Below are 223874 nucleotides of genomic sequence, written 5' to 3' on the forward strand. Positions count from 1 at the left end.
AAACAATGTTAGATGGTCATTGAGTGAATGGGAACAGTTAGAAAGCATTAACATAAACAAGCAAATATAGACAAAAGCATTTAGAAGTTGCAAAAAGCAAAGACGGAAGGTCAAGCCGGGCATGCGGTCCACTCCCCGAGGAGATAAAAAACAAGCTAAGCCAATCTCACATATGGAAAACTGATATATGCAAAAATTCAGTTACAAGGTGTATGGTATTAAAGGCTGCAATGTGCCAGGTAGATGAGGTGTACTTCATCAAGCTTACATTGTGTCTCCCAGAGTACAATAAATCCTTGAAATTCTTTACCAATGAAGGCTGTGGCGCATATTTGCTATTTATAGAATTTTAGATTTTAAGGGAGCAAGAAATTATGTAGTTGGTGTAGTAAGGTGGTGCTGAGGTGAAAGATCAGCCATAATCTTATTGAATGATGGCACAAGCAGAAAATCTGTTTGGGTAATTCCAATTTCAATTTCTTACACTTATATTCTAAGAGGTCATTGAGTGTCGGAAACCCTGTTGTGGTATATCAACTCACAAATACAAGGAAGACAATCCAACTTTTTCCATTCCATTGCACACTACCCATTATAATTCATAGCCAATATTCTGCACAAATACGTATTTACAGCCACTGTACTTCATCCATACTCATATCATTAAGAACTTCAGAATATCTTTAGCATCAAGGCTCCAGTCTTTTTTCTTTATATCTTGGGCACTATTACAGAGTATTCCCTATTTGATATTCAATCTTATTTCCAATCAAATCTAACCATATGTTTAGAGGAACAAGGCACCAGTGGTTTTATTAAATAAGATTGACATTTTTAAAAATAATAAAAGGGAATTCCTTGGATATCTAAGTTACTTAAAATCAAGTTCATTTAATAGCATAGCCTTAGGTTCTGCATGGTCAAACATCAGTAATATACATTAAATGTATACTTTGGTCTGCCCAGGTAACTTAAGGCTCTCTGGTATGCTTATAGCCTTTCCTAAACAATAGTGTCCTGAAATTATATATTTATCCCTCTGAGGTTTAACTAACAATTTATAAAATTTGGCATTGCTTCCCTGTACTTGTATTCTACGCCAATTTTTAAATCCAGGGATCCTGTATGATGACTAAATGTAACAGAATTTAAAAAAACTCCTTGAAGAAACATGCTTTGAATCAGAAAGTAAAATCTGAATTTAAAGTACAGAAAAATAATAATGCAATAGATTATTCACCATACTGCAGTATGTGAAGTTTGAGTTAAGAGGAACCAAACCCTGCCCTCCAGCAATGCATTTCTTGGATTTCTGTCACTTTAAAATGTTGCAAAACATACCAAATAAGCTTATCAAAACTGCATACAGGATCCCTGGATTTAAAAATTGGCGTAGAATACAAGTACAGGGAAGCAATGCCAAATTTTATAAATTGTTAGCTAAACCTCAGAGATAAATATATAATTTTAGGACACTATTGTTTAGGAAAGGCTATAAGTATACCAGAGAGCCTTAAGTTACCTGGGCAGACCAAAGTAGCTGTGATTGTTATACTTAAAACAAAAGTGCTAAAAATTGAAGGGCTTTTTGCAAATAAAGATAAACAGTTGCTTGTGGTGAGATTTCAAGTAATTAACAAGAACCAATATGAAAATTAAAGCAAAAATTATGACAATTGACATGGAATAACATTGGAGGTTGATTCAATAATTGCATTCAAAGTGTAAAGGAAAATAAAAGCATGACTAAAGAAAACTGGAATGGGTTTAAAAGATCAGATGAGGTCAATATTTGTATTCTGCAATTTTGAAGAACAATCAACATTTGTTATATGCTGAAGACGTTGACAAATTTGTTAACTGCTATTGTTAATTTGCAAGAGTCCACTGCATTTTGACAATTATTTGCCTGATAATCCCTACCTATGCTTTTGTGCAGATACAGTGGTATGCAAAAGTTTGGGCATCCCGGTCAAAATTTGTTACTGTGAATAGCTAAGCGAGTAAAAGGTGACATGATTTCCAAAAGGCATAAAGTTAAAGATGACATATTTTTTTAATATTTTAAGCAAGATTATTTTTTTCCCCCCATTTTTTAGTTTCAAAGTATCAAAAAAAAAGGGCTGAAGCAAAAGTTTGGGCACCCTGCACGGTCAGTACTTAGTAACACCACCTTTGGCAAGTATCATAGCTTGTAAATGCTTTCTGTAGCCAGCTAAGAGTCTTTAAGTTCTTGTTTGGGGGATTTTTGCCCATTCTTCCTTGCAAAAGGCTTCTGGTTCTGTGAGATTCTTGTGCCATCTTGCATGCACTGCTCTTTTGAGGTCTATCCACAGATTTTTGATGATGTTTAGGTCAGGGGAGGGCCATGGCAAAACCTTCAGCTTGCACCTCTTGAGGTAGTCATTGTGGATTTTGAGGTGTGTTTAGGAACATTATCCTGTTGTAGAAGCCATCCTCTTTTCACCTTCAGCTTTTTTACAGTGTGATGTTTGCTTCCAGAATTTGCTGGTATTTAATTTAATTCATTCTTCCATTCCCCGTGCCACTGGCCTCAACACAAGTCCAAAGTATGATCAATCCACCCCGATGCTTAACAGTTGGAGAGGTGTTCTTTTCATGAAATTCTGCACCTTTTTTCCTCCAAACATAACCTTTGCTCATTGCAGCCAAAATGTTCCATTTTAACTTCATCAGTCCACAGGACTTGTTTCCAAAATACATCAGACTTGTTTAGATGTTCCTTTGCAAACTTCTGAACTTTGTGGTGAGGACGTAAGGAAGGTTTTCTTCTGATGACTCTTCCATGAAAGTCATATTTGTGCAGGTGTCGCTGCACAGTAGAACAGCGCACCACCACTCCAGAATCTGCTAAATCTTCCTGAAGGTCTTTTGCAGTCAAACGGGGGTTTTGATTTGCCTTTCTAGCAATCCTACAAGCATTTCTTGGTCTTCCAGACCTCAACTTGACCTCCACCATTCCTGTTAACTGCCATTTCATAACTACATTACAAACTGAGGAAATGGCTACTTAAAAACGCTTTGCTATCTTCTTATAGCCTTCTCCTGCTTTGTGGATATCATTTATTTTAATTTTCAGAGTGCTAGGCAGCCGCTTAGAGGAACCCATGGCTGCTGATTGTTGGGACAAGGTTTGAAGAGTCAGGGTATTTATAAAGTTTTGAAATTTGCATCACCTGGCCTTTCCTAATGATGATTGTGAACAAGCCATAGCCCTAACAAGCTAATTATGGTCTGAGACCCTGGTAAAAGTTATCTGAGAGCTCAAATCTCTTGGGGTGCCCAAACTTTTGCATGGTGCTCCTTTCCTTTTTTCACTCTGAAATTGTACAAAACAAAAATAATACACTAATCTTGTTTAAAATGTAGTAAAGAATGTTTCATCTTTTAACTTAATGACTTTTGGAGATCAATTCATCTTCTACTCACTTAACTATTCACAGGAACAGAAATTTTGACCAGGGGTGCCCAAACTTTTGCATACCACTGTATCTACACTCCTCAGTTATAATATTCAGCCCATTTTGGAGTCCATGACAAAAATGAATTATGCCAGTTGTTCACTGCATTGCCCTTGGTACTCACCTTTAGTGGGCTTTAGCACAGGAAACTAAGTTAAGTTACACTGGAGACTTGAGTTACCAAGACAATAAAAAAATGGCATGATGCCTTAACCAATCAGAAATCTTACAGTGTGAGTTTGACTTCATTAGATAGTAGATGTGGAGAGGATGTTTCCTGTAGTAAATGAGTCCAGGACCAGTGGACACAGACTCAGAATAGAAGAATGTCCCCTTTAGAACCGAGACGACAAGTTATTTCTTTAGCCGGAGGGTGGTGAATCTGTCAAGTTCACTGCCACAGACAGTTGTGGAGGACAAGTTATTGGGTATATTTATATGGAGGTTAAGGTTCTTGATTAATCAGGGTGTCAAAGGTTATGGGGAGAAAGCAGAATTGGTTTGAGAGGGGTGATAAATCAGCCATGATGGAATGGCAGAGCAGACTTGATGGGCCAAATGGCCCAATTCTGCTCCTATGTTTTATGGTCGTTTTATTCTCCCCTTGTTTCCATCAACATCACCACCCCCCCCCCCCCGAGATTTTACACACCTACATATAAGGGACATTTTATGGTGACTAATAAATTTACAACCAACCTGCATGGATTTGGGTTATAGGGGGAAACCAGAGCATGTAGAGGATATCTATACCATTACGAGGGAAGGTGTGACAGTGCAGGAGTTCCAAACTCTACATAGGTTTTTGAGTCTGTATGACAGCAATTCTATTTGATGCAACACTGACCTGCTCTATAATGTACTTCACAAAACTTTCAAATTCTAGAGATGCAGATAAATTAGAGGAATCTTTCAGATTCCGTCATTAACCACCCGAGTAAATGTAGTTAATGAAAATTCCACCTACAATTCTAAATATTGCATCTTTATTAGCTACCCCAAATTTTGAAATTTTAAGTGGCTCATTAGTGTGTGTCAATAATCACAAACTATAATTTCATTGCAATACCATCACACCTCTAACTGGGTTATTTGCTTTAGTTTTGCTTTCACTGAATTCAGACAAGAATGAATTACTTCCTTATAAGATAGATATTTAAATCATAATGTATTTAAAAAATTCTACAAAATCAATGACTTAAATTATAAAATACAAAATACCTTTTTTCCATCAACCTGAAATGAAATTATTAAACTGTACAAATTGTGATATTATGAAGCTGAAGCACAATGGATTGGTTTACTGTGCTACTTTACAAAGAGATGATTTTAAACATGCCCCCTTTTCCTTTCCAACCCAGCAATTTGAACTTCCAGACAATCTCTTTTTTCTACATACATATCCACAAGCTATGAAAACATTTCAAATCCATTTTTAATTCTACTCTCCTTAAGACATCAATTTAGCTTTCATGCTCTTAAGGGAAATTAAAAAAAAGAGGTTAACATAGATTGCAATTCACAAGGTTAAGCAAATCTCCAGAATAAAAATTTCTCAAATAAATCAAAATAGATTACTTTGTTATTTACAGTGGAAGAACAAAATCATATTGCACAATGCTTTCACACTGTGAAATATTTTCAGTTTTTATTTCAGATCTTCTAAAATTTATCTAGTGAAAATGTTTTATCTAATAAAACAATAGTGTTTTACCTCAGGTTAACAGTATAAAATATTTGACTTTACTTGATTCTTAAAAGTCACAAAGATGCAGATTTGACAAAAGGATAATTTTATAATAAAACATTTAAACCGGGTAATTGATTAAATTTACAGTAAAGCTAGGCAGTGATGCTTGATTATTAATGTGAGCATTCCCAATATAAAATCTGCAGATTTGAAAAAGTTTAAAGTACAAAAATTGAATTCTAAATACATCAAAATGTATTCCAGACTTACACTTAATATTCAAAAAATTTTTTGCATTGGAGAAGTTGGAAGCAAATCCCATTTTATATGCTTTCAAAGAGTCTTAGATTGTTTTATTAAATGTAACAAAAAGTAAACTTTTCGTAAAGAGATAGCGCCATGAAATATTTTGCAGTTGTCATACCACATCTAAATAAGATATTCAACATTTTGGTGGGCAGTCTCAAAATATCTGGTATGCTAAAATTTATTTAACAGGGACATCTGCTGAGTAAAGGCTCCAAGTATAACAAGACATATCACCAGTATTTTGAGGAGATAATAAAACTGTCAAATGATATATAATTTCCCTCTTCATTCACAAAGTGCATTGCTTGTACAGCTGCAGTCAGCTATTTGTGTGTCAGAAGCAGATACTTTGAACTCAGCAAGTTGCAACATGACTGGCAAGGTAATTAACAAAACCCACATTGTCTAGGGTACATTCAGAAGCACGCAGTGGTTTGTTTTTTTAAGTCTTTTGTACCAACATGCAACATCTGAATTGATTTGGGTTTCCATTTGGAATATTTTGCACTTCCATATACTGATTAACAGCAGAAAGAACAACTTCTCCCTGATTTAAGATTGGTTCACTGAAGCCATCATAAATTGCTTAACAGCTGCCATTCCAGAGACTATGTTAGAAAGAATATTACCAGGTTCCTCAAATTCTCTCTGATCACTAGTCAATAGACTGCTTCCTCTAGGGATGTTACTGGGTACATACTCATAAGACTCTGCAGGAGCAATCCAGCATTTAGCTTTTGCATTCAGCTTTTCTTCCTTTATAGAGAGCTTGTTTCTTGCACTCATCAAACCTTTCTTCACAAGCTTTGTACACATTTCTAAATCTTTATTAGTAAACCCTTTTGTCGGTTTACATGCCCTTTTAGGCTGCTTTTTTTGATTTGCATATAATGTATCTGAAAAATATTCTAAACCTTTATAGCTTTCTGGTAAGATACTATCTTTCTCAATATTCTCTATTTTACTGGGTTTGATCTCATTGTTGTGATATTTGTACTTTTGAATAGTTCTTCTGTCCCATTGCCTTGCATTTGATTTTCCATGTCTTTTTTTAAAGCTATTTATTGCCTTACTAACTTTGGAAGTTTTATTAACTTTGGGATATTTATATTTAATTGAACTCACATGATCAAAAGTTTGTAACTGATTAGAAGATTGTGCACGTGACAAGAATGAAACAGATGTGGGCTCACTTTGACTCTTGACAGTCGTAGAAAATACTTCACTGTGGATCTGAAATTGTTCTGAACATTCATTTAGAAATGTAGCCTTCTTGGCAAATTGATTTTGGCTGCACTGTTGCAAAGAATTTGCATTAGATTTTATCACCTTAGAGGGAATTTCTGCTGTACATCCTTTTGAAAATTCAGAGCTACATGTTGGTTTTGCTTTTCCAGGGGTAAAATTTGAAATATCTAAAATACAGAGGGTGTCTTTTGAAGTAAAGAGTTGTTTTGTTTCTTCACTTACTTTCTGAGTGAAGTTAGCATTTATTTCATTTTGACAACTGTACATCTTCAAGCCACATTGATTTGTACTTTTGTTCATATTTAATTGATTCTTAGTTTTGTCATTTTCAGAGCTAACTTCACCTGCAGAATATAACTCTTCGTCCATTACTCTGTGATGATGTACACTTTGAATAGTCTCTAAATTGCAAGCTTCATGGATGTTTGGTTCAACTTCCAACTTAAGGCTATTTGATTCATCACTACTGCATCTTGTGGATATGTTAATTTGTCTTTGCCGTGAAGAAAATGGGCTCTCTGTTACATCTTCATTGAACTGCTGACCAGTACTGGAATCCTGTGGGGAAATTTGGAAATTTTCATTAACAGCAAAATCATCGCCATCCAGCAGAGATCGGAAATATCCTCCAAGGATTTCTGGAGCAGAATGTATACTGTAAACAGACAGTACAGGGCAGCCTGGACTGCTGGCTGGATCTAGAGAAAGTAACTCCCTAGAAGTTTCTATTTTATTACGAACTATTGAAGAATGCATATTGGTGGTATTGAAGTTACCGAAAGAATCAGAAGCAGAATTCCACTCACCTTGAACTTTGTGCACATCTGCATTTAGGACTTGAGAGTTTTCGTCAGGTTTCTTTAAGTAATTTCTATCACTACTTTCCTTACCATCCTGAGCAGTTGTTCTCCTTTTCCTTGAAAGTATGTTTTGTTTCTTTAACTTTTGTAGTGAATCTTCCTGCTGCATGTCTCTTAACCAACCAGGCTTATGCACGGTCCGAATAGTGATACGCTTTAATTCTATTTCATCTGTAAATTCATAAACAGACTTATCATACTTTTGTACATTCTTGGGTACTTCTGTGTTTGAGTCAACTGTTTCAATTACACTATTTTTTCGATGATTCAAAGAGTGCCCTATTTTAACTGATGACGTGCCATTTGCAAGTGTTCGTTGTTTTTTATTTTTAGAAGCAAAAAACATATAAGATGTACCAGCATCTGAGCAGATTTTTAATTTCCCATCACTTCTTTCTTGGTTATGATATTTATTACATTTAGGAACTGGAGACCAAAATTCCTTAAGTGGTGAAAGTTTTTTATATTTTTTTACTACTTCATCAGTCAATAATACCTGTTGCTCAGTACAATCTAATCGACTTATTTTTACGTGCATGTTTTTGTGTCCTTTGAACCGATTGACAATAATGTATTTTATAATTACAGGCGGCTCTTTTTTGCCAGTTTTCTTCCTTTTTCTCGGACACCAGTCATCATCATCCTCCTTTGCAGTATCTGTAGTTTGATCTATTTTCCCTAGTGTTTTTATGGTGTCTAGGGAATCAATGTCATATAAATAATCATCATTGTACCGTATCTGGCGTTTAGCCCTCAAAGTGTAATTGGTTTGATTTGAATACCTATCTGCACTTTTCTTCAAAAGCTTCCATTTTCCTTGATCTTCACTGAGAACTGAGGATGAACAGACTGAATCCAGTGAACTCTCAGCATCTTTCCAGTCATCCATAAAAGCACCAGACAGAAGGCAGCTTTTACTCTCTAACTGACACAAAGTGTGATGTTCTGGATTGTCATGTTCCCTTTTCTCTTCTTGAGCAGAAGCAATTTTTTTTAGGATAGTTTCCTCCCCATTTTTCATTCCATTACAACAGTTGCTGGGAAAAAATTGGAGCTGTGCATCATCTTGATGAGCATGAACATTAGTTTTATCTTTTATATTGTCCTGAAAAGATTCATATCGTATTTTCAGTGAGCAGACATCACTATTTAATGCTGATTCATCAAACAAAAAACTGTCACTGCCTTCCTCACTTAGTAAGTTAGTTGAAAAATCATTTATTGTGCAAAGATCTAAAAATTCTTCTTTATTTTCATTTATGAAGGACTCAAAGTAACTCCAGTTCTGGCTTGGAAAAGGCAGCAATGTATCATCTCCATTAGATTTTTCTGTGAAGAAACACTGAGTATTGGCAGTGGTATCCAATTCATCAACTTTTACACCGTTAAATTTGTCTTCACATGTTATTCCATTTAAAGAAAAGTTTAACATTTGGTCAGAAATAGTGTCTTCAGTCTGAAAAACTGAAATGTGCGTTTCAGGAATCATCGTGGTTTCCTTATTCAGCTTATTATTGCAGATTCGCCACCGGGCTTCAAATTCACAACATTCTATTTTATTTGCTTCAGAAATATCCTCAGCCACCCGTTGAACTTCACAGGTCTTTCTACTGAAGCATGAAAAGTCCTTAGATTCCATAGTAAATTCAGCAAAATCCTGCTACATGTAAAGGCACGTGTAGAGAAACATTACACTAACTGGAGGAAGGATGTTTTTGCGATAGTGTAGCATCAGTCTGGAAATAATCCATTTTCTTTAGTTGTCATCATATCAAGTTGCACACAATGTATAGTAAATATCCATCCCTTAAGGAGTAAAGTTTCTAAAAAAAAACATATCAAGATGTAACATGCACTTAAGAATTCAAACATTCGTAAAACTTGAATATGCAATTATTTTTCATTTTTCTAAAGTATGTTTAAATCAACACACAAATTATGAGGTGAATCTTTTAAATAGAAATCACAAATTTTTTTAAAAAAAATATTTCAATTTTAAAGTATCTTAAAATTTGCTTTCTTGCATTTAATTACATGTAGATGAAAATACACATTTTAAACTCTTGTTTTTTTTAGTAGAGGTCATCATGCTAAGTATATTTGGCCATTTAAAAAATTAAATATAAATAGCTACTCCGGAAGTGACATTAGCAAACTCTTTCTGGTAATTTTCCCAAGCCCTATGTCAGATTCTTCCACATCCACTTCAATGTGAATAGTTTTTGAAAAATGCCCATTTTGACATTTTTCTTGTTTGAGTGTTGACTTCACAAAAGTATTAAGAAACCGTTCAATTAAGGGTAAAAGGCTTACATGCTAGCGTCACAGCTGTATAGATGATGTAAAACACAGATATGAAACCCACATAATGGATACAAGCAATCTTCATAAAAACTTAAAGTTTGCATTCTCCATCATGTGGCTTTCCTTGGTTGAGCAGTTGTCATACACCTTCCCTCAACTCCACCAACCTCAGAAAAAATGAGTATTGACAGGAACCATAAAAACATTTGTTAGTAGAATATGATACCCTGTTAAGTTTAAACTGCTACATGCAATTGTTTATTTTATTACTCAGATGATGAAAATATTAAACTTGAGTTCTCAACACCAGCTAGGTATTAAAAATTTCCCAGACAAATCAAGTTTCTTTCTCACATGACCACAGAAGTTGTTTAGGAATACGAAAGCAAATTAAGCATTTTACGAGAGTTTAAATAAAGGGGACAGGGAATACTTGATGTTCCCTTTTGACACTGCACTGAAAGAAAGCTGTGGCAATACAGAAAGAAGCAAAAACATTTCCCTTTTATCCAGTGGCTTGATTACCCAGCTTGAAGCTCGAGTTGCTCTTCAAAGTAGGGAAACATAGCTCAACCAGAAATGCAGTACAATGATTTTCTGTAAACAATCTAGGGATCTTCACAGGGTAAATCCTGGAAGAATGTTTCTTCTGATGGAAGACTCTCGGATGACAGAGCATAATCACAGAATTTAGGAGTGTTGTTCAAGCCTTTGGAATTCTTTAGCCCAAAAAGCACTGGTGATTGAATCCATGAATATATAAAAAGCTCATATAAATATTTAAATCATTAAGGGAATTAAAGGTTAAAAGGATGAGGACATTCAAGTTGAATTGAGGAATATATTCTCAACTATGAACTTATTGAATAATGAAGCAGGCTTTAGTAGCCCATTCAGTTGGTTTTGTGGAATAACTATTAAAAGTATTTTATTTGCACAAATATAGTGAAAAATTTGACAAAATAATGAGATCATTGTAAATCTATATGCTGATCCCTCACCTGGCACACCACAGAATGCAGTATTAGTCTCTTAGTCCTAAGAGTAGTAATCTTCACAGCTCATACTGCTTGTACAAAACAAGGTATCTGCTCAGGCTCTGCTGTAGCAGGAACTTGGCACAAGCCCCTGGGCTCCAGCAGCAATGTGGAACTGTTGAATGGCTGCGAGGCAGGCTGCTGTTGGAAAGCTGGGGAAGTGGAGCAGCACTGACGTGGAATTCAGGGCTTCGTGCTGCCAAGAGTGTTGAGTTCAGGTCATTGTTGGATATTGCAGTTACCGTAGATTCCGGACTACAGAGCGCACCTGATTAAAAGCCGCTGGCTCTAATTTTAGAAATAAAATCAATTTTTTACTTGTACAGGCCGCACCGGATTTTAGGCCGCACCGGATTTTCGGCCGCAGGTGTCCCACGTTGTAATATGAGATATTTACACAGAAAGATATTACACGTGAGGATTTTTTAACTTTTAATTAAATCCATATGGTAACAAACAAATATATATTGCAAATGCTTTTTTTCGAACCGTGCCTGTAATACGGCTACTTTTAAATATACATACGTATCGGTAACACAAATTACGTTGCATATACTTTTTTACTGAACAGCACGAACAACATTCCAATATCTCCTAGCGACTGGTAAAAATATATATACTGCAGCCTACCAGGAAAAGTTATTGATCGCCTTTAACTTAAAAGCAGCGTTTTCGCTCGGGTCTAATGAGCTCGGCTAATGTGCTCGGGTCTGATGAGCTCGCGTAACGCGATCGGGTCTAATCGGGTCTAATGAGCTCGGCTAATGTGCTCGGGTCTGATGTGCTCGCGTAATGCCTTCCCGTTTATTGCAAACCGGTATTTTTCCCACAAGACGCGGCGAAACCGGGTGTGACATCATAGCATCCCGGGATGTAGTACAGAAAACAAATATAGTTAAAACACTTCTAACTTTAACTAACAAATGAATTACTAAGCGAAAATATTATAAACTAAGTAACTGCCATAAAGGCAGCACAATGCTTTTCTTCGAGTGTTTTCCATGTTGATGAGGGTGAGTACAAATGACTGATTTACAATAATTTAATTGTGAAAGTGCGCTTGATTTATCGTACAATTTCATTGGACCTCTGTGAACTACTCATCAATTTTATTGGTCTACTGTTACGAGGCAAAATGTTTACGAGGCGGCATGAAAAAAAACCATGTATTAGCCGCTCTGGATTAAAGGCCGCAGAGTTCAAAGCTGTTCAAAATGTGGGAAAAAAGTAGCGGCTTATAATCCGGAATCTACGGTAATTCCTATTTTCTCTCACCATCTCCAGTTGAATGTAATATAATTGGTTGTCTCTCATTTGTGTGGCCATGCAGCTTACCACAGCCTACGGTTTTCTCCATATTACCAAACCCAACTGTGGTCACTCCAACAATGTTGCCAATGCCTGTAGTCACCATAGCAGTCAAGGTGCATTCCTGAGGCCCACACTACATTGTTGTGAGACCACACTGCTCATCAGCCTTCAGAGGCAAGCACTGCATATTGCCTCAGCAGCACACACCAAGCCATACAACAATACAATCACTTTAACGGTTTCATAAGTTCACAGCACGACAGTAGATAGGGCAGGGCTTTGTGCCAGTACTTGATGCAGCAGAGCTGCCAGTAATGCCTCTCTATATTTAACATTATGACTGAGTCCACTCATGTTTAACAAAGTTCTAGTACACAAAATAGATTTGAACACAGAAACATTCTCAGAAGCAACTTGTTTTCTTTGGGAATGCTATGGAGGAGTCAAAAATCCATAAATTAAATTGGTGACTAAGTAATCAGATAATTAACAATACTTTCAGGATTATACATTACCCACAAACACAATTTACCCAGCTCTATCAACACACAAAATGCTGGAGGAACTCAGCAGGCCAGGCAGCATTTATGGAAAAGAGAAGTCAACGTTTCAGACTGAGACCCTTTATCAGGACTCAATGCTGCCAAATCTAAATAGAGTTGGAGTTGTATAGCATAGAAATAAAGCCTTTCGGCTTAACATGTTCATACTTACCAATACCGCAATTCCACACCTGGATTAATTTCCTATTTCTTTATGCCTCATTCATTCAAGTATCCATCCAGATGCCTCTTAAATACTGTTACTTTTTTCTTCTAGCAGCTCATTTTCACTTACAAACTGCTCTGAAAAATTTAACCCTCAGATTCCCTCTAAAATTCCTTCCTTTCACCTTAAACCAATGCCCTCTAGTTTTAGAGACCATCAACCATGGGAAAGAGACATTGGTTATCCACACTATATACACCTCATAATTTTATATACCTCTGTCATATCACCCTTCAGCCTCATTTGCTCCAAGGAAAACAGCCCCAAAACTATCCAATTTTTCCTGATAACTCAAGCACTCTAATCCAGACAAAATCCTTGCAATTTTTTTCTGCACCCTCTCTAACCTAATCACAGCCTTCTGTGTATTTCAAGTGTGGCTTGACCAACATTCCTAAGTATCCTCAGCCACATGAAGTTAAATATGGGGCCCAAATTTACAACTATAACAATGGCAAAGCCATACAAGTCAGGTACAGTAACAGAAACTTCAGATGAGTCAAGTGGACAATTAAAATTTCCCACAGCTACACTAAACTTATGTGCACACACAGGATGAATGGTATTGAATAAAAGGATGCATAATAAAGCCTTCTATTTCAAAAGATTTGCCACTGCATGGGAGCTCACGGGTGGGGCTGTTGCAGGAAGACCAGCAAATGAAGACAAGAAATGCCCCAGAGGCAGATGCAGTTCATAGAAACCAGAACAGTTGAAATATTGGTTAGTGGATGGACACAAGTGACATTTGTACAAGAAGCTGAGGTGACCTTTATCAGGACTCGGAGGGGGACTATGTAACTTTGTTTGTTTTGGCTCGATGCAATTGTGCTACATGCTACAAGCCAAGAAGTATTTAGACCACATTACCCAGACTTGGACCTTGAACTTCAGGTGCTAGTTTTTAATTTTGCTTGTATCAATGATGGCATTTGACTAATAAAACAGGCAAGGTACTTGCCCTTAGAATGATGTGAAGTTAGCAATGATATAAATACTTGCAATCCTTTGGACTAAGCAGCTTGGGGAGTAGATGTGCCTTTTCTTCCTGGCATATTTCTGGATCCAGGGAGTATATTTGTTTGACCTTCCCTCTGAGCACATTTGCTCCTGGACAGAATGGACAGACAAGTGACAGAGCAAATTGATATACATGGTACCATCAGACAGCTCACTTATGATGTCCACTTTGCAATGTGCAGACATGAATGTAAGAGATATGTTAATGTATGAAGATAATGTAACCAGTGGTTCTCTAACTAACGTTAACTTCACAATCTCCTAATGACTGGTTTAGTGGTACAATTGTATGCTTTAGTCACAGTTCCACTTCCCTTGGTATTACCAGATCAATTCTTATTTATTAACATGTTCAAAACATTTAATCCCCTACACACAACACAATGGGTTGTGTTATATCTGTAGAGCATTAATTACAGTACAGCTGGGAAATTTTAGGCTAGTCACCTCAAAGAATATTCTGGTCTTGGAATCTGAAGCATGCTTGTATTTATGGTCTGATGAAATGGTTTGCTAACACAAAAACTGATGGAGTTATGAAAAGTGAACAAGATTGTGAAAGGATATGGAAGGACAAAGGTTAGTTCAAAGGTTGATTTGAACAGTAGCATATGGAATTTAATCCAGAGAAGCGCAAGTTAGTGCATTTGGGACATTAAAATCTGACAGGATATATACAGCAAATGGCATGAACCTCAGGAATGTTGGGATGCAAGGGATAAAGGGACCTTGGGTGCAAGTTTGTAGTTCCAAAAACTGGTAACACAAAGTACAGTAAGTCCTTATCTTCATAATCAGGGCCTTGAGTGCAAGAGTTGGGATATCATACTGCAGCGGTACAAAACATTGGTCAGACTGAAGTTGTACTAGTGTATACAGTTCTGGTCAGAACTCTTATAGTAAGGATGTGGTCAGTTTGGAAACAATGCATTAGTGATTTACCAGGTAGCTTCCCAAAACAGATAGCTTTACTAATGAGAGATGGATAAACTGAGGTTATTCTTACCAGAGGTTGAGGGGTGATCTTATACAGGTATTTTTTTTTAAATGATAGCAGGCATAGTCAGTCAGTGTTTTGCCTAGGATAGAAGAAACTAAAACTAGAGTCATGGGTTTAAAGTGAGAGGGGAGAAATTTAAAGATAGAGTCAAGATTTTCTCCATACAGAGAATGGTGCTTATATGCAATGTGTTGCCAGTGGAAGAAGCAGAGACAGAAAAAGGCTTTTGGGCAGGAACTTGGATAGGAAAGTAGAGGAACAAAGGCTGATGTGGATAGTGTAGGTAGGCATCACAGTCAGCATGAATGAATCTTAGCTGAAGGGAACTGTTGTTATACCATACAATTCCATCACACTCTATGACCTGACTAATGGGATGGTGCTGTCCATTTTATCCATCAGTGTACACCACAAGTTATTTTTGTTTTGTATAATTTACCCCATTCCAATCTCTGCATTGATTCTTTTCATGTTTCAACTAAATTTTTGCAGCAAATTACTACAGAGCTCATGACCAAACTTGATCAAATTCAGCATAAAGACTTCTTTACAATGTTATAATTCAGCTTTTCATTTTTATTCCAACTTTTCACTTCTTAGTACATTGACCATACATTTCAGAAAATAATCAGTTTAAATGGTTACAATATGGCTATCAGGTGAATTGAACTGAGTTTTGAACAGGATCATGATTAAGAATACAAATATCCCCGGTGAGTTGGGAGGCAGGGAAAGAGAGGCAGAGCAGTAGCAGGGTAAGACAGAAACTGTCCATAGCAGTATTTTCCATAACACAAAGCCAGTTCATCAGTGGCTGTATCATGACATGCAAATTAATTGAATAAAAATTGTATTTATTTACTCTCCCCTCACAAATTTTGTAAAAGAAAATTTCTATTGGCCAAAGTTACAAGGATATGGAAAAGTGGAGTGCAGATGTATCCAAATTAATGGACCTTAACAGCCAATGCATATGAAAATTTAATCTAGAAGTGTCAGAGAACTGGAGACAATCTAGAACAAGTAATGAGCAATTACTAATTGATGGAGAACTATGTGCAGTACAATTTGGGATCAGCTGAAACTTAAGATATTGCAGAATAAGCTGCCTTGAAAGCAACAAAACATTCAAGTCCAGAAACAACTGAAGCATGGATTAGGCTGTAGAGAAAGGTCAGCTTAGGTAAAAGTGCTATTATAAATTATGGGTGCAAATATTCTTGAGGGTTTATTGGGCCAAATAGAATGCCAAGAATGTAAATAGCATTTAATTCTGAAAGTGTGGTTAGAAACCAGAATCTAAAGGATTGATAATGAGTTTGAGATTCATCTAAAGTTAAGTCTTCCTAACCCAAGAAAAATCCACTCTTCCAAGACTGGGTAATGGTAGTACAAAAATTTTTTAAGAGTTAAAGGAAAACAAAAAAATAGAGCTGGTGTTTTGGTAGAATTTTATTCATTTTAGTGGGGTGTACCAACAAGACCAACATTTATTCAACTATCCTAAACTGGCCTTGAGAAGCTAGTGGCATACCACACATTTTTCATTACTTTATCTACATAAGGCATACCCAATAAAGTTGAATTAGGAACACCAAGGTTTAGAGCCAAAACAATGAATAAGAGTAGCATTTCCAATTCAGGATAGGTGCGATTTGAAGGGAACCGGCAAATGGCCCCAAGCACCTGTTGTCACTGTCCTTCTTGGTAGCAGAGGTCACAGGTTTATGAGATATTCACTTGGGCTACTCCAATTGCAACTGCTGTGCATTTTTGTAGATACTACATATAGTATTATGTTTTCCCTTTGCAATTACTCTTCAGCTATAGACTTTCTACAACATACCAAAATAAAATTATATCAACTCAGCGAATTAAACAATGCCATACCCCACCTGCAAGTTTAATATACCTAATGCAGATGCGGAAAATATAAACACTGCCAAATAGTTTTTTTTCTCAGTATAATAGTTTATTCCACAAGCAAATAAACTGAGTAAAAATGCTATTGCCACACTTCTATAAGCTGTACCAAAACATTCAGTTTATTTCTGTAGAATAGGTATTGTAGTCAATGGTACAACTAACTATTTTGTGATACAGGATTGACTGAATACTTCTCTTAATAAGCTTTTGTTGAAATCTATGCAGGACTGCATCAATAATAATGCAAAACAGAAATCACAACCAATAAATAGCACCAAGTGCTACAGAAAATGAAGTAGCAATATTCTTATCAATTTATACACACCCTATTAGATAATGCACTAACAAACTTTGTGCTACTATTAAGTTTCATTTTTATAGATCAATCTTTTCTTTTAATAAGTGATCAACCTGTTAAAATAGTTCAAGTTTCATATAATACTAATTTTTTTGTCAAAGTATAGGAATTAAGTTTTCCATGACCAGATTTAATCTGTACGTTTTTTTTTGCAAGAATGTAAGCTGCACCATGTGAATCTCCAGAGATCCAGCTGTCCATTTTCCCCTTTCTGTATCAAACAGTGCAAGGATTATTTATTTCAATTAGTGGCTCATGAGGAAAAGCACGATCTTTAAATTCACAATCTTAAAAGGATACATCCTAGGGGAAATATCCTAGAAAAAAAAACAATCTTTCTCAAAATATAACAGAGATATGCTTATGTGAAGTGACTATGAAGTTCAATGCAACTGAAGTTTAATTGTTGTCAAAATGTGAACATGATTGCACTAATCAGAAAACCACTGTAATGATGGGCAAAACAAGTCAACAAAACAAAACCAATTCGCTTGGTAAAACTTTCACAAAACAAGAACTTATTCTGGCTTTATGAATTCTGTACTGGAATTAGGTTTCAAAAAAGCTTTACAAACTTCCCACACAAAATGCCGAGGAACTCAGCAGGTCAGGCAGCATCTATGGAAATGAATGAACAAGATGACGTTTTGGGCTAAGACCCCTCTTCAGAACTGAAAAGGAAGGGGGAAAACATGAAGAAAAAAAGTGGGGGGAGGTTAAGGGTGATAGCTGAAGCCTGGTGGATAGGAAAGGTTAAGGTCTGCAGAGGAAGTAATCTGAGAGGAGAGTGAGCCATTGGAGAACAGGAAGGAGGAGAGGCACCGGAGGAGGTAAGTGATAGGCTGGTGAGAAGAGCTAAGAGATCAGACTGGGGAATAGAAGGGGGAGGGATTTTTTTTAAAACCAGAAGGAGAAGTTGATGTTCATGCTGTCAGGTTGGAAGCTAACAAGTGAAATTCCACTTTTGGTGATGGAGCAGAGGTGCTCAACAAGCAGTCCCCAATTTACGCAGGCAGGTCTCACCAATCAGGAGTACTGGACACAATAGAATACCCTAACAGATTTGCAGGTGAAGTGTTCCCTCACCTGGAAGGACTGCTTGGTGCCCTGAGGGAGGAGACGAATGGGCAGGTGTACCCCTTTGGCCACTTGCAGGGATAACTGCCAGGACTGAGATTAGTGGGGAGATGCAACTGGGGAAGGAAATCACGGAGGGAACAATCCCTGCGGAAAGCGAAGAGTGGTAAAGTTGCTGGGATCCTATTGGAGATGACGGAAGTTGGCCAAAAGCAGAATTTCTAGGTGGCCAAACCATTTTAGTTCCAATTCCCATTCAGACACATCAGTCCATGGCCTTTTCTTGTGCCACGATGAGGCCACTCTCAGGGTGGAAGTGCAACACCTCATGTCTGGGTAGCCTCCAATGTGATGGCATGAACATTGATTTCTCCTTCCAGTAAAAGAATGTTCCCCCTCTGCCTCTATTCCCCACTCTGGCCTCCAACCTCCTCACCTGCCTATCACCTCCCCCTGGGACCCCTCCTCCTTCCCTTTCTCCTATGGTCCATTCTCCTCTCTTATCAGATTCCTTCTTCTCCAGTCCTTTTCTACCCACTTGGCTTCACCCAGTCACCTTCTAGATTATCCTCATTCCCCTCCCCTCACCTTTTATTCTGGCGTTTTTCCTTCTTCCTTCGCAGTTCTGAAGAAGAGATTCGACCAGAAACGTCCACTGTATTCATTTCCATAGATTATGCCCGAGCTGCGGAATTCCTCCAGCATTTAGCGTGCGTTTCTTTGGATTTCCAGCATCTGCAGATTTTTGAGTATGTGTGTGTTTACAAAGACTTTCCCTGTTGCACCCTACCTCCGCAGAACATTTGCCCCTCAATCGGGTGAGAATGCACGTCACGGGCTTTTTAAAAGTTGTCCATGGTTTGCTGCTGCGGCACGAAGTGCGGCTCTCGAGTGTCCGCCTGGTCGGGCACTTCACAAAAGCGGCGTTACATTGTTCTGCTGCAGGCACCCTGTACCGAGCCCCACTGCGGGCGGAGGCGGCAGCGAGGCCAGGGCGCGTTCCTCGAAGACACCGTCGAAGCGCGGCACACAAAGAGGCCGAGAAGAAACGTCCTGCCCCCCGCCCTCGCCTCCCAGCCCCCGACTCGCTGGCTGCCGCTCGATCCTCACCTCAGCTTCACTCGCGCTCGCAACCGCCTCCCCCTCCCGCTCACTCCGCCGGACCGAACGCAGCCTGGGCTGGGAATGGCCAGACGCAGCCACCCAGCCAGCCAGACAAGCGCGGACGATGGGGGTCGCGCTGCATTCCGGGAGCTGGAGTTCCCAGCGGTGCCTTTGTTGTCCGCTATTCCCAGAGTGCGCGGCGAAGGGGCGAGCCGGAGTGGGTCGGTCAGGCAGGCAGGCAGGGCGACATCCCTCAGTCGCTCTTGTCATCCCGCCGTTGTGTGCTTCTCACCAAGACCCGGCCGAATTTGGCAACGTTACTGCAGCTGCTGGAAATCTGAAGTAATTACGGGACTTTTGGAAATACTCAAAACGAGTTTCCATCGAACAAGACAAATTCGAATGCAAGTTCAGAAGGTGCAGCGCTTGTCCTTGTTTTCAGCTTGCAGGCACTTTTCCGTTAAATTGCGAGTGCCCATGATGCGTATTCAACGCTGTGGAAGAGGCAGAATCGGGTTTATTATCACAGACATATGTCGTGAAATTTCTTGTTTGGTGGCAGCAGTATAGTGCAAAACATAAAAAACTGTAAGTTACAATTAAAATATAAAATAAATAAATAGTGCAAAAATAAGTGCAAAATCCATCGATGCTGTCCGGCCTGCTGACTTCCTCCTGCATTTTGTGCGTTTTGCAGAATAGTGAGGTAGTGTGTTCATGGACAGTTCAGAAATCTGATGGCAGAGGGGAAGGGACTGTTTCTAAAACATTGAGTACGCGTCTTCAGGCTCTTGTACCTTCTCCCTGATGGTAGTAATACGAAGAGAGCATGTTCTGGATGATCAGCCCTTAATGATGGATGCTGCCTTCTTGAGGCTCCACATTATAAAGATGGGGAGACTAGTGCTCATGATGGAGCTGGCTGAGTTTGCAAACCTTTACAGCTTTTTTCGATCCCATAAAGTTGCCCCTCCATACCAAACAAAATACTCACCATAATACATCTGAGTAAATTTGCTAGAGTCTTCAGTGACATACCAAATCTCCTCAAGCTTCAAATAAAATATAGCCCTGATGTCCCTTCTTTGCAATTGCATCAATATATTAGGCCCAGAATAGACCTTCAGAGAAGATGACACCCAGGAACTTAAAACTGCTCACCCTTTCCACTGCTGATTCCTCAATGAGGACTGGTGTGTGCTTCCTCAACTTCCTCTTCCTAAAGTTCACAGTCAATTCCCTGATGTTGCTGACACTGCAAGCAAAGTTGTCGTCGTGACTCTGCTCCATCAGCTGGTCTAACTTACATTTGAGATGTAGACTGAGCTGTGCCTATTCATGCAGTCGTGACTAGAAAGGGTACGGTGGCAGCTAAGCCCATTTCCTTGAGGTATGCCTGTGTTGATTGTCACATGTTATTTCCAGTTTGCACTGTTTGGTCTCTCAATGAGGAAGTCAAGGATCCAGTTGAAGGGAGAGGTACAGCAGCTCGAGCAAGGTTTTGAAGCTTGTTGATTAGTATTGAATGGATGATAGTATTAAACACTGAGCTGTGATCGATAAACAACAGCCTGACATGGGAGTTGCTGCTTTCCAGGTGGTACAAGGCTGTGGAGAGTTAGTGAGATTCAGCAGAAGAAATTAAGGATAAGATTGTAAGCTGTTACATCCATCGCAGATTAGTTCAGAGACTCAAGAAACTACAGAGACTATAAATCCTAATCAATACTGGCAAAATGCTGGAGAAACTCAGCAGATCAGACAGCATTTATGGAGAGCAAATCAACAGTCAACCTTTTGGGCAGAGACCCTTCATCAGGCCTAACTGAAGCATTTTCTGTATGTTAATTATTCATTTCATTTTGTTATATTTATGATCATTATGACCTCAGCAATGGGGACCCCAAAAAAGAAGGGAACATAATTGATGAAACATGCAGGTTTTGGGTTTATTATATTTCTTTGGGAGACTGTTGCAGTAATATTCTGGATGTGAGATGATTGACATGTAGGATTGTAGCTGTTTTCCTTTGCATAAGATTTGCATCTAGCCAGTCAATGCTAAAACCAATTGTTAATGACATCTTCCACCTTTTTAATTGTTAACAGTAAACGATAGGGATGGTAATCTGTTAGTGTGAATTTGTGCTGCATGTTGGGCAGACACCTGTTTTATTGATGCATAGTTCTTTGTTATGTACAATACAGTTGGCTGATTTTTGATATTATGGATTGAGTTGAAATGACAGGAGACTGGCTTCTCTGGTGTTCAATATGTTGCGGAGGCCAAAGTGTATTATCAAGATGGTACTTCTGTTCTGACATCTACATCCTTGCTTGTGCAAGGATATATGTACTGCTATCGAGGACAAGGATCTTCATAGAGCTCGTCGTCTTGATAGTTATTTAAATGAACTAGTATTAATTGTATTAGTACAAAGATGAGAAAACCTGCAGATGCTGGAAATCCAAGCAACAGGTGCAAAATGCTGGAGAAAATCAGCAGGCCAGGCAGCATCTATGGAAATGAATAACAGGATTAGCAGGACTGTTGAAGGGTCTTTACCCAAAACGTCAACAGTTTACTCTTTTCCAAAGATGCTGCCTGGCTTGCTGAGTTTCTCCAGCTTTTTGTGTGTGTTAATGTATGTGTGTTCCACAACCGCAGAGAAATATGCCATTGCTTGTTTCTGTTTACGGTAAGCTACCTTTGCAGTTTAGTAAGATTTTGGTCCTGTGTCGTAGCATCATAAAATTGGCAAACATTTTTCAGTATACTTGGTGATGCTACGGACTTGCTCTTTTGCACTCCAATTTGAAGCAGGTTCATTTCTTAATTTGTAGCAATGTGGAATGGAGATATGCAAGCCAATGAAGTTACAGACCATGATAGACTACAGATTTTCTGTTACCAGTGACCTATAATGTGTTATGGGTGTTGCATTTTGAGAAGAAAATTCATTTAAATGCATACTTGGATTAGCTAAGTTTATTCCTGATTTATGTTTTATATAGATTCATGACATTCTAACACTTTTTCCTCAAATAAATTTGTTATAAAATGCAATCACAGTATTTACAGAAATAAAAGTACAGAAACTCCTAATAAACAAAGAATCCAGTTATTTGTATTACTGAGTAGTTAATGAGAAAGGATCTTGATTTTTGCTTCTTACTGAAAATTAAATTGTTCTTTGGAGACAATATTGGTTTAGTAGTAAGTGCGTTTCATCAGGAATATTATCTCTGTAATACATGATGAATGCTTTTTATGATGGGAAAATTGGTGATCTTAAAAAGCTTTCTTTATGGTTTCTTTTAAGTATAAAATGTAACTATTTTAGTAAAGTTTTACTGAACAAAGATGAATTACATGATTATTTTGTAATTAGTGGAAGGTATGTAGTGTATATTTAGGATTGAATCACAAATAATTATAGACATTATTCAAATTTGAAAAAGAATCACATGGTTACATCTGTAAATATCTTTTCTTTCAATAACTGTAATATAGTTAATTTACTTAATAGACTGAAGTATATAGTTGTAAATGGTGATTTCAATACACCAACACATTACAAAATGGTACTTTGCAATAATTATACAAGACAGGATCGTAAATCAAAATCTGAAAATGATACAAAACCAGATTAACTACCCTGAGCTCTCTGTCTGGGTTGAATCTTAATTCCCAAAAACGGATAGATTGATTCAAAAAAAAATCACAGATTTGGATTGCATCAGATCATGTAGCAAAAAATCTGTTGCAGGAATTGAACTGACGGATCCACCTCATTCTAGTTTTAATGAAGGGACAAAGGAAAGGTGAAGAATCCACTACTAGAAAGTGATATGTCTTTAAGTATTATAGCACACGCTCCTGCCTATACTTATATTCAGTAGCTGAAAGATGGGGAGGAGAGCTGTATCCAAGAAATGAGCGTCTTTATGGCATTATTGCTGACCCAGGAAGAATGCAGTTTTAATTCCAGGCTCAACAATGTCCTCTGTAAATTCCCACCATCTTTTTAAAGATCTGCCTACTTCGCATCTCATGAGGCCAAACTATCATTGGACCTCCTGATTTCCAATATCACGTCAAGTCACTTTTATTGTCATTTCGACCATGACTGCTGGTACAGTACATAGTAAAAATAAGACAATTTTTTTAGGACCATGGTGTTACATGACACAGTACAAAAACTAGACTGAACTACACAAAAAAAACAACACAGAGAAAGCTACACTAGACTACAGAGCTACACAGGACTGTGTAAAGTGCACAAAAACAGTGCAGGCATTACAATAAATAATAAACAGGACAGTAGGGCAAGGTTTCAGTCCAGGCTCTGGGTATTGAGGAGTCTGATAGTTTGGGGGAAGTAACTGTTACATAGTCTGGTCATGAGAGCCCAGCTGCTTCGGAGCCTTTTCCCAGACAGCAGGAGGGAAAAGAGATTGTATGAAGGGTGCATGGGGTCCTTCATAATGCTGTTTCCTTTGCGGATGCAGCGTGTAGTGTAAATGTCCGTGATGGCGGGAAGAGAGACCCCGATGATCTTCTCAGCTAACCTCACTATCTGCTGCAGGGTGTTGTGATCCGAGATGGTGCAATTTCTGAACTAGGCAGTGATGCAGCTGCTCAGGATGCTCTCAATACAACCCCTGTAGAATGTGATGAGGATGGGGGGGGTGGGTGATGGACTTTCCTCAGCCTTCGCAGAAAGTAGAGACGCTGCTGGGCTTTCTTTGCTATGGAGCTAGAGTTGAGGGACTAGGTGAGATTCTCCACCAGGTGAACACCAAGAAATTTGGTGCTCTTAACAATCTCTACCAAGGAGCCGTCGATATTCAGCAGGGAGTGGTTGCTCCGTGCCCTCCTGAAGTCAACAACCATCTCTTTCGTTTTGTTCACATTAAGAGACAGGTTGTTGGCTCTGCATCGGTCCATTAGCTGCTGCACCTCCGTTCTGTAAGCTGACTCGTTGTTCTTGCTAATGAGACCCACTATGGTTGTGTCATCAGCGAACTTGATGATGTGGTTCGAGCTGTGTGTTGCAGCAATATAACCTCCAACCACCGATCAGCTGCTACCAACTGCAATTGGGGAAGTCTCAAATGGGCACTCCCTTACAATGAGGTCAAAGCCTCAGCAATTGCACACCATCCCCATGATGAGAATTCACATGTTCCCATAATTTGGATTTCTCTCACCTACCATCTAGACAACATCTGGGATTACCTCCCTCCTGCCCCTCCTCAATCCCCATGGTGATATTCCCAAAATCTATCTTATTCCTATTTGGTTATTAGATGTAACAAAATAGCAACATCCTAGGCATAATTTACTTCAGTTTTTGATGTAACTTCGATGGACAGAGAATTCAATAGATGTTATTTTTTGTACAAATTTGGCATTACAAACAATGTTGGCAATCAAAACTTTTTCAATCAAGAATTTTTTGTTTTTCTTTTTTAATACCAATGCTAATTTTACACTTGCAATGTGGCAAGACACTTATAAAGATTGTCCTTTGCCAACGTATTATTAACAGAATCCTTCAGGACAATGCAATTATAAATGAAAACCAAAAGATCTTAGAGAGTTTTATTTAAAGTGATGGCTGATAGAGTTTTCAAGATTATTTATAACATACAAAATTTAGGGAAATAGCAATCAAAAATCAGCATTATTAGATGATTAGACTCAAACTCAAGTAAAAAATTCAGGTAACAAAAAATCTTGATTAACGTAGAGAACTGTTAAAATTACAACCACAATAAATAGTTGAAGTAAAAATCACAGACACTTTAGGGGAAATTTGAAAAACATATAAGAGAAAGGAATAGATAGTTTTGTTGGTAAGGTTAGATAAGGAAAGGGAGGGATATGGAACATAAACACCAGTAATGACCCTTTAGGTCAAATGCTGTATAAACAATGTGATTACAATTAGTTCATCCGGAGTTGTGCACCCATATTCTTCTTAGTATTTAAATAGTCCTGTACATTTTGAGATAACAATGCCACCACAAGTGTTTGCTCTATGAGCAATTCCAATATTATTCTGACTGGTTTCCCAACTTTTTATCTTTCTCTTCTTTTAACTTGAATTTGTCTTTGCTTTGCTGCCTTGATCTTAATTCACATCAAGACACATTACATTAAGGTGCTTTGGTTTCTGTTTTGTCAAAATGTAGGTTTAATAATTCACTGTAGATCAATCCTGCACCATCATGTCAATGTAATCTAAAATTATGCTCCAAACCCTTCATTTTTAAATGCCAGCACTGGTGCTTACAATCCTTTTTTCAGAGATCAAACTCCCACTGAGGGCAGGAATTGTACTGTGTTCATAATAAAGTCAGATTCACAAAAACTTGGATGTGTCTAACTATATTTGCAGATAACTTGCTTTAAATCATTACTTTTAAAAACAGGAACTACAGAGATAGCATCAAAGAAAAGATATTTTCAATGGGCAATTAAAATATACTAAAAATGAAAGTGTTTATTCTGCTTTTGATAAAATACAAATACTGACACATGGAAGGATGTGTGAACTTTAGGTCCCCATTACAATCTAGAAGAAATGGCAACCACAATAAAACTTTGGCATCAGTTTTAAAAAGTAGCTCCACGTTACAGGGAAAAAATGGGAAATGGTGTTGCCGTTAGCAGTAATGATTTCATGCCCCTTTATGTACTTGAGACTTCTGCACAGCTAGATTACTAAGTTAAATACTAGGACTCCAGCCAACTGGTGTTGCCAAAACCTCATTCAAGTAATACAGATTTCCTGTGTGGCAGTTTGAGCTAAGTATGTTAGCCATCTGTCAACACCAAAGGAATGAGTCTCAAAATAGATTATCTTCCCAATTTAAAATGGGAAAAACATTCAGGTCATTTAAAAATAGAACGAAAGGTTAATCGTTATTTTAGCTGTTTTATTGGTCAACTGCTCAGACTTACAAAGTTTTCAAAGCCATCTGTAAAGCCAAGTGAAAAGAGTACTATCACTCCCAATACAGAAAGGCTATTTGTTAAAATTGAACATATGTACTGATTTTATTCCAATATAACTTACAGTAATTTACAATTTTCACTGTTGTGTTGGTTACAGGATCAGCAAAACTTGGTGTGCCAATTTTACATGTTATTGATGTCAGTGGTAGCTCCAGAAATAAACAAAATGGCCTAGCTTAAACTATGTCCAATAGAGTCTGGCTGAAGATGAGTGGGAAATAAAATTGAAACTAGTAGGGGGAAGCCATTCTAGAGATCTTTAGTGTTGTTCAAAAGAGATAACAAAATATGTGAAAGTGAACACTGGTACAGCAGTGGAGGCCTTGATTTTAAAAAAATGCTGGAGTGAGGGAGAATAGATCTGTTCCTGCTGGGTTAAGATCCAATTCAGGTATATGTGAAAACAACAGTAGGAAGAGGCAGACCATAGTGGTGTGAGATAACCTTGCTTATTGTCAAGACCAGAGAATGCATCTTAAAATATCACATTCCTCTATCTACACATGCTGGTTATTATGTCAAAGGTACCATCACTAGCACATCAATACCTCCTGCCAGTCAAGATTCAGGCCTAACTTTCATATGGTCTATTTTACTATCATACTTGCACTCCATGTCTCGCACTCAGATCTGACTGTTTACACACATGGCCTGTTATTACCTCCCCCACCTACCCTCTCAGTGCCCCACTAAAGGAAGTGTTGACCCTTACTGAGTGGCTATTACAGAGTCTATAGCAGGGCTGAGGCCATAGAAGAAAATGGATTGTTTGTTACTAAAGCATTCAGCCACAGAAAGAATAAGTCAGCAAATACTACCGTGGCCCTGATGAAAGTTCAAGACAAGCTGAAGAACAGATGCCAGGCCCTTTCATGAAGTCCATTGGTAGAATTTGAATGTACTTTTATCTGTCATCCTACACCAGTCAGAACTTCCTTAATGTCAGAATCCCAGTTGATTTATATGTGAATTCCCACTTTGTGTATTAGTAGTAGAAAGAATAAGTACACTGTCCTCAACAAGGGCCTCACCTTTGTACCCCTTCGCCCTCAGCTCAGTGAATTCCACACCTGCCATGACATCAAGCTCTTCTTCTGTTGCCTCATCTCGAGCCCACTTCTTTGGCAGTGATGACCCCCTCTTGTGTCTCTAAACCTCCTTGTTTTGGACATACTGCTTTGGATCCTTTCGAATACATTATATTTAAATCACACTTGCAATCACAGTACCCTATATTCATAATCAAACATGTACATTAATTAAATTGTAATATGAATTGTAATAATTTTATTATAAATAAAGAATCTAAACCTAATACCAAGATCGAAGCTGTTTGGTTAAGAAAGAAAGATGGAAAAAATTCCTTGTCACATAGTGATTATGTTATTAGCCAACATCTGTACTTTAACACCAAATCAAAGGTTATGAAAGTAGTTCAGGAATGGTCCCCACAATGTTTGAAAGTGTTGGTTAGAATCAGAAATTGAACAACGGATCTTCTCAAAATTTAAGCATGACATAACATTACGTAACCATTGAGTGTGAGTAGGCGGAGCAACATCCTTCCATTTAAGCAACACTGCCCTCCTAGCTATAAGAGAAATGAAAGCCAATATATGCAAATCAGATGTCTCCAAAGTTATACCTTTTTCTCCAACAATACCAACCAAGGCAGTCAAAGGGTTCAGCTTAAAATTTACTTTAAAAAGTACAGAAAAAGTTTGGAATACTTCCTTCCAGTATGTTTCAAGACTCGGACATGTCCAAAACATATGGTTTAATGAAGCCTCTCCATTGTTACATCTATCACAATAGGGAGATATATCCGGATAAAAACGAGATAGCTTGTCTTTGGACAGATAGGCCCTGTGGACCACTTTAAATTGTAGGAGGGAGTGAGCACATAGTGATGAAGTGTTAACCAATTAAAAAATTTCATTCCAAGTCTCCTCAGAAATTGAAATCTGTAAATCTTGTTCCCAAGCATTTTAAATTTTGTCTAAAGGAGCCTCTCTTATTCCCAACAACATACCATAAATATTGGATATTGAGCCATCTTGAAAAGGTTTCAAATTAGAAATTACATCTAATAAGTTCTTATCAGGACTCATTGGAAATGTATGTAATTGAGATTACAGAAAGTCTCTAATTTGTAGATATCGAAAAAGGTGAGTTTTTGGTAAGCTATATTTAGCTGGCAGTTGCTCAAGCAAAAAGAGACTTCCTCCAACAAACAGATCCTGGAAGCATTTAATACCCAATCTATCCCATTCTTTGAAAACTACATTGGTCATCAAAAAACAATTAGAAAAAATGGGACTAGAAAGAGAAAATCTCAATATACCAAAGAATTTTCCAAATTGTTATTCATCTGAAATTGCCAATGAGACATCAACCAGCTCAACTTCAGCACTCCTCTCTCCTCACACCTTACCCCCTCTGAATACATTGCCTTCCATTCTCTCCACACCAATCCAAATTTTATCATCAAACCTGCAGACGAAGGGGTTGCTGTTCTAGTATGGCGGACTGACATCTACTTTACTGAGGCTAAGTGGCAACTCTCAGACACCTCCTGTTAATTGCGTCTAGAAAAGAACCCCACTCTGGACCATCAGGCTGCTATCTCCTGCACCATCACTAACATCATCAACTCTGGAGATCTCCCATCCATTGCCACCAAGCTCATAGTTCCTTTACCCTGCACTGCTCATTATTATCTCCTACCCAAGATCCACAAACCTGCCTGCTCCTGCGCCACTGAACTCATGTTCATATGCTTTGTCTCCATTCTATTCCCCTTCCCATGTACATCCGCAACACTTCACATTTACTCGATCTCCTCAACAACTTTCAATTCCCTGGCCCTGACCACCTCGTTTTCACCGTGGATATCCAATCCCCATACACTTCTACTCCCCACCAAGAAGACCGTAACACTCTCTGTTTCTTTCTTGACAAAAGACTCAATTAGTTCCCCTCCATCACCACCCTCCTCCGTTTTGGCAGAACTGGTAATCTCCCTCAACAATTTCTCCTTCGGCTCCTCCCACTGTCTCCCTACTCAAGGGATTGTCATGGGCATCTGCATGGATCCCAGCTCTGCCTGCTTTTTAGTTGACTACCTAGAAGTCCATGATACAAGCTTTCCCTGATAATGCTCCCCAACTCTTCCTGCACTATATTGATGAATTTTGGTGCTGCTTCATGCATCCATACTGAGATTGTCAATTTCATCAACTTTGTCTCCAATATCCACCCTGCCTTTAAATTCACTTGGTCCATTTCTGACACCTCTCTCCCCTTTCTCGATTTCTCTGCCTCCATCTCTGGAGACAAACTGTCTACCAACATCTTTCATAAACCTACTGATTTCCACTGCCATCTTGACTATACCTCTTCATACCCTGTCTCCTGTAAAAATGCTATTCCTTTGCTCAGTTCCTTCATCTCCACCACATCTGTTTCCAGGATGAGGCTTTACTTTCCAGGACATCCTTCAAAGAATGGAGTTTTCCTTCCTTCATTGCTGCTGCTCTTACCCACACTTCTCCATTTCCTGGACATCTCTCCATACCACATCTCTCTACTTGTTTAACAGGGTAGACTTCCTCGTCCTTACCTAGCATCCCATGAGCCTGTGCATTCAACACGTCATTCTCTGCAACCTCTGCCATCTTCAATGGGATCCTACACCAGACACATCTTTACTCTCTGTTTTCTGCAGGGGTTGCTCCCTCCATGATTTTCTTGTCCATTCATCATTTTTCACTAATCTCCCTCTTGGAATATATCCCTTCAAGTAAAATAAATGCTACATCTGCCCATGTACCTTTTCCCTCACCTCTATTCAGGGCCTCAAACAGTCCTTTCAGGTGAGGCAACACTTCATTTGTTTAATACAGAATGTTGGGGTTGTCTACTGTATTTCTGTGCTCCCAATGCTGTAAACCAATGTAGAATAGGGCCTGGTTTGTCAAGGACCTTCTGCCAAAACTGGGATTTTCTGGTGGCCAACCATTTTAATTTCTATCCCCATTCCCATTGCAACATGCCCTCCATGACCTTCCTTCTCACACAATGAGGTCACCCTCAGGGTGGAGGAGCAACACCTCATATTCCATCAAGTAACCTCCAACCTGATAGCATGTACATCGATTCCTCCTCCTACATTTTTTTCCTTCACTTTATCTTTTCCCCTTCCCTCTTCTATTCACCACTCTGACCTATTACTGCTTCTCCTCAGACCTATCATTTCCCCTTGAAGCCTGTCCTTCATCCCTTTCTCCCATGGTCCACTCCTCTCTTATCAGATTCCTTGTTCTCTAGCCCTTTTCCAATCCACTTGGCTTCATCTATCATCTTCCAGCTTGTCCTCCTTCCCTTCCCCTCCACCTTTTTATTCTTCCTTTCCAGTCCTGATGAAGGGTCTCACCACAGAACGTTGACTGTTTATTCATTTTCATAGATGCTGCCTGACCTGCTGAGTTTCTGTAGCACTTGATGTGTGTTGCTTTTGATTTCCAGCATCTGCCGAATCTCTTGTATTTATTTGTTTAATTAATCTTTTATTACTTATTAATGTGTTATTTTAATACATTTCATTTTAAAATTAAAATTTCATTTAAGATATTTGAATAACTTTGAAATGCCTCTGCATATCAAAACATTTGAAAACCTTTACAAAGTTTATAACCTGTTCCCCATCAAAAGCTGCCATTGGGTTCTGGGAGCTGCGTCTTAGTGAAATGCCATTATGTCTCACCATTCACTTGCAGGATATCCAGAAGGTCTGGACCTCTGCATTCATAGCTAGTTAGTACAGGTACAGTGAGAGTAGGCTTTTTTTTGGGGGGGGGAAGGGTGACCCCAGGCAGCAGAGCCAGTTGAGTACAATTTAGCCTAATATCATATTCATACCAAATATTTTTTCTCAAATCTTACACACCCATTCCACTTTTTTTTTCTTACTTACAAGCTAAGCTGATAAACCTCATACAACTGGAGATAGGAAAAACATGTAAAAAGGGAAATTTGCGATATCATGGGAGATTTCAATATGCAGATAGAATGGGAAAATCCAGATGGCATTGGATCCCAAGAGAGAGAATTTGTAGAATGCCTACAAGATGGCTTTTTAGAGCAGCTTGTGATTGAGCCCACTAAGTCATTAGCAATTCTGGATTGGGTGTTATGCAATGACCAAATTTGATTAAGAAGCTTAAGGTAAAGGAGCCCTTAGGAGACAGTGATTATGAGGTGATAGAATTTACCCTGTAGTTTGAGAAGGAGAAGATAAAATAGAATGTATCAGTATTACAGTGGAGTAAAGGGAGCTACAGAGGCATGAGAGAACAACTAGCCAAAGCTAATTGGAAGGGAACACTATTAGGGATGATGGCAGAACAGTATTAGCTGGTGTTTATGGGAGAAATTTGGAAGACACAGAAAAGATACATCCCAAAGATAAAGAAGTATTCTAAAGGGAGGATGAGGCAACTGTGGCTGACAGGGGAAGTCAAAGACAGCATAAAAGGGAAAGAGAGGGCATATAATAAAAATTAGTGGGAAGTTAGAGGATTGGGAAGCTTTTAAAAACCTATGTAAGGCGAGTAAAAAGACCATAAGGAGAGAAAAGATGAAATATAAAGGTAAGCTAATCAATAATATAAAAGAGGATACAATAAGGTTTTTCAAATATATGAAGTGTAAAAGAGAGATGTGAGTAGATATTGGACTGTTGGAAAATGACGCTGGAGAAGTAGTAATGGGGACAAAGAAATGGTGGAGGAACGTAATAAGTATTTTACATTAGCCTTCACTGTGGAAGACACTAGCAGAATGCAAGAGTGTCGAGGGGCAAAAGTGGGTGTCATTGCTATTACTAAGGAGAAGGTGCTTGGGAAGCTGAAAAGCCTGAATGTAGATAAGTCATCTGTGCCAGATGGACTATATCCCAAGGTTCTGAAAGAGATAGCTGAAGAGATTGCGGAGGCATTAGGAATGATCTTTCAGGGCTTCTGAGGACTGGAAAATTGAAACTGTCACTCCACTCTTTAAGGGAGGCAGAAGAAAATAATTTGTAGGCCAGTTAGTCTAACTTCAGTGGTTGGACAGATGTTGGAGTCTATTATTAAGGATGAAGTTTTCAGATACTTAGAAGCACATGATAAAATAACCCTCAGTCAGCATGGTTTTCTAAAGGCAACATCTTGCCAGACAAATCCATCCACCATTTGCATGTCACGTTCAATGCAATAGAGCCAACGGAAACCAAATTAAGAAACGTATTGGATGATGACAAAGGAGAGTTCAGGGATAGCATCGGAAAACTCAAACATATCAATGGTAATATAGTGTTGTGAAAATCCCACTTCCAAGATTTTCTAAGCCCATCTGGTTCCTTTACCATCTGTGACAAAGTAGCCAATCAGCTAGACCATATGGAATTCTTTTAAAAGTTGAGTGGAGTCCATGTGTAACATCTGTGGTCCCAGTAGCTAAGGAGGATGGGTCTGTCAGGATCTTTTGTGATTTTAAAGTTTCCATCAACCTTGTACTGAAAGAAGATCAATACCTTCTGCCTGGGATAGAGGATATCCTTTCCACCCTTTCTGGAGGAAAGTACTTCAACAAAGTGGACTTAACTGAGGGCTACTTACAGATAGAGATGGAAAAAGAGTCCAAAGTGTTTCTCACCATAAACAATCACAAAGGGCTTTATCACTACAATGGGCTTAGTGTTGAAATAACATCTGCACCTGTACTCTGGCAGAAAGCTACGGGTTGGGTGCTGCAAAACTGCCCAGGCACTCAGTGTCACCTGGATGACATTGCTACCAGAGAGGATGGCAGAGAACATCTCCAAAATTTCAAGAGCGCGTTAAAAAGATTGGAAGACGATGGGCTCAGAGCATGACGCAACAAGTGTGAATTCTTTATACCAGGCATCACTTACTATGCTCACACCATTGATGCAAAAGATTTACACAAGTGCGCAGAGAAAATTCACGCAGTGGTGGATACCCCAAGGCCAAAGGACATATCATAATTGAGGTTCTTTTTAGGATATGTCAACTACTGCCTGGCTTTGGTGCTCCAACCCTTGAACTCATTACTACAGATTGGGATCTTCTCTTTGGATTGTCACCTTGTCGTGGTGGAGAAGCTTGTGTGGTCCTGAGATCTCGAGAGCGATGCCATCTGGAGCTATGCTCCTGGTAGGGTCACCCATGGCAGTAAGGTCGAGGGTGAGGTCCCTGACAAAGAACAATCCAACCAAGACCTCAAGGGTGGAACAGGCAGACGAAGTTACTTCGAACTCAATGGCTGTAAAGGTGGATGAAGGCTGCAACAAATACATCAGCTGCAGTTGTCGTGGTTTCCATGCCACTGGAATCAGTTGGTTGATTTGTGAAGTTTCGTGTGCTTCTTGGAGTGCAACATCAAGTACATGTTAAACACATACACGCACAGGCGTCTTCGCTCCGTGGAAGCGGAACAAAGACCATCATCCTTGATCTCTAGGGATAGCCACGACGCAGATTAGGATAAAATAGCAATGGACAAAGCAGTATGAGACTATAAGACCATAAGATATGGGAGATTAAGTCATTTGGCCAATTGAGTCTGCTCTGCCATTTCATCACGACTGATTTATTTCCCTCTCAACCCCAATCTCCCCATATGCCTTCATGCCCTGACTAATCAAAAATCTATCAACTTCTGCCTTAAATATATCCAATGACTTGACCTCCTCAGCTGCCAGTGGCAATGCGTTCCAGAGATTCATTGCTCTCTGCTGAAAGAAATTCATCCTCATCTCCATTCAAAATGGACGTCCCTGGGGGGTGTCACGTGATGACGTAGGATTGAGACGTGGAAATCCAGCTCTCCCATAAAAAAACTAATAAATTAATGTTTAAGTGAAGAAAAGTTAGTAAATATTTTCTAAAAACTACGTCTAAACTACTCAGGATTTTCCTTAGATATGCCTCCTAAACAGACAAAGAAGAAAACTTCTACTTTGAAGATAGTACAAGCTGGGCCAGCCACCATGAAGAAGCCTCGGACTCAAGTGCATCTTACTTCCAGCGATATAGAACAGGAATCGGCCGCAACATCAACAGTTTCCAAGAAGGAACAACAGGAACTGCGCGGGCACACAGGAAAGGGCATGCGCAAGCATGAGCAATTTGAGCTACAAATCCCAGCTACGATTGGAAGCGGAAGTGAAAATGAACCCGAAGAAGATTCGGATTCGCTGGAACATACAGATGAAGATGAGGAGGTAAAAGAAGAACAACAGGAAAAGGTTGGAGGTGGAAGATATTCTGGAGACATAAGAGAAGCTTTGGTGCAAATAATGCATCAATTAAAAGAATTAAAAACATTAAAAATATGAAGACTATGATAAAATGGTGAAAAAACAGGAGAAAATGGACAAGAAAGTTAAAAAGCTGGAAGAAATAATGGGAGACACTATTGATAGAGTGAATAAAATGGAAGATAATATTCTTGCCTGGACATCAGAAAGAAAACGACTGTTGGAAAAAATAGACGTGCTTGAAAATTTTAGTAGACGAAATAATATTAAAATTGTTGGTCTTAAAGAAGGGAAAGAGTGAGAGGATCCAATAAAAAATTTTCAAAAATGGATCCCGGAAAATTTGGAAATGGAAGAGGGAACCCAGTTGATTGAAATTGAAAGGGTCCACAGAGCCTTAAGACCAAAACCTCAACCTGATAAAAACGCACGACCAATCTTGATAAAATGCTTAAGATATCAAGATAAAGAAAAGATCCTGAAGGTGGCTGCCCAATGTGCCAGAAAGAGAAATGAGCCATTGATGATAGAAGGAAAAGCAGTTCTTTTCTATCCTGATATAAGTTATGACCTTTTGAAGAGAAAGAAGGAATTTAACCCAGCGAAAAATTTTTTATGGGAAAAGGGTATTAAATTTATACTGCGCCACCCGGCAACACTGATAATTTTTTTGGATGACGGAAAAAGAAGACTTTTTACTGATCATCGGGATGCAGAGGAGTTTGTACAAGAACTCCCAAATATTCACTAGACACAATAAAGATTTAAAAGTGAAACAGATTAAAGATGAAGATGGGGACACTGAAGTGAGTTGATGGACATTAAGGACAGAAGAATATTTAAATATACTTTTAATTATATGATACAGGGGGAGAAAGATAAAAATTTGAGAAATATTAATCGAGAGTAGTGATATTATTTTTTCTTCTCTTATATATACTTTTTTCATGTTATGGGGGAGCTGGGGGAACTTTGGATCGATCGCTACGGGATTCACATATGTAATCATAGCGTTTGCCATGACCCGCACAATGGAGGGGGGTAATGTGTTTTTTTTCATTCACAACATTAGCAGGAGTTTTTTTGTTTTTTTAAAAATTTATTATCTATTTTCCTTTTATTTTTCTTTCGGATGATCGGAGGGGAGACACATAGCAACATGGAGAATTTTAAAATAATTCCCCAAGATACTATGAGAGTTGAAATATTATATATTATTATAGACTGGAGTAACCCCATTAAAAATAATGACTAATTTACTGAATTTTTAAAGTTTTAATGTTAATGGGCTTAATGGACCGGTGAAAAGAAAAAGAATTTTAACATACATTATGAAAATGAAAATAGATATAGCTTTTATACAAGAAACACATTTAACAGAGATAGAACATCAGGAATTAAAGAGAGATTGGGTCGGATATGTTATAGCAGGTTCATTTAATTCAAAAACGAGGGGAGTTGCAATTTTGATCAACAAAACTTTACCAATTAAATACAAAATGTATTAATTGATTCTGCTGGAAGATATGTAATTATACATTGTCAAATTTTTTCAGAAACTATGGACTCATGAATATTTATGCACCAAATGAAAATGATGTAAAATTTATACAAGAGGCTTTTTTGAATTTGGCTGACGCCCACGATAAAATATTAATAGGTGGAGACTTTAACTTTTGTCTAGACCCAGTTTTAGATAGGTCAACAAAGGTTGTTACAAAACCAAAAGTAGCAAAATTAACTTTATCATTGATGAAAGATTTAAATTTGATTGATATATGGAGAAGAATTAACCCAAGAGAAAGAGATTATTCATTTTATTCAAATAGACATAAAACTTATTCAAGGATAGATTTTTTTCTACTATCAGCGAATATTCAAGACAGAGTGAAAAATATGGAATATAAAGCAAGAATATTGTCAGATCATTCCCCTTTGATAATGACAATGATAATGATGGATAAGGAGGAATCGATTTACAGATGGAGATTTAATTCAATATTATTAAAACGTCAAGATTTTTGTGATTTTATGAAAAAACAGATTCAGTTTTTTTTAGGTACAAACTCACATTCAGTTGATGATAAATTTATATTATGGGAAGCGATGAAGGCATATTTGAGAGGCCAGATAATAAATTATACTTCTAAAATTAAGAAGGAATATATGGTAGAAATAGATCAATTGGAAAAAGAGATTACAAAATTAGAAAAAGAATCTCAAAGATATATGACAGAAGAAAAACAAAGACAACTTGTTAATAGGAAGCTACAATATAATACACTTCAGACATACCGAACAGAAAAAGCAATTATGAGAACTAAACAGAGATATTATGAACTAGGTGAAAGATCACACAAGATTCTTGCTTGGCAGTTAAAAACAGACCAGGCCTCCAAAACGATAAATGCAATTAGAACAAGTGTAAATAAAATTACTTATAAACCTTTAGAAATCAATGAAACTTAAAATTTTTTTTATTCTGAACTGTATCAATCAGAATCACAAAATGATATTGTTGAGATTGAAAGGTTTTTATCACAAATAACTCTCCCAAAATTGAATTTGGAAGAACAGAAGGGATTAGATGTGCCTTTTACATTAAAAGAGGTTGAAGAAGCTCTAGGATCACTTCAGAGTAATAAATCTCCAGAAGAAGATGGTTTTCTGCCTGAATTTTACAAAAAGTTTAAAGATTTATTAATTCCTCCATTTATGGAGCTAATACACCAAGCGGAAAGAACGCATAAACTTCCAGAATCTTTTTTGACAGCTATTTTAATAGTATTGCCAAAAAAAGACAGAGATCTTTTAAAGCCAACATCATATAGACCTATTTCTTTGTTGAACACGGACTATAAAATCATAGCAAAGATTTTATCTAATAGATTATCTAAATAATTACCAAAATTAATACACATGGACCAAACAGGATTTATTAAAAATAGACAATCGGCAGATAATGTAACTCGGTTACTTAGCGTAATTCATTTGGCACAAAAGAGGGAAGAAATGAGTGTGGCAGTTGCTTTGGATGCAGAAAAAGCATTTGATAGACTGGAATGGGATTTTTTATTTAAGGTATTGGAAAATATGGATTAGGAGTAAAAATTGCTTTGGCAGTAGCCAAAAAGGCTATTGCAGTTACTTGGAAATCGGATTCATACTTAAGTATAGATCGTTGGAAGAATGAAATTTTTAGCTGCATTCCACTTGAAAAAATTACTTATAATTTAAGAGATAAATATGAAATATTTCTGAAAATTTGGCCCCCTTATTTACAAAAAATAGGATTAAATATATAGGTGCTCCAAAGATAAAATTATTGGTTATCTGGCAAAAGAAATAAATATACATACCGGTATTAAAGCTATTACGAACTCCGTGGAGCATGTAGGGATCTTCGGATATCCAGGCATTCTTTCTTTCTTTCTTTTTTCTTTTCTTTTTTTTCTATAGGGATATGTTAGGGGGAGGGGTTAAGGGGAGGGGGGGAAGGGTTGATAATTTTTTTTCTCTTTCTGTAACCTATTTGAAAATTCAATAAATTAAAAAAAAATGGACGTCCCTCTATTCTGAGGCTGCGTCCTCTGATCCTAGACTCCTCCACCATTGCAAACTTCCTCTCTGCATCCACTCTATTGAGGCTTTTCAACATTTGAAATGTTTCAGTGAGCTCCCCTCTCGTTCTTTTGAATTCCAGTACAGGCCATCAAATGCTCCTTATATGATAAGCCGTTCAATTTGCAGAATCAATTCTGTAAACCTCCATTAAGCCCTCTCCAATGTCAGCACATCCTTTGTCAGACAAAGGGCCCAAAACTGCTCACAATACTCCAAGTGAGGCCTTACAAGTGCCGTACAAAGCCTCAACATTTTATATTCTAATTGTCTTGAAATAAATGCTAACATTGCATTTTCCTTCCTCGCCACTGACTCAACCTGCAAATTACCTTTTAGAGAATCCTGCATGAGAACTCCCAAGTTCCTTTGCACCTCAGATTTTTGAATTTTCTCTCCATTTAATATAGTAACACCTTTATTTCTTCTACCTAAATGAATGACTGTATACTTCCCGACACTGTATTCTGTTTGTCACTACTTTCCCCATTCTCCTAATCGGCTGCAGAGTTGGCCACAACACTCTCAATACTGTCATCCAAATCATTGAAGTATAATGTAAAAAAAAAAGCTGTCCCAATACAGACCCCTGTGAAACAGTACTAGTCACCGGCAGCCAACTAGAGAAAGCTCCCCTTATTCCCACTCTTTGACTCCTGCTAATCAACCAATGCTCTATCCGTGCGAGTATCTTTCCTGTAATACTATGGGTTCTGAAGACGTTAAGCAGTCTCATGTGGTACTTTATTAAAGGCCTTCTGAAAATCCAAGTACACAACATCCACCAATTCTCCTTTGTCTAATCTGCTTGTTATTTCTTAAAAGAATTTCAACAACATTGTCAGACAAGATTTTCCCTTAAGGAAATCATGCTGCTTTGGTCTATTTTATCATGTGCCTCCAAGTACCCGGAAATCATAGAAACATAGAAAACCTACAGCACAATCCAGAGTCCCAGTCAGCAAGGCTCCCCCATTTACCCTTGGAAAAGGAAATACTGATACATTTACAAAGGAGGACACTCCTCTTGTCATGCTCTCCCTAATGCAAATTGAGAGTGTCCCTATTATGCAGAGATGATCAACAGGGAAACCAGAAAAAAAAGCCACACTGTCTCAGATCTACATAGCAATCAAAATGCTGGAAGATGCAGCAGAAATCTTAGTTCCCCCATTTTTACCAGCACCAGGATAAGTTTGCCCTTGATGGGGGTTGCCTTATGTGGGGATTGGGAATTGTTGTACCATCCAAGCTGACAGGGAGATATAGTGTTGAAGGAGCTACATGCTGGTCAACTAGACATGTCAAAAGGAAAGCATTGGCTTGAAGCATTCTCTGGTGGCCTGGGATAGATCAGCAGATCGAACAGCATCCCATGCACTGTTCGGGATTCCAACATGTCCAAAAGATGGCCGGAGCAGCAACTCTCCATCCCTGGGAATGGTCTGCATTGCCCTGGCAGAGGATTCATGTGGATTTTGCTGAACCATTCATGGGCACAAATTTCTTGGTAGTGGTGGGTGCAGCTACAAAGTGGTTTGAAGTGTTCCCAATAGCCTCCTCCTCAGCCTTGCACACTGTTCATGTGTTGAGAAGCCTCTCCTCAGGATGTACAGAACACTCAAGTCAGTGAAAGTGGAGCACGGTTTGTTGCAGAACAGTTTCAGTCATTCCTGAATATTTATAGAATAAGTCATATTACATCTGCACTGTACCACCCCAACTACAAATGGCTTGGCAGAAATGTTTGTCTAGAGTCTAAAGAAGACACTGCAAGCAATGTCTGCAGAATGTACTACAATGACACTGAATCAGAAGTTCACCAATTTCCTCCTTACATATCGCAATGTAGCACACTCCACAACCAACAACTCACCAGCGATACGATTCATGTATTGTCCCTTTCCCTCATGCTTGGATCTTCTCAAACCCAAGCTAAGAAGGAGTGTGCAAAACAAACAGCCGAGACAAATTGAAGGCTCCTCAAACAAGGTGGTTTGATGTTTCACTCCTGGACAAGTTGGCCTGGTGAGGTATTACAGAAGTGATCAAAAGTGGGTTCTTGGAAAGATTAAGGACAGAACTGGACCACTCTCCTACATAGAGGAGATTGCATCTGGAGACAACACATTGATCAGTTGAGGAGAGCAGAGTCAACTGTTAGAGAAGAAAGGTTTCCAGAACTGTCAGAACCACTTCCTGCAGTGCTAGAGACAACACCTACAGCTACTGCTGAGGACACCCAGAACCTGAGATTCTTTTACAGCCACAAGTCTCACCTGCCAAGCAGAGAGACACTCCATTGTCAGGAAAGACATTGTCCCACAAGAGTAAGAAATCCTTCATAATATTTAAAGCTTTAGGCCTGAATGGGACAATTTAAAATATGCTATGTTGAGGATATCTTTATAGTAGTTGTATTATATCACATACTGTAAAAGTTGAGATGCATTCTATCATGATTGGAGTTTATAACTAAGCAGGGAGGAGTGTTTTGTATTTAGTATTTCAGTAATATTTGAGTAATATTGTAAACATGTTGTTTGATTAAGCTTTCTTAGTTTTTTTATATTAATTCATTGTGGGTTATATGTAAAAGTATGTGAATGGCATATGTCATTGGCATATGAAAAGGTCCTGAAAACAGACTACAGGGAGTTATGAAGGAAGTTGAGAAGCAGGATTGCAAAGGTAGTAATCTTGCGATTACTGCCTGTGCCATGTGACAATGAGTATAGGAATAGAATGAGGTGCAGGATAAATGCAAGGCTGAGGGATTGGAGCAGGGGGCAGGGATTCATATTTCTGGATCATTGGGACCTCTTTTGGGGCAGCTATGACTTGTACAAAAAGGACGGGTTGCACTTGAATCCCAGGAGGGCCAATATCCTGGCGGGGAGGTTTGCTAAGGTTATTGGGGAGAGTTTAAACTAGAATTGTTGGGGGGGGGGGTGGGAACTGAACTGAAGAGACTGGGGAAGAGGTGGTTGGCTCACAAATAGAGAAAGCTTGGAGAGAGTGTGAAAAGGAGAATAGGCAGGTGATAGAGAAGGGATGCACTCAGACCGACAGTTTGAGATGTGTCTATTTTAACGCAAGAGTACAGTATTGTGAATAAAGCGGATGAGCTTAGAGCGTGGATCAGTACCTGGAGCTATGATGTGGTGGCCATTACAGAGACTTGGATGGCTCAGGGCCAGGAATGGTTACTTCAAGTGCCAGGTTTTAGATGTTTCAGAAAGGACAGGGAAGGAAGCAAAAGAGGTGGGGGCGTGGCACTGTTGATCAGAGATTGTGTCATGGCTGCAGAAAAGGTGGACGCCATGGAGGGATTGTGTACGGAGTCTCTGCAGGTGGAGGTTAGGAACAGGAAAGGGTCAATAACTCTACTGGGTGTTTTTTATAGACAACCCAATAGTAACAGGGACATTGAGGAGCAGATAGGGAAGCAGATCCTGGAAAGGTCTAATAATAAGAGTTGTCATGGTGGGAGATTTTAATTTCCCAAATATTGATTGGCATGTCCCTAGAGCAAGGTGTTTAGTTGGGGTGGAATTTGTTAGGTATGTCCAGGAAGGTTTATTGACACAATATGTAGATAAGCCTACAAGAGGAGAGACTGTACTTGATTTTGTATTGGGAGATGAACATGGTCAGGTGTCGGATCTCTCAGTGGGAGAGCATTTTGGAGATAGAGATCATAATTCTATCTCCTTTACAATAGCATTGGAGAGAGATAGGAGCAGACAAGTTAGAAAAGCGTTTAATTGGAGCAAGGGGAATTATGAGGCTATCAGGCAGGAACTTGGAAGCTTAAATTGGGAACAGATGTTCTCGGAAAGGTACGGAAGAAATGTGGCAAATGTTCAGGGGATATTTGTATGGAGTTCTGCATAGGTACAAAAGGGAAGTTGTGGTAGGGTACAGGAACCATGGTTTGCAAAGGCGGTAGTAAATCTAGTCAAGAAGCAAAGAAAAGCTTATGAAAGGTTCAGAGAGCTAGGTAATGTTAGAGATCTAGAAGATTATAAGTCTAACAGGAAGGAGCTTAAGAAAGAAATTAGGAGAACCAGAACAGACCATGAGAAGGCATTGGCAGGCAGGATTAAGGAAAACCACAAGGCATTCTACAAGTATGTGAAGAGCAAGAGGATACGACGTGAAAGAATAGGACCTATCAAGTGTGACAGTGGGAAAGTGTGTATGGAACCAGAGGAAATAGCAGAAGTACTTAATGAATACTTTACTTTAGTATTCACTATGGAAAGGGATCTTGATGTTTGTAGTAATGACTTGCAGCAGACTGAAAAGCTTGAGCATATAGATATTAAGAAAGAGGATGTGCTGGAGCTTTTGGAAAGTATCAAGTTGGATAAGTTGCCGGGACCAGATAAGATGTACCCCAGGCTACTGTGGGAGGCAAGGAGGAGATTGCTGAGCCTCTGGCGATGATCTTTGTATCATCAATGGGGTCGTGAGAGGTTCCGGAGCATTGGAGGGTTGCGGATGTTGTTCCTTTATTCAAGAAAGGGAGTAGAGATAGCCCAGGAAATTATAAACCAGTGAGTCATACTTCAGTGGTTGGCAAGTTGATGGAGAAGATCCTGAGAGGCAGGATTTATGTAAATTTGGAGAGGTATAATATGATTAGGAATAGTCAGCATGGCTTTGTCAAGGGCAGGTTGTGCTTTATGAGCCTGATAGAATTTTTTGAGGATGTGACTAAACACATTGATGAAGGAAGAGCAGTAGATGTAGTGTATATGGATTTCAGCAAGGCATTTGATAAGGTACTTCATGCAAGGCTTATTGAGAAAGTAAGGAGGCATGGGATCCATGGGGACATTGCTTTGTGGATCCAGAACTGGCTTGCCCACAGAAGGCAAAGAGTTATTGTAGATGGGTCATATTCTGCATGGAGGTCGGTGAGCAGTGGTATGCCTCAGGGATCTGTTCTGGGACCCTTACTCTTCGTTACAATTATGTGACCTGGATGAGGAAGTGGAGGAATGGATTAGTAATTTTGCTGATGACACAAAGGTTGGGGGTGTTGTGCATAGTGTGGAGGGCTGTCAGAGGTTATAGCGGGACATTGATAGGATGCAAAACTGGACTGAGAGCAGCAGATGGAGTTCAACCCAGATAAGTGTGAAGTGGTTCATTTTTGTAGGTCAAATACGATGGCAGAATATAGGTAATATGGTAAGACTCTTGGCAGTGTGGAGGATCAGAGGGATTTAGGGTCCGAGTCCATAGGACGCTCAATGCAGCTGCGCAGGTTGACTCTGTGGTTAAGAAGGCATATGGTGTATCGGTCTTCAGCAATCGTGGAATTGAATTTAGGACCCAAGAGTTAATGTTGCAGCTATATAGGACCCTGGTCAGACCCCACTTGGAGTACTGTTCTCAGTTCTGGTCACCTCACTACAGGAAGGGTGTGGAAACCATAGTAAGGGCACAAAGGAGATTTATAAGGATGTTGCCTGGATTGGGGAGCATGCCTTATGAGAATAGGTTGAGTGCACTCAGCCTTTTCTCATTAGAGCAATGGAGGATGAGAGGTGGCCTGATAGAGGTGTATAAGATGATGAGAAGCATTGATCACGTGGATACTCAGAGACTTTTCCCCAGGGCTGAAATGGCTGCCACAAGAGGGCACAGGTTTAAGGTGCTTGGAAGCAGGTACAGAGGAGATGTCAGGGGTAAGTTTTTTACGCAGAGAGTGGTGAGTGCATGGAATAGGCTGCCGTCAACGGTGGTGGAGGCGGACACGATAGGGTCTTTTAAGAGACTTTTAGATAGGTGCATGGAGCTTAGAAAAATAGAGGCCTATGGGTAATCCTAGTAATTTCTAAGGTAGGGACATGTTCGGCACAATTTTGTGGGCCAAAGGGCCTGTATTGTGTGTAGGTTTTCTATGTTTCTATGTTTTCTGTGTCATTCTGACAACACATCATATGTGTGCACCTCACTAAAGTAAAACAAGTTAAACATGCACGAGTTATCCTGGGCCTCATGTTTGTCTTTCTGTTTTTGTGTTTTGGAGTTACTTAACAACCTCCTCCACAATCTCCATCAGCACAGGTGCACCTCAAGGTGCTTACCACCCTGCTCTCCTCCCTTTGTACTTATAACTGTGAGGCTAAGTACAGCTCCAATGTCATGTGTAAGTTTTTCACTGATTTTATTCTGTTTCTTGCTTTTACTGAGTATGCCCACAAGAAAACAAATTTTGATTTTATATGGTGACATATGTACTTTGATAATAAATTTACTTTGAGCAAACTATTGAAAGAGCAATGCATTCATTAGTTCTGTTATTGAGGACTCTGTTGAGGACTGTGATCAAGTTGCCTACAGAGGAAGACTGATACTATGCACAGGATAGAAACTGTTTGCTTGAGAGACAAATCATTGTAGATGAGAAACATCTGTATTTGATACAACCTCATTATTCCCTGCAGGTTGATTTACAGACAACTCAGTGAAGGGACATTGTGCTTGTTGCTGTATCATTTTGCAATTAATCTTCTTTTCAACAGAATCCTTCCATGTCACTCCTAGGATTTGATTCTATACTTTATCGTGTATAGTGATTGAAAATAAACTGTTGAATTGCTGTCAGGAAATCATTTAATTTTTCTGTGGAAAGGAGACATCTAGTGGAAAAGTAATCCGGTGATAAAATACTGTCCGAATTAATTTATTTATTGAGATACTGCACAGATTGGGCTCTTCTGGCCCTTTGAGCCACGCCACCCGGCAATCTCCCAATTTAATCTGAGCCTAATCACAGGACAATTTACAATGTCCAATTAACCCACTAACCAGTACACCTTTGGACTGTGGGATGAAACCGAAGCTCCCCAGGGAGAACGGACAGGCAGTGGCAGGAATTGAACCTGGGTTTCTGGTACTGTAAAGCGTCATGCTAACCACTACGCTACCAGTTTACTGGGCATTTTCTGGACTGCCCACATGATGCTTTTATTCTGATAATTCACATTATCCGAATTATTTAAAAATCCTGAGAAAATAAATTGATTGCTCGTGGCAGATTGGAACTATTGTTTTATCGCTGGGGCTTGAACCCAAATGACATCCTAAAGATGGTAAACTCATTGAAAATAACTGTGACAGTTGTGTTTTCACAGTGCAGCCAGATTGGGACATCAGTAAAGTGTGGTCTAAGCTTACCCTTTATGCCCTAGTCGCTCATTTTAACCTCCTCACACAGCAATAACATCACATTGCCCCCTTTATCCAAACGGGCCCAAATCAAACCTCCTTTCAAACCACCTCCCTACCCCCACCCACCATTATAGGTCCCTGAGCCTTCTCCCATTCCCATGGACCCAACTAAGCAATTTTTCCTAACCCTTTAGACTTTCCTGGTTCCCCAGAGTACCCAGGAGATATTCTGATCTTGATAGTATTTGGTGGCTTATTAAGCATACAATAATCTCAAGGGGAAACAGAAAGCTTGGTGGTGCATTGTGCAAATTAGACTTACATACAGTAAGTTAATAGATAAAACCTTGAAGACAATTAACTTTAAGGAATTTAAAATCAAACTCTGTTATAATTATAAAAGTTAAGGCAGTCTCTCAACCTTGAGTTGATACTGGAGGGGAACCATTGATAATGGAATCCTCCCGCCACTCAGTGTTTAAAGGTTTAGAAATTAATGGACTGCATAGCAAAGACTGGATATTATATAATAACCTTAACCTTGTATTTCATCTCCAAAGATCACAGAGGTTTCCATCAGAAATGAACTCTCATGATACAACAGTGATAACTTAACATATGAGTGTAGGCACTGATTTGTGCCTCAGTTCTGAAAGAAGAAAGACAGGGGTTCCCAAACTTTTTAATGCTGTGGACCAATACCATTAAGCAAGGGATCCATGCATCTCAGGTTTGGAACCCTGATGTAAGAGGTGCTTGAAGTTAACCACTTGCTATTTGAGAGAGAATTTCAAATTTTATGGCTCACTTCCCATTTGCAAAGTTCATCTTCATTTGTACAAAGTGGTTTCAGAGATCAATGTTATGGAGGTTACTATAGTGACTCCTCTCCAAATATATTCCATTACTGTGGCCTTTTCCTCAGAGAATGGGCAAGTACCAAGGTACTAGCATTAAGATAGAATAAAATGTGGTGAACCATCGTAAGATCAGCTTTAAGCACACTTTTACTGAATTATAAAGGAAATCGATCTTTAATTTTGATTCTGTGGGACCACAAACACCTCTGTGGTTGGCTGTCTTGTGCAAGTCCTCTAAATTTTAAAAAGGATCTCCAGTTTTAATTTAAAGGACTGGTTTATTATTGACATTGATCAATGAAACTGAGCTTTATAAATTCCTTATGCATTAACCATTGAGCTATTAGGTTTCAACGTGACATTTAATCTGGGAGGGAGGTGAAAGGGACAACATGTCAGATTTCGTTGGCTGCTACTTGTCATTTGAAATTGCTCCTGTCATTAGATTTATGAATCCAATTGCTTTCAGCATCTTTAAGAATCACATTTGGAAGACCGGCTGATGGAAAGTCCAGCTGGATTCTAAAGATTTTATAGAGAAGCTTAGACCATGTGGACTCAAGCACAGAGAAGACCAGAGATGAGAATGGAATTGAACAAAGAAATTTGTGGGTTGGTTAGTAGAGAACACAGGCTAGACTTCAGAAATCACTACACACAGGATAGGTAAACTCAAGACTGAGCAAAGACAAAGCAGAGAGACCTTAAGTAGAAAAACAAGGCACAGATACACTGGTAACTAAAACAAGACACAGGTGAAAATATTCAATAATGGGGATAGGAGGAGTAGGAGTGTCAGAGGCTGGAGGACTCACATGCCTCCTGCTGATCAGATCGAAGCACGACAGGACTCCACCACCCCACCAACACCACCTCCCCCACCCCGACCACCTTATGCTGGCACCTGACAATCCAGGGAGATCTGGGTGGCAACCGTAGAAGTTTATGATCAGGTCCAGGTCCAAGATCTCACAGGAGGTAACCCACGGCCTTTCCTCTGGGCCTTAACCTTTCCAATCCACCAAGTACTGGAGTCATCCAGAAACTAGATAGGAGTCCAGAAACCAATAGATGTGTAGACTGGCTGTCTGCCGTTGTTGCGAGGAGCTCAGGACTGGAACAAGTGGACTGCACAGAAGGGGCTTTAGACGGGAAACATGGAAGGTAGGGCTGATACGCATGGTGTGTGGCAACTGGAGACAGGGCAAGTGACTGGGTAGATCCAACAGAGACCTTGAGTGGTCTGCTGTAATATGGTGCCAGTTTTTGATACTCAACCCACAGAAGAAGGACTTCGGTGGGGAGCCAGCCTCTTTTGACCAGGATGTAATGAGGGCCCCAGCCACCTTCGACGGTTGGCGTGCTGCTGTAGTTGCAGAGTGGCCTTCAGCAGGGCTGCCTTAGCTTTCTTCCATTTCTGACAGCAACAATGGACAGCTATTCAGCAGATGGGACTCACAGTAAGGGTTAACATATAAGCAGCATTTGGTAGCTCTGGACCTATACTCACTGGAGTTTAGAAGAATGAGGAGGGAGAACCTCATTGAAACCGATCAATTATTGAAAGGCCTAAATAGAATGGATGTGGAGAGGATGTTCCCTGTGGTGGGGGAGTCTAGGACCAGAGGGAACAGCCTCAGAATAGAGGAGTGTTCATTTAGAACAGAGATGAGGAATTTTGTTAGCCACAGGGTGGTGAATCTTAAATGCATTGCCATGCCACAAATGGCTGTGGAGGCCAAGTCGTTGAGTATATTTAAAGTGAAGGTTGACAGGTTCTTGATTGGTCAGGGTGTCAAAGGTTATGGGGAGAAGGCAGGAGAATGGGATTGAGAGGGATAATAAATTAGCCATGATGGAATGGCAGAGCAGCCTCAATGGGTTGAATGTCTTAATTTTGCTTCTGTATTCTGTGGTCTTATTTTCTCTCCCAGTTCAGTTCAGACTCCTGCTTGGGAAACAGAAGGGTGGATAACCAAATTGACATGCAAAGGGAGACATACCTGAAAAAGTGGTGTGTTGTTATGAAGTAACTCTGCCTGGAGCAGATGATCACTCCAAGCAGTTGGATCGCCCACCACAAGGCACCTCAGGGACTTCTTCAGATCCTTCTCAACCTGTCCATTGGACCGGGGAGTGGGAGGTGAAATTCTGATGGAAGGCCAACTGTAGCTTCAATGAGCCAAAAGGAGGCCTTCCAGAAATGGGTGGTAACTGAGGGCTTTGATCAAAAACAATATCCCGGGGAAAGCCTGAAAGTCTAAACATATGTTGCAGTACAAGGTTGGTCATCTCCCAAGCTGAGGTAAACTTTGGTAGAGGCACAAAATCACAAGCTTTGGAGAACCGGTCTACCACCATCATAATCAAAGGTTCAAAGGATCAATTTAATGTCAGAGAAATGTATACTATATATATCCTGAAATTCTTTTTCTTCACAAACATCCATGAAAACAGAGGAGTGCCCCAAAGAATGAATGGCAGTTAAATGTAAGAACCCCCCCCAGCTCCCCTTCTTCCCATGAGTAATCGGCAGAGAGCAACAATCCCCCCCTCCCCACTGGCAAAAAAAAGCAAGCACTGGCATCGCCATGGAGTACTCAAGTGTGAGCAAAGCAATAGTAAAGACACAGAATTGCAGTTACCCCAAAGCATTCGACATACCATAGGTTCTCTCTCTCCTTAATAAGGGAGAAAGAGATGTCTCCATTTTCCCAGCGAGCGGGGAGACGTAACAAACAACTCACTGGTTTACGATGTTAAAAGTCCATTATGTCACTTTTTTCAAGCTCTGTGCGTGAAGATCTCAAAGATCTCGGGTCTTCGAGCACACAGCAGAAAATTTTCTGACTCTCCCGATGACACACGGGTCTCCTGCCATGATACCAAACCTTAAACCGCCCATCTCCAGAGCCCTGAGATATTAGGCTTCTGAATTCGAGTCGGTCTCTGAGGCCAAATCTTTGGTGTGCTGAACAATGGCCAGTTATGGAACCCCGAGAGAGGGTCCCATTCCCGCAAAGAACCGAAGTCAGTGTGTACCTCCAGGTCAAGGTCTGCAAAAGAACCCTGAAAGGGAAAAATAAAGATATTAAAGATGGAAATAGAACTGTTTCCAAAGATGCGAACAAAGGAGTTGCCGTTTAGCGCCATCTTTGCTCCGCATCCTCTGTCATGGTGTTACCTCAAAATGCTGGCAGCAGTAATGGAGATATGGGACTAGCGACTAGGGACGGGAAGGAATGGGAAGTGGGTGTAGCAGCCCCTGTGGACATGATCTGGTTTCCTTGTTCTGGATGCAGATGTGACAGGCTGCCACATATGATTTAACCTCCCTATCTTTGCCCGGCCACCAGAACTGCCTCTTGATGAACTCCACCATTCAAGTAATCCCCAGATGTCCTGCAATATGTGAATTGAATTCCTCCCCCATTGTAACATATCTGAATGGATAGAGTTAGGGGTGAATAGGTGATCCGGTGAGTTGTTCCCTGGGTCTGCCTGCTGCTGTTGTACTCTGACAATGGTCTCAATTTACCATCAGACCTCTGCCACGAGCTTAGACTTCGGGAGGATGGTTTCTTGGACAGTAATCAGATCTGATTGTTCAAGCTGCCTGGAGAGGCATCCGGCTTCTGACTAGAAACATAGAAAACCTACAGGCCCTTCGGCCCACAAAGTTGTGCCAAACATGTCCTTACCTTAGAACTACCTAGGCTTACCCATTGCCCTCTATTTCTCCAAGCTCCATGTATCAATTTAGGAATCTCTTAAAAGGTCCTATTGTTTCCGCCTCCACCACCGCCGCCGGCAGCCCATTCCACTCACTCATCACTCTCTGCGTAAAAAACTTACCCTTGACTTCTCCTCTGTACTTACTCGTTAAAACTGTGACCTCTCATGCTAGCCATTCCAGCCCTGGGAAAAAGCCTCTGACTATCCACACAATAGATGCCTCTCATTATCTTGTACACCTCTATCAGGTCACCTCTCATCCTCTATTGCTCCAAGGAGAAAAGGCCGAGTTCACTCAACATATTCTCATAAGACATGCTCCCGAATCCAGGCAACATCCTCGTAGATCTCCTCTGCACCTTTTCTATGGTTTCCATGTCCTTCCTGTATTGAGGCAATGAGAATTGAGCACAGTACTCCAAGTGGGGTCTGACCAGGGTCCTATATAGCTGCAACATTTCCTGATTCTTTGAACCTGGATGGTAGATATAACAAAAAGTGACCAGCAAACCTGGTGCCAGATTCTTGTGGTCAGTCTAAACCACAGATTGTTGTTTTGCCCCCTTCAGCCAATGTCTGCATTCCTCCAGGGCTAATTTGACTGTCAACAGCTCTCTATTCCCTTCTGGGCTCCAGCGAAATGGGCTACAGGTTCCCTTAGTCAGAGCAGTAAGAAGTGCTGCAATGGAACTGAAATTGTGGATGAACCTCTGGTAAAAATGAACAGACATGAAAAACCACTGGAGCTGCTTGACCATGGAGGGTTGTGGCCAAACCCTGATGGACTGGGTCTTGCTAAGGTCCATCTGCAGATTCCTCTTAGAGACAGAAAACCCGAGGAAGGAGACTCTGGAGATGTGGAATTCACTCTTCTCCAGTTTGACAGATAGTTGGTCTAGAGTAAACATTGAAGGACACATCGAACATATTCGATATGTTGGTGGTACAGTAGGACTTGGAAAAGATGAGAATATCATCCAGCTCCATTCCAAGAATGAGCGGTGACCTCATTGAAACCTATCAAATGTTGAAAGGCCCGAACAGAGTGGATGTGGAGAGGAAGTTTCCTATGGTGAGGAGTCTATGGCCAGAGGACAAGGCATTAAAATAGAAGGGTGTCCTTTTAGAATGGAGATGAGGAAGAATTTCTTTAGCTAGAGAGTGATGAATCTGTGGAATTCATTGCCACGGGCCTTACTAGGTATATTTAAGGCAGAAGTTGATAGATTCTTGATTAGTCACGGCATGAAAGGATATGGAGAGAAGGCAGTAGATTGGGGCTGAGAGGAAAAATGAATCAGCCATGATGAAATGGCAGAGCAGACTTGATAGGCCAAATGACCTAAACCTAGTACTTTATTTTTTGGCGTACTGAGCTGGAGAAGGTTGAGTTCCGTCCAGCTGCATTGGCTCCTCTGGAGAAAGTCGAGGGGAGCTGGGGAGGGGTATGCATGACTGTACCAAGGTCGATATGACTGGAGGTTTTTGGTGACTGGCAGCCCTAGAGGACTCACTACAGTACTCTTCTCCTTTCCTGGAGATGATTGTCAACCCAGATGGAGATATCGAGGAGAGTCTTGAGATCCTCAACTGGGTCTCTAGCAGCCAATTCATCTTTAATTTCACATAATTACCTACAGTGTAACATGGTAATAAGGGCATCAGCATTTTAACCTCTCTCTACCACTGGAGTGTGGAACTGGATTGCATGGTCAGTCACGCTATGGGTACCTTGATAAAGTAGGAGTCAGTTGTCCACCTCTCGTCCACTGACTGGATGGTCAAACACCTTCTTCCTCTCCCTAGTGAAGGAGGATACGTCAGCACAACTTTTCCCAGAACACCATAGCCCAGCCGAGAGCATTGCCAGAGAGGAGTGAGATAATATAGGCCACTTTGCAGCAGTCAGAGGGGAACTTAGTGAGATGCAATCAAAAATCCAGGGAACACTGAGTAAAAAAAAACCCTCTATAGGTCCCTTGGTTGCCATCAAATCACTTGGGTTTGAGAGCTGGGGAAGCAGCAGGCATTTACTGGCACAACCGGATGATCTCAGAGAGAGTCTACAGGGAGGTCACGATCTGCTGGAGCACACGCTCATGTCCACTTGCTGTGACTTCCTGGCTGGCTGGCACTGATCAGAGATTCTCATACTCTGTTGGGCCCATGTTGTGGCTTAGTCTTGCTGTCATAAGGGGAAATTGTCAGGCTGGGTTTGATCCAGGGTTGTTTAGGGGAAATTCCATATCTACAACCAGTGCACTACCAGGAGGTTTAGATCAGCTGGACTCCAGCACGGAGGAGACCAGAGATAAGAATGGAGTTGAACAAAGAATCTTTAGTTATTGATTGGTTTATAGAGGACACAGGCTAGAACTCACAAATCACTACACATGGGGTAGATAAACTCAAAATTAAGCAATGACAATAAAACGGGGAACTTAAATAGAAAACCAAGGCATAGGTGCACTGATAACTAAAACAAGACACAGGTGAAAATAATCAACTAATAATCGGGGAGGAGAAGCATTGGTGCCTGGAGGACTCTGGTGACCAGACAAAAGCATGATGGACGCCTCTGAAATACTGTTACTGTTCCTGCCTCCAGCAGCTCCTCTGGTAACTCATTCTAGGCACCAACTATTCTTTCTGCTGAACACTTACCCCTTGGATCCCCTTTAAATCTAATCCATCTCACCTTAAACCAACTCCCTCTAGTTTTAGACTCTTTGATGTCACCTGTCAGCCCCCTTTGCTCCAGGGAAAACAGATGTACCATTTCCAATCTCTCCTTATAACTCAAGCTTACCAATTCAGGTAACATCTGTGAGTTTCTATCTGCACTCTCTCTGCTTAATCTATATTGTGGTAATTAGAACCAAAGACAATACTGCAAGTGTGGCGTAACCAGCGTTTTGTACAACTCTAGCATGATGTTTGGAACGCTGGCCTTTATAAATCAGAGCATTGAGTACAGAAGTTGGGATGTAATGTTAAAATTGTACAAGGCATTGGTAAGGCCAAATTTGGAATATTGTGTACAGTTCTGGTCACCGAATTGTAGGAAAGATATCAATAAATTGGAGAGAGTGCAGAGACAATTTACTAGGATGTTACCAGGGTTTCAGCACTTAAGTTACAGAGAAAGGTTGAACAAGTTAGGTCTCTATTCATTGGAGCGTAGAAGGTTGAGGGGGGATTTGATCGAGGTATTTAAAATTTTGAGAGGGATAGATAGAGTTGACGTGAATAGGCTGTTTCCATTGAGAGTAGGGGAGATTCAAACGAGAGGACATGATTTGAGAGTTAGGGGGCAAAAGTTTAAGGGAAACACGAGGGGGTATTTCTTTACTCAGAGAGTGATAGCTGTGTGGAATGAGCTTCCTGTAGAAGTAGTAGAGGCCAGTTCAGTTGTGTCATTTAAGGTAAAATTGGATAGGTATATGGACAGGAAAGGAGTGGAGGGTTATGGGCTGAGTGCGGGTAGGTGGGACTAGGTGAGATTATGAGTTCGGCACGGACTAGGAGGGCCGGAATGGCCTGTTTCCGTGCTGTGATTGTTATATGGTTATATGTTGTATGTCCCAATTCTTGTGAATAATGCCTCAAACAATAAGGCCAAGTTTGCCATATGCCTTCTTTACTATGCCATCTAAATGTATTGTCATTTTCAAGAAACTATGTACTTGTACTCCTAGATTTCCCAGTTTAACAACTCCCAGGGCCTGTCATTTTACTATGTATTGTCCTACCTTGGTTTAATTTACCAAAATACACCTTTCTGAGTTAAAGTCCATCTGTAATTTCTTTGCCCACTCTTCCAGTTGATCAATGCTTGTAAGCTTCACCAATATTCTTCATTATTGACTTGAAAACTTACTAAAGACTCCACCTGCATTATCTAAATCATTAACATACATTATAATCACTTCCAGTAAGATGGTAGTGCACTTGGTCTCAGCACCCTCAAACAAATGGTGCAAATGTTTGTCTTAGATATTTTCCTTGTGATTGCAAGACCCCGTTGGACATCAGTAATACAAAATACTGGAAGTCCAGCTCATTGGCGAGACTGGTGGTGAGGGAGCTGTATGTACTCAGTTGTTGTTCAGACCAGGACCTCACGCCATGGTGTCACCTGTTACAGCCACCCAGCAGAGGAGGAGCAGTGAGAGAAAACAGAGGCACATTGGGCACTTTGGAATCCATGCAGGGTTGGAGGCTAGACTCTGCATGCCAGATCTCCTACTGGGGCTGCTCTCCAGTGTTCACTCTCTGGAAGACAAGCTTGTCTTTGGCCTATGGCTAACCCAGCCCGAGATGACGAACTGCTGCATGCTTGTTCTTGTAGAAACACGGCTCCAGGACAATATCCCATGCACCATCAATCTTCATGGTGTGCTACTCAGGGACTTGTGCGAATATTAGTTTGTGACTGTATGTGCTGTTGCAACTATATATGCTGTGTGTGACGCTATGTACTGTGTTTTGCTCATTGGCCCAGCTTCGTTTAGCTGTATACAAATGTATGGTTGAATGACAATTAAACTTGAATTTGAACTTGAGCCAAAAATGGACCCAGCACTGATCCCTGCAGCAAACTATTAATCCCAGGCCTCCAATCCAGAAAGCAACCTTCCACTGCTATCCTTCACTTCTTGCCACCAAGTCAGCTTTGTATCCAATGAGCTAATTCACTCTGGATTCCATGTGTTCTAACCTTTCAGACTAGCATACCATGTAGAACCTCGCCAAAGGCTTTGCTAACGTCCATGAAATAACGTCTATCTCCCTACCCTCATTAACCCTCTTGGGCACCTTTTGAAAACACTCAATCAAGTTTGCAAAAAGCCATGTTGACGATCCCTAATTGGTTCCTGATTTTTCAATTCCAAATACATCTTGTCCTTCAGAATCCCTTCCAAAAATTTTCCCACAACTAATGTTAGGCTCATTGACCTGGATTTCAATTTCAAGCTGAAGTTTAATTGCCATTGAACCATACGTGATTATCTCTGAATACAGGAAAACGAAACAGTGTTCCTCCGGGGCCAAAGGGCAAGACTCAGTGCCAACAGTCATACACAGCACAAGGCATCTCAGACAGTAATAAACATACAAAATATATATAGCCCAAATCCCTGAGTGACATGTCCTGTAGATTGATGGTGCATGGGTGTTATCAGCAAGATCAGCAGTTCTCAGCAGTCCGCAGATGAACATAAGCATGCAATCCAGCTTGTTTTCCACCAAGTGAGTATTGGAGGTCAGCACTGATGGGAGGGCTAGCCCCCAACTCAGCGTGGGTGTTTGCTCCACCACCTCTGGTGTCTGCTATCCTGGACAGGCAAACACACGGCTTGAGGCCCAGTGCTCACTACAACCAAGGCCTCACAGCTCTCCTGCCATCTGTCTCACCAATAAACAAGGGAAATGGTCTTGCAGTATTTTACATTACCAATGTCCAACAGGATCGTGCAAGACAATCGCTCACTGTCAGACTGCACGCTGCCTTTGCGCACCAACTCGGATACCTTTCTCTAGCGGACAGTATCACAATCCACACCAAGCCTGCCTCCTCCACCAATGAACAGCTGTCCGATGGGGTAGACTTGCAGTACTTGAAGTTCAGCATTAATGTCCAGCAATATCTTGCAATTGTAAAACAGATGTTCAAAAAAGATAAAAACGCCTTTGGTTGACCCTGGAGAAGCTGCTATGTCTGAACGTACCGCTGCCTCACTGAAAACTGGGCCATGGCTCATCCTCACTGTCCTTCTTAAATAAATATACAATGCCAGTTATCCTCCAGTTTTATGATACCTTACCTACAGCTGATGATACTATAAAAATTTCTGCCAGGACTCCAGCAATCCCCTCCCTTGTTTCCCAGGAAATTTAGGATACATCTAGTTAGGCCCTGAGATTTTATCTATCTTTAGGTATTCAAGTGCCTCTAGCACATCTTCCTCCATAATGTTGATGTGCACTGGGATATCACCATTCCCTCCCCTGACTTCATGATCAGTCCTTCTCCATGGCAAATACAGATAAAAAGCATTCATTTAAAACCACACCCATATGCCATCACTCCACAGATACTGTAAATACCATTTTGAGCCTTAATGGGTCCTATTTTCTCCCAAGCTACTCATTTACTTTGAATATACTTACAGAATCTTTAGTCAAGTCAAATCAAGTCGCTTTTATTGTCATTTCAACCATAACTGCTGGTACATTACACAGTAAAAACGAAACACTGTTCCTCCAGGACCATGGTGCTACATGAAACAACACGAAACTACACTAGACTACGTGAAACAACACAAAACTACACTAGACTTCAGACCTACATGGGACTACATAAAGCAAACAAAACACTGCAAGACAACACAATAATTAATAAACAAGACAATAGGCACAGTAAAGGGCAAATTACAGTACAATAATAAATTATGTATATGTAAACAGTGTAAACAATGTTTTAGCAGGAATTGAGAAAGAAATGAGCAAAAATTGCAAAGGGAGTTTGTGTGTGTGTGTGTGTGTGTGTGTGGTGTTTGTGTGTGTGTGTTGGTGTCAGACTAGACTCTGGGAATTGAGCAGTCTACTGGCTTGGGGGGAAGAAACTTTAAGGATTCTCCTTAATCTTCTCTGCCCAGGATATCTCATGGTTCCTATTGATCTCAGGATTTCCTTCTTAAATGTATTACTACATCCCTCATAGGCTTTGAGGTACATGGCTAATCCCAGCTGTTCCTTCTTATATGCCTCCTTCATTTTGCTGACCAGACCCTCAGTACCTCTCTGTCAAATAAAGTTCTCTTACCTTGCCAGTTTTCCCCTTTACTACAATAGGAACATGATCATCCTGAACATCCCTTATCTCACTTTTAAAACATTTCCATTTGCCAGATGTCCCTTTACCTGCAAACAACTACTCTCAATCAACTTTTGATAGTTCCTATCCGATGCCTTCGAAATTATTGTCCCCCACGTTAGGGTTTTAACATGAACCAGTCCTATCTTTTTTTATTCCCTTGACTATCATGGAGCTAACAGAATTAAGTTCCTTGGTCCCAAAGTACTCACCCACTAACACATCACTCACATTCCCAGCCTCATTTCTTCAGAGTCGGTTGAGTGTTGCCTCTTCTCAAGTCAGGTCCTCTACCTACCACTTCAGAAAACTTTCCTGTACCCACTTAACAAGTTATGCCCTGTCTAATCCATTAGTAGTAAAGCAGTTCTGGTCAATGTTAGGGAATTTACCATCAATCCTATTAAAACCCTGCCATTCCTACACCTATCTGACTTTTCATGCAAAAGTTTGGGCACTCCTGGTCAAAATTTCTGTTACTATGAATATTTAAGTGAGTAGAAGATGAACTGATCTCCAAAAGTCATAAAGTTAAAGATGAAACATCCTTTTCTACATTTTAAACAAGATTAGTATTTTTGTTTTGTACAATTTCAGAGTGAAAAAAAGGAAAGGAGCACCATGCAAAAGTTTGGCATCCCAAGAGATTTGAGCTGTCAGATAACTTTTACCAAGGTCTCAGATCTTAATTAGCTTGTTAGGGCTATGGCTTGTTCACAATCATTGTTAGGAAAGGCCAGGTTATGCAAATTTCAAAGCTTTATAAATACCCTGACTCCTCAAACCTTGTCCCAATGATCAGCGGCCATGGGCTCCTCTAAGCAGCTGCCTAGCACTCTGAAAATTAAAATAATTGATGTCCACAAAGCAGGAGAAGGATATAAGAAGATAGCAAAGCGTTTTCAGGTAGCCGTTTCCTCAGTTTGTAATGTAATTAAGAAATGGCAGTTAACAGGAACGGTGGAGGTCAAGTTGAGGTCTGGAAGACCAAGAAAACTTTCCGAGAGAACTGCTTGTAGGATTGCTAGAAAGGCAAATCATTTGACCCCGTTTGACTGCAAAAGACCTTCAGGAAGATTTAGCAGGCTCTGGAGTGGTGATGCACTGTTCTACTGTGCAGCAACACCTGCACAAATATGACCTTCATGGAAGAGTCATCAGAAGAAAACCTTTCCTCTATCCTCACCACAAAATTCAGCATCAGAGGTTTGCAAAGGAACATCTAAACAAGGCTGATGCACTTTGGAAACAAGTCCTGTGGACTGATGAAGTTAAAATAGAACTTTTTGGCCGCAATGATCAAAGGTATGTTTGGAGAAAAATAGTTGAAGAATTTCATGAAAAGAACACCTCTCCAACTGTTAAGCACGGGGTGGATTGATCATGCTTTGGGTTTGTGTTGCAGCCAGTGGCATGGGGACCATTTCACTGGTAGAGGGAAGAATGAATTCAATTAAATACCTGCAAATTCTGGAAGCAAACATCACACTGTCTGTAAAAAAGCTAAAGATGAAAAGAGGATGGCTTCTACAACGGGATAATGATCCTAAACACACCTCAAAATCCACAATGGACTACCTCAAGAGGTGCAAGCTGAAGGTTTTGCCATGGCCCTCCCCTGACCTAAACATCATCAAAAATCTGTGGATAGACCTCAAAAGAGCAGTGCATGCAAGATGGCCCAAGAATCTCACAGAAGTAGAAGCCTTTTGCAATGAAGAATGGGCAAAAATCCCCCAAACAGGAATTGAAATACTCTTAACTGGCTACAGAAAGCCAGAAACCTTTGCTTCGGGCCCTTTTGCTTTTTTGTTATTTTGAAACTGTAAATGATGGAAATAAAAAAGTAATCTTGCTTAAAATGTTAAAGAAATGTGTCATATTTAACTTTATGCCTTTTTGGAAATCAGGTAATATTTTACTTGCTTAGCTATTCACAGTAAGAGAAATTTTGACCAGGGGTGCCCAAGCTTCTGCCTGCCACTGTATATGCTCCTCTAATTCCCACTGCAAGTTGAGGAGGCCTACAGTATAACCTCACCAGTGATTTCCTGCCCCTGTTTTTATTTCTAAGTTCTATCTATGGCCTTGTTGGATGTTCACCTCCGGAGATCCTGACTAAGTACTGCCATGATGTTCTCCCTATACAAAAATACAAGTCCCCTCCTTTCTTACCTCCACCTGCGTCTCTCTGGAAGAATTGGAACCCTGGAGCATTGAGCTGTCAGTCCTTCTCAGCCCTCAATCTTGTTTCACTAACAGCAGGTAATGTCATAATCCCATGTGCTGATCCATGTTCTAAGTTTATTTGCCTTGACTGTGAGGTTTCTTGTATAAAAGCAATTGCAGTTTAGCCGATTGGGCCTTTCACACTCCATCCTCCCCCAGCCAAGTGTACTTGCTTGCTTTGTATTTATTTCATCCGATACACTACTACATTGAGTCCCATCTCCCTGCCAGACTCATACCTTACTGAGTAGCATGAGCAAACCTCCCCGTAAGAATATTGTTTTCCTCCACCTCTCTCCAGTTCAGACACAATCTGTTTGTACAGATCACCTCAGTGCCAGAAGAGATCTGGAGAGTCTAAGCAGAACATGGAACATAGCGGTTCAGCAAAGCACAAGCCTTTCAGTCCACCAAGTAGTGCTGACCTACATAAACCTACTTCATGATCAATCTAACCCCTCACTCCTACATAACCTATAGCCTCTATTTTTCTTTCATCCACATGCCTATCTAAGAGTCTCTTAAATGTCCTTAATGTATCTGCCTCTGTCACCACACCTGGCAATGCATTCCAAGCATTTGCCGCTCTGAGTAAGAAAATAAATCTATCTCTGACATCCCCTTTTAACTTTCCTGTACTCACTTGAGTATGTTCTCTGGTATTAGCCATTTCTGCACTGGGAAGACACTGGCTGTCCACTCGATCTATGCCTCCTATAATCTTATACACCTCTATCAAGTCATCTCTCAGACTCCTTCACTCCAAAGATAAAAACCCTAGCTCAGTCACCCTTTGCACAGAAGACATGTTCTCTCTCCAGTCAGGTTATTATTAGACAAAATGGTGTCAACCTGCAATATGGGAATACTTTGAGAAGATAGTAGAGTACTGATACATAGACTTAAGAGTAGATAACTGTGAAAAATATGCTTATTTTTGCAAAACCTGCTGTCTCAGTCCTTATGTGCTTAGGATGAAGGCAATGAGAGGTAAGAAGGTACATCACCTAGTACCATGGAAAAGTAGTACGGTAGGGGTTTTAAAGTTTGTTAAAAGAGAATATTTCTTTGTGCAAATTGGAATCTTGCTCTAGGCTGAAGTTGTGGCCAATGCTAAGAGAGACTAACACAAGGCAGAGGGAGAGTAAACTGTTGGATACCTGGACTTCCTCTGGCATTGAATGAAATCAATTGATTGATTGATAGATAAGTATTCTTTCCTTTGTATTTTGGTGAGGTGGTTTATGAATAGCCTTTATATAATACCAATCTTTTTTTTATAAGCTCTAACACCTGTATAGTTCCTTCTTTGTTTGAAAATACCTCTTGCTCCTGAATCAGGAAAGAAAAAGGAATGAATTTTAAAATATTTTCGATATATATAATCGGCATATTCAGTAGAATTCTGCACAATGTTTCACAAACAACAGGACATATCCATAGAGAGAACTGAGTTTAGTGTACCAGGAGAGATGGACATAGTTTTGGAGTGATGGTTAACACATTGTGTGTTGTCCTCCCATGTGTTGGAGAGCTGATATGCATCCTAGTTATGGTCATTACTTTGCAAATAGGTGAATAAGGATATGGCCTTATTGATCTTGCTGGGCTCTGTACAAAGCAGTATTAATTACCAGGGGCAATGTGATGATGGTGTCCCCATGGATATTCTTGCACAAATCCCATGCACAGTACTGAGGCTTTATCCCTCTTCAATAGATTGGGAGGCACATACTGTAGATGAGGGAATCATGGCACTCCAATCTGAGGCTCTCATATTGAGATTTACCAGGGAATAAGGTGAGATGATCTCGATGAGGAGATACTCACCCAGGGGCCACTGATAGTTTAATTCACCATGTGGCAGTCAGCCTGAATAGAGTCCTGTTGGCTGTGTTAGCACCACCAATGGGGTATTCTTGAGGGAGGTATGGAACATACTGGAGGGTCTATGGTATATTGATTTTGGAAAAGTGGAAGTCAGAACTCTGCAATCGAAAGGAAGTTTGGCAGACAATAAGGATAATGTAGTCAATAACCCCTGATTAACTCCTGAAGAAATATTTCTGGCCCTTTTCAACGCAGGAGTGGCAAAGGCAGAGATTGATGGGTTTCCCATGGGAACACCATCATGCAAACACCACTGCACAGGTGAGAAAGTTGAACCTAGTGTCCCTCCCATGGGGTGAAATGGAGTGCATGGTAGAGAGAATGATTGATAACAGGGTAACGGGACTGATTTACTGTGGCCTAGTGCTCCTCAACTCTCACATTCGGATCTGGTAAGGGTCCCCAGGCAGTTAGAACAATAAAGTCTCTCAGCCTGGGGGGACTTGAGACCTTACATAGCCATCACTTTACAGTGGAATGAAGGGAATAAAGGGTTAATGCTCTGTAGACACAGCTCTGAATACTCAGTTATAAGTGGAAACCCTGACCAGCAAAAGGGTCTCTGATGTGGGTAGGGGAGTTGACAATAAAGGCATGAGAAACAATGGTTTGATTGGTTATTGGGGCAGGACCACAGATGGAAGCCCAAAAACTGATAGCTGTGTTACTTGAAAACATTATTGGGATGAATGTGTTACAGTGAAAACAGTGCAGACTAAATAGGAAAAATTTGCATTTGAAATTCTAAAGCCGATCATTTTGTAGGGTTGAACAGAGTGAAAAGGTAGGGATAGATGATATAATGTTTGATTGGATTCAAGATTTTTTATGTGAAAGGAAAATAAAAGTTAAGGCAGGAATAACATTCTCTATGGAGTATGATATAGAGAATGGGGCTCTACAGGGGAGTGTGTGTAGCCCACTCCTTTTTAATATTATGATTGATAATTTCTTAAATATTGGCTCAGACATTTCCAAATTGTTACATGCTGATAATAGCATAGCGTGGAAGAGAGGCAGGAATATAAATTATATAGTTAGAAAAATGTAGGCATCTGTTTATGAAGTAGGGGAATGGGGACGCTGGTGGGGTTTTAAATTTTCTGTTGCAAAGGCTCAAGTTATTTGTTTTTCTAAAAAAGCTTTACACCGAAAATTGATCTCAAGTTATGTGGTAAACCTCTTAAACAAGAGACACTATTAAGGTTTCTAGTTATGTGGATGGACACAAGGGAGGTGCATGTCAATAAAATTCTAGATAAGTGTAAAAATGGTACTTAATGTGGTCAAGTGTTTAGTTGGATGTAATTGGGGTATGAGTAGGAGGTCATTTAAGCAAATGTATATGCCTTAATCATATCTGCCTTTGATTACGGGTCGGCCTTACCAGATAAAGTTCAAGCTTAAGCGTTGAGATTATGCTGTGGTATTAATAAATCATCCCCAATTTTGGCATTACTGGTAGAAATGGTTGAAGTACCTTTAGATCTATGCAGGTTACAGTTAGCAATGGTTTATTGGGTTAATGGAAAAGGACATGAAGTTGGCCATCCAATATTGGCAACAATAGTGCTGTGCTGGGAGCACTGTATTCATAAGGTCTTCAGTTTTGGATGGATGGGAAATGAACGGCACAGAATCTTGGGTTGTTTAATATGGAATACAGTCCCTTTTCTGTCACTCCTTCATGATTTTTCCCTTTTCCTATGGCTGATTTAAGCCTTCAAAAAAAAGATGAGGATGAAGTTTGACTGTATATCAGTGGCACAGGTAATTGAGCAATATATGCAAGGCGGATGTTACACTCTCTTATATATCCATACAGATGGTTGAAAACATCCAGTGACAGGTTGCTCAGGTGTTTCTATTTATATTCCAAAGCTTCAGTGACAATTCAGAAAAGATGATTAAAGTATCAGTATTCACATCTGAGATGGTTGCTATCATTTTAGCCATGGAATGGGTTGGAGATTATGTATTTCTGTGTTCTCATTCATCTATTAAAACATATATTTCAAATTGTAGGCCAGACATTCTTCATGAGATTGGACAATGCTTGTTGAGGCTGCAGGATCTAGGCCTGTGTAAACATTTCTTATGGGTTCCTGCCCACGTAGGGGTTGAAGGAAATGAGGTGGCAGACATTCTAGCCAAACAATCACTTAAAATCGAGGATGTAAATGTAGTGGTTCCTTTGCAATAAGGGGCGGTGAAAGCTATAATTAAGCCATACTTAGAAAGTCTATTCAATCACTGCAGCAACAAAATTGGGATGAAGAAAAGAAAACAAGTATTTCCCACCATGTAACTCAGGTAAATGCATTTCAATTAAATGGCTATATTGAACCATCACAGTTAAAAATTTGATCAGACTTCAGCACTAAAAGGCAAGAATTTGTAGCCTTTCTCCAAAATGAAATGTTATGGTGTATTAAGGAATAAGGACTGTTATGGTGAGGTTGTATAAGGCACTGGTGAGGCCGAACTTGGAGTATTGTGTAGTTTTGGTCACCAAGTTACAGGAAGGATATTAATAAGGTTGAAAGAGTGCAGAGAAGGTTTACAAGGATGTTGCCAGGACTTGAGAAACTGAGTTACAGAGAAAGGTTGAATAGGTTAGGACTTTATTCCCTGGAGCGTAGAAGAATGAGGAGAGACTTGATAGAGGTATATAAAATTATGATGGGTATAGATAGAGTGAACGCAAGCAGGCTTTTTCCACTGAGGCTAGGGGAGAAAAAAACCAGAGGACATGGGTTAAGGGTGAAGGGGGGAAAGTTTAAAGGAACATTAAGGGGGGGCTCCTTCACACAGAGAGTGGTGGGAGTGTGGAATAAGCTACCAGATGAAGTGGTAAATGCGGGCTTACTTTTAACATTTAAGAAAAACTTGGACAGGTACATGGATGAGAGGTGTACGGAGGGATATGGGCCTGGCGCAGGTCAGTGGGACTAGGCAGAAAAATGGTTCGGCACAGCCAAGAAGGGTCAAAAGGCCTGTTTCTGTGCTGTAATGTTCTATGTTCTAGAGAACGGCATTTATATAAAGTTCAGAGGATGGTGGGAACTTAGCTGGGAGATATGTATAAAAAGAGGGAAGAAGTAATACTTACACATTTGTGTATTGGACATCCTACGTTGAATGATTCCTTGTTCAGAATTAATATGCATGATATGGGCACTTGTAGGGAGTGCACTTCTCAAGAAATGGTACAGCTTGTATTGTTTGATTGCAGTTCCTTTGAGGTGAAAAGGAAACTTCTAATTATTAAATTGAGAACTTCAGTTTAGCATGGAAAGTGTGTCATCATAATGTATATTTATGTGTGTATAAGTGTGTATACACATAAGTGTGTATTTGGCTTTCGGAAAAGTATTAGACTTCTTGACGTTATTTAAATGTTTTGGCAGGTGTGAAATTTGTACATATACTTCCTGCCTATCTATTCCATGTTGCACTTCAGTCAGAGGTGGTAATGCACCTTATGCTGGTCTGCCAACCAGCCATTAAACTTTACAAGAAGAAGGACTGCAAAGTGGGAACCTCTCACAGTACCTCCACCTAGCACTGTTGTCTGTGTGAAGCAGGGCTGGATAGCGGGATAGCTGGATAGCATAGGTCTCTGACATTATGCAGAGCTATTAAAACAAGGTGTGATCAGGCACGCACCATAATGTATAACAGTTCTATTTGGCCACTGAAGAAATCACCTGGCAGCTGGAGAATGAGGGGTGATTTTTGTCGGCTAAATAAGCACGCCACTCTGTTAACTGCTGCCGACCTAGACTTTAGTGGAAAGAATGCTACAAGGGAACAAGTGGTGGTACACAGTAATAGATGTGGCCAATGCATTCGTTTCCATTTCTTCATCATCCAGGTCACAGGATCAATTTGCCCTTACAGGGAAGGCAGGCAGCACACCCTCACCGGATTGCATCAGGGGTATGTTCTGATAGCACGGGACCTCGATGCACGTATGCTTTTGCCTGATGTGCTGGCAGCCTGCTATATCAATGGCTTCTTGTTTAGAAGACTCACCAAAGAGGGGGTAGCCAAATCCCTGGACGTGCTGGTAAGCCACATGAAGGACTGAGGATGAGTGGATAATGGAAGGTACAAGGATTGAATCAGACAATCCAACTTTTAGGAATCCGGTGAGTGCATTTCAGGGTATCAAGGGATCCCAGCTGAAGCATGAAACAAGATAGCTGAAATGGCTACCCCTACCCCCCAATAAACAAGAAACACAAAGGTTTGTGGGCCTACTAGACATGGAACATACCACACCTAACTGTTCTGTTCTGACTCTCACGAAGTAACCAGATAAAAAGAATCAGAATCAGGTTCATCAACATTGTCTTAAAATATATGAAATTTGTTTTGTGGCAGCAGTATGGTGCAAAGGCATAAAATTACTATAAATTATAAAATAAATAAATAGTACAAAAAAGGAATAATGAAGTGTTCAAGGTTCAAAAACTAATTGAAAAAATATCCAGGGTTCCCTTTGCTTATTTGGGATTCTATGCTGCTTCATTGAGGCAGGAGACTGTTGCTGAACAGTTTCTAAACTAGCGTCAGTCATGTGCACTTGCATGGCCATTAGATACTATGCCATGCTTAGAGTGAAGTTTTTAAATAGTGTCAGTTGCCTGCACTTGAGTTCAAAAAACAATAATTTCTGTCACTGATAGCTTTTGACAAGTAAGCAGTAAGACAGTTCAGAACTGTTTTTCTCACTGCGTTTTCAAGCATTCCAGCTTGGAGATGCCAGAAATGGCTGGGAGTGAAAATGAAACAACTTCACCACTTCAACAAGTTAGGAACTACAAAGAATTTAAAGGTATCAACAATTTACCTCGTATGTTACAATGAGGATGAAGATTTGGAGGATGCAATAGTTGAAAGGAGTGTATGAGGCAGTCCATTATCTACACTAAGTGTCTGTGCTGGTTTTGTTCATTTGCAGTCTATCAAAAGAAAATGGCAACATACTTTGGATCAATTCCTCCATTGATAAATATTAGAACCTAATACGCAGTTTTATGATACTGTAGTAGTATTGATACTAAGTTGTTCTGTTCTTCATTTAAATACACAGTTAAATGGTATTTTGCTTTTTATACCTTTTAAACTCTTTCCATGAAACTTCAGCTAATTGAGTCAGCTGCTTAATTGGCCCAAAATGTACTGGACCTGATGTGTCCCAATTAACCAGAATCCACTGCATTAGGAATTTGCTGTGGATTGTTGGTGTGACATGCAACAAAATTCAGCATTCAACAATTATAAGAATAAAGAATTATATAGAAATAAATTTCAATAGGATTCAATAGAGAAATGTATACAATGTACATCCTGAATTTCTTTTTCTTCTCAAACATCCACAAAATCAGAGGAGCTGCCCAAGGAATAAATGACAGTTAAACATTAGAACCCCAAAGCCCCCCCCCCAGTCTCCCTCCCACGCACAAACAGCAGCAAGGGAATGATGCCCCCATCCCACAGGCTTTTTCTCTCTCCCAAATAAGGGAAAAGAGATGTCCCCATTTCACAGCGAGAGGGGAGACATAACAAACAACTTGCTGAGTTTCGATGTTAAAAGACTATTGCGTCACTTTTTCTGAGCTCTGCACCCAGAGAGTTGGCCTCAGGAAGGTGCAGCTCTGCGAACATACAACCGTCAGTAGCTAACCCACTGCTCCCAGTATTCCGTATTCTCCCGTGACGTTTCACAGAATCAGCCTGTCTCTAGAGCCATGAAAATCTGGCACTCCAAAGGAACACTAGTCTTCCAGGCTGCGTCCTTGATATATCAAAAAGCAGCCGGTCGTCAGGCCCTGAGAGCGGGTCCCTTTCCCACAGAGAACCAAAGTCAGAGTGTAACTCCTGGTCAGGGTCTTCAAAAGAACCTTGAAAAGGGAAAAAAGAGACATCAAAGATTGAAATAGAGCTGTAACTTTAGAGGTTATAGTATGGATAAGGAAAAATATGCATAAAGCATGTATTTACAATGTAAATGGCATTATAAAAAGTGGTTTAAAGTGGTACAGTGCAGTGACTGAGGTGATAGGTAAGAAGGTGTGGGAAAGTTAATTAGAATGTTTGATGCGATTAATTCCCTGGGGTAAGAAACTTTTAAGATGGCATGAAGTTTTTGTTTTAAAAGCCCTTTAGCTCTTTCCAGGTTAATTTTTAGAAAAGCAGTTTGCTGGGTAGGTAGTGTTTGCAATGATTTTTTCTGCCTGTCTCTTTGTCCTGGACATATGCAAGTTTTGCCATGATGTTGTCATCACCAATAATAAAAGAGGATAACTGGGGCCAGGACACACGCACACTTATGACTCAAACTTATTTTTATTTTGCTTGTGTGCAAGGAGAACAGCATGGCCCCTGTAACCCACACTGTTCTGAAGTCTGAACATAAAACTGCTATTTTTGTACAGAATTGCCTATCAATCACAGATATAGACCATGTGGTAAATTGTACGTTTGAATGTGCTATTTGCAAGATCAATCGCCATTCACAATAGAGGAGGAAAACTCAATTGAAACTTCAAGCTGACAACTGATAAATATCTTGAAGTTAGTAAGGCAGGGTTGTGTGATCCTGTGCATTGTTAGTTTAAAGTCCTTCAATACGTATATCACCAAGTGAAACAATATTCCTCTGGACTAAGGTACACAGCACAGTACATATAACTCACACACAACACAAAAAGTAATAAATAAGATACACTTACGACACAAGTTAAAAAGTAAACAGTATAACACTATTGGTGCTTCCTACGGGATGAGACCTGGGTGCTGGCAGGGAGTTCAGTAGTCTTATGGGCCGGGGGAAGAAGCTCTGTCCCATCCTAACAGATCTTGTCTTAATGCTAAGGTTCTTCTTGCCTGATGGTATGGGGTCAAATGGATTGTAGGATGCGTGCTAAGGGACCCTGTGTATGCAGCACTCCTAATAAATATCCCTGCTGGGTGGAAGAGAGAACCCAATTATCCTCTCAGTAGCCCTTGCAATCCTTCGTCGGGCCTTGTGGTCAGATGCTTTGAAATTGCTCTACCAGATGGTGATGCCGCTGGTCAAGACATCCTCGATGGCTGCCAAAGAAGCAGTGACTCTGGCCCTGAATTTTGCCCCTCGGTGACCGGAGTTGCCATTCCAGTTACAGGTATCCGTGCACTGCCGTGTGGAGTTCATGGCTGAACAAAATGGAGTGAACGCTCTCCTAGTCTTCTGGTCCTGATAGAGCTGAATATTTCACAGCTTTTGAAAGACAATCGCAAGCCTGCTACTGGGCATTAGTGGAGACAGAAACCTCCACAGAGGGTAGTGAGGTCACTTTGAGACCCGATCTTCCAATCATGACTGGGGTATTCTCATAGGACTCCACTACAAGTTGCGAGTACCATTTGATGCTGAGCTGTGACCTCCATTGAGGTTAACTCCGTTTTCGTTGCTGTTAGTGTTGTTTTTGGGTTCATGGGGATCATTCTGGGGATAGAGGGGAAAGTTAGGGGTCAGATTAGGATTTATAGACAGGGATGTGGAGGAATTAGAGGATAGGATCCACATTTGAAAGCCAGCAATACAGATGTGGGATGTCTGGCTGGAAACTGGACCAGCAGACCAGCATGGATGAAAGCTGTTGTCAGCTGGTCCAGAGTAAGAGTTCCATGTGGACAGGAGGAACAAGGTTCGATGACCACCTGGGTTGAAGTAAATTGGAGAGGCTAGAGTTTGAGGCCTGTTCAGGGTCTCGTCATTGGTGAGACTGGAATTTGAGGCCTGGCGTTCAGTGATCAGCAGGTCCTGGGGTCAATGTGAAGGATCGAGGCCCGGGCTTGAATTGGAAGTCCAGAAGTCGAGCCCTGTTGGCCAGAGCCACAGATCTGTGAGTCCACTGGAGTAGTCAAAGGCACAATGTTCGAGTCTGAATCCAAATCTGAATAATGCAGCATAACCTAGCACCTGAGGAGGAAGCAGACCTGTAGAAATAGTTCCTATAGTGTGTGGGAAGGTATGAATGTGCTTACTAAGTTTTCCGGTTTGCAAGGGGGAGATTCTGACAAGCGGAGATAGTAACACTTCTTGGGTATCAGTCCAAGTGAAAAATAATTTAGTGTGTTTAAACAGGAAGAAACTGATGAAATTAGAGTAATCATGAAAGTTCTGAAAGACTGACAACATATGTTTGTTTTCGTTTTGGCAGAATGTGAGCGTTGGACTAATCCTGTCTATGATATGGACCCTCCTTTGGGTAGAGAGTACTGCCTGGCTGTGCATGAGGACGGCACTCTGACGTGAAAAGAGGAGACACCTTCCAATGCAACAACCCCTGCATTGGGATCCTTTTGCATCTTGCTATAATCCCAATATTGGTTAGGTTTGTAGTGTGCTTTACTCTAACTTACTGCTTTAAGCAAGAGTTTAGGTGGTTACACTGTCATGCTTCTCCTGTGCTGTATTATTTATTACTCATATGGAACCTTCACTGTGATAATCCTGCTGTTTAATGTAGTGTTTTATTCTTTTCCTTTTATTATAATGTACTAATGAAGATTCAAGGAGTGGAGTGTCAGGAGAGAATTGAATTTTCCGGAAGCTATATTTCATTTATGCTTCGAATGTGCAGAAGTGTATAACACAAAATGGTGGTTATAAAACAAAATGTTGTCAATGTGGAATGTAGGAATGTTTTGAGTACGTAATGGAGCACTGATACACATGGTGAAAAGCATGCCTTTCTACAAAACCTCCTGTTTCTGTCTTTAAATTATGTACCGAGGCCGAAGGTCCCGAGAGCTAAGAAGGTATAGCACTTTGCTCCATGTAAAATCATTAGGGTAGGAGTTTGGAAGGGCATAAGAAGGGGCTATTTTGTGCAAATTGGAATTTTGCTTTGGGATGGAGTCACAATAAAAGCTAACATAAAACTGACATAAGACAGAGAAGGAGTGAAAAAAGAAACTAAAAGAGACTGTTGGGCACCTGGGGTTCCCTCTGGCATTTTATTGGATCAATTCACTGATTGATTGATTGATTGATTGATTGATAAGTATTCTTTCCTTCTGTATTTTAGTGAAGTTGTTAAAGAGTAGTCTTTACATAATCCAGATAAAATAGTTCTGATGGTGTTTAACATATGTAATCGTGCCTTCTTTGCCTTGCCGTGGAATGAGGAAAGAAAAAGAAGAAATTAATTTTGAAATATTTTCATTACAGAAACATGCAGTTATGCTTAATTCATCTCACAGGAGAGACATCATGTCCAGATACCACAGAAACAGAAACATTTCCAAGGGAGCTGCAGCAACTCATTAGAAAAAGTAGCTTCTCATCAAAGGAATCAGTAATGGAGGTGAGGTGAAACACTTGTCGAGAAGTGGATATGATGAATCAATGTCAGGGGAAGCAGACAAACCAATTGTCTTTGTTCCCCCTCTGCTAACCCTGAGACTATTCTCAGGTGAGTAGCTGCTTTTTATGTAAGATGCCAGACCCACCAAAGAAGCAACCTGTAATCTTGTTAGACTCTTTTCTGGGTCGCCTCTTTTAACTGGTTTGGACCAGTAAGAGTTGGAAGACACAAACATGTATGGCTGGGCAGAACCATGAATGTAGCCCTGGAATAGAACTAGTAAGAAGGGGACCTTGAGCCAATGGGATGGCAATCCAACAATTCAACCGATAAGGAACACTGTAAGAGTCAGGAGCTCCAAATACATAGGGGTGATAATTCTCCAGCAATCAGAGACCAACCATTGTGGATAAGGAGGAGCCCACAGACAGGTGAAGGTCAGAACCATGAAGAACGCCTGGCCAGTGTAGACGCCTTTCCTGGTAATATCTTTTCTCTTCATTGTTCATGGAGGGTCAGGGATTCTAGTGGTGTGCACACAGGTTGTTTGTGAACCCACATGCTTTTTAGTTGAGACTATAAAAGTTACTGTTGGTAAATACAGATTTTCTGTGCCTTGCTGATCGTTATTACAAGGGGTGGTTCTTGTGATACTCTCTTAGAGAGGAATATTATTATGTTTTGTAACTTCAAAACATTAAACTAACTTAAAGGAAAAGACAGAGAGTCTGAAATGTGAGTTTAACTTAGCTTTACCTTAGTGAGGTGTACGTACATATCACATTGTAGAGTCATGATATATGCAATTCATTTATTTTTACATATAAACAGTAATTATTTAAACAAATAAAGAATAGTTAATCAACAACATATTTACAATATTATTCAATATTTAATATAACTGAAATATTAAGTACACAACAGATACCCCTGAGTTTATCTCAAGGAATGAGAAAACTGTTCCAGTCATTAATGTAGCCAAAGATCATCTTACTTATCTCCATTTAGGTAATACATTGGGTGAATAAGTTTATGTGTCTCTTAGTTTACTACTTAGCATCTGAGGGTTCTGTAGGAATATCCAAAAACAAATCTTGCAAGGATGTGGTAATTGAAACAAGTTGGGATGGTGCCACTCTTCTAGAATTACATCACATTGTATTTCTCACCAACATAAAATGTGAGGACTTTGACAACAGACTCTAACTCACCATTAAAGCTGCCTAAGGAACTCACAGAACAAGGTCTTACAAGATTTGTTACCTGCACCCTCTTAATGAGGCATATTATTTAAAAGTCAGATGGCACTGTCAAACACACCATTCAGGAAAATTGGAAGAAGTACAATATCAAGATAGCCATGGACTACAATAGGACCTCTTGATGTACTGATCAAGATGATGCTGACTTGTAGTTTCCATCGAGATGTGAATTGCATAACACTTCTTTAAACTAAGGTAAGTATTTTAAGTTTGTAAGGATGGTTTGGGGGATAGAGAAGATAACGGCTTGTTTTGCTGTTGTTGTTTGTTTGCTTGCCGCGTTTTGTTTTGTTGTGCTCTGTGTTGTTCTGTTGAGCATTGTGGGCACACTATGTAGGTGTGGGAATGTGTGGCGTCACTGTCGGGCTGCCGCTAGTACATCCATAAGTGTGTTGGCTGTTAACGTAAAAACATCTTTCACTGAATGTTTCCATGTACACGTGATAAATTAATCTGAATCTGATCTTGGGGTGATGTAGCCCAAGCAATATGTACAATATATCTCCCTGAAGAAATTGTTCAACATGGTTTGAATAACTAAACTGGGATAATATAGAAGCGTTATTGGAACATCATGGTGAAGAGTTTACAAGTGAGGATATGTTTATGTTTAAACAACAGACACTGCAAGAGGACAAATTCATAGCATCACAACCAACACCAAACAAATCATTAGCTAATCAAATAGTCATTTTCAAAAACAAAATATGGAGCAGAACATTAAATGTTGATACTTGCTAGATGATTTGTGCTTCACTGTAAGGAGTTTAATGAATGAAAAAAGTTTTGGAATTCCATTTACTCCTCCTTTCAGCCTCATTCATCAGCCATTCAGAAACAGTCACAGGAAGATCCATCACCATTGACATCATCAAGCTTAGAGTCACAGCCTGCACTAAGACCAGTGGTAACCATCTCGTATCTTCCCTGCTGCCACCTTTATGTGTGGAAATGTGCACTAGGAGCATGAATATACCACTTGGTCCCTTGAACCTGCGTCATCTTTCAGTAAGATCATGACTACTCTGAGCACTACTTCAATGCTGCATTCCTGTCTACTCACAGTACATTTCTATCCCTTCATTGGTTGAGAATCCGTCTAAAAGACAATAATGTTTCAACTAACCTTTGAGGAAGAGTTCCAAAGTCTCTTTGACAACTGTTTTATAGACATCCACAGCATAATAAATTTTAAATTATCCCATTCAGGCCTAAAAATTTAATTGCTATGGAGGATTTCTTACTCCTGTGGGAAAACATCTTTCCTGCTTGGCAGGTGAACTTTGTGGCTGTGAAACAATCACAGGTTTTTGAATCTCCTCTGTTTTGTTTGAAAGAATTGACTTGGAGACTGCAAAGAGTGGTTCTGACAGCTCCAGACACCTTTCTTCTCTAACAATGGACTCTGCTCTCCTCAACTGATCGATGTATGGTCTCGAGATATCAGACATGATCTCCACTGTGTAGGAGAGTGGTCTTATTTGTCCTTAATCCTTCCAAGTACCCATTTTGATCACCCCTGTAGTCTCTCACCATGACTACTTGTCCAGGAGAGACACATCAAACCTCCTTGTTTGAGGAGCCCTCAATTAGTCTCAGCTCTTTGACCTGCATGGTCTTCCTGAGATTGAGTTTGAGGAGATCCAAGTGTAAGTGCAAGGGACGACCCAAGAATGGCATATCTGGTGAGTTGTTGGTTGTGGAGTGTCCACCCCAGACAAAGTTTGAGCCAATACTTTCATTTTGACCATGCCTGGATGACTGGCATGCAGCTCCTCCAACATGTTAGCTCTCAGCTTGGATGGTACAACAATTCAGTCCCCATCAACCTCCATCAAGGGCAAGTACATCCTGGCACCGGTACAAGTGGAGGAACTGGAATTTCTGCTGCACATTCCAGCCATTTTAGATGGCAATGTAGACCTGAGACAGTGTGGGGTCTTTTCTGATTTCCCTTTGCGATAATAGGGAGAATTTCAATTTACATTTGGGAGAATATGTCAAGCCGAGTGTCCTCTTTTGTAAATTATTCTGATATTTCCTTTTCCCAGGCTAAGTGGAACAATCCATCAGCATTTCCATGAATAATTGTCGTTTTGAAATTGATCTTGTAATTGTGTCCTCCAGGAAACAGAACCCATCTCTCTGTTGGTGCTGCTGCAGTCAGTGGAACACCCTTCTGTGGATTGAAAGTGGACACTAGTGTTTGATGATCAGAAACAAGGATAAACCCTCTCCCATACAAGTACTGGTTGAAATGTTTTACACCCCAAACCAGACTCAAAGTCTCTCTATGAATTTGTGCATATTTTTTCTCTGCAGTGGTAAGGGAATGTGATGCAAAGGCTATCGGTTGTTCATTTCCATCACTCATAACATGTAATATGACTGCATCTATCTCATGAGGTGAGGCGTCACAGGCAAGCTTCACTGGACAATGTGGATCAGAATGTGTGAGTACAGTGTCTGACGTCACCATTTCCTTTGCCTTTTGGAAAACCACCTCACACTGCTTTGTCCATTGCCATTTCTTCTGGATCTGTAGTAAACGGATGGAACGCAAGTTTAGCAGGAACTTGTTGTAGTGATTAACATATCCTAAAAAGGACCACAATGGTGACAGATCCTTTGGCCTTGGGGCATCCACCACTGTTTGAATTTTCTCAGCATACTCATGTATTCTCTGTGTGTTGATGGTGTGACCGCAGTAGTGATGATTGGTTTAAATAATTCACACTTGTTGTGTTGTGCTCTGAGTCCATAACCTTCTAATCTTTTTAACACTTTCTTGAGATTTTGGAGATGTTCCTTCTCATCTTCACCGATAACAATGATGTCATCCAGGTAACACTGTGTACCTGGTGGCCTTGCAGCATCTGGTCCATTGCTTTCTGCCAGAGTGCAGGTGCAGATGTCACTCCAAAAAGTAAGCCTATTATAGTGATGAAGCCCTTTGTAGGTGTTTATGGTGAGAAACACTTTGGACTCTCCACCTGTAGGTAGGCCTCAGTTGCTCACTTTGCTGAAGTGTTGCCTTCCAGAAAGGTTTGCAAAGATATCCTCTGTCCTGGGCAGATGGTATTGATCAACTTTCAGTACTGTGTTGATAGTGACCTTAAAATTGCCCCTGATCCCGACAAATCCATTCTTCTTGGCTATTGGGACCACTGTGATTACCCATGGGATCCACAAAACCTTGGAAAGAATTATTTTAGCCTCCACGTAATGTAGTTCACTGGCTACTTTATCACAGAATCTTTGTAAAACTTGGGTGTGACATTTTCATTTAACACTATTTTACCCTTGATATGTTCATTTTCCAATACCATCCTTGAACAATGCTATGGCATCAACTAGTACCTTTCTTAATTCACTTTCAGCTGACTCTTGTTGCATAGGATGTGGCAGGCAAATGGTGGATGGACCTCCAATCAAGTTGTAATTGTCTCAGCCAATCATGGCCTCACGATGCTGGCCCTCCTGTTTTTACCACATGCAAGCTCAATGTGGTTTGTTGGTTGTTGTATTTCGCTGTTACGAATGTCATTCCCGCAGGAGTTATCTTTTCTTCAGTAAGTTCTTAGTTAGATACCTACAGGCTTTATTTCCATATCTTTGAAATGTCGTTCAAACACATCTTGTGTAATGACTGAAACATTTGGCATTCACTTCTGATGTAAGCCATATTGCTTTTCTCCTTTTAGTTTTCATATAATGAATCTGAAGGCTAATCTGTCCTGTGTCATTCTCATCATTATCAGATTTTTCGTCCATAGTATGCAGGTTAGTGATATTTTTGAAATTGCAACTTGACTTCTTATTTTTCTCTCTTCATAGTGCAGTCATTTAATTTTGTCTGCCTAGCATGCTCTTTGTACGTGTCCTACTTTCTTGCATTTGCTGCAAGTTTTGTAAATATCTTGAAATTATTTATGTTTATTATGTTAAATTTTAATAAAACAATGTTATTATTTCTGCTTCTTGTGTTGATATATTTTCATGTGTTAGATTGAACTGACCAAAATTCTCGAGGTAAGGAATACAGCCAGATGTTCTACTGTAAAGGTATTGGACAATGTGTTTTTAACTTTCACTTAATGAAATATTTTCTCTTTTGTAGGCTGAGGAGTCCCTGCGATGGAAGTAACTCATTCTCGACCACAGTGGGCTGCCTTAGAAAACAGAAGCAGTGCAAATACAGCAGTGTTAACTATTGTAATAGAATTGCAGAGCGCTACAGCACACAAACTAGTCTGTGCCAATCTATTTGGTCTAGTTTCATTGATCGACACATGGACCACAGTCCTCCATTTCCCTCCCACCCAATTACTTATCAAAACCTCTCAAATTTTGAAGTTGAACCGGTATCCACCACTCGTTGCAGACTTACACCACCTTCTGAAGAAGATTCCCCTCAGGTTCCCCTTAAATGTTTCACCTTTCATCTCATGACCTCTAATCTCACACAACCTCAGTGCAAAAAGTCTGCTTGCATTATCCTAGGCAGGGAGTTTAAGGTAAAAGAACCCTTAGGAGGCAAAGATCATAGTATGATAGAATTCACTCTACATTTTGAGAGGGACAAGCTAAAATGAGATGTGTCAGTTTTACAGCAGAATAAAGGGAACTGCAAGGCAGAAGGAAAGAGCTGGACAAAGCTGATTGGGAAGGGACACAACGGGGAATATAACAGAACAGCAATGGCTTGACTTTCTGGTCTCAAAGAAGAGGAAGAATTCTGAAGAGAGGGTAAGGCAAACATGGTTGACAAGTCAAAACAGCATAAAAGCAAAAGCGAGGGCATATAATATAGCAAAAGTTGGTGGGAAACTAGAGGATTGGGAAACTTTTAAAAGCCAACAGAAGGCAACAAAAGAAGTAGTAAGGATGAACTATGAATATGAACTATCCAGTCATATAAATGAGGATACCAAATTCATTTTTCAGATACATAAAGAATAAGAGAGACGTGAGGATGGATATCATTACACACTGCTGCAAATGATCTTTGCCAAAAGGCTGAGATATTGTACTGCTGGAAAATGATACTGGGGAGGTTTAATGGGTGATAAAAAAGTGGCATACGAACTCAATGAGTATTTTGTGCCAGTTTTTCACTGTGAAAGGCACCAGCTGTATGCCAGAAATTCAAGAGTGTCAGGGCGGAAGTGAATGTAGTCACTGTTACTAAGGAGAAAGTACCTGGGAAACTGGAAGTAGATAAGTCACCAGGACCAGATGGATTACACCCCAGAGTTCTGAAAGAGGTAGCTGAAGGGATTGTGGAGACATTAGTTGAGGATTTTTTTTTAGCCAGATTGTAGTAAATCTGTGGAATTCATTGACACTGATGCCATGGAGGCCAAGTCATTGGGCATATTTAAAGCAGAGATTGACAGGTTCTTGATCAGTAAGGGTATCAAAGGGTACAGGGAGGAGGCAAGAGAATGGGGTGAATAGGGATAATAAACTAGCCATGAAGAAATTGCAGAGCAGACTCGAATTGAATTGAATTTATTTCTTATATCATTCACATACATGAGGAGTAAAAATCTTTGTTACATCTCTGAATGAACAATGTGCAAATTATAGTAATTTGTAATAAGTAATATGTACAGTAAGATAAACGACAGAACAGTCAATATAGCTTACAAATATAATTGTATCAGTGTGAATTAATCAGTCTGATGGCCTGGTGGAAGAAGCTGTCCTGGAGCCTGTTGGTCCTGGTTTTTATGCTGCAGCACTATTTCCTGGATGGTAGCAGCTGGAATAGTTTGTGGTTCGGGTGACTCAGGTTCCCAATGATCCATTGGGCATTTTTTACACACTTGTCATTGTAAATGTCCTAAATAATGGGAAGTTCACATATACAGATGTATTGGCCTGTCCGCACCACTCTCTGCAGAGCCCTGTGGTTAAGGGAAGTACAATTCCCATACCATGCAGTGATACAGCCAGTCAGAATGCTCTCAATTGTGCCCCTGAAGAAAATCCTAAGGATTTGGGGACTCATGCCGAACTTCGTCAACCGTCTGAGGTGAAAGAGGAGCTGTTGTGCTTTTTTCACCACACAGCTGGTGTGAATAGATTACTTGAGATCCTCAGTGATGTTAATGTTGAGGAACTTTAAGCTGTTCACTCTCTCAAACCCAGATCCATTGATGTCAATAGAGGTGAGTCTGTCTCCATTCCTCCTGTAGTTCACCACCAGCTCCTTTGTTTTTGCAACATTGAGGGAGAGGTTGTTTTCTTGACACCTCTGTGTCAGGGTGATGACTTCTTCTCTGCAGGCTGCCTCATTATTATTGAGATTAGGCCAATTAATGTAGTATCACCAGCAAACTTCATTAGCAGATTGGAGCCGTGGGTGGCGACACAGTCATGGGTGTACAGGGAGTAAAGGAGGGGGCTTAGGATAGAGCTCTAGTGGGCTGCTGTGTTGAGCATCAGAGGGGTAGAGGTGAGGGAGCCCACCTTTACCACCTGCTGGCATTCTGACAGGAAGTCCAGGGTACAGCTACGCAAGGCAGGGTGAAGGATGAGGTCTCTGAGCTTCTTGTCAAGCCTGGAGGGAATTATGGTGTTGAATGCTGAACTGTAGTTCAAGAACAGCATTATCAGGTAAGCATCCCCCTTCTCCAGATGTGTAAAGATGGTGTGTAGAGCAGTGGCTATTGCATCTTCTGTCAATTGGTTGTGCGGTAGGTGAATTGTAAGGGGTCCAGTTGGGTGGTGGCCTGCTGCAGATGTAATCCTTGATCAGCCTCTCAAAGCATTTGCTTATTATTGAGGTGAGTGTGACAGGACAGAATGAGTTGAATGGTCTAATTCTGCTTCAAAGTCTTATGGTCTTATCTATACCTTTCATAATTTGTATTCCTTAATCAAATCTCCCCTTATTATCATATGCTCCAGAGAATAAAACCCTAGCTTACTCAACTGCAGGTCCCAGCAATATTCTTGTAAATTTTCTCTGTACTTTCAATCTTATTGATATCTTTCCTGTAGGTAGGTGACCAGAGCTGGACACAACACACCTGATTTGTCTTTCCAAAGTGCAGTACCTCAGACTTGTCTGCATTCAATTCAATTTTCCATTTTTTAGCCCATTTTTCCAGCTGGTATAGATCCTGCTGCAAGCATTGGTGGCCTTCCTCGCTATCAGCTATACCCGGATCTTGTTTTCAACCACAAATTTGCTGATCTAGTTTACCACATTATCATCTGGTTTGTTGATATTGGTAACAAACAACAATGGATCCAGTGCCGATCCCTGTGGCACATCATTTGTCACGGTCTTCCTGTCAGAGTGCCAACCATCTGCTGCTGCTCCCTGGCTTCTCCTGCCAAGCCAATGTTGAATCCAATTTACTACCTCACTCTGAACACTAAGAGACTGAACCCTCTTCACCAGCCTCCCATGTGGGACTTTGTCAAAGGCCTTGCAGAAGTCCATCTAGACAGCATTCACTGCAACACGCACAAAATTTGGAGGAACTCAGCAAACCAGGCAGCATCTATGGAAAAGAGTAAACAGTTTTGGCCCAAGACCTTTCTTCAGGACTCATCAGCATTCACTGCCTTTCCTTCATCAACTTTCCTGGTAACCTCCTAAAAAAAGCTCTATAAGATTGGTTAGGCACAAGTCTGGTCAGATCAAAACAATTTGCACCAGAATTCTCCTGATAATGTAGTAGTGTTCCCTTTTAAATCTCTTTCCAGGATGTTGCTTCACTATACTTAAATATGTTTTGCTCACAAATATTCTGTTTGCAAGCATTTATTCTTCCAGTAAAGTACATTTTCCTTGTATCCACATATTGGAATACTTCACCAGAAGTAGAAAAGAAGAAAATTGTATCAAATCAACACACAAAGATGTGATAATGATTTCCTACGAGAAGCAACACAAATTAATTTTGTTCCAGTGATTATCAGGCAAAAGGCCCCCATTTCTCGAAGTAATGTTAAAGCAAAAGACGTTCCGTTTCCAATTTGAGATGGACATACGTCTTCTATGATTGGCTACCTTGTTCCAAAGTTGGTGCCAGTTCATTGGATGCCAGTTGTGTCAATCATTTTTTGGTAAGCTGCCTGCGTTTTGTTTTCACAAAATACTCCGCAGATGCTGAGGTCAAGAAGGCCTGAAAGCCCTCTGCAACTTTCTTAACAATAGACCTCACCAGTTCCCCATTACCACCACCCTCCTCCGGCTGGCGGAACTGGTACTCACACTTAATAACTTCTCTTTCGGCTCTTCGCACTTTCTTCAGACCAAGGGTGTAGCTATGGGCACTCGCATGGGCCCCCGCTATGCCTGCCTCTTCGTTGGTTATGTGGAACAGTCTATGCTCCAAATCTATACTGGTTCTACTCCACTTTTCCTTCGCTACATTGACGACTACGTTGGTACTGCTTCCTGCACCCATGCTGAGCTCGTCAATTTCATCGACTTTGCCTCTAACTTTCACCCAGCCCTCAAATTCACTTGGTCCATCTCGGACACTTCTCTCCCCTTTCTCGATCTCTCGGTCTTCATCTCTGGAGACAGACTGTCCACTGACATCTTCTATAAACCCACGAACTCTCATAACTACCACGACTATACCTCTTCCCACCCTGCCACATGCAAAAATGCTATTCCCTATTCCCAGTTCCTCTGTCTCCGTTGCATCTGCTCCCAGGACAAGGCTTTCCATTCCAGGACATCTTAAATGTCCTCTTTCTTTAAGGATCGTGGTTTCTCCCGTCATCAACGATGCCCACACCCGCATCTCCTCCATTTCCCACACTCCGACCCTCACTCCATCCTCCCATCACAACAGGGATAGAGTTCCTCTTGCCCTCGCCTACCACCCCACCAGCCTCCAGATCCAGCACATTATCCTCTGCAACTTCCGCCACTTTCAACAGGACCCCACCACTAAACACATCTTTCCCTCTCTACCCCTCTCCACTTTCGGCAGGGATCGTTCCCTCTGCGACTCCCTGGTCCACATATCCCTCCCCATGAATCTCCCACCTGGCACTTATCCCTGCAAGCGTAAGTGCTACACCTGTCCCTACACCTCCTCTCTTACCACCATTCAGGGCCCCAAACAGTCCTTCCAGGTGAGGTAACACTTCACTTGTGAGACTGTTGTGGTCATCTATTGCATCTGATGCTCCCGGTACGGCCTCCTCTACATCGGCGAGACCTGATGCAGATTGGGGGACCGCTTCGTCCAGCACCTCTGCTCCATCCGCCACAACAGACAGGATTTCCTGGTTGCCACCCACTTCAACTCTACTTCATATTCCCATTCAGATATGTCCATACATGGCCTCCTCTACTGCCATGATGAGGCCAAACTCAGGTTGGAGGAGCAACACCTCATATACTGTCTGGGTAGTCTCCAGCCCCTTGGCATGAACATTGAATTCTCCAACTTCCGGTAATTCCCTCCCCCTCCCCTCCCCCATCTCAGTTTCAGTCTGCCTCCTCCTCCAGCTGCCTATCACCCCCTCATGGTTCCACCTCCTTCTACTACACATAGTGCTTTCCCCTTACATTCCTTCTTCACCTTTCCTGCATATCCCCTCCCCCACCCCTTGATCTTTCCTCTGATTGGTTTTTCACCTGGCACCTACCAGCCTTCTCCTTCCCTCCCCCCCCCCCCCCACCTTCTTTATAGGGCCCCTGCTCCCTCCCTCCCTCTTCAGTCCTGCTAAAGGGTCTCGGTCCGAAACGTTGACTGCACGTTTCCATGGATGCTGCCCGACCTGCGGAGTTCCTCCAGCATGCTGCGTTTTGTTTTGTATTGCGACCATGTCTACTTGCTGGATAGACCACTTTAATTTCACATTCGTAACTGTCCTTACCCCAACATAAATTACAGCCGCGCAACAAGCTGTTTTGTTGGCAATCTGCTATTTGTTTATGCAATTGCCTAACCATTGGTCTATTAGGTAAAATATAATAATAAAATATAAACACCTCGTACAAAAATACAACTTACTGGATTTCTATTTGACATCCTTTTACGTGCATTTCAAACGCATATTCTTTAAAGGAAAGTGAGTATACATATAATAGATTCAATAATAAGATACAAATGCTACATAGCCTTTTCTGGTTAAATGTAATGTAAGTCGCACACGTGGTTAAATGTCCTCCTATTATGTTGGTGACCAAGATAGATGTGGTTGACGTCAGAGTACAAGCAGTTTTTCTGTAAAGTGGTGGACACTGCCTAGTTTGATCCAGAGGGGGTAAATACAGACATTGTCAATCTGCTTCTGGGTGTGTTTTTAAATATATCTATATGTATTAAAATGTATTCTGTAGCTGAACTCGGAAATACTTTTTGTTCATGGATATGGATATCATCTGGGCGTCTGGCGGTAACCAAGCTGATTATACTTCAGTGGAACAAAATCTAAGATGCTGTCTCTTGCCTCTATTAGTTGTTTATTAGCTGGTGTTATTGAATTTCCTTTCTTATATTGCCTGTTCCTTTTCCAGAACGTACCGTTTCTCGCGTGAATTACGTAAAGCAGCTTCTGACTCTGCACAGTAAAAATTTGGTAAGAAAGGAGTTAGAATGGACTTTGAAGATTTACCCAGTACATCAGTACATGATAAGTACTTGCGGACGCTTGCATTTTTCTATGCTGCATGACAGAATTCTTGGGCGGAAAAACTGTTTGTGCAGCCTTCTGCAGGTTTACCGGTGATTTCTGCGGATCGGTTTCCTCCCGTGCAGGTTGGGAGTCTCCGGAGTATATATATCTTTTGTACAACATTCAGAAATTCGCGGTGTGTGTTTGATGTCACCTGTTATGTTACGAGATGCACCCTACCCAGGCTCAGGCCTCGTTGACTTGTGGATAAGCAGACACTGTAGTATTCAGATGCGAGGAGGTGGGTAATCTGAAATTCTCTACATTGGTGTGGTATTGAAAGTAAGTGCCATAGCAGTACAGAAGTAGTTAATGATGTGTATAAATTTACTTCATTGAGAAACAATTAAGCTGCAGCCAGTATTTGCCCATTTCTCAGAGTTTTGGGTAACGAAGTAACAGTGAATTTACTCTGACTTCTCCATAACTTGGAAATTTATGGTGTGGAAGGGTCTCAAGTTGCTGGACTGCCTGTGCCATCTTACATTTGCTTTGAATAATCAATGGCTAATAAAGGAACCTGTGAGAAAATAAATCAATGTTTATTTTGCTGAAGGATATGCATGCAATGATTCCCTTAGAGATGTTTTATGTGGCTGTCCAGAGAGCAGACAGATCAAACTTAATTTTTAGTAGAAGAGAAGGGCTTTCTCTCTGTTTAAACAAAATTTCTAATAAAACCTGTTTCTTAAAAATGTAAATGTGTTTACAAAGTTAGACCACTGATCACATAATTCTGCCAATGACCCAATTGTTGTTGACTTCAAGGCAGTGGAGGCAGTGTACAAAATAAGTGGTCCTTGGGTGAGAAGAAAATTCTAATGTGGATCTTTGGAGAAAAATGCAGTTTGCATTTCTCAAAGGATATGTCCCAAGGTGCTTTATAGTGGAATGTCTTTTTCTCAGAGGTGGGGCAGTAAGAAATAGATGAAGCAGAATCACGAAGAGGAGGGAGATGCTGAGAAAGAAATTTGGAACATGTTGTTACCATGATGGGAAGAAGTGATATATTGATTGAGTTCTGAGGATGCAAAGCTGGAGCATCTAATGGAAAGTTCAAGACCATTAAAGTGTAGGGTTTCTCAGTAATGTTAATTGCTAAGGCTAATGTAATGGCTTTCCTGTAATGCTAACTGCTGATGTAATGGTTTCTGTGTAGCAGCGATGTTTGGGTTATAACTACAGATAACGAGTAGCTAACCATTGGGAGACATGTTATTCTTTCCTGTATGTCTGGGAACCGGGCTTTGTGATCACTCTTTTCAAATTTGTGCTGATATGGATGCAGCTGGGTTTGAGCGCTGGTGTGTATGGATTTCCTGTCCATAGAACCCGATGCCAGCAACACAGTGAGTGTTTCAGTCATCACGGACCACTACACCAGATATGCTCAGGCTGTTCCTACCAAGGACCAGAGGGTGACTATGGTGGCAAAAGTGTTATGGGAGAAGTATTTTGTTCATTATGGCCTTCCCAGGTGGATACACTGTGACTGGGGACAGGACTTTGAGAGTAGACTCATCTATAAGTTACTGGGCATGCTTAGAGTTGAGAAACCGAGGACCATGCCTTATCACTCGCAGGGCGATCTCCAGCCTGAGAGGTTTAATTGGACCTTGCTAGACATGCTCAGGACTCTGGAGATAAGCAGGAAGAGCTGGTGGAGTCAACATATTGGGCCTCTGGGTCACTGTTACAACTGTACAGAAAATGAAGCTACTGGGTACTCGCCATATTAAATGATGTTTTGGCGTGAGGCAAGGTCGCGCATTGACTTTTGTGTCAGGACTGATGTGGGTGACTTACCACTGAAGCCTTAGTATGTGATATGAGGAGAGAGCTGAAAAGGGCTTACATATTGGCTGGAGTGACGGTCGCCAAGCAGAATCGAGGAAATAAGAGGAGGTATGACCAGAAACTGAAGTTCTCCCAACTCCTGCCGGGAGATTGAGTCCTCGTAAGGAATTTGGGGCTACCTGGAAAGCACAAGTTGGCTGACTGCTGGGTGGCCACACCCTATGTGGTGGAGAGTCAGATGCCAGACCTACCAGTTTTCTGGGTGAAACCAGAGGAGGGGAAAGGGCCTGTCAAGATTCTCCATTGGAACCACCTGTTGCCCCGGGACAAGAGGTGCAGATAGACTGAGACCTCGACTTGGAACCGACACTTAGTAAGAGGACTCTGTGAAAATGCAGGGCGACTGCAGGGCTCACAGAGGAAGAGGCTGGACCGGGCCCCGCCCATGAGAGGAATATTAATTTGGAGGATGATAATTTGAATGTGTGGTACATGTTGCCTTTCGCTAACTCCCCATTGATTGAGGAAGAGACTCCTGACCCTTCTCCCACTGAGTCAGGTGAGGTGGAGGGGGTGTTATCTGTGGGTAGCCTGGGGTACAGCAGGACCCCGAAGGAGGGGAGGTGGAGGTGGGGCCTGAGCACGAAATGGGGCTGCGAGTTGCAGGGGGTTTTGAGTGATAGATCGCTGGAGGTTTCACCAGGCAGACCCGAAGTATCCCCAGTAGCATCTGAGCCTGAAGAGTTAGGTGAGGAGGTACGGAGCTCTCAGAGAATTAGGAGACCACCGGATAGGTTGGCCTATGTAGCGCCTGGGGAACAGAGTGTGATCTCTACTGTCCTAGGGAGCTATGTCACTGCTTTCTGCACCTGGATTGGGCTTTGTGTTTTGCAGGAAGGGTTGGCGAATTATCTCAACGTCATGAGGGCATGACTAAATTCGGTAGGGGGAGAATGTAGGGTTTCTCAGTAATGTTAGCTGCTAAGGCTAATGTAATGGCTTTCCTGTAATGCTAACCGCTGATGTAATAGTTTCTCTGCAGCAGTGATGTTTGGGTTATAACTACAGATAATGGGTAGCTAACCAATGGGAGACATTATTCTTCCCTGGATGTCCGGGAACCGGGATTTGCACGGGCTTTCAGTCGAGGAGGAAGGACGTGTGTGGAGAGTGTTGGAAGACCACCGGACGGTGGAGACTGGAATCCAAGGGTCTGAGTTTCGGTGGCGTTTTGGCGGAGGTTGTTTGTGCATGAGCTCCAACGATTTATTGTGCACGAACTATTTTATTTAAAGTGGCGCCTTTTTCTTTTATATTCTGTTTCTCTACTAACCACATAGCCAAAGTAAGAGTTATAAAGTGTAATCCTTTAATTGCATATTGTGTACTGTCTGATATTTTGCATTGTGGGTTCGTGCTGGAGTACATTACACAGCATCCACACAAATGTGATTACCCAGTTTGGCGCGGCTGACGGCTGCTTCCCCTAGACGAACACGAGTTAATTGAGCCTGAGGGTTACATTAGTAACACACACAAAGGGCTGGAGGAACTCAGGGTCAGGCAGCATCTATGGAAGTTAACAAAGAGTTGATGTTTCAGGCTGAGACCCTTCTTTAAGACTGGGAAGGTAAATGGTTTCTTATTGCTACATGCATGCCATCCATATACGTAGTAGCAAGACATGTACATTGAGGTAGTAAAAGGGAAAGATGGTAATGGAATGCACATTATAGTGTTTGAGGTAATATTGCAGAGGAAGTGTGGTGCTGGTAGACAAATAAAGTGCAAACACGGGAAAATCTGCAGATGCTGGAAATCTAAGCAACACACAAAAATGCTGGAGGAACTCAGCAGAGCTTGCAAGAGATCTGTTTAAAAGTCTTCAGTGGGATAGAAGCTGACCTTGAGCCTGGTAGTACATGTTTTCAAGCTTTTGTATCTTCTGCTGCACGAAAGGGGAGTGAGGGGAGGTTGACCAGGATGGGAGGGTCTTTGATGTTGGTTGCTGGTTTTCATAATGGACTGTTCTCAACTCTAATTTCTCTTGGTCTTGGACAGATCAGTTGCCTTTACCAAGGTGGGTTGAAAACAGGTAATCAGCCGTGATTTTATTGAATGGCCTCCTGCTCCCATTCATATTTTTGACCAGTTCGTTCAGGGTTGATGGCATTGGTAATACTTACAAGGGACGGGGTTACTTCTGGGGTTTAAAAGAAATCCAGCATGGAAATGTGCCCTTTGGTTCAGAGTCCAAGGTGACCATCAGAGAATTATTTATATCTACTCTGCATTCATCCAATTTTGTTCTAAATTCTCCCTGCATTCTCAACATCAAATTGGCAATAATCCCTTTCCCCCCACTTCGATAGTGGCCATTTACAGGGGCAAATTAATTTACCATACTGTGGGTCTTTGAGATGTGGGAGGAAAACCCATATGTTCACAACAAGAACATGCAAACTATATGCTGACTGTCGGATTGAATCTGGCATCATTACTTGTGCCACTTTTACGAGAGTTTGCTTAAGAATTCCCAGTGATTTGCTTGGTATATTTGTATTTCCACTGAAGAAATAATTTAATTATTTCTGTTGCTTCTCTTCCATGAGCCAAATCTACTGAATGATTAAAAATGCATTTAGTGACTTCAATTTTTAATCTGGTGCCCATAACAGGGAACATATTGTTAATGTCTGTATCTTTAAAAAAAAATCAAAATAAGAAAATCCATGCACAATTAAATTGTGTTCAGTTAGTAATAAGATTTATTTCCTTCTGCCCATGAAAGTGCAAAAAAGATCTATTTAAAATTTGCATTTAAATCACCTGAGCCGTGATAAGGGAAACAAGACATTTTTAAAACTTCTACTGGTGAGCTACCAGTGCTGTTTGTGGGTTTTGAGATTAAGTTCACAGAAGCTTGCATATTTAGTGATTTGTCTCTTGCTTCTCAGTTGTTTGGACATGGGCCAATTGTTAGAGCAACATTCACTGACTCTGGCATGTGACTGATCTTTGACAGAAATGCATTGAGGGTTTGGTGATCTCTGAAGTTTGTATTACTAATTTGTTGTGTGGGTCGAAGTTCTTGAGTACCACTGTGACACGTGTGTGTGTGTGAGAAGAGTGGCATTTGAAATTGAGAGTAAATATTTTGTGATAGCTTGATTGTGTAGTCAATATATTGATTAAAAATAACCTGTTCCAATTTATTTTTTCTTTTGTTTTGCAAACAGCACATTGTTCTCAAAGGGGTTTGTAGGTATTTGTCAAACTTTGGTGTGTGCCTGTTTTGCACCATGCGTAGCAATGTAATGATCAAAAGAGGATTGCGTAACTACTCCTTTCATTCGGAATTGAACAGTTAGAAGGGAAGTATCGACTGGATCAAGTTCAAAGTAAATTTGTTGTCAAATTACATGTATGTCATCATGCACAGCATTTTCTTGTGGGCATACTCAATAACTCTATGATCAAACAATAGCATTAATAGACCCAATGAAAGAGCACGCCAACTTGGATGTTCAACCAGTGTGTAAAAGACTACAAACTGTGCAAATACATAAAGAAAGAAATAATAACAATAAATAAATAAGCAATTGATATTGAGAACATGAGACGAGGAGTCGAGTCTATTGGTTGCGGGAAAATTTCAGTGGTGGGGCACGTGAAGTTATCTCCTTTGGCTCAAGAGCGTGATGGTTGAGGTTTCCCCCTCCTAAAGTCAGTAATTAGCTCCTTGTTCTTGCTGACATCGAGTTTGAGATTGTTGTTGTAGCACCACTCAAGCCACATTTTTAAACTCCCTCCGATATGCTGATTCATCACCACCTTTGATTTGGCCTATGGCAGTGGTGTCATAAGCAAACTTGAATATTGCATTGGACCTGTCCTTAGCCACGCAGTCATACAGTAACTGTAAAGTGAATGGAGCAGGGCGTTAAGCCGTCAGCCTTGTGGTGCACCTCTGCTGATAGAGATTGTGGAGGAGATGTTGCCAATCTGAACTGCCTGGGGTCTTCAAATGAGGAAATTGAGGATCCAATTGCACAGGGAGGTATTGAGGCCAGAGTTTTGAAGCTTATTAATTAGTTTTGAGGGGATGATGGCATTGAATGCTGAGCTGTAGTCAATAAGAGCATCCTGATGTATATATCTTTGCTGTGCAGGTGTTCCAGAGTTGAATGGTGGAGGAATAGAAAAAGATCGTGCAAAATAGATTGGAAAATAAATACATTTTTGGCTGTTAGGTGGGTAAATGTGTTGTATGGTGCAACATGACATCATAGATATACTTAAAAGTTACTTGGGTGATTTCTGTACTCCAGCTCAATGCTATCAGTGACCTCATTCTGTCCCAGAGCTTTTACTGGACCAGGGGTTTCCCTTCATTCAGTAGTCTCAAAGGCAAAAGAGCTCTGCCTGATCCCTGGAATTGGAGGTTCCTCACCATGGAGGGAGCAGGAAAACCTGGAAGATCTGATCTCCAGGAGCTGGGTCTCAATGAAAGATTACCGTGTGGGGAAATTAGGACAATGGTTTGGTGATCGCAAGCACTACAGTCTTGTACAGCACAGTAATGTTTCTTTTGGTCCATGGCCAAGCTGACAATCCACAAACTGCCAGCACTCTACAGCATGATGATTTATCAAGTCCTCTGCGGAGCTGCCAGTCTTCTCAGCTGAACTGCTGTTTAAAGCTACTAATAGTTGCTGTCTGGGTATTCTGGATCATAATGGATGACACTAATATAGATGATATTGTTGAAATTGAAGATGGTTATCAGAATTTACAGGGACATTTTGTTCAGCTGGATAAATGCAAATGGAGCTTAATTCAGGTAAGTGCAAAGTGTTGCATTGTTTTTGTGAAGACAAATGAGGGTAGGATTTTCACGGTTAATGGTAGCACCCTGTGGAGCATTATAGAACAGAGAAAACTAGGAGTACAGATAGGTTTCCTTGAAAGTGTCACCGCAAGTAGGGAGGTAAAGAAAGATTTTGGCATCTGGCCTTCAAAGTTCAAAGTAAATTTTATTATCAAAGTAGATATGTGTCACCATATACAACCCTGAGATTCATTTTCCTGTGGGCATATTCTGCAAATTTATAGAATAGTGACTATAACAGGATCAATGAAAGATCAACTAAAGTGCAGAAGACAACAAACTGTGCAAATGCAAATATAAATAACTAGCAATAAATAATGAGAACATGAGATAACAAGATAAGGAGTCCTTAAAGTGAATTAATTGGTTGTGGGAGCATTTCAGTGGATGGGAAAGTGAGTGTGGTGATTCACTTTGTTCAAGAACCTGATGGATGAGGGCTAGTAACTACTCTTGAACCTGGTGGTGCAAGTTCTGAGGCTCTTGTACCTTCTACCTGATAGCAACAGTGAGAGAAGAACATGGTCTTCATAGGTGAAGATCTCTGATGATGGAATCTGCTTTCCTATGACAGCATTTTGTGTAGATGTGCTCAATTGTTGGAAGGGCTTTACTCATGATGTTTATGAGTCAGAGTTGAATACAGCAGTTACAATGTTGTGTTGCAATTGGACAAGACATTGAGGGTGCATTTGGAGTACTTTGTTCAGTTTTGGTCACCTTATTAGATTTGGAGATGATGTTGTCAGGGTTGTCGGATGCTGTGGGGATTTATTCTCTTACATGGTTCATTTGGGGAATGAAGCATCACTGCCATTTCACCTTATGGGAAGTAATGGCATTCAGATGCTGCCACGGAAGTTGTGTATCCAATTTTCTTTGTAGCTTCACTAGGATTTGACTTTTTGTTCTCCCAATTGCCTTCTGTAGATCGTAGTAGATGATTTGTTGGATTCTGGATCAAAAGGCTTGAATGTCATAGATCTAGCTCTCAACAGACTGTGAAACTCCAGGTTCATCTATGGCATCTGGTTTGGATATGTTTTGAATGCACACTCTCATTCACAGTGATGAAGTTGGTGATGTATGTGGCTTATTCAGATCTGAAGATAAATTCCTGAATATGATCTAGTCCAGTATTTCAAGTTAATGTTTAATTGTCGTTCAACCACACACAAATACCCATGAATACAGCCAAACGAAACAGTGTTACTCCATTGCCAAGTTGCAAAACACAGTACCAACAGTCACACACAGCACAAGGCACATAAAAAGTATCAGTAAAATACAGTCACACAGAAAAGTAGTCCAAGACCCTGAATTCCTGAATCAATCTAACACTGTGGCTTGTTTTCTGCTGAGTGAACACTGGGGGCAGCACAGGCTCCAGTTTGTGTGCTGCACCACAGCGCCTCCAGTGGAGAGCGGCGGCTCTGCCTCTCTCCTGAGCAGCTGTAAGCAGGTGGCACCATGACTTGGGGCCTAGTCCTCGCTGTGACCAAAGCCACGCAGCTCCCATGCCATCTGCCCCTGTCGACTGCCAATAAATCAGTGAGTTGTCTTGTAGTTGTCTGTATTAATGGTGCCCAACTGGCTCTTGTAATCACAAGAAAAGCGACTAAGACAGTCACTCGTTGTTAGATTGCACATTGCCTCTGACACCCCTCTGATGCAGGCGGCAGCACGATCCACACCAAATCTAGCTCCTTCAGTTCCTCCATCAATGAATGACATGATGATGGGGTAGAGCTGCTTGGCCTTACAGTCGTATAAAAATATATTTAAAGGCAAGTCAATAACACTTTTGACTCCATAGAGGCTGCTGTAATCGAATGTGCTGCCGTCTTACAGGAAGATCTGTATCCGTTCAAGGCAGTCCTGTAAATGCACCTCCACCTCCCTTGACCATACTTTGATGCCCTCACAACTGGTGCTGTGGTCCTCAGTCTCTGCCGATATGTCTGGAGGAGAACTACAGCCAGGTGACCAGAGTTGCCAAATGTGGTGGAAGTGTTTTTTTGTGGTTAGAAACATAGAAAACCTACAGCACAATACAAGTCCTCTTGTGGCAACCATTTCAGCCCTGGGAAAAAGCCTCTGACTATCCACATGATCAATGCCTCTCATCATCTTGTACACCTCTATCAGGCCACCTCTCATCCTCCGTCGCCCCAAGGAGAAATGGCCGACTTCACTCAACCTATTCTCATAAAGCATGCTCCCCAATCCAGGCAACATTCTTGTAAATCTCCTCTGCACCCTTTCTATGGTTTCCACATCCTTCCTGTAGTGAGACGATCAGAACTGAGCACAGTACTCCAAGTGGGGTCTGACCAGGGTCCTATATAGCTGCAACATTACCTCTTGGCTCCTAAATTAAATTCCACGATGATGAAGGCCAATACACCATACTCCTTCTTAATCACAGAGTCAACCTGCACAGCTGCTTTGAGCGCCCTGTAGACTTGGACCTCAAGATCCCTCTGATCCTCCATACTGCCAAGTCTTACCATTAATACTATATTCTGCCATCATATTTAACCTACCAAAATGAACCACTTCACACTTAACCGGGTTGAACTCCGTCTGCCACTTCTCAGCCCATTTTTCGCATCCTATCAATGTAACCTCTGACAGCCCTTCACACTATACACAACACCTCCAACCTTTGTGTCATGAGCAAACTTAATAACCCATCCCTCCACTTCCTCATCCAGGTCATTTATAAAAATCAGGAAGAGTAAGGGTCCCAGAACAGATCCCTGAGGAACACCACTGGTCACTGACCTCCATGCAGAATATGACCCATTTACAACCACTCTTTGCCTTCGGTGGGCAAGCCAGTTCTGGATCCACAAAGCAATGTCCCCTTGGATCCCGTGCCTCCTTACTTTCTCAATAAGCCTTGCATGGGGTACCTTATCAAATGCCTTGATGAAATCCATATACACTATATCTGTAGCTCTTCCTTCATCAATGTGTTTAGTCACATCCTCAAAAAATTCAGTCAGGCTCGTAAGGTACAACCTGCCCGTGACAAACCCATGCTGACTATTCCTAATCATATTATACCTCTCCAAATGTTCATAAATCCTGTCTCTCAGGATCTTCTCCATCAACTTGCCAACCACTGAGGTAAGATTCACTGGTCTTTAATTTCCTGGGCTATTTCTACTCTCTTTCTTAAATAAAGGAACAACATCTGCAATCCTCCAATCCTCCGGATCCTCTCCCATTCCCATTGATGCAATGATCATTGCCAGAGGCTCAGCAATCTCCTCCTTTGCCTCCCACAGTAACCTGGGGTACATCTCATCTGGTTCCGGCGACTTATTCAACTTGATGCTTTCCAAAAGCTCAAGGACATCCTCTTTCTTAATATCTACATGCTCAAGCTTTTCAGTCTGCTGCAAGTCACCACTACAATCACCAAGATCCTTTTCCATAGTGAATACTGAAGTAAGGTATTCATTAAGTTCCTCTGCTATTTCGTCTGGTTCCATACACACTTTCCCACTGTCACATTTGATTGGTCCTATTTTTTCATGTCATATTCTCTTGCTCTTCACATACTTGTAGAATGCCTTGGGGTTTTCCTTAATTCTGCCCACCAAGGCCTTCTCATGGCCCCTTCTGGCTCTCCTAATTTCCTTCTTAAGCTCCTTCCTAGTGGCCTTATTATCTTCTAGATCTCTAACATTACCTAGCTCTCTGAACCTTTTGTAAGCTTTTCTTCTTGAGTAGATTTATTACAGCCTTTGTACACCACGTTTCCTGTACCCTACCATAACTTCCCTGTCTCATACCTATGCAGAACTCCACACAAATATCCCCTGAATATTTGCCACATTTCTTCCGACTTTTCCCTGAGAACATCTGTTTCCAATTTAAGCTACCCGTTTCCTGCCTGATAGCTTCAAAATTTCCTTTACTCCAATTAAACACTTTTCTAACTCTCTCTCCAATGCTATTGTAAAGGAGCTAGAATTATGATCACTGTCTCCAAAATGCTCTCCCACTGAGAGATCTGACACCTGACCAGGTTCATTTCCCAATACCAAATCAAGTACAGCCTCTCCTCTTGTAGGCTTATCTACATATTGTGTCAAGAAACCTTCCTGAACACACCTAAGAAACTCCACCCCATCTAAAACTCTTGCTCTAGGGAAATGCCAATCGATATTTGGAAAATCAAAATCTCCCATCATGACAACTCTTATTATTACAGCTTTTCTAGATCTGTTTCTCTATCTGCTCCTCGATATCCCTGTTACTATTGGGTGGCCTATAAAAAACATCCAGTAGAGTTATTGACCCCCTTCCTGTTCCGAACTTCCACCCACAGAGACTCCGTAGACAATCCCTCCATGGTGTCCACCTTTTCTGCAGCCATGACACTATCTCTGATCAACAGTCACGTCCCCACCTCTTTTGCCTCCCTCCCTGTCCTTTCTGAAGCATCTAAAACCCGGCACTTGAAGTAACCATTCATGTCCCTGAGCTATCCAAGTCTCTGTAATGGCCACCACGTCATAGCTCCAAGTACTGATCCACACTTTAAGCTCATCTGCTTTGTTCACAATACTCCTTGTGCTAAAATAGACACATCTCAAACCTTCGGTCTGAGCGAAGGTTTCACTGGTTGTGTAACAATGATTGAGTGTTTCAGCCCACTAGTTCTGGGCATAACATGTTGATGATAGTTGGTCAGAGACTTCTTTAATCTAGCCTTTTCAAAGTCTCAGAAGCCAGCAGGATGATACAGAGGTGTTGACAGTGGAATATTTCTGCTGGTACTACCCATGAGTGCACTATTTGAGACACAATGATTCATTCAGTACTTTCAGAAGATTTTGGAAATGATTGAAGGTAATGGAACTTGGGGAGGTACATATACAATTTTCAGGCATTGTGTATTGTGAGATACCACTTTTTAGAAGGATTTGAGATCTATGGGGAGTATATCGAATCAATTTAGTTCACAGATGCAACAGGTTTCATGATGGCACTGTCGGTAATAGGCTGTTTATACTAACTGTTTGTGACTGACAAATGGAACGTTGGCTTAATTTTGTTACAAATACAGAGAAGAATTTACCAGGTGAACCACCTGCAATTTCCTTTGCCCTTTTGTCATCCCATAAGGGTTTTGGAGATTGTATCCCTCTAGGTTAGATTCTGTGGGGTGTTATACTATACCTGCTGTGTTTAAATATTGTTCTGGCCTTTAGATGCATAGTTCATTTGTATGAACACTTCTTCCTATACACAAGCTGTTTTTTATTTAAATGTCATGCGTGGGTTAGTTTTGAAATGCATGCTGGGAAGACGTACTGTACATCTCCAAGCATTCTTTATTTGTCCTTAAAATAGCAATATCTTTACACAATTAAATAAATCACATTTAAAAATAAACATCGAGGAAAGCTTCTGTCTCGGGTGAATTTTGAATAGTTGTTTAGCTCGCTACATAATTGTGTCCTTACGCACAGTGAGGACAGTAAAGTGAAAAGATAATTTGTCTTCAAAGACAGGAATGTGAAATGACCCTAGTTTTATGCTCTCAATTTCCAGTAACACGTCATTCAAAGAGAGGTTTCCAGCAAAAGCACGGAAAATCAGGACCCCGATCGTGATCAACAAAAGTGAAGTAGAAAACTAATGTGAACCCCAGCAGACAATACCGTGTCAATAAGAAATGACAGACCTTAAAATGCAAAGAATTCAGAGAAAAGTCACTCAGAGACCAAATGTACTTTCTAAACGGGCCCTTTATATGCTTCAAATGTTGTGCATAAGCAAAAGTCTGTAAAGCCGTCATACACGTCTGTGATTGCAACAGTGACCAGCGTCTATCAGCACCTTGGTTCCAGCACAGAGCATGGTGGGCAGTCAGCTGAGCGTCCATCAGGTGTAGCTACTTCCTCACGCACAGAGGTCTGTGGAGAGGCTTCCAAAGCAAATCCTGCTCTTAAATATGCCCAGTCAACATCTCCCTGAAAGGAAATCCTACTTTAAAAAAAAATGAAGGCATATGTGATATTAGATGATCAGAGCAATGTGTCATTGGTAAAATCAGCATTCTTAGATATATTCAATATTTAAAGTTCTGTTTTCCCATACACTCTAAGGACATGCTGTGGAACAGGAGATGTTGCCAGAAGAAGTTAGTGGATTTGTTGTGACAATAGGAGGGGATGTCTGCTTACCCTTGCCAATCCTCTTGAGTGTGACCATATTCCTAACACTAGGGTTGGAATCCCAACTCCTGAATCTGCACGCAGCTATTCACCTCTTAAGGCCACAACCTGACAAGATCCCACCACTTGACTCTTGCTGAGGTTCTCCTGTTGCTTGGCAGAAACACCGTCTGTGCACGAAGGTACAGTACCAGCGCAGTGGTTGGCATGATGCACCTTATGCTTAACGACTGGACCTGGGTTGAGTGAAGTCTGCCTCGATGGTGCTCATCAGACCAGTACCAGCACACTTACGAGTAATGTCCTGGAGAACGGGCATCAGAGTAATTTCAGACCCTGTGAGAGCAGAATCCATATGAAGGACAAGATTATAAGTAAGCATACCAAGTGCCCTGATGTACCTGCCTCTGCTCAATCATATTTGGACAAGCTGATCTTCTGTCACTCGGAAGATGATTGAGTTGGCAAGTTCCATTGAAAACAAGGTCTTCCTTCAAATCATGAACAAAGAGTTTAAGCGAAGATGGGTCAAACAGTTGGGTATCTCCCTTTCTTTTCTGCTCTCCATGACAAACCCTACCAAACAACACAGAGCTGGTCCTTAGTTGACTCATGCCTCAGTCACACATTGAGAAGGAAATGATCACTGAAAAGATCGGATAGTATGGCCAAGTGCAATAGGAATCGATGTGAAAGGTGAGGGGAGTAATGGATTAAACGTATTATATATGAATGCACGAAGTATAAGAAATAAAGTGGGTGAGCTTGACGCTCAGTTGGAAATTGGCAAGTATGATGCTGTAGGAATAACAGAGACATGGCTGCAAGAGGACCAGGGCTAGGAAATGAATATTCAAGGGTATACGTCTTATCGAAAGGACAGACAGGTAGGCAGAGGGGTTGGGGTGGCTCTGTTGGTGAGGAGTGAAATTCAGTCCCTTGTGAGGAGTGACATAGAATCAGGAGATGTAGAATCAGTATGGATAGAACTGAGAAATTGTAAGTGCAAAAAGACCCTAATGGGAATTTTCTACAGGCCCCCAAACAGTAGCTTGGATATAGGGTGCAAGTTGAATCAAGAGTTAAAAATGGCATGTCGCAAAGGTAATGCTACAGTTGTAATGGGGGATTTCAACATGCAGATAGACTGGGAAAATGAGTTTGGTACTGGACCCCAAGAAAGGGAGTTTGTGGAGTGCCTCCGAGATGGATTCTTAGAGCAGCTTGTACCAGGGAGAAGGCAGTTCTGGATTTAGTGTGTAATGAACTGGATTTGATAAGGGAACTCAAGGTAAAGGAGCCATTAGGAGGTAGTGATCATAATATAAGTTTTAATCTAAAATTTGAGAGGGATGAGGGATAATCGGAAGTGTCAGTATTACAGTTGAACAAAGGGGACTATGGAGCTATAAGGGAGGAGCTGGCCAAAGTTGACTGGAAAGATACCTAGCATGCATTTCAGTGGAACAACAATGGCAGGTATTTCTGGGAATAATACAGAAGGTGCAGGATCAGTTCATTCCAAAGAGGAAGAAAGATCCTAAGGGGACTATGGGGCGGCCGTGGCTGACAAGCGAAGTCAAGGACAGTATAAAAAAAGAGAAGTATAACATAGCAAAGATGAGCGGGAAGCCAGAAGATTGGGAAAATTTTAAAGAGCAGAAGATAACTAAAAAGGCAATATGGGGAGAAAAGAATAGGTACCAAGGTAAGCTAGCCAAGAATATATAGGAGGATAGTAAAAGCTTCTTTAGGTATGTGAAGAGGAAAAAATTAGTTAAGATGAAAGTTGGGCCCTTGAAGACAGTAACAGGTGAACTTATTATGGGGAACAAGGAAATGGCAGACGAGTTGAACAGGTACTTTGGATCTGTCTTCACTAGGAAAGACACAAACAATCTCTCAGATGTAATAGTGGACAGAGAACCTAGGGTAACGGAGGAACTGAAGGAAATTCACATTAGGCAGAAAATGGTGTTGGGTAGACTGATGGGACTGAAGGCTGATAAATCCCCAGGGCCTGATGGTCTGCATCCCAGGGTACTTAAGGAGGTGGCTCTAGAGATCGTAGACACTTTGGTAATCGTTTTCCAATGTTCTATAGATTCAGGATCAGTTCCAGTGTATTGGAGGGTAGCTAATGTTATCCCACTTTTTAAGAAAGGAGGAAGAGAGAAAACAGGGAACTATAGACCAGTTAGCCTGACATCAGTGGTAGGAAGATGCTGGAGTCAATTATAAAAGATGAAATAGCGGCACATTTGGATAGCAGTAACAGGATCGGTCTGAGTAAGCATGGATTTACGAAGGGGAAATCATGCTTGACTAATGTGGAATTTTTTGAGGATGTAACTATGAAAATGGACAAGGGAGAGCCAGTGGATGTACCTGAACTTTCAGAAAGCCTTTGATAAGGTTCCACATAGGAGATTAGTGGGCAAAATTAGAGCACATGTTATTGAGGCTACAGTACTGATATGGATAGAAAATTGGTTGGCAGACAGGAAACAAAGAGTAGGGATTAACAGGTCCTTTTCAGAATGGCAGGCAGTGACTAGTGGGGTACCAGAAGGCTCGGTGTTGGGAACACAGCTATTAACAATATACATTAATGATTTAGATGAAGGGATTAAAAGTAACATTAGCAAATTTGCAGATGACACAAAGGTGGGTGGCAGTTTGAAATGTGAGGAAGATGTTATGAGAATGCAGGGTGACTTGGACAGGTTGGGTGAGTGGGCAGATGCATGGCAGATGCAGTTTAATGTGGATAAATGTGAGGTTATCCACTTTAGTGGCAAGAACAGGAAGGCAGATTACTATCTGAATGGTGTCAAGTTAGGAAAAGGGGCAGTACAACGAGATCTAGGGGTTCTTGTTCATCAGTCTCTGAAAGTAAGCATGCAGGTACAGCAGTCAGTGAAGAAAGCTAATGGCATGTTGGCCTTCATAACAAGGGGAGTTGAGTATAGGAGCAAAGGGGTCCTTCTGCAGTTGTACAGGGCCCTGGTGAGACCACACCTGGAGTATTGTGTTCAGTTTTGGTCTCCAAATTTGAGGAAGGACATTCTTGCTATTGAGGGAGTGCAGCGTAGGTTCACGCGGTTGATTCCCGGGATGGCGGGACTGTCATATGTTGAAAGATTGGAGCAACTGGGCTTGTATACACTGGAATTTAGAAGGATAAGAGAGGATCTGATTGAAACATATAAGATTATTAAGGGATTGGACATGCTAGAGGCAGGAAACACATTCCTGATGTTGGGGGAGTCGAGATCCAGAGGCCACAGTTTAAGAATAAGGGGTAGGCCATTTAGAACACAGTTGAGGAAAACCTTCTTCACCCAGAGAGTTGTGGATCTGTGAAATGCTCTGCCTCAGAAGGCAGTGGAGGTCAATTCTCTAGATGCTTTCAAGAAAGAGTTGGCTGGAGCTCTTAAAGATAGCAGAGTCAAGGGATATGGGGAGAAGGCAGGAACAGGGTACTAATTGTGGATGATCAGCCATGATCACAGTGAATGGCAGTGCTGGCTCGAAGGGCCGAATGGTATACTCCTGCACCTACTATCATATTGTCTATTGAAACCAGAAATGAAAGATCATTATGCGAATTTCATGGAGAGACTCTTCAGGAACAATCATGCTGAGCGAGCTCCTCCACCAGATCCCAACAAAGAAAACTGGTATTTGCCCAAGTTTGGTGTTTACCAATCCCAGATACCTGTAGAAATGAGAATTGTCTTTGATTCAAGTGAACATTTCAAAGGTAGAGCACTGAACAGATTGCTGTTGCAAGCTTAACCTCAATTACAGTCTACTTGGGATCCTCATGCACTTCAAAACGGAGACAATGTTTCACAAGTTCCTAGTGAGAGAGGATTATCGATACTAGCTCAGATTTTTGTGGTTTTGTGATCACCAACTGGACAACGAGATTCTGAAATCCAGCTTGAGAGTTCATGTATTTGGTAACTGTCCCTTGTCAGCTGTAGCAATCTATGACTTTGAGAGGGCAGTTATCAAGAAGGAATTCGGGACTGAAGCATGGAGGTACATACAGAGGCATTTCTGTGTTGATGTCCAATCACAAACGAGAGAAAATCTGCAGATGCTGGAAATCCAAGCAACACAGACAAAATGCTGGAGGGACTTAGCAGGTCAGGCAGCATCTATAGAAAAGAGTACAGTTAACGTTTCAGCTGCCACCCTTCTCCAGTCCTGCCGAAGGGTCTCGGCCTGAAACGTCAACTGCGCTCTTTTCCATAGATGCTGCTCGGCTTGCTGAGTTCCTCCAGCATTTTGTGTGTTGGCTGTGTTGATGCTTGTCTTTTCTAGTGCAGAAGAAGCAGTCAGCATGCATAATAGGATCCACCGTACCAGGCGATTAACTCAGAATAGCCAGTGGAACTATGTTGCTACTGATCTCAACCTAGCTGATCATGCTGCGAGAGGGCTCCAGGCTAATCAGCTTGCCATCTCTCCATGGTTAACTGGCCTAGCATTTCTTGCTGATCCTCAATAGGGACATAGTCAGCAGGAAACTTTTGACTTGGCTGCCCCTGAGGGGGGGAGGGTGTGTGTGTGTGTGTGTGTGTGTGTGTGTGTGTGTGTGTGTGTGTGTGTGTGTGTGTGTGTGTGTGTGTGTGTGTGTGTGTGTGTGTGTGTGTGTGTGTGTGTGTGTGTGTGTGTGTGTGTGTATGTGTGCGCGTATGTACGCACATTGTTTCCCAAGGCTCCTTTTGGGATATTACATTTCTACAAAAAGGCTTTGAGCATATTGGGCATGTGAAACAGGTAGCCTGCCCAATATAACCAGCTGATTAGGTGCTCAACGCTTGAGAGTTTAGCCTGGGAAAGGACCCTGACATTATTTCACAAACCTTTCCAATGAACTTGGAGGATTTTATGGAGACTGCTGCTGGTAATGTCTCTCTGGTGGATTGAGGTGTCTGTTGTAGGTTGTCCAGGGCCGAGACATGTATTAGAGGCAGAGACTGAGTTTTGTGACAGGCCTGTGGCCTTAATCTTCAGATATTCATGATTGAATGCTTTGCTGGTGCATTGATAGAATAAACAATTGATATGTGCCTTTGTGAAAAATGCTTTCTTGACTTGAAAAGTGGTCCATGTTCCCAGTGTTATCATTTATAGTCAGAGGCAGCGCTGTTCACCAGGGTAGATTGTAAAGTACCTTTTCTCTCACAGTTCTGGAGTGAAAGGTCCATGCTCTTGAACACTTCAATAAACAGGTTGACAATGGCATGAAATTCTGTTTGGAGGTAGAATCAGGTTTACTCTTGTATAATGTGAAAATAGTTGTTGCTTAAGGAGCCCTTGATTCTAAATGGTTTCTTCTGCTTTCAACATTGGCTCCATTAGCTCCAGAGCAAATTGAAAATGTCCTCAACTATAGCTCTATCCAGGAGAAGGATGCTTCTCACAGCAGCCGATTCAGTTGAGCCTTGCCACCACTACTGAAGACGAAATGGCCATGTCCCAACTTAATAGCAAGAACTCAAACAGGTTCTATCCCCATTGTACCATATAGCCCACTGTGTATAATGGGACTACTTTATGTTGTAGTAACACGTCGTTGTATGTGCTATTAGGCACGTATAGAGCATGTGCTGTTAGGTGTGGATTGATCTGTATGTGTGTTCAGTTCAGTTTCAGTCAGTAAAAAACCCTGTTAACTTAGCTCCCGTCTCCAGCGTTTTTGTATTTATAGCTTTATTGTGCAACCCGGCCACGTACACAACAAATTGGCAACGAGGTTAATGAACCTAAAATGCCATGTTTTAATTGATAATGACACTCAGAAGAAGAGTGCAAGGTATGAGCCAAGGCCGTGAGTCCGAATGGAAACGGAAGCACAGCTACGGGTCGGTAATGTCGGGACACCAAGAGGCACAGTCGGAGCCGCAGCACGTCCAACCAAGACCACAGCCAGCACTGACCCCAGGGGCTGAGGGTCGGCCTGCCCCAGAAGGGAGATACAAAGGAGCGACTCACGCACCCAGATGGAGTGCGCTAGGGACGCTAGCAAAATGGTCACGTGAGTCAAAAAGAAAACAAGGGACCAGGGCTTAATTAATATAACAAGGATGGCAGTGATTGGAACTATTACAGCAGTTGATAATGGCATTGAAGACTGGGCAATTTACATTGAAAGAGTGGAGTTATATTGTGATGCTAATGGTGTTAATGATGATAAGATAGCCTGCGTCTTAAGCCTGATTTATACTTCTGCGTCGAATCTACGCCTTGGGTACCACGTACCCTACACCATAGGGTGACGTGCACCTCCCCAAAAAAGTAATGCGCGTGATGCAGACCGCTACAACTGTGATTGGTCTGCTTGGTAGCATCGCATTTCCAGTAGCTTCTCCTCCACAATGTCTGTAGGCTGTACGTACACCGATGAGAAATAAATGGTTGGAGACGATGAACCAAATTGTCAAATCTACCTGCCAACATCCAAAAATATTTGAAATGCATTTCCTTGTCCATGTCTCTCATGAAGAAACTCAACAGAGTGGCATAGAAACCCTACCGCCAACTAGTGTTTTGGCGGTGAATTGCAGAGCAACGCAGACACACCAACATGCGCAGAAGTATAAATCAGGCTTACGACGTAGCCTGTACTCTGAAATATAAATCAGCCTTTACTCAATGTTATGGGCGTGAAAACATACAGGCTGCCAGGGAGCTTGTTGACCCCTGAAAAGCCAGCTGACAAAACGTTCAAGCAAATAGTAGACACCCTCCAACAGCACTTAAACCCCAAACTACTGGTCATTGCTGAAAGATTTAAATTTCATAAACAGAATCAGAGAAAAATGAAAGCATTTCTGAATATTGTGCTGAAGTGCACAAATTATCAGGACATTGTCAATTTGGAGCTGGTCTATCAGACGCATTGAGGGATAGGTTAGTGTGTGGCTTGCACTGTGAAACCACACAGAAGAGGCACCTGTGTGAAAAAGACCTTACTTTCGAGAAAATGCTAAAATTGCAATATCAATGGAATCAGCAGCACCGGGTGCCTCCGAGATACAACAAAAATCTCTGGAATATGCCACAAATAAAAAGTCACCAAACAGAAATGAAGGAAAGAAATGTTACCATTGTGGGAACAGCTCACATGACCCTGATGATTGTTGGTTTAAAGATAAAGATTGCAGTAACTGTGGCAAACAGGGCCACATTGGCAGAGTATGCAAAGCTACTAAACAGCAGAAAAAGGACAAAATACAGAGAAACCAGAAACCCCAGAAAGGAAAATACACTAATGTGCACAAAATGAAAGAAAGCAATTCTGATGAAAACGGCTCAGACAAAAGTGAATTGTCTTGTCTGCAACTTCACAGTATGAAAGAGACAGATGTTCGAAGAGTAATATGGATCACTCCACAAGTGGCAGGCGTGCCACTGAAAATAGAGTTGGACACAGGCTTAGCTTTAACAGTAATCTCTGTACACGGCTACAAACAACTGTTTTTCCACATACCTCTGAAATGAACTAAACTACTGCTAAAGACTTACACAGGACAGAAAGTGCGTCCCAAAGGTAAAATTAAAGTGACAGTGACCTATGGAGACAAAACACAGCAGTTGAACCTCTTTGTACTGAAAAATGGAGGACCACCATTGCTGGGACGTGAAAGGCTCAGGAAAATCCAGTTGGATTGGAACACCATCATGGCACTAGATGCGTCAGCAAAGGAGGGCAGCAAGGCCACATCTGAGAGACTGTCACAAATACTTGCTGACTCTGAGGAAGTGTTCATGAAAGGAATAGGAACACTTCAGGGCATGAAGGCAAAAATTGAGTTAGAAAAGAAAAAGATGATTGAGAATGAGAGGCTAACAATGGAACTCACAGGAGATTCTATGGAGGTAAAGCCAATAATGACTAGAACACTAAGGAGGAGACCTAATGACCCTGTTCCAATTCCAGACAAAAGACGAAAACCTCTATCTGTGCAGTTAAATTACTTGTTAACAAATGAACAGATAATGGAAGATTGGTGAACTTTCAATAAGCTTAAATCTACAAAAAGATCAGCATCTCCGTTTGCTCCTGAACAGTTTCCTTGGGAACGATCCATGAAAATTAGTCATTCCTTAAAAGCTCCTGGACAAAATCAATTCCATTGAAACAGAACAGCTATCGTACAAGGTAAATCTTGAACCAATCATTTCCTCCATTGAGAATCATACACTTAATCCTTTACAGGAAAGTTTCTTTTTCACGTACATATTTTGAATCCTTAGCCAATGTGTCTTGTTTTTCACAAAGAAGTTGGGAAACAGCATTAAAACAGAGGTGAATTCTGGCAACAAACTAAGGTTTCTATTGTTGTATTTTCACACGTGCTGAATGTGCATCTGAAGTAATTCTCCCTCTTGAGCCAGGACAAATTGAGAAGGAATCATGGATGGGTGTTGAGTATCAACAACAGCTTTGAAATCTGAACAGAGCGACGTAACAACTGCGCCTGATCCTGAGGATAGTCAGAAGATCCCTGCACCTTGTCTTGTTTCTGCTGCCTCTCCAAATGAATCCTGTGACTAAGGATAGAAGTGAAGATGAATCTGAAACAGACTAGCCAGGAGAAGATTTTGAATGGAATAGTTAATGTTTATATCAATACTGATGATGTGGATTTCAAGGAGACTTTCTAAAGAATAGAGGCAGAGAAGACACTCCCTGGAGGCTTGAGTAATAATAATAATAATAATAATAATAATAATTATTATTATTATTATTATGTTACTTCATTATATTTTAATATTATTAAGTTACTAAGTAAACAATTAGTAGGCATTTGTATGTTAAGAGTACACATATTTGTTTAGTGTAGTGCTTCCAGTTTTAAAAAAAAGTTGATACACTATAAAAATAAAAGGGGAGGAGTGTACCATATAGCCTACTGTATAAAATGGAACTACTTTATATTGTTGTAACACGTACGTGCTATTAGGTGCATAGTGACCTGTACATGTGTTCAGTTTGGTTTCAGTCAGTAAAGAACCCTGTTAACTTAGCTCCCATCTCCAGCGTATTTTTATTTGTATAGCTTTGTTATGTCCCGGCAACATACACAACACCCATGAACCTCCAGAACTTAGCAGTAAAGATTTTCAGTTGCGAATCTCATTGTCTCCATCTGGAGACCGAGGAGGATGCACCAGGGCATGTCATGCTGTGCTAATGGCAATTGTGGAAAGTTCTGTTAATTGTGGTAGGTTGTTACAAGGAAAGCCACTGGTAGAATCCTCTTCAGTTGCCTCTACCAATGAGGAGTGTTACTCCCTTAGTTGCAGTGTGGCTTCTAAACAGTACAACCCTGGAATGATCTAATGCTCTGCTATGTCTGGAGAGCTGCCTTGTGGAGAAGACCAGAGACTGTGTCCTGAAAAGGACCGAGAACACGAGCTGACTCATGGAAAAGATGACAAATGGGGTGGGGGGTCATGAACAACTCCATTTTGAAGCTTTAAGGCGAATGTGTAAGGGAAGGCTCCCAACTGAGGTCACCAGGGCGCCGACAGCAACCAGGTCAACAGCATTCGGGCCCTCCTTCACAGAAGGACTGAGTTAATGTGACTGCTCACTCTGAATACTGATGGGAAGATGTATTTGGTATTCTGAGATTCATGTAATTATTGGATTGTACTTTAAATTGGTCTCCTGTTTTTTGGTTTTGCCTTTCTTGTGTCTGATTGACAGGTGGGTGATCTGTTAGTATTTTGTGTGGGGATGTGATGCAATTGTTGCTGTTTTTCTGTGGGAAGGGCTGGGGAATTTGATGTTATTGTTGTTGGCCTTTTTCTCTGGGGGGGGTCAGGGATTTGATTGTCGCTGTTTTATTTCTGTGGTGAGGGAGTGAGGGATTTTTGGATTGGCAAGTTTTGTTTCTTTTCTTTTTCATGCTGGGATGGTGGGAGTTGATGTCTTTCAACAATTCCCATGGTTTCCTGTATTTCATGGCTATCTGGAGAAGAGGAATATGAGAGTTGAATTGTACGCACATACTCTGACAATAAATTGAACCTTGGAACCTTTAGAAAAAATTTCATTTGTAAATAACAACTTTATATAGTGAATTTTTATTTTTGGGAAGGAGAGTTAGTTTGTAGTGACATTGTGGTCATGACAATGTATATTTTCACCATTTTGGTGAACTAATTACTTAGTCTAAAAGATAAAAGAATTTGCATGCTACACACACAATGCTGGAAGAACTCAGGACCTATGGAAATGAATAAACAGGCACCATTTCAGGCTGAGATCCTTCTTCAGGACTCCAGCATCGGCAGACTTGCTCCTGTTGTGAATTTGCATGCTGTTTGCATAATTGCAGATAATAAATTGGACTGAAGGAGGTAGGGTCAGTGCATGAGAGAGACAGTGAGGTAAAATTATGATCTATCTTTTACTGAATGACTAAGTGGACAAAGGGATTGATTGGCCTACAGTGGTATTTCTACATCCTTGTGTAGCCTGGTGCCATTTCATGCAGACCCTTTCTGGAATCCACTGGCTTCCAGTTGGATTCCGGAGCTTCCTCGCTGAATAGTTTGGTCATGGTAGAACTGATAGTTCTTTGGGAAGAACAGATTGAGGAGGCGTTCGAGTGAAAGAAAGCCAAATACCAGGGCTGTTAGAGCAGTACCAGAGACTGTGGTGGAGAGCATGATGCGAGCCTATAGAGGTGGGGTGTAAAGGTTTTGGCGGCTGTTTGCTGTACAGAACCTCCTCGCTCCTTGGCAGTATGGGGACTGTAAAGAGGGGAGCCTCCAGGACCAACAGAGAGGCTGCTGAGCGAGCCTTCAGATAGCTAAGGATCAAGAGGTGTGACCTGTGGACCAATCCTGCAGGACACAAGGCAGGGCTTGATTAACCCTGGGCGAGAATGTCTGATATTGTAAGACCTGAAAGACCCAATGACCCCTGGTTACAACACTGATATGTCCCAGCATATCCTAGGTAGTATCTCAGCATCATGATAAAAGGTTGGTTTGTGGGTGTTCTCCAGAATGTGACTAGTATACAAGAATTTTGAGATTCCTCATTGCAGTTGGTTCATATTTAAAAAAATCATAACAGTGAATGTACATTTGATGTAAGAAAAGCCTTTGAATATTAGAATATGGATTTCTTATAAGCATAAAATGCAGCATTGAAGAATTAATTGGAATTTTGAGAGACAGATTTTAAAAAACTGTTATAGAGTGCCTTAGTTTAGATTCATGATGCCGAGATAGAGGTGGTGACATTAGAAGTTTAACTGTATTGCAACATTTCTGAAGATTTACAGTATTCTCGGCCCAACATATTGATGCAATTACAAAGAAGGCACACCCACAGTTGTATTTCATTTGCAGTTTGAGGAGATTCGATATTTTACCAAAGACTCCAGCAAATTTCTACAGATTACTATGGAGACCATTCTGACTGCTTGCATCACCATCTAGCATGAAGGTGCCAATGCACAGGGTTGGAAAACATTGCAGAGGGCTATAAACTCTTAATTCTATGGGCGCTGGCCTCCACACCATAGAGAACATCATCGAGGTCATGCCTTCTTATCATTATTACCATCAGAAAGGAAGTACAGAAGCCTGATGGCACACATTCCCCATTCCTATTTCCCTCATCTCCTTACCTGCCTATCAACTCCCTCTGGTGCTCCTCCCACTTGCCTTTCTTCCATGGCCTTCCTATCAGATTCCCCTTTTCTAGCCCTTTTCTTTTTCACAAATCCACTTCCCAGCTCTTTACTTCACCCTCCCCCTTTCCCAGTTTCAACTATCTCCTTGTATTTCCTTCAGTGTAATGAAGAAGGGCAGTAACTTTGCTATGTTTGCTAGAAACGTGTCCTAATTTTGAAGAAAGGAGTTTCTGTGAACAAGGTTCTCAAATAGATTTGTTGGCTGCTGGCTGCCAGGGTCAGAAACATCTTGGATTGCGTTCACAATATTCGTAAATGGGAGGTTGAGCAGCCAGATGTCGACGTACAAGTCAGTGCTAATGACGTGGGTGGGATGGATGACAAGGTCCTGCTAAGATCTCTAGGGTTATGATCTCAGGATTGCTGCCTGTGGCACTTGCTAGTGAGGCCAGAAATAGGAAGATCATACAGTATGACATGTGGCTAAGGAGTTGGTGCAAGAAAGAGGGCTTCAGATTTCTCATCATTGGGCTCTCTGCAAGGGAAGGTGGGACCTGTATAGAAGGGATGGTTTGCATCTGAAATGAAGGGGGACAAATATCCTAGTGGGAATGTTTGCTAGTTCTGCATGGGGTTTCGGGTTTACACTAGAGTTTCAGAGGAATGGGATCCAGAGAGCCAGAATAGATAGTAGAGTGGAGGTGGAGAAAAATGTTGTTAAGCCTGCATACAAGGTCAGGAATCAGAAGGTTGAGCTTGGTGGGACTAATGTTCTGAGTTGTGTTTGTTTCCATGCAAGGAGTATCGTAGGAAATGTGGATGAGCGTGGGTCATCAGGTGGAATTATGACACTGCAGTCATTAGTCAGACAGATTGCAGCTCAATGTTCTGGGGTTCCACAATGTTCTGGGGTTCCATTATTTTAAACTAAAGAGGGAGGAATGCATTAATAGTCAGGGATAATGTCACAGCAGTGCTCAGTCAGGATAGACTGGAGAGCTCATCCAGTGAGGCTTTATGGGTAAACTGAAGAATAAGAAACATATAACCACATTAATGAGATTATGTTGTAGACTACCCAACAGCCTGCAGGATTGTAGAGAGACTGCAGATTGATGCAGGAAACACAAGTGGGATTGGAAATTGCTAGAAAAATGGCTGTTGGAATTTATTGCAGACAAGTGTGAGGCATTGCACTTTGGGAGGACCACGCAGGGTGGGTCTTACATGGTGAATGGTAGGGCACTGAGAAATGGGATAGAAAAGAGGGTTCTGGAAAAACAGATCCATAATTCCTTGGAAGAGGAATCACAGGGAGATAGGGTTGTAAAGAAAACTTTTGGCACATTGGACCATAAAGCAACACATTGAGTGCAGGTGTTGGGGTGTTATGTTGAAATTGTATAGGATGTTTCTGAGGCTTAGTCTGGATTATTGTCTGCAGTTTTGGTCACTGACCTAAAGAAAGATGTACGTGAGATTGCTGAGAAAATTTACAAGGATGTTGCCAGGACTTGAGGATCGGAGTTGTAGGGAAGGATTGAATAGTTTAGGAGTTTATTCGCTAGAACATAAGAGGACTGAGAGGAGATTTGGTGGAGGTCTGCAAAATTATGAGGTGTATAGATAGGCTTCTACACATTAAGAACAAATGGGTTGCAAAGGACAAAATTGGCCCTCTGGAAAATCAGAATCATCATCTTTGCATGGAGCCAAAAGAGATGGGGGAGATGTTAAATTTTTTTTGCATCTTTATTTACTCTGAGACAGGCATAATCTATATAAGTGAGGCAAGACAGTAGTGAGATCGTGGAAGGATTGCAGATTACAGAGGAGGAGATGTTTGGTATTTTTAGGCAAATTAGGGTTGATAAATCCTCTGGGCAAGGCAGTCCCTTGAATCCTGTGGGAAGTTAATGCAGAAATTGCAGGGGCCCTAGAAGAGATATTTAAAATGTCTTTGGTCATGAGTAAATTGCTGGAGGATAGCTAATATCGTTCTGTTGTTTAAGAATGACCCTAAGAATAAGACAGGAAGTTATAGGCTGGAGAGCCCGACGTCAGTAGTGGGTAAGTTATTGGCAAGTATAATAAGGGATCAGACATATGTATAAATATTTGGATAGACGGACTGATTAGGGATAATCAATGGCTTTGTATGTAGTAAGTCGTGTTTAATAATATTAGAGTTTTATGAGGAAGTTACCAGGAAAATGGATGAAAGCAATGCAGTGGATGTTGTCTATGTGAACATGAGCAAGGCCTTTGACAAGGTCCTGCATAGCAGATTGGTTAAGAAGATTCAGTCACTTGGCATTGAAGATGAGGTAGTAAATTAGATTAGCATTGACTTCACGGGAGAGGCCAGAGAGTGGTAGTAAAGGGTTGCCTCTGTGACTTGAGGCCTCTGACTAGTGGAGTACCGCAGGTGTTGGTGCTGGGTCTGTTGTTGTTTGCCATCTATATCAGTGACCTGGATGATAATATAGTAAACTGGATCAGCAAATTTTCAGATGACACCAAGATTGGGGGTAAAGTGGACTATCAATGCTTGCAGTGAGATCTGCACCAGCTGGAATGTAGTGTTAAAAATGGCAGATGGAATTTAATACAGACAAGTATGAGGTGTTGCAATTTGGGAGGACAAATCAGGGTAGGACTTGCACGATAAGTGGTAGGGCACTGAGGAGTGCAGTAGGACCGAGGGATCTGGGAATATAGATCAATAACTACTTGAAAGTTGCATTAAAGGTACATACGTTTATAGTGAAAGTTGTTGGCACATTGGCCTTCATAGATCCAAGCATTGAGTACAAGAGTTGGAATGTTATGTTGAAGTTGTATAAGGTGTTGGTGGGGCCTAGTTTGTGGTATTGTTTGTAGTTGTGGTCACCTTGAGGACCTGAGTTATTGGAAAAGTTTGAAATAGTTCCTAGAGTGTAAAAGAATAAGGGGAGATTGGATTGAGGTATTCAAAATTATGAGGGGTATAAATAGGGTAAATGCCAACAGGCTTTTTCCACTGAGGTTGGGTGAGTCTAGAGCTAGATGTCATGGGTTAAGGGTGAAATGTTCTAGAGGAAGATGAGGGGAACTGCACTCAGGATAGTGAGAGCGTGGATCAAGCTGCTAACTGAAGTTGTGGATGTGTGTTTGATTTCAACATTTCAGAGGAGTTTGGATAGGTACAGGGATGGGAGAGGTATGGAGGGCCATGGTTACGCTGCAGGTCAATGGGACTAGGCAGATTAATAGTTCGCACTGGGCTGAAGGGCCTGGTTGTGCTGTGTGTTCTATGACTCTAAGTTTGACTCTTGCATTGCGGCAATGTTTTGCTTGGGAGTAATCTTGGGCTCCTGCTTGGCAGCGGAGGTCTTGTAAACATCTTGCCCAACTTGCTTGATGATCCATTGGGGAAGAGGAGATGGGCTCAAATAGAACTGCTGCCCTTTCTCTGGTGAGATGGTTGAGGAAGTCCGGGTTTGGTGCTTTTTGTACCAGGATGATGGATTGTGATTTCATTCTAGTTAAATGTTTAAATGTGTTTTTGTACATTTATATCTTTAGAAATTAGGAAATAGAAAAAATGGTTAATAAATGCTTAAAATATTTAGCTATGCTTATTAAATTATAGTTTCCTAATTATTTTCTCCTTTGTTTTCAGAGGCTGTTTTGGGTTGAAAGAAGTGCATGATATGGCTGCTCAAGGTAAGTTCACGTTTATCAATTAATACTTTTAAATGTAGCTCCTAAAACAATGGGGACGTTTATGGAAAAATCGTAACAAAATAGACTTTATGCAAAGACTTTGGTTAATCACACAATAACTGTAGTTAAAAGATGCTTTTAATCTGTAAGATAGAATACACAGTTACCTCATTTCACTTTTTGGTGATTTGGCCATGCTAGAAATTTCTAACAATGCGGGATGGATCGTGAGCCAGCTGGGGTCAAGAGTTATGTTGGAATTAATTGTTCATTAACAGTTTTGAGTAAGCTGTCTAACCTTAACTTCCTTTTTGATCGAGGAGGAGCTGTAATCAATGTTGTGGTCTTATCCACAGGAAAACCAATTCGGAGATAGATGTGGAATATTGTTATCTGGCAATCACCTCACTTCACAAGGAAAAGGTGTTTCAGCTTGGTGGGTCTGGGATTGGTGATGGTGTGTTTTCACACACACACAGCACACACACACACACACACACACCATTATTACACACATTAAGCTCTAGCTTCCAGTAGAGCTCATCTTTGTCCCATTTCCCTACCGATCCAATGCCCTGATTTTGAAAGCCCAGGTTAATTGTGTTTACACTGCCCTTGCAGTCAGTGAGTTGCAGACCTTTTTTCCAACAGTATTTTTATTGTTTTTCTTAAATAAAGAGATCATAGTATAAAGGAGAATTTTGCAGTGCATAACAAATTTATTAAATATACAATTCACATTTATGAAAGAGATGCACCTATAATACAAACATGCTTTGATTATCGCCCCACCCCACCCAGTCCGCAACTCCAAGCCGTCAATGCATTGGCAAAAAGTGTTAAACAGAACCTTTGTCCCCACAGAGCTGCATTGGTATAGAGAAGATGTATTTTTCTAATACATAAGCTGTTGTATGATAACAAATTTGAGTCTGAAGAGTTTTACTGGAAAATGCTGGAGGTCAAGGATTTATGTACTGAGGAAAGGGAGAGAAAATGGACCTTTAGTCTGGCTGGGATTTTGAAACTATTCAAGAAAGGGTTCCCACACTTTCTGGAACTTCATTTCGGAATTGAGGATTGAATAGTGGATATTCTCAAGGTGTAGACTGGACATGATGTCCCTGAGCCACTCAGTGTGGTTGGTTTGGGCAGCATCCCTCCACTTGAGCAAAACTGAGCGCCTGGCCAACAGAGAAGCAAAAGACAATGTGCGACGTTTACTTGGACTTAGGTGCGTGTCCCCCTTTCCGGAGGTGCCGAAAAGAGCAATCAAAGGGTTGGGTTCCAAATTGTAATTAAGTATTTGGGATAGAGTTTGGAAGACATCTTTCCAGAATTTCTCCAAACTAGAGCTTGTCCAGTACATATGGATAAGGGAAACCTCGCCCCTTTTACATTTGTCGCAACAGGTATTAACATCTGGGTAAATGTGAGATAATACATTTGTGGACATATGGGCCCTGTGTACGACCTTGAACTGTAACAGGCAGTGGCGGGCACATAAAGAGGTTGAGTTAACTAATTTGAGGACTTCATCCCATACCTCATCTGACATTGAGAAGTTTGAACCTTGCTCCCAGGCAGATTTAATTTTGTCAAGACAGGCTCACCTCAGTCACCAGTTTGTCGCAGATAAAAGATATTAGACCTCTGTGCAATGGATTCAAACAGAGAAACATATCAATGTCGTGTGTGTCAGGTGTCTCAGGGAAGTTTGGTATCAGAGGGCAGATAAAATGTCTAATTTGCAAATATCTAAAGAAATAAGTGTTGGGTAGATTAAACTTTGCAGACAGTTGTTCAAATGATGCAAAACAGTTGTCTAAAAAAAGATCTTTAAAGCATCTGATGCCCTTTCTGTACTAGTCTTGAAATGTTGAATCACGTATAGAAAGCTGGAAGAGATGATAATGTAGAATAGGACTAGAAAGAGAGAAGCCATGGAGACCACTATGCTTTCTGAACTTGGCCCACACTCTCAGGGTGTGCCTGATGACAGGATTGATTTAGATGTACAAAAAAGGAGTGCGGATCCAAGAAGTGCAGAGATGGAAACATTCTTAGTAGAGTTCAGCTCCATTGTCACCCATAATGGGCAGTCGGACTGATTATAAAAATGAGACCAAAAGATGAGACAACGAATGTTAACTGTCCAGTAGTATAGGTGGAAATTGGGCAGAGTCATGCCCCAACACTTCTAGATTTTTGAAGATGAGCTTTATTCAGTCGGGGATGCTTGCCCTTCTATAGGTAAGACGATATGACTGAGTCTAGCAATTCAAAAAAGGCTTTAGGAATAAAAATTGGTATGGATTGAAAAAGAAATAAAGATTTAGCAAGGGTGTTCATTTTGACAACGTTGATTCAGCCCATCAGGGACATGGACAGGCGTGACCAGTGTACTAGGTTCTGTTTTGTTTGATTTAACAAAATAATAAAGTTTTCTCCAAAAGACACTTGTATTTCCTTGTTACTGTGACACCAAGGTAAGTAAATTGGTTATTCACTACTTTAAAAGGGAGGTGATGAAACATTTGTGCTTCTCTATTTATTGGAAAAAGTTCGCTCTTGTGTAAGTTAAGTTTGTATCCAGAAAACTGGCTAAATTTGTCAGAGAGTGAGAACATGGGGGGTAAGGAGGTGATTGTGTTTGATATAAAAAGTAAAAGATTGTCAGCATAAAAGGAAAGTTTGGGCTCAACTGCCCCCCTCCAAATTCCTGTCACGTCCGCACAACTATGGAACACAATCGCCAGATCGAAAAGTAAAGGGCTTAAAGAGCACCCTTGACGAGTTCCACGTTTGAGGTTGAAGGGTTGGGATTGCTGAGAGTTGGTCAAAACAGAGGCGGTTGGACGCGAATATAACAGTTTAATCCACATGATAAAAATAGGTCCGAAATCAAATTTTTCTAAAACAGCGAAGAGGTAATTCCATTTCACATGGTGGAATGCTTTCTCTGCGTCTAAGAAACTGACACATTCAGGGATCCTAACTGAAGGTGAGTATAACATATTAAAGAGGTGGCGTATGTTAAAAAAGGGGAGGTGGTTTTTGATTAAGCTAGTTTGGTCTTCAGAAATAATTGAGGGTAGGATATTCTCCAGTCTACGGGCCAAAACTTTAGCTAAAATTTTGACATCGACATTTAACAGAGAGATTGGCCTGTATGAGGAGCACTCTGTTGGATCCTTGCCTGTCTTCACTTGAAGAATGATGCATGCCTCATTGAATGATGCTAGCAATTTACCTTGTTTAAACAAATCAAATGGAATCAAGGTTAATTGAGGTAAGAGCAGTGACAAAAATGATTTAAAGAATTCTAAAGGGATCCCGTCATGTCCTGGAGATTTACCAGTTTGCAGTGATGAGATGGCTGAGGATATTTCCTCGAATGATATTGGCTCATTCAGTCTCATTTTGAAATCAGGAGAATATGGGGATATTTAAGCTGTTTAAAAAATTCTGGACTGAAATGCTATCATTTGGGATTCAGAAAAATAAAGTTGGGAGTAAAAATTCCTGAATGTGTTGTTGATTTCAGAATGATTCGAGGTGAAGCTTCCGTTTTCCATTCGAAGTTTTGTGATGCATTGTTTGGCTTTAAGGCCCCTTAATTGGTTGATTTGTCACCGTGGATATAAAACCGGCTCTTGCTCTTCAAAAGTTGGCATTCAGTTGGGTGAGTGGAAATAAGATCAAATTTAGTTTGGAGTTCCACTCGTTTTTTGTACAACACTGGATTTTTAAATTGAGCACATTGTTGGTCTATTTCTTTAATTTGATTGGCCAGATCCAGTCTTTCTTTTCATATTCACAGTGTGGGAAATTATTTGACCCCTGAAGTATGCTTTCATAGCATCCCAAACAACCAGGCTTGAGGTTTCAGGTGACGTGTTGGTGTTAAGGAAAAAGATTATCTGGTCCTCCATAAATTTTACAAAATCATTATCTGACAGTAAGGTTGAATTGAAATGACAATACTTATTTATATGAGGAAGGCCAAGAAGAGTTATGGACAGGACAACCAGGTCATGGTCTGATATCGCTAAGCTCTGGTAAACACAGGAACGGACCGAAGGAATCAGCTGATTATCGATTTTATAAAATAGTCAATTCTAGTAAAGGTGTGCTGAACGTGTGAGAAGGAAGAATATTCTCTCTTATTTGGGTGGAGAAAATGCCATACATCGGAGATGCCATAGTTGGAAAGGAAGGACTGAATTAATGAGGCAGATTTGCTTAGTACTCTAGGAATAGGAGACGATCGATCCAGCACCGGATCTAATCAACAGTTGAAGTCTCCACCTAGTATGAGAGAGTATGAACTCAGATCAAGCAGCACAAAAAAAACATTCAAAGAAGCCCACATCGTCCGACTTAGGAGCATATATGTTAGACAGCACTACCAATGTATTATGTAATTTCCCTGAGACAATGACAAAGCTGCCGTTTGTGTCTGATACCGTGTTGTGGAGCTCAAAGGGAACGTTTTGATTTATGAGAATTGAGACCCCCTTGGCAGCCTGAAAAGTGGAGTGGAAGTGCTGCCCCGCCTATCGTGACATAAGACGGGAATTATCAGAACTGCGAATGTGTGTTTCTTGTAGAAATGCAATTTCTGTATTAAACTGTTTGAGATGCGAGGACACCTTCCTTCTTTTAACAGGGTGATTCAGTCCTTTGACATTCCAGCTCACAAAATTTAATGGACTAACTATTCTCCTTTAAAAAAGATACAGATTAATAGGCATAAGCAGTATCAAGGTTTTGGGTATCAACTCTGGGGTGTAAAACAGAGAAACAAGGCAGAAATATATCCTGTATAGCAAGAACTTCTGGAGATCTTAAACCCGTACCAGCTTTGGAGTACCCTCCCCCACCCCACAACCACACAGCTGCCAAAGAACATAGCAGCAAGCTCTTAAGAACAATATTCATCCAACAGTACAATTTCCTGTCACTTGTAGCATCTTCTGCAACTCCGTTGTTATTTAAAGGAAACAGTAAGCATTTAACACTCTTAAAGAGACATTGTGTTTAATGAGAGGTAAACAATTTCCCCAAGGTTTGTTAAACATGGTTCTAAAAAATGAACCATAAAACAGAAATATAAACTTATATTTGAAAAAAGTGAAAAAAAAATAAGCAGACTTTACCCAGTGCTCTTCCCATGAAAGGTTGTAGAATTCATTGAATTGGAGATAAAAGGAAATACTCTTGAGAGAGAGAGAGAGAGCAGTTTGAGTGCATATTGTTCCACCCTTTGTAGTAGTCAGTACATAACCTGGCCAAGTCAAACCAGACCTCGCTATCCAGGCACTGCTACTATTGCCTGCAGAGGGTATGGGGAAAAAGAAGTATTTTATGAAGAGTTCCATGCAATGGGCAAGCTATCGATGTAGTTCCATGCTTCATCAACCGAGCGTAGCCACTTCTTATCACCACTGGGAAGTGTGATGCAGAGCCGCACATGATAGAGTAGGGAAGGCCTGAGTCCTCAGTTGTACAGCTCCTTCATTACTTCTCTATACTCAGTTCGCAGGCTCAAAACTTCAAGAGAGTAGTCTTCCACAACCCGAATCTGTTGGCTGCGGTATTCTAGCTTCCCTCTCCGCCGGGCCTCTCTAACCAGGAGATCTTTAATCTAGTAGCAGTGCAGGCGAAGAATAACCGGGCTGTCCTGGGGCTGGTTTGGCTGCTAGTGAACAGTGGGCTCTATCAATCTCCAGCGGGGGCAGGAGGGTTGTTTCCTGAAGATCTCACAAAGCAAAGTGGAAAAAAGTTCAGTAGGACGCCCTTCTTTGACAGACTTGGGCAGGCCCAGGAAGCGTAGGTTCTGCCATCTGCTCCGGCCTTCCAGGTCAGTAACTTTAGCTGTTAACTTGATATTGTTTTCATGTAAGCTGGAGCAAATTGTTTCCAGTTCACTGACACGCTGGCTCAAGTCATTCGTGGCGAGCTCGAGAGAAGGTAAGTGTTGGCCATGATCCTCCACTGTGGATTGTATTTGGTCAAGTTTTGCTTCCAGCTGAAAGAAGGTTTGAATTCAGCCAATAACGCCGCACGATGTTGGTCTAGCAGCGTGGAGATGGTCTCCACAGTCAGGCCAGTCACTCAGTCGTCTTTTTTCCCGGGCTTAGTACTCCTTGAAGTCATTGTGAAGCGAGTGTAGTCGCAGGCAGGTGGAAGAGCAAAAAGTCTAACAGTTTTGTGTGAGGGAAGGGGGAAGGAGGAGTGTGGAGATAGAAAATAGAACAGAGCGCTCATTCTCTGCAACTACTCCATATGGCTGCCAACCGGAAGTGGATAATGACCTTTTTATGAAAAGTTTTTTTTTCACATTCTTCTGCATCTTTTAACCATCACTTCAAATTAATGCTTTCTGTTCCTTGATATCTAATAGATTAGCTTCCTTCAATTTATTATACCTAAACCCAACTTGGTCTCATCCCTCTTCTTGGGTGAGGAATCTTTTCTAGTTTTCTGACAGGGTAGAAGACATTGGGGGAAAGAACTTAATACCTTAAAAAAAGAATTGCTTTCAAAGTCAGCAACAGCATTTTATCTTCAATGTTCACGAAAACTTTGGTTGCATTCACATCACATCAAGTTGCTGTCCTCATTCCAGATCTATCACACGTGTGACTTCCTGCAACTGCTTTATTTCATTGGACTGCTGTTGATGTTCTGTCAGAGCTCCTCCATATCAATTTCATGCAGACAGTGAACAGGGCATGCAGATGAGGGACTGTAGTTGTGCTGACTCAGAATTAGCACTTGCTTCAAATCCACTGGCCAGAGTTTCATTGAAGTTATTAAAGTTAGCAATTTGACTATTCATTTCAAAGCCCCATCTCTGAGCTAGCATGTTGTTGAGTAATGGCATTTGATTCTGGAAGTTTCATTTTGTCTTTCAGCAAACTACTTGCAAATTAGAACTGCTCCATTGCTATATTCTGGTAGATTTACTCTTAACATTACTTTGGTTATAAGCGGTCCTTTTTCAGAGATGACAAATCATTTGAATACTTCTGCCTGTTCCCATTGACCTGCACCGGAACCACAACCTGCCATACCCCTCCCATCCATGTAACAATCCAAACTTCTCTAAAACTTTGAAATCCGGCTCACATAGACCATGTGCTGGCAGCTCCTTCCACACTCTCATGACCCTCTGAGTGAAGAAGTTTCCCTCGTGTTCCCCTTAAACTTTTCACCTTTCAACCTAACCCAGGATCTCTGGTTGTAGTCCTACTCACTTCAGTGGAAAAAGCCTGCTTGCATTCACCCCATTGATTGGTGTTGGCATCCATCTGTCTCGAAGGGCAATGGATGATGACGATCATCATAACAAGCCTAGGTAGAAGGTATGGAGATCCTGAGATGCCCTGTTGTCAAGATCCTCCTCTCACTTTCATTAGTGTGGTCCAAAGGAAAGCTTATCAAGCTGATTTGGCACCAGCTTGGTTGTAGGATCTGCCGGAATGATGTTCAGTGCTGTCTAGAAGGCTGAAGGACCTGTTGCTGTGCTGTACTTCTCTATGACTCCAAAGCTAGTGTCCACTTGCTTTAGTTTTCAAACCATTTAATGCAGTTTATTTTTCCCTCCCAAGGTCTTCATTTGTATCCTGCTTCTGAGCCCAGTGCTGCTCCGTATCCACCAGTCCAATCTCAGCAAGGACCCTACCCACTGCCTCCGCATTATTTTGGTACAGTGGCATGGAAAGGATTGGGCACCCCGGTCAAAATTTCTGTTACTGTGATTAGTTAAGTGAGTAGAAGATGAACTGATCTCCAAAAGTTATGAAGTTAAAGATGAAACATTTTTTTCAACATTTAAGCAAGATTAGTGTATTATTTTTGTTTTGTACTTTCTTAGAGTGGGAAAAAAAGGAAAGGAGAACCATGCAGAAGTTTGGGCACCCCAAGAGATTTAAGCTCTCAGAAAACTCTTACCAAGGTCTCAGACCTTAATTAGCTTGTTAGAGCTATGGCTTATTCATAATCATCGTTAGGAAGGCCAGGTTATGCAAATACCCTGACTCCTCAAACCTTGTTTCAACAATCAGCAGCCATGGGCTCCTCTAAGCAGCTGCCTAGCACTCTGAAAATTAAAATAATTGATGCCCACAAAGCAGGAGAAGGCTATAAGAATTTAGCAAAGTGTTTTCATGTAGCTGTTTCCTCAGTTCATAATATAATTAAGAAATGGCAGTTAACAGGAACGGTGGAGGTCAAGTTGAGGTCTGGAAGACCAAGAAAACTTTCCAAGAGAACTGGTCATAGGATTGCTAGAAAGGCAAATCAAAACCCCCGTTTGACTGCAAAAGACCTTCAGGAAGATTTAGCAGACTCTGGAGTGGTGGTGCACTGTTCTACTGTGCAGCAACACCTGCACAAATATGTCCTTCATGGAAGAGTCATCAGAAGAAAACCTTTCCTGCATCCTCATCACAAAATTCAGCATCAGAAGTTTGCAAAGGAACATCTAAACAAGCCTGATGCAGTTTGGAAACAAGTCCTGTGGACTGATGAAGTTAAAATAGAACTTTTTGGCTGCAATGAGCAAAGGTATGTTTGGAGAAAAAAAAGGTGCAGAATTTCATGAAGAGAACACCCCTCCAACTGTTAAGCATGAGGGTAGATTGATCATGCTTTGGGCTTGTGTTGCAGCCAGTGGCTTGGGGAACATTTCACTGGTAGAGAGAAGAATGAATTCAATTACATACCTTCTGGAAGTAAACATCACACCATCTGTAAAAAGCTGAAGATGAAAAGAGGATGGCTTCTACAACAGGATAATGATCCTAAACACACCTCAAAATCCACAATGAATGATCTCAAGAGGCGCAAGCTGAAGGTTTTGCCATGGCCCTAACAGTCCCCCGACTTAAACATCATCGAAAATCTGTGGATAGACCTCAAAAGAGCAGTGCATGCAAGACGGTCCAAGAATCTCACAGAACTAGAAGCCTTTTGCAAGGAAGAATAGGTGAAAATTCCCCAAGCAAGAACTTAAAGACTCTTAGCTGGCTACAGAAAGTGTTTACAAGCTGAGATACATGCCAAAGGGGGTGTTACTAAGTAGTGACCATGCAGGGTGCCCAAACTTTTGCTTTGGGCCCTTTTCCTTTTTTGTTATTTTGAAACTGCAAAAGATGAAAATAAAATAAAAAAGAAATCTTGCTTAAAATATTAAAGAAATGTGTTATCTTTAACTTTATGCCTTTTGGAAATCAGGTCATCTTTTACTCGCTTAGCTATTCACAGTAACAGAAATTTTGACCCGGGTGCCCAAACTTTTGCATTCCACTGTACCTAATTTTATTTAACTTGTATTGGTGAATTGAAGATCAAAGATGGGGAAGGCTATCTTGTTTTTAACTTTATAAATCTTTTGCAAGTTAAAGTTGGGGCATTCTAAAAGTACAAATAATGTGGAATAACATTTGTATTTTTCATATTCCAAATGGTTATCGGGCAGTGAATTCAGTGTGGTCACTATTCTACAGACAAGTATAGCAGCAAACTTTTCCACAGGGTCATTCTAAGGCAGCAGAATGAATAATGACCAGGTAATCAGTTGGCAAATGAGTTAAGTATTAGACCTGAAGGCTCCCCTTTACTACTTTGAACCATTCAGTATTATAAATTTGAATATGTCATATCTATTCCCCTTAAACTGAGCAGCTTTGTCCCCTGGTTTGTGACTCTCCCACTTGTGAAAACATGACAACATCTGTGCTGTCAAACTCCTTTGGGATTTTATATGTTTGAAATAGGTCACCTTTTATTCTTCTAAGGCATGGAATACAGACCCAAACTGTCTTCCCTCTCTTGAAGGAATAATGGTCTCTTGGGAATTAGCCCAGTGAATCTCTTTTGGATTGGCTCCGTTTAGGTAAGGGGGCTGAAGCTGTGCCCAGTATTCCATTTGTAACCTCAGCTCTCCATGGGAAGTGTATTTTCAAACTCCAACCCCTTTGCAATGAAGGACAATGTGAAATTTGCCTTGTTATCTACTTATTGGATCTACCTGCTAGCATTTTGTAATCCATGTAATAGAACATGTATTACAAAACCCCGAGCTTCACTTGTTTCGAATGTCCTTCCATATACATGACCTTTGATTCCTCTTTCCAAATTGATTACCTCAATTATGCTGACTCTGTCTGTTTCCAGTGCTATAACATAGTAGCTTATCACAACTCCTATTTCTACATGATTGGCAAACTTGCAAACCTTGCCTTTCATTCCCTCTCAGACCATAGATTAAAATCCTAAAACCTTTGAGAGCAACAACCAATCTCAATAGTGATGCTCCTACGGCCTGAAAAGGAACCATTGATTCTAACCTTTTACTTTTGTGACAACCAGTCTGTACTCCATGGTAATACACTTCCTCCAACACTTGACTGTAAAAGCAACATAAAGAAAAGAGCTCCAGAACTCTCACAGGCTATAATCTTGATGCTGCAATTCATCAGATTTGATTTTTGGGTTTACAGCTACATTTCATGCAACTTCCATCAAAGGGTTGGTGCTGTTGATCCAGTTCTTTTCCAAAATGGAGGTTTCCAGCCACTTTTGTTTTTGATGACCTGAGCAGTTGCATTTTGACTGGCCATTTTTCTTTATCAAGTAATGTAAAGATTAGTACTAACACCAACATTTCTCTGAAGATCTTGTGTCATGTTTGAGAGTTAACAACTTAAAATGGTAACTTAACATCAGTATTAATAGACCTTTCTTTTGCTTTCTAGAGCCATAGAAAAGTGACAGCACAGAAGCAGGCCCTTTGGCCCATCTAGCCCATGCTGAAACCATTTAAACTGCCTACTCCCATTGCCCTGCACCAGAACCATAGCCCTCGATGCCCCTACCATCCATGTACCTATCCATACATCACTTAAATGTTGAAATCAAGCTTGCAAGCACCACTTGTGCTGCCAGCTCATTCTGCACTCTCATGACCTTCTGAGTGAAGAAGTTTTCCCTAGTTACCCTAAACTTTTCATCTTTCACCCTTTACCTATGACCTCTGGTTGCAGTCCCACCTAACCTCAGTAGAAAAAGCTTGCCACTTCTGAAGAGAAATGACAGCTTTTAAGTTAATTGGTCCAATGAAACTCAGAAGGGAGTACCTTCACCAAGGATCTGCATACTCTCCAGAACTGGTGTGAAAACTTAAGTTTGTCAGTGCGTTTCCATTAGTTCAAGAAAGACTACAACCATGGACCTACAAATCCTAGAATAAAAATGTTCTCTATAAGTTACGCAATGTGAAACTTGTTGCATCAAAAAACACATTATGCAACATGCACGAACAACTGGAGAAAAAATTGCAGCAACATTTTCAATGATACGATAGAAAAAGAATGCTGTTTTTTTTACAGTGCTTTCTCCTTCTGTCTCAGAAAAGATATCCATATCAACCAGAACAGATTTCACACTCAGGAAGTTGTGCAGTTTAATTATGGCTCCATGTAACTTTTGACTGTAAGTCAGTAAGTTGAGCAGTACAGAGCAAAATGTATCCAATCAAGAGGCGACCATAAGACACAGGAGCAGAATTGGGGCATTTGGCTCATCGCGTCTGCTCCACAGTAAATCATGGCTGATTTATTGTCCCTTTTAGTCCTATTCAAAGTACACTTATTATCTTCCGCCTTCTCCCCGTAAACTTTGACGCCTTTACTAATCAGAAACTTATCAACCTCTACTTTAAATTTACCCAATGACACAGCTGTCTGTAACAATGAATTCCACAGGTTTACCACCCTCCAGTTATAGAGTTTCCTCATCATCTCTGTTCTAAAGGGGCGTCCTTATATTCTGGGTCCTTGCCCACTTTTCCAAGACAACCTTACAATAGGAAACATCCTCTCTACATCCACTCTATCTAGGCTTTTCAGTATTTGATAGGTTTCAATGGGATTCCCCTCTTGATCTTCTGAACTCCAGCTAGTACAGGCCCAGAGCCACCAAATAATCATACGTTCACCCTTTCATTCCCAGTAACCTCTGCTATACCCCGATGATTTTGAAGAGGCATTGGAAAATAAAGGAAGTTCAAAAGGTTGTTACTTTTAAAATGTGATAGAACTAGAGATAATGTGTTGAAAATGTTTTGCAGAAGTCAAGAATGAGGTGCTAATCTTATAGACACTGCCATTTAAAAAAAAATGTTCATCAGAGTATAGGTCAGGTAGTGTCAGCATATGACAATAAGGGACATCAAATACACTAAGTAATGAAAAGTTTGTCCTCATGCTCTGCCCTTGTTCTGTAAACTAGACTGGCAGTGCAGACAAACAGGTGTCACACAAACGTTATAAGCAAGTGTAAAGAAAATTAAAACTACAAAAATACACAAGGAAACAATAATCTGGACCCCAATCCAATAGCTGTAGGTGTAGGACAACAAAAAAGAATGTTTGGGACTGATTTTTTTGAAAACGATTCACATGAGGGTTGATCAGGAGATGAAATGAATTTTCAAACAAGTTTTTTGTAATTCAAATTTTTATTATTATTTCTTATTTTACAAAGCAGCACAGTATATCATAGAGCAGATACAATATTTACACAGCCATCCCACGGTAGGAAAACATATAATACTAAGAAACAGAAAAAAACTTCTAATTTAAATTTAAATTAACATACAACCAAAATTGATCCCACACATCTTGCACTACCCCTCTATTTATTTGTTTGAGCTTTTCAAACTGCTTGGTCACCTGAACTGGATTGCCCAATCAGCTGCTTTCTGCTGAGTCTGAGCTATTGAAATCTTGATTGACTTGATTGCAGAGTCCAACTGCCAAAACTGCCAGAATCTCTCGAGTCAAAGCCTCAAATCTCCACTCTTTCACTGGCCCACTTACTCACTGGCTGCTTTCCATACAGTAATTCCTGCAGCTGTGATGAGACCCACCTTTATTTTATATTTTAGAATCTTTTTATTGATACATAATCTTCTACAGCTATAAAATGATACAAAACTTCAACAAATTGATATATATGCAATTAATAAAGCTGAAGAAAAAAAGCTGATCAGAAAAGAAGGAAAAAAAAGAGAATCCAACTAACTAAAAAAAAACCCACCTTTAAAATAGCAAAATTGTCACTGTTTACATTAGGTATCATTGCCCTATCACCCAGGAGACAAAGCCGTGGGCACAAGGGCAGTGTAGGACCCGACCAATTCCCCAACAAATCTAGAACTTTACACCAAAATGGACAAACCATGGAACACTCCCAAATCATGTGAGAATATGTGCCCACCTCTATTACATTTCCAGCATAAATGATTATCAACAATCCCCATTTTGTAGAGTCTAGTTGGTGTCCAATAATATCTGTGTACTATCTTATACTAAATAAATTTCCCTCTCGTTTCCCTAATATGTCTACCTACATTTGATAAAATATTTGACCACTCATTATCTTCAATATCGCTTCCAAGATCCTTTTGCCATACTGCCTTGAGATTGTTACACGGTTCACCCACAGACTGCTTGAACATTTTATAAAACACTGATGCTTTATGAGCTTCCTGTGGTAGTGTAAAGTATTCAGTTAAAGGGTTACTTTGTGGGCCACGATTCTTGAATATGCTACTAATGCAATGTCTTATTTGTAAATAGTTCCAGAAATGCCCTTTATCTACAAAGTTATATTTCCTCTGCAAATCCACAGACGACATAAAAATCCCATTCTCATAGAGATCACCGACTGTATTTAAACCTTTAATCTTCCATTCTTTCCAGGGCACCATTCTTTTCCCAAAGCATATCGCAGGGTTATTCCAGAGCGAGGAGCATAACTGATTTAAATGTGACATTTTACAAGCTTTATGAATTGTACTCCACACACTCCTTGAGTGAAATAATATAGGATTTAGATTAGTCTTGTTTTCCACATGTTGTGAGAGAATGTTAAGGGGAGAATATGGTGCAAGCTCCGTTCTATAACTACCCAATCTAAATCAACATCAGCCCTGTCCCAATGTTTAGCTAACTTGGTCATTTCAAATGATAATTTATATGCCCTGACATCTGGTAGACTGAGCCCACCCATGTTTCAATCAAGTTTTAAAGACTAAACTTCAAATAAATAAGGAATTAATGAAGGAAACATACGCTTCTAGATGAATATATTGCGATGTCCTCAGCAAACTTGCTTATCTTTAATTATTATAGGAGGGAGAGAGGGATGGGGTTGGAGGGGGGGGAAGTAGACGGGGGTAGGAGAGGGGAGGGGCATGGGGGTGGGGAGAAGGGGACGGGTTAGGGGAGGGGGAGAGGAAAATGGGGGGTAGGGGGAGGTAGGAGAGGGACGGGGAGGGAGAGACTGAATTAACATCTCAGGTTGATGACATTTCATCCAGTGAAATGTTAACTCTGTTTCTCTGTCCACAGAAGCTGCCTAACCTGCTGAGTGTTTAGAGAATGTGTCTTTTGGGCTCATCACTGAATGTCTTCAATGCTATATAAATCAAATCAGTAATATTTCTTGGAGTAGCTGGCTCATGCAGGTTTTACACCTGGGTAAGGGAAAGAAAGAAGCATCTAAACAAACCTTTGGATTATGAACAAAACTTCACAAACTAAAATCTGGACGTTGCCACATATTTAAGCACGACTGCTGAGGTTCAAAATATTAAATTTAAAATCTATCAGGAAGAGATAACTTTTTATTGTGATTGGAAATTTATTTTTGTTTCTCTATTTCTATCCTGTGTATATGTAGCAGGTCCTTATGCAGATCATCCCAGTTATGTTGTCTATCATGGTAGTTCTCGAATGGTAAGTCACCAGACAGGTGTATCAACACAGCCCCAGGCACAGTGGATGCAAGCACCAACTCCTATTCCTAACTGTCCACCAGGATTAGAGAACCTTACATTGGTGAGTGAGCATGTTATTCCTTCATGTTACAACCTGGAAGAGCTAACAACAGCATATCTTTCAGTGTCTTTCAGTGGATCATTATCTACACTTAATAAAATATAATGAGTGTTAGAGCGATACTCTGATTGTGCTAAACGACTTTGACCTTGTGATTTCTTGAATGGAATTTTGGCTCAAAACCTGTCTGTCTGCTGGTGTAGTGTGTCTTCCAGTTCCAAGGACCATATGGTCAATACTTTTTAGTAGCTGGACTTGATCCTGTTCTAATTGGCATGAATTTCCCAAAATGGATCCCTTCTTGGCAATTTTGACTAGAAGTCACTTGTAGCTGTTCTAATAAGTGAGTTGTTCTGGAACTGGGACTAGAGCTCCTGTTTAGGTCAGAGTAGAGTATATTTGATTCATTTTCAGTCATTGCTTCACATGGCAGAGCTTGGTACCACTATCACCTGAAATGGCTGTTACCTAGACACTCCATTTCCACCAGCAGTTTGTTTTGTTCCAGATTCCAGCATCAGTTATCTGTCTAGATAACCCCCAGCACCACAGTCCTTCAATTTATTAGAATTATTTAGAAACTAAGATGTTATGGAGAATCTGAACAATATTAACTTTCTGTATTTTGTTGTGACACTTATCCTTTGTAACAAAAGATGCATTGAGAGCTTGTTTTTAAAATATTGAAGTAATTTATTGAACTGTAATAGTGATAGGAAATGGTGCAATGTGTTGTCATCTTGTGATTGTTATTAAATTTTGACATAGAATATAGTGCTCGTGCTGCAAAGTTTATTTTGAGATAACTCAAGTATTAAACTGGTATATTCTGCCCTTCACAGATTGATCATATACTTGTTCATCAGGTTACTGAGCTTATTGAAGGTGAGTGTAATTTGATTGAGTTTTTATTTAAATTATTGAGCTGAATAGATATTAGTTCTGCATTGATAATATTTTTATATAGCTATGTCACTGAAATGGATTTGTATAGAAATCTTCAGAAATTGAACATTTTAAAGTATTTGACATCCATCAGATCTCGAATTGGCATCTAAAATGTTTGCAAAATAATTTGAGTTTTAACAGTATTAATTAAAACATTATAAAAATGGACTGCTTAAGGTTGAGTAGACAGTCCTCTATTCCATGATGGATGCATCACACCTTCTTAATATACCTGTTAAGACCCTGCTATATGGGATTGAAGCTCAATATTAAGTGTTTAACCTAAAAATGAGAGCTTGATTTCAGGAACAGTTTTAATTTTGAAATTGTTTAAAACAGTAATTAAATGGTGAGTAAAAGTGTACTTTTTCCAGGATGGAGAAGATGAGTTAAATAGCCTTTCACATTCTGCCATTCTGATTTCTGTCAATATTGGCTAGTTAGTTTGAATGGGAAAATTTATTATGCCATTAAAGAACTCAGAAGAATTCTTGAATGTGTGTGATTTAATTGTCTTTGCTGTTCTCCCTCAGTCATTTTGTTCCATTCAAATGAATGGTTCCATGTTCCTGTCAAAGGTTCAGCAGGACACTGAAAAATATGCTTTTTTTCCCCACTGACAAATCAAGGCATCTAAATGTTGGTGTCTGATTAGGAAATCACTATTGTGGGGATTGGTGGCCTCCACGTTTGTAAGCAAATTCTGAACCTTTGCATTTAGGTGGACCTCTCTTAGTGTGGACCTCTCAGCCTTTCTGTGGAGGATTATGTCCTTTAAAGTTCAAAATACATTTATGTACACAACTTTGAGATTCATCTCCTTACAGGCAGCTACAAAATATAGAAACCCAAAATAACCCATTTAGAAAAAAGACCGTCAAACACCGAATGTGCAGAGAGAAACAACAAATCAGCAAACAATAAAAGCAACTGAATAGTGCCTTTTGTTTATGTTCTCATGATTTCCAGCCTTATCTGTTTGGAACCAAGTTAAAATGAGGACAAAAGACAGATGATGTTATTAGCCGCTTAACTCAATCTCTGGGCCTTACTGCAATGGGTCAGTGTCCTCAGCACAACTGTCCACAGATGTCTTGTACTGACCTTCCCACATTCTTAACGTCAGAAATGAGAATGTTCAGTTCTGTTCAGAAGTCCTCAGGTGAAGCAGTTTCTGTGTGCAGCAAGGTCTGTCTGTCTATCTATCCATCCAATCAGCTGTCAGTCTGTCTATCCATCCAATCAGCTGTCAGTCTATCTATCGATCCAATCAGCTGTCTATCTATCCATCTATCTAATCTAATCTATCCCATGTGTAATAGGCCCTCTGGCCAAGCTCCCAAGCAACCCCTGACAACCCCAAATTAAGCCTAATCAATTTCCAATGACCAGTCAACTGACCTGGTTCAGCACCCGGACAAAACCATCAGGTTGCAAGGGGGGAGAAGCCGGGATCGAACTCCGAAGTTCCAACGCCCTGAGTTGTAATAGTGTCGCACTAACCACTGCACCATTGTTACACTGTTGCAAGTTTTGTTTGCACAAACAGGTGTTCGGCAATATCCACCTCTACCGAGAGGTGGTCCAACTAGGTCTTGGCCGTTGGTGGCATTATTTATTTTAAATCCCAAAATAATGACATCTTGAGGTTGTTTGTTGACCAAAAGTGTAACTTAACTAACACAGATACATTGCTGCTTGCGATTGTTAGAGGCAGAATTGTCTGCTGAGTGATGCCTCGTGATGGTCAACTTTTACCTTCAATGTTCAAGACACTGGGAGTATAAAGAGATGACGTTCATTTGCCAGGTGAGATTAGCACCACCAATACACAAAACTCTTGACAGCATCTGGGTCAGTGACTTTCTGCGCTGACATTCCATCCACCACTTTATTTTCTAAAATTTTTTCCTGGTATCCCCTCTCGAACATGTTATGTCTACCATTCGAGGGTCAGTGGTAGCAAGCACATAGGTGCAATCTTCCCTCCAAACTTCACTGCTTGGGCACAGTGCTGGAACTGGATCCGTGACTCCAGCTGTTTCTGAAAGTGCCTCTCTTGTCACCCTTTAAAAGGTCAGTACTGTATATGTTAGCCTTGTGAGCAGTGTTCATGGTCTGCCGAGAGTATATTATAATTTTTCATACTTGGGCTAACTTTGATCTGTCTTTTGAAGTGCGGTATTTTGCTTTTCAGCCTTAGTAGGATATGAGACCAAAATCAAGTATGAAGTAAAAAATGGCTTGGGGCAGAGAGTTTATTACGCAGTTGAAGACAGTGAATTTAATAATCGAATATGCTGTGGTGGATGTAATAGTAGATTTATCATAAAGATTTTGGATGACCTAGGACAAACCGTCATGCAGCTTGTACGCCCTTTAGGATGTGGATCTTGTTGCTGCCCTTGTTGCTTTGATCAGGTGAGTGTAAAATAAAATTGAGTTGTTGTATCTGAAGCTGTTTCTGTTCACTTGCTCTTCATCTGTTTTTTATTTTTAAGCATGCCCTCTTTATTGATTCACTGCCCTTTTTTTGGTTTCCTACCAAAGTCCAGATGCTTTTGGAAATGTTATGTATTGGAGTCCTTTATTTCTGAAGAATCAATTTTTAATACCAGCTGAAATCTTGAAATGGAGTTTAGTTATAACAATTCAATCATGATTTTTCAGAGTTAGGTGGTGTGGGAGATTTTTGAAGATTCTTCCCACAGACTATATAATTTAATCTAAATATTGCTTTACCCTTGAAAATTCATTGGCCTGAAATCTTCCTACCTGTTTTAAAAACTCATGAGTGAATAGAAGAATTACTACAATTCCAGTTGGCAATCATACCAAACACTGGGATCATGCTTAAGAAGTATCACAAGGTTAACCGGTTTCTTAAACAACTCAATATTTCAAAGTAACGCATGCAAAATCCTGGAGGAACTCAGTAAGTCAGGCAGCATCTATAGAAATGAATAGATGACCGCCATTTTGGGCTGGTTGAGAAAGAAGGGCGAAGATGCCCGATTAAAGAGGTGGGATGGGGAAGGAGACTAGCTGGAAGGTAATGGGGGTGAAGTGGATGAAAATGGTCAAATGGGCTAGAGAAGAAAGGACCATGGCAGAAAGGGAAGAAGGAAGGGACCAAGGAGGAAGTAGGTGAGAAGAGGTAAAAGTTTGGGGAATAAAGGGGGAGGAGGGATTAGTTTACTGAAGGGAGAAATCTATATTCGTGCCATCAGGTTGGAGGCTACCCAGATGGAATATAAGGTGTTCCACCAGCATTTTGTGTGTGTTGCTGGAATATAAGGTGTTGCTCCTTCACGCTTAGGGTGGCCTCATCTTGGCTCGAGAGGAGGCCATGGATCGACATGTCATTCATGTATTTCAAATATGGAGCCCTTGTTGAAGCTAAACTTAGTGCAATAGAGTTAACTTAATATTGACTCTGTCACTAAATGTTCTTCAAGGAAGACAGTGCTGTCTTTGACTAAGTTTTTTGAAGCTGAAGTTTATAAACTCGAGGTGCAGAATATTTTGATGAGGTATAGTTGTGTTTGATTCTCTGGTCTGACTACTATGTAGCTTTGTGTTAACCAGATAATCAGGCGATTGTTCCAACTGAAAGAAACCCCAAGTTGTGACATAGGAAGATTGTGAAGTGGGAATAACTGGAGCATCATGCTTCACAAAGTTCCTCTATCCAAAATTGGTCACAGAAATCTGCCTGGAGAACCAAATAAATGAGTTAAATAATGTATATTGTCCCAACCAATTCAGGGAACACATTTCTTTCCTATTCTCAACATCAATTAAAACTGCTACCATTAGACTCAGCGTACACCTTGGCCAGGTAGTGAATGCAGTCCCGTTATAGACAATAAAATGCCTCAGGAAGAGACTTCTAAGCCCACAATATATGTTTTGATCATGATGACAAATTAAACTAATTCCAGCTGCCTGCACATGGTCCATATCCCTCCATTTCCTGCCTAATTGCCTCTTGGAATGTTGCAATTATATCTGTTTAGACCATCTCCCCTGGCAATATGTTTCCGGCATCAACCAGACTGTGCATTAAAAAAAATCAAACTGGAGACAGCAGAAGCAGAACAGTGAGGCCACACTTGGAGTATTGTGTGCAGAACTAAATGTCTAGCAATAGGAAGGATGTCATTGAGCTAGAAGCGGTGCAAAATAGATTCAGTGACTGTTGCTGGGACTGGAGAGTATGGTCAATCAGAGACTTAATAGGATGGAGCTTTTTGTTTTGGTACCTGGGAGACTAAGGACTTTAGAAGTTTGTAAAATTATGATTGGCATGGATCAGGTGAATGGTCACAGTATTTCTCTCAGGTTAGCGTAGTCTAAAACTGGAGAACACAGATTTAAGATAAGAATGGGAAGACTTGAAGAGGACCTGAGGAGCAACCTTTTCCACACTGAGATGGTTATATGGAGTGAGCTGCTGGAGAAAGTGGCCGTTGCATTCTTATCAGATATTTGGATATGGGCAGAAAATGGGATTTAGACTAGAGGAGTGTGGGCCAAATATGTTAATAATTAATGAAGGCAACTTGGTCAGCATGGAGAGTTGGGCTATGATGCTATGACATTAAAGTTGCCCACTACAATAATCCTGTTGATTTTTACATCTTTCCCTGATCTTCCTACATAATTATTCCACTAGCTCTTGTTGTGTGGCATATAATGATGTAACCCCATCTTTCTGATTGCACCTTCCTTGTTTCTGACCTCTTACCATCATTGCCACCCTGAGTGACTTCTCTAGGATGTCCTCACTAAGCTGTGATGTTCCCCTGTCAGTGTTGCAATTCCCCCATCTCTCTTTCTGTTGTGTCTGAAATTCAGTTTTAAATGGTAACAACCAAAAGCAGGCAGTCATCCACCTCTTTTATTAAAACTGCATTGTGTCCTTTGATATGGCCTGGAAACCTGTTCCAGAGGTCAGTGGGCAAATGTCCTTTTGATGAAGGATCAAATGATCTGAGGAAAGGCCTTGGCCCAAAACATCAACTCTTTATTCGCTTCCATTGATGCTGCTAGAACTGCTAAGTTCCTCCAGCATTTTGTGCGTTGCCCTGGATTTCCAGCATCAGCAGTCTTTTGTGTTCAAAATGTTCTTTGGCTCTCCTGTTTCCCTGCCCATTATAATCTTGTCTGATTATTCACAAGAGCACATCGTAGCCTCCATTATTGGAAGCATCTCATCCACGCTGTAGTCAGTGCTCCAACGTTGCATTTGATTCTGACCTTTGCTGTCCGTGTGGGTTTTGCACATTCTTGCTGTGACTCCATGGATTCTCTGTGGGTGCTGCAGTTTCCTCCAACATCCCACGGACAAGAGATAGGTTAATTGGCTCAGCAAGTGGAGGGAATTAGTAAAAGAACCAGAGGGGAGTTGACAGGCACAGGAAAGAGAAGAGGTTGTAGTGTCCTGGGAAATAAAGAGGAAATGGGACTGCTGTGATTGCTGTTCTGGGAACACGGATGGACCAGATAGAATGATGCTTATTATGGACAGACAGATTTCAATGTCTAAATGTTTAGGATGACATTCTGGCATTGATGCTTATTGTGAACAGAAGGAAACGGTAGCTCAAATTTTGCCTGGTGGCCAATTTCCCCCCTCATCTTCATCTAGATCAGGGGTTCCCAACCTTTCCTATGCCATGGACCAGCACCATTAAGCAAGTTGGGAACCCCTGATCTAGATCAATAATATCCATTCCAGAACATGGGATTCTTAGACTATCATTTCCCATGATGGCAGTGTCTCATTAGAGTGCTTAAGATTAAATAAAACTTATTTAAAAAAAATACTTGCAATTAGTCAGTCACACTGTTTAATGAATATGGACTTGCCACCCACAAACTGAAGTAAGACCTGGAAATTGTGATGGTCTCACCTGCACTGAATCAGAATCAGGCTGTGAAATTTGTTGTCTTTGCAGCAGCAGTACAATGTAGTACATAATAATAGAGAAAAATATCTGTGAATTACAGTAACTATATATAACATAGTTAAATAAGTAGTGCAAAAATTAATTCATGGGTTCAATTGTCCATTCGGAAATTGGATGGCAGAGGGGAAGAAGCACTGGCGCTTTTAAGAAATTTAAAAGTGGATAAATCTCCGGGTCCTGACCGGATATTCCCCAGGACCTTGAGGGAAGTTTGTGTAGAGATAGCAGGAGCTCTGACGGAGATCTTTCAGATGTCATTAGAAACAGGGATTGTGCCGGAGGATTGGCGTATTGCTCATGTGGTTCCATTGTTTAAAAAGGGTTCTAGAAGTAAGCCTGGCAATTATAGACCTGTCAGTTTGACATCAGTGGTGGGTAAATTAATGGAAAGTATTCTTAGAGATAGTATTTATAATTATCTGGATAGACAGGATCTGATTAGGAGTAGCCAGCATGGATTTGTGCGTGGAAGGTCATGTTTGACAAACCTTATTGAATTTTTTGAAGTAGTTACGAGGAATGTTGACGAGGGTAAGGCAGTGGATGTAGTCTATATGGACTTCAGCAAGGCCTTTGACAAAGTTCCACATGGAAGGTTAGTTAAGAAGGTTCAGTCGTTAGGTATTAGTGCTGGAGTAATAAAATGGATTCAACAGTGGCTAGATGGGAGATGCCAGAGAGTAGTGGTGGATAATTGTTTATCGGGATGGAGGCCGGTGACTAGCGGGGTGCCTCAGGGATCTGTTTTGGGCCCAATGTTGTTTGTAATATACATAAATGATCTGGATGATGGGGTGGTAAATTGGATTAGTAAGTATGCTGATGATACTAAGGTAGGAGGTGTTGTGGATAATGAGGTGGGTTTTCAAAGCTTGCAGGGAGATTTATGCCGGTTAGAAGAATGGGCTGAACGTTGGCAGATGGAGTTTAATGCTGAGAAGTGTGAGGTTCTACATTTTGGCAGGAATAATCCAAATAGAACATACAGGGTAAATGGTAGGGCATTGAGGAATGCAGTGGAACAGAGAGATCTAGGAATAACAGTGCATAGTTCCCTGAAGGTGGAGTCTCATGTAGATAGGGTGGTGAAGAAGGCTTTTGGAACGCTGGCCTTTATAAATCAGAGCATTGAGTACAGAAGTTGGGATGTAATGTTAAAATTGTACAAGGCATTGGTAAGGCCAAATTTGGAATATTGTGTACAGTTCTGGTCACCGAATTATAGGAAAGATATCAATAAATTAGAGAGAGTGCAGAGACGATTTACTAGGATGTTACCAGGGTTTCAGCACTTAAGTTACAGAGAAAGGTTGAACAAGTTAGGTCTCTATTCATTGGAGCGTAGAAGGTTGAGGGGGGATTTGATCGAGGTATTTAAAATGTTGAGAGGGATAGATAGAGTTGACGTGAATAGGCTGTTTCCATTGAGAGTAGGGGAGATTCAAACGAGAGGACATGATTTGAGAGTTAGGGGGCAAAAGTTTAAGGGAAACACGAGGGGGTATTTCTTTACTCAGAGAGTGATAGCTGTGTGGAATGAGCTTCCTGTAGAAGTAGTAGAGGCCAGATCAGTTGTGTCATTTAAGGTAAAATTGGATAGGTATATGGATAGGAAAGGAGTGGAGGGTTATGGGCTGAGTGCGGGTAGGTGGGACTAGGTGAGATTAAGAGTTCGGCACGGACTAGGAGGGCCGGAATGGCCTGTTTCCGTGCTGTGATTGTTATATGGTTATATGGTTATAAGCTGTTGTTGAATCATTGAGTGTGTGCCTTCCAGCTCCCTTACCTCCTCTCTGGTAGCAATGAGAAAAGAGACCATCAGAGAAACATTGCCATCATGAAATAAAGAATGGGATAACTAAATGGGATTGAGTTGAAAGCTAAAATAACAAATTTAAATAGCATTTTCAAAATGCTCTTCATTCTGAGGGAATGGCAACTCACATATAAGAATGGGATTTTCTACTCCCATGTAATTATGCCTAAGTAATCTGTACAAGTCATTCAGTAAACTATGTTTAAAGTTGCTGGAAGTGCAAGATTACTTTACCACTTTCATAGACTTGAAGTAATTGCCTCATAACAAAACAAAATAAATTTGAGGGTAGTCCTTGGGCATCAAAATAGGAAGGGTGCTAGGCGGGGGGGGGGGGGGGGGGGGGGGGAGGGGTGGATAAAGGAGCCAATATGTAGAATGCTCAAACCATTGGTTAGTAATTTAAATGTGAGAATTGAGTCTGGTGTCTCAGTTCACAAGAGCTGCACAATGCCAAATAATAGATGTTGGTGTTAATTGGTTAGGTATGAGGAGTGACCCCATGGGTGTGTCACAGTGACTGAAAATCCCACATGTTTGTAGATGTGCCAAACAATGTACAACTGAAAGCATCTGTTCTCAACATGTCACATTTTTGGAGTCCTTGTGATAAGTTTTTGTGAAGTAGTGTTTCTGCTCCACATCCCAGAGCTTCCTACTTATTTTAATGCATGCAAAAGACTGCAGACTTCAGAAGCAATATGCTATAATCACATTCAATCTTATTAAGTATTTAATAAAATTAATATTTGGAATAATATTTTGTAAACTGAAGCTTCTCATTATTTCTTTGTAATTTGCATAAGCACATACAGTAATTTGTCTGAAGAAAGATTGAGGAAATTGAGAATTCCTACTCTTGACAAAGAACTGATTCTAATATGTGTTCAGCATGAGCAACAAGGTGGAAAATTGGATGGGATATTTGGAGCTTAGATGGAATTAGAGGAGGAGTTTCAAGGAAATGTTATAATATCAGTAGAACTCAGAGCTGAGTCAGATTATGGTTGGAAATAACCAGAGAAGGTGGACTGTAAATTTGTGTATTTAATTGGTGCTAATGTAGTCGCATCTAATCATGGGCCATGAGAACATTTGTTTTTCATATTAAATTTATTTATCTTTGTACTCTTGCATAATTAATATTTTAATATTCAACAGTGATTAAGTGTTATTTTCTCTTGCAGATGGAGGTTCAAGCACCACCAGGAAAAGCTATTGGCTATATTGTCCCGGAATGGCATCCTTTTATACCCAAAATGAGTATCCTGAATGAAAGTCGTGAAACAGTATTGAAAATTAGAGGTTCGTGCTTGGCAATGAGTCGTCCTGGTGCTGTAAACTTTGAAGTAAGTTCATATACTGTATAAGATCCCTTCTCGTTCCTTTAATGAGGATATGTTCAACCTTCATTCACCATCCCCTTCATCCAGATCTTAGCTTCTGAACCTTCTCTACAATGTCTCCAATGCAAGTATATCCTTAAATAGGGTGAACAAAGCTGTGTGCAGTACTGTAGATATGTTCTCATTCTAGAACCTTGTACAGTTGCATCAAAGTATCTATCTACTTGCAATAAAGTCCAACATCTAACAGAACCCCCATATCCTTCACTGTTCATAGTGAGTGCCACTTAAAATCCAGTCCTGATGCCAGACAATAAACTGTTGGAGCCTCATGTATCTCTCTCCATGTCACCCAAACTTTTAATCTAATTTCTATGTGTATTTGTACCAATTGGTGCTTGGGGTTCTGGCATTATAACACAATGTACTCTGTCCTCTTCCTTGTTGACCTCTGACTGCCATCTTATTTTTCTCATGGTTGTACTGATGGAAAGGAGATGACAATATAATGGGGGGTGGTGGATGTGGGTGTTCTTTCTCAATACTTTGCCAAGCTCAGGCTGACTGGAGGTCCATGTACTGTATGATATGAATCATGTTCAAGGTAATGTAGCAGTGTTTGGATTAATAAAGATGCATACTCTTCACAAAAGGAAATATTAAATGCAATTGAAAAATACAGTGAATATATTTCATATAGCCTCTGAGGTGGCTTGTGCCTTCGTGGTTACTTTGCCATTGGAGCAGTTGTTGGTCTCCAGCCAGGAGAGGTCCTTCATTTAAGAAGGGTCTCTGCCACGTGTGTTAATTTCTGTCTTGATGAAGGGTCTCAGCCTGAAATGTCAACTGTTTATTCCTCTCTATTGATGTTGCTTGACCTGTTGAGTTCCTCCAGCAATTAATGTTTGCTCTGGATTTCTTGCATCTGCAGAATCTCTTGTGTTTATAAGCAGATTTCTTTATTGGTGTCTGGGGCTGAATGAAGGACCTGTTCCTCATCCTACATTTAGAGGGATATGTGTTTGTGTTTTTGTGCTTTCATCACTTGTCTCGGCATATTTTGAAGTTACAATGTGAAGTTCCAATATGCTGGGTTAGCGCTGCTGAAAATTATTTGAGCCACTGAATTCCAGGTTCTTGTGTTGTCCCTTGGCTCCCGGCACACAGGACTTCTCCTGATGTTCATTTCACTGACAACTACAGTGTCTTTTTCCAAATTGTGGAGGTGCCTCTTTTCTCCTGCTCTCTGGCTGGTATTTACCTCTGATAACCAAGGATGTAATTGTAACCTCTCAACATTAGGATGTGAATTGCGATTTGATATTACCAATTTAATGCCAGCAACATAAGAATCAATGGAAGTTGGCAGGGAGCAATTGATAGTTGTTCTTACAGTTGGAATGAAAATATCTTGTTGTTTTCTTATAGGTTGTAAGCCGGGATGAGGCCACTGTTGTTGGAAAGATATCGAAGCAATGGTCAGGTCTTGTACGTGAATACCTCACAAATACTGATATCTTTGGAATTCAGTTTCCTGTGGATTTGGATGTTAAAATTAAAGCTGTTCTTCTTGGAACAATCATATTTGTGGTAAGTGGAAATAACTAAACAGTTGTCATTATTTTTTAACAAGGGAGGAGTGGCAGACAATCTGAGTGAGATTCATCCTCCTTAGCTTTACAGTGCTAATATTTCTGGGATGAGGTACGTCAGTAATTTTGGGTAAGAGTATGTATCTATGTCAGTAGATTTAAGTTGCATGATTTCAATGTTTTCCAGACCTGTTATAGTGCAAGAGGTTGCCATTTGGCCATTCATCTGTGTGGACTAGTATAATAGAGCAAACCCATTAGCCACATATCTCTCCTCCCCCCCCCCCCCCCCACCACTGTTTCTCCCAAACTGTGTAAAATATCCACTCTATTACCCATCAGATTTTTGTGAAGGAGCAGATCAATAATGTTTAACTCCACACTTAGAGATAGCAAACTCCAGGATGTACATGGATGGTGTTTTAAAAAAAATTATCCTCGCATCCTGTTTGTATCTTTTGTCCATAATTATGGGAAAACTTCCCTCTATTTAGCTTTTATTTAAACCATTTGCGATTTTGTATGGCTCTATCAAATATTGTTTAAACCTTCTTTGATTCACAGAGCATAGGTGTAGTTTCTCCATGTTGGCATAGTTAATATCTGTAACAAACTGGTTAATATTTACTTCACCCTCTCCGGGGTTGACTAGAATCCTATCTAATACCAGTGTCCTGTACTAGCTCAAAATGGTTGCTCTGCTTTTGTAGTCTGTGTCTTCTGTTTAAGATTCCCAGGATCCCCTATACTTGAACTATTTTCTCAAAGTGTCAATTTAAAGATGTTATACCCTTGTACACCCAAGTCCTGCTGTTCCTGCACAACTTTCAAAGCTCTGCCATGCAGTAGGTATTGTCTGTTATTGCTTTTTCTGCCAATGTGTTTCAGTTTACTCTGGCTAAGTTACATGTAGTGCTTGAATGTACTTCCAGCCAGTTTATATGTGCTGCCTTGCAGCTGATTATGACCTTCCTCACTGTTTATCACACACCAAAGCTGCATTTCACCCATTAATTCATGGCCCTGTCTAAGTTAGTAGAGTAACCATTCTTTCAAAAATACTCGTGTGTAGCGCTGAAACTTAATGAACAGCATTTATTGTCTGAGAAAACAATTGTTCTCTGCTCTCGGTTCCCACTTAATTTTAGGGGGCCCATCAGGATCAAATATGATTACTTCCACTGGTTTTGTGGGTTTCAAGGTGGCCATTGAGACCAGTATGGTAATTGGGGACTCCTTCACAAATGGAGAAGGTGGTGACTGATGGGGGTGAGAGGAGATGAGATGGATCACTTCTTCTGCAACTTGTTCTGGGCCTTTATGCTCCCTGTGTGTGGCCTTGAGACTCCTATCACTTCTCAAATGGGCCTCCTGCCCTGTGAGTGATCATGTGCTAAGAATTCCCCAGAGCTTTGAGTGATGTTGCATTGCTTAAGGGAACTTTTAAGAGCATAATTGAGTCATTTTCTATCCCTGTCTTGCAACCTCTCTCTGTGTTGGAGCTCTGAGTAATCTGTGTTTCAGAATTCTGGTGTTGAACATGTAGGGAATGCAGCCTGTCCTATGTTGTCAGTTGAGTATAATTATGGACTCAAAGGTAAGGTATCAGTCTAGGAGGGGACACATTTGTGGTTTTCCTCATCCTTCCAGTGAATTTAAGGATTTTGTGTATGAATGCTGTTTTTCTAGAGATTGACATGCCTGCCTGTTGAGCTCAGCACTGGATAGTGGTGGAGTTCACTGCTGGAAGTAGACCTGGTTTAAGTCAGTTTTCTATCAATACAGCTGATAACCTTTAATTTCCAGTGATATGAGGTTGTTAGGAAAGGGAAGATCGGGGTAAATTTTTATCAAACTTTTTATTGAAAATCTGCAGAGGTATGTTCTCTGGAATTCCTTTCTTCTGCTTCTTTGTGACATTAGCAAAAGAAAATTAATGCTGAACAACTTACCTTAAAACTGTGCTGGTTCTCCTTAATCAATGCAGATCTTTTGGAGTAACTGGTAATGTTGGCCCTGATTTATTATGTTGAAAAGCTTTGCCACAACTGAGATTAAACTGGATGGCAAGAAGTCGACCTCCATGTACATAAAGTGTTGCAAGGACAAGTGTGATATATCTGCCATTTTCCAGTCCTTTGGCATATGTTCCACATCCAAGGAACAACTGAAAGTATAATAAGATCTGCAGCAGTATATATTTGCACTTCACCAGGCAAACTAGAATGCATTCCATTCACATCTACTGATGTTGCTTTAAGCACAGCCAGCCCTGTGCGTCTTTATCAGTTTTCACTCCACAAATCGTTTCTACTTCCTCCCCTTCTGAGATCTAGACAGCATCTTGTCTCCCAGAAAAGAGATACAAAGTATTCATTTAGTATTTCAGTTGTGTCTTCAGTTTAAATATTGAACTTTCTTTTTGTTGGTCTCAGCCACCATGTGACTAAGGGGAATGTTTTCAGAGTTTATTTTCCATTTGAACTTATTCTGTTCCTTGATCTTTGCTCATTTTATCTTAGTTCTCACTTCCCATCTCATTGTACTCCTGTAGTCACAGAACCACAGAGGCATGTCTTCAATCCACACAAACTACTAAGAACACATTTACACTACAGGTTCTCCTCTAGTTTATGAATGCCTGACATCTTCATGCTTACTCAATGTCCATAAATAAGTTTTAGGGAAGCTGGAAGGATGGGTATGGATTTGCTGGCTGCTGTGGGACTGTAGATTTCTTCAGCTGGGTAGGAGCAGGGTTTTCAATGTGCCTTCTTTCCCTAACCTCCAGCTACAACAACTGGGGGCTGGTCAGACAGAACTGGACCCATTGGACAGACTTGCTCACTCAGGCTGGCTGCCCGTTTCCGGGTTTTCCAATTGTTTCTTTACGGATTTGCATTGACTTTGCCTGGCATCTTTGTCAAAAAGTTTCTACTTTTAGTTTTTTCTATTACTATCATAATTCTCATGATCTGCAGATTGCTGCTGTCTCACTGATAATTTGCTCACTTCCCCCCTTCTCTTCCCCCCTTCTCTTCCCCTTCTCTTCCCCTTCTCTTCCCCCTTCTCTCCCCTTCTCTCCCCTTCTCTCCCCTTCTCTCCCCTTCTCTCCCCTTCTCTCCTCTTCTCTCCCCTTCTCTCCCCTTCTCTCCCCTTCTCTCCCCCTTCTCTCCCCCTTCTCTCCCCTTCTCTCCCCTTCTCTCCCCTTCTCTCCCCTTCTCTCCACTTCTCTCCCCTTCTCTCCCCTTCTCTCCCCTTCTCTCCCCTTTCTCTCCCCCTTCTCTCCCCCTTCTCTTCCCCTTTTCTTCCCCCTCTCTCCCCCTTATCTCCCCCTTATCTCCCCTTCTCTCTCCCTCTTCCCCTCTCCCCCTTCTCTCCCCCTTCTCTCCCCCTTCTCTCCCCCTTCTCTCCCCCTTCTCTCCCCCCTCTCCCCCTCCCCTTCTCTTCCCCTTCTCTTCCCCTTCTCTTCCCCCTCTCTCCCCCTCTCTCCCCCTCTCTCCCCCTCTCTCCCCCTTCTCTTCCCCCTTCTCTTCCCCCTTCTCTTCCCCCTTCTCTTCCCCCTTCTCTCCCCCTTCTCTCCCCTTCTCTCCCCCTTCTCTCCCCCTTCTCTCCCCCTCTTCCCCTCTCCCCCTTCTCTCCCCCCCTCTCCCCCTCCCCTTCTCTTCCCCTTCTCCCCCTCTCTCCCCCCTCTCTCCCCCCTCTCTCCCCCTCTCCCCCTCTCTCCCCCTCTCTCCCCCTCTCTCCCCCTCTCTCCCCCTCTCTCCCCCTCTCTCCCCCTCTCTCCCCTTCTCTCCCCTTCTCTCCCCTTCTCTCCCTTCTCTTCCCTCCTTCTCTTCCCTCTTCCCCCCCTTCTCTCCCCCCCTCCCTTTCACCCCCAAAACCTATCCGGTACAACTTCTTGCCTTATTGGGTCAGAAACACCTGAGACATTTCTACTGACACATTCAGGAAGTCATCCTCTCCTTTGTTCTTTTTAAATATTGTTCTGGTCATATTGGAGTAAGTGAAAGTTAATCCAGTTTCATCAATCAGTAATTGTTACAAGTTTGTCATTCCCGAGTTTTTTCACCTGCTTGTTGTGCACCTCCCTCCCTGAATCACTCCCTCATCCAGAATTTCCTCCTTTCCATGTTGCTTGAGTGTTTTTTGTTCTTGTCTAATGGAATGTATTCTATTTTATATCCGTAACATCTGTATGGAGGGGAACCTGATCCTTGGGGATTTTTACAAAATTTTAAAAAATCTGTTATCCATCGCCACTGAGAATACCACACCATGTTCTGTATCCTCCTGCTTCCCTTTTGCATCCCATATTGTGCAGCCCCAATATATCATGTGTACAATTAAGTCATGTATGAGGCAAAGCAACACACACAAAATGCTGGAGGAACTCAGCACATCAGACAGCATCCATGGAAATGAACAAACAGTTGACATTTTGGGTTGAGATCATTCTTCAGGACTGGAATGGAAGGGGGAAGGTGGCAGAATAAAGGAAGTGAGGAGGAGAAGGAGGATAGCTAGAAGGTGATAGGTGAAACCATGTGGCTAGGAAAGGTATAGAGCTGGAGAGAAAGAAATCTGACTGGAAAGGAGAGTGGACCACAGCAGAAAGGGAAGGACGGGCACCAGAGGGAGGTGATAGGTAGGTGAGAAGAGGTAGGAGGCCTGTGTATGAAGTAGACGAAGGGAAGGGGAGCAAATTCTTTTTGCGAGAAGAAGAATTTGATATTCATGCCTTCAGGTTGGAGGTTACCCAGATGGAATATAAGGTGTTGCTCCTCCACCCTCTGTATGCCATCATCATGGCTCAAGAGGAAGCAATGGACCGACATATCGGAACTTGAATCGGAATTAAAATGTTTGTCTCCTGGGAAGTTCTGCTTTTGGTGGATGGAGCGGAGGTGCTCGATGAAGCAGTCCACCAATTTATGATGACACAATAGACGATCCCAGCAGATTTGCAGGTGAAGTGTTGCCTCAACTGGAAGGACTGTTTAGGGTCCTGAATGGAGGTGAGGGTGGAGGTGAATGGGCAGGTGTAGCACTTTGACCATTTGCATGGATCTATCGTGCTCTCTTTGGGCAATGTGAAAGTTCCAGGGTTATAGTTGGTGTCAAGTTTCCAGGAGTTTACAGCAGCCTAAAATAAATCCCTTTAAATAACTATGGGATGTGAGCTTCTGTTGGTCTGGTGTTTAGTAAGCAAGGTGACTGGTAGCTGAATGTGGCAGTGAGGCATTTCTGAATTCAAATCCAGTCCATCAGAAAAGACAGGAAGCTAAGTAATGCTTCCAGCTTTAAGTGTAATCTCGGCATGGTCACCTAATGCCAGTGGAGCTGCATTTAACCTGGTATCAGATATTGCAGTTATCACTCCATCTGGATATAAAAGAATGATATGATGTGTCAATAGGTGTTGATATTAACTAAAGCAAGGGAATCCCATGTTCCCCACATTTGCTGCTCTAGGAAGCTGACCAAAATTGTTTGGCACCGGATGTCACTGTACCTGAATGAGCTGTATGAATGAGTTATCCAATTACTCACAACGTCTATCTCCACATCCTTGCAATTACTTCTCATTTAATCTTTTTGAAAGTTGCAGTTATTATTGAAAATGCTTCTCGCATTCACTCAGAAAGTACATTCTGAATCACTTCAGCTAGCTTAGGCCAGATTAGAAGAGTTCAGCACACTACCTGCCCTTTTACCCAGTGAAATGGCATGGGTAATAATAGGACTATGTTTGCTGCTGGAGATCTGTGATGTGTATTACAGGATATTTAGTTTCTGGTGACAGTGGTAGTTGTATTTGACTAGATGATGGGCATTTTGGAACAATTTCCTTATGGGCCATTGAGAGTAAAATCTTTGCTGTATGACTGTAGCCTTCAGGTCCAGAAAGTGGAAAACATCAAATCAAGTTGCTTTGTCCCTAAGGAGGATGTAAAATTCATAGAGATTCTTTCCATCTTCCGTGATGCAAGTATTATGGCTTAATGATCTAGATATAGGGTTATACTTGTATCTCCACAGCTGTGCCAGCATTGTGGAAAACAATTTTGTTACCTGGTGTATCTTTGCTGTTTCTAATTCTCTGCAATTTATTTGTCCTCTACTGACCAATCCACTTATCACTGGAAACAGTTTACTCCGTCTTTATTCTGATCAGAATCCTTTCTGATTCTAAACACCTTGGCTGCACAAGCTGATTTAGTTTGTCGATGTAACCAAGGTTTTACAGGTCTGGTTCCAGTTTGGAATACAGTGAAATTTTCCTCTTCAAGTATGGATATCTTCACATGTACAACTCTCAAAAATGGCTGCTGTTCCCCTGGAGCTATAGGTTTAACAAAAATAGCTGTTCATTTAGTCTATGCTTTAATTATAGCCAAGGGAAACTGAAAAGATGTATGGAGGGATGTGGTCCAGGTGCAGGTCGGTGGGGCCAGGCAGAAAAATGGTTCAGCACAGCCAAGAAGGGCCAAAAGGCCTGTTTCTGTGCTGTAATGGTCTATGGTGCTGACAAACCATGATGACGTTATTCAGACTACATACAATACTTATACGTACTGCAATCTGCAGAAGGTGATGTCCTTTTAAGCAATGTACTTTTAAATTGACTTAATGAACTACAGATTCATGACCTCCTGAAGGACTTGGCAGACTTGACTCTCAAACAGCAGCTTTAAGCAGAAGTTTCATCGCCATGACAGGGAACGATGCAGGAGGGTGGTGGTGGAGCTCCAAGCCAGGCTGAAACACAGAGGAATGAGACCCCATCTACCCAGCATCTTGGTAGCAAATGTGCAGTTGTTGGAAGAAAAAATTTGAGGACCTGAGGGCAAGATTGCTGTGTTGGAGGTAAATAAGAGGTTGTTGTGTTCTATGTTTGAGTGAGACATGACTTACTCTCAGTGCACCAGATATGGTGATCAGACCCAGAAGTTTCTTGACTCACAGGATGGACCAAACTGCTGATTTGAAAAAGGCAAAAGGTGGTGTGTGTTTCATGATAAACACCCGATGGTGCTCCAATGTGGTGGTTTTGTTGAACTCGTGTCTGCCCAACCTTGAACACGTAATGATGAAATGGTGTCCATTCCATTTACCTAGGGGGTTCTCATCCGTGATCTTCACCGGAGTTTACATACCTCCAGTGGCTGACTATAATCAAGCCTTTGAGTTACTGCACGATGCCATCTACAAACAAGAAACTGTCCATCCTGACACCTTTCAAATCATAGTTGGGGATTTCAGTCAGGCTTGTTTGAAGAAATCCCTACCCAATTACCATCTGCATATAACCTGTAGCACCAGAGGACTCAACACACTAAACCACTATTACACTAAGGTAAGGAATGGCTACTGCTCCATGCCCAGACAGCATTTGGGTAAATCAGATCACTTGCCTCTCCTTCTACCTGCATACAGGCAGAGGCTAAAGATCAAAGCTCCAGAGATCAGGACAACAAAGAGGTGGCTACGGGAGGCAGAGGAGTTGCTGCCAGTTTGCTTTGAGTCAGTAAACTGGCCCACGTTCAAGGACTGAGCTGTCGATCTGAATGAATACACCATGGTTTTCACAGAGCTTATAATAACAGTTGTGTATTATAATAACAAGTGTGAGTACTAGTTCCGTCAACCGGAGGAGTGTGGTGGTGTTGGGGAACTGGTGAGGTCTATTGTCAAGAAAGTAGCGGAGGGTTTTGAAGCCTTCTTGATGGGGAATTGAAGTGTATAAGGATTGGACATCCATGGTGAAAATGAGGCGGTCGGGACCGGTGAACTGTAAGTTATTGAAGAGGTGGAGGGCATGGGATGTATCCCGGATGTAGCTGGGGAGGGACTGAACAATGAGTGACAAAATGGAGTCCAGGTAGGTAGATTCAAGTTCGGTGGGGCAGGAGCAGGCCGAAACTATAGGCCTACCAGTACAGTCAGGCTTGAGGATCTTGGGGAGGAGGTAAAACCGAGCAGTGCGGGGTGTGCACTCCGGAGTTGATAAGGGAAGTAATGGTACGGGAGACAGTGGTTTGATGTTTTTGGTGGGGTCCTGTCCCAGGGGTAAGTAGGAGGAGGTGTCAGAGAGCTGCCGTTTGGCTTCAGTGAGGTAGAGGTCCATCCGCCAGACTACTACGGCACCACCTTTGTCTGCGGGTTTGATGGTGAGGTTAGGATTAGTGCAGAGAGAGTGGAGGGCAGTGCGTTCAGAGGGAGTGAGGTTGGAACGGGAGAGAAGTGGTGAAGTTCAGACGGTTGATGTCTTGGCGACAGTTGCAGATGAAAAGATCAAGTGCAGGTAGAAGGCCTGGTGGGGGTGTCCAGGAGGAGGAGAGTTGAAGATGGGAAAAGGGGTTATCAATAGGGGGAGGGGAATCCTTGTTAAAGTAGTAAGCTCGGAGACGTATTCAGAATCAAATTTATTATCATCATCATAGGTATGTGTCGTGAAATTTGTTAACTTACAGTAGCAGTTTAATGCAATACATAATACAAAAAGAAGAAAAAAATAAGGTGAATAAATCGGTAATTCAATAAAGGAAGTGTGTGTGTGTTTTATATTTATGTGTATGTATATATAGTATATATATACACAGTAAATACAGTGGTATGCAAAAGTTTGGGCACCCCTGGTCAAAATTTCTGTTACTGTGAATGGCTAAGCAAGTAAAAGATGACCTGATTTCCAAAAGGCATAAAGTTAAAGATGACACATTCCTTTAATATTAAGCAAGATTATTTACTTTTATTTCCATCTTTTACAGTTTCAAAATAACAAAAAAAGGAAAAGGGCCCGAAGCAAAAGTTTGGGCACCCTGCATGGTCAGTACTTAGTAATACCACCTTTGGCAAGTATCACAGCTTGTGAATGCTTTCTGTAGCCAGCTAAGAGTCTTTCAATTCTTGTTTGGGGGATTTTCGCCCATTCTTCCTTGCAAAAGGCTTCTGGTGCTGAGATTCTTGGGCGGTCTTGCATGTACTGCTCCTTTGAGGTCTATCCACAGATTTTCGATCATGTTTAGGTCAGGGGACTGTGAGGGCCATGGCAAAACCTTCAGCTTGCGCCTCTTGAGGTCATTCATTGTGGATTTTGAGGTGTGTTTAGGATCATTATCCTGTTGTAGAAGCCATCCTCTTTTCACCTTCAGCTTTTTTATGGATGGTGTGATGTTTGCTTCCAGAATTTGCTGGTACAGTCAGCCCTCCTTATCCGTGAGGGATTGGATCTGGGACCTCCCGCGGATACCAAAAAACGCGGATGCTCAAGTCCCTTATATAAAATGGCATAGTATTTGCATATAAGCTACGCACATCCTCCTGTATACTTTAAATCATTCCTAGATTATTTATAATACCTAATACAATGTAAATGCTATGTAAAGAGTTGTTATACTGTAATGTTTAGTGAATATTGACAAGAAAAAAGATCTGTATATGTTCCTTTCGCTCACAACACAAGCAGCGAATGAATGAGATGCAAGGTGAACAATGATCAAACAACGAGTAAAGCTTTTAATCATCTCTAGATTACAGAACTTATAACACCTAATACAATGGAAATGCCTATGTAAATAGTTGTTACACTGGCTTGTTTAGCGAATATTAACAAGAAAAAAAATCTGTACATGTTCCTCGCTCACAACACAAGTAGCAAACGAACGAGACTCGAGGCGAACAATGATCAAACAAGTAAAATTTGTAATACCTGTACAGTAGTTGATACACTGTCTTGTTTAGGGAATAAGGATGTTTTGGAGGAGTCTCAATAACATTAACGACAGGAACTGTGGAGGTTGAGGGCTGAGGATCTTCAAGCGTTGAATGTCGAGACTTCAGAATTGCAGGTGCTTTAGTTAGAAACATTGTTATAGGAAGCTGTCTCGTCTTTTTCTTTGCATCATCAAACAAATCTTGCAGTGGTTGCAGGCATGTTGTTATCCCTTGGGTGACATGGAGGCTTCGGCCCATTGAAGGATTGTAGGCGAGGATCATATCCTTTAACACTTGCGTCTGTTGAAACACTGCTGCAAATTTTTCAAGTGTCCAAATTGATGGCTGTGCCTCCTCTAAATCTTCATCTTCTGTAGAGGCTTTCAGCAGATCTTCAAGTTCCTTGTTGGTAAGGGTTTCTCTATGCTCTTCTACATGTTCCTCGACATCATCCTCTATCATGTCAGAGAAGCCTTCCCCGCCAACTTCCCTTGCAACATTCAAGATATCCCTGACTTTTGCATCAATAGTGGAGAAGCCCCTGAAATCTCTGACTATCTCCTTCCATAGTGGGTTCCAACATGCACTAATGGTCAGCCATCCCTTACTAGCCTTAAAATCTTTTCTCTCGCTCTCATCAACCCCGTCACAAGTAGTGCTCATAGAAAGTGCTTTTTCACGTATAATTTTGCCATAGACAGGGATATACTTCTGTAACATGTCCTTTAGCCACACACTTAATGCTTTCTCAGTCTTTGCAAGCAGTTTATCATGAACCAGAGAGACTATTTTTGCCGTTGTAGGGGCAGCACTAACACTGCCACGAACTTCAGCTTTTTTCTGCTTTATTGTGCGAATGCTCAATTTGTTCTTACCGACCTTACGGCCCACTTTGGAAAGCGACATGCCACTTTTCAAAAGATCTAATATTCCTACTTTCTTGGTGAGAGATAGCACTTTACGCTCCTCTTAGCCTTTGAAGAATTGCTTTGACCATGTAATTGCTTTTTAGGAGCCATTTTTTCCAGAGGGACAAAGTAGCGAACGAACGAGACACGAGGCGAACAATGCTCGAACAACAAGTGCTGGAAGAGCACTTCCGGGTTTTCTCGATCTGCGGTTGGTTGAATTCATGCATGTGGACCTCGTGGATAAAGAGAGCCAACTGTATTTAATTGAATTTGATCTTCCCTCTACCAATGAAATATTCCCCGTGCCACTGGCTGCAACACAAGCCCAAAGCATGATCAATCTATTCCCGTGCTTAACATTTGGAGAGATGTTCTTTTCATGGAATTCTGCACCCTTTTTTCTCCAAACATACCTTTGCTCATTGCAGCCAGAAAGTTCTATTTTAAATTCCTCAGTCCCAGGACTTGTTTCCAAAATGCATCGGGCTTGTTTAGATGTTCCTTTGCAAACTTCTGATGCTGAATTTTGTGGTGAGGACACACGAAAGGTTTTCTTCTGATGACTATTCCATGAAGGTTATATTTGTGCAGGTGTCGCTGCACAGTAGAACAGTGCACCACCACTCCAGACTCTGCTAAATCTTCCTGAAGGCCTTTTGCAGTGAAGTGGGGGTTTTGATTTGCCTTTCTAGCAATCCTATGAGCAGTTCTCTTGGAAAGTTTTCTTGGTCTTCCAGACCTCAACTTGACCTCCACTGTTCCTGTTAACTGCCGTTTCTTAATTACATTACAAACTAAGGAAACGGTTACCTGAAAACACTTTGCTATCTTATTAGAGCCTTCTCCTGCTTTGTGGGTATCAATTATTTTAATTTTCAGAGTGCTAGGCAGCTGCTTAGAGGAACCCATGACTGCTGATTGTTGAGACAAGGATTGAGGAGTCAGGGTATTTATAAAGCTTTGAAATTTGCTTCACCTGGCCTTTCAAGTCAAGTCAAGTCAACTTTTATTGTCATTTCGATCATAACTGCTGGTACAGTGCATAGTAAAGATGAGACAACGTTTTTCAGGACCATGGTTTACATGACACAGTACAAAAACTAGACTGAACTACGTAATAAAAAAAAACACAAGAGAATACTATACTAGACTACAGACCTACACTGGACTGCATAAAGTGCACAAAAACAGTACCGGCATTACAATAAATAATAAACAGAACAGTAGGGCAAGGTGTCAGTCCAGGCTTCGGGTATTGAGGAGTCTGATAGCTGGGGGAAGAAACTGTTATATAGTCTGGCCGTAAGAGCCGGAATGCTTCGGAGCCTTTCCCCAGATGGCAGGAGGGAGAAGAGATTGTATAAGGGATGCATGGGGTCCTTCATAATGCTGCTTCCTTTGCGGATGCAGCGTGTAGTGTAAATGTCCGTGGTGGCGGGAAGAGAGACCCCGATGATCTTCGCAGCTGACCTCACTATCTGCTGCAGGGTCTTGCGATCTGAGATGGTGCAATTTCTGAACCAGGCAGTTATGCAGTTGCTCAGGATGCTCTCAATACAACCCCTGTAGAATGTGATGAAGATGGGGGGGGGGGGGGGGTGGGAGATGGGCTTTCCTCAGCCTTCGCAAAAAGTAGAGACGCTGCTGGGCTTTCTTTGCTATGGAGCTGGTGTTGAGGGACCAGGTGAGATTCTCCGTCAGGTGAACACCAAGAAATTTGGTGCTCTTTACGATCTCTACTGAGGAGCCGTCGATGTTCAGCAGGGAGTGGTCGCTCCGTGCCCTCCTGAAGTCAACAACCATCTCTTTTGTTTTGTTCACATTAAGAGACAGGTTGTTGGCTCTGCAACAGTCCGTTAGCTGCTGCACCTCCTCTCTGTAAGCTGACTCATCATTCTTGCTGATGAGACCCACCACGGTGGTGTCATCGGCGAACTTGATGATATGGTTTGAGCTGTGTGTTGCAGCACAGTCGTGGGTCAGCAGTGGACTGAGCACGCAACCCTGGGGAGCCCCCGTGCTCAGTGAGATGGTGTTGGAGATACTGCTCCCGATCTGGACCTAACAAGCTAATTAAGGTCTGAGACCTTAGTAAAAGTTATCTGAGAGCTCAAATCTCTTGGGGTGCCCAAACTTTTGTATGGTGCTCTTTTCCTTTTTTCACTCTTAAATTGTACAAAACAAAAATAATACACTCATCTTGCTTAAAATGTGGAAAAGAATGTTTCATCTTTAACTTAATGACTTTTGGAAATCAGTTTATTTTTTTACTCACTTAACTATTCAGAGTAACAGAAATTTTGACTGCGGTCCCCAAGCTTTTGAGTGTGTGTGTGTGTGTGTGTGTGCGCACGTGCTCTGTCAGGCTTCTGTACCTCCTTCCTGATGGTAACAATGAGAAGAGGGCATGCCCTGGGTGATGGGGCTCTTTAATAATGGACATTGCCTTTCAGAGGCACTGCTCCTTGAAGATGTCTTGGGTACTAGGGAGGCTAGGTGGAACTGACTAATTTTACATCCTTCTGTAGCTTTCAGTCCTGTACAGTTGCAACCCCCCCCCCCCCCCATAGCAGAAAGTGATGCAGACTGTCAGAGTGCTGTCCACAGTACAGCTATAGAAGTTACCAAGTGTTTTAGTTGTCAAGCCAAATCTCTGTAAACTCCTAATGAAATATAACTGCTGTCTTGCCTTCGTTAGACATCAGGATGCTCTTTATTGACTATTGCTTGGCATTTAATACCATCATCCCCTCAAAACTAATCAATAAACTTCAAGACCTTGGCCTCGATATCTCCCTGTGCAATTGAATCCTTGCAGTTTGGAATGGCAACAAACTTCCTTCACAATCTCCACCAGCACATGTTCACCACAAGGCTGTGTGTGTAGCCTCCTCATATACTTAGGATTGTCTGGCTAAGCACAGCTCCAATGCCATATTCAAATTTGCTGATGACACCACTGTCCTTAGCTGAATCAAAGGTGGCGATGAATCAGCATACAGGAGGGAGATTGAAAATCTGGCCGAGTAATGCCACAACAACAACCTCTTAATGTCAGCAAGATCAGAAATTTTAAATACCTCAGTGTTATCATTTTGGTGGACCTATTCTGGGCCCAGCACAATTATGAAGAAAGCACAACAGACCCTCTACTTCTTAGGAGTTTCCAAAGATTCAGCACGACATCTTAAACTTTGACAAACTTCTATAGATGTGTAATTTGAAGAGTATATTGACTGGCTGCATCGTAGCCTGATATGGAAGCACCAATGCCTTTGAATGGAAAATCCTACAAAAAGTAATGGATACGCCCCAGTCCATCACTCCTCACCATTGAGCACATCTAAATGGAGGATTATCGCAGGAAAGCAGAATCCATCATCAGGGACCCCCACCTGCAGGTCATGCTCTCTTCTCACTGCTGCCATCAGAAAGAAGGTACACAAGCCTCAGGGCTCTCACCACAAGATTCAGGAACAGTTATAAACCCCTCAACCGTCAGGCTCTTGAACCAGACAGAGAGGATAACATCACTTAAATTCACTTGCCCCATCACTGAAATGTTCCCACAACCAAAGGATTCATTTTCAAGGCTCTCCATGTCATGTTCTCGATATTGATTGCTTTTTATTTATGATTTTTTCTCTTTTTGTATTTGCAGTTTGTTGTCTTTTGCAAACTGGTTGAACATCGAAGTTGGTGTGGTCTTTCATTGATTCAATTATAGTTATTATTCCATTTTGGATTTATTGAGTATGCCTGCAAGAAAATGAATCAGTGTTGTATATGGTGACATTTTGAGAATAAATTTACTTTGAACTTTGGAATCTGTGTGCCAAATGTGATCATTTTAGGATTATTATGGCTCAAACCCAGTAGACTCTGGGCATTCTGCTTAAAATTTGATTTAAATTAGATTAGATTAGATTACTATTCATTCTTCAGATCATGATGAATTACTTTAAACTTTGCATTTAACTCTATCTGCCTCATTTTCCTCATGCTCAACTCTGCTATTATCTTGTTGTTTATAAACTTATCATTAACTGCAAACTTTGAAGTGACATAGTCATGACTAAAATTGTTCCCTGGGATTCTTGGCTGTACATATCATTTTAGTTTATAAAAAGCAGTGGTTCATCATCAGAAATCTTCACCTTCAATTTGTTAACCACAGCCTTCTAATTCCATGTGGTTCAATTTTCCACTGATTTATGTGGTTGCCTATCAAATGCCCTTTGAAAGCCCATTGGCAAAACATCAATTGCACAACCCTCAATCTTATCAAGCCTCTCTGTTACTTTAAAACAGTCATCAAGTATGATTTACTTTAACAAACCTGTGATTTAATTTCCCATTGCGATATGTGATGGAAAACATTTTTATGGACTGTGACCACTTTTTCCACTCAGATCCCAGTACTTCACCTGACAACTAATTTTCCACTCTTAAGCTCCACTGTTTCCTTATATATTGTGTTAGAAAGTTTGTAAACCCTGTAGAATTTTCTCTCTCTTTCTGCATAAATATGACATAATAAGTAAACTGATCTTCGTGCAAGACCTAAAACTAGATGGAGAACCCAATTAAGTAAATAACACAAAAACATTATACTTGTTCATTTACTTATTGAGAAAAATTATCAATATTACGTATTTGTTGGAAGGAGTGTGTGAACCTTTGCTTTCAGTAACTGGTGTGACACCCTTGTACAGCAATAACGTCAACCAACTTTTTCCGGTAACTGTTGATCTGCCTTGCACATTGGCTTGGAAGAATTTTAGGTCATTCTTCCTTACAAAACTGTTTCAACTCCGGGATGTTGGTAGGCTTCATTGCATGAATTGCTTGCTTCAGCTTCTTTATAACATTTCTGAAGGATTAAGGTCAGGACTTTGACTCGGCTATTGAAAAACACAAATTTTCTTCATTTTTAACTATTCTGTTGATTTACTCTTGTGTTTTGGATCATTGTCTTGTTGCATCATCCAGCTTCTATTAAGCTTCAGGTGATAGACTGCTATCCTGATATTCTCCTGTAAAATGTCTTGATGCAATTTTGAATTCATTGGTACCTCAACGATTGCAAGCTATCCAGGCCCTGAGGCAGCAAAGCAGCTCTAAACCATGATGCTCCTTCCGTCATGCTTCACAGTTGGGATGAAGTTTTGGTGTTGGCATGCAGTGCCCTTTTTCCTCCAAACATAGCAATGTGCATTTCTAGCAAAAAATTTAACTTCTGTCTCATCTGCCCACAGAACATTGTTCCAGAAGCATTGTAGAACATCCAGGTGGTCATTTGCAAACTTGAGATGGGCAGCCATTTTTTTGTTTTGGAGAGCAGCAGTTTCCTCTATAGTGTCCTTCCGTGAACACCAACCTTGTTCAGCACTTTTTCTTATAGTGGACAAAGACTTTAGCAAGTTCTAGAGATTTCTGCAGGTCCTTTGCTGTTACCCTTGAGTCTTTTTCACCTCCTTCAGCATTGCATGTTGTGCTCTTGGTGTGGTCCACTCTTTGGGAGAGTAGCAACCATACGGTGTTTCCTCCATTTGTAGACAATTTCTCTTACTGAGAACTGATAAACACTCAGGTCTTGAGAAATGCTTTTATCACCTTTTCCAGCTTCATGCATTGCTACAATTCTTTTTCTTCTAATGTCCTCAAAGTTGTTCTGATCGAGGCATAGTGCACATAAACAGACCTTTCTTGAGAAAAGCAAGCTCTGTCAGTAACCTGACTTTGTGTGTCTATAGGTCAGGGCACCTCTACAACCCATACCTCCAATCTCATCTCATTGATTGGTACACCTGACTCCAAATAGCTTTTGTAGAAGACATTACCACACAAATTCACATACTTTTTCTAGCAAATACATTTAATATTGGATCAATTTTCTCAATAAATAAATGAACAAGTATAATTTTTTGTTATTTATCTAGTTTTAGCACTTGTGTAAAGATCTGATCAAGTTTTAAGTCAAATTTATGCAGAAATAGAGAAAATTCTACAGGGTTCACAAACTTTCTAGCAGCACTGTATACCATGCTAATTTTATTTATGTCTCTTTAACTCTCTAACTTTATGTCTCTTTTTTTAAAATTTCACAACTGCATTCAATGCTGTGTTTATCCTAAGCTACTGTAAATTGTGATTTTTTTTTGGTCGTCCAGGGATCTTGACTTTTGATGTCTTTTTCCATCAGTATCAACTCCCATACTTTCTGAAGACTATCCTTGGGAGTATTAAGTATACATTTCTTCCCATGTTTGAGATTATTTTCATTTACTGGCATCAATACATTACCTTAGGTTTTTAATCTTTATTTACCACAATCTGTGTCCTTGCACAAATAGATTTTCAAGTCATGTTAGCCTATCTGGCATTGTTTCTCAAGCACCAATGTCTTTATTCTTTTGCTCTATCTCTTTTGTGCACTCCTTTCTAACACTGCTTAAACTCTTCAGATTAATTTAACCCCTCCATTGCACTAGTTAACCAGCCTTTGAAGACGCTTCATTTCTCCTATTGAAAGAACTGATCTGAATCCCATGTTTATCTGAAGTCCTCCATCTTCCATCACTTGAGTCATGCATTATACTGGTAAACTAAGTGATCATTGTGGGATATTAGATGGCAGTTTGCATGCTAATCCTATGATCACGGCATTGAGACTTGTACATTTTAAGCAAGGTCCATTGATTTTATTCGTAAGAATGGAATCTCACTTTTAAACACATGTTCCTGCTTTGTCCCAGGCATTGAGTGTTGTTTTCTCCCTGATATAATTGGACAGTGGACTTGTGATTAAAAGTGGTGTAATCTACTTCTCTATTTAGACAGAATTTTGATGGCAGTGTTAATGACTAAGGTTTCTATCTTTGAACCTTTTCTAAAGACTGTCAGTAATGTAACAATTCAACTGTAAACATTGACAAATTTTCTTCAGGATTTTATGTACTTCCAACAAAATCCTGGAGCAGTACGTGGTAGAGTTCAGCAGATGTGAACCACAGAATAACGGAGCTTATCCAGAAGTATTGTGGTAAGATTTAGAAGCTTTATCATGCTTTGTGTTGAATTAATCCTGCTTGTGATGAATTAAGGTGTTTACAGATTTGAAACAAAATTACTCTTGTTGCTATCATTTTAAAAGTGTCTTTTAATGTTGTTGCCAGAGGATTTTTGAAGCTTAGAAAGTTTTGAATAAATTAATTCTTTAGTCTGTGAGCCTAAAAGAATATAATTTGGGGGCATGATGCCTGCCATAAGTTTTGCACCTGTTTTCTCCTTTGTTAAACAAAAAAAATGTATGGCACAGAGGAGTTAGTTGAGAAATTGAAGAGGATTAAAATAGAAATCAGAATAAAATGTTGGCTGTGGTCAAAGAATCTAATATTGAATAATAGTCAGCTATTTACCTGATTGGCAAATTTTATTACTTCTAACTAAATTTTGAAGTTGAATAAATCTAATAGGGATATTTTCTTGTACTTGGCTCCATTCAGCAATGACAGTATCCACTGTCCCTGCCACTGTTAGACTGGATTCTTGCTTCTGGCAGACTTGGATCCAATAGCCCGAGTGTGTCTCAACTGAATAGTACAATCCAACACTAGGGAGTCACTGATTGTTTGGAAAAGGTGGAATTTTTCCTTGTGGTACCTTGGCTAAAATACCCACATGTGTTCACATACCACTGGGATATTAGATGAATTTTATAATTTCACTGTTCCTGTTTTACACTTGCAAAGCCCGGGGACACACAACAATCTGAAATACCCTGCAGTAGACTGCTGGCATCATCCAGTATAGTTGAGACCAGAAATCGAACAATTCTAGCCTGGGAAATATGTTGTCATGTCACATTATATTCATAGCCACTGAAGCAACCAAATTATATTTTTGCAACTGCAATTCTATTATTGTTACTTGGAATAATTAGGTTTTAAATGCGCACAATGCTTTCTACGTTGTTGGCTATCTCAGACACACTAAAATGCATTCTCTGTGTTATCTTTTGTCATACAGATGCATCAGAAAAGGTCAAAAATGATCTGCACAGAGAGTGTTGATGTTCAGTTATGTGCCTAACTTCAGCATGGATCCACAGGAATGAAAAGGATTCACTGGTGTTCCTCTGAAAGCTTGCAGCTATTCACCTTCAGTACATTATGATTAATAGAATGGTATGTTTTGTGTCATTTTTGAAATGTAGATTAATTTAAAAATGTTTTATATCACAAGTTTGTGATTTATCAATGTATACTGTACTGCCTGTTATGATTAAAGAAAATGTACAGTTACCACAGATCATGAAAAGGCAACATAACTTCATTGGACATGTGATTAGGAAAGAGGAGTTAGAATGTACTGTAATTATTGGAAAAATTGAAGGGAAGAAAGCAAGAGGAAGGCAAAGACAAATGATGATGGAGACAGCAGCCAGAGAACTGGAAATGAATGCCAATGAATTGATCCACTTGACCCGAAACAGGAGTGTGTGGGCCGTGGCAGTCAAAGCTCAAACTGGGCATGGCACCTGATGATGATGATGACAATTTCCACAGTAAATTATAGTATTATTCTGGGAGTTTCCTTGCATCTGTCCTTTATAATATTATAATTTCAGTGGAAAACCATGTATTGTAGATCACAAGGGATTCTAACACTTTTGGTCACTGATGTTTAGTGGGACCAGATCCAAACTAATTCAAAGCATTACATTGTGATTGCTCTGTTTTCATATTCAGTTGTAGCCAGTATGTCTATTTGCATCAGACCACACCTTCAATGTGTAGACTTTTAGCATCAATGTTTGATTTCATTAATTATGTAATACATAACTTTTAAATTTTAATGTTCTTCTATACATAAATGTTACCCAAGTGTCTGGCAAGCAATTAAATCTGCATTGTTCAAAGAATTGTGGCTGTGTTCCTTTCTATATAATTTTATAATCCATGATTAAAGTGGGATTTTAATGCATGATTTTTAACTCTGTGGATTTTTTTTTGTAATTTATTTTTTTATTGAAGTTCCTCAAACAAACATTTCCATAAGATGTATTTCAGACATTGTACATATATATCATATAATCATATATATCACAAAATCTCCACAATGTATTTATCTGGGGTATACACTTATAGAAAAGAGTGGAAAGAAAAAACAAGCAAATGGAAAGAACTATGTACAAGTAGGGAGTGATTTTTTTTACAACAGATTCATTGATTTGTGAGAATAAAATCAGGCCTATGAGGCATTATGTAGTTAAACCATTTTCCCAGTATGAATCAAATTGTTCCAGCTTATGATGAACAGATGCTGTTATCTTCTCCATTTTGTAAATTTCCATCCATGTATTTAAAGTTGGGCTCTCCTGTGATAACCATTTCCTAGTAAGGGTCTTTTTACCAGCCACCAACAGTATATTCAATAAATATTTATCTCTTTTCAACCATTCTTGAGGTATATATCCAAGATGTATGGTCTTACTCTCTAAGGGTATTTCACATTTAAAGATGCCTTGTAGGGCATTGTGTATCCTCCTTCAATAGTTTTGGATAACAGGGCAGTCCCAAAAAAATATGATAATGATTTGCATTTTGATTTCCACAATTTCTCCAGCAAACAGGGAGGTTACTATCATAATGGGATTTCTGAGAGGGTGTAATAAAATATCTTAACAAGTTTTTCCATCCAAACTCCCTCCATTTCTGTGAACTGGTACACTTCCATTGATACCTCCATATTATTGTCCATTCTTCCTCAGATATAATTATTCCTCCTTCCTTCTCCCATTTTGTTTTAATGTATGAAGTCGAATGTGTTTTAAGATTTGACAACCCCTTATACATGCTTGAAATGATTCTACTACCGTTATCTGAATTATATGCTTTTCTAAATAGCTCTATCAAGCATGTACTTGCCTTGGTTACATTTTTAAGTGTCCTATTAACATATTGTCGCATCTGTAAATACCGATAAAAATCATTGGTTTTAATTCTGGCAGTAGGATTGTCATATAGTGTCTGTATAGTTTTAATAATTGTGTCTTGGAAACCAAATCTACGTAAAACTCTGTAAAGAAAATTCCATTTAACTGAATCAAATGCTTTTTCAGTGTCCACGTTTATCACTATTGCTTCAATTTTATTTTTTTGTATATGATCCATAATGTGAAGTGTCCTTCATATATTGTCTTGCGTCTGGCGTTGTCATATAAAACCTGTCTGATCATTATGTATCAGTATGGGTAGAAACTCCTCTAATTGTTTGGCCATGATGGAGGTAAATAATCTATAATCTACATTAAGAACGGATATTGGTCTAAATGACCCGCATTCCATTTTATCCTTGCCTTCTTTTGGTATAGCTGAGATTATCGCTTCCTTCCAACTGGATGGCATTTGTGCCTTTTTTTAGAGCCCAGTTCAGTGCGGGAAGTAAAACAGGAATTAACTCATTTTTAAATTCTTTGTACCAATCTGCCGTATACCCATCTGATCCTGGTGACTTGCTTAATTTAAGCCTACTAATTGCAGCTTTTAATTCAACTTCAGTTATGTCAGCAGTCATCCTTCTATTTTGTTCTTCGCTTAAAGTGAGTAACTCTAGAGAATTCAAGAAGGTGTCAATTTGGGTTATGCTTCCCCCTGGAACTTTGGAATATAGAGTTTTGTAAAACATTTCAAAAGCTTTTTGAATTTCACTTAGCTTATTTTTTATCATTTTCTTTCTTGGGTCCCTAATTCTATGAATTGTATTTTCTGCTATTTTTTTTTTTCATTTTCCACACCAGTATTTTCATAGATTTCGATCCACTTTCATAATGTCTCTGTTTCAGAAACATTGTTTTTCCTGATTTCTTGTGTAGCCAAATTATTTTTTTCATTCCTAATTCTTTTAATTTCCCCTAATGTATCCTGTGCCAAATTCAATTTGTGTTTTTTCTCTAGTTCCTTCAGCCTATTTTGTAATTCCTCTAATGTTTTATTCCTTATTTTTTTCTTATATGAAGATATTGCTATAATTTTCCCTCTTAAGACCACCTTCAGAGTATCCCATAAAAAACCTCTCCATTATCATTAAATTCTAAGTAGAAACCAATTTCTTTTTTAATTTGTTCCTTAAAGTATGGATCATTGAGTAGACTTGAATTTAGTTTCAAAATTGTATTCTTTGGTTGTAGGTCAAAATCAACAGATAAATATATAGGTGCATGGTCACTTACATCTATTGTCCCAATTCCACAGGTGTTTTATTTTGTCTTTGTCTTTTCCAAATGTTATGAAATAGTCTATTCTTGTATATACAGAATGGGGAGCAGAATAATGAGTGTAATCCCTTCTGTCAGGGAAAAGGTCCCTCCATATATCAATTAAACCAACATCCTCAAAAAGTGTATTAACTTTCTTATGTAAAGATTTTATTTCATAGGTTTTTCTATTGGAAGAGTCTAAGTTTGGTTGTAATTGTAAATTTAAGTCTCCCCCACATATCAGGAGACCTTCTGTTTCCGTTACCATAATATCAGTAATTTTCTGAAAGAAACCAATATCACTTCCCTGGGGTGTGTATATATTCAATACAGTATCTGAATTGCTGTCTATATTCCCCCTTACCAGAATATATCTGCCCTCTTTATCTCCCATTTCGAATACTTTTTCAAAATTTAGCTTACTTGAGATAAGAATAGCAACTCCTCTCCTATATCCTGATTTATATGAGGAGAAAAACAGATTAGTGAAGCCCATTCTCTTTAGTTTTTTATACTCATCACTTAAATGAGTTTACTGTAAATATACTACATGGGCTTGCTCTTTTTTCATTTTGGATAAAATTCTCTTACGTTTGATTGGATTCAATAGCCCATTGACATTAAAAGAAATGAATTTTACCTTGTCCTTAGCCATCTGTATTTATCTGTCAATGTATCATTGAAATTAGAATAAAACTTAATCGATCTACTCCCTGAACAAATAAGAACCAAGAAACGCAAATAATAGCAAAAATGGCAACAAACGTGTGATTCCAAGGCTGAGGTCTCTAGTAGATGAGCCTGCGTTGAGCTAGAGGAAGTGTCTAGCTGTGCGGGATAACCCCTCCTACTTGTGAGTTGAGGGCCCCCATAGCAGTATTCATAAAAGTCAGTGAACAAATCCATTACACAGAAAAGATTTCCCTGTGTACTATATATATATATACACACACACATATATATACATACACACACATTACATACATACACATATATGCACACATATATATATATTCTCATTTTGGTGGGGAAAAAGGAGTAAGTGAGCGAATAACAAAAATAACAACTAAGTAATATAAAATCCACATTATAATAAGTATTTCTCGAGATAGGTATATCACCGTGTACTTTTGCTTCCGTTTGGCTTCTCAACATTTTTAAAGTTAGCCAAACCTTATGGCTCTTCTGAAGGGGGTGAGGATTGTCTTTGGGAAACTCCCGGTCTCTTCCTGATATATTTCTCTCGGCCTCCTCCCGTCTCCTGCCTTCTCGATTCTCGCACTATTTCCCAAGCGGAGCGGAATAATTCCTCAGCCAGGCTTTCCTTCATTTTGGTCATGCTGACAGGCAACCCTCTGGCCTTCATGTCTGTAGTCGCCTCTTCCACTGTCTGGTACAACTGCGTCCCGTTGTCATAAAACACTTGAAGTTTAGCAGGGTATGGAGTTTGAAATCTAATCTTATTTTGCTTTAGTACTTGCTTTACGTCGGAGTATTCTTTGCATTTCTGGAGGACCGCGGGGGGGGGGGGGTAATCTTGGTCGAAATATATTAATTTATCATCGAAAAACACTCTCTTCTTACCCCAGGCCCTTCATAGAATCTCCACCTTGGTGCTGTACTGAAGGAATTTAATTATTATCAAGCGTGGCATTCTATCCTGGGTAGGTTTCGGGACTAATGCGCAGTGGGCTCTTTCGACTTCCAGCTCCATAGCCGGGGGAAGATCCAACGCGTCCCACAGTAACTTTCCGACAAACTCCGTCATAGACGAGCCCTCTGCTCCTTCGGGAACATTGTAGATTCTGATATTTTTCCTCCATGATCTTCCCTTCAGGTCAAGCAGTTTACCTTCTTGGTGATGTATTATTTTTATTGTCTTACTCAGTATTCGTTCCACATTTTGAATGCGATCTTCCACCTTCTCAATTCGAGTCTCTGCCACTGCTATTTTTTGATTATGCTGGTGAGCTCTGACTTAATATCACGGAGCTGCTGCTTTATATCTTTCTAGACCTCCATTATTTCTTTCAGGATTTTGAAGATATTCGCCGCTTCGCCTGAACAAGGCCCGGCGTCTGCCTTGCTAGCACGTGGTCAGGTAGGAGAGCCACTCGCTGCACTCCTCTCGGCCACAGGCTTCGCAGTGTTGCTTATTTTATTTCCATTCTTTTTCCCCATTCTTGCCCCTCTTTTCAGTTCAAATATTTTTCAAAAAAGATTATATTTGATGGGTTAACGAGACTTAATAGCCGTTTTTCCGGAGGAGCTAGTGACTTAAGCTGCCATTCTCGACAATGACGTCACCGGACCCAACCGTGGATTGTTTTTTGATTGCGGCAATATTATAGACTCTGCAAATGCTGTAGTGAGTTGGTTGTTCACTCAACCTGAATGGTAGGGCTGAAATAGAAGCCTAGTAGGAGGAGGGTATAGGTATCACTCATCTGAGGAATTGGTGATGGAGAATATGGGAGTCCTGCAAATGCAGTTGGCTTATGCAAAAGGACACCAGTCAAAGAACAATACAATGCCAGCTCTAGGACAATAGTGGGGACAGTTGGTAGAGTTGTATGTGCATGATGGTGTCTAGGATCCTCCAATGGGACCCTACAAATGGCTTCTCCATTTTGAATAGTCTCAGATTAGAAATTCCCTTCAGGGTTTTACATCTTTTCGTGGATGAATTATAAATGTCGTGTTTCTGCTCTCCTGGAACTCAGTAGAATACGCTTTCTGGAAACCTTGTGTCAACAGAGCAGTTGAAGGTACGCAGAGCTGAAATGCTGGGGTGTCGGTGAGGAAGCAAACACAATGTTGGCTTGCCTACATTTCCAGAGGTTCTAGAGAATTTTACTGAGACAGTTGTAGTGAGACCCTCCATGTCCATTGTGTTTCAGTAATGGAGTCAGCAATTAGAGGAAAAAACTTAACAGAATGGTTTTACGGATAAGGGTTTTCCACTAAATAATGAAGAATCTGGGTGATTCACTGTGTAGCAGAAGGGAATTGATAAGGCATATGAGAAGATTACTGGTTTGTCACTTACAGGTGGTTCCATCAACAGGGGACATGGGGTTGAAATTTGGAGCCAGTATGAATGGAGTTGTGATCTGGAACTTGCCATCAGTGATGATCATTGAAACAGGATCAAAGCCACAATTGGATATTGTTGAAAAATTAAAGAAAGGCTGAGGAATCGGATTGACTACTTTGATGTGGTGGGAGCTGGGATACACTTGATGGTCTGAATGGCCTCTTACTGTGCTAGAATAATTCTGTAATTGTATGCATCGATTCAGAGTCCTGCAGATAGAAAATTGTCTTCTTATTCTCAACAAATATACTCTCACCAATATGTTCATCAATAGTACAAGATATTGTCTGAAATGTGATCATTGAATATTATTTGGCATTTGAGGAATGGATCGTCATCATTAGTTACAGATGAATGGGAGGTGGAATCCTTATTCCCTTGCCACTGATTGAACTCCTGTCATTATTTTTATCTTGCTCTCAATTCCATTGCAGTGAAAGTCCAAGAGCTGTGGCTAGCGGGGTTAGAGAGAGATGCTGAAGAGTGCGTCCCTAACTCCTGTCATGCCTAAAGAGTAGAAGAACTTTGGATGTGATGTTCTTGAATGTGCTTCAGGTTCAGTATCCTACACGACTGACTATGGTTTCATTCCTGTGAAATGAATAATTGGGGTGGGTGTTGTGTGGGACAGAGGAGCAGAAATGAGAAATCTTGCACTGTTGAGGTTGTTGAATTCCTGCTGGTTTCTCTGATATGGCAATGGGAAACTGAAGCTTGTATTCTATTGATTTCATCAATTAAAATAAATGTATTATTAATGAAATATTTGGTCAGTCCCTTTGCAGGATTTATAGCATGGATAATAAATGCAACATCACCAAAGCTGCTCACATTCAAAGAATGAATATGTAAAGTTCCTATACAAATCCTTACATAAATAAGAAAAGTGCTGCATGAGAGAAAATGGATTCATAATCCTTCAGAAATCCATGTGATGACTTCTATTTCTTTTAGTCAACAGGTTCCAAACACTGAACTGCTTCTTTTAGCAGCCATTTTCAGAAAGGGCAGAGTTCTACTGCAATCTGTTCACTAACTTTCACCTTCTCTGATTTTTGGTGAACACTGGACACTAGGTAAAGTTAGTAAGGTGGAGTTATGTGACATTAGGATAAACCTCCATGCTATTTACTCTTGCCCTGCTCCTACACTTCATTTTCAACTGAAAAAACTGATTAAATTCATTCACACTGTTAATTCAATGATTGGAGGACAACATTTCCATTACAGGGGTCTTCACATGCTCCTGTGGCTTTCTCTTATCTTTAGCACTACTTGAAGGTGATGTTCCAACTTAAAATTAAGTCACTGCTTGTAGTCAATATATTAAAATAATAGTTAAGATGAGGTGGAGATGATTGAGAACTTCAAGTTCCTCAGTGTGAATATCACCAACAATTTATCCTGATCCCACCATTTGGGTGCTGTGGCCAAGAAAGCACATCACTGCTTCTGCTGCTTCAGAAGGTTAAGAAAATTTGCCATGCACTCTGACCCTATGATGTATAAACCTATGGACTCACTTATATGGACTCTTCATCTCATGGTCTCTTCATCTCATGGTCTTGATTTATTGCTTATTTGTTATTATTTCTTTTTGTATTTGCAGATTGTCTATTGCACATTGCTTGTGTGCGGGTTTCATTGATACTATTGTGTTTCTTTGTATTTACTGTGAAGGCTCGCGTGAACATGAATCTCGGTAGTATATGGTGACATGTATGTACTTTGATTATAAACTTGCATTGAACTCTTTAACTCATCAGTTTTTACAGAGATACCCGAGGAAGTATCCTGTCTGGATACATAACAGTTTGACTATGGCGACTGCTCTACGTAGAGCACAAGAAATTGCAGAGGTTTGTGAAAGTGGCCCAGTCCATCAGGCAAACCAGCTTCCCTTCCATTAAAGTCTACAATTTCTGCTGTTTTGAGAGAATAATCAACCTAATGATGACCCCTGCTTTACCACTTCAGCTCATTCTCTTTTCTCCCCTGTCCCCTACATAGATGTGGTCTGGCAGCATTTGGTGTGTGGCTCTGAATTTCCAGCATCTGCAGAATCTTTTGTGTTTACAATCAATATACAACTTGGTTGCAATCATAAATAAAAACTTGTAGCAGCAAAATAGGCACTGTTAGAAAAAGATCAGGGAGAGTGTAGAGCAAGTCTGTCTATGCATGATTGACCTTTCTATGTGTCTTCCCAAGACTGTTTTTCACTTGATGCACTCAAAATAATTTCACAGGAACAATGGATTTAAAGGTATTCTCACTACAAACATAAAGATTCTTAAGTTAATATATGATGAATATCTTAAATATTTATCTTCAAATACTTGTGGAATATTAGAATAGCTTTGCTTGCATTTCCTGCTGCTGTCTGGAAGGAGTTTGTATGTTCTGTCCTTGACCACATGGGTTTCCTCCACGTGCTCCGGTTTCCAAATTGAATTGACTTTATTTCTTACATCCTTCACATACATGAGTAAAAATCTTTGTTATTCCTCCATGTAAGTGTGCCATATGCAATCATAGTAATTTATAATAATTGGTAATAAACAGAACAGTCAATGTAATAAAGAGTATACTCAAATGAGTGCGAGTTCATCAGATCTGATGCCCTGGTGGAAGAAACTGACCCAGAGCCTGTTGGTCCTGGCTTCTATGCTGCGGTACCGCTTCCCAGATGGTAGCAGCTGGAATAGATTGTGATTGGAATGACTTGGGTCCCCAATAATCCTATGGGCCCTTTTTACACACCTGTCCTTGTAAATGTCCTGAAACATGGGAAATTCACAACTACAGATGCACTGGTCTGTCCGCACCACTCTCTGCAGAGTCCTGTGATTAAGAGAGGTACAGTTCCCATACCAGGCAGTGATGCAGCCAGTCAGGATGCTCTCAATTGTGCCCCTGTAGAAAGTTCTTAGGACTTGGGGGCCCATTACCAAATTTCCTCAACTGTCTAAGGTGAAAGAGGCGCCGTTGTGCCTTTTTCACCACACAGCTGGTGAGTACAGACCATGTGAGGTCCTCAGTGATGTGGATGTCGAGGAACTTGAAGCTGTTTACCCTTTCTCCATTGCTCCTGTGGTCCACAACCAGCTCCTTTGTTTTTGTGACATTGAGGGAGAGGTTGTTTTCTTGACACCACTGTATCAGAGAGATGACTTCTTCCCTGTAGGCCACCTTGTTATTGTTTGAGATGAGGCCAATCAATGTGTCATCAGCAAATTTAATTAGCACATTCCTTCCACATTCTAAAGATATACAGGTTAGTAAGTTAATGAATCACGTGGGTGGAATGGGGCAGCTGGAGCACCTTGGGTTGGATGGGCCTGATACTGTGTTGTATCTCTAAATAATAAAGTAAAAACCAGTGCCCTTGCTTTTCCATCATGCTCATTCTAGAAGTATTACTGTTGTACTCTTCTGTAGTTCAACCATCCAGTCTTCAGTTGGGAGAGATAAATTTCTGACTTTTTGAACTGAGACCCTGCATAGGAAATTTGCTCTCGTCCTCAGAAATGCAGCATCCCCACTGGCTCTTTGAAATCCCTGCTCAAAATGGCAAAGAAATATCAATATAATATTGTGAACCATGACTATGTATCGACAGCATAACAAAGCCTTGAGTGTGTGCAGAAAAAAATGGGCCATCGCAAAACTACCCAATTGCCCATTGTGTGGAAAGGTCTGCAGTGGCCTCATTAACCACCTCAAAACACAGAATGCTTGAGTAGAGACAAATTGTCCTCAAACCCAGGGAAAGGCTTAAGATGGCACAACAATAGCAATTGCTGGCAAGGTTACGGAAGCTCTGCAAATGACCCCTGACATATTGTGAATCTGATTTATCATTATTAAGGTGGGATGATTGTACATTTAGTGTTATGAACCCCGTAACTGGGTGTCTTACCAGCAAAGATAGAAGTGTCCATTGGAGTCTGGTGATACTATTTTCAACAATATTTATTAGCAAAAATATACAAAATAATATCAATGCGAATATGCAGAGAATATACGTTAGCAATACTAAAACTAAAAGTGCGGGTATAATAATAATCACTAATGAAATAAGCTCTATCGTTGTCTAGGGGATAATGAATTGTCAGATGGAAATATAAAGTTCAGTTCAGTTCATGCAGGCTGCAGTAGTTGTTGGTCGCTGTGTTTCAATTGTTGGAGAGAGAGAGAGAGAGAGAAAACGTGTGAACAATAACAGCTATTATCTTGCCAACCTTCCTTTCCAATTTTTATCCGTTGATGTGTTGTTATTGTGGCCATTCATGTATGACCTCTCCGTCCTTTAGCTAGACCGTTCTTCTGTGGTGGACTCATCACCCAGGCAAGGGCGGACACACACACAAGCCCCCACCGGTCTCGCTACAAAACACTGTGAGTTAAAATTTACCGACCCTTCGTTCGGTCTCCGATCTCCCACCCTGTCTTGTGGGGGTTCTGATGCTCACTAGTGTTTTTCTTGGTGCGTCTGAGGGGTGTTACCCCCAGACCTCACTTTTATCCCCACTCACGGGGTCTCAGGTGTCAATCAGGTTGGGATGATGTAACCCATCAAACCAGCCCACTCTGGTTGCCCCCGAGGGGTTTCAATGAATAGAACAGTACCAAGTACACAATCCTTCTCCAAAAGACAATAGCAGTAATCAATGGTTCCGCTTTCCTTTTGTTAGCTGGAGACATTCCACCTTAGCTGTGCCTCTCTCTCATTAACTTTCATGAGCTGTTATCAATAACAACTGCCCTGGCAGATTTCCTTTTGTCTCTCTTACTTCCTTGTTAGCAGCATCGAAATAGTAGCGATTTGCAATTTTCCAAAGGGGGGGGGGGCATTGGCGACTCTGCACCCTTCTGCTCATCAGAGTTGTTCATCCTTTGTAGCATTAGAAACTGAAGAGCGCCATCCCTATTTGGATAAATTGTAGCATGCAATTACAGCCTGTTGAGGTAGCAGTTAAACTTGTGATTTAACATTTTCAGTTGCAACGACAGTGACATTGAAAATTGTTTCTAAGAGCACATCCAGTGCATCAGATCAAAGTAGTTACCCAGCACTAAGAAATGATATGCCTACAATTTCCATTAGTTTATTTGTACAGTGTATATTACTGCACTGTGCTTAAGACCAACTTACATTCAGCATTATGAGTAGGCTAGAAGCTTTCATTTGTACAGCAAAATTCCTCCATTAATCTGGCATGTGTTGGAATTTACTAGCTCTTAATGAGATGCACTGTTCCTCCAACTTGCACTGCAGATGTAGTGGGCACAGCCCATGCTTAACGTGAATTCTCACTATTCCTGTCATGTCATTTTTCCTAAATATGTATTGCAAAACAACTGATCTACTTAGAAATATTTTAAGGCCCAATTTTCATATTAGTTGACTACTAAATGCAGCTGAAAGTTAGGGGTATAAATATTAATGCAAGTACAGTATCTTAGTAGATGATAATTGCTAATTCAATTTCTTTAAATCTCTTGAAGTACCAAGTGACGTACTTCAAGTATTGCCTCAGCACAGAGATCATTAGGGATAATCCAGGACTGTGCAAACATAATAAAGTAGTCACTGAGTATACCTGAACTGAAGGTTAAGTACCTCTTATACGTAATGAAGTGGCCACTGAGTGTATGTCCATGCTGTTCTGTTGCTGTAATCCATCTACATCAAGATTTGACATGCTGTACATTCGGAGATGCTCTTCTGCACACTACTGATTATTTGAGTTACTGTTGCCTTCCTGTCAGCTTGAACCAGTCTGGCCATTCTCCTCTGACCTCTCTCATTACCAATGCATTTTCACCCATGGAAACGCTGCCTATAGGATATTTTTGATTTTCTCACAATTCTCAATAAACTCTCGAGACGGTTGTGTATGAAAATCCCAGAAATTCAGCTGTTTCTGAGATACTCAAACCACCCCATTTGGCACGAACAATCATTCTGCAGTTAGTTGCTCCGATCATATTTCTTCCCCATTCTGCAGTTTGGTCTGAACAGCTGAACCTCTTGACGATGTCTGTGTACATTGATTTATTGCCACATGATTGGCTGATTATAATTGCATTGACGAGCAGATTTACCTAATAAAGTGGCTACTGAGTGTATATGTTGAATGATCAACTGATATTTACATTATAAACAGCAAATCCAGGAAATGTTCAGCAGGTCAGGCAACATTATGAAGTGAAATAGCTAAAACTCTAGGTCTGGAGACCTGAAAATTAAGAGAAACTAAATTTATATTTGAGTTCACTATTACCTCTCTGTCAGGCCCAGCTGCATTTTGTTCTGATTTTCATTTAATGATATCAGTGCTTTTCATTGCACAGCTGATACCACAAGTTTCAAAAGTTTAAAAAATAATTGAGGCTTCAAATCTGAATTAAAGCAGGTATGTTAGAAACACATGGTAGATTAGTCAGCTGTTGTGGAGAAAGACCTGTCATCAAAAGTAGAAGAAAAAAGGGGGGCAGAAGGAAAACAAGAAGTGGTCTGCAACGGATCAAGGATCAAAGACAAAAGAGATTAAATGACAAAAACATGAATTGTTCTTAATGATTTTTGTCAATTTCTCTAAATTTTCTTTCTCACTATTGAATTTATCTAATTTTATTTTATTTTCTCCTCCCCCTTAAGCTTCTATTTCTTTCTCATCTTTGAATCTCTTTGGTTAACACCTGCTTGATTGGTATCATCTCTCACTGACATCTTAGATGTCATTGTTGCCCTCACTAAACTATCATTGGCTTGCATCTCTCCTTCATACTGTTTCATACTCTCATGACCATCTCCTGGTCATTTTCCATCCTGGAAACAATGCAAAGATCGAGTTCTTTGCCTTCATTTCTTAATTTATAAGTGACTCTTCATCAGAGCCTTTCTTTTATTTTAATAAAGTCCTCAAGCTCCGTATTCCTTTTTCCGAGTTATCTGCACTAGTTCCATGGTGGTTCTTTGTTTCATGACTGTCTGTGGGAAAGACGGATTTCAGGGTTGTATGTTGCATACATACTTTGATAATAAATGTACTTTGAATCTTTGAAGCTAGTCATATGCCAGAGTCTACAGTTTCACAACTAATCAAGATGTGACTTGGAATCTTCCCATTTATAATTATGTATATAGGTGAATCAATCACTTGTCAACTCCCTCAGTATTGTCAGAAGACAATGATACAGTAGCAACATCCTTTTAAATAAATGAGATAATCAAAAATCTTTCTTGTTTAAGCACCAAGCTGGGAGAAAATGATGTTCAGTTGAAAGTGCTTGTCACATAAAATTGTAGCAACATTTCTGAACCATCTTTTAAAATGTGAATTATTTTCTTTTACAGCTTTGCTCAATTGTCTTAAAATAATGGAAGGATATTGCCTTGAGCTTATGGCAGTTTCTAATCTTTCCCTTTCTAATTTGACTCTGAAGGAATATTTGTTGTCATTCAGAAATACAGAATGACATTAATAATAGTAATGGTTTCCTTTTGTCAAGGGCAGTTTCAGATCACCTTTATGAAATTCTGCCATGGAGATTGGGTGGGCAGGACTGAGAAGATCTGAGCACATGCTCACTTTATCTGGTGGTTTACCGAGGAGGCCAAACCAGGTCCTGATCATTTGAAATATCAAATTTAATGAGTAACCACAAAAATGTCAAACACCATTCCATGTTTAAGTTTCAATTATTTGATGGGATGATTTGATAATTTTACTCAGAGGAGACGAGTGCATTTTGTTCACAGTGGTCCTTGTTATTTGACTATTAAGCTCAAAAGCCAGGATGGGCCCGACAGTCGAGCGTGCTGTATACCATACTAACCTCCATTCTCAATTCCATCATCGGGGGAAGTTTCTCCATGGGAAGACAAATTTGCAATTTTCTGATTTGTGATGTACATAAGTAATTTGCGTGCTGCCGATTTTATCTTGGTTACTTACTTCTAACTAGAGCCCCCTCCTGTATGCCAATTCATCACCACCTTTGACTTGGCCCACAACAGTGGTGCCATCAACAAATCTGAATATGATCTTGGAGCTCTGCTTAGTCACACAGTCATAGTTGTAAATGTGAGTAGAGAAGGGGGACTTTCGGTACGGCGCAGTTACAGCCAGCAGCATAAGCAGTAAGGGCTCTCAGATGGTCGTATTTCCCCCTAAATACGGAACGGTTATTTAAATAGAAAAGTGGGTCTTGTGACATGAAAGGGAAAAACCAAAGAAAGAAAGACAAGAGGAAAATCGCAACAAAACCCGAAGACAAGCGACAAAATACTGACTGACGGTGAGGACACTGACGCAACCAAGCTGAACACGAGGGATATGGAGGCTGTTCATGCGAAGATCATGGACGAAATACAGGCTCTTCATTCAGACATGAAAAAAGAACTGAATGATACCTTGGGTTTACTAAAGAAGGAACTGGTGGATTTCAGAGAAGAAGTTAACCAGAAGTTGAATGCTATTGTTGGTGATTTATAAGAAATAACGGGCAGAGTTGAGGATATGGAGCAAAGGGTGACAGAAGTGGAGGAATGGAGGTTCTTTCCCACACACTGGAACTTAAGGAGATCATTCAAGCTCGACTAACGGACCTGGAGGCGCGTTCACGCAGGAATAACATACGTATCCAAGGAATTTCCGATGGGGCGGAAGGAGACAGCATTCAGGAATTTCTGGAAAAATTTATTAAAACAGAGTTCTCCCTTCCCGATGTCGCCCTCGGCAAACAACACTGCCATCAATCTTTTGGATCCAAGCCACCGCAAGACTCCAAACCAAGGTCCGTGGTCATCTACTTTCAGGAGTATAAAAATAAAGAGTTGATTCTTCGCTCTGCTTGGAAAAAAAAAACAGGAGATTTACTACGACGGGTAGAGTATTTTTTGATCAAGACTACCCGACCAAAATACTTATGAAAAGAAAGGCTTACTCCACCAGCAGAAAAACGCTTGTTGAAAGGGGGCTCCGGCTCTAGACTCTTTACCCAGCCAAACTTCGTGTTTTTTGGCACTGGACAAGTCATCTACAGTAACGCATCGGAGGCGGCGGAAGACCTGAAAAAGCGGGGATTTTCCCCAGACTGTCCCGGAATCATGGCCCCTGTGGAAGGCATGGCCGTGGCGAAACCGGCTTTCTTGGAAGACAGCGGGTGCAAAATCCCGTTGGGAACGAGAAACACGTCTAGAACGCATCCAGGACAAGCTAAAGGAATTTCGACGCAACGAAGATACTGCATGAGAGCTCTCAATAGTATAGTGATAAAATATCCTTCAGCTAGGTCGGTAAAACCACATGTGCCCTAACAGCAAACTATAATTGACTTTGTATTAAGAACTTAAAAAACAGAACATAACGATTTTTCCTCTGTAAGCTCTTATTACTGTAACTGACCACAAACCTGGGAGCTGATGTTTGATTTTGTTTTTTGTGCACGGTCCTGATTTCAATCATTCAGAGGCATCAGCCTGCACCAGGAGGGGCCCCTTCGGGTTTAAGGGCTCCCCCCACCCCCCCCCCCCCCGACTTAGAAGTTTAGTTTAAACATGAAAGGTGGAAGTCACAGACGTTATGGGTTGTTTATATGTTAAATGTTAGCCTGTTGTACAGACAGAAGTTCATTTGTTTAGGTCATCTAGGGATATCTAATTATTTATTTAATCCCTTTTTTACTGGCGTGGAATGCCGTATCCAGAATACAGAGTAATCACTCTCAGTGTGAATGGGTTACAGAACCCAATCAAAAGGAGTAAGGCTAAAGCTAAAATGAAGAGGCAAAAAACTCACCTTTCAAAGATTGAGCATGAGAAGTTACGCAAAATGGGATTTAAAAATTGTTATTACTCTTGAGAGGGGAAATACAAGGGGGGTTGCAATATTAATCTCAAAGTAAATTTCCGGTTTTCCTCACAGATTACAGACAAAGAAGGGCGTTATTTACTGGTGAAGGGTTTTATTGATCATAAAGAAGTTATTCTACTGAATGTTTACAGACCACCAGGAAACGATAAACAGCTGATTAAGAAGGTTTTTAATATGATTGCTATGGAAACATCTGTGGAGGAAACTGGAATATTCAATTACTGTACATCATTCCCTGGACTCCTCCAACAGAACAAAAAGGATAAATCCAGAAACATTACACATGAAGAAACTGCTCAAAGAAATAGGCATGATAGATATATGGAGAGAGTTACATCCGCTTGATAGATGGTTCACCTTCTGTTTCTCACCCCCACTCTGTGTACTCCAGAATAGATTTTTTAAAATGTTTAATTCAGAGAGACACAGGAGTATAAATGCGATATAGGGGTAAGAAACAGCTCTGACCATGCAGGGGTTTACTTGACATTACATTTAGACAACAAACCCAAAGATACCTTGTGGAGACTTAATAGCAGTCTTTTGAATGATTCCCTATGTTTAAAATACCTAAAGAAAGAGTTTGAGGATTACAGGTGATGAATGTTCACTTTACGCCACTTCGCTTTTACAAAAGACCTACATTAGTAACCTGTTTTTGCATTCCAAAGAGGATTTTGGCTTTTACGAGAATTTTTCCCATATAAATTAATGGTTCTTCGCTTTACACCATTTCGGCTTAAGAAAGGTTTCGTAGGAATGCTCTACCTTTGTAAAGGGGGGACACCTGTACATTATATTTAATGATAATGGAACGGTGTCCCCCCAGCACTCCGGGATGCTGCAAAAGCTGTTATTGGGGGTAAACTCATAAAGTAGTCAGCTCAGAAGAAAAAGGAAAAAGAGAAACAAATCAAGGATCTTATTGAAAAATTACAATTTTTGGAGAGTAAGCATATGGAGTATAATGACAGTAATGTCTTGAATCAAATTTTGGACACAAAATGAATTCTAAATAATATTTATGAAAGTGAAGTTGAGAAGAGAGCTAAGTTTGTTAAACAAAATTTCAATGAGAATGGTCTCAAATCTATTCAATTACTTGCATGGAGAATATGTAAACAACAGACTGAGAGATCTATACATAGGGTGAAAGACCCCCAGACTAATAAGATGCTTCATAGATTGGAAGACATTCAAAAATATTTTGAAATGTACTGCACAGTGTTATACACTCAGCTCAAAGCTGCAGAGTTAGTAGACATATCTAATTTCTTAATGTCCTTAGATTTACCATCGGTAGGAACAGAGCAATATAAACTAATAACTCAGGAGATAACAGAAGAAGAAATAGGTAAGGCTTTATCAGCATTAAAAACAAATAAAATCTCAGGTGCTGATGGCTATCCAGTGGAATGGTACAAAACGTTCAGAGAGATAATAATACCAATACTTAAGAAATGTTTTAATTATGTTCTCGAAGGAGGGGAGACTCCGTTATCCTGGAATCAAGCAATAATTTCAGTAGTTCCTAAAAGTGGTAAGGATTGGACTGAATGCAGTTCCTATAGGCCCATATCTGTTCTAAGCATATATTATAGATTATTTGCATCAATATTAGTAAAAAGATTGGAAAATATAATTCCAGATCTAATTGACACAGATCAAACAGGTTTTGTAAAAAGTAGGCAAATCCAGGACAACAACTCATTGACCTTATGACCAAAAATAACCTGGAATCTGTAGTTATTAGCTTTGATACTGAAAAGGCCTTTGACTCAGTACAATGGGAATATCTCTACTTGGTACTTAAGCAGTTTGGCTTTAATAATCAGGTAGTTGGATGTCTGAAATCTTTATAATTTTCCCCTACAGCCAGAATTAAAATAAATGGGAATTTATCTAAAACAATATTTCTTGAAAGGGGATGTCGACAAGTGTGCCCCCTAAGCCCCATGCTTTTCGCACTTTTTATCGAGCCATTGGTCCAGGCAATTAGAGAAGACAAGATTATAACAGGTGTATTGATCAGAGAAACAGAATCTAAGATTTGTTTGCATGTGGATGACATTCTCGTGACTCTTACCAATCCCAATGCCTAAATTATTATCCCTGCTGATTGAATTCGGTTCCTACTCTGGCTATAAATTAAATTTACATAAAACCCAAACTTTAAATTTTAATTATGAAGCACAAGAAAACATTTACAGAATGAGTAAATTCAAATGGAAAGGTAATATTATTAAATACCTAGGAGTACAAATACCTGAAGACTTGTCTACTATCTATGAACATAATTATATTCTCATAACAGCTGATATTAAAGGCAGACTTAAATAGATGGTCATTGCTGCCAATGAATATATATAATTGAATAGAAGCCATAAAGATGAATGTATTACCTAGATTGCTCTTTCTTCTTCAATCATTGCCTTTTGAAGTATCTTTTAAACAATTTAATGAATGGAAAAGAATGATTTCAACATTTATTTGGGGAAAACAGAAACCACGAATTATATTTCAGATATTACAGCTGCCTAAAGATAGAGGAGGATTTGAGGTGCCTTGCTTTGAAGACTATTATAGAGCAGCACAACTGCGCAGTCTGGTCTGTTAGTGTGACCCTAATTGTGAGGCAAAGTGGAAGGATTTAGAACAAAGTCTAATAAATATCCCTCCCCAATCTTTACTGGGGGATAAAACACTCCCAAAGAAGCATTTAAATAAACTGACTAAGTGGACAACAGTCCCTCTAAACATCTGGTATAAAGAATTTAAAGACCCAAAATTTGAAACTAATGTAAGAATTCTACGTTGGGTGGCACATGACACAGAATTCCTTCCAGCACAATTGGATGGTAGATTTACACATTGGACAAGTAAGGGAATCACCTCCTACTGTACAATATCCTCCATTAAGGGTCTGGAATCCTTTCAACAACTCACAGATACACATCACTTAGAGAAATGAGACCTCTTTAGATATCTTCAACTAAAACAATATTTTAATAATAATATTTAAACTATTGGAGAGAAAGGGTTAAGTCTGATTAATATATTCATTGGTGTATAAAGGTAATATTAAAAAGAAATTGATAATTGATAAATCAATTTTACAATCGAACAGAGGTCTCTCCACAATGTATGTTAAATCAAAATGGGAGAAAGAAGCCAACATAAAATTGACAGATGATAATTGGTTAAACATATGCAGAACATATTCGACTACTTCAAGCTCTGTGGAGGGAATTCACCTGGAAGAATACCTTAAGATTTTTCATAACGCCAAAAATAAAGAAGTTACAAAGTAACAGACCTGAACAAGGTCAATGTTGGAGAACGATAATATGTTGGCTGATCATTTTCATATTTTCTGGGAGTGTCCAAATATTTTGTCTTATTCGTTAGATGTGATAGCAGAGATAAGGTCAATAATCAGCCCAGAGATTAATTTTGACTTTAACATTATTTATTTGGGTAATGTACCACAGTGGTCCCCAGCCACCGGGCCACGAGGAAACGATATGAGTCCGCTGCACCTTTGCTCATTCTCTGTCACGCGAGGTCATCGGCCGCCTAAGCACAATGACGCCCTCGCGCCGGGGATCACCAGGTGGCGGGAAGTGCCGTTGGTACTGGCCTGGAACGTGGACACTGAGAACCTGTTCATCACACCGAATGTTCGTGGGGAACCCGGTGCAGACGACTTAATTCGGGCTCGGGGTTTCGTAAGTAACAGAGCAGATACCTCGCTGCAATCTACCGAAAGCCATCCCTCGGTCGATAGATCCTACACAAGGGGGGCGGGCACTCCTCGCTCGGTCAGCGGCCGCGGTAGGGGGACCTCCGACCCTGACCTTGTCCTCTCACTGGTGTGTTGCAATGATTTTATATGTTCATATGAGGAAAATATGCGTGGTGTGTTTAATATCCAAACGTTATTTAAAATGTTATGATGCTATTGACTTCAGTGAGTTAATTGACTTACGAGGAATAATGGGAGGAAAATATGCGCTGTGTGTTTAATATTAAATTCATTAGATAAACCCTTTTAGAAACAAAATTGAGTGTATTAGCCACTTATAAGTGACTTGGAGTTGACTTATCACCTATATTCCAGTCGTGATTAACACCCCCTCATCCCAGTCGGCTGGTCCGCAAGAAAATTGGCAATATTAAACCGACCCGCGGTGCAAAAAAGGTTGGTGACCCCTGATGTACCAAATGGGCTCAAAAAACATGAAAGATATGTTACAAATACTGTACTACTAGTTGCCAGTAAGAAAGCGATTACAAGGAAATAGCTAAGCAAAGAGTCTCCTGCAGTCCTGGAATGGATAGAAATAGTTCAAGAAATTTATGTTATGGAACGATTGACTTTCTCTCTGAGACATGCCACTAAAAATTTTGAAAGATACTGGGAAAATTGGACATTTTATTTGTGCTTGAAATGACTTCTTCACTGCACATTTATTTGGTTTGAAGAACTTTGCTTTATTTCTTCTTTTGACGAAACCTGCAGAATGGTCTTTAAAGTTGTGGTTTTTAAGGTCCCCTGTGACTTTGAAGGACAATTATGGACGTAAGAGTTTGGTTAACCTTGATACAGCAATCTAACCCATTTTGCTATTCATTTTTTCTATTATAAGATATGGATTTTACTTCACCTATGATGACCCTGTCTGTTTTTTATTGTGTTTGTTATTGGCAAAACAAAAATAAAGTTATATTAAAAAAAAGTGAGGTAGAGAAGAAGGCTAAGCACTAAGCCCTATGGTGCACCTCTGTTGATGGAGATCGTGGAGGAGATGTTGTTGCCAATTGACCTGACTGGGGTCTACAAATGAGGAAATCCAGGATCCAATTGCACAAGGAGGCATTGAGGCCAAGGTCTTGGTTTAGGTCTCCTCTCTTTCACCTGAGGTGTTGCAATATCTTAAGAAGATTGTGATCCCTAACTGGGAAGGAGACAATTTTCAGCATGTTATTTCATTCCCCCCACCCCCCAGAGAGACGAGACCAATTATATAATTTTATTTCAAATGTGCATGGAGAATGGTCTATCTTTGTCCTATTGTTGCCTTCCATTGTCACATCTGTGTTTAGTAGAATAAAGCAGGAGGAAGACAAATGGAAATTCAATCGAGACAGAGCAGTGAATGAGGGGATGGAGTACAAGGGGGAGCAAAGCAGGAGGAAGTCTCTGAAGATGTCAAAACTCTGTCATTTCTTCTGTGTTTTGTGACAAATGCTGCTTTTAATCCTGATAAAACTTTCACGTGGCTGGAAATCTCATCCCTGATCTATATGTGATTGGAGTTAGCACAATCAGTTTGAAAGACATCCTTCATTAGGATGAAGTAAATACAGTACATAAGATTAGGCAAAATCCAAAGCTACTGTCTTGCTAATTAATAGCAACAAATCCAACAATCATTAAGCACTGTCAACATCATTAACATCCCAAGATGCTTTAGCAGACTGCTAATAAGTAACATTGGATCACATTTTTATTATATTCATTTATCGGTGTCCGAGGTTCACTGACAAGTCAAACCCAAATACCAGTAGACAGCTTATTGGCTGAGCCTAATTGCCCTTAGGCTCTGAAGAAAGCTTGTATGGCAATTTAAATGTTAGTTCCGTCATGGTGTCATATAGATCAGATTTGATAAGGATGGTAAAATTTCTTTCAGTTATATTATTCCTCCATTTCCTCATCTTTTAAAATTTTAAAGATTATTAACTGAATTTAAGTTTCATGGGGTTGGGATCTGAATTCAGGTCCCTGGCTAGGTAGGCTAGAAACTTACATTGCTCTGCCAACTGGTGGCATTTGGGCAGGAATATTTCAACAAGCATCAGAGCAAATTAGTCCCAAAGTTCAGGGTTCTGATAGCTTTCAGAATGCCCGATTAAACTAGGGATGATCAAAAGGCTAGGATATGGGGAGTGTAGAAACCTCAGATAGTTATAGGGATGGTATAGAATACAGAGATGGGGAACGACAAGGAGGGATTTGAAAACAAAGGTTAGAATTTTAAGATCACTATTAGAAGCAGGCAGTTAACAGATTTAAGAGTTTGCAAATCAAATTTAAAATACTGGAAGTGGTTTAAAATCTTTTATACTGTGTAAAGACCACTTAAAGTCAAATCATTATAACATACATAAAAAAAATTATGTCTGCACGGACTTCCTAATTACAGACCCTTACTTCCTGTTGCCAGACTTTAATTACATTTTTATGTCAAGTCATTTCACCATAAACATCTAATTTTATTAAAACCAGAAGCACCATCTGTCAGCTGGTAAATGATTACATACTCTGACCACTGGATGGCATTACTCACAAATTATTTTCAAATCAGTCATTGAAAATACAAAGTCAAGAAAAAGGTTTAGCAGAGATTCAGTGGACGATGTCATTGCAGCAATTATTTTCTATGCAAGTCTCCATTCCAACCAATACACCTCAGGTAATCAGGATGCACATGGCTACTCCCTCCCCATCATCCACTGCACAGGTGCCCCTTGCCTACAGAGAGGAGGTTGAAAAGCTTTCTTTTCCATTCTCCTGAGCTCCGAGTCCCAGGACCAGTTTGCCTTTATGTGTGAAGGCAGACTGTGTATCTTTTGTTGTCTTCCCCAGGGATATGTGTACAGTCTAACCTTTTGCCATGGCATTATAACTCGAGACCTACAACCATCTCAGTATCCCACTATATACAGATGGTATCTGATTGCAGGGGCCCATAGAGGAGACACTGGGGGAGGCACTAGACAAGGTGGTTATCTCCCTGAGGGACAGCGGATGATCTATTAACCACAACAATATCCAAAGCCCCAGACAGAATGTGTTATTTCTGTGAATACAATGGAATTCTGGACAATGGGGAAATACCAGAAAAGACCAAACAAAAAATATAGGATGTAGATAGATGACCTAGCATTTTGTGGGACTACTTAGATGTTGATGACAACATATTCCCCACCTAATAATAATATGGAGACCATTATAGCAGATTCTTGGAAAAAGACACCTTTCCAATGGGGTCCCAACCAGCAAGCTCCCTTTGACAATGCCAAACAAGCTATTGAACAGATGCTCTCGTGATAGCCATTTCCGCTCTGGGAAAAAGCCTCTGACTATCCACATGATTAATGCCTCTCATAATCTTATACACTTCTATCAGGTCACCTCTCATCCTCCGTCGCTCCAAGGAAAAAAGGCCGAGTTCACTCAACCTATTCTCCTAAGGCATGCTCCCCAATCCAGGCAACATCCTTGTAAAGCTCCTCTGCACCCTTCCTATGGCTTCCACATCCTTCCTGTAGTGAGGCGACTAGAACTGAGCACAATACTCCAAGTGGTTCTGACCAGTGTCCTATTTAACTGCAACATTACCTCTCGGCTCCTAAACACAATCCCACGATTGATGAAGGCTATTGCATCATATGCTTTCTTAACCACATTTTTGCATCCTATCAATGTCCTGCTGTAACCTTTGATAGCCCTCATGACTTCCAGACTTCCTACACCTCAGTGAGGGGGTTTATGAATATGAGTAGACCTTCTAAGTGGTTCACACAGTTCTTGTGTTTCATTGTTATTTCCTTGTTTTGTCTGGTCTGCACCAGTTAACTGAAACTCTGAAGTTGGCTCTTTCTTGAGGTCTTTGCAATTTCTTCTTAACACTGCTCCTTCTGTTTGGACCATGTATGATCTGGGTTGTACTTCTTCAAGAACTGTAGCTTTCTGAGTCCATGTGCTCATTTTGTGTTGTAACCTTACTTCATCTCCTTGGTGCAGTTCAGGTAATGGATGAGAACATCTGTCAAAGTATGTTTTCTGCTTTGCTTTGTGTTCATCTTTCCATCTTTTCACTTGTTCACCTTCTTCTGTTCTCAAAAGGCTCTCGTCTATTGGCAGGTTGGATCTCAAACGGCATCCCATCAAGAGCTGAGCAGGTGAAAATCCACATTCAAGTGGAGTACTACGACAAGCTAACAAAGCTTTATAAAATCACTTACACTATCTTCTGCCTTGTGCATCAGTTTCTTGATAATTCCTACTAACTTCTCAACTAATCCTTTGGACTGAGGGAAAAATGGACTAGGTGCCTTATGAACAAAGCCCCATTCATGAGCAAAATGTTTCATGCATTCACCATTGAATTGTGGACCTTTGTCTGTGAAAACTTCATCAGGTACAGCATGTCTGGAAAAAACTGATTTCATGTCTGTAATTACATTCTCTGCAGTTGTTCTGCTCAGACCACACACTTCAGGATACAATGAATAGTAATCTGTTATTAATAGATACTCTTTGATGTCAGTTACAAGAAGATCAACTCCTAGCTTTTGATAAGGTCTCTGAGGACTAGGATGTGGATGCAGTGGCTCCTTAGGGTTGCTAGGTTGGTATTTAAGGCATATTAGACAAGAAGACACCAATTCTGCAATTTATTGATTCATCCTGGGCCAAAACATCACTTCCTGCACTCTTCTCTTACACTTTTCAATACTTTGGTGGCCTTCATGAATTTTCCCAAGCATTTCTTTTCGGACACTTTTAGGAATCCCAATTCTGCTACCTTTGTACAATATCCCATCCACAACAGAAAGTTCTGATTTGTGGGTCTAATATTCTTGTACTTCTGAGGTACAGTCATGCTTATTATCTGGCCATCCATACATCACCACTTGTATTACTTGACTGAGAATTTTCTTTTTTTAAATTTATTAATCTTTTTATTAATTTAAAAAGTACATAAATATAAACAAGGAGAATTATCTCAAATATCTATATCGATAACAATTAATATAAAAGGTAAAATAAACAATGTCAAGATCAAACATAGTATTAATCTAATAGTATATAATAAAAAATAAAATGATCAATTCTCCTCTTATCATTCCGTAAAAAAAGATAAAGAAACTTTTATAATTTTTATATACATAAAAAACCACTGTTCTCTATAAACAAAAACAAAAAAAAAGAGAAAAAAAGGGACTGGGCAGCCCATACTGAGAGTAAAAGCAAGAAAAAAGAGAAACTTTCTGATAAATCCAAAGTTTTGAGAAAGTAACTGGAAGAGCGATAAATCAAACCATATGAAAATATTGAATAAAAGGTCGCCAGGTTTCTTCAAATTTAAAGGATGTATCAAATGTTCGACTTCTTATTTTCTCTAAACTTAGACAGGACATAATGGAGGTAAACCAATAAAAAAACAGTAGGTGGATTAGAGTCCTTCCATTTAAGCAAAACGGATCTCCTAGCCAATAAAGTTGTAAAAGCTATCATCAGTTGAGTGGAAGCAGGAATATATCCTGCTTCCAGTGGAGTGATCCCAAAAATTGCTGTAAATAAATTTGGTTCTAGGTCAAAATTCAAGACTTTTGATAAAGTTTTAAAGATATCTTTCCAAAAATTATCTATCTTGATACAAGACCAAAACATATGAGTTAAAGTAGCCACCTGAATATTACATCTATTGCAAATAGGATTAATAATGGGAAAGATATGGGCTAACCATGGCATTGTAGTGTATCAGCGACCCAGGTTCAATTCCTCCTGCTGCCTGCACGGAGATTGTACATTCTCCCCGTGGCCTCGTGGTTTTCTTCCTGGTGCTCCGGTGTCCTCCCACAGTCCAAACATGTATCGGTTGGTAGGCTAATTGGTCATTGGAAACTGTCCTGTGATGATGCGAGGGTTAAATTTGGGGATTGCTGGGTGGGATGGCTCAAATGGTCAGAGGGCCTACTCATGCTGTATCTCAATAAATATACCAATTTTTTAAAAAAAATTCCCATTCTTAGAGTTGAGAGTTAGTCATTCTTCTGAAGAATTAACTGCAGGCAAAGACAGAAGGATTGCTGACATTCTACGAACTCCATTAATACAGGTAACTCTTTCATTATGTGCACAGTTATTGCTTACTGCTGCAGTGTTCATTGACGGCCATTTATTTAATTCACACCACCCTCCATTATCGCCTTTCAGCTTTACTGTCACACAGAGCAGTTAAAGCCAAATCGTTATCTATATTCATGAAAGAGAACAATATTGATCTCTTAGTTAAAGGATCAATGGATATGGGGGGGGGGGGGAACTGAAACACTGTACTGAATTTGGAAGATCATGTCGATTCAGTTAGCAGGTTCTAAAGGCTGAATGGTTTTCTATTCTAATCAATCTATTTGAAGCTCAGTTACATTTTCCACTTAACGAACACTATAAGGTTAAAATAAATTTTCAATTCTTGATTTTCATGAATATTCATCTTTATTGCTGAAATCAAAATATAATTTAATCTGACTTGCATGCCTTAGAAAATGCATCAGTCTGACAAAGATCAGTTTGTTCTTTCTATTCCAAAATTTGTCAAGTATAATATCAGTAACATCTATTTAGAAACTCAAACCTATCAGATTTGGTATCAACTCCATCATCTCAAACTCATCATAGCTCCAGTTTTTCTGTTTCTTTAGATAAAACAAAAATGCTGGAAATCTGAAATAGAAACAAGAATGAGATTCTCAGTGGTTTGAACTGAAACAATAACTCTATTTCTTTTCCATAGATGCTGCCTGACCTTGGCATTGTTGGGATCTTAACTACAATAATAAGGAATATCTGTTACAGTAGTTTGATCACAGCAGCACCCAAATGTAACTTTAGATAGTTTCCTTGATTAATTAACTTGGTTTATTTTTGGGTACACAGTGAAATATCAAAAGAAATTTGGAGGGGGGGAAAGAGAAGCAGATAAAATTTCCATTGTGAACAATGATTTATTTTTAAAGTAATCTGGCATGTCCCTGTTGTGTAGTTAATATTTCAGCAATATTGTAAACATATTGTTTGATTCATCTTTATTTACATAATTCATCAGTTTATGTACTAGTACATGAATGACATACTGTACAGCACATCATTACACTGTGTGTGTGCATACAAAGTAAACATGCATATTCCCATCTCCGTGTTTTTCTTTTGATTAGTTTTAAGTTTTGGAGGTACAAAACGTAACAGTGGCATTGAGGATGTTTTTAATGAACCTGAAATGACTACATACCTGTTGAAGTATAGCAAGACATTTGAGTTTTTAAAAATGTACAGTAAACCGTTAGAGTTTTAAAAAGCACAGCACATTTTATCTTTGCAAGAGGAGGAGAAAGAAGGTCGATTTAAAGAAAAAGGCAGAAAATAGACAAAATTCTTGGGATCCTAAACAATGAGCACGGGATGATACCGTTGTGGTCGGAGTTCACATACACAAGACTAATGCAGATTTAAAGATGATATTTGCACAAAATGCATCAAAGTGGTATCCATTACATCACCTGAAGTGTCATCCCAGATTGTCTGAGATGCCATGAAAGCATATTTGAGGGGCCAAATAATCTCCTATACAGCAAATCTTAATAGAAAGTCCTGTGCAGATCGATTAGACCTCATTAATCAGATTAAAGATTTGGATCAACTGTATGCTCAAACTAAGAACCCTGAACTATACAAGAAGCGTGTAGAACTTCAAGCTAAATTTAACCTCCTGTCTACTCAACCTGTCGAACGCCAACTTCTTGAAAGTAAGAGTCGCTTTTATATCCTTGGCGACAAATCTGGTAAATTTCTAGCCAATCAGTTGAGGCGTTCCAAAGCCAAACAACATATTACAAAGATCCGGAAGGAGAATGGTGACCTTACATCGGATCACCTAGAAATCAATGACGCATTTAAAAATTTCTACTCTCGACTTTATTCCTCTGAATCTTTGAATGACAATATCTCTGTTGACCATTTTTTAAATAATCTGAATATTCCTTCGCTTTCATCTGATTTTAAAGCCAAACTTAATGCGCCTATATCATCAGAAGAAATATCTTTTGCAATTTCTGCATTGTCTTCAGGGAAATCTCCTGGACCTGATGGGTTCCCTGTAGAATTTTATAAATCATTCTCTTCACTTCTCTCTCCTCAGTTACTCTCAGTATTATCTGACTCATTTAGGTGTGGCCAATTGCCACCCTCCTTTAATGAGGCATCTATTATTCTTTTATTAAAAAAGGGTAAAGACCCAACAGAGTGTTCCTCGTATAGGCCGATTTCTTTGCTTAATGTTGATGTTAAAATCTTGGCCAAAGTCTTGGCTTATAGATTAGAAACTGTTATTCCCTCTGTTATTTCCGATGATCAAACTGGTTTTATTAAAAACCGTCTTCCTTTTTTTAACATGCAACACTTATTTAACATTTTATATTCACCTCCAAGTGGGATTCCTGAATGTGTTATTTCCCTCGATGCGGAGAAAGCATTTGATCGTATAGAGTGGAACTACCTTTTTGCAGTTTTAGAAAAATTTGACTTTGGTCAAAGTTTTATCTCTTGGATGAAATTGCTGTATTTGTGTCCTACTGCCTCCGTTTTAACTAATTTTCAGAAATCCCAGGTATTTAACCTCAAACGTGGCACCCGTCAGGGATGCCCTTTAAGTCCCTTTCTCTTTGATTTGGCTATAGAACCCTTGGCGATAGCATTTCGAAATTGTCCTGAACTGACCGGGATTTGGAGAGGGGGTGTTGAGCATAAAGTTTCTCTTTATGCCAATGACTTATTACTTTTTCTTTCAAATCCATCTACATCCTTACCTCCAATGTTTTCACTTCTTGACCAGTTTAGCCAGATCTCTGGCTATAAACTTAATTTACATAAGAGTGAACTTTTCCCAATTAATAAAGAAGCACAAGAATTAACATTTCGTGATCTCCCTTTTAAAGTAGTTCATAATCAATTTACTTATCTTGGGATTACAGTCACAAGGAAGTTTAAAGATCTCTTTCGTGAAAATGTTGCCAATCTTTCATATACTATTAAACAGAGTCTGTTACAATGGTCACCTCTTTCTATGTCTTTGGTAGGTCGTATTAATGTTGTTAAAATGTATGTTCTCCCTAAACTTTTATATTTATTTCAATCAATCCCAATTTTTATTCCTAAATCTTTTTTTGATTCCTTAGACTATTATTTTGTCATATCTGTGGAAGAATAAGCGCTCTAGAATTAATAAAGGTTATCTCCAAAAATCTAAAAAGGAGGGTGGCATGGCTTTACCTAACTTTCGTTTATATTATTGGGCAGCCAATATACGTTGTGCTACCTTTTGGTCTTTTTTTCATGGCCAACCCGAGTGCCCTAATTGGGTGGCAATGGAGTTGAGCTCCACTAAAGAATTATCTATCTCTGCACTTCTTGGCTCTGTACTCCCTAGTAGTTTGTCCAGAATAATAGTTAATCCTCTTGTTAGACACACTCTGCGTATATGGGCTCAGTTTAGGAAATTTTATGGTTTCCATGGTTTTTCCGTTTCTAGCCCTATCTTACATAATCACCTTTTTTTACCTACTACGTATGACTCAGCATTCCATTGGTATAGGAAGGGCATTAGACATTTTGAAGATCTTTTTATTGATAATCGCTTCGCTTCTTTTCAACAGCTCTCTGCTAAGTTCAATCTGCCCAATGCTCATTTTTTTAGATATCTCCAAATTAGACACTTTATTACTCCTTTAATTCCTAACTTCCCTGAAATGCCTGAGAAAAATGTTATGGACTTATTTCTTTCTATTAATCCACTAGGTAAAGGTTTAATATCATTTATTCGTGATAAATTAGCAGCCTTACGACGTGCCCCTGTGGATAAAATTAAAATGGCATGGGAGCATGATTTAAATACCTCCTTATCTGATGAGACTTGGGACTCGATTCTCAAATTGGTTAATTCAACCTCTCTTTGTGCTCGCCATTGCCTTTTACAGCTTAAGATTGTTCATAGAGCCCATATGTCTAAATCTAAATTATCTCGATTTTACCCTAACATTAGTCCGCTTTGTGATAAATGCAAAAGGGGCGAGGCCTCTCTCATTCATATGTACTGGCTTTGTCCTAGCTTGGAGAAATTTTGGAAAGATGTCTTCATAACGTTATCGCATATTCTGAATCACCACCTAGAACCTAACCCTTTAATTGCTTTGTTCGGTTTCTGGGGTGAGACAGATTTACGTCTGAGTTCGACTAAGTGTCGAATATTATCTTTTGCCTCTCTCCTGGCTAGACGTTTAATCCTCCTTAGATGGAGAGATGTTGCCCCGCCCACGCATGCTCAATGGCCTAACGATATTACGGCCTGCTTAGACCTTGAAAAAATTCATTATTCAGTTCTTAATTCGGATTTAAAGTTCCATAAGGTCTGGGGACCTTTTATTGAGTACTTTCATAACCTTCCTCTTAACTAAGGTTTTTCTTTCGGTCCCTTGCTTTCAGCTCCTTTTTTTTGTTGGTAGTAGGCATTAATATCTTCTGTTGCTAAGTGTTTTTACAGTTTTGGGGGTTTGATTGTCCTGATTTATATTCTCTATATTGTGTTGTGGTTGGTCTGGAGTTTTTTTTGTTGCGGGGCTTGGAGAGGTTACTAATTTTAGATGTCTTCAATTTGGGTGCTTTCTCAGTTATCTTTCTTTGTATCATATTATTATTGTATGTTTATTTTTGCACTGTATCAATGTTCATTTTGATCTGGGTTTTTTTTATCTGTAGCTATGTAGAAAATGTATGAAAAAAACTAATAAAAAAAAAGTGGTATCCATGTCAGGTATGTCAGGTAGACGAAAATGAACTGCATAGGGAAGAGAAAAAGATAAAAAGTGAAGTTGCAGTTTCAAAAGGAGTACTAATCTGCATACTGTTGATGGAAAAAAATCGGGCAATGATGAGAGTGACACAGGACTAAGTAGCCTTGATTTAAAATGTGAAAACTAACAAAGTTCAAAGTGAAATTTATTATCACCACATAGAACCCTGAGTTTTTTTTCTCTCTGTCTATACTCAGCAAATCTATAGAACAGTAATTGTAAACAGGGTCTATGGACAACAAACTCTGCAAATGCAGATATAAATAAATAGCAATAAATAAGGAGCATGAGATAACAAGATAAGAGTCCTCAAATGTGTAGTTACCTCCTTTTATTCAGAAGCCTGATGGTTGAGGGGTAGTAACTGTTCTTGAACCTGATGGTGCGAGTCCTGAGGTTCTTGTACTTTCTACCTGATGGCAGCAGTGAGAAAAGAGCATGGCCTGGGTGGTGAGGATCTTTGATGGATGTTGCTTTTCTATGGCAATGTTTCATGTAGATGTACTCAGTGGTTGGGAGGTTTTTACCCGTGATGTACTGGGCTGAATGCACTACCTTTTGTAGGATTTTCTGCTCAAAGGCATTGGTGTCCCATACAAGGCTGTAATGCAGCTGGTCAGCACAAGCAATATGACTTACACAAGAAGTCAACAGCAAATTCCTTGAAATGGAGTCTGACACTGGCTCAGCTGTTTATCATTCAACAAAATGAGTTTGAACAGCATTTCAATGATACTGAACTGAAGCCTGCAGATATCCAGCTGAGAAATGAAGCCTGCAAATATACAGCTGAGAACTGAAGCCTACAGATATCCAGCTGAGAAATGAAGCCTGTAGATATCGAGCTGAGAACTGAAGCCTACAGATATCCAGCTGAGAACTGAAGCCTGCAGATATCCAGCTAACTGAAGCCTGCCGATATCCAGCTGAGAAATGAAGCCTACAGATATCCAGCTGAGAAATGAAGCCTACAGATATCCAGCTGAGAACTGAAGCCTACAGATATCCAGCTGAGAAATGAAGCCTGCAGATATCCAGCTGAGAACTGAACCCTGCAGATATCCAGCTGAGAAATGAAGCCTGCAGATATCCAGCTGAGAACTGAAGCCTGCAGATATCCAGCTGAGAACTGAAGCCTGCAGATATCCAGCTGAGAAATGAAGCCTGCAGATATCCAGCTGAGAACTGAAGCCTGCAGATATCCAGCTGAGAAATGAAGCCTGCAGATATCCAGCTGAGAAATGAAGCCTGCAGATATCCAGCTGAGAACTGAAGCCTGCAGATATCCAGCTGAGAACTGAAGCCTGCAGATATCCAGCTGAGAAATGAAGCCTGCAGATATCCAGCTGAGAACTGAAGCCTGCAGATATCCAGCTGAGAACTGAAGCCTGCAGATATCCAGCTGAGAAATGAAGCCTGCAGATATCCAGCTGAGAACTGAAACCTGCAGATATCCAGCTGAGAAATGAAGCCTGCAGATATCCAGCTGAGAACTGAAGCCTGCAGATATCCAGCTGAGAACTGAAACCTACAGATATCCAGCTGAGAAATGAAGCCTGCAGATATCCAGCTGAGAACTGAAGCCTACAGATATCCAGCTGAGAACTGAAGCCTGCAGATATTCAGCTGAGAACTGAAGCCTGCAGATATCCAGCTGAGAAATGAAGCCTGCAGATATCGAGCTGAGAAATGAAGCCTGCAGATATCCAGCTGGGAACTGAAGCCTGCAGATATCCAGCTGAGAAATGAAGCCTGCAGATATCCAGCTGAGAACTGAAGCCTGCAGATATCCAGCTGAGAAATGAAGCCTGCAGATATCCAGCTGAGAACTACTGGAGAAAAGGAACAACTGGGAACAACATTCGTAACAGTGAGATACAACAATCAACAAGCCATGTGGTAAAAACAGGAGAGCCGACATTGGCTGAGACAACTGCAATTTGATTAGAGATCCAGCCCCTGCAATAGAGACAACTGAAAGTGAATTAAGAAAGATACTGGATGATATCACAGTAGTGTTCAAGGGTGGCATTGGAAAACTCAAACTTATCAAAGGTAAAATAATGTTAAATGAAAATGCCATCTCCGGTTTCTTTTACCATCCATGATAATGTAGTCACTGAATAGATCACCTGGAGGCTGAAGGAATTCTTTCCAAGATTGAGTGTGGCCCATGGGCATTGCCAGTGGCCCCAGTAGACAAGACGAATAGCTTTGTCAGGATCTGTGATGATTTTAAGGTCACCTTCAACCCAGTACTGAAAGTAGATCGATAGGATAATCATTAGGTATTCAGACACACCACACTCTGTGGCCTAATGTAACTATCCATCATAGACAACACTTGTCACCCAATGCAATCCACCCGCAAAATCTAGTTTGCCCCCGGTACCTCTCCAAATTCATCCCCAGGGGCCCACCGGACATCCCCTTGACTTCACCTGCTGGCCCCTTGGACAGTTTCCTGCTGCTGTTTTGGTTTCTTGTCATGTCAGTGCCACCCCTTGAGCATTTGCCCGTTTCCTTAGTCCTTCCACCACTAGACGTCCACATCTAGTGTGTGCCCACATGGTCAAACAACCCCAAATTCCTCCTGTGGAATCAGTGCCTGTCATTACCTGAGCAGCCCTGTCAGCAGCACTGCTGTGTGCTGCTCCCTCTGAGTTACGAGAAGTGTGGGCATCCGCGCGGTAGACAGTGATCTGCCACCATTGTGCATAATCCCATATGTTTTCCCAACAGGATCAGCCTCACAGGGACCATTCGTGTATCTCCCAATTTTGCCCATGTCCTTGGGGCATCTACACAGACATACCCGTAGCCACGACCCAGGAGTTGGTGTATACTCCGTACAGCCCTGTGACCTCATGTAGGGGCAGGGTTATGGCTCCCTCTCCTCCAGCTATTACCACATTCCTCACTGCAGAATGGAGGGCAGCATCCATCCACCATGTTGGTGCCATTGGTGACCCCCTCACACTGTTTCTCCTCTGGGGTTCGGCGCAAGCGTGTGAACGTCAGCCGGTTAGATCTCCGAGAGGAGTTTAAAAGGAGACAGCTTTATAGAGAGAGACAGAGTAGGAAGGCTTTGGCTCAACAGATCAAGGCGAGGTAGGTTGCTTGTGTAGAATAAAGACAGGAAGAATGTGTGAGGTTGGTGTTCTGTGCTTGGTGTCAGATGTGGGAAGTCTGTGAGACTGCTCACTGTCCATAAAACCCACTTGTCCACAATCATAATCAATTACCGTAGATTCCGGACTACAGAGCGCACCTGATTATTAGCCGCAGGCTCTAATTTTAGAAATAAAATCAATTTTTTAATTGTAAAGGCCGCACCGGATTTTAGGCCGCACCGCTACTTTTAAATATACATACGTATCGGTAACACAAATTACGTTGCATATACTTTTTTACTGAACAGCACGAACAACATTCCAATATCTCCTAGCGACTGGTAAAAATATATATATTGCAGCCTACCAGGAAAAGTTATTGATCGACTTTAACTTAAAAGCAGCGTTTTCGATCGGGTCTAATCGGGTCTGACGCTTGCGCATTGCGATCGGGTCTAATCGGGTCTGACGCTTGCGCATTGCGATCGGGTCTAATCGGGTCTGACGCTTGCGCATTGCGATCGGGTCTAATCGGGTCTGACACGCTTGCGCATTGCGATCGGGTCTAATCGGGTCTGACGCTTGCGCATTGCGATCGGGTCTAATCGGGTCTGACACGCTTGCGCAATGCGATCGGGTCTAATCGGATCTGACGCTTGCGCAATGCGATCGGGTCTAATCGGGTCTGACGCTTGCGCAATGCGCTCGGGTCTAATCGGGTCTGACGCTTGCGCATTGCGATCGGGTCTAATCGGGTCTGACGCTTGCGCAATGCGCTCGGGTCTAATCGGGTCTGACGCTTGCGCATTGCGATCGGGTCTAATCGGGTCTGACGCGCTCGGGTCTTGCTTCGAGTATTTTCCATGTTGATGAGGGTGAGTACAAATGACTGATTTACAATAATTTAATTGTGAAAGTGCGCTTGATTTATCGTACAATTTCATTGGACCTCTGTGAACTACTCATCAATTTTATTGGTCTACTGTTACGAGGCAAAATGTTTACGAGGCGGCATGAAAAAAAAACCATGTATTAGCCGCTCTGGATTATAGGCCGCAGAGTTCAAAGCTGTTCAAAATGTGGGGAAAAAGTAGCGGCTTATAATCCGGAATCTACGGTAGCAATAAAAACAAAGAATGCAGGCAATATTCAATTATTCAGACAGCATTTTTGGAGAGAAAAGGTCAGAATTAAAATGACCTTTCATCCTGCTGACATATTTAATTTGTTTTTCCGTCTCCATAACTGCTCCACGATTTGCCCATTTTTTCCTTTATTTCATATTTCCTGCGTCTGTACTAACTTGAGATTGTATAATCAATCAGGGATCAGAGCCTGTATCCGTGTGTTTCTCCCTCACACACTTCAAACTGTTTCAAGCCTTAAGGCTGATTTATACTTCTGTGTCACATCGACGCCTTAGGTAACGCGTACCCTATGCTGTACCTACGCTGTAGGGTGACGTGCACCTCTCCAGCAAAGTTACTCACACATTGCGGCGATGCAGACTGCAACAACTCAGATTGCTCTGCTTGGTAGAATCACATTTCCTCCTACGCATTTCTGGTTGCTTCTTCTCCGCCATGTCTGTAGGCTGTGCATACACCGATGCAAAATAGATGAATCAAGTTGTCAAATCTACCTGCCGACATGCAAAAATGTTTGAAATGCATTTCCTCGTCCATGTCTCTCATGAAGAAACCCAACACGGTGGCACAGAAACCCCACCGCCAACTAGCGTTTTGGTGCATACCAACCTCGCTACGGCGTAGAGCGACGCAGAAGTGAAAATCAGGGTTACGGCATAGGCTGTGGTGTAGCCCGTACACACAAGTATAAATCAGCCGTAAGTCCACATTCCAAAGCTTGCACGTACTTCCATCTACTGAATTGTGATAACCACAACACATAAGTATATTGCATGGTCCTCACTTGCCTTTGCAAGAGAAGGAGGGGCACATTGAGAAGGAACAGAGGGAGAAGGAGTGTCTGTATGACTCAACATTCCAGAGGATGCAGTACCAGCCATGGTTGAAGCTATAGCTATCAACTGGATTGATTCTCTTCAAGGTGAGAGTATACTCACCTGTGCACATCCCATTTCCTCATCTCCCTGCAAACTTTTCTCACAAAATCTGTAGATAGGGTGAGCATACATCTCTGGTGTCTGCTCTCCCATCAGCACTGCCCAAGTATCTGTATGCTTTCAGATGCCCAAGAAATGCAAGCTATTAGGGAGTGGAGGGAACACAAGAGAAGAATGATGATAAAGTGATGTGTCATTGCAGCTACTAGTTCAGATGTTAACATAGTGTGTATCTGGATGACAGCAGAGCCTGCACATGACAGCTCTGTGGTTGCAAGTGAACTGCAGATGGGCCAGCTGCAGAAGTCTCATCATAGGTCTGAGCAAATGTTCAGAGACCTTTCAGCAAACCTGCTTTTAAGACCAATGTCGACAGCATGCTGGCAACTGATCACGTGGACTTAATGACGTCTACATCTTGCTAGATTCAGCAGACAATGATGTTAGCAATCTCCAAACACCACGAGCAGAGGGAAGCAAGTCTTGGTGCAAGTATTATATGGAGCAGCGAGTTTGTAGCAGGCAATTGGTGGCTGACTTCACTGAAGAACTTGTGAACCCTACCATCATTCAGCAATTTTGGCCAGAGATTGTTTCCCTTAGACTTGTGCAGCTGAGGAAATGAAGGTGGTTTCACTTACAGCCCAATACCTCTCTGTACATCAATGCTCATTGGGGCTTTGCCATTACTGTATACCTTCCATTAACATGTGACCTTCCAAAATGTGCATTAAGCTTCATCTATCATTTCTTTGTCCATATTTCCAACTGATCTATAATCTGATGTATCCTTTGACAACATTCCCCACTATTTACAACTCTGCCAAATTTTGTGTTATCATCATTATTGTGTGTAGTGTCATATGACATGGGCGATCACGGTCTATCTACGACCATGATTATTCTTGGCAATTTTTTCTACAGAAGTGGTTTGCTGTTGTTTTCTTCTGGGCAGTGTCTTGTCACATACCCCGTGACCAGGTTAAAGAACCAGCAGTAATGGAAAGAAAATTGGAGTCTGGTATTGCTATAAACTAATAGTGTTTATTAGTAAACTACGCAATACAGTACTATAAATGTAAATATATCAAACAGATTAGCAATGATATATATATACATAAGTGTGGAAATAGGAACAAAACTGGGCTCTTTCAAACCTAGGGGTGAATGAATAGAGTCTTATGATGATGAAGAGAGTTCAGTTCAGTTCAAGGTAGTTATTTGAGTAACGTTAGAGAGAGAGAAAGGTGAGAGGTGATGCCATCGATCTTCCTGTTGTCTTCCGAAGTCCTGTTGTGGTCACCGACTATGACCATGATACAATGCCCATTCTTCAGTGGTGGAATTATCACCCAGGCAAGGATGCACACACACAAATAATTTCCCACCGGTCACACCTTTTCACACTGTGAGCCACTGATCGATTTCCCTGAATTGATCCTCCAAAACCCCCACCTTCCTGTGGGTGCAACAAAGCTCATTCAGTGTCTGAACTTGTGTGTCTCGTGGTGTGTCTGTCTGTGTAACAGCGGACCTGGCTTTTATCTCCACATGTTGGACATCAGCTGTCCATCAAACTGCTCCACCCTACTCTCTTTGCAGGAACTTTAACAAGCAGGCAAGTGTCCTTGCGGAAGGGTAAACAACTTTCAGAGAAACCATAACATCAATCTTTCGAGCAGTTTCTGTCTCTCTCTCTCTCTCTCTTTCTGTCTGTCTGTCTGTCTGTCTGTCTGTCTGTCTGTCTGTCTCTCTCTCTCTCTCTCTCTCTCTGTGCTGGATGCCTCCCTCTCTCTCTTAATAGCAGCACAGTTCATAGGGTCAGTTCCGGACCCCATTCCAAACTAGGGTTACCAGTGACAGTCTTTACAAGACTTTACCAGCCACTATCAATACTCTTTAGAGACTGTCTGCCTGGCGTCAGTGGTCACAAAACCAGACTTATGATTATGCATTAGCTACTCATACAACTATCCACCACCTGCTCCCATGACTTCATGTTATCCTGATAGGGGGGCTAACCAGATGCTACACCTTGCCCAAAGGTAAACTGCAGGCTAGCAGAGGGAAGGAACATCTTACACTTCCTTTGGTAGAAATGTATCCCCATCCTGCCACCCATAAATTTTGTGTAATCTGCAGATTTACTAATCAGCTGTCCTACATTTTCATCCAAATCATTTATATCAAACAAAAGTTCCAGCTCTGATTCCAGTGGAACACCACCGGTATAGTTCACCCACTGGAATAACACTCCTCCATTCCCACCCTCTGTACAATGATCTAATCATTGTAGATCACATGTGCCTTAATCTTCTGGATCAGCTTACTACAAGGGACCAGGTCAAATGCTTTACTGAAATCTATGTAAGCAACTTCCACTGCTCCCTCCTACAAATCATTTTCAGCATTTCCTCAAAAGTCTCAGTCAAGGTTGTATGACATGACCTTCCCTGGACAAAGCTATGCAGACTATGCCTAATAAATTCATGGTTTTCCTGATGTGAAATGGTACTATGACTAATAATCTTCCCCAATAATTTCCAGAGTTCTCATGTAAGCTTACTGACCTATAAATTCCTAGTTTGTCTCCATTTTTAGTCTTAAGCAGAAGGAGCAATATTCTCCAGTCCTCTGGGACTTCACCCGTGGCTAAAGATCCAAAGATCTGAGGCCCCAGAAAGGTCCTCTCTTGCCTCTCACAATAACCTGAGATGAATCTTATCAGTCCCTGGGGACTTATCCAACTTAATGTTCTGTAAGAGAGAATATCCTTCTTGATATCAACATACCCTAGAATATCAGAATAGTTAATTTGATTTCCCTCACCTTAATATCCTTCTCCTTGGTGAAGTGCTTATTTAGTAGCTGGGTCCTAAATGTTGTCCTTTGTCCTTGAGTCATCTCCTTAGCTGTCCTATTGCTGTTAATGTATGTATAAAATCCCTTGGAATTCTCCAACAAGGGCATGTGATGTTTCCATTTAGCCCCCCTAATACCCTATTAAAATCCCTTTCTTTATATTCTTCAATGGCTCTGACTGATCTTATCTTCCCAACATATGCTTCCTTTTCCTTTTTGACTACCGGTATATTTGCAGTATCTTTTACTTTTGATAAACGGATATATTCAGACTAATTTATGTACATTGAAATTTACAGTGAAATGTGTCATTTGCATCAACTAACACAATCCAAGGATGTGCTGGGGGCAGCCGCAAGTGTCACCACACATCGCAGCACGGACATATTATGTCTGCCATGTTCATAGAACACACAAACAACAATAACAACAGCAACACAACAACAACACCAGCCCCTTATTTCCCTCCCTCCCACCCACACATAGACAGTCCTCTAACCTCAGGACAGCTCTCGCAGGGACTCCAGCATCAAGTGGAATCAGATTCACAGACATTGGGCCTTCGACCTCCCTGGCAGATGCAGGCTTTGCCCATTGGACCTCAACTTCTGGATGTCAGATGACCTTTGGGCTTCAATCTTCAGTATCAAATCCAGTACTCATTGGTGACGATGAATGATGACCCTCACACCCAAGGCTTTGAATTAGTCCTGTTGACTCGCGTACCTATGGATTCACTGTTTCCCATGCCTCCTGCCGGCATGGAACTCCAATCCTGGAACCCACTGACAACTCGCTGACCTGGGGAAAGGGGCACCAGCCCTCTTCCTCACTCACCTGCCAGCCCAAAATCTGGTCATGGATGCCCTTCACCACATGTCCATGTGGATGGCCTTCAAACCCTGAGCAGAAGCCTTGTCTCCAGCTTGACCTCTAACTCCCCCACATCTCTGTCCTAACTCTAACCTGACATCTAACCCCTCTGTGACCCCAGAACCTTCCCTACAAACCTGTAAAACAACTAACTCTGAGCCATAACCTCAATGGAGACCTCAGTTCGGCACCATCTTGACTGGAATCCAAGATTTCCAAACCTTGGCATCCTTGTCTTTCTTCTTCACATGAATATGTTGGTCTGAATCTATTCACCCTATATCTTGTTTAATACTGTTGTGATTAGTTTTCCCTAGATTCACAATTACACCATTGCAAGAAGTGATACTTATTCATAACTATCCAAAATCTTATAGAACAATGATTTCTGTTCCCAAAGTGCTCTCCCTCTGAAACTCTAATCACATGACCAGGTTCATTTCCCAGTACAAGGTCTAGTTTGGTCCCATCCTGAAATGACTATCTGCAGTAAGGTCACCCCTCATTCTTCCAAACTCCAGAAATACAGAGCCAACCCATTTACCTCTCTTGATAGAGCAATGCACTCATCCCAGGAATCAGCCTGGTGAATCTCCTTTCAAATGCTTCCAATGCTACTATAACCTTACTTAGCTAAGATGACCAAAACTATGTGCTGCATTCCTGGAGTGGCCTCTCTTACACCTATTACATTTGTGATAAATTGTAGAGTTAAGTGGATAGGACATCACAGACCCAAATCACAAGGCATCTTTCTGGCCTGAGTAGCCCAACTTCCAGATGTTGATCAACTGAACCTCTGAAGACCAATGCTGGAACATGCCCAGATTATTATTTGATATGAATATACCAATAAAACTTTAACACTCATGATGCACAAGGTTAAAGGGAAACATTCTGAAGTATCCTGTTATCTGCAGTCTATGATGATGTGTTGCAAAGAACTATGTCTTATGAAAGTACAGTTTAATTAACTCATGTGAAGAATACACAGATGCAGTACTAGTTTCCTCACCACCCTGTCTGTACTCGTAAAATCAAGTGTCAGTTCCTTTCACCTACTTAATGATGCTCTTACAAATTGTTTGAGGACATAATTTCTGGAGGGTAGAATTTCTTCCTGTAAATTGTTCAAATTGGGGTCAACTGATATCATTACAACATTCATGTCATGTTATCGCCAGCGGGTAGTTTTGATTATACTGAGTTTGGCACTGAGCTGAATAATAGATTTTGCTATAATGTTTGGAATTGTAATCTGGGGAGAGAAAGCAGAGGATGAGGAAATAAAGTTCTGGCTGGAGAGGCAGCAGATTGAGGCAGGTTAGGAAGCATACTGTTTAAAACCAATTCTCCTGGGCGTGAATAGAAAGCAATGACAAAGAACGAAGGAAAGGTTCAATAATCGTTAACTGGCCAGAGCTCATTGAAGACAGCACCCCTGGGTGAGGAGAGAGGTTATGTGGCGGGGAAAGAGAGGGTGCTTGAAAATGTTGTTAGGCCTCTTTGCAAGAGAGTAAAATAGTGGTTGGAGATACCAATTTAAGAGCGGGGTCAGAGCAATGGGTAGAATGTAGTTTAACAAAGAAGGATAGGTGAGAGGAGAATGAGGTGGGTGGGTTGGTAGATAATAGGTGAGTGGATGACGGAGGTGTGCGGGGGGAAGTACAGTAAATCGTGATGTAAAGCAGAAAGCTTCACAATGAGGAGAGACACCAGGCAGAGGTACGAAGAGTACAGGCTCAGAATGGGGACATGCAGAAGAGGGAAGTACACAAGGAAGGTGTCTTATTGGAAGGTGATTTGATGCACACTGTATAGGTTCACAGAGATGTTGCAGAGGGCAGTTTTATAACCAGTGCACTAATCCAGGCAACATCATACTGAACCTCTTCTGCATCCTGTCCAAAACCTACACCTTCTTTCCACAATGCGAGTAAACAAAACTGCATACTAAGTACCAACTGTGGCCAAGCCTAAGTTTAATACTGTTTCAGTATGGAATATACAGTACAACAGTACAGTACAGACCATTTGGCCCACAATATTGTGTTGACGTTTCAATCTACTCCAATATCAATCTAAGCCTTCCCTTCCATGCTGTCCTCCATTTCTTTCTTCCATGTGCCAAACAGTCTCTTAAATATCTCTAATTTATCTGCTTCTACACCTCCCCTAGCAGTGCATTCTATGGGCTTATCACTCCCTGTGTAAAATATCATCCCTACTAAACTCTCCACCAATCACCTTTAAATGATGCCCTCTTATCATCCTGGAAAGAAGGCACTGGCTGTCCATCTATGACTTTTATCATCTTGTACACCTCTCTCTAGTCACCTCTGATTCTCCTTTGCTCCAAATAGAAAGCCTGGCTCACTCAACCTATTCTCATAAGACTGCTCTCTAATCCAGGCAGCATCCTGGTAAATTTCCTTTGCACATTCTTCCTATAAGAAAGGACCAGAACTGAAACAATACTCCAAGTGTGGTATAACCAGGGTTTTATAGAGCTGCTGCATTACCTTGTGGCTCTTGAATTCAATCCTCCAACTAATGAAGGCCAACACAACATATGCCTTGTTAAGCACCCTTTCAACTTGTCTGACAACTTTGAGGGATCTATGGATGTTTTCCCCAGGATCCCTCTGTTCCTCCACACTGCCAAGAATTCTGCTATTAATCTTGTACTTTGTCTTCAAGTTCTAGCCTTCCAAAGTGAATCACTTCACACTTCTCTGGATTGAATTCCACCTGCCATTTCTCAGACCAGTTTGCTTTCTACCAATGTCCCATTGTAACATATGGCAACCTTCTACATTATCCACAACATCACCAACCTTCATCTCATCTGCCAACTTACTAACCCACCCATCACTTCAAAGTCATTTATTTAAAAAAATCACGAAGAGCAGGGGTTCCTAATGGATCCCTGTCGAACACCACTGGTCATGGACATCTAGTTAGAATACTCTCCATCTACTACCACCCTTTGCCTTCTGTAGGCAAGCCAATTCTGTGTTCATGAACCCAAGTTTCTCTGGATCTCATTCCCCTGACCTTATGAATGAGCCTACTACGAGGAATCTTGTTAAATGCCTTACTAAAATCAATATTAACCACACCCACTGCTCTACTTTCACCAATTTGTTTGTTCACTTCCTTGAAAACGTCATTGAAGGTTGTGAGGTAGTTGACGATCTCTATAAGACTCTGCTTCTTGAAAGGCTGATAAATTCTGTCTCGATGAATCCTCTCCAATGGTTTGCCCATCACTGATATAAGGCTCACTGGTCCATAATTCCTAGGATTATCCTTATTATCTTTCTTTAACAAAGGAACAACATTTTCCAAACTTTAATCTCTGAAACTACTCCTGTGGACCGTGAGAATGGGGGAAAAAAACATCATTGCCAAAGGTGCAGCAATCTCTTCCCTTGTTTCCCACGGTAACCTGGGGTATATCCTGACTGGCCCTGGTGACTTGAACTTATGGTAATGCTACCCCCGTCCTTTCACTGTTCCCATTCCTTTCTCTCACCTCATCTCCTTACCTGCCTATCTTCCACTCTCTGGTGCTTCTTCCCCCTTTTCATTCTTACATGTCCTTCTATCCTCTCCCATCAGATTCCCCTTCTCCAGCCCTGTATCTCTTTCACCAATCAAGCCCTTTACCTCACCCCTCCTCCATTTCACTTAGTGGTTCTTCCTCCCCTCCCACACTTTCTTACCCTGTCTGTTCATCTTTTTCCAGTCCTGTTGTAAGATTTTGAATTGATATGATGACTATACTCTTTTCCATAGATGTTGCCTGGCCTGCTGAGTTTGTACGGCATTTTGTGTGTTTGACTGATCTATCCTACTGTTTTTCAAAAGTTCCAGCATTTCCTCCTTCTTGATATCGACATGTTCCAGCATATTAGCCTGATCTACACCATCCTCATTTCCATCAAGATCCCATTCACCCTTGATTACTACAATAAAATATTCATTAAGGACCTTCCCTACTTCCTCTCACTCCAGGTATATTTCTATTTTTATCCCTGATCTGTCCTACCATCACTCTCGACTGCCTTGAAGTTTTCCTTAATCCTACTCACCAAGACCTTCAGATGACCACTTCTAGTTCTTTTAAGTCCCTTTTAAGCTCCTTTCTGATAACCTTAAAATTGCTCTTGAGAGCCCTGTCTGATCTTTACTTCTTCCTCTTGACTGGATGTTCCACATCTCTTGCTAACCATGGTTCCTTCAAGTTTCCATGCTTCAATGCGTCAAAACTGTCTAGTAAGTTCTCCCTAGCCAACCTCCACATTTCCATTGTATATTTCCCTGAGCACATCCATTCCCAATTTATGTTCCCCACATCCTGCATTATAATTCAATCTCTTCCAAATAAACACTTTTCCACCCTCTCCACTCCTATCCCTACCCAAGGTTATGGTAAAGGTAAGGGAGTTGTGATCACTGTCTCCAAATTACTCACCCACTGAGAGATCTGTCACCTGATCAGCTTCTGGTACTAGATTCAGTGTAGCTTCTCCTCTAGTTGGCCTGTCCACAAATTGTGTCAGGAATTTATCCCCTGGACACACCTAAAAAAAAAATTCTGTCCCATCTAAACCTTCTGCACTAAGGGGGTGCCAATCAATATTAGGGAAGTTGATGTACCCCATGACAACCCTGTTATTTTTTGCGCCTTTCCAAAATCTGCTTCCTGATTGTATCTCTGTTGTTATTGGGGATTCTATGGAATGTTCCCAATAGTGCGAGGGCTCCTTTCCTGTTTCTGACTTCCATCCACACTGCATCAGTAGTCAATCCTTCCATGATGTCCTCCCTTTCTGCAGCAGTGCAACTATGTCTGAGTAGCATTGCCTCTCCCCCATTTGTTTTTATATCCCTCACTGTCCCTTTTGAAATATCTAAACCCTGGATTATCTGGCAGCCATTCCTTGCTTATGTTACAGCCAAGTAATGTCCACAAATAGTATTTCCGTGTACTCATCCCAGTTCATCACCATTGCTCCTGATACTTCTCACATTAAAATGGACTCTTTTCAACCCATTCAACTGAATGCACTTATGCCTTATTCATAGCCTATCCTTTCTCACAGATTCTCGTTGCATCGACCTTTACACCAATGACCCACTCCTCTGATTCTCATCCCCCTTCCAGCCTAGTTTAAACCTTTCCACCAACTCTAGCAAACACCATCAAGGAGCTTGGTCCCCCTTGTGTTTGGGTGTAACCTACCCCTTTTGTGCAGGTCGTACCTTCCCCACAAGGTATCTCAATAATCCACAAATCAGAAATTCCACTCCCAGTTCAACAGCCATAAATTCATCTGCCAAATCATCCTATTCTTACCCTCACTGGTATTTGGCACAGACAGCAATCCAGAGATTACTACAGTTGAGGTTCTGCTTTTCAGCATTTTACCTAGCTTCCCATATTTGCTCTTCAGGACTTCACCCATTTTCCAAACTATTTTGTTGTTGCCAGTATGTACGAAGACTTTTAGCTGTTCATCCTTTCCGTTAAGAATGCTGTGTTCCTGAACTGAGACATCCCTAATCCTGGTATTTGAGAGGCAACCATTCTGCTCACTTCACATGCATAGAATCTTCTGTCATGACACACCAACTTTTATATTTAATAACCCCACTAATTAAAATGAGTGTGGCATACACCTTCTCCAGCACCTTATATTCCCTGAGATCTTTCAATGCATAAGTTCTCCCAAAGGTCTTTCCATTTACTGTGCAGGTTCCCATTACATTAGATTCCAATGAGTGTAGCACCTCACATTCATCGGGGTTAAACTCCATTTGCCAATTGTCTACCTTATTTCCAAATGATCTATATCCTGTCGAATTCTTTGACAATTTTCCTCAGTATTCACAAATATGCCAAATTTAGTGTATTTTGCAATCATACTTAACAGCCCACTTACTTTTGCACCCAGACCATTACTATGTATATTTGCTACATATACAACTGTTACGTACCCGTGGGTATCCTGTGACTGTCACATGACCATGATGTAATTGAGGCTCTGCTGGCCATGATGTAATGGTCTTGTGATGGTGGAGTGATGTAATTTTCCCGCCAGTGAGAGGTCATGTGATGGCCTGTTTCAACAGGTGTAAAAGGAGGACCCCTCCCTGTGAAGCAGGTCAGTTCATGGTTTAATTCATCAGTGACTCCGTTCTGCTGTGTATTTGATTTTATGACGCAGTTTCATTTTAAAAGTGGAGTTTTAATTTCTAGTGTAAGAATTGTTGTGCTGGCAGTTCTGAAAATCACTGCCAGTTAAAGTCCAGTCGGAGAGTGAAGAATTATCAAAGTTCGGAAAACCCGAAAGATCAGGAAGAGTTGGTGTTGTCGGCGGTGAAACAGGTTCGACTTTGTTTGATCTTCATTCCGAAGGAATTCGTAACCTGCACCCATGTTATTCCCTGCTTTAAGAGCAGAAAGGACTGGGGCAGTGAGTTTCGCCAAGGAAAGGTCAGTGCCTTTAAGCCGTTTTATTTCCTTCATCGTAAATCCTTCGGGCAAAGCATATGTCGGCTAGGATCAGCAGTAACGTCATGAAAGAGAATTTATTACTTCAAGGAAAGTCTCTCCTAACTGACTGTAAATCATTTTGGACCTTTTGCAATACTACTTTGAAGAACTGAGTTCGCATTTCTCGCTTTAAGAACTGTTCAAGCTGCCGTACAGCAGTCCACTTCTGGTTAAGTTAGTTGTTTGTTTACTTTTGGTTTTTTTTTGAGCAGTGTTTAATAAATGTTTTATTTATCATTAAAAAACCTGTCTCAATTATATATTCATTGTTGCCATATCGTAACACAATAAATAACAGAGGTGCCAGCTCAGACCCCAAGTGAGAATATCACCCTCTCCACCACTACCCTCTTTCTCCTATAACCAAGCCAATTTTGAATCTTATCTACCAGGTCAACATGGATGCCATGTGTCTTAATCTTCTGGATGTCTTAAACATACCTGTCTTTGATTATGGATGTGTTGCTTATGGGTCAGCCTCACCAAATAAAATTCAAACTCAAACATTGAGATTATGCTGCAAAGTGGGAACCTCTCGCAGTACCTCCACCTAGCACTGTTGTCTGTGTGAAGCAGTGCTGGATAGCGGGATAGCTGGATAGCATAGGTCTCTGACATTATGCAGAGCTATTAAAACAAGGTGTGATCAGGCACGCAGCATAATGTATAACAATTCTATTTGGCCACTGAAGAAATCACCTGGCAGCTGGAGAATGAGGGGTGATTTTTGTCGGCTAAATAAGCACGCCCCTCTGTTACCTGCTGCCGACCTAGACTTTAGTGGAGAGAATGGTACAAGGGATCCCTGGGGTAAGAAACTTCTAAGATGCCATGAAGTTTTTGTTTTAAAAGCCCTTTAGCTCTTTCCAGAAGTTCATTTTTTGAAAAGCAGTTTGCTGGGTAGGTAGTGTTTGCAATGATTTTTTCTGCCTGTCTCTTTGTCCTGGACATATGCAAGTTTTGCCATGATGGTGTCATCACCAATAATAAAAGATGATAACTGGGGCCAGAACACACACACACCTATGACTCAAACTTATTTTTATTTTGCTTGTGTGCAAGGAGAACAGCATGGCCCCCCTGTAACCCACACTGTTCTGAAGTCTGAACAAAAAACTGCTATTTTTGTACAGAATTGCCTATCAATCACAGATATAGACCATGTGGTAAATTGTACATTTGAATGTGCTATTTGCAAGATCAATCGCCATTCACAATAGAGGAGGAAAACTCAATTGAAACTTCAAGCTGACAACTGATAAATATCTTGAAGTTAGTAAGGCAGGGTTGTGTGATCCTGTGCATTGTTAGTTTAAAGTCCTTCAATACGTATATCACCAAGTGAAACAATGTTCCTCTGGACTAAGGTACACAGCACAGTACATATAACTCACACACAACACAAAAAGTAATAAATAAGATACACTTACGACACAAGTTAAAAAGTAAACAGTATAACACTATTGGTGCTTCCTACGGGATGAGACCTGGGTGCTGGCAGGGAGTTCAGTAGTCTTATGGGCCGGGGGAAGAAGCTCTGTCCCATCCTAACAGATCTTGTCTTAATGCTAAGGTTCTTCTTGCCTGATGGTATGGGGTCAAATGGATTGTAGGATGCGTGCTAAGGGACCCTGTGTATGCAGCACTCCTAATAAATATCCCTGCTGGGTGGAAGAGAGAACCCAATTATCCTCTCAGTAGCCCTTGCAATCCTTTGTCGGGCCTTGTGGTCAGATGCTTTGAAATTGCTCTACCAGATGGTGATGCCGCTGGTCAGGACATCCTCGATGGCTGCCAAAGAAGCAGTGGCTCTGGACTTTTGCCCCTTGCTGACCGAAGTTACAGGTCTCCGTGCACTACTATGGAGTTCATCGCTCCCTGCCTGATAGAGCTGAATGTTTCACACCCTTTGAAAGACAATCGCAAGCCTGCTACTGGGCATTAGTGGAGACAGAAACCTCCACAGAGGGTAGTGAGGTCACTTTGAGACCTGATATTCCAATCATAGAAACATAGAAAACCTACAGCACAATACAGGCCCTTTGGCCCACAAAGTTGTGCCGAACATGTCCCTACCTTTGAAGTTACTTCCCCATAGCCCTCTATTTTTCTAAGCTCCATGTACCTATCCAAAAGTCTCTTAAAAGACCCTATCGTATCCGCCTCCACCACCGTTGCCGGCAGTCCATTCCACGCACTCACCACTCTCCTCTGTACCTACTCACCAGTGCCTTAAACCTGTGTCCTCTTGTGGCAACCATTTCAGCCCTGGGAAAAAGCCTTTGACTTCACATGATCAATGCTTCTCATCATCTTATATACCTCTACCAGGTCACCTGTCATCCTCCGTCACTCCAAGGAGAAAAGGCTGAGTTCACTCAACCTATTCTCATAAGACATGCTCCCCAATCCAGGCAACATCCTTGTAAGTTTCCTCTGCACCCTTCCTATGGCTTCCACATCCTTCCTGTAGTGAGGTGTCCAAAACTGAGCACAGTACTCCAAGTGGGGTCTGACCTGGGTCCTATATAGCTGCAGCATTACCTTTTGGCTTCTAAATTCAATTCTATGATTAATGAAAGCCAATACACCATATGCCTTCTTAACCACAGAGTCAACCTGCGCAGCTGCTTTGAGTGTCCTATGGACTCGGACCCCAAGATCCCTCTGATCCTCCATACTGCCAAGAGTCTTGCCATTAATACTCTATTCTGCCATCATATTTGACCTACCAAAATGAAACAATTGACATTTATCTGGGTTTAACTCCATCTGCCACTTCTCAGCCCAGTTTTAGATCTTATTGATGCTGTGCTATAACGTCTGACAGCCCTCTACACTATCCACAACACCCCCAACCTTTGTGTCATCAGCAAACTTACTAACCCTTCCCTCCACTACCTCATCCAGGTCATTTATAAAAATCACAAAGAGTAGGGGTCCCAGAACAGATCCCTGAGGCACACCACTGGTTACCAACCTCCATGCAGAATACAACCACACTTTGCCTTCTGTGGGCAAGTCAGTTTTGGATCCATAAAGCAATGTCCCCTTGAATCCCATATCTCCTTACTTTTTCAATAAGCCTTGCATGAGGTACCTTATCAAATGCCTTGCTGAAATCTATATACACTACATCTACTGCTCTACCTTCATCAATGTGTTTAGTGATATCCTCAAAAAATTCAATTAGGCTCATAATTTTTGGAGCCGCCACCAAGCAGGATAGAACCAGACTACAGCGCACAGTGAGGACTGCTGAGCGCATCATTGGAGCCTCCCTGCCCTCTATTGTGGACCTGTACTCTTCCAGGTTGAAGAAGAGGGCAGGGAACATCATAAAGGACTCCTCCCATCCTGCGCACGGACTGTTTGATCTGCTTCCGTCTGGTAGGCGCTTCAGATCCCTCCAGACTAAGACTAATAGGCACTGGAGAAGTTTTTTCCCTACTGCGGTCACTTTGCTAAACAGTTAACTGCCGGTTAACTGTCGGCTAACTATTACTTGGATTGCACTACCTGTATGTATAATCTATATTTTCATTTATATTTATCATTATTATTGTTATGAGCGGAGAGACAACATCTGCCGGAAGTAAATTCCTTGTATGTGCATAGGTACTTGGCGATTAAAGTCTGATTCTGATTCTGATTCTGATTCTGATAAGGCACGACATGCCTTTGACAAATCCATGCTGACTATTCTTAATCTTATTATACCTCTCCAAATGTTCATAAATCCTGCCTTTCAGGATCTTCTCCATCAACTTACCAACTGCTTAAGTAAGACTCACTGGTCTATAATTTCCTGGGCTATCTCTACTCCCTTTCTGGAATGAAGGAACAGGGGTATTCTCAGAGGACTCCACTACAAGTTGCGAGTACCATATGTTGCTGAGCTGTGACCTCCATTGAGGTTGTGCCTCAGTTTTAGTTGCTGTTAGTGTTGTTTTTGGGTTCATGGGGATCATTCTGGGGATAGAGGGGAAAGTTAGGGGTCAGATTAGGATTTATAGACAGGGATGTGGAGGAATTAGAGGATAGGATCCACATTTGAAAGCCAGCAATACAGATGTGGGATGTCTGGCTGGAAACTGGACCAGCAGACCAGCATGGATGAAGGCTGTTGTCAGCTGGTCCAGAGTAAGAGTTCCATGTGGACAGGAGGAACAAGGTTCGATGACCACCTGGGTTGAAGTAAATTGGAGAGGCTAGAGTTTGAGGCCTGTTTGGGGTATCATCATCAGTGAGTTTGGAGTTTGAGGCCTGGCGTTCAGTGATCAGCAGGTCCTGGGGTCAATGTTGAGAATCGAAGTCTAGAAGTTGAGGCCCATTGGCCAGAGCCACAAATCTGTGAGTCCACTCGAGTAGTCAAAGGCACAATATTCAAGTCGGAACCCAAATCTGCAGGATGCTGGAGAAGATAGCCTGTCTTGGGTTTGGAGGACTGTGAATGTGTGGGTAGGAGGGAGGAATGGGGCTTGTTTTACTGTTGTTTTGTTGCTTTTCGTGTTCTGTGTTGTTCTGCACAAACATGCAACCCACGTAGCTGTGAATCGGTCAGAGAGCCCACTGGTACCTCCTATCCCAGTGTTGCCCTCTCCTGTTACGCAGGGAGACATAGGAACAGCTGCCCAACGCAGACAAACGGCATGCCCGGTCTGCAGTCGCTGGAAAGCTGGTGTACAGGGTAGAAGGCTGCTGCACTAAACCCAGCCACAGGAATAACAGTAACAAAGTTTTAATTTCAGACAGGGAGAGGGTGGTTCCTGCCAGATAGATAGATAGATAGATAGATACTTTATTCATCCCCATGGGGAAATTCAACTTTTTTTCCAATGTCCCATACACTTGTTGTAGCAAAACTAATTACATACAATACTTAACTCAGTAAAAAATATGATATGCATCTAAATCACTATCTCAAAAAGCATTAATAATAGCTTTTAAAAAGTTCTTAAGTCCTGGCAGTTGAATTGTAAAGCCTAATGGCATTGGGGAGTATTGACCTCTTCATCCTGTCTGAGGAGCATTGCATCGATAGTAACCTGTCGCTGAAACTGCTTCTCTGTCTCTGGATGGTGCTATGTAGAGGATGTTCAGAGTTTTCCATAATTGACCATAGCCTACTCAGCGCCCTTCACTCAGCTACCGATGTTAAACTCTCCAGTACTTTGCCCACGACAGAGCCCGCCTTCCTTACCAGCTTATTAAGACGTGAGGCGTCCCTCTTCTTAATGCTTCCTCCCCAACACGCCACCACAAAGAAGAGGGCGCTCTCCACAACTGACCTATAGAACATCTTCAGCATCTCACTACAGACATTGAATGACGCCAACCTTCTAAGGAAGTACAGTCGACTCTGTGCCTTCCTGCACAAGGCATCTGTGTTGGCAGTCCAGTCTAGCTTCTCGTCTAACTGTACTCCCAGATACTTGTAGGTCTTAACCTGCTCCACACATTCTCCATTAATGATCACTGGCTCCATATGAGGCCTAGATCTCCTAAAGTCCACCACCATCTCCTTGGTCTTGGTGATATTGAGACGCAGGTAGATTGAGTTGCACCATATCACAAAGTCCTGTATCAGTTTCCTATACTCCTCCTCCTGTCCATTCCTGACACACCCCACTATGGCCGTGTCATCAGCGAACTTCTGCACATGGCAGGACTCCGAGTTATATTGGAAGTCTGATGTGTACAGGGTGAACAGGACCGGAGAGAGTACAGTTCCCTGCGGCGCTCCTGTGCTGCTGACCACCGTGTCAGACCTACAGTCTCCCAACCGCACATACTGAGGTCTATCTGTCAAGAAGTCCACTATCCAATCCACCATGTGAGAGTCTACTCCCATCTCCGTTAGTTTGTGCCTTAAGATCTTGGGCTGGATGGTGTTAAAGGCACTAGAGAAGTCCAGGAATGTAATCCTCACAGCACCACTGACCCCATCTAGGTGAGAGAGGGATTTGTGCAGCAAATACGTGATAGCATCCTCCACTCCCACCTTCTCCTTATACGCAAACTGAAGAGGATCCTGGGCGTGCCTGGTTTGTGGCCTCAGATTCTGTATTATCAGCTAAGCTGATTATCAGATAGCTAAGCTGGCAGCAGTCCCCTTGCCACTGCAGCATGAAACAGATTAGCTGCACATATACACAAACTCCTGGGCTGCGGTTAATGGTGTTTTATGTATGACGGGCTAGCAGAAAAGGAACTGTCATATACAGGGAAAGCCTAGGGGGATGGGCACTCTGGAAACAGTTTTGGGAGACAGCTCAATGAATGAAGATCATTGTATCCAATGTAGACACCCTGCAGAGAGACTCCTCTCCCTCCACTACCTTTAATAATCAAGTTGACCAGCTACTCTGTAAACCAGATTAGTACCCCCGAATACTGTGCAATGGGACAATGGGCACATATTATAACAATCACAGCACGGAAACAGGTGACTAACTATCTGGGCATGCATGGTACTATTGAACAGGCTAAGCAACAAGTTATATGAATACCAGTGGACACGGCGAAGGAAGTTGTCACTGCTGTAATGTTTGCCAACCAATGAAAAAGAGAGCTCTCCCGGAAAGACTGGTAACCCGCATTAGAAGGGGGAGTAGCTCAGCCTCAGTATGGCATCAGACCCTTTGTAGGTGGACAGTTCAATTCTCCACCTCAAAATTTTATCATTTTTGATTTTGCCCCGCTGTCGGTTGCTAAACATGAATGCGACTGAGCGCTGGTCGGTCAGCAAGGTGAACTTTTTGCCGGTGAGATAGTGCCTCCAGTGCCTAATAGCTTTCACTATGGCCTGGGCTTCTTTCTCCACCGCAGAGTGCCGAATTTCAGGGCCTTGAAGGGTACGAGAAAAGAATGCTACTGGCCTGCCTGCCTGATTGAGGGTAGCAGCCAGCGCGAAGTCGAAGGCATCACTCTCTACTTGGAAGGGAATGGTCTCGTCCACCGCATGCATCGTTGCTTTGGTAATGTCCCCTTTAATGCGGCTGAAGGCCACGTGGGCCTCGGCTGAGAGGGGAAATGCGGTGGACTTGACCAGGGGACGGGCCTTGTCTGCGTAGTTAGGGATCCATTGGGCGTAATAGGAAAAGAAGCCCAGGCACCTTTTGAGGGCTCTGAGGGTGGTGGGAAGAGGGAGTTCCAACAGGGAGCGCATACGGTCGGGGTCAGGGCCAATGACCCCGTTCTCCACGACATACCCAAGGATAGCAAGTCAGGTGGTTCCGAACACACACTTGTCCCTGTTATAGGTAAGGTTAAAAGCTTTGGCGGCTTGGAAAATTTTTTGGAGGTTGTTGTCGTGATCCTGCCGGTCGTGACCGCAGATGGTGATGTTATCCAGATATGGGAACGTGGCCTTCAGTTGGCACTGGTCCACCATCCGGTCCATTTCCCTCTGGAAGACAGAGACACCATTCGTGACACCGAAGGGGATGCGCAGGAAGTGATAAAGCCTGCCGTCCGCCTCGAAGGCAGTGTAGGGGCGGTCCTCCGGGCGGATGGGGAGCTGATGATAAGCGGATTTTAGGTCTGTGGTCGAGTACACCTTGTACTGAGGTATCTGATTGACCATATCCGCGATGCAGGGTAGGGGGTACGCGTCAAGCTGCGTGAACCTATTGATGGTCTGGCTATAGTCCACGACCATCCTATTTTTCTGCCCGGTCCGAACAACGACCACCTGGGCCCTCCAAGGACTTATGCTTGGCTCAATGATCCCCTCCCTGAGCAGCCGCTGCACCTCTGACTTAATGAAGGCCCTGTCCCCCACGCTGTACCTCCTGCTTTTAGTTGCCACAGGTTTACAGTCAGGGGTCAGGTTGGCGAACAGTGGTGGGGGAGAGATCTTGAGGGTGCAGAGGCCGTAAGTGTTGTCCGTAATGCGGCCGCTGGCATGGCGTTGGGTGGGATGTGCAGGTCGGTGTGTGAGTGTGGTTAGTAGCCAAGATGGCCACCCCCATGCCTCGCATGCGGCGGCGGGCAGGCAAGATGGCGACACCCATGCCTTGCATGCAGCGGCGGGCAGGCAAGATGGCGACACCCATGCCTCGCATGCGGCGGCGGGCAGGCAAGATGGCCACCCCCATGCCTCGCATGTGGCGGCGGGCAGGCAAGATGGCGACACCCATGCCTCGCATGTGACGCTGCTTGATCCCGCTCATGGTTTGGATTTACAGGCCTTGGCGAAGTGGCCCTTCTTTCTGCAGCTGGAGCAGGTAGCTTCTTGGGCCGGGCAGCGTTTCCGGGGGTGCTTCTCGAGTCCGCAGAAGTAACATTCACGGACTCGTGACTGGCAGCAGCTGTGGTCGATTCGCCGGCGGGTTGCGGGGTCTGCTGCGTCCACTGGGGCCGTCGGGAGATCGCGTGCCTGGAGAGCGTCAGAGTTGTACAGAGCGGCCTCCAGCGTGTCGGCCAGCTCAATCGCCAAATGTAAGGTAAGATCGGCGTGTTCCAGCAGCCGCTGGCGCACGTACACTGACCTGATCCCCATGACAGAGGCGTCTCTTACTAGGAGCTCTGCAAGCTGCTGTTCCGCCGTCAGCCCCCTGCAATCGCAGGCCCACACGAGTGTCTGTAGGGCCCGGACAAACTCAGCACTCGACTCTCCAGGCCGCTGCTGCTGCGTCGCTAAGCAATGTCGCGCATAGACGGTATTTACCGGTCGCAGGTATTGTCTTCTGAGGGCGCTCATCGCGCCGTCGTAACTTGGCTGGTCTCTAATTATCGAATAGACCCGTGGACTGACCCTGGAGAGGAGAACTCTGCGCTTCGTGGTGGACTCGGTCACTTCAGTCTCCTCCAGGTATGATTCGAAGCAAGCTAGCCAAAGTTTGAAAGCATTGCCAGCCTCAGGTGTTGGCGGGTCGATGTCCAATTTGTCGGGCCTCAGAACGTGCTCCATGCCTTAAAATTACTGTGAATAAAATTGATGCACTATCAATAACTCCAAAAGACTGGAAGTAGAGTAAATACTGAAAGGCCTTTAATAGTAAAATGGACCACGTTCATGCTGGATGTCTGCCCTGGACTGTGGGGGAAGCCACAGGAGCAGTCAGCAGAGGGGCATTTCCAGACAGATATACACGGTTTACCACACCCTTGCACAGCAGCGACAACTTACTTTCTCACGAAAGCTGACACATGTTCAGGCCTTTTAATGGCAAATTCCTTTATAAATCCGATCATGACCATACTCTGAAAGGGCTGCAGGAGTTAACCAGTTGTTATGGTGAATATAATCGGATGACGTGTCTCATTTTGCAGGACAAGTCGTGAGAGACTGAGCCTCCAGCAAAGGTACTAATTGGGTGTATTTTATACCCTATTAGTGTCAGACTGTGGGGCTGATTGAGAGGATGAATGGAGCTTTGAAGCAACAAATCCGTCTGTTAACACTAACCCACACCCTACACTTGCTGTACTACCTCAAGCATAGTATAATCCGAATAACAGACTCTTACCCCTAGGATCACCTGTAGCTAGAATAATGAAGCATACCCTAGCACCTAAGGAGGAAGCAGACCTGTGGAAATAGTTCCTATAGTGTGTGGGAAGGTATGAATGTGCTTACTAAGTTTTCCGGTTTGCAAGGGGGAGATTCTGACAAGCGGAGATAGTAACACTTCTTGGGTATCAGTCCAAGTAAAAAATAATTTAGTGTGTTTAAACAGGAAGAAACTGATGAAATTAGAGTAATCATGAAAGTTCTGAAAGACTGACAACATATGTTTGTTTTCGTTTTGACAGAATGTGAGCGTTGGACTAATCCTGTCTATGATATGGACCCTCCTTTGGGTAGAGAGTACTGCCTGGCTGTGCATGAGGACGGCACTCTGACGTGAAAAGAGGAGACACCTTCCAATGCAACAACCCCTGCATTGGGATCCTTTTGCATCTTGCTATAATCCCAATATTGGTTAGGTTTGTAGTGTGGTTTACTCTAACTTACTGCTTTAAGCAAGAGTTTAGGTGGTTACACTGTCATGCTTCTCCTGTGCTGTATTATTTATTACCCATATGGAACCTTCACTGTGATAATCCTGCTGTTTAATGTAGTGTTTTATTCTTTTCCTTTTATTATAATGTACTAATGAAGATTCAAGGAGTGGAGTGTCAGGAGAGAATTGAATTTTCCGGAAGCTATATTTCATTTATGCTTCGAATGTGCAGAAGTGTATAACACAAAATGGTGGTTATAAAACAAAATGTTGTCAATGTGGAATGTAGGAATGTTTTGAGTACGTAATGGAGCACTGATACACATGGTGAAAAGCATGCCTTTCTACAAAACCTCCTGTTTCTGTCTTTAAATTATGTACCGAGGCCGAAGGTCCCGAGAGCTAAGAAGGTATGGCACTTTGCTCCATGTAAAATCATTAGGGTAGGAGTTTGGAAGGGCATAAGAAGGGGCTACTTTGTGCAAATTGGAATTTTGCTTTGGGATGGAGTCACAATAAAAGCTAACATAAAACTGACATAAGACAGAGAAGGAGTGAAAAAAGAAACTAAAAGAGACTGTTGGGCACCTGGGGTTCCCTCTGGCATTTTATTGGATCAATTCACTGATTGATTGATTGATAAGTATTCTTTCCTTCTGTATTTTAGTGAAGTTGTTAAAGAGTAGTCTTTACATAATCCAGATAAAATAGTTCTGATGGTGTTTAACATATGTAATCGTGCCTTCTTTGCCTTGCCGTGGAATGAGGAAAGAAAAAGAAGACATTAATTTTGAAATATTTTCATTACAGAAACATGCAGTTATGCTTAATTCATCTCACAGGAGAGACATCATGTCCAGATACCACAGAAACAGAAACATTTCCAAGGGAGCTGCAGCAACTCATTAGAAAAAGTAGCTTCTCTTCAAAGGAATCAGTAATGGAGGTGAGGTGAAACACTTGTCCAGAAGTGGATATGATGAATCAATGTCAGGGGAAGCAGACAAACCAATTGTCTTTGTTCCCCCTCTGCTAACCCTGAGACTATTCTCAGGTGAGTAGCTGCTTTTTATGTAAGATGCCAGACCCACCAAAGAAGCAACCTGTAATCTTGTTAGACTCTTTTCTGGGTCGCCTCTTTTAACTGGTTTGGACCAGTAAGAGTTGGAAGACACAAACATGTAAGGCTGGGCAGAACCATGAATGTAGCCCTGGAATAGAACTAGTAAGAAGGGGACCTTGAGCCAATGGGATGGCAATCCAACAATTCAACCGATGAGGAACACTGTAAGAGTCAGGAGCTCCAAATACATCGGGGCGATAATTCTCCAGCAATCAGAGACCAACCATTGTGGATAAGGAGGAGCCCACGGACAGGTGAAGGTCAGAACCACGAAGAACGCCTGGCCAGTGTAGATGCCTTTCCTGGTAATATCTTTTCTCTTCATTGACTGTTCATGGAGGGTCAGGGATTCTAGTGGTGTGCACAGTGAGGTGTACGTACGTATCTCATGGTGGAGTCATGATATATGCAATTCATTTATTTTTACATATAAACAGCAATTATTTAAACAAATAAAGAATAGTTAATCAACAACATATTTACAATATTATTCAATATTCAAATTACTGAAATATTAAAAACACAACAGATACCCCTGAGTTTATCTCAAGGAATGAGAAAACTGTTCCAGTCATTAATGTAGCCAAAGATCATCTTACTTATCTCCATGAAGGTAATACATTGGGTGAATAAGTTTATGTGTCTCTTAGTTTACTACTTAGCATCTGAATATCCAAAAACAAATCTTGCAAGGATGTGGTAATTGAAACAAGTTGGGATGGTGCCACTCTTCTAGAATTACATTACATTGTATTTCTCACCAACATAAAATGTGAGGACTTTGACAACAGACTCTAACTCACCATTAAAGCTGCCTAAGGAACTCACAGAACAAGGTCTTACAAGATTTGTTACCTGCACCCTCTTAATGAGGCATATTATTTAAAAGTCAGATGGCACTGTCAAACACACCATTCAGGAAAATTGGAAGAAGTACAATATCAAGATAGCCATTAGGACCTCTTGATGTACTGATCAAGATGATGCTGACTTGTAGTTTCCATCGAGATGTGAATTGCATAACACTTCTTTAAACTAAGATAAATATTGTCAGTTTGTAAGGATGGCTTGGGGGATAGAGAAGGGAGTTAAAATAAAGGCTTGCTTTGCTGTTGTTGTTTTGTTGCTTGCTGCGTTCTGATTTGTTGTGCTGTGTGTTGTTCTGCTGAGCTCCTTAGTGTGGGAATGTGTGGCGACACTTCCGGGCTGCCGCCAGCACACCCATAAGTGTGTTGGTTGTTAACTCAAAAACATCTTTCACTGTATGTTCCATGTACACGTGATAAATGAATCTGAATCTGATCTTGGGATGATGTAGCCCAAGCAATAAATAATGCTTTATGAAGGAGATTATGCTCTGAGTATGTATATCTCCCTGAAGGAATTGTTCAACATGGCTTGAATAACTAAACTGAGATAATAAGGAAGCATCATTAGAACCTCATGGTGAAGAGTTTACAAGTGAGGATATGTTTATGTTTGAACAACAGACACTGCAAGAGGACAAGTTCATAGCATCACAACCAATACCAAACAAATCATTAGCTATTTGATATGCCATTTTCAAAAACAAGATATGGAGCAGATCATTAAATGCTGCTACTTGCTAGAGGATTTGTGCTTCACTGTAAGGAGTTTAATGAATGAAAAAAGTTTCTAGAGTTCCATTTATTCCTCCTTTCAGCCGCATTCATCAGCCATTCAGAAACAGTCACAGGAAGATCCATCACCATTGACATCATCAAGCTTAGAGTCACAGCCTGCACTAAGACCAGTGATAACCATCTCATATCTTCCCTGCTGCCACCTTTATGTGTGGAAATGTGCACTAGGAGCATGAATATACGACTTGGTCCCTTGAACCTGCGTCATCTTTCAGTAAGATCATGATTACTCTGAGCACTACTTCAATGCTGCATTCCTGTCTACTCACAGTACATTTCTATCCCTTCATTGGTTGAGAATCCGTCTAAAAGACAACAATATTTCAACTAACCTTTGAGGAAGAGTTCCAAAGGCTCTTTGACAACTATTTTACAGACAGCCACAGCATAATAAATTTTAAATTATCTCATTCAGGCCTAAAAATTTAATTGCTGTGGAGGATTTCTTACTCTAGTAGGGTAACATCTTTCCTGACAAGAGGGGTCAGTCTGCTTGGCAGGTGAATTGTGTGGCTGTGAAATAATCGCAGGTTCTTCAGCCTGCTCTGTTTTGTTTGCAAGAGTTGACTTGGAAACTGCAAGGAGTGGTTCTGACAGCTCAAGACACCTTTCTTCTCTAACAATTGACTCTGCTCTCCTCAACTGATCGATGTATGGTCTCCAGATATCAGACATGATCTCCACTGTGTAGGAGAGTGGTCTAGTTTGTCCATAATCCTTCCAAATACCCATTTTGTTCACCCCTGTAGTCTCTCACCATGACTACTTGTCCAGGAGAGACACATCAAACCTCCTTGTTTGAGAAGTCCTCAGTTTGTCTCAGCTCTTTGACCTGCATAATCCTTCTGAGGTTGATTTTGAGGAGATCCAAATGTGAATGCAAGGGACAACCTGGGAACGACATGTCTGGTGAGTTGTTGGTTGTTGGTTGCCAGACAAAGTTTGAGCCAATACTTTCATTTTGACCATGCCTGGATGACTGGCATGCAGCTCCTCCAACATGTTAGCTCTCAGCTTGGATGGTACAACAACTCAGTCCCCATCAAACTCCATCAAGGGCAAGTACATCCTGGCACCGGTACAAGTGGAGGAACTGGTATTTCTGCTGCACATTCCAGCCATTTTAGATGGCAATGTAGACCTGAGACAGTGTGGGGTCTTTTCTGATTTCCCTTTGCGATAATAGGGAGAATTTCAATTTACATTCGGGAGAATATGTCAAGAAGTGTGTCTTCTTTTGTAAATTGTTCTGGTGTTTTCTTTTCCCAAGCTAAATGGGACAATCCATCAGCATCTCCATGAATAATTGTCTTTTTGAAATTGATCTTGTAATTGTGTCCTCCAGGAAACAGAACCCATCTCTCTGTTGGTGCTGCTGCAGTCAGTGGAACACCCTTCTGTGGATTGAAAGTGGACACTAGTGGTTGATTAGTGGACACTGATGGACACTAGTGGTTGATCAGAAACAAGGATAAACTGGTTGAAATGTTTTACACCCCAAATTAGACTCAAAGTCTCTCTATCAATTTGTGCATATTTTTTCTCTGTAGTAGTAAGGGAACGCAAAGGCTATTGGTTGTTCACTTCCATCACACATGTGACATGACTGCACCTATACCATGAGGTGAGGTGTCACAGGCAAGCTTCACTGGACAATGTGGATCAGAATGTGTGAGTACAGTGTCTGACGTCACCATTTCCTTTGCCTTTTGGAAAACCACCTCACACTGCTTTGTCCATTTCCATTTCTTCCAGATTTGTAATAAACGGTTGGAACATAAGTTTAGCAGGAACTTGTTACAGTGATTAATATATCCTAAAAAGGACCACAATAGTGACAGATCCTTTGGCCTTGACACTGCTTGAATTTTCTCAGCATACCCGTGTATTCTCGGTGTGTTGATGGTGTGACCACAGTAGTGATGTTTGGTTTAAATAATTCACACTTGTTGTGTCGTGCTCTGAGTCCATAATCTTCTAATCTTTTTAACCCTTACTTGAGATTTTGGAGATGTTCCTTCTCATCTTCACCAATAACAATGATGTCATCCAGGTAACACTGTGTACCTGGTGGCCTTGCAGCACCTGGGTCCATTGCTTTCTGCCAGAGTGCAGGTGCAGATGCCACTCCAAAAATTAAGCCTATTATAGTGATGAAGCCCTTTGTAGGTGTTTATGGTGAGAAACACTTTGGACTCTCCACCTGTAGGTAGGCCTCAGTTGCTCACTTTGCTGAAGTGTTGCCTTCCAGAAAGGTTTGCAAAGATATCCTCTGTCCTGGGCAGATGGTATTGATCGACTTTCAGTACTGTGTTGATAGTGACCTTAAAATTGCCCCTGATCCCGACAAATCCATTCTTCTTGGCTATTGGGACCACTGTGATTACCCATGGGATCCACAAAACCTTGGAAAGAATTCTTTCAGCCTCCACGTGATGTAGTTCACTGGCTACTTTATCACAGAATCTTTGTAAAACTTGGGTGTGACATTTTCATTTAACACTATTTTACCCTTGATGTGTTTGTTTTCCAATGCCATCCTTGAACAATGCTACAGTATCAACCAGTACCTTTCTTAATTCGCTTTCAACTGACTCTTATTACATAGGATGTGGTATGGAAATGGTGGATGGACCTCCAATCAAGTTGTAATTGTCTCTGACAATCACGGCCTCACAATGCTGGCCTATTTTTACCACATGTAAGCTCAATGTGGTTTGTTGGTTGTTGTATTTCACTGTTACGAATGTCATTCCTACAGGAGTTATCTTTTCTTCAGTAAGTTCTTAGTTGGATATCTACAGGCTTCAGTTCAGTATCTTTGAAATGCCGTTCAAACTCATCTTGTGTAATAACTGAAACATTTGGCATTCACTTCTGATGTAAGCCATATTGCTTTTCTCCTTTTAGTTTTCATATAGTAAATCTCTAGGCTACCCTGTCCTGTGTCATTCTCATCATTATTAGGTTTTTCATCCTCAGCATGCAGGTTAGTGATCTTTTTGAAATTTCAACTTGACTTCTTATATTTTTCTCTTCACTGTGGAGTCATTTACTTTTGTCTGCCTGGCTTGCTCTTTCTATGTGTTTGCATTTTCTGCAAGTTTTGTAAAAGAATATATGTTTTATTATCATGTTAAATTTTAATAAAACAATGTTATTATTTCTGCTTCTTGTGTTGAAATATTTTCATGTGTTAGGTTGAATTAACCAAAATTCTCAAGGTGTGGAATACAGCCAGATGTTCTACTGTAAAGGTATTGGACAATGTGTTTTGAACTTTCACTTAATGAAATGTTTTCCTCTTTTGTAGGCTGAGGAGTCTCTGCAATAGAAGTAACTCATTCTCGACCACAGTGGGCTACCTTAGAAAACAGAAGCAGTGCAAACAGGGGAGTGTTAACTATTGTAATAGAATTGCAGAGCACTACAGCACACAAACACGCTATTCAGCCCATCTGGTCTGTGCTAATCTCTTATTTGGTCTAGTCCCATTGATCCACACATGGACCACAGTCCTCCATTTCCCTCCCATCCATGTACTTATTCAAACCTCTCTTAAATTTTGAAGTTGAACCGGTATCCACCACTCGTTGCAGATTTACACCACCTTCTGAGGAAGAAGATTCCCCTCAGGTTCTCCTTAAATGTTTCACCTTTCATCCCATGACCTCCAATCTCACACAACCTCAGTGGAAATAGTTTGCTTGCATTAATCCTAGGCAGGGAGTTTAAGGTAAAAGAACCCTTAGGAGGCAAAGATCATAACATGATAGAATTCACCCTGCAATCTGAGAGGGACAAGCTAAAATGAGATGTGTCAGTTTTACAGCAGAATAAAGGGAACTGCAAGGGCAGAAGGAAAGAGCTGGACAAAGCTGATTGGGAAGGGAATGGCTTGACTTTCTGGTCTCAAAGAAGAGGAAGAATTCTGAAGAGAGGGTAAGGCAAACATGGTTGACAAGTCAAAACAACATAAAAGCAAAAGAGAGGGCATATAATAGAGCAAAAGTTGGTGGAAAACTAGAGGACTGGGAAACTTTTAAAAACCAATAAAGTGCAACAAAAGAAGTAGTAAGGAGAGAAAAGATTAACTATGAATATAAACTATCCAATCATATAAAAGAGGATACCAAATTCATTTTTCAGATACATACAGAATAAGAGAGACGTAAGGACGGATATCATCACAATATACTGCGAGTGATCTTTGCCAAAAGGCTGAGATACTGTACTGCTGGAAAATGATACTGGGGAGGTTTAATGGGTGACAAAAAAGTGGCATACGAACTCTAAGTATTTTGTGCCAGTTTTTCACTGAAAGGTCACCAGCTGTATGCCAGAAATTAGAGAGTGTCAGGGGGCAGAAGTGTATGTAGTTGCTGTTACTAAGGAGAAAGTACCTGGGAAACGAAGTAGATAAGTCACCAGGACCAGATGGATTACATCCCAGAGTTCTGAAAGAGGTAGCTGAAGGGATTGTGGAGACATTAGTAGTGATCTTTCATTCATACTAAATTCTGAAATGATTCCAGAGGACTGGAAAATTGCAAATATCACCCACTCTTTAAGAAGGGAGGGAGACAAAAGACAGGAAATTATGGCCTGACTTCAGTGGTTGGTAAGAGGTGGAGTCCATTATTAAGGATGAGTTTTCGGGGTACTTGGAAGCATATAATAAAATAGGCTGAAGTCAGTTTGGTTTCAACAAGGGGAAATCTTGCCAGACAAATCTGCAGGAATTCTTTGAGGACATAAGAGGCACGATAGACAAAGGATAGCCAGTGGATGTTGTTTACTTGGATTTTCAGAAGGCTTTTGACAAGGTGCCACAAAGGTTAAGAGTCCATGTTATTACAGGGAAGATACTAGCATGGATGGCTGAGGAGTAACTTGGATCCATTCTAATTTGCCTACCATCATAACAGGTCAACAGCAGATGCCACTTCATTGACTCTTCACTCAGCTCTGAACATCTGCATTTACTAGTGGCTCTACATTGACGAAAGCTCAGTAATCAACACTATTACCCCCTCAAAACTAATCAACAGGCTCTAAGAGCTAGGCTTCGATACCTCCTTGTGCAACTGGATCCTCAATTTCCTGACTTGCAGACCCCAGTAAGAGCGGATTGGCAACAGTGTCTCCTCCTCAATCACCATCAGCATAAGTACACCATAAGGCTGTGTGTTCAGCTCTCTGATCTACTCCCTTTATACTTAAGACTGTAAGGATAAGTACAACTCCACTGAAATGCTGATGACACCATTATTGTTGGCTGAATCAAAAGTGGAGATCAATTGACATAGAGGAAAGGGATTAAAAATCTTGTTGAATGGTGCCACAACAACCACTCACTCAACGTCTGCCAAATCAGAGAGCTGATGATTGACTATGGGTCCATCAGTTAGTCCTCATTGGGGGATAGGAGGTGGAGAGACATAGTAATTTAAAATTTCTTGACATTATTGTATTTGACGATCTTTCCTGGGGCCAGCACATAAATGCCATTTCAAAGAAGGCACAACAGTATTTCTACTTTCTTAGAAATTTGCGCAGATTTAGCATGTCATCTAAAACTTATGAGAAACTTCTATAACTGCACAGTGGAGAGTGCCCTGACTGGTTGCATCATGGCCTGGTATGGAAGCACTAATGCCCAGGAAAGGAAAAGTCTGCAAAAAGTGATGGATACAGTCCAGTTCAGTCCATCACAGGAAAAGTCCTCCCCACCATTGAGCACATCTTTCTGGCACAAGAAAGCAGCGTCCATCATCGAGGATCCCCACCATCTAAGCCACACTCTCTTCTTGCTGCTGCCATCAGGAACGAGGTAGGTACAGGAGCACTAAGTCCCAAACTATCAGGTTCAGGAACAGTTATTACCTTTCAGTGATCAGGCTCCTGAAGCAGTGTGGATAACTTCACTCAGCTCAGCATCACAACATATAGACTCACTTTCAGGGACTCTATAAGTCATGCTCTCAGTATTATTTATTTAATATTATTAGTTACTTTTGTTGTATTTCCACTATTTATCTTCTTACGCACATTGGTTGCTTGTCAGTCTTCGTTTATATACAGTTTTACATTGACCCTATTGTATATTTTTGTCCTATTGTGAATTCCTGCAAGAAACGGAATCTCGGGTAGCATATGGTTACATATATGTATTTTGATAATGAATTTATTCTGAACTTTGACTTTTCAAGATTGGCTGAATGACAGGAGACACAGAATGGGAATAAAAGTGACCTTTCCTTGATGGCTGCTGATGACTAGTGGTATTCCAGAGGGGTTGGTGTTGGGACCGCTTCTTTTTACATTATATGTCAACAATTTGGAAGATGCATTTGATGGCTTTGTAGCCAAGCTTACAGATTATACAAAGATATGTGGAGTGGCCGGTAGTGCTGAGGAAACAGGGAGTCTGCAGAAGGATATAGTCAGATTAGGAGAATTTGCAAAGAAGTGGTAGATGAAATACAATGTAGGGAAATGTATGGGCAAGCATTTTGGTAGTACGAATAAAGGTGTAGATTATTTTCTAAACAGGGTGCAAATTGAGAAATCATTGTTTAAAGGGTTTTGGGAGTCCTTGAGCAGGATTCCCTAAAGGTGCACTTGAGAATTGAGTCAGTGGTAAGAAAGGCAAATGTTAGTATTCATTTCAAGAGGACTGGAATATAAAGCAAAGATGTAATGCTGAAGTTTTAGAAAGTGTTGATCAGACTGTGCTTGGAGTATTGTGAGCAGTTTTGAGTCCCTTATCTAAGAAAGGATGCAGTGGCATTCGAGAGTCTCCTGAGCTGGTTCTCAAGAATGATCCTGGAATTGAAAAGTTTAACGTACGAGGAACACTTAATGGCCCTGGACCTGTACTCACTATAAGTTGAAGAATGAGGAGTGATCTCATTGAAACCTATTGAATATTGAAAGGACTCAATAGAGTGGACATGGAAAGGAATTCTCCCATATTGGAGTACCAGAGGCACAGCCTCAGAATTCAAGGATATCCCTTTAGACCAGAAATGCAGAGGATTTTTTTTTAGCTGGATGGTAGTAAATCTGTGGAATTCATTGACACTGATGCCATGGAGGCCAAGTCACTGGGCATATTTAAAGCAGAGATTGACAGGTTCTTGATCAGTAAGGGTATCAAAGGCAGGAGAATGGGGTGAAGAGGAATAATAAATTAGCCATAACAGAATTGCAGAGCAGGCTCGAATTGAATTGACTTTATTTCTTATATCATTCATATATGTGTGGAGTAAAAATCTTTATGTTACACCTCTGTCTGAATGAGCAATGTGTAAATTATAGTAATTTGTAATAAATAATATGTACAGTAAGATAAATGATAGAACAGCCAATATAGCTTAGAAATATAATTGTATCAGTGTGAATTAATCAGTCTGATGGCCTGGTGGAAGAAGCTGTCCTGGAGCCTGTTGGTCCTGGCTTTTATGCTGCAGCACTATTTCCTGGATGGTAGCAGCTGGAATAGTTTGTGGTTGGGGAGACTCAGATTCCCAATGATCCATCGGGCATTTTTTACACACCTGTCATTGTAAATGTCCTAAATAATGGGAAGTTCACATATACAGATGTATTGGCCTGTCCGCACCACTCTCTGCAGAGCCCTGTGGTTAAGGGAAGTACAATTCCCATACCATGCAGTGATACAGCCAGTCAGAATGCTCTCAATTGTGCCCCTGTAGAAAATCCTAAGGATTTGGGGACTCATGCCGAACTTCGTCAACCGTCTGAGGTGAAAGAGGCACTGTTGTGCTTTTTTCACTACAAAGCCAGTATGAATAGATCACTTGATATATGTCGAGGAACTTGAAGGTGTCACTGTTCACCTTCACAACCCCAGATCCACTGATGTCAATAGAGGTGAGTCTGTCTCCATTCCTCCTGTAATTAAAAACCATATCCTTTGTTTTTGCGACATTAAGTGAGAGGTTGTTTTCTTGACACCACTGTGTCAGGGTGAAGACTTCTTCTCTGCAGGCTGCCTCATTATTATTGAGATTAAGCTAATTAATGTAGTATCGCCAGCAAATTTCATTAATTGCTTAAAAAAGGAAGACATCTCCTTCGTCCTGGAATGAAAAGCCTCATCTTGAGACCAGATGCGGCAGAGACAGAGGAATTGTGAGAAAGGGATAGCATTTTTGCAAGAGACAGGGTGGGAAGAGGAATAGTCCAGGTAGCTGTGAGAGTCTGTAGGCTTATAGTAGATATCAGTAGATAAGCTGTCTCCAGAGATGAGGGAGAGGGAGGTGTCGGAAATGGACCAGGTAAATATGAGGGCAGGGTGGAAGTTGGGGGCAAAGTTAATGAAGTCAACGAGCTCAGCATGTGTGCAAGAGGCAGCGCCAATGCAGTCGTCGATGTAGTGAAGGAAAAGAGGGGGACGGATACCTGTATAGTCTTGGAACAGAAGTCCAGGATCCAGCTGCACGAGGCAAGGTGAAGGCTGAGGTCTCTGAGCTTCTTGTCAAGCCTGGAGAGAACTATGGTGTTGAATGCTGAGCTGTAGTCCAACAACAGTATTCTCACACAAGCATCTTCTCCAGATGTGTAAAGACAGTGTGTAGAGCTGTGGCTATTGCATCATCTGTCGATCAGTTG

General features: G+C 40.9%; 2 protein-coding genes and 1 long non-coding RNA gene across 11 annotated transcripts; 2 read left to right on the forward strand and 1 right to left on the reverse strand.

Annotated features, from left to right (window-relative positions):
• Window positions 1-4899: 4899 nt before the first annotated feature.
• On the reverse strand, window positions 4900-19522 carry LOC140726637 (uncharacterized). The gene is given in 6 exon segments (XM_073043254.1): window positions 4900-5923; window positions 5925-5980; window positions 5983-6048; window positions 6051-9412; window positions 18979-19125; window positions 19501-19522. Coding segments are annotated over 4 exon segments (3387 nt in total). The 5' UTR covers window positions 9229-9412; window positions 18979-19125; window positions 19501-19522; the 3' UTR covers window positions 4900-5836.
• Window positions 19523-19700: 178 nt separating this feature from the next.
• Window positions 19701-81497, forward strand: LOC140726638 (uncharacterized). Of its 2 annotated transcripts, none has more exons than XR_012098685.1 (4): window positions 19701-20082; window positions 69470-69643; window positions 70483-70618; window positions 76001-81497. It is a non-coding gene; the product is annotated as an uncharacterized lncRNA (long non-coding RNA). The 2 variants fall into 2 exon arrangements; XR_012098686.1 differs by having other exon boundaries at window positions 19701-19911.
• A 29280-nt stretch (window positions 81498-110777) lies between these two features.
• LOC140726639 (phospholipid scramblase 1-like) lies at window positions 110778-156961 on the forward strand. 8 transcript variants are annotated; one of them, XM_073043255.1, is made up of 9 exons: window positions 110778-110822; window positions 114370-114507; window positions 125583-125740; window positions 126583-126625; window positions 128886-129109; window positions 135667-135828; window positions 137254-137415; window positions 154998-155093; window positions 156080-156961. In XM_073043255.1, the coding sequence occupies exons 2-8, from the start codon at window positions 114414-114416 to the stop codon at window positions 155055-155057; spliced, it is 903 nt and encodes a 300-aa protein (XP_072899356.1). In that variant the 5' UTR covers window positions 110778-110822; window positions 114370-114413; the 3' UTR covers window positions 155058-155093; window positions 156080-156961. The 8 variants fall into 8 exon arrangements, with proteins under 8 accessions (XP_072899356.1, XP_072899358.1, XP_072899359.1 ...); XM_073043256.1 differs by lacking the exon at window positions 110778-110822 and adding an exon at window positions 111183-111258; XM_073043257.1 differs by lacking the exon at window positions 114370-114507 and having other exon boundaries at window positions 110783-110822.
• The last annotated feature ends 66913 nt before the right edge of the window (window positions 156962-223874 follow it).

The sequence above is a fragment of the Hemitrygon akajei genome, chromosome 4 (assembly GCF_048418815.1).
Source record: "Hemitrygon akajei chromosome 4, sHemAka1.3, whole genome shotgun sequence".
NCBI lineage: Eukaryota > Metazoa > Chordata > Chondrichthyes > Myliobatiformes > Dasyatidae > Hemitrygon > Hemitrygon akajei.

Coding starts and splice junctions, on each gene's coding strand:
- LOC140726639 (XM_073043255.1), top strand. CDS start 114,414: ATGCATTGTTTGGCTTTAAGGCCCCTTAATTGGTTGATTTGTCACCGT. Junction 114,508..125,582: donor AAAAGTTGGCATTCAGTTGG/GTGAGTGGAAAT, acceptor GTGTATATGTAG/CAGGTCCTTATGCAGATCAT. Junction 126,626..128,885: donor GGTTACTGAGCTTATTGAAG/GTGAGTGTAATT, acceptor TTTGCTTTTCAG/CCTTAGTAGGATATGAGACC.